The sequence below is a fragment of the Pelodiscus sinensis genome, chromosome 1, assembly GCF_052426305.1.
Source record: "Pelodiscus sinensis isolate ZL-2025 chromosome 1, ASM5242630v1, whole genome shotgun sequence".
Classification (NCBI taxonomy): Eukaryota; Metazoa; Chordata; order Testudines; family Trionychidae; genus Pelodiscus; species Pelodiscus sinensis.
This window is the reverse complement of record NC_143052.1, coordinates 321,895,752-322,181,204: the sequence shown is the minus strand read 5'-3', so window position 1 is coordinate 322,181,204 and position 285,453 is coordinate 321,895,752. Positions and strand designations below refer to the sequence as shown.

General features: G+C 45.2%; 4 protein-coding genes across 10 annotated transcripts; 1 reads left to right on the top strand and 3 right to left on the bottom strand.

Annotated features, from left to right (window-relative positions):
- Positions 1–11,343: 11,343 nt before the first annotated feature.
- ENDOD1 (endonuclease domain containing 1) lies at positions 11,344–27,022 on the bottom strand. The gene is made up of 2 exons (XM_089775724.1): positions 26,531–27,022; positions 11,344–16,027 (listed from the first exon to the last, which is right to left on the bottom strand). Exons 1-2 carry the CDS (start codon positions 26,822–26,824, stop codon positions 14,864–14,866), a joined length of 1,458 nt encoding a protein of 485 aa, XP_089631850.1. The 5' UTR covers positions 26,825–27,022; the 3' UTR covers positions 11,344–14,863.
- Positions 27,023–51,729: 24,707 nt separating this feature from the next.
- On the top strand, positions 51,730–70,813 carry CWC15 (CWC15 spliceosome associated protein). 3 transcript variants are annotated; one of them, XM_089775721.1, is made up of 7 exons: positions 51,730–51,885; positions 52,975–53,113; positions 54,777–54,889; positions 55,721–55,809; positions 56,736–56,846; positions 65,087–65,205; positions 70,367–70,813. In XM_089775721.1, exons 2-7 carry the CDS (start codon positions 52,983–52,985, stop codon positions 70,494–70,496), a joined length of 693 nt encoding a protein of 230 aa, XP_089631847.1. In that variant the 5' UTR covers positions 51,730–51,885; positions 52,975–52,982; the 3' UTR covers positions 70,497–70,813. The 3 variants fall into 3 exon arrangements, with proteins under 3 accessions (XP_089631847.1, XP_089631848.1, XP_089631849.1); XM_089775722.1 differs by having other exon boundaries at positions 51,776–51,885; positions 52,935–53,113; XM_089775723.1 differs by lacking the exon at positions 51,730–51,885 and adding an exon at positions 52,061–52,188.
- A 49,378-nt stretch (positions 70,814–120,191) lies between these two features.
- AMOTL1 (angiomotin like 1) lies at positions 120,192–262,924 on the bottom strand. Of its 5 annotated transcripts, XM_089775714.1 has the most exons (15): positions 262,784–262,924; positions 260,986–261,084; positions 253,376–253,511; positions 245,679–245,729; positions 193,197–194,106; positions 175,015–175,303; positions 160,276–160,420; positions 156,865–156,954; positions 149,940–150,085; positions 141,219–141,368; positions 135,513–135,703; positions 132,490–132,615; positions 128,737–128,963; positions 126,825–127,097; positions 120,192–124,948 (listed from the first exon to the last, which is right to left on the bottom strand). In XM_089775714.1, exons 2-15 carry the CDS (start codon positions 261,019–261,021, stop codon positions 124,842–124,844), a joined length of 2,877 nt encoding a protein of 958 aa, XP_089631840.1. In that variant the 5' UTR covers positions 261,022–261,084; positions 262,784–262,924; the 3' UTR covers positions 120,192–124,841. The 5 variants fall into 5 exon arrangements, with proteins under 5 accessions (XP_089631840.1, XP_089631841.1, XP_089631845.1 ...); XM_089775715.1 differs by lacking the exon at positions 245,679–245,729; XM_089775719.1 differs by lacking the exons at positions 245,679–245,729; positions 253,376–253,511 and having other exon boundaries at positions 262,784–262,810.
- On the bottom strand, positions 165,617–173,942 carry LOC149525947 (uncharacterized). Its single transcript, XM_089775720.1, has 2 exons — positions 172,725–173,942; positions 165,617–172,002 (listed from the first exon to the last, which is right to left on the bottom strand). Exons 1-2 carry the CDS (start codon positions 173,350–173,352, stop codon positions 171,800–171,802), a joined length of 831 nt encoding a protein of 276 aa, XP_089631846.1. The 5' UTR covers positions 173,353–173,942; the 3' UTR covers positions 165,617–171,799.
- Positions 262,925–285,453: the final 22,529 nt, after the last annotated feature.

Genomic DNA, 285,453 nt, shown 5'->3' with positions numbered 1-285,453 from the left:
AGGTTCCTCCCCCATCATGGTAGGAGAGGACAGTGAGCCAAAATTGAGTGGGCAGTGGGCCAGCCAACACTGCTCCCCCTTGCTGCTGTGCAGGGCCCCCACATGGGGGAGAGTACACTTTACTGGGGCCCAGAGGCCCTGAGAGGCCTGGCCCAGCTTGCAAATTGTGGTATTTGTGTGGGAGGAGTCTGTGTTAAAAGTTTGTACTGGGTCCAAAAAAATTATGCTTGGTCCCTGCTCCTGCCACTGGGCCAACTCCAGCAGCAATACCTGAACCAAACCAGCTGCAACTCAGGGGTAGCAACTGCCTAGATTGCCTATGTCTTAATCCACCCCCACCAGTGGCACATAAGATGCATATAGCAGCAGGTGCCACTGGATCTCCTCCGAATGCAGAGAGGGCTACAGGAGGTTAAGCAGCAATCATCTTCCTCTGCTCCCGTTTTATTTTGCAATATTTCCTCTTTCTCCTGTAGCTAAACCAACCAACTCTCTTGTCTCTGCTGCCATCTAGCTGCATTATAGAATGAATGGTCTCTCTTTAAAGCAGAGCAAAGTATATTAAAAGGCCCTGCACCATCAGCAAAATTGCTTGAAGTGGGCCTCTGGCAAGCAGGGCAAAGAACTGCTGCTGGGTTAATGGAAGACTGCCAGGTCTGTTAGGGTGTGTCTAGACTACAGGGTTTTGTCGACAAAAGTGGACTTTTGTCGACAAAACTATACCTGCGTCTACACTACCGCTGAGTTCTGTTGACATAACGTTGACAGAACTCAGCAGTTTTGTCGACGCTGGTAAACCTCCAGCTTCCCTGCTCTAACCCAATGCTCCACCCCTCTCCTAGAGCAAGGCACTCCCAGCCTCCTTGCTCTAATCCAATGCACCCACCCCTCCTGCATAACCAGCACTCCGGGCCCCTTTCCCTTCCCCTCTTTCCCACTCTAACCCAATGTCTGGGTCTCACCGGAGCTGCTGCCACCTCAGTCATGCTTTTCCCTTCAGGTGCTGGGGAGCGTGCACAGAGTGGCCATGAGCAGTCTGGGCGTGTGGCTCTGAACAAGCCATAATCCTAAGAGCCGCATTTCTTTGAGCAAAGAGCCACATGTGGCTAAAAGAGACGTGGGTTGGCCACCCCTGTATAAGATCATCTAGTACTAGGCAAACAGCAAATCCGGGGGTAACGTGGCTTTGCTTTTCCTTCGAGTGGTCCCCGTGGGTGCTCCACTCTGGGTGCTGGTGCGTCCTCGCGCTGGCGACCGGAGACTTTTTCTAGCAGTTTCTGCCGCGCCGTGCAGGCACCGTAGCACCCTCTAGTGCCGTTGGAACTGTTGGGTGCCTGCGCAGCGCGGTTCCTCAGTTCCTTCTCTACCGTCCTCGGCAGCAGACGGAGTTAACTGTTCTTCTATCTTCCTGTTTAAAAATAGATAAAAAAAACCTCGTTTATCCCATAGTTTCCTCATACTCCAAGTTTTTTAGCCCTCCTCTCCTTCCCTGTCAGTTTAAAAAAAAAAAAAAAAACTTTTTCCTCGTTGCGCTTGCTGCTTTTCCCCGATCCCTCATGCCCAGTTCCCCAGACTGCAAGAGGTGTGAGTCATGTCGGGATGCCATGCCCGCCTCGGACTGGCATTCCAAATGCATTAAGTGCTTAGGAGAGGCACATCAAACTCAAAAGTGCCCCCACTGCTCAAAATTAACGGCACGGGCACGTCGAGACCGAGCAAACAGATTGAAGACCTTGCTCTATGAGAAGTCTCTTCGCCCATCTTTGCAGGACTCTCCTACAACCTTGACATCAGCTCATCAGAGCAAGGGTATGGAGAAAAATCCTCCCTCTACCCATTCTGGGCCCGCGACCTCAAAAACGAGTCTAAGGAGCAGATTCTCCTCCCAGCATTCTAGCCCAGAGCACAGACCCCCCCCCTCTTGGCAGCGGTGGTGGCAGCCTGCGGTGGTTCAGTATGCATACCCTTCCCCTCCACACCCATGGTATGGCCAACAATACACCTACCCACCATTACCATACGCCAACCCATGGCAACCCTGGGAGCAACGTTCAAAAAAGGGCCACCATCGAGCACCTTCTACCATTTCTAGACCTCCACCTCCCAATACTCCTGCCGCCACTAAGGTGCTTTCTGTAACCAAACCAAACTCCCTGACCCCCTCGGAAGCACATGATTTGCTCTCTGAGGGAGAAACCAGCTCGCCGCTTAACTTCTCGTCCTCATCACCTGATGAAGCGGTCACACCTGAAGCTCCGCCATCTGGGGATGACATTAGGAAATTTCAAGACCTTTTTAAAAGGGTGGCCGTAGCTCAACAGCAAGATCTCCAGGAAGTGCAGGAGAAACAAAATATTTCCTTCTCCGCACACTACTACCCACAACTACCTCCAGATTAGCTCTCCCCATGGATGAGGCTATTATGGATCCGGCTGATAACATCTGGCAAACTCCTGCATCCATTACCCCAACAAACAAAAGGGTAGATCGCAAATATTTCATTGCTCCAAAAAATATGGACTTTCTCTTTATGCACCCACCCCCGAATTCCCTGGTGGTGGATTCGGTTCGTCACAAGGGCAAACAACCCAATCTCAGGTCCACCCTACAGGATAAGGACCATAAAAAGGTGGACATTATGGGACATAAAGTCTATTCTTCAGCCACGTTACTCTTGAGAGTGGCGAATTACACAGCCATGCTAGCAGACTACGATTACACCAACTACTCGAAGTTACAGGATCTGCTTCAACACTTACCAGAGCATAAAAGACCAACCTTGCTTAACATCATGCAAGAGGGTCATAACATCGTTCGTACAGCCCTACAGTCCTCCATGGACGTAGCGGACACTGCAGCTCGCGTGACAGCCTCTGCGGTGGTCCTCCACAGAGCATCCTGGCTACAGGCATCGGGCGTACCCAGAGATCTGCAGCAAAAGGTTGAGGATCTACCTTTTGATCGAGCATCCTTTTTGCTGCAAAGACGGATGAAGTACTCCATTCAATGAAGGACTTTTGCACAACTCTCAGAACAGTTCCAACGGCACTAGAGGGCACTACGGCGCCTGCGCAGCGCGGCAGAAACTGCTAGAAAAAGTCTCCAGTTGCCTGCGCGAGGACGCACCAGCACCCAGAGTGGAGCACCCACGGGGACCCATCTTGAAGAAGCACCGTTACTGCACCAAGGTGAGTAACTCTTTCTTTCCACACACCCCACCCCCCTGCATCTGTAGCCTCTGTTCCCACAAGCAACACAGCAGCCATGCAGAAGGAGAAATTAAAGACTACTGAAAGGTAAGTAGCTTAAAAGCTGCCGCATGGTTTCACCCATGATGATCCAGCAGGTGAAATTGTGTGGAGACACCACTGACTTTGTCCGAGATGGCTGATGATTTCTTTTGGCTTTGCTGCTGCCTTCAACCATAATGGATCACCCTCTTACTGCCTCCCATTCTGGTTTTCTAATGCTGAAAGGTGGACGTGGATCTAGGTATCTAATGTACTCCCCTATAGAGAAATGCAAGAACAAAAAAATACAGAAGGAGTAAGGGGGTGCAAGGGAAAAAAACAATAAGGCAGCATTTTCATGAAACATAAAGACAGGCTAAACAGCAGCTATGCAACCACTACACTGCAGAATTAATCACATTGTACATGGGCCAAGTCCCGCTCTTCTCAGTGAAGTCAAAGAGCTGTACTATTGATGTCAGTGGGGATAGGATTTGAGCCCAAACTATTCTTGGAATGACTCTCCAGCTCTTTGTCTGCAGGACGGTGGCTCTCTAGAGCACTGAACAGCTGCTAAGAAACTGACATTGTTCTGCTTGCTTTGTACTAGTGGTATGTGGTGGCTCAAATGGACTCTGTAGCATGGGAAACCCTGGCTGTTGTGTAGGTTCACTGAAGAGCTTGCATAGCTCATTATTATTTGGAAGAGAAGGGACCATTTTATCTGTGCACTGTATGGAGCTCCAGTTCTGTGCTCACTGCCTTGGAAGCAATGCAAAAAGACAGTGTTACCTGGATAACAGGACATGACATGCTGATAGCAGCACATGGATCCTAGCTACACTAGTGGTAACACTGTTTCTAGGTACAAATATTTCTTATATCTGTTTTCTACGAAGCATGAGAAATAACTGCTGCAATTTTAGCATTTAGTAAGGGCTGGTTGGTGTCTAAACCATAGGACTGGGAGTGAGAAGATCTGAGCTATGTTCCCACCTCTTCCTCACATATCCAGTGTGAGCTTAGGAAAATCATTTGACATCAAGGTGATTTGAATGGATAATGCCTATTTCATTTCCAAACACTCAACACAATATTCACAACAAGGAGAAAGGAATGTAAACCAAAATAGGGAAAGAAGAGGTTAAAGCATACTTAGATAAGTTGGATGTATTCAAATCAGCAGGGCCTGATGAAATCCATTACCAGCTGAAGTAATCTCGAAAGCAGTTATCTTTCAAAACTCATGGAGGACAGGTGAGGTTCCAGAGTTTTGGAGAAGGGCAAATATAGCACCTATCTTTAAAAAAGAGGACCTTAGAAATTATAGACCAGTTAACCTACCTTTGATACCTGAAGACATATTGGAACAAATTATTAAATCAACTTGTAAGCACCTAGAGGATAATAAGGAATAGCCAGTATGGGTTTGTGAAAAACATATCATGCTAAACCAACCTAATTTCCTTTTTTGATGGAGATGTGCAGAGCACTTCTCTTAGAAAAGAAAAATCAAATGCACAATTACAAAATGGGGAATAACTGGCTAGGTACTTTGGTATTGGGGAGGTTTACAGTGGATCACAATAGGATTGAATAGGAGCCAACAGTTTGATACAGCTGTGAGAGAAGTTAATATTCTGCGGTATCCTAACAAGAGTGCTACATGTAAAACACAAGAAATAATTGTCCCACTCTACTTGGTGCTAGTTAGAACTCTGAGTACTGTGTCCAATTCTGGGTGTCACACTTTCAGAAAGATGTGAATAGCACAGAAGAGAGCAAAGGTTTAGAAAACCAGGTCTGAGAGAAATGGTTTAAAAAATTGGGCATGATTTGTCTTATGAAAAGAAGATTGAGGGGGACCTGGTAAGTCTTCAGATATGTTAAGGGAAAGAGGACTGTGATGTCCACTGAAAGTATGATAACAAGTAATGGACTTAATTTCCAGAAAAGGAGATTTAAGTTAGATATTAGGAAAAACTGTCCAGCTATAAAGGGAGTTCAGCTCTAGAATGAGCTTCCAGAGGCTGTGCAGTACTCATCTCTGGAGGGTTTTAAGAATAGGTTGGACAAAACACTTGTCAGGGATGATCTAGGTTGACTTGGCTCTGCCTCAGGCTACAGCTACATTGCCTTTTTTTGAGGCAGGAGATAAGCAAATCACACTCGTATTTGCATATCTTCTTCTTATCCTTCTTGCGGAAGAGGTTTTGCTGATAAAAAGCCCTGTGTAGACGGGGCCATTTGTTGGAAAAAAAACCTCTTTCACAAGACCCCTTATTCGTCAAAAATGGAGGTTTACAGGGTCTTGCAAAAGAGGGGGGGTTTCCAACAAATGGCCCCATCAACACGGGGCTTTTTATCAGCAAAACCTCATCCACAAAAAGAATCGGAAGAAGATATGCAAATGCGAGCGCGATTTGCATATCCTCTTCCACAAAAAAAGGCAGTGTAGCCATAGCCTCAGTGTAGAGCGCAACACTTCATGACTTCTTGAGGTTCCTTGTAACCCTATCTTTCTATGATTCTCCTTGCCTCAGCATAATAGGGCTAGGAAACATAACCTCTGCATAAATATTTGGGCAGATTTACTCAGGTGAAAAGATGGAAAGGGGACACAGCTGTTCAAATATGTAAAAGGTTATTTGTTATAAAGAGGATGGTGATCAATTGCTCACCACGTCTGCCAAGGATAGGACAAGAAATTATTGGCTTTATTTGCAGTAAGGGAGACTGAGGTTAGATATTAGGAAAAGCTTGATGACTCTTAGGCTAGATAAGCACTAGAACAGGTTACCTAGGGAAACTGTGGAATTACCATCTTTCAAAGTCTTTAAGAACAAGTTAGACAAACACTGGTCAGGTATGATCTAGATATACTTGGTCCTTTCTCATCACAGGGAGATGACCTCTTGAGATCCTTTCCTTCCCTATATTTTTATGATTCTATAATAATATCTTCTGCCACAAAGAAGAATGTACAGTATTCATTAATATTGGTAAGTACAGTGAGATCCTTGTTTAGAAGATGGGTTAGAAATGCACGATGACAAAACAAATGAAATTGGTTATAAAATTAACCAGTCTTTTTTAATGCTATGGTCTTTGCTTAAGCTTTTGATATCCTACAGCTGCATATAAAAATGAAAGTCACTGTTTTTGGATCAGATCATATTGCAGAAAAGGGTTATATTCCATCTTGAAGGGGGAAAAAAACAAAAACCAAATCTTAGTCTCCAGGTTGTTCTTTTTTTTATATTATTTGGCCTTCATGAGGCTCTTCCTGTTCTTTGTGTTTGTGAATGTGAGTCTGAAATTATTGCCAAAATCCCCTCCCCCCCCCCAAGGAAACACATGCCAATGCCTACACCTGAGTCAGTAGCTGGAGTTAGTCTGCAAACATGAAGGGAAACATTTATAAAATTCTTCCCACCTCAGAAGAGAAAACAACCCATTGTAATTGCAACATTGTACTAACACACAATCTTCAAGCACAGAATGCAGCTACTTCACACCTACTGGAGAGGGGACAGTACCCTAGAAATGTTTCAGTAAAGTTCAACAATCTGAAATATTTTGAGTTACGTCAGATCAACCTGAAATGAAATAATGTATTTCAGTTTGCATGAGAAAAAATAAAACCTGTTAACAAAATACAAATTTTCCCAGTTTAGTACAGATTACATTTTTCAATAACTTGGAAAATTACCAAGCAGCGCTAGTTATAATACCCAAGACAAAACTTTCCCAATCCCAGCACAGTTGCTGAAACTACAGTCTCCCTGGAAGGCTCAGACTGTAGTGGGAAATCAATTCCAGTGTCTAATTCACACAGATATCCACAGGGTAGTCCCTAGGGGAGGTGTGAGTCCCAGGGCAACCCCCACCCTTGCCCTAGGCATGTGGCCCAAGGCAACCACCCAGCCTCAGACCCCACTCCACCTCTTCCTGCTCCTGCTTCCCTCCCCTCACCCCCGTCCACCTCGACTGCACTGTTTCCCTGAAGCTCCCTCCCCAGAGAGATGTGACCTGAGGAATTATTGAAGAGCCTGGCGTGAGATGGCAGCAGAGTTGGGCCCTCCTCCCCCGCTCACCATGGCAACATTACATTTATTCCTCAATGAAACCTTGTGAAGCATTAAGGAAGGACTCAAGGGTTGAAAAAGGAAATGCTAACTTCAAAGCAAGGGCTTTTGGGTTTGACAATAGAAATTCACAGACTCCATTTGTAGTTCCTATACATCAAAATCCCATGGGTGAAGACACTTCAGTTTGGTTTCTGGAGAAGCTGTAAAATGGGTTTCAAGGAATGATCCTGTAACTCTGGGCAGTTTGGATGCCAGCAGGGTAGAAATCCTGAGCGAGTGGACAGAGATCTCCAGAGCTTTCTGGGTGCCCTGACAGATTTTTAGGAGTAACCCAAAGCGGTGTGATTTTTGGTTTATGTGATCATTATCGCTAAATCTAGTTTGTCTCAGTGGCAAAATAGTCCGGAGTACCAAAGGGAAACCACAGGTGTCTCCATGATAAGACTAATACAATGATCCAGGAGTTCACATTTGTTACTAGCGTGTTGAAATGTAATAGTAGAACATACCAAAGTTTGGTGTCTGCCCTGTTTTCTGACAGTCCTGCAGTCAGATTGACACTCAGTTGTGAGCCATTCCACACTGTGTGATACCTCCCTGCTATCTGCCAAAACTTCATGTTTTGTTGTGATACCACTTGTGATGCAGTCACATGCTGTCAATACCAAACCCCTTGGCAAATAAGAAAATGAAAACGTGGGGGTCACAGAACTTCTGTAGAATAGACTATCAAAGCAAATAATGCTGGGCCATTGCTCTAATGGTTCTATTTGTTTACATATTTAATTTAGTTTAAAACATACTTTTATTAATTAGGAGGAAGCTACTGCATAATGAAGGAACCTTACTGAAGAATAATAGAGCCAACTTACCATGCTGTATAGAGGCTGTTGACTGCAATTTTAGCACAAATGTGAAAACTCCATAGGTCTGTCTGCTTAGAGATATTTGCTTACCTGAAAACGGCTGCCTTATTGAAATGAATGACAGATAGTATCCAAGGCTGGATAAAACTAAGCACATCAGAATGTTTGAAAGAATATGCAGCTACGATATATCCTGCCACGTTAAACATACAGTACCAGTAATGACATGCCAGGCATAGTAGACACACCTTAGACATGGTGCTGTCTGCCAACCCTTTCTGGCCAAACTATTTACACATGTATTTGTTTTTCAATAAGTGAGACTTTTTTGCTTTTGTTTTTTTGGGGAGTTTTTTTAGGCATTGACTAGGCCAAGATGATAACTTGTGAATAAAATCAGCCTGAATTGGAGCAGTTGGTGCTCCCTACAGAGCTGAGGTAATAGTTTGTAACCCCATGGAGAGGTGCTTGTCTACAGAAGAGGCTCTGTTAGGGATAGCTTCAGGAGAGACGTTATCAGAACACAGGACTGGGAGTTCTAGGGGTCCAAGTTGGGCTCTGCTACTGACTACCGCTGTGACATAGGGCAGCTTAGTTACCTCTATGGACCAAATTCAAAGGGAATGTAAATGTAGCTGCCGGTAGGTAAAGCTGTGCCTCCCAAACAGAAACCCAGGAGCTATACAGGCCGGCAGAGGAAGGTATTGGGCAAATATTCATAATCCTCCTTCCCCCTGCTGGATGCAATAAACTAGCCAATAAATATTAATGATTCATTCTTTTCTGGGGCTTTGTCCCATCTTAGGCTGCGTCTAGACTGGCAAGTTTTTCCTCAAAAGCTGTCTACACTGGCCGCTTTGAATTTGCGTAAGAACACTGACGATCTAATGTAAGATTGTCATTGTTCTTCCACAAATACAATGACTCTCCTGTTCGGGAAAAAGCCCTCTTGTGCAAATGTTTTTGCGCAAGAGGTCCAGTGTAGACAGCTGAGAACCGTTTTGCACAAAAAGGCCCCGATGGCGAAAGTGGCGATCGGGGCTTTCTTGCGCAAAACCGCGTCTAGATTGGCACGGACGCTTTTCCGCAAAAAGTGCTTTTGCACAAAAGCGTCCGTGCCAATCTAGACACTCTTTTTCACAAATGCTTTTAACGGAAGAACTTTTCCGTTAAAAGCATTTGCGGAAAATCATGTCAGTCTAGACGTAGCATTAGTGTAGGGCTGTCAGACCAGCACCTCACACAGGCATTAGCTCTGAAAAGAACTGGATACTTTTGTGGATCTTTAACTCCAGCCAGACCTAGCGCAGGGGGCAGGTAAGTGCCCAGCTGTTGTGGAAGGTGTGACGTAGTGTTGGTACCTTGCTGGTTGCTAGGCTTGGGCTGTGGGAGACCCCCACTGGTTACTGTCTGTAGGGACAGGGAGGTAACCTGTTCGACCAGTTACCTCCCAGGGGGTATGTCTACACTACCACCCTAGTTCGAACTAGGGTGGTAATGTAGGCATACCGCACTTGCAAATGAAGCCCGGGAATTGAATTTCCCGGGCTTCATTTGCATAAGCCGGACGGCGCCATTTTTAAATGCCAGCTTGTTCGAACCCCGTGCCGCGCGGCTACACGCAGCATGGGCTAGATAGTTCGAACTAGCAAGCCATTCCGCACTATTCCGCACGGGCCATTCCGCACGGGCTATTCCGCACGGGCCATTCCGCACGAGCTAGATAGTTCGAACTAGCAAGCCATTCCGCACTATTCCGCACGGGCCATTCCGCACGGGCCATTCCGCACGGGCCATTCCGCACGGGCTAGATAGTTCGAACTAGCAAGCCATTCCGCATTATCTGTACACCTCGTTCCACAAGGCGTACAGATAATGCGGAATGGCTTGCTAGTTCGAACTATCTAGCCCGTGCCGCGTGTAGCCGTGCGGCACGGGGTTCGAACAAGCCGGCCTTTAAAAATGGCGCCGGCCGGCTTATGCAAATGAAGCCCGGGAAATTCAAATCCCGGGCTTCATTTGCAAGTGCGGTATGCCTACATTACCCTGTTAGTTCGAACTAGCGGGGTAGTGTAGACATACCCAGGGAGAGGAACAAAGGAAGGTGGAATGCTGCCCCTGGCTGGGGGGCAGGGCTGGAAGGGATGGTCTTTTAGTTTCTGTCTTGGAAGCAGGGGAGAAGGAGCTAGGGAGGGGTTGGGATTGTAGGGCCCCGCCACCCCCCCATCTCAAGGGGGCACTGAGGCCTCCTAGCTCCAGTTCCTGTAACCAGATGACATCTGTGCTGTTCTGTATCCTGGAGAAGCAATAAACTCCCTCTATTCTACTGGCTGGTGGGGTCTGTTTGTGCAACTATGGGGGTTCAGGAGGCGGGGGACCCTGATGCGCCACCACAGAAGGCCAGTGGGTGATAGGTGCCTAAATGCCATTTGTGCCTGCGAAAAACTTTCTTCCATTTGTGCCACGAGTGCTCTCAGACCTCATAAGGTAAGTAAGGCAAGGCAGGGTTTGGCCAGGGCATTTTCCATGAAACTATCAGCGCTGCAGGAAGCAGAAAAGATGTCTTAGGAAGTGGCACTCTTCGATTTGTGTCAAAACTAGAGTCAGTGCTCCCCCCATGTGTTTAGGTGTTACTTTGCACTTTGGTTGAGACACAGAACTGAAGTGCTGACCTCCATGGTCACTACAGATAATATTTTTGTTTTGTTTTTGATGGTTGTTTGGGGGGGGCAGTGGTTGATTTTGCAAGAGTGGAGGTACTAACTACACTGTTCTGGTCAATATCCAACTCAAGTAATTGACTCCTGCCTTGCTACATTCCCTCTGCAGTGTCAGCTCTTTACTGTATTTTTCATCCAGTCCTAAACTACTGTGGAATGTGACACTGCTAAAAAAATAGCTGCCATGATTCATCCCAGAGATAGCTGCATTTCACGATGACTAAAATAATGTCTCTCTCCCTCCCCCTCTCTAGCTAACATATGGTATGGAGCATATGCATCTATATAATCATCCTTCACCTATTTCACAAGCATGTCATCAGGCTTAATTAACTAATCTGTATAAAGTGTGTGCAGATTTTCAGATGAAAGGTGCGACAGAAGCACAGAATATTGCTAATGCCTCTAATACCTGAAAAGTGCAGTAACAAATTGAAATTATACCACTGTTATTTCTCCCACTTTGGTATTGTGCTTTGAGCTGTGTCAGCAGCCTTAGTCAAAATGATTCACAGAGATGTTATATGAAGTCCTTCTTTTTTCAAAGTCAATTTTATTTTGTTAAAACCACATCGCTTCAAGAATAAGGTCAAGTTCCCACACCATAAGTCATGCCCAGATAAGGCTTATCTCAAATGACAGTTCGTTTACAGCTGTGCATAGCCATTCTGCAATAATTGTTCCGTGTTTTAAGCAATTTCTCTACAGGCTGCTTGGACATGTAGCATAGTCAAAAATGACCCATAGGATTTGGGACCAATGTTGTGCATAAATGTAGTATTATGTTGGATTAACAACCCTAGTCGATCCTGTCTCTCCAGGGATGAAGTGTGGCATGGAAAGTAGTAGTGTAAACTTCCCCACGTGACTCCACCAATATGCCTCAACCCTGACTTGGAGTGACAGGTGGCATGTTCTCCACGTCCATTCCCTCCATGGCCTATCTGCTGCTAAACCTTCCAATAGGCTTCCCAGATATACTAAGTGGTTTGCTAGGAATTGGTCTGGGACACATGTGTTTATTCTACACAGATCCCAAAGCCAGGGTAATAACTTTCGGTCCCTATTAAACAGGATTTGAAGCAGCCAGAGTTTCTTTAATCCACTGCTAGCATCTGAATCATCTACTCCCCACAAATCCAGCCTGTTATTAAATGGAAGTGGTGGAAACATTGCCACGTACTGTGAAAAAGTTTTCACAAACGCTCCTGACCAGCAGGTAAGAGAGTAGCCAGGTTCCCCCCTGCAAAGATGTTGCATAGAATTATGCCTACAAATGGAAAGCATAGATGAGCAACATACACACACAGTGGAATGGTTATGCATAAAAAATGCATAGTGCAGGGTGGGAAGGACAGGGGGATGTCAGTGTGTGTCTCGTCTACAAATCCTTACAGCATTTTTAGCTTGCAGGCTGAATCAACAGAAGCAAACACTGATGCGGTTGGCAAGGATCACTCTCAAGGGACGAAGCTTATAACAAGACATCAAAATTCCCTCCCCTGATTCCCTTCTCAAGGGGAGGAATAAGCTGAGGTGAGGTTAGGCCCTTGTTTACTTGGGAGCAGGATCACTGCATTGGTGGGGGGCTGGGTTGAGCTAACCAGTGACCTCCCCTGTAAAAAGGGAATATTCTGGCTGCAGTGAGTCACCACTCACCCAGACTCCAGTGGCTGGGTTGAGGACCTCTGGGGGGGGATAGAGGAGAACAGGGGATGTGTCCAGCACTGGGGTATGCACTTGTGGAGAATCCAGGAACTAGGGGTCCAAGTGGCTGCATGTCCTCTCGGCATGAAGAGGGGGCACAAGTGCTGTTTCCCTGACAGGGTTGTGATTAAGCAAAAGGTGCCTGGGTTCCCCTCAGGCTCCATGAGCATCAAGCAGCTTGTGGTCTACTCTTTGTCACTGAGGCAATCGCAGTTATGCCAGCACTTCATCCCATCACTTGTGGGCCAGGGCTTCCTCCACCCTCCAGCCCCTAGCAGTTTTGCATGCAGCAGCCTGGCTGAGCTAACTTAGTGTGAGTGAGTCTTAGAGGGGTAGCTGTGTTAGCCTGTAACTTTAAAAACGTATAGTCCTGTGCCACCTTTGAGACTAACAAACATATATATATATAGTATTGTGAGCTTTCCTGGGCACAGCCCACTTCCTCAGATGTGAGTGGCTGACCTCCCACCCTCCACCCCCACCCCAAGCCTACTGCAGGATGCTGCAGATCACCATTTCCCCAGCTCATTGGGCTTCTGGCTCATCCTGATTTCCTACTTCACCTCCAAGGGCTTCAATAATCTTCCTGCCTGACTTCCCTGGGAGTTTGGCATGCAGGAGAGCCACAGGTCTATGGCCTCAGATCTGCTTCCCCTCTCACTAGATGCACCTAGGCAGGAGACAGAACTCTGACAGGCATCTCATCTGGCCTTGCCAGGGCTGAATTGTGCCAACCTTGCTCACACCGATTCATCCCTCACTCTGCCTCCCTGGAATGGGTGGGGAGGGGAAGTGAAAGGCTTCTCGGGGTTAGAGTGGTAAAACATCACCCTTTGTCATTAGTGTCACTCCTCTGCCCTTTGTCATTGCATGCAAGGCATTGGGCCCACTGTGTTTGTGCAGACCAACCAGGATGACAGGCAGAGGTTACTTACAGCTGAGTTGGGCTTCCAGTGCACATCAAAAAAAGACAAACGATATATAACTGAGTCCCAAACCACATTTCATCTTGCAGAGATTTCCAGGTAACCTGGAATGGAAGTATGGATTTGAGAGACTTTGGTCAGCAATGGGCAGGGATTTGTCTAAGGTAGGGGTGGGGAAACTTTTTTGAGTCAAGGGCTGCTAACCCACAGAAAAATCAGTTGGGGGCTGCACATGAGTGAAAAGCCAAAACAAAACAAAACCCAAGACACCCCTCACTGATGCAGCTCCTGACTGAAAGGACAAAGACATTCTCCACATTTGTCTCACGCACCAGAGCCTTGGGAGGCCCGGGTTAGTAGATTTCGTGTGCTCCAGCCCCATGCAGGCATGGCAGGGGTCTGGAGCACCAGCACAGACTCCCCAGTGCTGGGAAGGGGGAAGCCATGAGCCTTGGGGGGCCAGATCCAGGCAAGCTGGGGGCCGCATCTGGCCTCCAGGTTTTAGGTTCCCCACCCCTGGTCTAAGGTGTCAGGGTATGGTCCAAAGCCAGAGGAAAGACTGTTTTGGACTTCACTGCGCTTTGGATCAGGCCCACACTGAATAGAGACCTCAGCTTGGATAATAGTTTGGCCCAACGGTCAATTTAAAAACTTATGGATAGTTAAAGAAAATGGTAAATGTCTCTCCCACCAAGCAACTGGAAGCTGAAATTTACTTCCCTGGGGGCTGTTCCATCCATTTCATCTGCCTCGAAAGGCCAAGAGATGAGAATTATCAGATAAAACACATCAGTTCAGGTTCTGCCTTCAGTTCCTTCCCCGAAACCCCACTGAAGTCAATAATGCACCTAAAGGCAGAATTGAGCCCTATGTGTTTCTTCCCATGCAGTAATCTTGGCAGAAGGCGGGACAGCATAGGCTCCTCATCTCGCCATATCAATGGACACGTGCTTCTGCTATGCCTTTGTAGCACTGCCCATGAATAGGCATCAACAATTTCCTAGTTTAGTAGAGAAGAAGCAGCTTTGTCCTACACTCAGTGTGTCTCAGAGCAGTAGCAGCCTGACCTTGGCCTTGCAATCCACGGGCAGCTTGTCACCCCACGGGACACCCTGAACATTTTACAAAACCTGGAAGTCAATTTGTAATGGAATCCCCTTTGGACATGCCATAGGCCCTCCACATCACCACTAGATCGGTTTGGCTTTATTAAAGTCACTGCAATAAATACCACCACGAATGGACAGCGTTGGTCACATATTGGAACATATTGCCCCACTTTTCTTTCACCACGTGTCTGTGCAGTGCTGTCAGCTGTCCCTATCACTCATCGGAAGAGAACTTAGGGATAAACTTTTTGCCTAGGTGAGTCGCTATGTAATAAAAGCCAGACATCAGGGCAGCTGTGGCATCAACAATGAGTGAGCAAGTGCCACCAACTCCAGCGGCAATGTCTTTGAGGACAGTGGGAGTGGCACAGAGAGTGTCCAGAGGGAAAGCCATGATGTGAAGGAAGAGGCCACCAGGGACACTAAGAATCCTGTAGATGAGGCTCAAGGTGTTCTGGAAGATCCGGACAAAGCCCATGACGATGTTTGCTGCGACCTTGGCCACATCCCTGGGGATGTTCACTAGCACTGTGCTGATTGCTGTGACATAGGTCACCACTCCATTCCATACGCTGTAGAGTCGGCCCATCACTATGTTGCCGAACTGCTTGATGACATACCACAGGAAAGAACACGTGTATCTCACCACCTCCACCAACACATAGACAATGATTCTCAGCAGCTTGGTGAAAGGTATCGCAATGATGCTGGCGATTCGTCTCAGCAGGCTGGCCTCCCCACGCTTCTCGTTGGCCCTCTGCCCTTCTCCAAGTTCCCCGGCTACAGTCTGCAATATTGGCTCTTCTGATTGGATCTGGTTTATGCTTTGCAATATGGCTTCCATTTTGTCCTGGCTTTGACTGCTTCCCCCACAGTTGCTTTTAAACAAGCGAGCTCCTGAAGGAAGCTGCTTCTCCAGCTCTTCCACAGACAGGTCTTCTATACTGTTTTCATCACTCCTGCGTTTCACAAATCCCACAGACCACGCCTCGGGAGCATCACAGCAAGCTGCCAGCCAGAGAAACTCTGGTACCGACACCTTGTCTTTAATTCGGAGGGTCGAAGGAACAGCACCTACTACAAGATACAGGCGAGCCCCGTTTTCACAATGTGGGGCCACAGCTTGCTTTACTATATGCTCAACATCCCTATGCCAGCTTTTGCTGAGAGATGGAGTCATAGGGACAGCATTAGTAAGAGTGTACGTAGCTAGCTGGAAATCAGCCTCATTAAGGGACCCAAGGTTTAGCTGCCCTCTCTCATAACCAGAGTCCACATAGTCTGTGGTCAGGGCTTGGTTTGCTCCAAGATTATTCACTGAGCCAACAGCATCAGCTTCATGCACCATTTCCTTCAAGTCATTTCCAGGATCATCTAGCTGAGACATAAAAGAGAACAGTTACTGGGTTAGACTTGCTGCACAGGACAAAGCTATATTCACAATACGCATGAAAGTGAACTTATATCACACTCACTGACATGGCCAGGCCCACAGATGATATGAATGTGCCCCTCTTTTTAATTTTAGTTGTAGCTTTACAGATTAATAAGTGTATGGCTAAAAGGAATTTTAATTATTTGGTCTCATCTCCTGCATAACACAGGCCACACCATTTCACCCAGTAATTCCTGCATCGAGCCTGTTAATTGTGGATGAGCTAGAATATATTTGTAAGAAAGGCATCCAGTCTTAATGTAAATACTTCAGGTGATGGAGAATGGACCACCCCACTTGGGGGCAGCAGACAGAGCCTGTATGTCCCCAGCTATTCTATGCTGTATGTGTGGTACTCTCATTTTTGAAATTCCTGTGCTAGGAAATCTGAGCTAGCAATTCCTGTGTCAGGCATTCTTGCAAGGAGTCTTTCTTGGAGTGACAATGAGTCATGCAAGCAAATTAACAAGCAGGAGCTGATAGTACTGAGCATAGCCGAAGCAATGTAGGATACTACAGCTCTGACTGTTCACCTAGCATTCTTTTTGGACATTTTCTACATCCTTTTAGAAATTTAAACTGCATGGCCCAAAGTGTGCCCTAAATCATAGAATCATAGGACTGGAAGGGACCTCGAGAGGTCATCGAGTCCAGCCCCCCGCCCTCAAGGCAGGACCAAGCTCCGTCTACACCATCCCTGACAGATGTCTATCTAACCTGTTCTTAAATATCTCCAGAGAGGGAGATTCCATCACCTCCCTTGGCAATTTATTCCAATATTTGACCACCCTGACAGTTAGGAATTTTTTCCTAATGTCCAATCTAAACCTCCCTTGCTGCACTTTAAGCCCATTACTCCTTGTCCTGTCCTCAGAAACCAAGAGGAACAAATTTTCTCCTTCCTCCTTGTGACACCCTTTTAGATATTTGAAAACCGCTATCATGTCCCCCCTTAATCTTCTTTTTTCCAAACTAAACAAGCCCAGTTCATGAAGCCTGGCTTCATAGGTCATGTTCTCTAAACCTTTAATCATTCTTGTCGCTCTTCTCTGTACCCTTTCCAATTTCTCCACATCTTTCTTGAAATGTGGCGCCCAGAACTGGACACAGTTCATACTCTATGCAGTTCATACTATATGCAGCCCAAATGGGCTTTTGTATTTAGACAGGCTTCCTTGGGCAGGATAGTTCCAACCAGTGTTCCCGCTACATTTTTCTTGCCATCTGTGTAATAAATTTTATGTGCAACAAGGCACACGTGGATGTACACCAGGGGTGGACAATAATTTTTGATAGGGGGCCACTCCAAGATTTTGGAAAGTGGTCAAGGGCCACACTCTCCCATGATATTAATGGAGATGCAGGGTATGGCATGGTAATTAGGTCCAGAAGGGAGACTGGGGTAAGGGCCTGGGGTGCAGGAGGGGGACTGGAGTCTGGGAGGGAGTTGGGATGAAGCAGGCGGTTGTGACCTAGGGCAGGGGACTGGGGAGCAGGGGTTTGGGATGTGCCCTAGAGTAGGAGGGGATTGTGATCTGGGGCAGGAGATTGCCAGATCTGGGAGAGGGTATGGGTGTAAGAGGGAGGCAGAGGGTTTGGGTATGTTGAGTGGGTGGGGGGAAGGAAGAGAGTTAGGGCAGGAAAGAGCTGGGGTGCGAGAAGCAGGCTCTGGCCAAGAGACTTACTTGTCAGCTGCCAAACTAGCCTGCCTCCCTGCAGAGCTTAAAATGTTTCCCAGCCAGCCTGCCTGCCTGGCCATGTACTTAATGAATAACTGAACCCTGGAGAGGGGGTGTGATTCTTCTTAGATGCCTGTTATTCTAACATTCAGCTCGCATTAGCTGGTTTCTGCCAGAAACTGACCAATGTGAATGTGCTGGGGATGGGGTGGCTCCTAAAACTTCCCCCCTCCCCTCCAGTTTCAAAACAGAAATGGAGACTTGCAGCCGCGTCTCTGCACGGTGCACAGGGCTGCGGGGCAAGCTGGGGAAGCTGCTTGGGGCTCCCCACTGCCTCCACGGGCCGGACCCGGTGGCTTGGTGGGTCGGATTTGGCCCATTAGCTGGATTTTGCCCAGGCCTAGTGTACACCTTTGGTAGAAACACATGGTGCCAAGCTGGGTGGCATTTAAATCTCTCCTGGGTGGCCGCCCAAGTGCTCAGGGTACAGGGAACACTGGTTCCAACCATTTGTGATCTTAGCGTCTTATACATGTATTCCATCATTCATCTGTCTCTGTTTTATTTCTTGACTTATTTAAGTTCTAAGAATTCTACATAAACCATACGAATTGCCAAAGAGGATCAGATCTCTGGTCCACCTAGACCAGTAACCAAAAGTGCCTAGAACCAAATGCTTCAGAAGAAAGTTCAAGAAGTTCCATAGAAGGCTGATATGGGGTAATTTGCCCCTACTCCCCCTCTGAATGTCTCACCTTAATAATCAGACATTGGTTTACAGTTAAGAACTATGGGGTTTTATATTCTTTCCAAATTTTTTATTAGCATGCCATTAGCTATTATAGCCAGGTGTTCTTGTTTGCCATATAAATGTACAATTCCTCTTCGAATCTTGCTGAATTCTTGCTCCTGGTGACATCCTGTGACAATGAGACCAATTGTCTGCTCTGGATCTGCAGCTACAAGTACAGGATTTAGGGTTCATTCATTTTGATAGCAGACTGATACGGTTGTTGAAGGATATCAATGATAATGTGGAGGCAGCGGTGAGAACATGCAGAGAGTTGGGAAGTTGGTTTAGAACGAGTAGCAGCATGACACAAGGAGATCCAATATTGCTGAGTATCTTCATCATGCACCTAGAGAGAGCGATGGACAAGATCAAGGAAGAGGTAGAAGGGATATCAGTGCATGGGATGAGAATTAACAACTTGAGGTTCATGGATGATATAGTTATCATCAAAGAAGATGAAGAGAAGCTAGTGAGAATGGTGCAGGTGCTAAATGAGGAAGGGAAGCGGTATGGACTGATTATGAATATTGATAAAATGAAGACAATGGTATTTGGAGATAAGGAAATAGGAAGGAAGATCAGTGTAGATGGGATCGAACAAGAGAACGTAAAGAAGTTCACATATTTGGGGAGCAACATGACGTATGATCTAAACTGTAAGAAGAAAATAGCAACTAGAGTACAGTGAACCCTCGTTTATCGCGGTAGATAGGTTCCAAACCCGACCGCGATAGCTGAAAATCCGCGAAGTAGGGACACCATATTTACGTATTTGGGGTCTTCATATATCGCGGCTATTTTCGAAATTTCCGGAAAATCCGCGATATATTTTCTTTTATAATAGAACTGTACTGTAATGAAAAAAGTCCGCGAAGTCGTGAATCCGCGATGGTCGAACCGCGAAGTAGCGAGGGCTCACTGTAGTGAAAGCAAGAGCAAGTTTGAAGGAGATGGATAAGATCTGGAAAAGTAAAGCAATTAGCTTAGAAACAAAGCTGAGCATCTTAAAAATGTGTGTATTTAGCAGCATGTTGTATGGATGTGAGACATGGGTGATAACGAAAGATTCAAAGAGAAGGATATTGGCGTTCAAAAGGAGTTGTTATAGAAAGATCCTGAGAATACGATGTATGCAGAAGGTCACTATCAAGGAATTATATAGGAAGATACAGCCAAAAGAGAACCTACTGCAGTAGGTTATATAACGGAAGTTACAGCTATTCAGGCATATCTGCAGAATGAATAACGAGCAAAAAGTTAAGACTCTGGTATTCGGCATAATGGATGGTCCAAATGGGAGAGGCAGACCTCACAGAGAATTGATAGAATTGATAGATTGGTGCAGAGCTAGTCTACAGAAACTAAGCCAGTCCACACTGGACAGGGAAAGATGGAAGGAAATAGTGAGGGAGGCATCAGACACCAATGGGCGTTGAGCCCGTGGTTGTTGATGATGATTTTGAATCTATTGTTCCAAAGGTAAAAATATCAGAGCAGGCAAGTTAGGCTGCAGCTAGTAACACTGCCTCCCACCAATATTAGCCTTGGGTATGTCTACACTACCACCCTAGGGTGATAATGTAGGCAACCGGAGTTGCAAATGAAGCCCAGGATTTGAATTTCCCGGGCTTCATTTGCATAAAGCTGGGTGCCGCCATTTTTAAATGTCCGTTAGTGCGGACTCCGTGCCGCGTGGCTACATGCGGCACGGACTAGGAAGTTCGGACTAGGCTTCCCTAGTGAAACGAGGAGTAACAGTAGTTAGGACTAGGAAGCCTAGTCTGAACTACCTAGTCCGTGCCGCTTGTAGCCGTGCGGGACGGAGTCCGCACTAGCAGACATTTAAAAATGGCGGCGCCCGGCAACATGCAAATGAAGCCCGGGAAATTCAAATCCCGGGCTTCATTTGCAACTCCGGTTTCCTACATTACCACCCTAGTTCGAACTAGGGTGGTAGTGTAGACATACCCCTTTTCATGCAGCTGCTGTGCTTACCAGGCCCTGACAGTGCTGCCTTTCTCTTTAACAGGACCCTAGAAAGGCTGTCTCCGGAACCATTTAAAACACAGACGCAGGTAATGTTGCAGAACTCTCAAGGTCCATAAAATAGTCAAAATGAAGCTGCACTCATTTAGGCTACAGCCACACAGCAAAGCTATTTCGGGATACTCCCGGTATCCCGAAATAGCTATTCCGCATTTTAAGAGCAAGCCAGTTATATCGAAATATAATGGGCTCACTATTCCAACGTCCCTGTAAACCTCATTGCACGAGGGCTAAGGGATGTTTCGGAATAGTGCCTTATTTTGAAATTACCTCCAAATAAGTTATGCAACCTGTGTAGAACACATTGCGTAGCTTATTTCGAGGGAAGGGTGCTGTGTAGACGCACCCTAATTAGAGTGCTGACCCCTGTAGCTGTCGTTGGTATTTGTCTGGCCCCAAGTACCATAGTATTGAAGTACTTCACAATCTTTAAGGTAATTTTAATCTTCTTCAGGTCCCTTCTTCAGACCCAAAAAAGATCTTTGTAAAATTTGAGTGCTCAGGCATTGGTCCAATAAAAGAAATTACGTCACCCACCTTGTCTCTCCTATGCTTCAATTATACTAAAGACAATCTTTATGGTACTACTTTAATGCCAAATGACAGCCTCCCTCCAGACAGGGCATTTAATACAGTTTAACAAATCAATTTCAAAGTCACACCTTTAGTTAACTTGGATTCACTTTCCTGGATGTTCTTGAGTATATATTAGTGACTATCCCAAGAGCCCACAGAAAGTCTGTGACAGGGCAGCGAATTGAACCAGAGTCTCCTAGCACCCAAAACAATAGGCCATCCTTCCTATCTAAAAATACATTCTATTAAAAAAACCTGCCTGCTAGACCACTGTTATAGAATTAACAGCACTGATGAGAAAGCTGTCTCTCACACCTGCATAGAGACTCTTCATTAAAGCACAACAGTGGCACAGCTGACCCAACTCAGCCTTGCAGCTGCACCATTTTAAGTGTACACCTGCCCAGACAGTTACAGAAAGATCCACTCACTTGCTCCTTTTTGTTCTGATTCTTAGACCTGATTTCCCAATTAATTCTCCAGTTTATAGCAGGTGTTTTTCTTCACTTCCTGTCCTAAACAACCATGTCATGTTGCTACATAATAATAATCAGTTGCTATCTTTTACCACAAAGGTGGTTGCTTTTCAGTGGCTGTTGAATGAAATGCCTGTGTAAATGGTGGTTGTAAGTGAAAGCCCTAGTCTGTGTTCATATAATTAAAGACGGTATCATAATACGTGTGTGTGTGTGTGTAATTTGTGCAGGCAACTTGAATTCTGGCAATTCCTAACTGGAATGTTTGACTTTGTAACCTTGATGGTCATTTAGCAGTTTCCACTACTACCTAGAGCAGGGTTGGAGAACCTCAGGCCCAGGGGCTGGATGCAGCCCCAGGCTTTCCTGGATCCAGCCCTCAAGGCTCAGGCCTACCCCCTAGTATTGGGGAGCCTGTCAGGGTGAGTTTGTTTGTTTTGGAGTTTGTTTTGCTTCTCACTTGTGTGTGGCCCCATCTGATTTTTCTGTGGCTCAGTGGCCCCTAACCCCAGTGGTTACCCATCCCTGCCCTAGAGGACTCACCCACAACAGGGTCCTATTGTACTAGACACTATATAAACATATAGTCATGGGCAGCCAGTAATGTAGGTAAGGGAAGGCACAGTCTCCCCAAAACTGCCTACATGGTCGACCACCAAAGGCTGGGGCTGCCATTGGGGAAGGCAGCAGTGCAGCAGCCCGGCTTCCCTAGCCGCAGGGGAAGTCTGAGGCTACGGCACGGCAGCCCTGCTCTCTGCCGCAGGGGGTCAGGCCGGGGCCACAGCCCCAGCACTCCATGTGAGCAGGAAGGATCAGGCTTGGGGTAAGTGGGGCTTGGCTCCGGGGTGGGTCTTGGGCAGATGGGGTGGGGGTGGGGGTGGGGCTGGGGTGTGCCTTCCCCACCTGGGCTTTCAGCTGCTGCCCATGCATATAGCTAATGACATCCCCTGCCACAGCAAACTTACAGTCCAAAACCCAAGACATAACAGGGCTAAGTAGGAAGGCAAGGACAGGGGAAGAAATATAATAGGTCACTTTAGCATTGCTTAGCTGTGTGAAGAATTGGTAACAAGGCAATCCCCACTTGGGTAAGCTCCTGTCGGTGCTGAAGATCAGGTCCTTGGGTTTACATTAAATATTGCTTTTCATGGATTCCGTACATAAAGCTTTTTGCCTAGCAATCCCTGTTCCTTGATTAAGCTGTTATTGGTATGGGGGGGGGGGGCGAGAGCTGCCTTGTCTATACTGGCCTGGAGCTATATTTGTGTTTAAATAGCCCAGTTTTTTAAATAGGAACAACAGTTTTGTTTTAGGGATGGTTGGAGGTTGAAAACAAAAAGCAAAATGAAATCAAATCACAGTGAAGGGGATGGGTCTGATTAGAGAGAGAATGCAAACTGGATTTCTCCAGTCTAGCACATTTCACAGCAGCTCAGTCCAGGGGAATGAAAATCTAAACAACCTCCTTTATCTCACATCATTATTGATCAAAATGAAGCAGGGCTGACTAGCGCCAGATTCTGATCTCCCAACCATGGATGCAAAGCTGAAATAACTCCCTGGCAGTCAGTGGTACTAACTGTGTGAAGTCAGAGCAGCTAAGCATATGTCTAATTATTTCAAGGCCTGATTTTTAAGTATAGAGTAGAACCTCAAATTTACAAACACCAGAGTTACGAACTGACCAGTCAATTACACACCTCATTTGGAACCAGAAATATTTGATCAGTCAGCAGGGACCAAAAAAAAAAAAAAAAAAGGAAAATGCTATATAGTACAGTACTTTGTTAAATGTAAACTACTAAAAAAATAAAGGGAAAGTTTTTAAAAAATTGACAAGGTAAGGAAACTGTGACTGTGCTTGATCTATTTCAAGTAAGATGGTTAAAAGCAGCATTTTCTTCTGAATAATAAAGTTTCAAAGCTGCATTAATTCACTTCAATTATAAACTTTTGAAAGAACGACCATAATGATTTGTTCAGAGTTACAACCAGCCTCCATTCCTGAGCTGTTCATAACTCTGAAGTACTTATTATAAAACAGTGCCTGGGCCAAGGTGATTTGGTGCATAATGCTCAGGAATGCCATGGTTTCTTAAATTGCTGCCCTTGCTCAGGAATGACAGGTCTATAATCAGAGCCGATGAGAAGGAAGGGACCAAGGGGAAGACTGTGAAAGTGATGGAATTATTGAAACACGAAACCTAAATATTGTGACAAGGAGGTTTTTTTTAGCAGCTGGGAGTGTGGCTGGCAGTGGTGTACCAAGGAGCTTGGCTGCTGAGTGCATGTGTGTTTGGGGGAGGGGTGGGAAGCTGGGAGAAAGGGATAAGAGGGCTTGGCAGCTGGGCAGGAACAAATTCAAAGTGCTTAGTGATAGAAATGTAGCCATGTTAGTCTGGTGTAGCTGAACAAAAAACAGGACTGTGTAGCACTTTAAAGACTAACAAGATGGTTTATTAGGTGATGAGCTTTCGTGGGCCAGACCCACTTCCTCAGATCAAATAGTGGAAGAAAATTGGCACAACCATATATACCAAAGGATACAATTAAAAAATGAACACATATGAAAAGGACAAATCAAATTTCAGAACAGAAGGGGGATGAGGGGGGGAGGTAAATGTCTATGAGCTAATGATATTAGAGGTGATAATTGGGGAAGCTATCTTTGTAATGGGTAAGGTAATTGGTGTCTTTGTTAAGACCTAAGTGTAAAGTGTCAAATTTAAGCAAGTGAATAGTTCTGTTTTAAAGTGCTTAGTGTGAGGTATATAAAAGGCCTTGGGGCTTAGCAGAGGGGACACAAGGAGATGTGACAGCTGGAAGCAAAGGTCTGGCTGAGAACTCTTGTGCCTGGCTGGGGCAGGAAGGATCAGCACTTCCTTTGTCTCTATGTTCTGCACACTTGCAGTTGGCAAATGATGTTCTCTAGTCTAGGTCCTTTTGTGCCCACAGCCAGAGGCAGATGAGGATTTTGTGGGGCCCAGGGCAGCACAATTTTGCAGGGCCCCCCCTTTGACACGGCGCGTGCGCGGTAGCACCACAGTGCACGCGTGGGGCTTCTTGAAGCACGGGGCCCAGGGCAGCCACCCCACTTGCCTTGCCCTATATCCGCCACTGTCCACAGCTATTAAATATCCCTGTGCATTATTCAGCTTGGTAATTACACAGCTTTCAAAAGGCTTTTCTCTTTCAGGTGGCAGGTGGCCACCTTTGACAGGCACCTGTGTAAAATGGAACAAACGCTCGATGAACGGACAGCAATAAACACCCGCTGCAGTGACAGAGGGGAAGGAAGGGCTTGTGGCTAAGACGGAGACACTGGAAAGGTGGGTGCAACTCCAGCACTTTCTGTGTGACCTTGGACAAGTCCCTCAGTCTCTATGTGCCTTAGTTCTGCATCTGAAAATGAGACAAATACCGCGTCCCTTTCTCTATTTAGATTGTAAGCTCTTTGGGGGCCAGGGACTGTCCCGTACTGTATGTATGTGCAGTGCCCAGCACAATGGGAACCATGATTTTAGAGGGGTCCTCTCACTGCTATTATTTGCTATTGCAAATAATAATCATCAGTGCTGAGTCATCACCTTTAATATGTGCCAGTTTTGCTGTAGCTGACTAGATCAGGTTACTTCAGCATGGGCAATATTATTCTACACTTACAAGTGAAATATCTTGAATACAGCAAATACCAAAGTAAAATTCTTTAGTTCTCTTAGGCCACTACGAAGGATTTAAGGGTGAGCGCTGTAATGTAACAATCCTAAGGACTTAGCAAAGTGTCAGTATAGGCAAGTAACATTTTTTTAAAACTGAATGTCTCTGCCCTGACTGAAAATGTTCATGCGTCAGGACACTCTGCTACACTTCTCTTTCCAGCTACAGTATCCACAACAGAGGGACACACAGAATTGCCATAGCACCAACTGTGTGAATCACAAATGTGTGTTTTATGTGCAATGAAGTTAGTCAGCACTTATCAGCTACTGGATCAGTGTTGGCAATAGAACAAATGCCAACTTGCCACTGAAATGTTTAACTCCATTAACCACAGCCAGGGCATCCCTCTGTATTGTGTGATAGCTCATTAAGTAGCTAGCTAGTTATAGGATTGCCAGGTGCCCGGTTTTGAACCGGACAGTCCATTATTTGAGCTTTCTGTTCAGGAAACAAAATGAGAAAATATAAATGTCTGGTATTTTCTAAATAAGATGCAATGTAGATTGTGATGTAATGTCAAGTGTGTCCAGTATTTTTGTTGAAACGATCTGGCAACCCTAGCTGGATAGTATGCAGTGTTATGGCCATGTTGGTCCCAGGATATGAGAGACAAGGCGAGTGAGGTAATATCTTTTATTGGGTCAACTTCTGTTGGTGAGAGAGACAAGCTTTCGAGCCACACAGAGCACTACCGCACCTGAAGAAGACCTCTGCAAAGCTTGAAAGCTTGCCCCTTCACTAACAGAACCTGATCCAATCAAAGATATTGCCTCATCCACCTTGTCTCTCTCAGACAGACAGACAGACAGACAGGTCTGATGGTTTATAGGTTGAAATTTTCTCTTTCTTTCTTTCTTTCTTTCTTTCTTTCTTTCTTTCTTTCTTTCTTTCTTTCTTTCTTTCTTTCTTTCTTTCTTTCTTTTCCATTTTAGATGCAATGCCTTTCAGTGTTCATGTAAGCACTTTGAGACAAGATATCATGGATTTGTCCAAGGCTGAACAAGAATAAATACTATTTCTAATATCTAGAAGGATTGTCTAGAATGATTTCATTGCTCCCTGATGTCTTTGCAAAATTCCATCCCCAATAGCCCAGGATAACTACATGCTTTAACTCTTAAGATTTGCCTGACAGCCATTGGAGAGACTGACTTACCTGCGGTTCAATCAGCCAGCTTTCCTCTCCTCTCTGAGTTGCATTGGTATATTTAAAAGCAGAATAAAGAGGAGTCTTGTCCTCCGTATTGTAGAGCGTTGCGAAGCGTGGCTCTTTGTTGTACTGCTGACAGATTTTCACATGGAAAGGCTCTGTAAATCCTTCTGGTGGGGTTTCTCCATAAAAGAACTCATTGCATTCAGCAAAGCCAACTTCGTCCACTCCAACAACCCGGCCCTGGGAAAAAACAGGGAAAGCTAAGATGCAAAGTGAAAATAAAATTGTCATCTTCATGGTCCACCGCCTGGAAAGAGGACAGCCCAGTCTGTCTCTGCTGGATATGATGCAGGACCTGTGCTCTGCGTAATGCACTGCAGTGAAGCCAGAAAGTGATTGGAATCTGACTGCAGCGTACAAGGGAAATGAAATATGAAACCGCAGCCCTTCCCTGCAGGGAGCGAGAGCTTACTGCAGAGAGCGCATTATGAAACGCAGCATGGGCAGTGCTCTGCTGCCACACACCACCCAAACAAATGACATAGGCCCCAGCAAATCGCACAGAGCTTATTCAATGCAGGAGGGAGCTCAGCAGCAGTTCTGGTTCCTTTGTTGTACATCATCACCTGACCAAGGCCAGATTGCTGCTTAGAGCCACACGCTGTCTGGAGGGGGAAATGCCTAGGAGGAATCTGAGCAACCTCAGACAGAATTCCCTCTGGAGTGCCAAAGAGATAAAGGGGTTATATTATTATGCCAACCCCAGCACCTAGGAGCAGGGGTAGCATGCCCTCCATATGCTGGCTAGTGTATAGAGGGTCAGCAGGAGCTTGGCACTACCTGGAGCCCACTCATCTTTGCCACATTTGGGGTAGCTATGCCCCTGACACAGCCAGAGACCCCGAGTCCTGTGCTCCCCTGCCATGTGCGTGGCTCTGACGTAGCAATCTAGGAAGAGGTGACCTCCCTGTCCCCTTTTGCACCTGAGCAAGGCAAACCACAATTGCTGGCCCTTAATGGCGAAAAGGCTCAGGCCCAGAGGTCTCACCTGGCTTTTGCAGACCCTGCATCAGGACTGATTAACTACAGGCAGAAATGTAAGAGGGTGGGAGTCGTGGGTGTTCAGCATCTCTGAAATCAGGCCCCTTTCCCAGTCTTCGTTTGGACACGCCAGAATTAAGGCTCCCATAATGTGTGGCTATGGCCAAATCTATAGATCCTGCGACAAAGATGGTAATTAATGGGAAAACAGACACCTTTCAGCACTGTGACCAATGGGCATCTGCATAAGGCACTTTGGTGAGTCTCATGTTTGCCCTGTGTGATCGGCTGTGCTAAGGAGTAGACTATCCTACCAATGCTTCCACTGGAATCTCCCTGACATTCCTGGGACTCCAAAGGGCTTACAGAAGAGACTGATGCAAATATCTGTCCCTGTAGCATCCATTTTGTACAGCTGAGAGGGAGCAGGCCAAATCCATCGGCAGCTGAAGAAGTGGCTTTTGATAAGGGGCCAGTGTTGACAAGGAAGGTCATGGGAGCATGACAAGAGATGCACAGAACTGAAAGTGAAGGCTAGGTGTGGCATGTTGACATGAAGTGGACTACCTGGCTAGGGGGAAGAAGGAGAAAGAAGACTGTCCACAAGCAAAGAGACAAGATCAGATGCAGCATCAGACCATTTATTTTCAGACCAACGTGCGTAGAGAGCATGAGATGACAGCCAAGAAAACACAGGCTCTCCTGATGAGGGAGATGGATGGGTCTGTTTGTAAGCCCCTCACCAAGACACCAAAAACATACCCCCACTTAAATAATGATATTCTATGCTGTTATAACAACCTGAATACAAGTATCTCAAAGCACTTTCACAATCCCCCTGTGAAGAAGGAAAGAATTAGCCCATTTACAGAGGGGAAAACTAAGACACAAAGGGGTGTGTTTGGGGTCACACAGGAAGTCTGTGGAAGAGCTGAGAATAGCCCAGCTTTACTAATGAGCCATTCTACTAGACCATCCTTCCTTTACATGGGGAGATGACATCTAGGAACAGTACCAAGGCAGGAAAATCTATTGGCACCTTTATTGTGATATTGTCCAATGGGGGAGTCAGAGGAAGGCTGAGAAAACAATCTAAAAACAACAGGAAACGTTGTAAATGGGTTGGTTCATTTTCAGATACATGCCTGGTTGCCCAACCGTGACAGAAAGTATTAGTCACAATTAGAACAGGAGAGATCATGGAAAAGCGAATGCAGATACTATTGGTCTGAGCCCAAAAAGCAGAGAACTGGCCTCAGCTCAAAACCTGGATAGAAAATCTGCAAAAAGGCACCTGGGACATGAAGAATTGAAACCAGACATGAGGTGCTAGGGCTTTGCTTAAATTTCAGGTTTACACATATATAAGTGAACCCAGTAATATTTTCACAAGTGCCTAAGCAGCTTAAATCCCATTTTCACTGGGCACCCAAATGTCTAAGTCACTTTTGAAAATGGAACTTAGGCTCCTAAGTCATTTAGGTGTTGTGAAAATGTTACCCCTAATCAAGGGTGAATTATACAGGCTTCAGTACAAAACCCCTGGAGGGAGAGGGTGGTGAGTATGTGGGTGGGTGTGTATGTGTAAGACAAATGGGACTTGTTGATAGGAATAGGTTTCCCACTTGTTCTCCAGAGTCCCGGCTGTCATTAAAAAGCCTTTAGCAGAGCTGGTTGCAAAGAAAACTGTGAACATGTGACCTGAGTGTAGCTGAGGCAGAGATAACATCCTCATGAGTTTGCACAGAGAACTGCCCCATTAAATTAATGTACTCTGAGGTCTGGTCTACACTGCAGAGTTAGGCTGACACAAAGTAGCTTATGTCAACCTAACTACGGAAGTGCCTCTACACGTAAATTTCGCTCTAGCCAACAAAACTGCCCCACTATGCCAACTTAGTAACTCCACCTATACGAGCAGCACAGAGTCACTGTCAATGTAGTTTGATTGAAGTCATGTCAGTGTAGACTCTGCATGGCTTATGCCAACTCTTACTGGCTTTCAGAAGCCATCTCACAGCACCTCGCGCTGACAGTACAGTCAGTACAAGTGTGTCTGGTGAGAATGGGCACTGCTAACTCAAGGAGAAAAGTGCAGACTTACACAAGCAATGTCATTACTGTGGTGGGTATATGCCAACATAAGTTAGGTCGACTTCATTTGCTGTGTAGACATGATCTAAGTTACTGCTCATTTTGAGTAGGCCTTACAGAAGTTACAGATAGGGTTGCCAGATGGTTGAACCCCCCCCCCCCAAAAAAAAAACCCAGGGAAAATATTCTGTTGAGGGGGGGAAAGGAGGGGCAAAGTTGCTGAGGGAAAAAAAAAGGATTCGGAGACTTATTAAGAAAAAAAAATTAAATAATAAAAACGGCATTAAAACAGCATGGCCCCTTTCAGAGTGAGTGCAGAGTTAGAATAGGGATAGGAACAGGAGAGTGGTTGAGCACTAAGACCCAAGGAAGGCATTGCATCCCCTTGGTCTTTAGGCTTTTAGCCAGCAGCCATTTTGTGTTCTTGTTCAAGCCAGAACTTAGCTTCCCTGCGGAACCAGGTTAGCATGGGGTCCGGGGGCAGGGGGTGTTGGAGTCTGGGGGCTGGGCCCGGGCCCTAGAATTGCCAGGTGTCCACTATTTTCGCCTCCTGGCTGGGAAAAAATAAAAAAATACTGGACATTTTAGGTGTCTGGTATTTTCTGAATTTTTTTACCAGACAGGAGGTGAAAATACCGGACTGTCTGGGTCAATACCAGACACCTGGCAACCCTAGTTGCAGAGAGGACATAACTGGATCCCTGATCCCAAAGATGAGTCTGAGGTCTCTAAGGTTTGGGGAATGCTGACGTACAATTTGTTTTCTGGCCTGAACTCAGGAATGTCTGTGTGGGTGGGTATGAGCTGTGGGAGGGGCTGGTGGCCCCCATGGCCCAGCCCCTCTGCCACTCCCACCCTCACTCTGGGGTGAGCGGAATCAGCCCCAGCCTTCCCTTGGCTGGCCAGAGCACAGGGGAGGGAGGCTGGGGCAACATGCTGCTTCTGCCTTCTCCCAGCCATGCAGAGGACAAATAGGCTGGGGTAATGCATTGCCTCAGCCTCATGCTTACTTGGAGGATCATGGAGGGGTGCATTCACACTCTTTGCACCCCTTGCATCCAGGCCTGGTCTTAGTATCAGGATATCTATTGTGTTCCTTGATTGTGGAGCCATATGTTTGTTTCCTGTGTGTAAGACACATAAATGCAATTAAATAATCCACAAGGCAGGAGGATAATCCTTTTCCTGGAAAGTCTGGTTGGTGCTATAGTACCAGCATTCTCAGGCCCCACACATACTTCATGGGAGCTTCAGACTTTCCATTTTAATGGATAAACATGGATAAAACACCCCAAACCAAAAACAAAATCAGTAATTATCTAGTAAACACTTGCAAAGCATAGTGCTGCTATAACTCATTACAGTACATGCAACAAGAAAGCTCCAGCCCCCAAATATGGGGATGTTTATACAAGTCAAAGGTTGCTAAAAAAACTGCATGAAATTAATAACCCCCAAAAAAGAAAATGCTCTGCCCAAACTAGTGTTTCTAAGAAAGAAGGACATTGCTAAAGTTTGTATAAACTAACAAATCCCTTAGCGACAGCGGAGCTGTCTGGCTTGCTTTCCTGCATTTACAAATTGAGTCCTTTATCTCTCTCTCTCACACACACACTTACTCACTCACTTTCTCAGATGGTTTTAAAACCAGGTAATAAAAAATAAACTATCTAGTCCAGCTGTTTACTGGAGCACACTCCACTCTGACTGCTTTTCAGGCCTGCCCCCTTCTCTCCCATTGTGAATACTGCATGGGGCGCAGAACTGCATATTTTTTGTTCCAACTGAGAAGAGAAAAATTGGAGGTGAAGAGACCAAAGGCTAAGTGTCGGGTTGGTGCCTTTCATGTACTTAAGATACAGCAGCTGCAAATTTGGCCCTGCTTGTGGCTCTCCCAGTTCACATGTCTCCTATGTGTCAGAGAGCCCTGGGGCTGTGCCTACCTGTTCACTGTCTCCTAGCTGGGGGCAGGGAAAGAGCCTTTTCTTAAAATTAGTCTCATAGCAGAGCCTGGGTAATAATTGTTTTTATGAACTAACATCAGGCCCCCTGCTAAGCCAGTGAGCAAAGCAGGAATGTAGTCGGGTGCATTCCACTCCCACCTTCTTGCACCACACTCCCCTGGCTAAGGTTATTTATGATCCTGTCACCAACCCCTATAAAGTCCTGAGTGGAAGTCTCATTTACTGCTGCTCTTTTAGCACCAGACCCAGCCCCAGCCCAGGAAAAGAAGCGAGCTCCCTTCTTGAGAGCTGTCTGAAATGAATCAGGACTCTGCTAAGTGCGCTCCTGCTCCTCCAGCTCTTTAATCCTCTAGCAACCTGGCCCTTTGATTAGATAATTGTGTTCAATTAGGCGAGAGGGGGTCTCGTGCCAAGGGGGGGGAGGTCTTGTGCCAAAGTGATCAGAGGGCTGGCCATAAGCACTGTCATAAGGAGCAAAAGGACTTTGGGTGGTGATGGTACAAAAGGGAGGGTGATAGAGATTGTAAACTCTTTGTGGCAGGGCAGATATTTTCAAGCTGGGGCGTGCGTACACATGCTCTCATTGAGAGTACATGAGAAAATCTTGTAATGGTGGATATTTTTTTTAGTAAGACTTGGCAATCTGATCATGGGTATGTTATAACTCTATTCCAGATGGAGGTACACAGCAGACTATGTTATTGGGGAAAGGATATGGAGCCTAAAAAGCCAGAAAACTACTGGCATCAAGGCTATTTTACTCTGTGTTTCTACAGGCCCTAAGGACGCCCTGACTGGTTGAGAGGTCTCGGGGCTGCCACAGTTTTAATAATAATGCAAATACAATGGAAATTAGTAGAATTGAAATAAGCATTTCTCTGCAGGGTGGGAAGAGAACTCACATTTCAATAGTGGAGCTGAGACACCTGAGTAGGCCTGGGGTGAGAAGTGACCTGGGGAAATAGACATCTTTTATTTTTAATTGGAATTCAGACGGATGCACCCTGGAGCATTTTGCTAATGTAGTCTATGTCCCACTGAGCGTCTGTTCAGATACTAAACTAGCCCTTTGAGGCAGACAGCATTTTCTTATGGGTTTATACAACGGCTAGCACAGGCCTGGGCCAAATCTGGCCTGCCAAACCACCACATCTACCTCGCGGAGGCAGTAGGAATCCCCAGACAGGCTCCCCAGCTTGCCCCATCGCCCGGTGCACCGTGCAGACATATGGCTGCAGGGCTTCGTTTCTGTTTAAAAATGGAGGGGAGGGGAGAAATTTCAAGAGCCGTCCCACCCCCAGCACAATCCCATTGGCCGGTTTCCAGCCAGAAACCAGTCAATGGGAACTGCTTGTTGGAATAACAGGTTGGGTTGCCAGGTGTCCGGTTTTCTACTGGACAGTCCGGTGTTTGCACCGTCTGTCGGTAGAAAAATTCAGAAAATACCGGACACGTGCAATGTCCAGTATTTTCTGAATTCGGACGGAAGCCTGGTGGGGGCGGGGGAGCGACTGGGAGGTGGGGCCGCGATTGGCGCTGAGAGCCCTGTGGTTGCGTGCAAAAGCCAGGTGAGGCGAGGCGGGGCGGGATCCGGGACTCCCAGCCATTCCCCCGCCCGGCTTTTGCACGTGACCAGAGACTCCCAGTGCCAATCGCAGCCCCGCCTCCCAGCTGGGAGCCTCTGGTTGGGTGCAGAAACCGGGTAGAGGGAGTGACTCCCAGCCCCTCCCCCGCCTCTGCCCGGCTTCTGCTCGCAACTAAAAGGAGTGCTTGCCGGGGGTGCGGCCCGAAGGACTCCGGCTGTGGCCAGTGGCTGCACGCCCCCCATCTGCTTTCCGCCCCCCTTCCTCTGGGCCCCCTTCTCCTCCTGTCCAGCCCCACGGCCCCCGACTCCCCCTCAGCTCTGCTTTCTGGCCCCCCCTTCCTCCCAGCCAGCCCCGTGGCCCCTGGACACCCCCCCCCCGCCAGCTCTGCTTCCTGCCCCCCCTCCTCCTGTCCCCCCTTCCTCCCACCTAGCCCCGCATCCCCTGGACCGCCCCCCCGCCAGCTCTGCTTCCCGCCCACCCACCTCCTGGCCAGCCCCGCCCCCTTCCCCCGCCCACGATCAAGTGTGCCCAGGTTTTTGGTGGGGTCTACCTGGCAATCCTAATAACAGGCAGCCAAGAATAACCACACCCTCTCTCAGTTATTCAATGAAGCATATGGCCAAGCAAGCAATCTGGCTGCTGGGAAAGGTTTTAAGCTCTGCAGGTGGGGCAGGCTAGTTTGGCAGCTGTCAACTAAGTTCTCTTGGCCACAGCCTGCTTCTGGCACCCCAGCCCTGTCCTGCCCCAACCCTCTGCCCCTCCTCCCCCCCACTCAACATACCCAAAACCTCTGTCCCCTTCTTACACCCATAGCCCCTCCCAGATCTGGCACCCCAATCTCCTGCCCCAGATTACAGTCTCCTCCTACCGTAGGTCACATCCCAAACCCCTTCACTCTGGTCCCCTGCCCTAGGTCACAACCACCTCCTTCACCCACACTCCCTACCAGACTCCAGTTTCCCTCCTGCACCCCAGTCCCTTACCCCAAGCTCCCTTCTGCACCCATCCTCCATCCCGGACTCCGCATCTCCTCCATTAATATCATGGAAGAATACGGCCCTCAACCACTTTCCAGGATCTTGGAGTGGTCCCCTGTCAAAAATTATTGCCCTCTCCTGGGCTAGCACAATAGGGCCCCAATTTTGACTGGGGCCTTTGCTCACTGCCACAATCTATATATGGAATATAAAGCTTGAATAATTAAGAAAACCTGCAGGCTGGCATTATTCATGACTTGAGCACAGTTTGTAAGTGCTACACCAGCATGGAGATGTCGGATAGTAGAAGAATCTTTAATATCTAGATGACAAAGGTTATAACAAGATCCAGTGGTTGGGAGTTGAAGCCAGACAAATTCAAACTGGACATAAGGTGCAGAGTTTTAACAGTGAAGGTAATTAGCCACTGGGGCAATTTAGCTAGGGGTGTGGTGGATTCTCCATCATTTGAAGTCTTTAAGGCAGGGTAACTTCTGGCCACTTTCTATTTATAGCCTGCTGACCATGCCACCAAATTTCCAGGTGGGGCTCAGGCAGCCAGATCTTATTTAAATGACTCACAGCTCCCAGTTGCGGCGCTACTCTGGCAGGGGCCCTTTAAATAGCCCTTTAAATAGTCGCATCAACGCTGGGCAGCTGCCAGGCAAGATGGTAGCGGCGTGGCAGGGAGCCTCAAGTCCTTCACTGTGTTTTTAATGAAGCCTCCAGCCCCAGGCAACTGTGGGAGGAAGTTAGTCTCCAGCTCTGCCTCTTCTCCCCTAGGCCCTTCTGGGTGGAGCCAGCCCATGACTACCTACCAAGAATTCATTAAATGGCCCCCCGTGCAAAAGCTATTGCCTACCCTGTGCTAGAGCCACTAGTGGGACGGCTTTGGGCAGCTGGTGCTACTGATCCTGGGAGGCAGCCAGTGCAGCAGTGGACCAGTAGCAGCAACAGCAGTCCCAAGGGCTACCTCAGTGTCTATGAGAACAGCAGTCCCTCGGGCCTTGTGGCAGCAGGAGGCAGGGGTCAGTCAGCCACCACTACCGGAGCAGGGCCAGCTGTCAGCCCCCAAAGTCCCAAAGCAGCTATGTCCCAGGGCCCCCAAAGCAACTGTGTCCCGGGACCCCAGAAGCTGCTCAGTTTTAGTCAGGCATATTTTTAGTATCAGTCATGGAACAGGCCACAGTCACAGCCTGTGAATTTTTGTTTATTGCCCATGAGCTGTACAAGACTTTTACTAAAAATACCCGTGACTAAATCTTAGCCTTGGTGATGGTCCGTTCTGACCTCAAAATCTATTAATCTTGTCAGGAGATTGAGACTCAAGATACTTTGCTTTAGTGTATTGCTATTATGCATTACTTAGTGACTGTTCTTTTATGTTATTACTACCAGGTGAGGCCTGTTGTTGACTGGGCAAAGTAATTTTGCGTAGATTACATGTATAGGAAAGTTCAAGAAATTAATAAAAAAATTCTATTACGTATAGAATGTAATAATGTGCTTGCAAAAGGGAAGTAAAAAAACAGTTTTAAATGTGAAGGATTTCAACTTCAAACATTATTCATTTTATTGAATATTTGCCATCCATTGTACATTTGAATCAGAAACTCAGAAAGCTTCCATTACTCTTTCTGTAATTAATTTGAATTATTTTGTGATTTGTAACAGTAAAAATTTTCTTTGCACTAAAATGACAGTTGAATAGGTGATTTGATTTTCATTTTGTTAATTATTTGTTAGCAAATATTTTTATGAACTCTAATTATAATAGTCATGAATTTTTACAATAAAAAACAAAAATAATTATTTAATCCTTTCACCCAACATATTCTGATGTAAAAAGTAGTGCAGTTAGCTCCTTTAAGTGGCAGGATTGCCTATGCAAAAATCGGTATCGGTAGGTAATCGTAAAGTATGACTTTATTTGCACAAACAAATCCACAAACAAACTCATTCTTCAAAATATATAGTAGATTGTCTAGAGACTCAACCAAGACTGAGGCCCCACATAAACACATAGGAAGAGCCAATCCTTTACAATGCAAATAGACAAGGAAGAAACGGTTACAGGGGAAGTAGAGCAGGGTTTCCCAACCTATGGGTCGGGTCCCAAATATGGGTCGCCATTACATTTCAAAAGGGTCGCCAGGTGTATCCCCAGGTGGCTGTTAAGGAGCCATTCACACATTTTTTGAATTGCCAAGTCTTTCTGAATTGTCAAAATGGGTCCCCATCTGGAAAAGGTTGGGAACCGCTGAAGTAGAGGCACAGAGGTGGCATGATTATCTCCTCTTAGAAGAAAGGGTATGAGATTTGTAAAACTTGAGCAAACAAACCAGTCTGGCACTCTGCAGATACGTTCAGCCACAGGCATGTCATTTACTACACCCTGGGAATGCAGCCTATTTGGTAATGTACCTATATTTTGGAGTGGGGTAGGGAATTCAGAGGAGGGTCAAAGTGTCTATCAAGTATTTAATACCAAGATGAGTACTGTTGGATGGATGTAGTGAGTTTCAAAAAACTTCAACAGTTCTCCAACTCTTTCACTGTAGGGCCCATTTTGTAAGGGCAAACTTCTCACCAAGGACCCCTTCCTGTCCCCCTCCTCTGATGTGTGCTTCTCACAATGGGTCATTCCATGGCCTGCCAAGAAAGAGGCTGCAGTTCACTAATAGTGATGGTACAACTAGTGCCACGAATCTAGTACTCTCAAAAAGTGCACTGGTTTGACTGTGCTATGGATGAGTGGCTGGGTCAGATGCCTGGGTCCAGTCAGGCATTGGCCTTGTTGCTGAAACATCCAAGAAGGATGCTGGTGCAATTGTATGTAGTGTGAACACAACATGTATGTATATGTATAGAGTATAGTGTAGTGCTTTTCACATAGTAGGCTACCAACTTGACACTGACAGGTTATACGTTTGGCAGCTACCAATCTGAGCTAGATTTAAATGTATAATATATAGGAGAGGTGAAAGGTTCTAGTAAATAAACCTCTACCAAGTCCCTGATCCCCATCACTTACATATTAAGCTGTCTTACATTATGAAAAACATTCCCTCTTACAAACAAAAAAGTGACTTTAACATCAGTAGCTGAGAGGAAGGTGAGAATAATGTTGGCTGAAAAATACGGTGTTACAATTTGGTTGGCATATGATTTTATAAATTAATTTACAAAATGTAGAACTCAGTAAAGTGGATTTGGGAAAGGGTCCTCTGATTTAGAAAATAATGTAAAAGATCTGAAGGAGGAACGGGCATGACTTTAAACCCTGTATCCAAAAGTGTCCCACTATAGAATCATTGCGTTACTGGCATGTATGATCTGAGTCACCTGATTTACCTGCCTTGTGAGGTGACAGCAACTTATGTACGCTCTGCAACAGGGGGTGCAAGTTTGGCTAGGGGGGCATGCAGTGGAAGACCCAAAGCCATACCATGTGAGCTTTCCCACACTTCCTTTCAAAGAAGAGAACAGCAGCCTGGGAATATGTTCTCTGCCTTTTGTTTTACAAAGGTCCTTAAGTTGTGAGAGACACTTTTGATAAGTTTGAGTGATACCATGTCAGCCTGAGACAGTGGTTGAGAGCTCTACGCCTCCTGTATGCAATGATTAAATATCCTGGTACTACAGATTCAAATGCTCTGAGTTCTAGCTTATTCCTCCTCTGTCACAATAGGAGAAGCATGTATGTTGCAAATGCTATCATATGGCAGTCATGTGAAGAGATGAGAATTCTGCAACATGGGAATGTAGCAGATCCCCTGGCACTCACAGCACAAAATTGCACAAGGGTGCATAATCAAAAATCTGCCCTCCCACCTCTCTGCCTCTGCACTAAATGCATGTTGCTGGTGCTGTATGTCTATACCTTCTGGGAAGAGCTTTGTGCTATAGACCAATGTCAAATACTATTGCTGGCTAAAGACTAGAGAGGCATGTTTTGTACAGAGTAGGCAGGATAATGCAGGACAATGAATCACAATGGAGACCAGGGAGAAGAAGGGGGTGTGAATAAAGAATGTGCATTCAAAGCATTCAAAAAAATTCCTATCAACCCGACCCCCACTATTTCCCAGAATTCCCAGCACAAGCTCAGATAATGCTTCCATCCTCTGGTCTTGTCTCTGCCTTGTGTATGACGTGCTGCTAACACAGTTGTGCATTGTTCTTTCCTGTCCCTGGCATGCAGCAGTAGGTCAGGGGCTGGAGCCTTATTCCAATTTCCAACCCAAAGAGCTATGTGGGGGGCAGGGGAAATAAAATTGATCAACACACAGAGGGTAGCAGGAGAGACAAGGTCAGGCTTTCTCCTCTGTGCTTTTGCATGTGAGCAGTTCATACTGGGGGGAGAAGGTGAAATCAAGCTGATTGTGTTGTGTTCATCACCACTGATAGGCCAGAGAGAACAAGAAAGGTGGGGTTGGGGATTAAAGCACAAAGTTAATTTTCAGTTACTAATGTGGAGTAGCATCAGCAGAGGAACATGCAGAGGCCTGTTTTCAAGGCAAGAAAAGTTTACAGAAGCCTTTGTAGGCCACACCTTTTCCATTTACAGCAGTGAGCAATTTAATGACACCCCCAAAACACCTCACCTTATGCAGATAAGCTTTCTGCATACACCTCATCTTTGACATTAGGCATGCATCTAAAAGAGAAGTGAGCCACATGGCAAAGCGTAGAGCCCTAACTAAATGAGGGCATAACCAGCAAAACAACTATATGTCCCAATTCCTGCCCCAGCAAAAACTGCTTAAACCTCAACTAAAGAAAAGAGGGGAAGCATAATCGCTGTGAAATGTATGTCTAGACCATGTTTGTCTTTACTGAAAATGAAGTAGTAAGGCAGGTAACCCGGAGGTGACTTGTCTCAGGTTCCTTTCAAGCAGGAGGTAACAGACATTTTTCTCTGTGTCAGATCCTGTGTGCATTGGGCATTGAATGTCCCACAGTGGATGGCTGTGAGCATACTGAGCCAAAAGCTAATGAAGAGATTGCAAAATTTCCAAGAGAGGAAATGTTCAGGAAGAAATGAACAGCAGGATGGGATCCTGTTAGGAGTAAAATCAGTGAATTGTTGGGGCAGAGCTGGGGATGCAAAAGTACGCCCTGGATCCTTGACTGAGAAAATAAGCCAGTCACACATTTGTCTTATGAACAGAGGCTCACAGCCGAGACTGGCTGTACACAACTGGAAGGACATTGAGTGAGCATTAATCTATAGGACATGACAGTATTTAATTAAGTCTAAGTTGTGGAATATGTATTATGATTTTATTTAATATGTGACCATTTGTTCCAATACTTCCACTTGCTATCACTTGAATCTCCAGACTGTTACTTATTTTCACTATAAACATATTTAAGTGCTGTGTCGTTAAGCGGAGCAGTGATGTGGAGTGGATTGGGATGCAGTTTCTTTGGAAGCAGCCAGTCTGTAAATACCATGAGTGTCCAGTGGACCAGAGGCTGGCAAAGTCCATGGATATGTTCACAGGACTTGGAGCATGCCAATCTCTTAATGGGCAAGAGAGAGCAGAGCCTGCATAGGCCTAGAGGGGAGTGCTTGTATAGCTCATGGCCAGTGGCACTGGTGAGTTAAGCTACTGCAGGCACAGACAAGCGTTTCATATAATAAGGGCAGGTGGTATGAAAGGTGCCTCACACCCTAGGTATCTCTAGGAAGCATCAGACACACACACTAATGAGATGGGGACAATTTCTTCTGAATCTGAAAAGTGATAATCAAGAACCAACCAAGAATCAATCCAATTAAGTACAGGCAGTCCCCGACTTACGCGGATCCGACTTATGTCGGATCCGCACTTACGAACCGGGCTATTCTCGCCCCGGAGCTCACGGGCGGCGGGTCGCCACCCGTGTCCTCCAGGGCGAGAAAAGCTTCTCCCGGTCTCCCTGGTCTGCTGGGGGGGTCCAGCAAAGCCGCTGGACCCCCCTCCCCAGCACACCAGGGACACCCGAGCAAAGCCGCCCAAGCGGCGGGAGTCCCACTGCCTGGGTGGCTTTGCTCGTTTGCCCCGGAGCAAAGCCGCCCAGGCAGCGGGACTCCCGCCGCCTGGGCGGCTTTGCTCCTGTCCCCCTGGTCTGCTGAGGGGGTCCAGCAAAGCCACTGGACCCCCCCAGCAGACCAGAGACACCCGAGCAAAGCCACCGTCTGGGCGGCTTTGCTCCCGGGCAAACGAGCAAAGCCGCCCAGGCGGCGGCTTTGCTCTGGTGTCTCTGGTCTGCTGGGGGGGGGGTCCAGCGGCTTTGCTGGACCCCCCCCCCCAGCAGACCAGGGGGACAGGAGCAAAGCCTTGGAGCACGCCCGCAGGGGGACAGCCCAAGCGTGCCTGGGCTGTCCCGCTGCGGGCGTGCTCCAAGGCTTGACTCCCCATCTCCCTGGTCTGCAGGGAGATGGGGAGTCAAGCCTTGGAGCACGCCCGCAGCGGGACAGCCCGGGCGCGCTTGGGCTGTCCCCCTGCGGGCGTGCTCAGCGGCTTTGCTCCTGTCCCCCTGGTCTGCTGGGGGGGGGGGAGGGTGCAGCTAGTGCCCGTCCCCCAGCAGACCAGGCTTTTCTTGCCTACCCCTGGGGTCGAGCAGCTGGGGGTTGCCGGGTTGGTCCCACAGGGCTGCTCTGGACCAACCTGGCAGCACCCCAGCTGCTCTGCCCCAGGCGTCCTGATTCAGCCGCTGCTGGTCAGTTTCAGCAGCGGCTGAATCAGGACGCCTGGGGCAGAGGAGCTGGGGTGCTGCTGGGTTGCTCCAGTAGCGCGGCTCCTCGGCGCTACTGGAGCAACCCAGCAGCACCCCAGCTGCTCTGCCCCAGGCGTCCCCAAGTCAGCCGCTGCTGAAACTGACCAGCGGCTGACTACAGGAAGCCAGAGGCAGAGTTACTCTGCCCCAGGCTTCCTGGAATCAGCCGCTGATCAGTTTCAGCAGCAGCTGACTTGGGGACGCCTGGGTTTCTTAAGTTGAATCTGTATGGGTATGTCTACACTATCCTGCTAGTTCGAACTAGCGGGGTAGTGTAGACATATCCTATGTAAGTCAGAACTGGCATCCAGATTCAGCCGCGGTTGAAACTGATCAGCTTCAGCAGCGGCTGACACCAGTTCCGACTTACATACAGATTCAACTTAAGAACAAACCTACAGTCCCTATCTTGTACGTAACCTGGGGACTGCCTGTATCTAAGATCAGTTTCCCACCAAAATACCTTTGTTTTCCAAATAACAGCCCATTTTTTAAAACTGAATCACATTAACTGGATTTTGTCCACATAATAGATCTTAAGATTTATGAACTCCTTGGGAATAGAGGTTGCTTGTAACTCTGAAATGTTTGTAACTCTGAACAAAATGCTCTGGTTGGTCTTTCAAAAGTTTACAATTGAACATCAACTTAATTGAGCTCTGAAACTTTGCTATTCAGATGAAAAATGCTGCTCTCCCTTTGCTTTTTAGTAGTTTATATTTAGACACACACTGTACTGTATTTGCTTTACCCCACCCCTGCTTTCTGCTGCAGTCTGGTAGCATACCTCCAATTCCAAATGTGGTGTGTGGCGGATTGATCAGTTCATAACTCTGGTGTTTGTAGCTCTGAGGTTCTGTTGTATATCCGCATGCAGACAGTGCCAAGTGTTTAAGATTATTATAAAGATATGATTGCACCCATTATTAGATAAATGTTTTGAACTGTGTCTTAATCCAGTAATAAAGGGTTAATTCTCTCTGAGCCAAGAGGAAACACATGATTTAGTCCTATTGGCTAGAAGCCCTGGAACATGCAAACTATGATACATTTTAGGGCATGATCCTATTCCCATGGGAGTTGGTAGCACATCCCTTAACTTCAGTTAGAAGCAGGACTGGACCTGTAGTTTAGCTTCTTCTTTTTTTAATAAGTTCAGAGATGGCTGCACCAAGATGCTGAAAAGGGAAGGGCACAGATTTCAAGCTGATTAGATATTTTTATTTTAATGTCTATGTCTCCTTGGAAACTTTTTTTCTGCTCCGTTTAGGACCCAGGAGAACTGTTTTCTCAGTAGTTACCCCAATAGGCCAAACCCAATTTATCTGGAGGATTTGGGTGTCATTTAGATCTTTGGAGTTCATTGATGTAAAAGATTACACAGATGTTAGAGGCCAGAAGAGACTGTGATAGTCATAATCTGACCTCCTGCATAACACGGGGTATGGAATTCTGCTCATTGCTGCATGAAGCCCGTAATGTCTGTGAGCTACAGCATTGTTTTTAGTGAGATGTCAAATCTGGATTTAAACTCTCCAAGTGATGAAGAATTTATCTCATGGACAGTCAATGTACTGATACACATTTAGGAAAAAAACACAGGTAGTCCAGAAATCAGATAACCAGAAAGCAATGATGAAAAAGAGAGATGGGTAATTATCAGGAACAACATGGATGTGTGAGTTTCCAATGCAATGCCATTGCTTGATAGAATGGATAATTCCATTCTGGTACATGGAAATGTTTTACGGAAGAAAAAGTCCATTCATTGCCCCTTCACATTGCCTTGGTAGGACCTTCAGTGAAATCTGTGCTGGTCTCCTTTGCTTCAAATATATAGAGACAAGGTAGAAAGAGATGTCTTGATGATTTGTTTTTCTTTCTGATCAGGCAATATAGAGCCAATTCCCAAGGGTGGTTCTGGGGACAACGTACTACTGGAACTTCTGTATGACAGGTGGGGAGTCATGGAGGCTAACGTTTACCAAGGGATACATTTAGCTGAGCTGTTAGTAGAAATGTTTGGCTGGTGGGTTAAGACAGTAAAATAGTTTGCCTAAAGATGGATGCAAGTGTGAACATAGTTCAAGTACAATCCCTAGACTGTGTGCAAATATTGTGGAACTACAATTATGTGCTTTGGACTAAGCCCAGAAAAACATTTTGATCTTGTAGAAACAAGAGAGTCTGTATGAGGGTCAGATTGTGGATGAGGCAAGGAAGTGAGCCCACTTTGTTTCAAAACATCAGCTTCCTTTCCCAGAATCCTCCCATCCCACATGACTAAATTCCTTTCAGGTGTCTTATATGTGAGTGTCACTGAGATCTTGACAGACAGATTTTGCATGTGTGGTTGAATTAAGCAGCCTGAGGAAAAATCAGGAAATAGATAAAATGCAAGTTCAAATCTTGTGTCTACCAGTAAATATCAAGATGACATAGGATACCAAGTGCTATTGTACCAAATTAAAACATTGGTTCACATTTACCAAGCAGTGAATACCTGTGGCTACATAGAAAGGTAATCACATCCTCAGTTGTGCACCTAGACAAGCACCAGACTATAAATCCTCCCTGCAGGGGACTCCTATTGAGTTAAATGATTTACCTGTCTGGTTTTCAAATGGAATTTACGTGCAGGTGGATTGGAGGATTAAGGCTTAATTGCGATGAGGGAGAGAAATAATAAATGATCTGGAAAAGGGGTAAACAATGAGGTAACAAAATTTGCAGATGGTACAAAACTACTCAAGAGAGTTAAGTCCAAAGCAAACTATGAAGAGTTATAAATGATCTCTCAAAATTGGGTGAGTGGTCAGTAAAATGGCAGATGAAATTCATTCAATGTTGATACATTCAAAATAATGCACATTGGAAAACATAATACATATAAAATGATGGGATCTAAATTAGCTATTACCACTCAAAAAAGTGATTTTGGAGTTGTGACGGGGCGCGCCGCCCCCGCACCCCATCCGGCGGCCCGCCCCGCACTCAGCCCGCAATCGCGCTGTCCCTCCTGGGCGCCACCCAGGGAGCGCGGCGGCACTGCGGGGCCTGCTCCCTTGCTGCGGCCCGGATAACGGGCGGCGCGGCGGAGGCGGGGCTACGCCCGGACAGTGACGCGAGGCGGGGGCGGAGCCTCGGTGACGTGACGTCTGACGTCACCGGGCACAGGCGCACGGCGGGGGCGGAGCCTGGTGACGTGGCGCACTGCGTCACCCGGGCCGGACGCCGGCGGGGAATTCAAAAGGGGGAGGGAACGGAAGGAAAGAGAAAGAGCACGGAGGAGCAAGGAGGGGAGGAGGAAGACGGAGAGCGAGTGGAGGAGGAAGGAACGGAGAAGGAGGAGAGAGCGGAGGCGGGAGAAAGAGCGGAGGAGGAAAGGAGAGGGGAACAGAGGAGGAAGGAGGCACAGGGCACTGGAGGAGAGGCACGCAGCACGAGGAGGAGGGAAGCGGAGGAGCACAAGTGGTGAGGGGGGGCGTCAGAAGGGGGGACGAGCAGACTCACGGCGGGGAGCAGGACGGGCTCCCGCGTTACAGGAGTCATTAGGGATAGTTCTCTGAAAAAAACCATTCAATATGCAGTGGCAGTCAAGACACACAAAAAACAAAACACCTAACAATGGTGGGAATCATTAAGAAAGGGATAGGATAACAAGATAAAAAAAATCATATTGCATTTATTCCATGGCATGCCCACATCTTGAATACTGTATGCAGATATGATCATCTCATCTCAAAAAGATATATTAGTATTAGAATAGATACAGAAAAGGACAACAAAAGTATTAGTGGTCTGGAATAGCTTCCATATGAGGAGAGATTAATAAGACTGGGACTTTTCAGCTTGGAAGACAGACAACTAAGGGGTCACCAAATGAAATTAATAGGTAGCAGGTTTAAAACAAACAAAAGGAAGTATTTCTTCACACATGCATTATCAACCTATGGAACTCGTTGCTAGAATGATGTTGCAAAGGCCAAGGCTATAATGCCATGGCTATTCTAGGAGGCTACATCTACACTGGCAGCTTCTTGTGCAAGAACTGTTTTGTGGAAGAGTTTCTTTCGCAAAAAGTCTTGCACAAGAGCACGTCTACATGGCAGCGTGGATGCTTTCATGGCAGTGTGGACGCTCTCTTGCACAAGAAAGCTCTGATGGCCATTTTAACTATAGGGGCATCGTGCCTAAGAAATTCATATTGCCTGTCTACACTGCCCTCTTCTGGAAGAGCTCTTGCGGAAGAGGGCTTATTCCTCGTGGGGAGAGGAATAACTCTTCCGGAAGAAGCCCTGTTTTCCGACGCTACACTGTAAATTTACTTGCACAAGAACACGCGTGCAGCGTAGACAGCAGGTGAGTTTTTGTGCAAGAACATCTGTTCTTGCACAAGAAGCTGCCAGTGTAGACGTAGCTGGAAAGTATTTCAAAATTACTAAATTTGACTTAATAACACCTGATTTAACAAATTCAAACTAGTGTGTTCACACTACTGGGAGGCCTCAAAATTAGTCCGAGACAGGCTCAGTTAATGTGGATACACTACTTCAGACTCAGAGCCCCAGGTAATACTGGGGAGTAATTAGTTCAAATTACTCTAGGGAGCAATTATTTTGAAACAACAGCAGCAGAGTGTCCACATTACTGTTATTTCAAAATAACTATTTTGGAATTAGTGTTACTCCTAATGAAAAGCAGGAGTACAGATTTCAAATCCTGTGGCCCATTATTTTGAAATAACAGGCTTGGTGGTGTGAACGCTTCACTTATAAATTCAACCGGGGGTTGTGGTGGTGGTATTATTTTGAAATAAAGTCCTAAGGGCTACGTCTACACTGGCAGCTTCTTGTGCAAAAACTCTTCCACAGGAGAGCGTCTACACTGGCATGTGCTTTTGCGCATGAGCATCCATGCCAGTGTGGATGCTCTCTTGCGCAAGAAAGCTCTGATGGCCATTTTAACCATAGGGCTTTCTTGCGCAAGAAATTCATGTTGCCTGTCTACACTGGCCTCTTCTGGAAGAGTTCTTGTGCAAAAGGGCTTCTTCTTCAGCGGGAGCGTCAGAGTTCTGGCGCAAGAAGCCCTGATTTTATACATTAGAACGTCAGTTTACTTGCGCAAGAACACACAGCCAGTGTAGACAGGCAGCAAGTTTTTGCGCAAGAACAGCTGCTTTTGCGCGAGATCACACCAGTGTAGACAGAGCCCTAGAGTTCAAAAAAGAAACTAGATAAATCCATTTAGGATAGGTCTGTCAATGGCTATTAGCCAGGATGGGCAGAGAATCATATCCCTAGCCTCTATTTGCCAGAAGTTGGGTATGGGCAACAGGGACTGGATCACCTGATTACTTGTTCTGTACCTTCCCTCTAGGGCATCTAAAATTGGCTACTGTCAGGAGACAGGATATTGGGCTAGATTGACTTTTGGTCTGACTCCGTATGGCCATTCTTATGTTCTTTCTCACCCTGAAGTTTACATGCTAAAGTATCAGATTTGTATAACTACAAATATTTCTGTTGGTGGAGATGAGTTAGGTGAGGTAATATCATTTATTGGACCAATTTCTCTTTCTCACACATCCTGGGACTCTCAATGTTTCAGTTGGCAAGATGACAGAGAGCTATTTTAATCTTTCCCACTTCAGTACCCACTGCTCCATCAGTCAAGGACTGAAAGATTTGCCATCTTTGTCTCATGCTTCAGAGGTACAGCACAAGATTTCATCTATGTACTCTTTTGGGAGAGGTTTCCAGACTCCAGTCAATGGTCAGTCCCAGATTCCAGCATTCTGGAATAAATGAATCTTTGTTTTGGTTTCCCCTGGTCATTCATTGCTAGAGTGTAGAGTAACACTCTTGGTCTTTGTAGGAACAGATGGGTTAATGGACGATGGCAGCATAGTGAAACCCAGCAAATGAAAGGTTAATGGAGAGTGACAGTCTAGTGCAGTGCCAAAATGCTTACTGCATAATGGTAGTGCAGCTGGTGTGGCCAAGAAGCAGCAGTGAAAGATGTCTAAGTACTAAACACAGACAAAGCTGACTCAGAGTCTGAGTGCCTTAGCTGTCATCCATTTGTTTTTGTTTTTTGTTTTTAATCAAGGAAACATTAACATTAACCCTGGGGATATGCAGAGATCTTCCAAGGGGTAGAACAGTTGATCTAGATATTTGCTTAGTTTTACAACAGGCTACATGAAAAATTCTAGCAAAGTCTATACAAACTAAAATTCCATACAATAGTTTATTTATAGTGCTCAGACAGATTAGAGGATTGGGCCAAAAGATGAGGTTCTGATCACGAAATCTGATGAGGTTCAACAAGGACAAGTGCAGAGTCCTGCACTTGGGATGAAAGAATCCCAAGCATTGTTACAGGCTGGGGACCAACTGGCTAAATAGCAGTTCAGCAGAAAAGGACCTGGGGGTTACAGTGGATGAGAAGCTAGATATGAGTCAATAGTGTGCCCTTGTAGCCAAGAAGGCAAATTGCATATTGGGGTGCTTTACGAGGAGCATTTCCAGCAGATCTAAAGAAGTTATTATTCCCCTTTATTTGGCACTGATGAGGCCACATCTGGACTTTTGCATCCAGTTCTAGGGCCCCCCACTTTAGAAAGGATATGGATGCACTGGAGAGGGTTGAGTAGGGGGCTGGAGCACATGACCTACAAGGAGAGATCTGAGGGATTTGGGCTTATTTAGTCTGCAGAAGTGAAGAGTGAGGGGGGATTTGACAGCAGACTTCAGCTTCCTGAAGGGAGGTTCCAAAGAGGATGGAAAGAGGCTGTTCTCGGTAGTTGCGGATGGCAGAACAAGAAGCAATTGTCTCAAGTTACAGTGGGGGAGGTCTAGATTGGATATTAGAAAAAATTATTTCAGTAGGAGGGTGATGAAGCACTGGAATGGGTTGCCTAGGGAGGTGGTGGAGTCTCTATCCCTAGAGGTTTTTAAGTCCTGGCTTGACAAAGCCCTGGCTGGGATGATTTAGTTGGGATTGGTCCTGCTTTAGGCAGGGGGCTGGACTCAATGACCTTCTGAGGTTTCTTCTAGCCCTAATATTCTATGACCTACAAAACAGTTTCTGTCCTGTTTAGCCAAGGAGCCATGGTGTCCTCAGCTGTGTCCTTCCCAGGGAAGGGGCCATTGTGTGCTCCTCAGGTGACAATTGGCAACACTCGAGCAGGGGTCAGCAACCTACAGTATGCAAGACAATTTTCAGCTCTGCCCCATCTCCCCTGCATAGCCGCTAAAGAGCCCTCCCTTCCCCCTGCCGCTGTGGTGGGAGAAGGTAGCACTGGGGCTGCGCCTCTGTGTCCAGCCCCAGGCCTCGTGGCTCCAGCAGCAGGACCTCCAGGGCCAGCTTTGGACCACATGGCTGTGGCAGCAGCACCTTTGGGGCCGGGCCAGGACTGCGTGGCCACAGCAATTTCTGCAAGAGGGCACAAAGCCAGGTAAGCATCCTGCCTCATGCCTAGACCTCCACACCCCAATCCCACTCACTCATTCCTCTCCCTCCCAGCCAAGACCCCACAATCCAGCTTGCTGTGACACCCTCTCTTGTTCCTGCACACTCCCTCCTGGCCACACACCCTCCCCACATTCTGCTTCTGCACCCTCCCCCCACCCCCAACCTTGACAGACAACAACCCCCACCCTGATCCTGTATCCACCGTTACTCCTGCACGCTCCCTTCTGGCCACACACTGCATCCTCCTTTGGTCCTGCTCCCTCCACCTCGCCAGACACCCTACTCCCAGCCTGCTTCTGCACTCCACTTCCTTCCCAGATTCTGAACTCCCATCCCTATCCCACTCATTGGCGGCCCTGTCTCACACACAGAAACCCCTCATTTTTGTCCCTACCTCAGAGCCTTAAGGGGGAGGGGTCCACAAAATCCGGTAACTCCAGCACCCCAGAAAAGTAAATCTGGCCTATGAGAAACTCTGAATCTCAGTCCTCCATGTCCCTTCTCCTCATCCCATGAGGCTGGAGCACCAGAGGAGTGAGATGTCTCAGCTGGGGGGCCACATCAGTGAGGGCTGGGAGGGGGGGGGGGTTGAAGGAGTTTTTTTGTTCTCACTTGTGTGGTCCCCAACTGATTTTTCTGTGGGTCAGAGACCACCCCTACCATAAATAAAGAAAACACTGAAACCTTTTGTGTTGGACATAATATTTTCCTTTATTTAAAATGAAGTTTGACAAACTAATATGAGAGTTAAAACGCTTAATCTGTTTAATAATTTAAATTAAACCCTTCTCCCTAGCTGCAGCTGGTTCAGAAAATATGATCACTGTACCCAGTCTGCCTCTGCTTCTCCCTCCTCCCCCTGGCACGTAGATCCAGGAGTAAGTTAAATTTTGGCACACCACTTCTGAAAGGTTGCCAACACCTGCTCAAGAGCCATTGTCCATGCAGTATCGAGCAATCACCCCTCCCAGCAGAAAACATGTAAAATATGAATACAAAGCCCATATCAATAACTTCGCACACACAGATTGTACAAACACATAGTAGCCTAGCCAGAATAAACATAGCAGAAGCTTTTGTTTGACACTTCACATGGCCCACTTTGCACTGAATTTGGGACAAACACACACTAGTGGGTGGAACAATGATCTGCCTACTCACATTAAAACCCAATATGACACCCCTGCAGTCCCCAGCCACACTAAACTAAAAAAGTGAAGTGATGGCTTCTCCATCTCTTGAGGTCTTTCTGAAAGATATGCTTTAACCAAATACACTTTACTGAGCTCTGTACAGAAACGAGTAAAATGTAAGTCCTATGATACACGGGAAATCAAATGAGATGAAATAATGGTCCCATCTAGTCTAAAACTCTATGGCTGCGTCTAGACTGGCCGCTTGAATTTGCGCAAGAACACTGACGATCTAATGTAAGATTGTCAGTGTTCTTGCGCAAATACTATGATGCTCCCACTCAGGATAAAGCACGGGATAAATGATAAATGCTTTTGCACAAGAGGGCCAGTGTAGACAGGTAAAAACTGTTTTGTGCAAAAAAGCCCCGATGGCAAAAATGGCAATCAGGGCTTTCTTGCGCAAAAGCATCCGTGCCAATCTAGATGCTCTTTTCCGCAAATGCTTTTAACGGAAAAACTTTTCAGTTAAAAGCATTTGTGGAAAATCATGCCAGTCTAGATGTAGCCTATGGCTACGTCTACACTGGAAGCTTCTTGTGCAAGAACTACTTTGCAGAAGAGTTCTTGCGCAAAAAGTCTTCCACAAGAGAGAGCGTCTACACTGGCATATGCTTTTGCGCAAGGGATGTGCTTTTGCACAAGAGCATCCATGGCAGTGTGGACGCTTTCTTGCGCAAGAAATAGGGGCTTCTTGTGCAAGAAATTCATGTTGCCTGTCTACACTGCCCTCTTGTGGAAGAGCTCTTGCACAAGAGGGCTTATTCCTCGTGGGGAGAGGAATAACTCTTCCGGAAGAAGCCCTGTTTTACAACGCTATACTGTAAATTTACTTGCGCAAGAACGCAGTGCAGTGTAGATAGCAGGCAAGTATTTGTGCAAGAACGACTGTTCTTGCGCAAGAAGATGCGAGTGTAGACATAGCCTATGGCTTGTTGTGCCAGAAATATGCAAATGAGGCTAAGCCTGTTGAAGCTCTTTACCTGTGAATTAATTATACTTAAGTATTCCCAATCAATTAGTTGGAATACTAGATACCCTGTAATACAGCTGTGGACAAAATACAGCCTATGGGCCAGATCTGGCCTGCCAAATATTTGTATCCATCCCATCATGGCCCAATGGGATTACTGGGCAGGTTCCTGGTCTGCCATGGCCCCCACATGCTGCTCACATGCCCCTTGTGGGGAGCATAGTCTACATTATCCCTTCTTGTGCAAGAAAAGCCTTCTTGTGCAATGCCGTTACACCTATTACTTTTTGGGAAGAACCGCATTGCGCAAGAGGGTTTTTCTTGCGCAAGAAGGGTCAGTGTAGACGCTCTTTCTCGTGCAAGAGCCTCTTCTGAAAAAAATGGTGGCTCCTTAGGTATGCAAATGAGGCTCGGCGATATTCCCCACTTAGCCTCGTTTGCATATTACTCGCGCAAGAAGCCGCGAGTGTAGACATAGCCTGAGAGTAGCCCTTCATCCAAAATTATTGGCCATTTTTTGCTCTAATACCTCATCAACATGAGCCTGTTCTTATTGAAATCAATGGCAAAGCCTGTGTTGCTTTCACAGGGTTACACAATTTCCGGATCTAATCTAAACGTCTTCAATAGCTGCTTGATGCACTGGGTGCAGGTGTATAGACAGAAAGTGCCACTCTCCGTTTTCGCGGAAATCCCGATCTGTGCGCGTCCCAGACGCTGCGCTGGGAGCACTGCGGACAGATTCTCTCTCCCCCCCCCCGCCACGTGTTTTCCACCAGGCCTGGGCGCTCGACGCGGGCGTGGGAAGCGCCCTGGCACGGTTCGGCCCGCGCAGCGACAAGGGGAATGGCGACGGGCGGGCGCCCGGCTCCCCCATCCAAGGACTCGGAGCCCGTCGTGATCCCTGGCCAAGCCCCCTGCGCCCCTCGCCGGCCGCCCCCCCCAGGCCGGGCTCGGGTTGCCAACTCTCCCGGACCGGACGCTCGCAGCAAATGGCGTCCGGTCCGGGAGAGCTGGCAGAGAGGCCGCCGTTGCTAGCCTGGTTCCGGGGGGGGCTCTTCCGCCTCGGTAACCACCATGGCGGCGCAGCGCCTGCGTAGTCACCTGACGCAGGGACAGGGGGAGCCCCGCCTCTGGGGGCGGGCGCTGCGGCGCGCGTGCTTACGGCTCGCGCGCGGTGGCCTGTGGGAAGGCGGAGGAGTTATGGCGCAGGTCTAGGCGCCGGCCGCGCGCGCAGCTGGTTTGGGAGCGGGGCAGTGGCGGGGGGGCACCCGCTGTGTAAGGTAAGTCGCGGTGCCAGGCACCATGCCTGTGGGAGCCCTGTCATGGGGGCGGGGCTGCTGTGGGGAGGAGGGGATCTGTGGGGGGCCGAGGGGGGCGGGAGAGGAAGGAGGCAGGTGGGAGAATCGGGCATCTCTGCAGGGGGAGGGGCGGCCGAGGGCGATGGGGTTTTACCCGGGTTTGCCCTGCGGACTGTGCCGTGCGTGCGGGTCAGGGGCCGCCCGCAGACACCCGGCGCAAGAGACGCGCGGGAGGTGGCTGCCCCTAGCCCGCTAGCACGTTGTCTGCCGAAGCTGATGCGGAAGGTGAGGCGCCCCAAAGGGCTCTGACCGCTTTGAGGTGACCCAGGCAACAGGCCCGGCTGGCAGCTGGGCTTCCTGAGCCTCAGCGCTCGAGCTGCAGATGCCGCTGCCTTCCAAGGGGAAGGAAGATACAATGCTCAAAGATAATGTTTCCATGTTGTACCAGGGCATGTGGGACAAATCAAGAGAGGTCTCTGGTGCACAGAACGTGTTAGGCACGTTTTTATGAAGGAACTTAAATGTAGTGCTCCTGCTTGTACAATTTTACAGAGCGTGATTATAAATGGTCTCTCTTTGGATCGTTAGATAAAAGGTGCAGTGGGTTAGGGAGGTCTTTGACTGTATATCTACAAAGTAGGAGATGTAAAAGAGAGAGAGCTTCCTTATGCTGTTCTGACAGCCACCTTATGTTGACATAAATGACAGAAAACTAGTGACAAAGATTTTCATGTTATCTGACTCATGTTTGAGAAGAAAAACATGGAAGAGTTGGCTTTTTATAATACTTAGACTTTTGTGAAAGGAGTTTTCTGTATATGTAATAATCTTATGTCCTGTGTTTCAGTTCCCCTCCCCTTCCTGACAGATTCATGCACATCTAACTAGGTTATTCAGTTAAATAAAATGCGTTTCAGATGCAGCACCATTAGGCAGGTTCTAGTTTACATTTTTTAACTACAACAGGAGATATTGTTGCCGTTATAATTTTAAGTGTAATGTACTTTTTCATTAATGCCTTTCACCGTCAGTAGTGGTAATCAACACCATATTTTGCATTTGATCTTGAAGAAATTAAGATGACAACAGCAGCTAGGCCCACATTTGAACCTGCAAGAGGAGGAAGAGGAAAAGGAGAAGGAGATTTAAGTCAGCTCTCCAAACAATATTCCAGCAGAGATCTTCCTTCTCATACTAAAATTAAATACAGGTAAAGGTCAATTGTGTTTATTGCATGACATAATGTAGAGTGATTCTGTATTGATGAATTATTCACAGACTGGTACAGCTACTGAAAGAGAAAGATCACAGATATTTCTGTGTTAAACGCTGATAATGTATTTAGCACTATCCAACACAAAGTAAAGGCATTGGACTAGACATATGGAAGATGCAGTGATGGATGGACAGAACAGTTTCCAGTCTGAAGAACAGTCACTGAAGATAGGATGTATTGGAAGTAATTATGCAATATTTTAATATTTATTAGGGATGTAAAATACCACTTAATCACTTAGGTTAACCTAATGCTTATCCAGTTAACATTTAACCTGTTAACCAAATAAAATGAGATCCAGGGTGGGGTGCCTGGGCCTGCTGCAGACAGGCGGGGAGCTGCTCTAGCTCCCTCTGGTACCGGTTAACTTGAACCATTAGCATCACTCATGTAGCCATTGCGAGTAGATGACAACCCGGAAGAGCTGTCGCAGAGCGATCTGCACATGTGCAGAACTACGTGGCTGGTGAGCAGGGCTCGCTGCTGCTTGGCGAACCGTGCTAATATTTATTGTATTTATCTGCTTCTTGTGGGCACCACAACATAAATTAGTTTTTAGAAGGCACTTGAATAAGAAGCAGGTGACCTGCAGAGCGTAAGGGAAAATATACAGGGCCACATGAAGATGGGGAGGAGATATCTCATTAGTCATTATCAGGGCTCGACAAATCCACTGATCTACTCGCCCATGGGCGAGTAGATTTCAGCCGGTCGCCCCGTTCACCGGCGATTCGCGCATGCGCAGTGCAGGGCTGGCGAGTGGTTTTCGCTGCGGTTTGTCGAGCCCTGGTCATTATTACAATCATCACCAAGGCTGGCATTTTCATTGCAAAGAAGCTGAAGGGAGGCCTATTAAATGAAGAAATAAGAGATATTTGCTGGGGTGGGATTGTATAGGGCCTTACAAGTCAGTACCAAGGTTTTAAATTGGTATATTGGGCAAAAAGCCTGTGGAGAAAGTCACATTTGATAAGAGAGATTATTTTTACAGCTGTTTTTTTGGAAGGGCTAGAGGTGAGCAACATGCATATCACAGTGGCAACAGAAGAGGAGGTTTTACTAATCTATGTGGGAAATAATTCATTCATGATATTATCTGTTTGCATTTGGGACAGAGAGGAGTGGTTGGATCTTTAATATGTTGTGGAAGATGAAATGGCAAAATTTGGATACCATTTGAGATAAAAATTCAAACTTTAAAGGGACAGTCCATTTGAAATGTAATCCCTTCTTTAAAAAAGTTGAAGATAGCTGACATTACGCTTAAATGAGTTTTCCTGACCACCACTGCAAATTTTTGTTACTCAAATTGCATTTTATCATTTGAAATGCTTAGTCCATCTGTCTTGTTGTGTGCAAGACCCATAAATGGGAAATTGAGCATGCTGGAAGTATAACAAAGTTATACATGAAATTACAATATAAAAAATGGAAGCATTTGTCTACTTTTTAGTTAAAATCTTAGATATTTGTAAAAATGGCATGCTAACTAGTTCTTCCTCCCAGAACCTTCAGGCCTGAAGGGGCAAATACTGCGAACTGGAAACTCTCTGCTTCACCTTCCTTTTCTTATTTTTTTTCTCATTGCCTGTTCTAGACAGACCACTCAGGATGCCCCTGAGGAGGTTCGTAACCGTGACTTCAGAAGAGAATTGGAGGAGAGAGAAAGAGTTGCTGTAAGAGAAAAGAACAGAGACAGACCAGCAAGAGGTGAAATGAAACTTCTGCTAAACAGACAATTACGTCCTATAATGGATCTACGCACTTCTGTCCCCAAGATATTCTTCCAGAATCCTTGATCTACTTGACCTGAAGGAGAACATTTGTTACTAATAGTAAAACACATTCCATCTATGGGCCAACAACTGTAGCACGACTCTTACATATATGCTGCCAGTTCATGACAGTACTCAAGGATTTTTTTATTCTTGTACTGCTTGCGTGGTGGGGGCACTTTTTTTTTTTTTAAGCCTTGGCAAGACAGATAATGCATTGTAAAATATGTGAAATTGTTCATGGACAGTGGAGGATTCCTCTGAAATTAATATTTCAAATTAATCATTGTGTTTTGTAGTGCTGATTTATGTGAACATTATGCACTCCTTATTGTGTAGATCATCTGAAATATATCTAGATACCTAAACAGCAGTCATAAGAAAGGGGGACATTTAAAACCCATGGGCTGCAGAAGCTGTTTTGATAGGGTCCAGATTGCCAGTGTTTAGAAGCTGCCCATGTGCAAGATAGAGGATTCCTTTCTCTTTTGGGATCTGTGGAGTTGGGAGGAGGCAATGTAGTCACCCCTACTGGCCCCCTTTCACTTCAAATGATGACATGAAGAAACACTTTAAAATAAAAATCTGAGTTTTTTGGCTCTCAGTTCATCTCCCATGGGATCTCTCTGTATGAGTGGTCAGTTCACACATTAGGTCATTTGATTCCAGAAGTTCAATATTGCAAGGGCAAGTTTGGTGATTCTGCTTTACTGTCAATCATATTAACATGTCCTAATTTGATTAATTTTTCTTTTTTTAACTTCAGAGCACACAACATCCTCTTCTGTGTCTAAGAAACCTCGATTAGATCAGATTCCCGCAGCAAACCTTGATGCAGATGATCCACTCACAGATGTATGTATTTTCATTTCTCCTCTGCAGATCTCTTGCTTTTCCTTAGAGTACTCAATAGTGGTTTATATTCCATAGGGAAATCACTAGATAATAGTTCCAGAACATCTCATCTCCAGTTACCATAACTTGTTAAAGGAAGCGTTTGGTGGCATATAGAGTTTTTCAGAAGAGTCTCCTTTCGTACCTGACTTTTCATACACTCCTCCTGGTAGCTAGGAAGCTGAGGGAGGGGGGTAGAATAGTAGAAACACCCACCATCCAAACATTCTGGCTGATAATGAGGATCTTCCTTCCACCAATTATTGAGAAAGAAGTGGCTTTAAATTTAATCAAAATCTAGTTAGCTAGACTTTTTGATTCCAAGCTCTTACTCTCATTATTTTGTGACTTTCTTTATTAAAATTACTTGCTTTCATGCTGCTCTGGGTGCATGTGGCACATTTGATAGCATAATACTGTACTAATTTTGCTTTTGGGCCATCTTGTGCTAGCCACTGTAGACTCCTTTAGCAAGAAGACAGTTCCTACCCCATTTAGCATACAATGAGAGAGAACTGATGAATTAAAATCAATAAGGAATGAGGGAGTGAGAGAAGTGAAATGATTGTTTGGAATCCGTAATTGTCAGCATGTCAGTTGCCTAGGCATTGGAGGCAAGTAATGAATTGCATAGTCTGGTTCAGAATGAATGCATCCATCTGTACCTCGCTTTTAATAGGCAAGGACAAAAATAATCATTTGTATTACGCTTGCTGTCATTGCAGCTGCTAGAACACTTGAGGAATCCACTTTGAGCAAATTCTAGTCTTATTTAAGCAGTCCTGGTCTATGTAACTTCTTTTCCAGAATAAATGTATACTTTTCACAATACACAATTGGTTTTATGAAATGCAGTGAGTAACCAGCCCACTATTTCCTCTTGTTAGGAAGATGATGAAGACGAGGATTTTGATGAAGAGAGTGATGATGACACTGCAGCTCTTCTGGCTGAATTAGAAAAAATTAAAAAAGAGAGAGCTGAGGAGCAGGCCCGAAAGGTACCATGCTACCATCTACCATCTATCATGCTCATGATACCATCTACGTGCTTTGTTAGTCTATAAAGTGCTGCTAGACCATTTTTTGTTTTTTTTTTAAGTTTATCCTGTACAGACTAACTTGGCTACCCGCTGAAGCAGTTAAATAGCTCTTTGTGAAACTGCACTTAAAAAAAAAATCAAACAATGTACTAGAAACTACACTAAAAGTGGTGGCATGTAGAACCATTAAAAACAAGTAAGAGGCACATTTTAATACAGCAGTGGCCCATGAAAAAGATGCTTAGCAGGAATACATTTATTAAATTTTGTAAGAGAGAATTTTAAAATATTTGTTAAAAGAAGGTGCTGATGACAGCAGTTAGAGCCAGGCATGGGATGGGGGTATTGTGCAGATCAACGCACTTAATCCCTTAACGACCTTTCAGTTCATGTGCCTAGTATTTCTTGGCTAACGGCTACCAGTTTGTAAAACTGTGTTTACAGTTCGGTAGGTATTTCTAAGGATTTGATTAAGCCCACTCAAGGTGGATGAGATAATATCTTTTATCAGACCAATAAATAGGACATGTCAGATACAGAGTGATCACTTTGTGGAGAGTATTCACTCACAAGTGATGTGTTTTTATCTTATCACTTTCCTTCCTGTGATAGCATAGTGATTGTCTGGATTCACCCACATAGTTGCTATTGGGACATTTAGTATCCCAATAAATACTAACATATTTATAACATATTGTGCTAGGCATGTGCAAGACCCATAGATCTTGAAAGGTATGTTGTGGGGGGCGTTGATCATTGTATCAGTGGAGAGATGTCTGCAAGTTTTGTATCTGTTGTTCTGGCAGGATTTGGTGCCACCTTGAATTGGTGTATTCTGATCTGTGGGGAGCTTGACTGATGATGAGCTTGGAGAGACTGGTCTATTTGTCTGAAGGCAAAAGTAGGGGTTCAGAAAAGATTTATTTCTGAATGTGGTCCCCATCAAATATAGGCGTGATTATTTGATGATACCCCATATAGGTTCCTGTGTGGGGTGATGAGTAGGGATGTAATAGTGTAGTTGATTAACCAATAAGTAAAAGCTTATAGATTAATGTTATAGACTACACTCATTTCCCTCCTCCATCAGTATATTTTTTAGCAGGCTGGCTCAGATCCTGGCTCATGCTGGGTCCAGGACTTACCCCCACTGCTTTTAAAGTGTATTAGGCCCCGGGCGGGCAGCCAGGCACCCTGGTTCAGTTCTGGTTTACACCGAGTCCGGAAGATCAGACCCTCCCCCTCGCCCCCCCCCCACACACAGGGACTGCTGCTACTCTGCACTGCTGCTTCTTTATCAGAGGTAGCAGCACAGGGCGACAGGCAGCCAGTCCGCGAGGGGAGCTAGTTTTTAGACTGGCTCCCCTCAGGGACCAGCTCCCGCCTGGCACCCCGTGCTGCTGCCTCTGATACAGAGGCAGCAGTGCAGAGTGGCAGGGGAATCCTCAGGAGTAAGGCCAGAGTGCACTAACGGATAAGAATTCATGAGGTTACTTGGCTATTCAGTTAACCAATATTTAACATCCTTAGGGATGAGTAACAGTGGGGGGGCAGGGGGGGGGGGTTATGTTTCTGTTTTGAAGCAGGTTCTCTTGGGGTATTTGGGTGGCCCATTCCATGATGTGATCTGTTTCTGTGGCGGAGTTGTCCTTTTGTTTAACAGTTTTGAGTGTGTTACGTTTAATATCCTTGACTCCCTTTTTGGAGTATATTCTATGGTTTCTTAGTTTGTGTTGTAAATAACAGATTTTAGGTAATAAAACTTGGTCCAATAAAAGATATTACCTCACCCATCTTGTCTTGTTAGTACCCTGGGACCAACACAAATGCAACACAACTTTCATAAAGCCACTCAATGCAGTTTCAATTGAATTTAAAGTTGACATAGCTGGTTTCTCTGCTACCCTCACCAGGATCCCTTAGTGTCTAAAGTGCAGTGTATTCTGAGGTAATCCCTGTCTGCCAAACATCTCGTGGGGGGGTATTGTCCAATGGGGTACTCTACCATGCCAGTCAACTTAGAATCAGCCAGAATTGGGGACCTGCAAACTCCCTTCTGGTCTTCCTTCTTGATGGATGCATCTGAGAATCTAGCTGCTAGTGTTGATAGCACAGAAAACTCTTTTCAAGCTTATGTAGGGCATTATAAATGAGGAAATAAGAAATGCAAATCTGTTAGCTTATGATGCTTCTCATTCCAAGAAAACCTAAATACTGCACCTATTCATTTGCAATGTCACCTTTCAGTTGTGTACCATTGGTCGTAGTTATCCCAAAGTTTTCGATGTTGTCCCAAATCCCGTGCTTAACAGAATTTATAGGTGTGGTGTTAGAATGTTCTACCTTTTTAAGGTCTGGTATAAGCAAGGCGCTGTAAACTTCAGTTTGAACCAGCGTGTTCTTATCTTTGCACAGGCTGAAGCTTAAGCTGCCTTCTAAGCTTTAACTCAAGTTTACACAGGGATGTAAATAGGTTATTTCTATGTACAGTTCTATCTGTCTATATACATTCAACACAAGTTGAACTTATAAAGTCACCTCTATTGATTTACATTTTATCTTACTAAATTTATGTAGAATCTGTTTTATGTAGAATCTGAGTACATACTTAGGTTGATGAGGCCATCCAGTGTTATAAGATTGAGCATCACTGTTAAAGTCTTCGTTGCCATTCAGAACTCATTAGCTAGCATGTTCTAACAATACACCTTTAAATCCAAGTCAAGACAAGCCCTGAAAGGCCTGCAAGCCCCATTAACCAAATTTAGTAGTTGCTTTTATCCTGGGAAGTTGAAGGGCTGAGACAATCCTGGCTGGATTTGAAGCTGTAATTCTGCTACTGGTATTCCAAATACTTGCTGCTGAGTCTTCCAAGCTTGAAAGAGTCTTTCGCTTACAATGTTGCCTAGATACTGCAGCATGTACCATATATAATGGTTAGGGACCTACCAAATTCATGATCCATTCTGGTCAATTTCACAGCCAAAGTGTTTTAAAATCGGTAAATTTCACAATTTCAGATGTTTCAAAATGGGATCATGAGGGTGGTGAGTTGCAAAATTGTTCTGGGGAGGTCCAAAGATTATCACCCTCATTTCAGTGGTGCCTTCAGAGCTGGACTTCTGCAGTCAGAAGAGGTTCCTGGAGGTGGAGGCAAGTAGGGACTGACTGAGCCCCAGCTGGAGCACTGAGTGGTGGGGGCCTTTAGCTTGGTTTACCCTGGCTAGAGCAGCTGAGCAAGGTGGAAGCTCAAAGCCTAAGCTGCCCTGACCTCTGGCTGGAGTGGTGGCGGTAGGGAAAGGGTGCATGGAAGTCCTGAACTCCAGCTACCCCAAGCCTCAGTTGCCTCAAACCTGACTGGAGCAGCAGGGGGCAGAAGCCCTGATCCCTTGCTGCAGCCAAACCCCTAATCCCAGGAGGAGCCGCCAAGGCAGGAAGTCCCAAGTTTGGTATCTAGAGATGGCACGGAGGCCCAGAGTTCTGGCTGCCCCAGATGCAGCTGCTGGGAACCAAAGCCCCTAATCCAGCAAGAGCTGCTGTGGGAGGGAGCCTAAAGCTTAGTGTCTGGAGCTGTGGCAGAAGTTGCCAGGGTGGAGGGGAGAGGAGGCTGGGCTACTGCAGTGGCCGTGCAGTGGAAGAACAAGCCCTGTTCTGTTCCTACCCAGAGCCGAGGGACTAGCAGCAGGGGAGAAAGATTTTCGGGGAGAAGGGATGATTTCATGGTTCTGGACACACTTTTTTTCACTGCTCTGTAAATGGTAGGGTCCTAGTAATAATCCCTAGTATTCTGAAACTCTGTTCTGCATTAGTAACTTGGCATAATGGGACTTATTTAGCAACCTGTGGCAGCCTTCTTTCACAATTTTCCTGCTTTTAAAAATTATTTAAACACAGTAAGTTCAGTATATCTGTTTTTGCAGTAGTATGAAGAGACTTCTGTGTTTGTGATCCGTTACCCAAATGGTTACACGCTGCCTCCCAGGGAGCTGGTTGCCACCCCACCGTGCCAGAGGCAGTAGTATGGGACAGCAGCCAGCTCCCTAGGAGCGAGGCAGGAGCCAACTTAAAAACTGCCTCCCGGCACATATCAGCTCCTCTGTATGAGAGTTTGCAGCACGGGGCTGGCAGCTGGCTCCCCGTGAATGGAGCTGGCAGTTGGGAGTGCACTAGCTACCAGCCTTGTTCCTGGGGAGCCAATGTGTAATCACTAAGGGTATGTCTACGCTACAGAGAAGATCAAGACTGCTGCTGTCCATCTTCCAGGGTTTCAATTAGCAGGTCTGGTGAAGACATGCTAATTAGAACAGAGGGGCACTTCGGTCGATACTGGTAGTCTTGCTTCCACAAGGAGTAAGGGAAATTGAAGGGAGAGTATTCTCCTAACTTCTTGTAGTGTGAACAGTGCCAAAAGTCACATTAAGGTACTTTGACTTCCAGCTCCGCAATTAACGTAGCTGAAGTTGTATATCTTAATTTGGTCTTATACCGTAGTGTAGACATAGCTCTAAAAATTTAGGCTGCACGGTTACAATAACTTTTTTTAACATTAGTAGTACAAAAATGGGGCTGTGGAAATTATATTTCTAGAGATACATTTTTTTTATTGTGCCAGAAGAGGGCACTTGAAGCTGTGAAGTGGATAGCACAATGTTCATCTGGCTATTGCTGTCTTTAACTAATATTCCTCGTCTCACTGTAATCCTCTTTTTGAGAGTAAATCAGTGTGTCATAATTCATGTATAGACAATGACCTAAAATGAGTGTTTTCTCCTAAGAAATGGTAAGTATTATTGTATCTGGTGATACATCTTATCACAAACTTTCATTATATTTTAGTGAAAAAAGATGTTCTTTGCTACTGTCTCAGCCTGTGGCTGAAAACATCCTTGTGTAGGCATTTTTAAGTAAATATTGATGACTTCAAAGTATTTTGAGATTTTTTTATACCACTAGCGTAATAATTAAAACCATACAGATTTATATACAAAGTTTGAATGTTCTGATATAGTATAAATTGAGGTAATTAAATATGGCTCCCTCTTACTGTCATGGGAAAGCCTGTCGGAAAGATCAAGTTAAGGATGCTTCGTTGTGATGGAAAGTATAAAGATATACATCTCTGTAGATGGGTAAATTTAAAACAAAAAAAATATTCTCCATCCAGGTGTTCTCCAGTCATTCATCAGGATGGATTAAATGGAAAGCCTGCTAAGATCAGGAAAAGATAAAATTGTGTAGCCTGGGAAGGAGCTATAGTAGAATTTAGGTGGGCAAGGCTTGCCAGTCTGACCAGAGATTCTAAGTTCATCCTCTCTATCCCAGGTTGCAAGTGGGTAGAACCATAAGATCCCCCCTCGTGAGGGTCTGCAGACGATCAACAGTCACACTTTTAAAATCAGGAAATGCAATGAAAATCAATTTTATTGCCATGGGAATAACGATTACAAAGACCACAAAGAATAGGCAGTAAGAACACAGATTAACTAGGTTTCTTCCCCAGATGGCATTAACAAAATTAAATTAAAACTTTATCTAAGTATACAGATACTAATTATCTAGCAGCATTTCATATCCACAGGATCTTATTTTCCCCAAAGCTGGGCATGGAAGGACCAGCCTCCCTTCGCCTGAAAGGCCTTAGAGCTGGTGAAGAATAAAATACCTGAAAGCAAGACTTAAACAAAATATAAGAAATAAAATAGAAATATAAAGATAGAATAGAGATAAGTATTTCTGACCTCAAGAGCAAATAAGTTACACCTGGAGCGTGCTCTGTCAGCGACGGCTGCAGCAACCCCGACTTCCCCAGTTCCTGGGCCCTTATTACCCTTTTGGTGCCAAAATGTCCTGCATGTTCAACCCTTTACCTAAAGTTGGGCTTGGTACCCTAAGATTTCTGTGGGTGCCTATACCTGATTGGAAGGAATATGGGAGTAGCCCATAAATATGTATGAGAGAGAAGTGACTTTTTTTGGATCAAATCCCAGAACAGCCAGAAAGAGCGGGAACTTGCGGTTAGGTCCAGGAAATCTGGCACTTCAACTTTTGTTGAAGTAATAAAAATCATTTGGTGGAAGTTGACAGATTCTGTTTATTGGTTCTGATCAGAATTAAGTAATGGCCTTCCAAATCCTGTTAAGCTAACCACAAAAGCTCTTACTTAATACATATCTTGAAAAATAACAACAAGAAATAAATCTTACCATATTTCTGCTAAAGCTAAATGATACAGACAATTTAACTCTGTAGGCCCCTTGCATTACTAGCATGCTATCAAAATATATCAAGAAAAACAGGATAGGGTAGGACAGATATAGCTTGGCAGGCTACACTAGCAGAAGAAGCAGAAGTCAGGGATATGGAGTCCAGGAATCAATGTGCTATCACACTGTTCCATGGAGAGGGGTTTGCTCTTTTCTCCCACCCCGAATTACTTGCATGCCCTCTTCACTGGCTTTGCTCCCATTGTCTTATTCAGTCATCCTTCGCTTCCTGGTAGCAAGGCTCCATTGAAGCCACTGCTGGCCTTAGGCCACCCACTGAAAAAGTGGCTTCCCTGCTAAGGAGTGAGCACCATGAGGAGAAATTCAGTCCTAGGCTATAGTCTACTCTCCTTTAAAAACTGCAAGCGCCTATGAATGGACCGCTGCCTCCCCGTGTCCAGTCCTAGCCCCACATATTTAGGGGCTTCCCATTCCACATCAATAGTCCACCAAACAACTGAATCGCGGCTTTCCTGGAGGGAGCCCCTGTTCTTCCCCCTTCCCTCCCTGAGCACCGTGAACAGCTGATTCACAGGGATTACGGAGGGAGCAGAGACAGATTAATGCAGGGGCTTTACTAGCTGCTGGCTGCTTCCAGGAGTGGTGAGGGCCAGGGCAGACGGGGATCCTGCCTCAGCCTTGCTACCTCACCAAACAGGAGCTGCCTGAGATAAGTGCCCCACACCCCAACTCCCTGTCCCAGCCCTGAACATTCTTCTCCACCCCAGTCTCCTGCCTTGAGCTCCCTCCTAAACTCCAAACTCCTTAGTCCCAGAATGGAGCACCCTTTTGCATCCCAAACCTTTCATCCCCAACTTCAGCCTGGAGCCCTCACTTCCATCTTCTGCCCCAGCCTAGAACTCCTTCCTCCCACATTCTGAATACCTTGCTCAATAAGTAAATTAGCTAAACTTAGTTTTCATTTTGTTAAAAATCTATTTGAAAATGTAGAGTGTTTAGTTATTTATAGTTACATATTAAATATCAGTTACATATTAAATATCATTGTGAATATTTGATTGGGTGGTACACAAAGCATACAGTAGTCATGTGGCTCTTTTTTGGTTAATAGTAGTTCCAGTGTGGATCCCAAGATACATAACTGTGAGTAGCATTGTATATGCTGACAACGTCGGTTTCCCAAAAGCACTTCCTGAATAAAATGCTTTAGGAACCCTCCCCCCACTGATGCTCTGCATGAAACAGGCTTATCTTAAGTGCATAATAAAATGTATCAAAATATTGCAAATTCTTCATTAGAACTGCCTAATGTTTATAAGACTGATTTGCTGTTGTATTTATTAAGCTCTCTTGGGCCTCTTTCATGAATAAGTGGGGAGTATTCTATAAAAGTCCATGAAAAAGTAAAGTAGGTAGAACTTATTAATGTGTTCTTTTGCAATGATTGAGCACTTTAAAGCTTGAGAACTCTGGTTATCATCAGTCGAGTTTATAATGCTGAAAATCTTCTGAATTGTACTGTCAAGAAAAACATTGCCTGTTCTGGGTCTCCATAGTGTCCCTGATCAGTGAAAATTTTGCAGTTTTGAAAGAAACACCACTTGATCCATATATCAGCCCCAATTTTAGTCCATGCAGCAGTTCTATAGCATTGAATTAAATTACAAGCTCATGATCCTGTGTATTGTTAGTCTAAGACACCACAGGATCACTCATTTTTAATAATAGTGGGCTCAGCTTTGCTAATGACGATAGATTAACAATTTTATTCTTTTCAGAATTTCTGCCTCATCTTTTCCTCTGTTCGTCCACACATGCGCACGCACTTTTTTTAAATCAGCTGGAAGGGATGATGGAGCTAGGCACTGAAGATGTATGTGTGGGAGGTTTTTAGCTAAATAATCCTCTTCCTCTGTAAATTAGCTTAAATGTGGCCAAAACCTAATAAATCATGCATCTATTTCTCATTGTCAGGAGCAAGAGCAAAAGGCTGAAGAAGAGAGGATTCGAATGGAAAATATCCTGAGTGGCAATCCTTTACTAAATCTTACCGGCCCAGTGCAGCCTCAGGCAAACTTTAAAGTGAAGAGACGGTACTGTGCTCAATATATATATTTGTCCCTTCCTGGAGTGCCAATAGTCTGGATGTGGCCAATGGGCCGTATTTTACTCAGCCATGGTATACAACAGGGGTGTCCAAACTTTTTTCAAAGAGGGCCAGATTTGATGAAGTGAACATGCGTGAGGGCCGACCATTTTGCCTGACATTCTTTGAACCATTAAAATTAAATGCAAATTAACTATTTTATGCAAAGTTTATTGCAAACGGCATACTTTTCATTTCGTCACATGGATGACAAATCTAAACAGGTGTTAAATCACTCTGCCTTTCATATCTGAAGGCCAGATGAAAAAAAAAAAATCCAGGAAGCTGAAATATATGTCAGGAACATTGTAAAGTACATTACATATTATTGGTAATAAAGGTTGTCTGTCAACTTTTAAGTTAAAAAAATATGAACAGGAACATAACACCAAGTATACATGTTGTGTCCAAATATATTTATAACTGATTTAGACCAACTGACATTAACTGAGATTTTACAATGTATTCATCTCCATACATATGGATTCGTTGGGGGCCATAAAAGATAGATATTGCCAAATTACCTGGGGGGCCGTATTAAACCGGAACACGGGCCGCAATTGGCCCGCGGGCCGGACTTTGGACATGCCTGGTGTACAATGTCTAGAACAACGGAGCCCCATATTTGGATAGTTTATAGGCAACAGGATTTTATAACACTAATCTTTTGGTTTTTTTTTACTGCATTGAAGGGTATAGGAAGGATAAGTTGAACGAGGGCTTCCATTTCAGATGTTAGCGAGGAACTGATTCCAAGGGCTACTTAGATACAGTTTTTAATATTTATTCTTCTTTCTATATATGGGTATTAGATCAGCTAATTTCTAATGTATTTGGAAAAAACAACAACCCAGAGGCTTCAAGTACCTAATACCCATATAAAGAAAGAAGAATAAATATTAAACCCACTCAGCTCTAATATGAGCATGTTCTGACATCGTGTCAAGTCATTTGACTTAAAAGACACTTGCTAGGTTTAGATATTGAGAGTATGTTCTTACTTTGTTTCTAACTTTTGAATACAACAATTCTAGAAATATCTAGATTACTTGCTATAACTTTTTTTACAAGTTTGAAGTAGATAATTTACATTTTAGAATCATCCTACTAGGGGAAAGCCCTATGAGTTTATACTGCACCTGCCTGGGAATATAGGAGTGTTACTCCACTGCAAATAATAGACTAGGAACTGACTTTAAATAGGAGTGAAATTGACAGTTGATACTTTCAAAGTATTGCCAAATGCCAAGTGTTCAAAAATAAGGAGATTATGTGTAAATGATAGATTTGATGTCCATTTGCCTTCTGCTATTTGAGGTGCACTAGTTACAGTTTGAAGGTTTCGCCACAGAACTGAGGGCTAGAAATTCATAATTTAAGACTGAAGGTTGAAATAATCATTTATCTGTTTAACTCTAAGAATTGGTGCAGTAGGGAAAGCAATAATTATTGTGAAATTGAAGGCTAGCTACTTTCCAGAAGGATCTTACCCACAAAACACTACAGTGAGTGAGTTAAAATTCTTGCAGCAGAATATTTAAAATCAAATATCAAGGAAATTCAGTGCTTTAAAGTTGAGGATGCTAATTCTGGTCTTAGAAATTGGCATGAATACAGCTGAAGCCCTATGAATTTGAAAATATGTAATATTCCTATATGACACTTTCTTAGTCCTTCCTTTCCTCAAACTTAGAATAAAAAATGACAAAACAAAATGTTTTTTGGTTAAAATGTAAAATTGCATGCTTAACAATTCAGCATGGGGCAGACTCTGTATCTCTAGTATTAAGTGATCTCCCCTCATCTGCTTCTCACTTTTTTTTTTTTCCTTCATCCTTCCTAACCTCTGTTTCATGCTTTCAACCATGGTATCCTTCCCAGCTGCCTTGAACCATTTGCTAGAGACTGAGAGAACTGGCCTTGGTTTTTGTGCCATCTACCTATCAGATACCTTTTTTTTCCCTTTCAACATGCAGCAGTGTGTGTGGATGGTCAAGTGGATAATTATCTAGCCCTGAGAGAGCTGGGTTTTACTTCTTCCATGGGCTTCCTGTATGACATCAGACTAGTTCCAAAGATTGTTTAAGGCACCCAAAGAGGCATCTAGTGGGATTTACAAAGTACATAGCCTTCTAAATGCTTTTGAAAGTCTCTGTAGGTGCTTAAATACCTTTGAAAAAATCTGGCCTGTAGTCTCTGGGCCCCATCTGTACTAGGGATGTTCAAAAGCAGGAAACTGCATAACTGCTGAAAATCTCCACAGTTATATGGTTACACAAACCTGCAGTGTGGGGTGGCAGCCGGCTCTCGGGGAACCAGTGTGGCTGGGAGCTAGCAGCACAGGGTGGCAGCCAGCTCCCCAGAAGGAGGGTGGGAGCCTGCATATAGCCATTAACAGTAAGTGATTAAATGGTGGTTATATCCATAATCTGTGATCTGGGGTGGGGGGCTGGGATGCAGGGAGGGGATAACAGCACTTCTCTGCCTCATCAAGGTGCTTTGTGGAGAAATAGGTTAGACCAGTGGTCACCAACCAGTAGATCGGGATCTACTAGTAGATCATGGAGCCTCTGACAGGTGATCCTGCCTGGTTTGGCCTGGAAGTTATCAAGTGCTGGCACTTCAGTTATCCCTCCACCCACTGTCATGCTGCTCCTGCCCTCTGCCTTGCAGCTGCTCCCCCTCCAGGGGGCCTGCTTCCTGTGCAGAGTGTGGGAGGGGGAAGAGGGGGGTGCTGATGTCAGTGTTCCTCCTCCCCTCACTTCTGTACTCTATCTCCTCACAGAGAAAAGAGGATGGAGGCAGCCTAACCTGTCATGGCTGGAGTAATTATCCCTGTGGTAATTGCTGCTCCAGGAAGTGGCTGGCATGTCCCTGCAGCCCCTGAGAAAGGCAGAGCAGGGGGTCTCCACATGCTGTCCTTGCTTGCAGACACTATTCCTACAACTCCCATTGATCAATAACTGGAAACCATGGCAAGCAGAAGCTCTGGACTCAGTGCCTGTAGATGAGGGGCAGCACATGGTGCCAGGGAGCCATTGCTGTACATGTCAGCTGCTTTGAGTGTTGCAGGGCCAAGGCAGGAGTAAGCCTGCCTTAATTCCACTGCTCCACCACATGGAAGCTGTCTCAGTTAAACAGTGCCGAGCCAGAGCCTGCATCCCGAACCTCTGTCCCAGCCCTGAATCTCCTCCTACACCCAATCTCCTGCTCCAGACATGAGTCCCCTTGCACCCAAACTCCTTTCAAGTGCTTGCACCCTGAAACTCCTTCTGGATCCCAATCCCCTGCCCTGGGCCAAGCCTGGAGCCCCTCCCACACTCTGAACCCTTTGGCCCAAGACCAGAGCCTGCACCCCAGCCTAGTGAAAGTGAATGAGGTTCGGGGAAGAAGAGGGATGAAGTGAGCAGGGTGAGGCCTTGGAGCAGGAGTGGAGCAGAGGCAGGAACTCAGAGAAGGGGCAGGAAGGAAGCCGGGCAAGGGTATTTGGGTTTGTGGTAGATCTTACATTGCACTTAAATTGAAAAAGTGATTTTGTAGTTTAAAAGGTTGAAGACCACTGGGTTAGACATCATGAGGCACTTGGTAGGGATGTAAGCGACTAATCAACTAGTGTTTCTCAACCAGTGGTATGAGTACCTTCAGAGGTACTCGAGAGAAGTCTGGGGAGAATATCAACACAACTAAAGTCTGGAGAAAACTGAATTTTGGTTTTAAGTTTTACAGCACTTTATTATTTTTGTACTTTTTACACCCAAAACTTTTATTGCCCGCCCGGCTATGATTAAGTTATTTAAACAAATGTGTTGCAATGGTAGAAAAAAAAATGTGTGTCTGAAAACTGTAGATAGTGAGGGTACTTATCATTTTTTTTAAGGGGGTACTTTATTAAAAAAAAAAAAGGTTGAGAAACACTGGACTAGTTGACTAGTAACCTTCCCCCCCCCCCCAATCAGAAAGAGGCAGCAAGGAGGGGAATATGAGAGGATGCTGGGGGAGTTGGCTTGAGAGTCCCCTGCTGGCCCCAGGCTCCCTGCAGTGTTTCAGTCTTTGAAATGCACAAGAGCCCCTGCTGGGACTCTTGTACATTTCAAAGGCGGCACACCACCTGCCACTTCAGCCTTTGAAATGAAGCAACAGCCAGGTGGGCTCTTGCTACATTGCAAAACGGAAGCATCCTTATCGACTAATCAAATAGTCGATGGAAATTCCATCAGCTATTTGATTAGTGAATTAGTTTAATTTTAATATCCCTTGTGCTGGGATTCTCTGATGATAGGGCCACATAAGTACCACAAATAGAGTGGGAACTTCTCTGTACCACTGCACTCCCTTCCCTTAGTATTGGCAGCATCTTTTCTCCTACACTCCTCACATCTTCCTCTTCTCTGAGCCAAAGTTACATTCAGAAGGCTTGGCTGTATTTCTTAGGAGTTCTCTTCAACACCATTGACTCCCTGCAGAAGTATTCCTGTTTTACAGACTCACTAAGTATGTCCAGATCCATAATTTACTAGCCTTTTCTTAATCAGCCTTCCTCTGCTTGTAAACAAAATACTGACTCCCTGCCCCAGGGGCACAAGCTTTGAGCAGCATCTCTCTCCAGAACTCACATTTCACACTCATTCTGTACAGCAGTTGAGATCCACTGGGGAGTCCACCTCTTGTACAAAAGTAGGAAGGAAACAGGAGTCCCTCCTTCTTCCAATGGCATCTCAGGGAGAGGTAGTATCTTCTATCTTCTTTGTTGGTGAGAGAGACAAGCTTTTGAGCTACACAGAGCTCTTCGGGAACTCAAAAGCTTGTCCATTTCAGTAACAAAAGTTGGTGCAATAAAAGACATTACCTTATCTATTTTGTTTCTCTAATATCCTGGGACCAGTATGGCTTCAGCAGCACTGCAAAGAGCTTTAGGATATAGTTTGTATAAAAGACATACATTATAATTGTATTTCTTTAAGAAACACATCTGACCTTGTGTAAGAATACTTATTTCAAAAAAGTGACTGCTTGAAACATACAAAGAACTATTTAAACATAAGTTGATCTACCATAATTTCATGTAGTAAATTTTAACCGTACATCTAAATATTTTGATTTGCTTTCAGGTGGGATGACGATGTTGTCTTCAAGAATTGTGCCAAGGGGATAGATGAAACGAAAAAGGACAAAAGATTTGTAAATGATACTCTGAGATCTGAATTTCACAAAAAGTTCATGGAAAAATACATCAAGTAGTACAGTTTTATGTGCTCCGTTGCTGAAAGACTCAAAGGGTCAAGATGACTTCCCTTCTGTGGTGTACCCCTTTTTTCTCCTCGCGCCTCCCGCCCCCCAATAATGGCCAAAAATTGTCTCCTACCATGAATATCCAAATGATTTTCCAAGGTCATTTTAATTGTCATCCTGTATCTGGAGTGTTTTATCTTTTTCAGCACCTTTTTTTTGTTTTAACTAAACCTGTTTATCTTTAATTCATTGGATATGCATTTACTTTTAATGGCCTTCATGTAAATGTCGAAAGAGACTGGTTTGCAATAAATACTTTAATTGCCTTTTTATGCATCAAATTTAACTAGCTTCATTTCTGACTGACTAGTTGAAAGCTAATATGAATGCCCCATCTGACTTCTTAAATACTGAGTGTTTCTCTGGTGTATCCGATAAGCATGTGATCTTATTGGATATCTCCAGGCTGTTAGCAATTCTGCTATATAATAGGCTCTACCTAATTCACTGCCTTGCCACAAGGAGCATCCAGCAGGTGCATGGCACAGTGATTTTCTGTCTCCAGCCAGGAATTCCATTCTGTGTAGTCTCTGAGTGCCTGCTCATGTCCATTCCAAGGTAGGTGTGAGTGCTCACCACATATGCTGGTGCTGGAAGTTTTTGCTCTCAATGGTATCTGTAGAGGACTGGCTCTGGTGTTCTCTGGAGTGACATGCATATGTGCCAATATAAGGGCATGGCCGGGCCTCACCCTGTTCTTCCTTACTGCCAGTATTGGTGCTGGAATGCTCCCCTCACGCGAGCAAGTAGCTCTCATTCAGTGGTTTTGTGAACTTTTTTCTTTTTAAATAGTTGAAGTTAGTAAATAGTTAAGAGTGCCTAATAGTTTAGTATACTGTAATGATGGTTACCAAGGGACTTAGCCCAGGGACAGGGCATACCCCAAAATCCTAGAAACAGTCATCTAGCAGATGCTGCTCCCAATGTTTGGAACCTTGTCAGTCACTGGAGTCACTATGCCAGATACCGGAGTGTCAAGACGGTCTCTGCTTTCTCAGTCCCGGTCGCCAGAGCCTGCAAACCATCTTCTGAGCAGGTGGCATTGTTCCCTGGATTCTTACTTTGCATACATACATCACCGCTGGCTGCTGGATACACAAAATGGCTCACTGGGTCCCTGTTACCTCTCCTTGAATGATAGCCACGAGGGGCCTCCAGATACAGCAGGGAAGCTTGTGGTATGGTGATGCCAACATGGTAACCAGAGGAAGATTGCACCTCTTTGGGCTCTGAGAGCAAGAAGTTGCTGGCCCTAGAGACGTGATGCTACATGCACAGTGAGCAGATTTTCCCCAGGGTCAGTCTACAAGTACATAGCCACAGGGTCAATGGCCAGCTCCCTGGCATAATCCATGGCCATTCCCAAGCTGGGACACCCCAAACCCAGCACTCAGTGTTGGGAGCATCGGAAAGATCTACATCAGCATCTCACCCTCCCCCAGGCTCCAATGTCGGTCAGGCCAATGAGCCCAGCAACCACTCAGTTCAGAACGTGGATTTTTAGGCAGGAAACATGGAACCAACTTCTCATCCTAGGGCTGGCCACCTCCTCCTCGCCTGATGGGACAGTAGCAGACTTCTCTCAGAAGGTGCCTCAGGATGTCGTCACAGCCCAGCAGGAGCTGCATAAGCAGGTGGCAGCGAACCTAGAATTGAAGGTAGAGGAGATACCCAATCCAGCGGATTCCCTGTTTGACATGGGGCTGTGGCAGCCAACAGCAAAGGTAGCTCTACCCATCCATGATGTGGTAGTCAGGATCATGGCAGATCCCATCCTTCTTGCCACCTATGTCCAAGAGGGCAGAGTGCAAGTATTGCACCCACTGCAAAAGAGTTCAAGAGCTTGTATGTGTGCCCTTACTCCAGGTCACTACCCGTTGTCTCTGCCAACAAACACAACAAGCAGGGTCAACCCAGCTCAACCCTCAAGAACAAAGATGTGAAGCAATTTGATCTGTATGTCAGGAAAATTTATTCTACAGTCAGCCTACACCTTTGCATAGCAAACCACCAGGCCCTGCTCAGCAGATATTTTAATGTATGGCAATTCACTGACTTGCTCCTGCAGAATGTCAAGCAGGAATTCAGTGCCATGTTAGATGAGGATAGAGCAATTGCAAGAGCCTTTCTCCAGGCTGCCTCAGATATGGCAGATTCTGTAACCAGAGCCGTGGCGTCACTGGTGTCAATAAGGGAGACATTGTGGCTACAGCCACCTGGCCTCTCAGCAGAAGTCCAATAGTCTATCCAGCACTTCCCATTGGACTACTTGGCCCAGTTTGAACAAACATACAGGAGATTACATGGCCTGAAAGACTCTAGGATCACTTGTCACTCCACCGGGCCTGTACACCTAAGCTCAGGAAGAGATTTAAATCTCAGTGCACACAGGTTTGTGAGCCAGACCAGAGTGGGACTGTACCACAGAAAGAGCAGGGTATATAGAAGATGCCACGGTCAGCCATCAGCAGCGGGGACTAATTCAGGCTTGAGCTGCACCCCTCCTAAGAGCAAGCAACCATTCTGAAGGGATGCTCAAGGGAACTTCCCAGCCTGCAATCAAGAGCTATCTCATCCTTTATTTTCCCACTGCTTGTTGCCTTTACCTTCCTGCTTGGACCGCTATAACTACTTACTGCCAGGACTTCAGTTTGGTGGCAGTGGGGTACATGCTTCCAATTTTTTTCTGACCCTCCCCACTCCTCCTTCTCTGTCTCTCTTCAGGGACCTTCTCATGAGTACTTGCTTTCTGAGAAGGTGAAAGCCCTGCTACTGGGGGCCATATTGGAAGTTCCTGCAGAACTAAGAAGGAAAGTATTTTACTTTCAATATTTTCTCATTCCAAAGACCAAAGGGAGCCTACGCTCCATCCTGCAATTGAGATCTCACTTCTATCATTCCCTCCCTGGATCCTGGTATGCCACCCTCTCCTGAAGGATGCTCCTTCCATATTTCCTGGCCACAGACGATCCCAAAGGTTTGTAGTCAGTCAGACACACTACAGGTTTACAGTGCTCTTGTTCAGACTAGCGGCAATGCCAAGAGTGTTTATGAAGTACATGGTGGTAGTTGCAGCCCACCTCCGGTATTAGGGAAATATCTGAATACTGCATCTCCATGAATGGCTCATCAAAGGCCACGCCAAGCAGCAGGCGCAATGCAGTGTCGAGGTGTTGGGAGCCACTTGTCAGTCTCTGGGCTTGTTGATAAATGAACAAAAATCAACATTGGTTCCTGTTCAGAGAATAGATTTCATCGGAGCTGCCCTCAACTCCACCCAGCCCAGAGGATTTTTGCCACCAGCCAGATTCATGGCATTGTCAGATCTGATTGTCCAAGACGCTGCACACCAGCTCACCACTGCTCGGGTCTGCCTCAGACTTCTGGGATACATAGCTGCATGCACCTATTTCCTCTTCAGGTGTGGCTGTCATCAGTCTATTCCCAGCGAGACACAATACGCCTCACAGTCCTGACCCAGATACTTACCTCTTTACAATGCTGGCCCAACCCACACCGGTGATGGAAGTTGTTCCCTGTAGGACTCCAAGACCCACAACATCCCTACTGCCAGATGTCAAACACTGGTTATGGAAATGTGACACCACCTTTCGCAGGAAGGCAGAATGGAGATGCAGTTGGACTTTATCCCTGTAGAATACCATGTACTGGGGCTCCAATGTAAGAGCTTTTCTCTTAGAGCTCACCTAGCTAAGATAAAACAGCTACACAATGTGAACTTCCACAACAGATGTGAGAGGGAGCAAGAGGTGAGAAGCTTGAAATGAGGACCAGTGAGCACGCAGAGGACCAGGTTGAAATCCCATTGGGGAATCAGATCTCAAACTAAAGAAAACTCCATTTTCTCTCCAAAGCTTCACATCCAACAAGGAGAGGCTGGCCCCCCTAGATGAAAGGCTGGCCGTGGCTTTCTACCTTGAGCATACTAAACTCTTCTACACATCAACTCAACGACATTGCATTCTGTCATGGCAATGGCTGACAGAATGAAGGACATCCTAATGTCAGCTGAGAGGACTTTGTCCTGGATCACTGCCTGCATCCGTACCTGTGATGAATTGGCACGGGTGGTGCATTCACCATTAGTAATTGCTCACTCCATGAGGGTTCAAGTATGGGCTGTGTTTCTGGTCCAGGTCCATGTCCCCGTCCACGACACCTGTAGAACATGATCATTGGTGCACACCTTCACAGTGCATTATGCTATAACTCAGCAGGCCAGAGATGATGCTGGATTTGGCAGAGCTATGTGACCATTGACACTTGTGAGCTCCTTCCTGCCTCTGAGGTACTGCTTGGAAGTTAGCTACAATGGAAAGGACATGAAGGAGCACTCAAAGAAAAAACAGCTATTCACCTTTCGTAGCTGTTGGTTTTTCAAGATGTATTGCTCATATCCATTCCCTGATGCACTTTCCTTCCCATCTGTTGGATTTCTGGCAAGAAGGAACTGGGGAGTGGGCTGGTGGTATCCTTCCAAAGGGGCATATGCACGCCACTCCAGACAGTGCAAGAGCTGGTCCCCTATGGATACCACTGAGGTTAAAAACTTCCAGCACCAGCACATGTAGCAAGCACACACATCTACAATGGAATGGAAATGAGCAACACATCAAAAGGAGAGTAACTGTTTTTCCCTAAACCCCAATTTTGCAATCAGAGCCACGTGGATGCAAGGTTGGAAAAGCCCAATCCTGCAATCTTTAAATCTAGTTTCAGGACTTCATTTAAAAATAGACACCCAACAAGGCCATCACACTAAACTTTAATTTTTGAATAAAAAATTCAGAGTATATATATTTCCTGTTAATTCAGAAGATGTCATAATCTATACAATGTTCTTCAGCTATCAGAAGGATTTTATTCTCTTCTGTGCTCACTGTCACATTTGAGATGTATCTGTAACAGGAAGCTGAGGGATACATTGGACTGAAATATCCCTTTATTGCTGGATACCTGAGTTCAAATCCTAGTTTAGGTCACGAATGAAAAGTGTTCAGTTATTTCCTACTCATCATTAATATACATTTCCAAACTTCTTATGCAATAGCAGGCCCAACCAGAGGAGGAAGCGGGCAGTTACCCTGGGGCCAGGCAATACAAAAGGACCCGGAGCACTAGGCCCTTTCAATTGCTGCTGGAGAGCACTGCACTGAGGGCTGCCTAGCTCCAGCTTTGCCCTTTTTGCCCGAGGCCCCACTGTGCAGTAGGATGACTTGTGATCTCTGCTTGAGAAATCTTAGAACGGAATAACAATTGTTGCAAATCAGGATTTAAGGTTCCTTTTCATAGAGTTCTTGCCTAGTGGTCTGCCTATGCTACAGTTGACCATTTAGCCCTGCTGTTTTCTATAGCAGTAATGTTGCTCGTAATCTCTTGCTTAAAAACTAGTTGCATATTTTCAAAGTGATGGTCCAGTCTTTTGAATTTCCAGGATGGATATTTCTTTTTTGTTGTATATGATTTTAAGTGGTTGAAACTACTGTATTGGAAGCATATTTGTGTTCCCTTGGCAATTTCATTTATCTTTGTATTTTTCCATTGTTTTATGGTAACACAAGATGAACCAGTCAGATCTAAACTCTCTAAACAGGTGGTGCTAGTATATAGTTAGGGGAATTTTATATGGACTTTTAAAATCCATATTGAGCCAAAGTTATTTCACTTGGAATTAAGGAAAAAAATACTTAGTGAATTTGCTCATGTTATCTTTTGGTGGTGATTGTCTTCTTGAGGCAGGAGATCAGCCATACTTCCTAATGAGAACACTAAGAAATCAAGGTCTGAGTTAGCAGCAGTTGGCAAAATATGGTAGCAGGAAAGCCAGCTGTTGCTTAGATTTGACCCAATAAAATGATGTCATCATAACAAAACTTCTTAAATTTAGGCAATATTACAAGATACATAATATAGCTAAGCTAAAAGTGAGTAAATGCATTTGGGGGGAGGGGAATCCTTAATATGTGATTTTTATAATGTCTTTGTAGAAATCTATAAATTCTTCCTTTCATGGATCTTTGAAACACCAGAACTCTTTTTGTGTATGGAAGAGTGATCTCTTGTGCTGACTGACTTACTACTTTTAAGCTGTCAGAGGACTCTTGTTTAGTGAGCTTTGTAGCTACTTGAGATTATCCTAGAAATAAAAATCAAATTAATCTCTGAAATGTTTCATATTTCTGTATGTGTATGTACTTAGTAACTACCATTTCTGTGACCCTCCCCATAATTCTAGATGAACAGCTATGGAAACGGAGATGAGAATCTGCCCCTGGATGTCTGTTAGGTTTTCAGCATTACTTTTAAATTAAGCTTTATTGTTTCATTTGTGTCTTAACTAAACCACAAAAGCCAGGATTTGTCAATTTTTTTTTTTAAAGGTGAAATTCCATCTCTAATGTTTGTCAGCCCCATGAGTTGTGTAACAGGACCCACTGCTTGGAAATCCTACCATACACAGGCACAGTAAAAAAGTAAAATAATTTGAGGCATCTCTGTAATGGTTTTTAGTTGTTGACTATTAGGTGCCTTTATCAATGCAACAAAAGACAGAACTATGCAGCACTTTAAAGACTAACAAGATAGTTTATTAGGTGATGAGTTTTCATGGGCCAGACCCACTTCCTCAGATCAGTATGTGGAAGAAAATTGGCACGACCATATATACCAATGTGATACAATAACAAAAAATGAACACATGTGAAATTGATAAATCAAATTTTAGAACAAAGTGGAGGTGAGGGGGGAAGGTTAGTATCTGTGAGGTAATGACATAGGAATGACATCAATGCAAAACACTGTGTTCTTTCAGGTTGAAGAGTATTGTATAAATGTAAACCATTCCTTTACCACTGATTCAGTGGCTTAATTTTCTGTTTTCCCTTCCTGCATTAAAATGCAGAAAGTAAAATTAATCTAATTCAGGGGTGGGCAAAATCAGGCCTGGGGCCAGATCCAGCCCCCCCCAAGCCTTTCTCTTTGGCCTGCCCCGCTGGCCTGCCACCTCAGCCTGCTCCTGCACCTTACCTCCTTCCCAGACTCCACATCCCCACCCTGCTTCCCGCCGCCTGCACATTGAACCCCTCAATTTTGGCTCCACCAAATCTTCTAGCCCTGGGCCCCCAGAGGAGTTAATCTGGTCCTGAGGGAAAGCCCTGAGTCTCGGTGTAGGGCTGGAGTGCATGGAGGAGCCTGGCACCCCGAGTTACATGAGTGAGGTGAGTGTGTGTCGTCTTTATTTTCCTACTTCTCATTGGGAGCCAGAACAGTGAGGGGGGTGTGTGTGTGTGTGTGTGTGTGTGTGTGTGTGTGTGTGTGTGTGTGTGTGTGTGTGTGTGTTTTGCCTTTCACCTGTATGTGGAGACTGACTCAAAAACTTGAAGGAATGTGTTGAAGCTTAGAAAAGTGGTTCAGATCTTCAAGATGTATTACCTGAGCTATTTCTGGTGGGTATCAGTGAGGCCTCAGTCTTAGTTTTGTACTGCAGCATTGAAAATTCAGGATTGCATTTTAAGGGATCATCTTATATGACTTCTGATCCTTGTGCTAAGTGCTTTACAATATGGAAAAATAAAGAATCTAGCAAAAGTTTGTGAGGAGGAGGGAGAGAGGAGAAATACCAACAAGATATATTCTCAAAGAAATAAGATTCGTTATAGAAGTCCTCTCTTCCCCTTTAAAAGAAAGTGGGGAAAAATAGAAAAGAAATTGAGCTAGCGCCATCATAATAAACATTTCTTCCCATACATAACAAAGGAATTTGGCAGGAAACACAATGTAGCCATTATCCCTAAAGAATTAAATCAATTTCAAATTCACCTTTTTTCCCCTCTTTGGTGTTGGTAGGCATGCTGAAATCCCGAGCATTCAACACCCTTTTTTACCTCATTGGCAAACATAGTTTTTAAATGATTCTGTACTATACAGTACGATAGAGCAAGAATCAGTAGAATTTGAAGAGAGCTTATTTTTACAGGGAAACTGTGTTTTGTTGTTTGTTTGTTTGTTTTATCTAGTTGTACATGATGGGGTCAGATAGATGAGTTATTTTCTTAAGCATTCAGGCCACTTTTTTTTTTTTCCCAAAAAATGAGAATGTCTGGGGCTCCTAAATGCCTGCATTACACATTAAAAATTATCAGGAAACTTTGGAAAAGTATACTCAGTGACTTCTTGGGTAACTCATATAGGTTAGTTTTAAACTTCAAGCTTTCTATTGTCTTTGTCATTGATGGGAACAAGTGCTTTGCATGCATTTGAAGAAATCTGGCTTGAAATAACTATGGTTGAAAATGAAGTTGTGGAAATGTATAGCTCTCATTAATGTTTCAGTTCACAGTAACACATGGAATATGTTTAAAAGATACATGAAAGCAATATATATTTGCATAAGGAACTGAATTTTTCTTTGTGGCTTCTGCCCAGTAGTTTAATAGAAGGCAGTGTCTCTGAACTTTATTGATTTTAAAAGTAAAAAGAATTAACACAAATTGGGCTAGGAATTCCAAAATGTGCAGCACGACTGTATCCAAAAGGAAGATTTATCAGAATCTAAACAAAATGAATCACTCATGGTACAGATACTGTGCTCCCACCAAGTTTAAGACATTCTACATCAGAAGGAAAATCACTATATCACTGTAGGAAAATGAAGTGGAGGACTACAGACTGTCTTCTGCACCTGTGGGGTGTTTCCATTGGCTTCAAAACACATCAGCTGAATAGTGAGAATGTGAGACATTATTTATCTGAATTATAGTTTAGCACCTACCAACTCCAGCCAACATCATGACTCTGTTGAGCTGCATCCTAGACAAATAGGCTGTGTCTACATTGGGCCACTTATTCCGGAAAAGCAGCCGCTTTTCTGGAATAACTTGCCAGCTGTCTACACTGGCCACTTGCTTTTCCGGAAAAGCAATGACCATCTACTGTAAAATTGTCAGTGTTTTTCCAGAAAAACTATGCTGCTCCCGTTCGGGCAAAAGTCCTTTTCCAGAAAAACTATTCCGGAAAAGAGCCAGTGTAGACAGCACAGTAGTCTTTTCCGCAAAAAAGCCCCGACCACGAAAATGACGATCGGGGCTTTTTTCTGGAAAAGCGCGTCTACATTGGCCACGGACGCTTTTCCGGAAAAAGGGCTTTTCCGGAAAAGCAGCCTACTAATGTAGACGCGCTTTTTCCGGAAATACTTATAACGGAAAACTGTTCCGTTTTAAGCATTTCCGGAAAAAGGGTGCATACAGAGTAAAAGTCAGGCTATGTCCTGAAGAGTTAATTAGACAGGACAGACAGGAAACTGAGCCACATAAAGATTAGATGTACCCAGGGGCTCTCAGAACATTTGTTGTAGAGCTGGATACTGAAACTAGATTTCCAGAGACACACTCGATTGCCTTAACCCCAAGACCATCTTTCCTCCTAGCTCTTCAGTTAGCAATTTCCCCCCTTGAAATTCAAGCTCTTTTGTTTATGGTTTGGGTATCTGTCCTGAGCAAGATCATTGAGCTACATAAATACAATGTAGCTACAAAAGACCAGGCATTCACACTGAGACAGGTGGGTTCTCACGCTTTTTTTCCCCTTGCTCAGCACTGGTTTGAAAATGTTACTGAGACAACACCCTCTCTCCCTCTCCCCCCAAGGCATACCATGCTATCCTTACTGCTGCTAGCCTGTCACTGCTCTTGTGACCCCCCACTACAAGAGTCTAGCAACCCATTTTTGAGAAATGCCTGACTATCCTCTTCTACTGGAATGTTACTGCTCAGAAACAGGTGCCTAAAGGACTGAAGGTCTAGACAGCACTTCTGTGCGTGTATTTACAAGCGAATAGGAAAGGGGAAATAGAGCAAGTATAGGTGAGTGTTGGTATGCTCTCACTTTTTGTTTGCATTGAATTGGAGGGGTCAGATTCCTCTTGGGTCGTGATCCTGATGAAATTAATGGTGCATAAGTCACAAGTGTGATTGGTTCAATGTGTGGTGTGCACTAGTATTGCTTATCTAGCTGCTGCTTGCGTCACTTGTGGGCAGGACTATCGCCTGGGGGATGCAGGGCCCTGGACAACCCCCTGCTCCACTCCAGGCTTCATCCCCCAACCCTGCTCTGTCCTATCTTACCCCATTGCACTTTTCTCCCCTCCCCCCCAAACCCTTCTCCTGCTCTGCCCTAATCATGTCTCTTTCTGTGCCTTCTGCACCCCCTCTAACTCTCATTGCACTCTTCCCCCCCCCCCCCAAGCTCCTTTCTCGCTGCTGGGGGTGAGTGCAGAGGCACGCCCAACTCCTGCTGCTGGGGGCAGGCCCCCAGCAAATCCCCTAGGCCATGTCACTCAAGGGGAGGGGGCTTAGGGATAGGGTGCAATGGGGTATGGATCGGGATGGGTTTGGGGAAAGGGACGCAAAGCACGGGGCCCAAGGCAGCTGCCCTGAATCATCCTATGGACAGGACAGCTCTGCTCAAGGGAGCTAAGCCACCGGGTATCTTCATTTCAAATTAAATTGGCTTGCTGAGAGTAAGGGTATACTAATCCAATTCCCCCTGATGTGAATATGAATCATTCCACTGATGGTAATGGGCATTGGCTGTGATGGTAGGAACACTCTAGTGGTTGGACACAGGCATAGCTCTCCAGTGCATGTGAACTTTCAGAAAACTTGGACAAAGTCCCTCACAAAAGCGTCTTCAGAAAAGTAAAATGTCATGGAATAAGAGGGATTATAAAAAGTATTATAATTAAATGATTATAATTAAAGGATTATATGTATATATAATTAAATGATCGGTTTTCAGAATGGACAGAGGTTGTGATGTTCCTCAGGTGACTGTAAGGGGACCAGTACAACTGAACATACTCAATTATCTGGAAGCAGGGGTAAATGGTGAGATGACAAAATTTACATATGATAGAAAATTACTCTAGATAGTTAAGTCTGCAGATGACAGCAGAGTTACAAAAGGACCTCACAAAATTGGGTGAGTGGGCAACAAAATGGCAGCTGCAAATCAAAGTTGATAATTGCAAAGTAATTAATATTGGAAAATATCATCCCAACTATATGAATGTAATTATGCGGTCTAAATTAGCTGTTACTACTCAAGAAAGAGATCTTGGAGTTGTGCATAGTGCTCTGAACTTATCTGCTCGATGTGCAGCATCAGTCAAAAAAAGCGAACACAGGACTAAATAAGATAGTAATTATCATAATGCCACCATATGCATCCATGGTATGCCCACACCTTGAATACTGCATGTAGGTCTGGTCATCTCAATATTGAGAGATTAGAAATGGAAAAGGTACAGAGAAGATCAGAAGGAATGATGAAGGGTATAGCACAGCTTCCACATGAGGACAGATTAAGAAGGCGGGAACTTTCAGCTTGGAAAAGAGATGAGTAATAGGGAATATGAGAGGTCTGTCAGATCATAAAGAATGTGGACAAAGTGAATTATGAAGTGTTATTTGCACTTTCACATAGCACAAGAAGTTAGGTTCACCCAATGAAATTAAAAGGCAGAAGGTTTAAATAGGCTAAAAGAAGTATTTTTCACACACACACACACACACACACACACACACACACACACACACACACTGCAGAGTTAACATGTGGAACTCCTTGCCACAAGATGTTATGAAGGCCAAAACTATAAGTAGATTCAATAAAATATTAAATAAGTTTAGTCAAGATGGCCAATGTGATGGGTTGTCACAGATTGCCTTGAGACTGTCACTTGATAGGCTGATCATACCACTGACCCTGCCTACCTGCCCTCTGTAACATTCCACCACCGTGTCCTACTGAGCCAGAAGCTCTGGTCTTCCCCAACAAAGGCAGAGATTTAGAGTAACATCCCCCCAGCAGAGTAACACAGACACTCAGAGCAGCTCAGCTCTCAGACGACTCCTTTTTGCACAAAAGCCCCCTTTTGAAAAAATGAGGAAGAACGTCTCTTGTGCAAGAGGGGGTTTTTGCGTAAAAAGGAGCCATCCACACAACTCCTTTTTGAGCAAAAGCCTCTTGTGCAAAAATGACCCTTAATTAATTATGCAAATGAAGTGTGGCAATATGCTAATCTGTGCTTCATTTGCATAGGATTTTGCTCAAGAGAGGTGCAGTGTAGACATAGCCTTTGTGACTGGTTTGGTGTGCTTTATAGTAGGCAATAAGCAACTCACTTTCTAAGCTATTCACCCAGAACTGATCCCCTCAGTAGAATTCTCCCAAAACCCAGTTTTATACCACTTCCAATTTTCCTAGAAAACTGACATCCCTGTAGAGCACAAGAGAGCCTCAGAGAGGTTTGATATCTCTGCAGCTGGCCAAATTCAAGGCACAAAAATGCTAGTTTTAGAATTTTTTTCCCCCACCTAAGTTTTTTTTTTCCCCCCCCCTTACAATCACTGGGAACGTTGGGGTTTATATAGTTTGTTTTCTTTTTCTGTGCTTCCCCCTTGTCACTGGCAAGCAGAGGTCTGCCTCCAGGCCCTTGCTTAGGGAGGCCCTCACAAAAAGATGGGGACAAGGGAAGTGCTCTGACAGGGCATGTCTACTCTAGTGAGTAATTTTGAAATAAGTTATTTTGAAATAACTTCCAAAATAACAATTTCAAAATAGCACTGTTCCTCTTCACAAGCAGGAGTTATTATTTTGAAATAACAGGCTTGGTGGTGTGGATGCTCACCTTGCTATTTTGAAATAATCACTGTAGACATGCCTACAGTGATTCCCACTGGTGACTCGAGTCATCCTTTGGGTCATCTGGGGAGGAACCCTCAGCTTCTTGACCCTCAACGCTAATTGGCTACACTTAAGGCTAAAGCTCCCCTCTTTTTACTCCATCAGTTTACTTGATGGGAGCTGTTTAGCTAGAGTTTTCATTGGTACCTGTCCCCATAGTATCTGAGGCCCAAGTATCTGAGCACCATTTGCCATGTGGGAAGGCAGTCTCTCCCTCTTCCCTCTTAACAAGAGCCTGACTTGTATGTTTTAATTCAGTTTAAAGCAGTGGGTTCTCAAAGTGTGGTCTGCACCCAACTTTGGGCTTGGACCCCCTTCCACAGTGGGGAGCCTACAGTGGCAATTCAGCCCTGCCCCCTCATTGGCTGGAGCACCAGCACCAGCTTCCTGCTGTGACGGGGAGGATTCCAGTATCCTGAAATAGCTTTCCCAGTCTTTTAAACAAGCCTGTTATTTCGAAAGCTATTTCAAAATAACGGGCTCCCTGTACTGACGTCCCTGTAAACCTTGTTCTGTGAGGATTAAGGGATGTTTCGTAATAGCAGTTTATTTCAAAACACACTCGAAATAAGTGACATAATTTGTGTAGCTCAAATTGTGTAGCTTATTTTGAGCTACAGGTGCAGTATAAATGTACCCTAAAAGTGCTTTGTACCAGTATAGTGAGGGGAATAAGAAGTTACATTGGTGTAAAGCACTTTTATGAAGATATAACAGTACAGATGCTGGAAGTTATGCTGAGACAACTATTTAGGTAAAAATAAAGAAAAAAAAATGCATGCCTGCCCAAAATAGTTCTAGAAATACAAAATCTCCCAGGCCTTTAAATGTTAGTAAAAGCCAGAATGAAAGTTACCTATATAACCTTAGCACAGGGCCCTGGACATGTGTATTATGATACAGACTCACAAGTGTGACCATGTGATCTATTCCCTTCCTCTCACTGATGCATTTCCTTTGAGCTACCAAGAGAAGTGGTCGTTTCTCCATCTCTTGGTGTCTTCCAGTGAGGACAGGATGCCTTTCTGGAGTGTGAGTTGGTCCAAACTTCGCTACAATGCCAGACAGGAGGCCTGTCATGTGCAGGGGCAGCAGATTAGATGATCAAATGATCTCTTCTGGCCTTAAAATCTATAAATCTATGAAAAACTGAGTGTGGCACATTGAGCATCCTCAGAGGTTTTCATATGCAGCCTGCTAGATCTGCAGACGGGCGGATGAGAGTGCTGCGGGGCTCAGGACAGCGCCGCGGTGCTTGCGTGGGGCCTTGGGAAGCGCAGGGCTTGGGGCAGCCGCCCTGCTTGCCGTGCCCTAAATCTGCTGCTGTCCGCAGAACTGTCACTGAGCAAATGGGTGGAAACACAGGGGGAGCAGCTCAAATATCCAAAGGGGCTGGCCAAGGGCAGGACATGAGCCCTGCAGGGCAGGGGTGAGTGTGGCAGTGACATCACAAGGGCTTTTTGTAGCACTTCAGCTCATTGGTCAAAGGAGGTTGGGCAGGTAAGAGATTCGGCAGTGTCGGGGCAATCTCAGCCCTGATCTACACCCCTTATTTTGAAATAACACATGGAACGTCCACACAGCCAAGCCCCTTGTTTCGAAATAATGGGCTGGTTATTTTGAAATAAAAACTCCTGCTTTCCACGAGGAATAACACTTATTCTGAAATAAATAGCGTTAGTGTGGACACTCCACTTCTGCTATTTCAAAAATAACTACTCCGCAAAGTCTTTCAAAGTAATTACTCCCCAGTGCTTCCTGGGGCTCTAAGTTGAGGTAGCGTATCCACATTAAGGGAACTGACTCAGACTAATTTCAAGGCTTCCCTGTAGTGTGAACACACTATTTCAAAGTAGTTATTTTAGGAGTTATTATTTTGAAATAAGTTATTTGAAATAATTTCCTAATGTAGACATGCCCTCGGAGACCCCTTTGTGGCTTTCCTGCAAGGACTCTCCTACCTGAATCAGCCTCAGTGACTTAATACAGGTGAACTGACTAGATCTTTTCTCAAACTACTGTTCTCATGCAGAAAATGATTAACATTTTATTTAGACTTGTGGATAAATAACACTTGAAAAAAAAAACCGTGCTAATGATTTTTCAGATTTTTGTACAAACTTTGACTATATTCATGGCCTTTGCATCAGTAAGAACATAAGAATGGCCATACTGGGTCAGACCAAAGGTCCATCCAGCCCAGCAACCTGTCTACCGACAGTGGCCAATGCCAGGTGTCCCAGAGGGAGTGAATCCAACAGGTAATGATCAAGCAATCTCTCTCCTGCCATCCATCTCCACCCTCTGACAAACAGAGGCCAGGGACACCATTCCTTACCATTCCTAATAGCCATTTATGGACTTAACCTCCATGAATTTATCTAGTTCTCTTTTAAACCCTGTTATAGTCCTAGCCTTCACAACCTCCTCAGGCAAGGAGTTCCACAGATTGACTATGTGCTGTGTGAAAAAGAACTTCCTTTTATTTGTTTTAAACCTGCTGCTCATTAGTTTCATTTGGTGGCCCCTTGTTCTTATATTATGGGAACAAGTAAATAACTTTTCCTTATTAACTTTTTCCACATCACTCATGATTTTATAGACCTCTATCATATCCCCCCTTGGTCTCCTCTTTTCCAAGCTGAAAAGTCCCAGTCTCTTTAATGTCTCCTCATATGGGACCCGTTCCAAACCCCTAATCCTTTTAGTTGCCCTTCTCTGAACCTTTTCTAGTGCCAGTATATCTTTTTTGAGATGAGGAGACCACATCTGTATGCAGTATTCAAGATGTGGGCGTACCATGGATTTATAGAAGGGCAATAAGATATTTTCCGTCTTATTCTCTATCCCTTTTTTTAATGATTCCTAACATCCTGTTTGCTTTTTTGACTGCCGTGCCACACTGCGTGGACATCTTCAGAGAACTATGAATGATGACTCCAAGATCTCTTTCCTGATTAGTTGTAGCTCAATTAGCCCCCATCATATTATATGTATAGTTGGGGTTATTTTTTCCAATGTGCATTACTTTACATTTATCCACATTAAATTTCATTTGCCATTTTGTTGCCCAATCACTTAGTTTGGTATTCCAACAAATGAGTTTTGCTCATGGAAATGGAGGCTAATGGAAGTAAATAAGAACCCAGACAGAAAACATGCGCCAAGTCAGCATATTTGAGGTGAATATAGTGCAAGAATCATGGAAAATCCATTTGGAATTCACACCTGTAACCTAATCCAGTCATAGATATATCTAAACAGAGAACAGGAACACTTGGGAGATCAGCATATAAATATGAAGGAAAATGGGGAGATATGGATAACATCCTCAACTAGAAAGAAATGGTGAGGAAGTTGGTTTTTTTTTTTTGGTTGTTTTTTTTAAGTGCTAGAGTTGTATTTGCTTAAAAGTCCCTAATGGAACAGATTCAGGGGCTCAGCAGTCTCTGCAGTAAGCAGAGTGTCAGAGGCTGGCTTTTTCTATATCCATCTGCTAGTAGGAAGACTTACACCCACTCTCTGTTCTGAAACCAAATTAGCAGGTAGAGAAATTATCGTTTTTTCTGTCAGCAGAAACAGCGGCCTCCTGATGTCTCCATGGAGACTATTTGGACAAGGAAACTTGCATCATAGTCAGATCTACAGATGGGCTCAAGTTGCTAAGATCGGATCCTGATCTGGGTTTGGCATTCTTTCAAGTTCAGGCAAGTTGGATTTGAGCTTTTGCCCATGTAAAAATATGGTTCATTAGCAAAATTTGGATCCAGTTGAGGTTCGGGATTTTAATAGATGTAAAGTCCCTGGCTGTTTAGATAGTGAGTTTTGTTTGTGTTCAGCACAATCTGGAGGAAGATTGCTCTTGAATGAGCAGCTATCATGTGAGTAGGGAGGGAAATGGTTGCTGAAATTAATGGAGTTACAAGTACATTTTTTTTTTTACCATTTAGGAACCCCCCATTTTTTCATCCCATTTAAAAATGAACTCAGTAATTTGCATTGTCCTTTAGTCTTCAGATGAGATACTGCTTCTTTCCCTACATATCTGCCTCAAGTGGAAGGGAACATGTGATGACAGTGATACTTTCTGATAGTTCTTTTCATGTTTCACGCTCCTGTGACATCTTGAAGGCTGTTGCTGCAAGTAATTTACAAGCAAGCTGTCTTTTCCTCCACTGAAAGGAAAGAAAACAGGATAATGTAGAGTCATTTGCTAATGACTAATGTGTTATCTACACAAATTTCCTTATCCCTGCCACACTTTAGGGGCACACACCCTTACCAATTTCTAGGGCTCAAGGTGCAATGTTGTTAATTTAAACACCCACCCTTACCCAATTTCTAGGGCTCAGGCATAACTTCCTGTGGGACTGCAGGATCTTTTTCCACTGAAAGAGCCTTACTCAATAATATTCGTATTCTCTATATATTGACAATTACCAAGCAAGCAAAATACACATGCTAAATATACAGGGTCATGCTCACCAGTCCTGATCAAGGCAGGCAAACTTCCTGTTGGCCAGCAAGGTCAGTCTCTCTGGATCCTAGCTGCTGCACATCATGGTCATACAGAGGAGTTCTGGCAGCTCTGGTATTAGGCTGTGCCTTGAAGGTGAGTTCTTCTTCCAGGTCTTTCCTTCTTCTTCTTTCTGTTCCTTTCTTCCTTTCCTCTTTCCCTGCTGGTCTCCTTCTTGGACCACAGTTTATATAATGAAACTTGAGTCCTGCTTAGCTATATCTTAACCAATTATTTTAGTATAATTTTACAAACCAATCATAACATACTGTACCAGAATTACCTAACCAATCATACCCCACCACCTTAGTTGATTTACACATAGCAAAATTAATTATACAGCAGACAGAAACAATTAAAAACCAAAAAACAGGTCCCCAAACCCCGTTGGCAGCTTTGTCCACATATTGACTCTGCTGACACCATTATTGGACCTAACCAATTCAGTTATAAGATCAAGAAAACATATTCCTGCTCATCCAGAAATATAATTTGTCATCATGTGCCGACAGTGTCCGTCTGCTATGTACATTGGACAAATGTCTCAGACACTTTGCCAAAGAATCAATGCACACAAAATGGATATCAGACAGTATCACAAAGAAAAAACAGTTTCTTGCCATTTCAATCAGAAAGGGCATTGTCTCAACGACTTGATTACCTGCATCCTGCTTCAAAGACATTTTAACACGAGACTTGAAAGAGAAACCTCTGAACTATCACTCATGCTTAAATTTGATGCTTTATGCCTGGGTCTTAACAAAAACACTAATTATTTTACCCATTATAAAGATAGCTTCCCCAATTATCACATCTAATATCATTAGCTCACAGACATTTACCTTCCCCTCCCCTCATCCTCCTTCTGTTCTGAAATTTGATTTGTCCTTTTTATATGTGTTGACTTTTTTTTATTGTATCCCTTTGGTATATATGGTCATGCCTATTTTCTTCCACAATTTGATCTGAGGAAGTGGGTCTGGCCCGCGAAAGTTCATCACCTAATAAACCATCTTGTTAGTCTATAAAGTGCTACATAGTCCTGTTTTTTGTTTCAGCTACACGAGACTAACACGGCTACATTTCTATCCAGGTTACCCTTGTGAGAGCCGATGATATTCCTAACACCTATAGCCGAGCAGGTGGCACTACTTGCCAGCTGTTAAATAGCAGTTAGGCCTTTAAAGTCACAGTGGAAACAAAATGCCCCAGATTGTCAAAGTCCTTAGGCTTCATAATGGCTAACTCCAGGTTGATGCCTATGAATGGGATCCACAAAAGCCAGCACTCCTGAGTGAGTGCCTTAACCACTGGACTTAAACCACCACCACCTCTTCCCGCACACACCTGCCACCATTTTCTGTGGGATTAGCAGCTGTGCTCTGAGGACAATTACCAGATCAAGTCCAAAATGAACACCTAGGCTGTGAATCCCTCAAGGACTCAAGCAGCTCAGTGGGGTCAGGACTTGATTCTGTGCCTGCCCAACCACTGAAATGTAGGGTCTTCATGGCCTTTAACATGAGGTGGACAAATAGGTGCTGAGGAAATTTAGGCTCTTCCAATGCTAGGTGGCAGCTGAGCAGGGATTTTGTGAATGTCAGCGGTGCCAAAATGTTGGATTTAAAAACCTAGAGAGACAAATAGAGGCACGTGATTCCCTTTGTGCATCAAGCCCCTGGGTGCCTAACTCCTACAGGCTTCCATTGGAGTTAAGTGCCCAAATATCTTAAAGGATCTGGGCCCAACTGTCTGAAAGTTGGTTTGAGCACAAAAATGAGAGGAAAACTGATTTTCAACATGTTGGCTTTAAACTTTGTCATTTCTAGCTGTTTATTTAGGGAGATTTAACAAGGTTTTTTTTGTAATCTTATTTGTCCTCCTACGTTCTCATGTTAAGGGTTCTGCCAGTACCTGACTTGTTTTCAAAGCCATCGCCCCCAGGAAGTGTAACCATGAGTCCATCAAATATAAGCTATTCCCTACATGATTCATATCATAACGCTAACCCTGGGGCAGCTGGGAAAGTGAAAGCCTAACTGCCCTCTTCTCAAGGCTTAAATGTAAAGAGACAAAACATTTTAGCTTCTTTCAGGCCTGCTGACAGGGAGGACAAAAGGGGCTGTTGTCCCTGGCCTGGCGATTGAAAGAGGCCTGAGGCTCCCATACGCCACCATGCTACTGCAGCAGTGGTGGTGGCTGGAGCACTCTGGCTGACTCTAGGGGCGGTGGCAGGTGTTGTGACATGCCCCAAGCGGTGCTGAGGGCTAGTGGTCCCTGGCCCCACCCCTTCCACCTGAGGCCCCGCTCCTTCCGGGAGCATGGAGCTGGTCTACCCACCTTGCCCAGGGGCCCACAAAGGCTTTCAGTGCCCCTGGCTTCTTTGTAGCATTCTCTGTCAGGGTTCAAATCTAAAGCCAAGACTTGGCCCTGTTCAGCTGTGATCTTTGGGGTTTCTATATTAGATCTTCCCTGTGTTCATTCAGAAGAAAGGGGAAGAGGGGAGAAGAAGACAACCTTGCACAAGAGGTGTATGTGCTTTTTTTATAGTTTAGTTTCACGAGGCATACCTGCGCCGGTCGACAAAGGCTTCCTTGTCTACAGCGGCGCGTCCAATTTAAATTATTTAAATTGCGGCTTCATTTCCCTCTGCTGATCAGCCTAATCTACATGGCTCCATCGATGGAGCCATGTAGTTTAGACACACCCATAGGCTGCATCTAGATTGGCATGATTTTCCGGAAATGCTTTTAACATCCGAGAGGGCATCGAGATTGGCACAGACGCTTTTCCGCAAAAGCACTTTTTGTGGAAAAGCGTCCGTGCCAATCTAGATGCGCTTTTCCGCAAAAAAGCCGCGATCGCCATTTTTGCAATCGGGGCTTTTTTGCAGAAAACAAATCTGAGCTGTCTACACTGGCCCTTTTGCGTAAAAACTTTGCGCAAAAGGGACTTTTGCCTGAATGGGAGCAGAATAGTATTTGCACAAGAAGCACTGATTTCTTACAGTAGGAAGTCAGTGCTTTTGCAGAAATTCAAGCGGCCAGTGTAGACAGCTGGCAAGTTTTTCTGGAAAAGCAGCTGATTTTTCCGAAAAAAACTGGCCAGTCTAGACACAGCCATAGTGTTGTGATTCAAGCTCCCTAAAAAACCTTTTTAGCAGCAGCCCAAGCAAATGAAGCTAAGTACTGATATGCATGGACATGTAGAGATATGTCACTTCTGTAGTGCAAATAGGGTTCAGATACAACCTTTTATTTCACTCTAAACTGAGGTGGTAATTCTGGGGCTCTCTCATAGGCTATGTCTAGACTGCAAGCCTCTTTCGAAAGAGAGCGTCTAGACTGCACGCGGAATTTCGAAAAAGCAAGCCGCTTTTTCGAAAGAAAGCACCCAGTGAGTCTGGATGCCCTCTTTCTAAAAAGCCTGTTTGCTTTCAAGAACACCTTCTTTCGAAAGAGCACTTTCGAAAGAAGGCGTTCTTCCTCGTGGAATTAGGTTTACCACCGTCGAAAGAAAAGCCGCATTCTTTCGATTTAATTTCGAAAGAACGCGGCTGCAGTCTAGACGCAGGTGAAGTTTTTTCGAAAAAAGGCTACTTTTTTCGAAAAAAACCCTGAGTCTGGACACAGCCATAGGGTACAAAATCTGTCATTGTAGGTTGGTTAGACTATCTCACAGTTACATATTATTGCCCCAAATACGTGCCTAAGTATGGGCTTACTCACTTGCTTAAAGGAGGCATGTATTTAGGCCCAGATCTCCAAAGATATTTAGGCTCCTTATTACCATATGAGTTAGGCACCTAAATACCTTTGAGGCTCTGTGTCTAAAGTACTTACACCTAGGGATTGAGATATGAAACAGTAATGGAAGCAGGCACCAAAAATCACTAGGCATAAAAAGTAACATGCCTAAGAATGAACAGCAGGTTTCTAAAACATGGACATCATCAAATGTTTGCAACGCCTTTGTGATTCTGTTTTACCTTGCAAGGAAATAATTATAGATAGAGAGAGAGAGAGGAGGGCTGTGGCTGGCTCAGCATACCTGAAAATCAGGCCATTCTTTTAGGGGCTTAAATGCGGATTTCAACTTCCAGCATCCCAGCTGGAAAATGTTTTCCATACCCTCTCTGTGCTTCCATTACCCCATCTGTCAAACAAGGATATTCATATGGATCTACCTCAGCAGGGTGTTGTGAGGCTAAATCAACATTTGGAATGCACTTATGAGATCCTTGGATGGGCTCTGCTGTGGAAGTGCTAAATACTATGACGAATTTGTAATTCCCTACTTAATTCAGCATTGCCAGAAGGCAGTTGTGTTGCCATGTTGCCTATAGCAACTTCTTCTTATTGAAAATAACAAGAACTATGAAGGGGAACAGCTTGCTTGCAGAGAGTAGCCAAATGATTGTTTTTCTTTGCTGCCCTAGCTCTGATCGGTTTTCTGCTCCTAGTACAGGTGATTCTAATGATCCACATACCTAAACAGTGGCTCAACAAGCAGAAGGAACAGCTTCCAGGCTGCTGCTGCTCAATGGACAAGAGCAAGGGGATGCAGTAGATTGGTGTGAGGAGAGGGAGGTCATCGCAGGTTTGACTTAACTTCAGTTACTTGAGCAGTTGTTTTTCTTGGCAGGGATCTTGTGGGAAGAAACATTCAGCCCCAATGTAGAGTCTTTAGTGCAGGAAGGAGTGATGAAAAGTGTCAGGATACCAGAACATAGGAACACAAGGATGGTCAGACCAATGGTCCATCTAGCTCCATCCTCACTTCCTCAGAGGCTTGAAGTGAAAGAAAGGCAGGTACACTGAGATAGGAGTGTAACATCTGAGCACCACAGACTCCGTGCCTATGATTCAGATCTTGTTTCGTGGCTTACAGCCATTTTCCAGAAATGAAGCTGAGCTGCAAGGCTCGGATCTGGATGTGGCTATTTCCAAAGATTCTGGGGCCTCAACTCAGTCACGTGCTTTGGACCATTTCTAGGCATGATGTCAGATGACAAATCCACCGTCAGCTTGGATTTCATGTTTGTTATTGTGCTGTGCACCATGGTCTTTTGTGTCTTCCCAAGAGGAGTTGGGAAAGAGCTCAGAAGCACACTGCTCCCATATCTCTTTAACAAAGGAGAATTTCAGTTACTACTTAGCCGTACAACACCTGCCCCATGCAACTGAGCTGTGCACACTGCCGGGTTCACAATGATGCCAGTAGTTTCATGGAGCTAGGCCATGCTGAGAAGGGACCCCAGCCTGCTCCACTTGCACTGCACCCCAAGACTCTGCTGGCTCCTCCTGCCTACCACTTGGTCCTCTCAGCCTGCCCCCACCCTCCAGGCTGGCCAAAGGCTCCTCTCCACCCTCTAGCCCTATCCACCTGCTCATCTCAGCCCCTGCACCCTAGGGTGGGACCCCTACCCTCCTTGCATCTCGGCTGCAGGCACTTCCCACTACCTGTGGGATCCTGCCTGTCTCCCTGGAGATGAGCTGCCTGGGATTGGAGTGGAAGCCTGGCCAGTCTGAGCCAGGTGTGTTGGGGCAATGGTTGTGGGGGCTTGGCCACGCCACTACAGTAAGTGGGTCTTGAGGGAACCCAGGTGGGGCAGGGCAGGCCCTGACCTGGCTGATCGCACCTTTCACCAGGGCTTGCAGTGATTTCCTGCTCCATGCTGCCGGTTCAGCCCAGAAGATAGTCATCTCTCAGCAGATCAGATGAGTGCAGCTGGGGGGAGGTTGTGGGGGAGTGGGTCTCTGAGGGATGCTGGATTGTGAAGTGGCAGGAAACGTGTGTGATGGGGCACTGTGCCTTGAGGTTCTGGGCAGCTGTGATGGGGCTGTGAGCAGGGGGAAGTGGGCAGGGGTGGTGGTGTGCAGTTTGCTGTGCATTTGTGGGGACACCTGGGGGGCATAGTGGGCCTAGAGGGGCTCAGACCATAGGGAGTCATGGGTGGTGTTGAGTGGGCAGGGGGCTACCCCTGAGGGGAAGGGACATGCTGGTAGGACAGGGCCAGGCATCCTTCTTGCGGCAGGCTGGGGTCAGTCCAGTGCTCGGGCGGATTGGGACCCTCCTCGTTTTTCTTTTCCACACTGGATTTGGGGATAAACCAGGGACCTTCCAAGTCATGTCTTGAAACTGCTGGTTTGTAAGTCGTGCCCTCGCACTGGGCTGGGCAGAATGGGGCCTCCCCTGCCACACCCCTTCGTTTCTGGCTGGTCCCTCACTCTGAGCATGGACCTCCCTGCGCCATGCTCCGCTGTCTCCATGGGGTCCCACTTATATGTTTGGCACCAGGCTTACAAAGGTTAATCTGGCCCTGGCTGCTAAGCTTGCAGTGGCTAGAGGGCAGAATTATGCGCACACTCAGGTTGGTGTGTTACAGTAGCGTTATTAATGAGCTGTTTGTTCTTCAAGGGGAGGGAGAAGCCAATTTTAAACTATTAAAAAAATCATCTACTATTTTTGTTTTGATTGAGTTTCCTCCGCAACTGAGTTTGTTGCCAATTCCTATCCTTCCATTCATCCCCCATGCTCCCTCCCATTCCCCGGGGGCTTCCCCAGCCACTGGCTGCTGGAATGTGACTGTAATTCCACTGAAAAGCACTTTCTCAGGGTAGTTCCAAAAGGGGTGTGTGTACATCTGGAAATGCTGCAGGGAAGTGTTTTCTCATGATCTGTTCACCAAGAACAGCAAATCCCAAAGGCTCATCCTGACCCCTGTTACTAGAGAGCAGATGAAAAGAGACACTCAGATGAAATCACTCTCGTAACTTGGAAAGAGATGCTCACAACAGCTTCTTTACATTTTTCACAATGTGGAAGGAAGTGAGGAGGGGATCTCTTGCTACCAAGATTTCACATGGCTGTCCCTTTCATAGGGAACCATTCTGCGTAGTAAGAACTTGCATGGCTTGGAGGTTTTTGTAATGGTGTGTCCCTTCAGGGCCATCGTACAACTAAAACTTGAGTGTTACAGAAGCTCAGCAAAGTGGCATGGTTGTTCCTTTCCTTTGGCAGACAAGGATTAACCCAAGCCCCTAGAGACAGCACTGAATAGCAGACAGCAAGCCGGAATTCTGTGCTAGCTTTTGCTGTGCTCCTGGGGATAAAAGCAGGGAATTGCCATAGAAAACTAAGGTAGTTTGGCTTCAGATTCTAGTTCATCTGAACTCACAATTCAGTTCGGATAAAAAATGCTCTTCCATTTTTACAATTGCATCTAACTCCTTTGCAAAGCTTTCCACAGCCCGTGATTTCAGAAAGGTGCCTTGTATTAGCCCTATTGGAGTTCTCAGGATGACACTGGAGCAGACTCCCCTACTCTTGTAAAAAGTACTGGGACCTCTACTGAATATAAGTGCTCAGGGATCCAGTTTTACACCTCAGGCAAAAGTGAGGGGGCACTTCCAGAATCACACTGAGGCACGAACTCTGCTCTGAGAGAGACAAATGCCATTTGCTGAACTGCAGCATCACTTTCTCCAGCACCTGGGGGAGCAGGGCTCTTGAGCTCCCATCTGTGCACTAAGCAGACTAAGCAGGCTTTGTGTGTAGGATCTTAGCCTTTTCTACCAAGTGCTCTAGCCTTGGTCACACAGCTTCAGCTACCACATCTCTCTGTGCCTGACCTCTTCTGCTCCAGCCAGCCCCCGGCTTATGCCTCTGGCCACTCCCACTGAGGAGAGAGGACATGGGTCTTGAGTGGAAGGGGCCCAGGGGAGCAGGGAGTGACTCCCTACAGAGCCTGTCCCTGCCTTGCCTCAGCTCCTGCTCCCCTCAGCATGCTACAATGTCTGGGTGACCCCACCACTCAGCTCCCAACATCATCTGGATCTGGCTCCATCTGGACTCCTGGCAGCGCTGCCCCCTCTCCACCCCCCCACTCCCTGCCTAGTCTCAGCTGGGGCTGCATCCCTGTCCTCCTACTTGCTGACCCACCGAGGCTTGGAGTGGTAACGGTCCCTGCTGGAGGATGCTCTAGAAGGAATGGGGCTGCCTGGGTAACCAGTACTGGCACCAGGCCCTCACCTACTCTGACTCCTTACTCCAGTCCCTCCCCAGCTTGATGCATAGGGGCAGAAACAGCCTTCATCCCCAGAATATTTCCTTTCCAGGGGGTGCTAGCTCCCACTTCCTCCTCCCGCCCTCTCCCCAGCATACAGGAGGCTTTGAGGTTTTAGAGTCCAGTGCGGCCAAAAGTTGCGGTATCTAGACAAGAATGGCTACTTTGTGACTGTGTCAAATTACTCGCCCGAGGTGGCAGGGAGGCATGTTGTCCCGTCTTCTGTCTCCAGTGGTTTTTATTCCCATGGCTGCAAGCATTTATAATTGGATACCAACCAGAACTGTGCTGAAATATTCATCATGTATATAGGAGCATGTTATACCCATTACTCTGGCAGCACCAACATGTTTAGGGCCCAGTCCTGCTCCTTCTGTTTAACCAGTGACGTCAGTGTGAGGGGAGGAGGGGCGGGCCCCTACTCGCTCTCCAGCCTATGGCTTGCAAGCCTTAGACAGTTCCTTTGTTTACACTGGGCTGAGGCAAACTCCTCTTACCTTTGTTCCAAACACATGGCTCTCGTTATAGCTACATGACACACAGTTCAGTAGGGGCCTAAACAAACACTGATTTGACCCAAGAACAATTTTACTTTTACTAAAACTCATTTTTCAGCGATGTAAATGGAGGATCACACTGATTAAAAAAAATTAATATGTATACATAGCTGTGACTAGATAGCGGGCGGTGTAATGGGGCCTACAGACACCATTGACTCCTGTTGGTTTAATGCTACATGTAGTTTAAAGCAGGATCTGTTCCTAAAGCCAATCTGTGAGAAGATGTGTTCTGTTGGTTTTCCCAAGTTATCACAGTTATTAAATACAGGCTGAATTACAGCAAACTGTACAAAATGAGCAGGAGTTTAAAACTAGCTAGTGAGCTATTTAAAAAGTTGATGGGGTGATCATAGAATCATAGAATCATAGGACTGGAAGGGACCTCGAGAGGTCATCGAGTCCAGCCCCCCGCCCTCAAGGCAGGATCAAGCTCCGTCTGCACCATCCCTGACAGATGTCTATCTAACCTGTTCTTAAATATCTCCAGAGAGGGAGAGTCCACCACCTCCCTTGGCAATTTATTCCAATATTTGACCACCCTGACAGTTAGGAATTTTTTCCTAATGTCCAATCTAAACCTCCCTTGCTACACTTTAAGCCCATTACTCCGTGTCCTGTCCTCAGAAACCAAGAGGAACAAATTTTCTCCTTCCTCCTTGTGACACCCTTTAAGATATTTGAAAACGGCTATCATGTCCCCCTTAATCTTCTTTTTTCCAAACTAAACAAGCCCAGTTCATGAAGCCTGGCTTCATAGGTCATGTTCTCTAGACCTTTAATCATTCTTGTAGCCCTTCTCTGTACCCTTTCCAATTTTTTCCACATCTTTCTTGAAATGTGGCGCCCAGAACTGGACACAGTACTCCAGCTGAGGCCTAACTAGTGCAGAGTAGAGCGGCAGAATGACTTCACGAGTTTTGCTTACAACACACCTGTTGATACAACCTAGAATCATATTTGCTTTTTTTGCAACAGCATCACACTGTTGACTCATATTCAACTTGTGGTCCACTATGACCCCTAGATCCCTTTCCGCCATGCTCCTTCCTAGACAGTCGCTTCCCATCTTGTATGTATGGAACTGATTGTTCCTTTCTAAGTGGAGCACTTTGCATTTCTCTTTATTAAACCTCATCCTGTTTACCTCTGACCATTTCTCTAACTTGCTAAGGTCATTTTGAATTATGTCCCTATCCTCCAAAGAAGTTGCAACCCCACCCAGTTTGGTATCATCTGCAAACTTAATAAGCGTACTCTCTATCCCAATATCTACATCATTGATGAAGATATGAACAGTACGGGTCCCAAAACAGACCCTTGCGGAACTCCGCTTGTTATCCCTTTCCAGCAGGATTTAGCACCGTTAACAACAACTCTCTGACTACGGTTATCCAGCCAATTATGCACCCACCTTATCGTGGCCCTATCTAAGTTATATTTGCCTAGTTTATCAATAAGAATATCATGCGAGACCGTATCAAATGCCTTACTAAAGTCTAGGTATATGACATCCACCGCTTCTTCCTTATCCACAAGGCTCGTTATCTTATCAAAGAAAGCTATCAGATTAGTTTGGCATGACCTGTTCTTCACAAACCCATGCTGGCTATTCCCTGTCACTTTATTACCTTCCAAGTGTTTGCATATGATTTCCTTAATTACCTGCTCCATTATCTTCCCTGGGACAGACGTTAAACTGACCGGTCTGTAGTTTCCTGGGTTGTTCTTATTCCCCTTTATATAGATGGCCACAATATTTGCCCTTTTCCAGTCTTCTGGTATCTCCCCTGTCTTCCATGATTTTTCAAAGATCATAGCTAAAGGCTCAGATACCTCCTCTATCAGCTCCTTGAGTATCCTGGGATGCATTTCATCAGGACCTGGTGACTTGCTGACATCTAACTTTCCTAAGTGATTTTTAACTTGTTCTTTGTGTATCCTATCTTCTAAACTTACCCTCTCTCTGCTTGTATTCACTACGTTAGGCACACCTCCAGACTTCTCGATGAAGACCGAAACAAAGAAGTCATTGAGCATCTCCGCCATTTCCAAGTTTCCTGTTACTGCTTCTCCCTCCTCACTGAGCAGTGGACCTACCCTGTCCTTGGTCTTCCTTTTGCTTTTAATGTATTTAATGTATTTAATGATGAGTGTGGTTGTATTGGATAATGTGTTCAAATAGCAAGCTATCCTTTTGCATGGGTCTGGTCCTTGCAAGCTAAGGAGCTCTGAAGGCAGCGTGTGATCTGTGTCCTCGGCAATCACTCTAGGCTGGCTCTTTGCAGCGGTTGGTGAGTTGTGTCTCTCTACCATAGGGAGCAGCCTTCTCTCTCTCTGTGTCTCTGTCTCTGTCTGAAAGTTGCATATTTGGGCATATTGTAATAAAAAATCCTACCGCATCTCAAAGCCTGGGTCAGTTGAGTTGGGCTCATGGTGCGGTTGTGTGGCTCCAAAGAACAGAAAAGACCTTCAGGCTTGGAATCCCTCCATCTTGCAGGGTTTCAGAGCCCGTGCTCCAGTCCAAGCCCAAACTTTCCATTCTTCAGCCCAGTCAGGTGACCTAAGTCAGCTGTGATTGTGCACTGGGTCTTGTATCACAGAGTAGATGTACTTCATCTCAGCAGGGTCTGAGAAATAAATGCTAAGAAATAAAGTCGTGTTATGTTGCAACCTTTTAGGGAGAGGCTCTTATGTTTTTCCCTAACTTCTTTCTGTGTATGCCAGGAAACTTTATACAAGTGAGGTATTAAGTTTTTATCAGCATGCATTTGGGATGGCTGCTTTATTCACAAGCAGCAAGTCTCCCCAGAAGAATGACATGTTCGTATTTCTCTCTAAATTCTCTTGCCTTCTGTTAATGGTCTTATAAATGAAGTATTTAATGGCTGTTCAGTGGGGCCCATTGTCTGGTCCTTATCCTGCCTTGGTCCTATATGCTGGTGTTTACAGGAGTTGTAAATATACCACAAGTGGCAAGAAGAAAATTTCCTTAGCACAGGAACTATGTCAGTGACCCTGTGCCACCACCTGGATACAAGGCTGGGAATGGGGCATGTTAGGGAGTAACTATGGAGATTCTGGCCTATAGTGCAGTCCAGAAAAGATAGTCACGAGTTAGAGCAGCTCTGGGGCTGCAGTGACTTACCCTAGAGACTCTTTTGATCCCTCAGGCAGCCCAAAATCCAAACTGCACAAAGGTTGTGTAAAGCCAACTTCCCCCAGCTTTATGCTTTCCCCTGAGCTGTGCTTTGGTGTGCCGTGTCTCCAGCCTATCCATGTTTGCACTTTGCTGTTGAAAACATACACGGTGCATTATTGTATACTCATATTGTTGTGCATGTTATATTTCTATAGAGTGTTATGGGGCACCATTTTTAGGCAGGCCATTGTACTAAAAGGCTGCATTGTATTGCACAGATGGAACACATTTCCACTTGGTTTTAGTGATCTTTATGCAGCAACATTTTATTTCTCTTTTGCATCCTGATAAGATGAATGAAAAAAATATTTCAGGAAAAGCACTCTTCCACAAGTGCAGTCTGGTTCCCTACTTGTGCCTCTTTATTTTAGCAGCTAATTTGTATCCCCTCACAGCCAGCTATTCTCCCAATAATGGGTTATCTGAATGTCGTCTGCCAGCTGCACTTGCAGATAACCAGTACACAATGTAGTGTGAGGAAGCCCAGAAGAATGTGTGCGTCAGAGGCACAGTAAAGCCCAAAGGCTCAATTCTGCCTAGAGTCAGTCATGATGGGTGGGTCTTCCAAGTTAATGGGAACTTGCAGAGGGCACTCAGCACCGAGCAGGATCAGACCCAGAGAGTGGCCAATGAAGCAGTGCAGAGAAATTCCCAAGGGAAAATCTTGAAATGCCTAGATATTTTTTGCTGGGATTGAGAAAGAGAGAGAGCCTTAAATTTATGACCAAAATTATCTTTTACTTAGAACTTTTAATATAAGGACATTTTTTCACATGGGAAAAACATATGAAAAAAAAATTTCCACAAGGGAGGCTGACACATTTAGAAAAATGAAAACAATATCTAGCTTATAGATTGTGCTTGTCATTGGTAGAGCTCAAAGCACTTTACCAGTGAGGCCAGTGGCATTCCCCCCTATTTACAGAAGGGGAAACTGAGGAACTCAAGATGAAGCTCCTTATCCATGGACATCCATTCATCATATTCATTCTAGAGCCAAGTATAGAACCTAGGTTTCCTGAGACCCAGTCAATGCTCTAGCCACTAGAGCAAATGCCCTGCCCCCAAATAACAGAGCAATCCCCGCACCTCTTAGATAGGGTATGAACATGCAGCCACATGCATATGAAGCACCAGACTCTCCATTACGTCACAAAGCTACTGGAAAATGACTCCAGGAAGTGGTACAAAAAGTATTTTATGGAAAGGTATATCGAAGGGCTTTTTAATAAATTAAGTAACATGAATATACAACAGCAGATTTGACTCCCAGCCTATGGACAAATACATCGGCTGACTTAAAGGGCAAATGTAAATTGAAAAAAAAATCCCATACACACCCGTTGGCAATTGTCAAAACCACATGTATAGCTGTATTTTCCTGTTGTGTATACAAATGCAGATTTTACCTAAATAAAATCAGTTTGTCAGGTTCCAGTGTGTCTTAGAACAGCAGCCAGCCATGTTAACCTCTGCACTGTAGATGAGAAAGGGAGTGTAGCTCCCTGTAATGCTTTGGACATTTGTAACATTCTCTTGCTGTAGCTGGACTTCCAGTTAGCTAGCACTGTAACTGTAGGGAAGTATTTATTTGTCTGTCAGTAAATAGCAATCCCAGCACTGAGGAACATCAGGTGCCTATTACGGGAAAGAAGAGTGGCCATGCTGTCAGAAGCGGTGGAGCACAACTATGAGGGGTTGCTAAAAGGCTATTAAGCCTTTTCCTGGAGTTTGCAGGGAAGCTGTGTGTAGGCCCCTCTGACAGAAGGTAAAATGGAATGTAATCTGGGTAACATGATCAGGCTTTCAGCATGTCCTCAAATGAGAGGCCCACCCAGTCTAAAATAGAACCTGCTATGGTGTAGAGGCATTATTTTATTGCTTGCATGAAATGTCTTTCTGTTCACTTGCCAGATTAAAATTCAAGACATTTTTACAATGGCCTCTGCCTAAGAACAGGTAAGTGTTGGAACTATGCAGGTAGGTGCTCTCAACACATCTGGGTTCCCTTTCTGCTGTTTTAGTCATTTATTTTATAAACGGTGTAAAATTCCATAGCATTACCTCAGGCCCCTATGTCTCTCCCCCACATGCAGTAATGTGCATTTCCTTTTTCAACCCAGAATGAGAGCATGCTAAGTAAAATTAGATACTTTCACCAAAAATACCAAACATGGTGGGGGGGAAAAGTTGGTTGAGCAAAAAAAAAAAAGGGGGGGGGGAGGGGGCAAAAAAGAAAAAGGGAAAAAAAACAACAGCTCAAAAAGAAAATAGTCACTGAACCTTTAAATCCCCCCACTCCTTCCGCCTCCACCAGATGCAGCAGGGGAAGAATGTCCCAAGAGGCTTTCCGTCCCTGAAACACAGAAAATGCTGGACATTTTACATGTCCAGTATTTTTTGGTTTTGTTTTTTACCAGGCAGAAGTCGCAAATAACAGACTGTCTGGGCCAATACCGGACACCTGGCAACCCTAGCTAAGTTCTCAGATGTCAATGCACGGATAGACTGAAAATGCTTTTTCTAGGGACAGAAGTCTTATCTTCATCTGTAATTTTCAGCTGCCTAATACTTCTCTCAGGAAACAGCAGATAATTCTCACATTTATTTACCATTTGCCCTGGAGTGGCACCTTTGACTTCAAAGCTTATGATGTATTTGTTAGTCTCTAAGGTGCCACAGGACTGTTCATTGTTTTTAAAATAGCAAACTAACACATTTAGCCCTCTGAGGGTACGTTTACACTGCGGAGCTATTTCAGGATACTGGGGGTATCCTGAAATAGCTATTCCACATCTATTGAAGCAGCCCGTTATTTCTAAATAGATTTCAAAATAACAGGCAGCTTATTCCAATGTCCTGATAACCCTTGTTCCACAAGGGGTGAGGGGACTTTTGGAATAGCGAGTTATTTCAAAATACACTTAAAATAAGCTTCGCAATTTGTGTAATGCAAATTGTGTAGCTTATTTTGAACTAAGGGTGCTGTGTATTTTTATTTTATTTATTTATTTAAATATTTTACCCCGCCTTTCTATTTAAAATATTCAAGGCGGCTTACAAGAACAAACAAAAAAAATAGAAATATATATGAACATTTAAAATATGAGAATTTAAAATATGAGACCTCAGAGGGACATAACCAGCTAAAAACATATAGAGAGGAGGAACACACACATACAGACTCAAACATTAAAAGCACGAGTAAAAAGGGTGGCTTTAGCCCGATGCCGGAACAACGCTATCGTTGGCACTATGTGAATATCCCGAGGAAGAGATGCACCCTGAGACTTCAATACAACTGTTGTTGATTTACACGGGTGAAACTGACCTCCTTGAAACTGGTTCTCAGCCCCTGTACTCCTGGGCAGCAGACCCCCCTGAGAACTGCTGAGCTAAGGGGCAGAGAAAGGAGAGAGGTGAAGAGTCAGGGCTGAGATGGGATCAAGGAGGCAGGCTGGAGGGTCAGGTGTGGAGTGAGGCTGAGGTGACAAGATAATGAGGGAGGGAGTAGGTGCACCCAGCCAATCAGCACAGAGGAGAGACTGCCCAGCATCTATGATATAGCAAGATAAGCTATATTTGGATGATAAATCCTGCCACATACCCTAAAACCACATACAGGCCAATACTATTGCTTTAAGAGAAGGTCATATTCTTAGTGAGCCTCTTCTTAATTAAACCCTCTAACCAATCTTCTCTTAAACTAGGCAGTCATGGGCTGCTCATGCAACAAAGAGCAACTCTTTAGGCCAAATTGTGTTCCACAAGATGAACCGAAATTCCTTCTCTGATCTGAGCGGAGCATAAACAAAATAACTTACTCCATAGCTGTCTTGGATGGGTTAGACCCAACAAATTGTGCATCTTAGCATGGGATTAGATTAGAAAAACCTTGTAGCCCCTTCCAACTCTGTGGTTCCATGAGGCTAAGTGCTTTAAAGCACCCTGCATCTCAACACCTTTATTATTCCCTTTTTCCTACTGACTCATCAAAGCTCTGCTCTTTTTACCACACACCTTAAATGATTATCCAAGTGCCCCTATCCCATCCTGGTCTGAGGGGAGCACCATCCAGAGACAGTCTTGTGTCCATACTCTCCCTGGTGCTGAGCGTCTGGGGAAGAGAGAGCATCTCCTGACCTCAACGGTGCTGCCACGGGGAAGACGAGTTATGGTCCTGCTTCAGCTTGGCAATGATTTGCACTCCTGAGATGCTGGGCTGGAGTGCACCTGGGCTACATCTAGATTGCATCCCTTTTTCGTAAAAGGGATGCAAATTAGACGAATCACAATTGCTAATGAAGCGGGGATTTAAATCTCCCCCGCTTCATTAGCATAAACATGGCTGCCACTTTTTTTCGGCACGGAGCTTTGCCGGAAAAAAGCACCAGTCTAGACGCGGATCTTTCGGAAAATAAAGCCTTTTCCGAAACATCCCTTATCCCTTATTTTAAGAGGGATAAGGGATCTTTCAGAAAAGGCTTTATTTTCTGAAAGATCTGCATCTAGACTGGCGCTTTTTTCCGGCAAAACTCCATGCCGAAAAAAAGTGGCAGCCATTTTTATGCTAATGAAGCGGGGGAGATTTAAATTCCCGCTTCATTAGCAATTGCGATACGTCTAATTTGCATCCCTTTTACGAAAAAGGGATGCAATCTAGACGTAGCCCTTGAGTGTAGGAACTGCTGTTATAAATGGTGGGCCGAACGGCTCATTGTAAGGGCAGACACAAGGTGGCCATTATCTATCTAATCAATAGATGCTACCAGGGGCGGATATAGGGCAGGGCGAACAGGGCAGCTGCCCCGGGCCCCGCGCTTCAGAAAGCCCCGCGCATGCGCCGTGGCATCACGGCGCATGCGCATGGCATCACTGCGCATGCGCCGTGGCAAAGGGGGGGCCCCGCGGAATTATGCTGCCTGGGGCCCCGCAAAACGGTCATCTACCCCTGGATGCTACTGGGGAATGAGAAACACAAAATAGCCAACACAGTGGGTTGGCTAATTAATTAATGTTTTCTAAAAGAAATAGCTTTGTACCAGGAATTAATTTCTGCTTTGCTTTCATGCCTTACTGAAGAGATTCCCCCCACCGCATTTAGAACCCTGGGTCTGCAGAACCATGAACCAGATTCAGATTTTTTTTGCAGTTGAAACTAATTTCAGTTGCGAGTCAAGGTAGTGTGTGGCTTTCTATGCTTTTGGGCAGCAGCCCCCTCCTTACTGCTCCAATCTGCTTGGCTCGTGTTACACATTCTATCAGGATTTCAGGTGTATGGTTTGTTCCATCCTGATGGCACATCAGACAGGCTTTGACACGTAAATGGCAGACAAGCTTGCTTTGACACCCAAAAGCTCACCAGCTTAAATAGATACCTTAAGGCAAGAGACATGAGAGCTTCTTGACATCATTTTCCCCATCCGCACACACATTTTCTTTGCTATAACAACATGGCATAGGTTTTATATGTATGGTGCCTAATCTTTTTTATTCCTGTCCAATTCCTTTCCACCGTGATTTACAGCAGCTTTCCTTCCCCCTTTCAGTCAGCCTTCAGGCGATTTATTTTTCTGCATTCAGAAGCTCTGGTTTTAATGTGAATTTTCACTTGCTGCCCTGTGGCTGTGCATGCACATTAGCTTATTATTTGTATTGAACTTGCAGCTCCAAGCCCCATCTGATACCCAGACCCCCTTGTGTGAGGCAGTGCATATGTCCATGATGAGAGAGTATCTCCCTTCAAGCATTTACAGAGAGGTGGGGAACCTAAGGCATGGGGGCTGGATATAGCCCCCCGCTTGCCTGGATCCAGCCCCTGAGGCTCGGGGCCTGACCCCCAGCATTGGGGAGCCCACACTGGTGCTCCAGCCCACCCCCAGCCCCACTGCAGGGCTAGAGCACACAAAGTCTATGCCGGGAGTGTTTCCTTTTCAGTCAAGGCCATGTCCGTGAGGGTGGGATTTTTTTGTTTGTTTCTCACTTGTATGCAGCTCCCACTGATTTTTCTGTGGGTCCCCAACTCAAAAAAGGTTCCCCGTCCCTGATTTACAGCATAGATAGGACAAAAGCAGAGTTGTGTTTAGTTGCTGTTTAGCCCTGTTGGTTTCAGGTTAATACAGAAACCAAGTGGGGAAGGCAATATCTTTTATTGGATGGCTTCTGTTGGTGAGAGACACAAGCTTTTGAGCTTATACAGAGCTCTGCTCCTCTTTGTAAGATCAACAGCTTCTCAAGCACGAAAGATATTACCTCACCCATCTTGTCTCTCTAAGACAGTCTGTGAGTCACTCAAGGTGATACAGAGGGCTGTAGGGAACTGCCCCTACTCTCTTGAGTCCCAAGCCATAGCTCCAACCACAAGCTAATCCTTCATCAATCTTAGATGACTCAAATAGCCGGGCAGAAAAGCTGGGCTGGGTTTGACAGCTCTTGGCCAGATTCCGCACTCATGCAGACATGGCTCTGTTGATTCCAGTGAGTTTGTATATGTTCAGGTGGGATTAGATTTGTCCTCGGTTTGCATTGCCCATTCGTGTGCAGAGGTGTAGTACTCTGTGAATTAGTAGAGCCTTGCATGGATAAAAATTTGTATCTGCATCCAAAAAAAAAAATGAGTCATGGATATCTACATCCATATCCATAGCTATGGATACCCATGGATTTAAAGCAGATATCCACAGATTTGCAGGGCTCTGTGATTAAGGATGTCTAAGAGGATCTAACAATGAGATTAAATTAAGAAAAGGGAAATGGGAGCTGAGGACAATGTCATTTAGCAATCTGTTTCTCTGTAGCCACACGCAACGGTGGAAACTCTTAACAGAATCAATTTACAAGACTGTAGGAAGCAATGCTGCACTGGCAGAGGGCAGGACTAGGTAGGTAAAAGGCCTTTCCCATCTGATTCTGTGTCTGCAGGAACTCAGGCCTGCAGGTTTGAGAGCAGGGGAGGAATGTGGTGAAAATCCCTCCTGCACATACCCTCTAAACCTGTGGAGACTTAATCCTACAGAGGATCAGATGGAAAGGGTGGTAGAGAGAGATCCTCATAGAGAAGGGTCCTTCTTCTCAGTCCGCATCAGGGTTAGGCTTTCAGTTGTTCTGAAAATGCTCATTCTCTCTCTGTGCTTAAATCCAAAAAGACTCTGCTTGTATTGCCTGATAGCATTCAAGTTCTGTAGGAGTCGAGAGACTGATGGGGAGACCGGCTGCTGCGGAGCCCTTATTTTCTGCTCCAGGGTCCAGCTGTCACACAGGAAGTTCTGAATTCCAGGAGAGTCATCAGCTTGATGTTCTGCAGGCATTGCCAGGTAATGCATGAGCCGTGTGTGTGCGTGTAGGATTTTTCAGCCATATATGGGGAGTTCAAAGGACTGCTGAGTAATCAGATAAAGTTCTTTGGAGAACAGACCCCCTCAGTTTTGTTGCCATGGAAGTGGGTAATATAAAATAAATATAAATGCATCGGTAGCATCTGACACTTAGTGCTTATAGATAGATTACCCATGTGGTAGAATCACCCTTTCCCCACCATGCCAGTCATAGCTATGCTATTCCTTCTGTCAATTACTCCAGACTAACACGGCTACATTTCTAGTACTATTTCATATACAGAGGAAGAACTGACTGGCTGGTAAGATTAGCATTATTAGCAGCTGCAAGCAGCTTTGATGTTGCCCTAGGGCAGTTCTAAGAACAAGTTTGCATCCCTGTGTAGGTGGGCGGGACTGTAAGTCTGAAACTGGTGACTCTTGCTGCTAGGTACCTGTAGAATGGTGGTTCTCAACCACAGGTCCCATTGTTCAGGAAAGAAGGAGAAATAATAACAGGAAACTTGGAAATGGCAGAGGTGCTTAATGACTTCAGTTTCAGTTTTTGTCAAGAAGATGGATGGTGATGGGAAGCTTACATAGTGAATGCTAATAGAAATGGGGTAGGTTTATAAGTTAAAATAAAAGAACAAATTAAAAATTACTTAAGAAATTTAGATGTATGCAGGTCACACGGGCTTGATGAAATGCATTCTAGAATACTCAAGGAGCTTATAGAAGAGGTAACTGAGCCTTTAATTATCATCTTTGAAAAATCATGGAACTTGGGAGAGATTCCAGAAGACGGGAAAAGGGCAAATATAGTGCACATCTATAAAAAGTGAAATAAGAACAACCCAGGAAACTACAGACCAGTCACTTTAACTTCTATGCCACGGAAGATAATGGAGCAAGTAATTAAGGAATCCATCTGCAAACATCTGGAAGATAAGGTGCTAGGTAACAGGCAGCATGGATTTGTAAAGAACAAATCATGTCAAAACCAATCTGATAGCTTTCTTTGATAGGATAACAAGTCTTGTGGATAATGGAAGAGCGGTGGATATGATATACCTAGACTTTACTAAGGCATTTGACATGGTCTTGCATGGTCTTCTTATCAATAAACTAGGGAAATGCAACCTAGATGGGGCTACTATAAGGTGGGTGCATAACTGGCTTGACATCGATTCCCAGAGAGTAGTTATTAACAGTTCACAGTCATGCTGGAAGGGTATAACAAGTGGGGTTCTACAGGGGTCTGTTTTGAGATCGATTCTGTTCAATATCTTCATCAATGATTTAGATGATGGCATAGAGAGTACAATTATTAAGTTTGCAGATGATACCAAGCTGGGAAGGCTTGCAAGTGCTTTGGAAGATAAGGTCAAAATTCACAATGATCTGGACAAACTAGTGAAATGGTCTGAGGTAAACAGGATGACGCTTAAGAAGGACAAATGCAAAGTGCTCCACTTAGGAAGGAACATTTTCACACATACAGAATGGGAAATGATTGTCTAGGAAGGAGTACTGCTGAAAAGGATTTAGAGGTCATAGTAGATGAGTTAAACATGAGTCAACAGTGTGATGTTGCAAAAAAACCAAACATGATTCTGGGATGCAGAAGTCATTCTTCTGCTCTACTCTGCACTGATTATGTGTCAATTGGAGTATAGTGTCCAATTCTGGACACCACATTTCAAGAAGGATGTGGAAAAATTAGAGAAGGTCCAAAGAAGAGCAACAAAAATGATTAAAGGTCTAAAAAAAGAGCTATGAAGGAAGAATGAAAGAACTGGGCTTGTTTAGTTTAGAAAAGAGAAGACTGAGAGGAGACATGATAGCGGTTTTCAAGTATCTAAAGGGGGGTTGCAAAGAGGGAGACAAATTGTTTTCCTTGGCCTCTGAGGATAGGACAAGAAGCAATGGGCTTAAATTGCAGCAAGGGAGGTTTAGGTTGGACATTAGGAAAAACTTCCTAACTGTCAGGGTAGTTAAGCATTGGAGTAAATTGCCTGGGGTGTGTGTGTGGAATCTCCATCACTAGAAATATTTAAAAGCAGATTAGTAAGACACCTCTCAAGGATGATCTAGACAGTATTTGGTCCTGCCATGAGGGCAGGGGGCTGCACTCAATGACCTGTCAAGGTGCCTTCCCATTCTATGATTCTAAGATGTGAGCAGGTTTCAGGGGATCTGAGGCTCGCTGAGGCCTGGGGCTAGAAAGCTGAAGCCCTACTGCATGGGGCTGAAGCCAAAGTCTGAGCAGCTTAGCTTCATAGAAGCCCCAATGGGGCCCCACCAGGCAGTTTCCCTGCTTGTCTGTATCACTGATGCTGGGAGCTGCATGAAATGTAAGCAGGACCCACACTGCATAAGGCAAGGTGAGTCTGCTGCAGCCCGGTGGACTGGAGACTTGTGCCCACACACTGAACAAGCACAGCATGGGCCACACCCACAGCAATGCAGTCTTTCCAAAAACTGTGTCTCCATACTGGCTTAGAGAAACCCCTATAGGGCTATGTCTAGACTGCAAGCCTCTTTCGAAAGAGGCTTTTTCGAAAGATACTTTCAAAAAAGCCTCTTTCGAAAAAGAGCGTCTAGACTGCAAGCAGTACTTTTGAAAAAGCAAGCCGCTTTTTCGAAATAAAGCACCCAGGCAGTCTGGATGCTCTCTTTTGAAAAAGCCCTGTTTGCATTCAAGAACGCCTTTTTTCGAAAGAGCACTTTCAAAAAAAGGCGTTCTTTCTCGTGAAATGAGGTTTTCCACCGTTGAAAGAAAAGCCGCGTTCTTTTGATTTAATTTCGAAAGAACGCGGCTGTAGTCTAGATGCAGGTGAAGTTTTTTCGGAAAAAGGCTACTTTTTTCAAAAAAAACCTTGAGTCTGGACACAGCCTAGGAGTGAGAATAAATTCCCCATTGATTGATCAGCACTAGACCCATAGCTACTGGTTCTGGGCACCATATTTCAGGAAAGATGTGGAGAAATTGGAGAAGGTGGAGAAGGTCCAGAAAAGAGAAAAGAATTAAAGAGAAAAAATATTGTCCTTAACCTCTGAGGTTAAGAAGCAATGGACTTAAACTGCAGCAATGAAGGTTGTTTGGACATTAGGAAAAGCTTCCTGTTGGGATGGTTAAGCACTGGAATAAATTGCCTAGGGAGGCTGTGGAATCTCCATTACTGGAAATTTTTAAGAGCAGGTCAGATAAACATTTCTTAGGGATGGCCTACTCTAGACGGTGGTTGGTTCTGCCAGGAGGGCAGGGGACTGGACTTGATGATCTCCTGAGGTCCCTTCCAGTTCTAGTATTCTATTATTCTGCTGCAGGCACAAGTGGGACTGATTCTGAGCTCTCGCTGCTTTTATAGCAAACTGTATTATTTATAGCAAATTCCATTGGACCAATTCCCCAGTAGGCACTGACTGCTTTGCACTGGTCTGGTACCCCAAGGCAGCTGTAATCACAACATAATTGGGCAGCTAGACAATTGCTCTGTTTAGCTGTCCAAATGGCCCCCAAATCAACCAGGAACCAGCCCACTAATTTTCAGTGGAATTACTCCTGATTTGTCTGTATGTAAATGAAATAAAGGCACTAGGATTGGACTGGGACAGATAGCTTATTTCACAATGATCAGATATTTTTGTCTTGATCGGCATGCTTTGGCAGCCCAGAGCCTGACATGTGTGCTGTTTCAGCTGTAGTATAAATCGAAATAAAGTCCTGGTGCACCAAGTTTCCAGTGTAAGATTTGAACAGATTTCCTTTGAGATGGGAGATTTTGTGCCCCACATCCTTCAAGTCATTTAGATAACTCACTCACATTGAAAGCAATGGTAGTTAGGTGCTAACTCCCTTCTCGGATTGGAGCCTCTCTCCCCATTAGCGTTGCCTGATCTGTTTAGCTGACATGATGATAATGTTCGTCCATCGTGTTTGAAGAGGACCTTGACATCTAACGAGTTGTGGGCTGTCCACGGTGTGTCCGCAGATGGCTGATAAGGCCAATGCGGGCACGAAATGTTCTGCCACATGTTGGGCAGATATGTGTAGGCACCACTATTGCAGCGTTTGCAACTCTGGCTTTACGGAGTGCTCGCTTCTCTTGTGCTATGGTTGTCCTTCTGGCTTCAGATGTTTGACAGCCTTGGTGGATCAGCATGCGCCATGTCGATCGATCTTGTGCCAGGGTCTCCCAGAAGGTGGTGTCGATATCCAGGGACTTGAGAGAGGCTTTAAGCGTGTCTTTGTATCGCTTCTTTTGTCCCCCGTGTGATCGCTTTCCTTGAGACAGCTCACCATAGAAGAGCTGTTTAGGGATGCGATGGTCTGGCATCCTTGCAACATGGCCAGCCCAGATTGAAGTCCTCGCTGTGTTCAGTCATCAGCAGCAGAGGCCTCCACGGAGAGATTTACCGCAGAGAGATTTTCCGAACCAAAAATAGGGATACGTTACCCACGCTCCCTGGCCTTATTAGCCACGCCTCTGATCCCTTAGGCCCTACCCACTTGCCATATGAAGTCCCACCTCTGGAGGTAGTACTTCCAGGGTCAAGGTGGACACATGACCGAAAGTAAAGGGTGTTGTGTGATCCCTTCAAAAAGTCCTCCCACTGTCCTCTATCAATAGGGATGTCTTTGGGCCCCATAGGACTCCCCTCCCCCCCCCCCCCATGCAACTATACTGCAATTGCATTAATCCAATTTGCACTGCATTAACTCAGGTGGGGTGGTGGGCGAGAGAGGCGGGAGTGCCTCTATTTCAGTGGTTCTCAAACTTTTTGGCCTGTGAACCACCTGGCTCAATGTAAACCTGTCTGCTGACCACAAGTTGCTAATGGAAACTCACCGTTAATTACATAAATTACACCCGAGCCATTTTCTTAGTGCTGCAGCTAGGGAAAATGGTTTAAATTAATAAACAGATTAAGCATTTTAACTGTCTCATGTTAATTTATCAAACTTCATTTTAAATAAAGTAAAATAACGTATGTCCAACACAAAAGCTCCCAATGTTTTCTTTATAGTAGGGGGCCACTGAATCACAGAAAAATCAGTTGGGGACCACACAAGTGAGAAGCAAAAATACTCTTTCCGCAATGCTCACTGTGGTTCTCAAGTGAGACACCTCACTCTGGTGCTCCAGCCCCACAGGGCGAGGAGAAGGGACAGGAAGGCTGAGGTTCAGGGCTTTTCTGGTGGATTTTCTGGACCTCCTTAGGTTCTGGGATGGGGACAAAAATGAGAGGTTTAGTGTGTGGGACAGGCCTGCCAGAGAGTGGTATAGGGATGGGGTGCAGGATCTGGGAGGGAGAGGAAGGACAAGTCCCCTTTTCTTAGTTGTGAGGTCTGGGTGGGAGGTATGGTGCAGAAGCAGTCTGGGAGTAGAGTGTCTGGCCAGGGGAAGGGAGCAGGACCAAGGGAGGGTGCAGTGTGTGGCCAGGAGGGAGGGTGCAGGAGCGGATGGGGACGGGTGTCTGGCTAGGAGGGAGGGTGCAGGAGGAGACTTGGGGCAGGGGTTGGACCTCCCTGGTCTGGCAAACTCGATACCTGACTGGTCCTAGATGAGGGATTTTTCCAGACCAGGGGAGGTCATTTCAGGCCCCTGCTGCCAAGCCCTCCCCCCTCACTGGGCTTCCTGGCTCCCCCCACCCTTGCAGCCCACCTGAGCGGTGCATTGATTCCCTGCACACACACCCTCAGCCAGTCGGTTCTGTGTGTCCCCTCCCCAGCCCTACTGAGCCACGTGCTGGTTTCCCGCCTCCCCAGTAACCCAGATGAACTGCAGGCCGCACACACTCCCCATCCCCACAACTCAGCTGAATCTCGTGCCGCCCGCACTCCCCCCTGCAGCCTGGCTGAATGGTGAGACAGTTCACTGCTTTCCCCTCCCCCCAGTCACTTACTTGCTTTCACATGCTCCATCAGGAAACACCTCACCCTGCTCCTAGTGGCTAGATTCCCAGCAGCAGGGAAGGGCTGCAGGAAGGCTATGTCTACACTGCATCGTTCTTCTGGAAAAAGCTACGCAAATTGTGAATCACAATTTGCATAGCTTTTGCCGCTTTTTTCGGAACAGGCTTTTCCGCATTTGGCCCATCTATACTGGGCCAAATGTCTGGGAAAAAACCCCCTTTTTTGGAACATCCCTTCTTCCTCATAAAATGAGGTTTACAGGGATGCCGAAAAAGTGCGTCTGCTCTTCCGAAAAAAATTTCAGAAGAGCAGTCATGTTCCCTGGATACTTCTGGTATCCTGGAAAAATTCTGCACTGTAGACATAGCCAAAGTGTCCCACCAAGCTCCTATTCCCCTATCGGAGTGAAGGGGAGGGGAATTGGCAGTGCACAGCCATTTCTAGCTGTGTTTGGAGTCCTGGGGCTTTCTGGGACATTTCACTACTGCTTGGGGCACTGGGACAGGACATTAAAAATCGGGACTGTCCTGGAAAAATTGGGCATGGTCAGCGTACACGTTCAGGAAGAGTCAGGCTGATTTACATTGGAGCTGAAGACATTTTTTTTTCCTGTAATTTGACAGTAAGACGGTTGAGAAACCGACTAAGAGTCTCCGGGTGACATTAGAGATTACACACAAGCAGCAATGCAGCATGGGCTGTGTAATGCTATTTGAGTTATGTCAGACCCCGTTCTGAAACAGCCATCTATGCCATTTCCTGAGGACTCTGCTTTGTGTGAGCTGCACAGGTCATCCTGAAAAATGTAAAATGGGCTGGTAATGAAATCCTTCGGAAATATTTAGGGTGCTCAAGGGAATGTTTCACAGTTTCTATTAGAAAACGGCCCTGTCAATTATTAGTCAAGTTGTGATGCTGCCCAACCAGAGCAAAAATGAGTGGTGTATACTCTGTTTGCAAAACCTGCTTCTTTTTATAACTATAAATGTCCCTGGTTAGTGCCCTTTGCTTAGAACATCAGCTGCTGCTGCTTCCTGATAGCTAATTCTGCCAGACAAGTAGTTGTATTTGGACACCTTAGATTTGGGGGACTTAGAAATCACCCTGCCTAGCAGGACACAATCACTGCTAATTGCAGCAATTCTGTAACTGAAATTGCAGCAGGAGGGGGCTGGGCAATGAGGTGGCCACTGCATGTACAATTTCAAAACTGGGCGCCAATGGCTAGGCAACTACATTCATACTGAGGCACCTAATGAAGTGACCTGATTTTCACATGACACTTTCTGTAAGAAAGTTTGTAAATCATCAGCCATTTGGGGACTGAGGTTTGGAAACTGATCATGGGTAAGGCTATGTTTTAGTCATGGGTATTTTTAATACAAGTTAGGGACAGATCACAGGCAATAAACGTTCATGGCCCATGACCTGTCCATGACTTGAACTTTATACCCCTGACTAAAACTTGGGTGCTCTGGGGTAAGGGGCAGCCCAGGGATGCTGCGGGTGCTCTGTGGGGACAGCCTGGGATCCCTGCAGGCGGTGGGGACAGGCAGTGTATGGCTGGGAATCCCTCTGCTGCTAGAGGGCTGCAGGACTGGCAAGATCTCTACCGGGATCTGCACAGCTCCAAGAAGTGGCTGGCGTGTTCCTACAGCCTAGGCAGAGGCATGGCCAAGGGGGCTTTGTGCATTTCCATTTGTGCATTCCCCCAAGCAATCTCCCACAACCCCAACATGTTCAGGGCCCCACTGATTCCCTCACAGGGGCACTCTCCTGTCCTTCTCTCTAGCCAGGTGGAGCCCCCTTGTCCCATCTCGGTAGGGGCACTCCCTTTTCTAGTGGCCCCCACACCCACAAGTGTAACACCTTCTCAGCCTTGGCACTGGCCTCCCGCCCTTGGTGCCTGGCTCCTGTGAGGTCCATGTGCCCACCCCTATAGCGGCCAGAATAGCCACCATTGTTGCTTGGCAAACTGGGCCACATGGGCCCTCCAATAGTAGTCCCTCTTGGACATCTCCACCCATGGTCTCCCAAGTACCTATAGACTGATGGTACAATTGGTTGATCCCTCTTGTTGGGGCATTGAGATGGACTTTGTCGTGGCTCCTCCGAATTGCCAGGTCCCGTCACTTGCTGCTGCTGCTGGCATATCCCACCTAGCCAGTCCGAAATCCCACTACATAACTGGGTGGCATTCATCTCCCGCCAATGCCCCCCTCTGGCCGAATGTGTGTGCCTGCATTCTCGCAGTCTGTCAGCTGAAAGCCTCTGGTGACTCAGCCTTTCAGCCAAGTCACATCCTGCGTAAATCAATGAACCCCTTCTGAGGTACACATCTAACATGGGCCCACCTTGGTGCCTTCTGCTAGTGTCCCCTGTTCCCTACTTGGAGAGAATGGTGTCTCCAGGGCATGTTCCCCTGAAGACCACTTCCTTGCCTTTATGACAGGGGATGGATCACTTATGTTCTCCAACCAGCTCTTCTCTTGGAGCTGCTGCTCCCTCAGCCAGCCAACCTCTTGGTCTGCACACCTTGAAGGCTCCAGAGACACTAACTGCTGTTCAGGTCTCCATCGCCTTTTATAGGACCCTCCTGGCCCAATTGCCATTCCAGCCTCCTTGGAGGACCTCTCTATGGCGTCTCTTCTGGGGTGGGGCATGGTAAGGCCACAAGTCTGCAGCAGATGCTTCAGGGCCTGGTCTACCTCATCATACCTTTGTTGGCTGCATCTCAACTCCCAGCACTTTACAGGCCTGAGCACTAATTCTATACACATTGGGCCTGATTCTAACATTGTGTATACCAGTGTAGGCCCATTGACTTCAGGGAAGTTACTCATGAGTTACACACTGGACTGATGCCTGGGGTGGAGTTTTCACCCTCTGTGCTGGTGAGTGGAGGGATTCTTAGGCAACTATGGGCTGTGATATTTATTCATCTAAAGCTGAAGTAGCTGCTATGGAACAAAAATGCCGTAGGAACTTTCAGCCCTAGTGTCATCTAATTCCTGTCCCTTTTGTAGCATAAGAGTGCGATGTAGTCTAAGCTAGTTTCACTTGCCTGCAAAGCCATGGCTTAAGGGCTGGATTATCATTAATACAGAACAGAAATGCTGCCAACTGCTCTTCTTGTACTAGGCTTACCAGTGGATGTAACACTGCTGCTCATTGTGGCTCGTTTTTCCTTGTTTGCTCTCTGATGGACCTAGGAGAGCTGCAGTGCAAATTCAATGGTCACCTGTCTGCTTCCATGGGCACCAGTGCCAGCCTGCTTCTTACACTAGCCATTGGCTCTGTATCTGCCACACAGAGTTACACCATTCCCCTTGGATTCAAGAAGCAGAACTGGCTCAGTACGGTATGAGGGAGGCAAATGCTGAATCTGTTTAGCAATGAAGTAATTTTTGACATTGGGCTGAGGCAGTTAGAAAACGTTCCAAAACAAAGAGTGGAATGACAGAAGACATGTTTAAATCAAAATATTAAATACGAACGGTTATGCCAAGGAAGGACTAACTGGACGCTGCTCTAAGGCTTTGTTTTGTAAAAGATGCCATCATCGGTCATAGTGAGAAGGAACAAGGCTGCCACGCATGTTGAATGAATTATCCCCGATCCCACTTTGTCCATCTGTGTTTCTTCACATCTTCAGCTCTCCCTGCTTTCCAAAGGAGGTCAGTGTAATCACTCCCATTGCCCAGCAGGGGCACTGCAGCACAGAGCGGTGAAGTAATTTGCCCAATTCACACAGCAGGTCAGTGGCAGAGAGGGGAACAGAACTGGGGTCTTCTGGGCCAGTGCCCTCAGAAACTCTGATTTGGAAAACGCACACAAATAATACTTGGCATGTCGGAGCCCACGCTCTCCAAATGCCTTACAAACAGCCGTACAAAGCTTCAGAGAAGCCCTCCGCCTCTTACCAGTAGTGGGTTCAATAACTTGCCTGAGGCACAAAGCTAATCTTGGATAGTTGCAACGAATACAGTGCTGGGCTCCTGAATCTCTGGGCTTTGCCCTCATTATGAGAAGATTCCTTCCATATGTAAAAATACTACAAAATGCATTGAGTGCAAATCCTGTCCCTGTTCTTCTCCTGGCTACAAATGGAATTGTTACCTTTGCGTTCCTACTGTAATGTATGACTTATCCGAGGCACAAAGGAAAGCATGTGGCATGCACTTTTGGGCTGTGTCTAGACTGGCATGATTTTCCGCAAATGCTTTTAACGGAAAAGTTTTTCCGTTAAAAGCATTTGCGGAAAAGAGTGTCTAGATTGGCACGGATGCTTTTCCGCAAAAGCACTTTTTGTGGAAAAGCATCCGTGCCAATCTAGACGCGGTTTTGCGCCAGAAAGCCCCGATCGCCATTTTCACCATTAGGGCTTTTTTGCGCAAAACAGTCCTCCCCTGTCTACACTGGCCCTTTTGCGCAAATACATTTGCACAAGAGAGCTTATCCCTGAGCGGGAGCATCATGGTGTTTGTGCAATAACACTAACAATCTTACATGAGATCGTCAGTGTTCTTGCGCAAATTCAAACGGCCAGTGTAGACAGCTGGCAAGTTTTTCCACAAAAGCGGCTGCTTTTGCAGAAAAACTTGCCAGTCTAGACGCAGCTTTGGGGTAAAGTCGTCTTCCCCCCTTTAAAATTCCTAAGCCTGGAAAGAAATAACTGATGAGGATGGGAGGAAGGGTTAGAGCTCAGCGTGGGCAGATACAAGTACTGGGTTCTACTGCTACGTCTGCCACTAATTCTCTGTTGAACTTCGGGAAGTCACTTGATCTTGGTTTCCTCATCTATAAAGTGCTGCTAATTATGCTCCTTTACCTTCTGGGGTTGGGAGGGAAATAAATATTTGGAAAAGTACCTTGCATTTTTCATCAGAGGCGTGCAATCAACCTGCACAATGTGATTTCTTAGATGCAATCTCAGACCCTTGTACAATGCATACTCTCTCTCAGAGGCCCCATTCAAACTCAAGTTTCATATGCAGCTAAAAAAGAATGATTGCCCAGATATTACCAGGAATCTGGAAGGATGTCCTTCCCAGACTGTAAATTTGTACTGCAATTTGAATTTCCATCCTCTGAGATTTTTAAGGCCAGGCTTGACAAAGCCCTGGCTGGAATGATTTAATTGGGGTTGCTCCTGCTTCGAGCAGAGGGTTGGACTAGATGACCTCCCGAGGTCTCTTCCAACTGTAATCTATGATACTATGATTTAGTAACCAACAAATCACAGGGTGATTGATTGTGGGTAACGTTAAATATGTGGGGAAATGAAAACTTGCTTGTCCAGGAACCTTCATACTCTATACATTTGGGAAAATGTAGCATTTGGGGATTTTCGGATTATAAACAGTCAGTGGAAGTTTGTTTAAAATAATTATTTTTGCTGGTGGGAAATTTGTGAATCACACTTAACCCCTGGAAGATTATACATACTATTTTAGTACCTCAGTGAACCTTCTTATTTGTTTGGCAGTTTGGGAAACTCCCATTTGTAGGCAGTGAATGTTCTGAAATGGGCTCAAATCCATTTAGGCCTATAACTGGACACATTTTTATACAGCTTTTCCTACATATTCTACTATTGCTTTTTCTCTGGGCTGATTAGTTTCCTAAAGTGATATCAAGCCACTAAGCTAGGTTCTAAATCTTGCTACAAAATCCAGTCTCCAACTTTTTTTGAAACAAACTGGATTCTTCCATGGGCCTGAGCATGCTACCTAATTTTTTGTTGCTGTTGTTGGCAAAGCCAACATGCACCTAAAAATAGATACAGCTGCTGCATCTTGGATAGAGGTGCTAAACTAGGTGACCCCATTTGGCACTGAAGCCTGTGTTGAGTATGTGGCACATGAGCCTCTTGCAATGGATGCAGGAAGCTCTCCCCACTGGTATCTATGACATCTCCGCGGGTCTTCTGACACATGTTAATTCCAGAGTGTAATTTTTTAAACAGGTGCAGAAGAGCCAGGCAGGAATGTAGCAAACAGATGGGAAGATGCACTTCGTGGTTTTCATAACTTACATACACAGAGACTCTCTGGAGTCCTTTCAGGAATTTTCTATTAGTCTTATGAAAGAGATGTGAGGGTCTGCTGAGCAGATCTGAGTTACAAAATGCAAGACTCACACACAGGTGTCAATCCCCTCCTCCCCTACTGTTTCCTTTACTTGAGTCAAAAAACTCCAACACTCTATGCTTGTGAAGGTGTTGGTGTTGGGAAGTGTTGGGAAGTCAACAGTGCCTTGCAGAATAGTGATTATGGTCTTTGCTGCTTACTCAGGACATAATGCTGGAAGGGATGTCTTCAGTCATTGAGTATAGTCCCCTGTTAACGCAGGCAACCCCTTCCCCATTCACACTTAGCCTAGATATTGTTTCTTTAATTCACAGAATTTGCAGGTATATGGATAGAGCGTTTGCCATGTACAAGGAGTCTGTATTGTCCTTGTTTTTCAGATGAGACACAATCAGCTTCTTCCCCACTGGTATGCCATAATGTCAGTAGTTTAGGGTTATGAAAAAAAAAAGTAAATAATCTGAAGATGACTAACCCATTACTTTCCAATTTCAGTACCTGGGCAGCAAAAGCATAGAGCAGTGGTCACCAAGCAGTAGATCGGGATCTACGAGTAGATCTTGGAAGCTTTGACAGGTGATCCTGACAGATTTGGTCGGAAGGCTATCAAGTGCTGGCACTTCAACTGCCTCTCAGCACTGCCATGCTGCTCCTGTCCTCTCTACCTTGGAGGTGCCCCTCACCCCTGGGAGCTTCCTGTTTTCTGTGCAGGGCACAGGAAGATGAGGAAGGGGGGGGGGTGCTGATGTCAGGATGCCCCGCCCTCCACCCTGTACCTCATCACCACAGAGGAGAGGGGGGCAGGGATGGAGAGAGTTTGCTGGCTGCTTTTGGGAGTGGTGCTGGGCCAGATGGGGTGAGCCTGCCTTATCCCCCGACACCACCACCCAGAAGCCACCTGTAAGTGGTGCTCAGCTGGAGTCAGCTTTCCAAACCCTGGCCCCAGTCCTGAACCCCTCCTGTACCCCAAACACCTGCCCCCTGCCTGATAAAGTGAGGGAGGATGGAGTGAGCAGGGGTGGGGTGTCAAAGAACAGGCGGGAAGGAGGTGGGGCAAGGGTGTTTGAGTTTGAGGTAGATCCTGGATTGCACTTAAATTTAAAAAGTGATCTTGTGCTTAAAAAGGGTGGAGACCCCTGGCATAGAGAACTGTTTAAAAATGAATGTTGTTTCCATAGTTCTAATACATTTCACACTGGAAAAGCAAGAAAGGAAAGATTTTATACATTTATTATATACAATATTAAGGCACAAGTTTAAGCAGCAAAGAATAGGAAAATCTTTGGCTGACCAACAATATCAATATTTGCCATAAGTGACACATAATGGTCTTCATTTCCCCATGTATGTACAAACACCCCTTCCAGCTGTACAACACTGTACACCAACCATTCTATACAACCAACAACAATAGAAAATGACAATATTTTACAACCAGTTACCAATGTCACCTGGAATGGCTACAGCACAGTTTCACAAAGCAGAATACAAATCAAGCAGTTGGGGAGAACAGTAGCAATGCAGTTACACTTGTTTGCTGAAGCTAGGTGAACTGATTTACTAAGAATAGTACTTTATGCATATTGCCACTAATACTTTAACTTTGGGTGGAGATCCATTGCCTGCCTTTGCATGAAAAGAAAAATGTCACAAGCTTAACAAAAGCTGGCAAGAATTACCCTCTACGTTTATTTCAGCTTGAATTCAAAAGCTATCTAAATAAATAGTTTTCTGTAGTGACTACAATCCTGGGCAGCATCATTTGTAAACACACTTTTGGGTATTGAAACTGGAGGAACTGATGCTTAAAGAAATGCTGGAAATATATATAAAGAGAGAGGGGGAGCTGTATTCTAGAGTGACGAAAAGAAGCAAAGTTATATTGCTAGGAGATACAATTGTGTGAAAACAACAACATCATGCATGTTAACAGAACACTGTTTTTGCTGGATGACTAGTTGTATATATGTACAGCATTTATTAAATATTTCCACCTGAAAGGAAATAGTATAGCTAGCAATAAACTACGAGCAAACAAAAGGATTACAAAGCTTCTGTGAATCCTTATTCCTTGGAAAAGGTCCAAGGTCCATTTGGTGAAATATTTATCACTATTAGTTTTATTTTTACTCCCTTTTCCATGTAACATCTTCCAAAAGGTTTATATGTTTATACATTTGCTTTGCAAGACAAAGCTGCTAATACTTACACTATACCTTATTTCTTAGTTTAACAAGTGCAAACATTAGAGAGAGGAAGGCGCTAGTATTTCTAGGTATAGAGAAAAGTAAGTGCTTAGAGGTAACAGCATTGTTTAGGTACCAAACAAACAAACGGGGGTGGGGAATTGCTTTGCTATGCACAACTCCATGCTGTACCAGATACATGGCTAGCTTTTGGCACCTGCAGGCCTTCAGAGCACAAGTTTTCAGTGGAAGCAGAGCTGAAAGTGGCTGCAGTCTCCACAGACTAGTGGCCAGTAAGAAGAGCTCAGTGTGTTTGCAAGAGTTCCCCACATGGCCCGAAGTCAGCCTTGAACACATGAATGTATCTAACTATGTGATTTTTGTGACAAAATCAGGCTGAAAAGCTTGAAAGTGGTGGAAGGCAGATAGATGAGCCCGAGAATCACAAAGACCCTTTTCCCGAGAAAGGAGTTACCTCAGGTCCACTATGGACACTTGAATCCAGTTAAGGGCTTCCTGAGATCTTAAAAAACCTCTCCACTGGTGAGAGACTAACTGCTACAGGACTAGCTGCAGCATGAAGAAAGGCTCCTACACAGTGGATGGTGCTCACCTTCTACAGTGGAAGGAAGCTACCTAACTGCCTGTTTAGGGGATGAACAGCACCCCGAGGCCAATAACAAGGCCACCCCCTGCCCCAGTAATAGGGTAGGAAAAGGTATTCCCCTTTTATTGTGCTGTGACTTTGTGGCCTTTGGTTTGGTGGAAGAGCACTCCTTGGGCCTTCTCCAAAGCCTAGTTGGAAAATATTAACAAATAAGCCCCACTGTGGGAAAATAAACACAGTCAGGAGTGGGGCTGATTTACTCCAAGCCTGCCCCCACTGCCAGCGGGGCAGGTGCTGAGCCCTCAAAGATGGAGGAGGTGCCTTAGCACACTTTGAATCTTTGACCAGCAGAGCTGCTTCTTCCAAAATCACCCTCAATCAGAAGGTCGCCTTATTCCCCACTTCAGGGGGAAAACAGAGTCCTAAGATCCAGGAAGGCTTCTTTTCAAAAAAGGAGCCTTTGGAATAGAAGAAGCCAAGTTGTGTGTGACTGTTAGATTTCATGATGAGGTGTGTCCGCTTAATTACTGCCACCAAAGAAAGGTAATTTTTAAAATGAGGAATGTTTCATCTTGGGAAAACAAGTGGAGAAGAGAGATGGCAGCTTAGCAGGAAAACAAAGAGATTATGCTGCCTCTCTACCTTTGCCTGCTCACCTTTGGGGAAACATTTTCAAAACTTGGGCTCTGCCCAGATGCAATTTATTTTTAATTTTAACAACAATAACAAAATCCCCAGCTGTGTTTGAGTGAAAATAAAAAGAATTCTTGTGGCCTTTCTTTGAGCAGCCCCCATAACTCAAGTGATGAAAAGGTGAATTCCAGCACCAACAAACCCCTCAAAGATCCTTTGATCTTTGACAGTCCTGGTCTACAAAAATGTGTTTTGATTTGACCAAATTTTGGATGAAGCATGGAGGATGAAATTCACCCTTGTGCAGAGAGCCAGTGCAAGAATCTGTTTACATAAAACAGGTACCACTTTTGTCCTATTTAAGCCTTATTTGGAGGGTTGAAGTAGGACATAGGTCTTGTGCTGGTATCTCTGCATGTGGGGTGAATGTCACTTCTAAGGACTGCTGAATCAGACAGTAATGGTTATACATTTGTAAATATTAAAACTCACCGCCAAAATATCCCTCAGGGATCCTAAGCTGGTGAATTTAAAAAATGCTAAAGCTTCCATCTCTCTACACACATACATGTGCTGTAATTAAAATTCAAGCCCAGTCCTGCAACTTCAACTCATGTGAGGAATGGCTACTTATATAAGGGCTGCAGGATTGGTCCCTTTAAGATAAGGAGAAAAGGATTAGAAACGTTTCTGTGCATGTCCAGAAACATCCTTTTTCATTTACACAACCTGTCTGTCTCTTAAAATTAATGTAAACTTCCCTAACAAGCAGCTAAGAAATGCTGTAGAATTCTTACCAACAAAATGAACCATGCTATGTTGTTTGGGGATTAACTCCTGTAGAGCCCTGTGCCCTGGAATATCCACTGTCAAGTGAGAGTACATTTATTATTTCTCATTCCTAGGGTATTGATTAATTTCTTGTTATTATTTAATATATACCCAAGAGCTGGATTCTGATCTCAATTTCAAGTAATAAACCGGGATGAATGAGGCTGAATCCATCAATAATCTCCACATTCCTCTCAACCTCCTCAGTAAGGGTGTATCTACAATGCACCCTAACCTCAAAATAAGCTACGCAAGTTGCTTAGTTTATTTTGAGGTAATTTTGAAATAAAGTGCTATTCTGACAAGCCCCTTAACCCTCATGGAACGAGGGTTACAGGGACCCTGGAACAGCGCGCTTGTTATTTCTAAATTTATTTCAAAATAACAGGCGTGTTTAAAGACATGGAATAGCTATTTTGGGATACTTCTGGTATCCTGAAATAGCCCCGCTGTCTAGATGTAGCCTAATTGGCCCCAAACACTGACATAGCCCTGGCCTGAAACGCCGCCTGCCATGCTCAAATTCACCCTCACTTACAACTGGAGGGTAGAATTTGCACCACTGACAATACTGAAGCAGTTTGGACAGAAACTGCAGAATACGATAGCATTATTTTAACAAACCAGAGAATACATTGATGGTGGCACCATGTTGTTCCCTGCAAGGTGCTGAGCATCTTGAATGCCCATTGAATCCAAACTTTCATGAGTAAAAACATGTAGCACTTGAATATATGTACAATTTGCTGCTTGAACAGCTTTGTGTCTGAGTTTTAGGTATTAGAGCTGAGGGAATATGCTCAACATTTTTTTCCTGAATAGTTAGCAAATTTGTAAAAGAAATTGCTTTGACAGGGCTTTTACCCCATTTACACACTTCTATGCAAATTCTAACAAAGAAATGCTCATGGCAACAGTGTTTTGAGCAAGTTTTGAATTTGCACAACACAAATATTTGTTTTGGAAACCTGATCCCAAAAGCAGCACTCAGCCAATCAGGAAAGACCTAGCCAAAACAAACCAACATGGCTTGAAACAAATACTTAAACTGCTTTGTGCACAATCTAGAGACCTAGAATTTTTCACTAAAATTATCTGGTGAACAATTATGAATAATGACTACATTTGAGAAAATGTAAACTTCTGGACAAGTCACAAACCTCTACTGACTTCAACAGAACCAGGATTTTAGTCTCTGTCTTGGTTGTAGCTAGAGAATAAAACAAAACAGCTATAGAATACTGTGAAAGTATCCCCTGTAAATGGTTAAATGGTAAAAGGATACCTTTCTCTACAATAGCAAATGCAGTTCCTATTTTCTTTACCATGTCTTTGTGAATCTACATTTCTTTATCACCTTCTGTTGTCAGAATATTCCAGCCATTCATGTCCACCTTCAGAATCCTTCATTTCACATTTACATCTCTTTCTTTTCCCTCTGTCATTCAAAGACTTAGTCCTCTCAGCCTCTGGGCTCCTTCCAGACTTAATCTTTCTCAGACTTTCTTGAGATTTGTACGTTTAGTTTAAGATTTGCACAACATTGGCCTCCATGGACTTTAAAGTATCTGCACAAAATCCTGAGGAAGGTTACTCTTTCCTCAGATGAGGACTTCCATCATGTCGGCATCAGGAAATTCAGGCTTCTGGACCAAACTGCTTACTCGACCTTTGTTATCAGAGAGCTTGCCATGGCTGGGGGAGCTCTCTGTGACAGGGAAGAGAGAGAGAAAGTCCAATTAATCAAAAGCTCTCTAAAATGAATGCAATTTTTGGAGGGGGGGGGGGGGGAATCTCTAACTATACTGTTTAACATTTAAGGCCAAATTCATCCCTGGGGTAGTGACATCGGAGAGAGCTTCTCTGGTGTCTGCCAGGGTGGAAAAACTTCTCGGTCTCTTTCTTATGCCCTCTGGGATAAAAGTCTTGTTTTTATGTTTTGGTTTTGAAATTTGAAAAAAAAAAATCCCTTCCACTTGCAACATCTGAGTTCCTCTGTAGCAAACTGGATTTGCACCAAGAAGGACTTGGACATACTTCATACTAGAACCTGACCCTGAATTCCTTGTGCACCAAAAGAATCCCACTGACTTTAGTAAGTTAATTAACATGCAAAGAACGTAGGCCAGGACACAGTGCGAATTAAAGAGACATGGTGATGATAAAAAATGGTATTTAACCATGTTTCTTCCCCTATGTTGTTAAGAAACACAATAAATGCCTACCTAGGTACTGAAACTGTCATATCACCATAACAATCCTCAGACTCTTCAAGCAGAAAGAATTTTTATCTCATGAAAGAATAGAGAAGTTCTTAATTTAATTGTTTAAAGAGTTTAATTCATTGTTAATTGAAAAGGGGCTTGAACTAAACTCCAGAGCTGAATTTTGGAAAACATAATGACTGAGATTTTCAAGAGACTTGTGATTTTCGACACTTCACAGAGGACGCGGGTGCTCAGTTCTGTTCCTTTATGGTATCTCAAATTGGACATTAAAATCCCAATTTCCACTGAAAAACTGAAATTTGGAAAATGTCAACATGATATGGGCTTTAGCAGTACATGAGGAAGCTGATGGGACAGTGTAAACTCATAGTAATTCTACTGACTTTGGTGCAGCTACTCTGGATTTACAGTGATATAATTCAATGCAGAATCCCTATATATTTTAAAGTTGCTTTTATTCTTTTTCTTTATCTGTGAAAACAGTTGTTCTCATATAGCATTTTGAAAAAAATAATCTATTATACTATTGTAATCCATGTATTTTAGTTATCTGTGTATTGCACCCATCACAAGAATATCTATATGAAAACACACCCATTTTATTTCCCTTCCTGAAGCCTAAATTTAAGGCGTAAATTACTTTATAGCCCCTCTATGTAATTAACAGCAATGGATTTTTCATGGAGAATAAAAGACTGTGTAAGAAACTGTCTTGTTTAAAATGATGTTTTTAAAACGTTTCCTCTACCTAGGGGTGTATGGAAACAGTCCCATCTGTGAAAATTATTTCTAAATCAAATTTCCCTAGTTTTCACACAAAAGTAAACCATTCTGTGGTTTTGGCTCATTTTTCACACAACTTTTCATAAAAATACGAAGCAAGTGGTTTCTTCCCCGCAAAATACTTTACATTGGGAAAATTCTCCATGGGCGGTGGGTGAAAGCCCAGCTGGGAAAGGGAAGCTCCAGTCCCATCCCTTCTGCCTAACGCACCGCTTCTGAAGCCAAGCCCTGCCCACCCCAACCCACCCCCTCATGGCCATGTGGACAGCCAAGGCTGCTGTGCTGTGGCCCCGGCTCAGTCCTCCCTGATGGCTGGAGAAGCCAGACTGGCACATGACCATCCAGGAAATTCTCCAAAAAGTGTTTGTCTGAATGTGGGAACACATCTCTATCTTAAATTTGATTTACAGAATGCTTATGATTATAACCAACACCAATGTATCCATCTAGCTTAGAAGTACTTATATCTATATAGCTGTCTGTCTATAATTATATTTGTCAGAGACTCCTACACAGTGCAGGTCACGATAATATCAATGCACTGATTGTTTCCTGAAGCTTGGAATCACTTACCTAGTTTATCTCTAGTGCCTTTGGTGCCCGTGTGTCTCAGGGCAGGGCTGTTTGAAGGGGTGGTGCTTAGCCTTCCTCTGCCTGGGAAAGAGGCAGTGTTTGGCCAGAAAAGTTCAGAGCTTTTGTCAGTCTGAGTGCTGCTGTCTTTGCTGCCTGTTTTAGCATGGGAGGCGCTGATTGGCAGGCAGGGGGCTGCACAGGACAAAGAAGGTGGTGGGGGAGGCAGTGCAGGGACTGATGAATGGTCATGATGATCCCTTCCTAAAAGCAACCCTACAAGCACAATAATAATCATGTTAGAAAATCGGAGATGGAAAAGCCCTGCAAGATCCCTCAGCTTAGCCTCCTCTCAGGGCAGGATTGTTCCCCGGGGCTTTGGTGCAGGGTAGTTGTAAATATATCCACTAATGAGATGTCCACTGTTCATCTGGGGAGGTTCCCCCAGAGAGACAGCCTCCTAGATCTCACTATCAGGCAGATTTTCCTTCTAGTCAGCTTAAAAGGTCCCTTCTCGAGTCCACTGTAAAAACCCCTAAAAGGGAAAAGGGGCTCAGAAATGGAATGAGATTCACCTCAGGGATGAGGAGTTTGGAGACTCGGCACCTACTCAGGGATGTGTTGGCCCCACTATGGTATCACCCAACTTCCCCTTCCTCCCACAGTTCTCAAAAGAGCAGAACTGACTGGTTAAGGGCAAGAGTACACCTCAGACAGCAGTTGTCATGCACCCCTTCCATCATTTCCCAAAGCCATGGAGGCCCAACCTTGCACAGTTGGGATAGAGGAGCTTCTCTAGGCTACCAAGGAGGGGAGGAGCATACATAAAAATATAGAAACGGCCACACTGCATCAGACCTAAAGACCATCTAGGCCAGTATCCTGTCTTCTGACAGTGGCCAGTGCAGGTGCCCCAGAGGAAATTAATAGAACAGGTGATCATCAGGTAATCCCTCTCTTATCACCCATTCCCAGCTTTTGGTAAACAGAGGCTAGGGACACAATCCTTGCCCATGCTGGCTAATAGCCATTGATGGGCCTATCCTCCATGAACTAATCTAGTTCTTTTTTTGAACCCTGTTACAATCTTGGCCTTCACAATATCCTCTAGCAAGGAGTTCCATGTGTTGACTGTGAAGCGTGTGAAGAGATACTTCCTATTTATTTTAAACTTGAATACAATGAAGATTCTGATGCCAATCTTTCACTCTCCAACTCTCAATTCTATGCATATTTGCTTCCCGCATCCTGTATGAGTGGATAAAGGCACCAGAGCCTTCCTTTGATCCCATTACCGCTCATTATATTCTGCACTGCTCTGCTTCTTCTCTGGTGTTCATGTTGCTCCCATGACACTCAGAAACCACTTCTTCTAGGTGTACAGATTCAATCATCTTTATCTCTTCTGATAAATCAGTCCTTTCAGAACAATTGCTCTTCTCTGAATCCCCCCTCGTTTGCCTGCATGGTTCTGACACCGAGCACACGGCGCACAGCACTCCGAAATTGCTATCTCAGCACTGCCAAGGGGCTATGGCTGGCTTGCAATGCCTTTTTGCACACAGCCCAAAATTGCACGCCTTCCTTTTTTTTGCAATATTACATTGCAAATCTCGATCCAAAGTGCTGTCTGCTCACTAATTGAACGCAACTTTTCCTAGCCCCAGGTAGGTTTTACTCCCATGAAGTCTGCATGCACTGCCTGCATTCCCCTGGGTATGACTGTCAGGTGAGTACAACTGTGCTGATCACACAGGACTGTGGCTCAACCTCCGTTTGTGGAAGGTGGCCAATCGCACTTTCAAAGCTGTCATTTTCCCTGTCTTATTCTGGCCACAGACAGATTCTACTTGTTAAGCCTTCCTCTCTCTCAAACTATTTGCACTGCCAATGCCTCGCTCAAACTGGCACTCACCTATGCTTCCTTTCCAGGTCTTCTCTTCCTTCTTTTCCTCAGCTATTTGATTGCTAGTGAGAGAGGTCTGGCGGGAGTGTGCCCCCGTTGCTGCAGCAATGGATGGGACCGATCGAGCAGGCCGTAAACTTGTGCTGTCTGTTTTCCCAGCATCCTTTCGCAAACGCTGCTGAAGGACCTTGATCATGGCATCTTTCTCGATTATTTTCGCATGCAGATTCTTTATCCTGCCAAAAGACAAATGTTCCGCTTACAAAGATGGAAAATTGCTTCTAGATCACAGCTTTTCCATTGCTGCCCTTTCAGGACTGTTCTCTTCACTACATTCTCTGCTGCTTTGCCCCTTCCAGTTTTAAGTGACTCAAACAATGAAATTCTCACCATTTCGTTTGAGGGGCAATTGCACAGCTTAATTGGGCAATATTTCCTGCTACTGGACAAAGGGTGAGGGTTCTTTGTAAGATTAAATAAATAAATGGATTTAAATCAATAGATCATTAATATTACTTTAATAAACTAGGAAAAATAATCTGAAAAATAGTCCTAAAGATGCTGTGGACTTGCGGGCCCACTCAGATAGGTAAAAGAGCTATTTTCTTTGCCCCATAATACTTCTGCAATAAATTCTGAGTTCTTTACTGAGTTTTGCCTGAATCAAGGTTCACAAAATTAAAACTGAGAAAAAGCTCATAATTTGATCCTATAGTAGGAATAAAGAGTGTAACAATTACATGATCTTGCCAAATCTCTAAAGGCCCATACCAACTGCCACTAACATATGTGAAAACAAAGTCCATTGCTTTCAGTGAGAATTGGATTGGGCCCTTAGGGTATGTCTAGACTACATGCCTCTGCCGACAGAGGCATGTAAATTAGACATACTGACATAGTCAATGAAGCAGGAATTTAAATATCCCCCACTTCATTAGAATAAAAATGGCAACCGTGTTGTGCCAGCTCAGCTGTTTGTCGACACAAAGCGGCAGTCAAGACAGGGATCGATCGACAAGGAAAGCCTTTGTTGACCGATCCTGTAAACCTCGTTTCATGAGGTATAAGGGATTGGTCAACAAAGGCTTTCCTTGTCAACCGATCCCCGTTTTAACTGCCGCTTTGTGCCAACAAACAGCTGGGCCGGCACAATGCGATGGCCATTTTTATTCTAATGAAGCGGGGGATATTTAAATCCCCGCTTCATTGACTATGTTGGTATGTCTAATTTACATGCTGCTGTTGGCAGAGGCATGTAGTCTACACATATCCTCAGTGTCTTTTGAAAGCTGTAGAAAAAACTAATGTTCTGTGTTTTCAACTGGAGGCCACAACTTTCTTCAATAGACCCTGAAAGAGTTTTAAGATTATAAAGGATCAATTATCTGAGACAAGGCTGTGGAAACATAGCAGTGGGGAATTTAACACTGAATCAAACTGAAAAGGTTTGAACCAAAAAATTAAAATGACTGTCAAATGAGAATCATGGCTTAGGAAATATGGTCAAACACAGCAGACATTTTTGAGGAGGGTTTTAAAAAAGAAATCTCACATACTGTCTAAAAAAACATATAGGGGACGTGGAAACTTTAAAACTGTCATTTTCAAAGTGAAATGCCTAATTTGCACAAGAGATGCAAGCAACTAGAATAGTGATGTGACTAGTCACTCCCCCCACCCCTTGCTGCCTCTATCAAAAGAGGCAGCAAGGCAAAGGGGAGCAGGAACCGGTGCTAGGGGGAGCTGGCTTAAAAGCCTATTCCCCCCAGCACCATCTCCGCGGCGTGCAGGGGACGTAGAAGCACAGCAAGAAACGGCACGAACGGGGACTGAAGCAGTCTCCTCTCACGTCGTTTTCTGCTGTGATTCTGCTTTTGAAATGCACAAAAGAGCCCCAGCGAGGCTCTTGTACATTTCAAAGGTTCAGGCGCCACAGGAAACATGGGGCCCACAGGTCCCCTGCTGGCCCTGCGCTCCCTGCGGGGCTTCCTTTTGAAATGTACAAGAGCCCCACTAGGGTTCTTGTACATTTCAAAGGCTCAGGTGCCAGTGGGAGTCCCCCGCTGGCCCGCGTTCCCGCGGGGCTTCTGCTTTTGAACTGTAGCAAGAGTCTGGCAGGTCTCTTGCTACAGTTCAAAGGCAGAAGCACCCTTATAGACTAATCAAACAGTTGATGGAAATCCCATCAACTATTCGATTAGTTAATTAATCTAAATTTAACATCCCTAGTTTGCACATGCAACATAAAAGCCTTCTCCATCTCTTAAGTCAATGCTAAAATTCTCACTGGTTTTAAGTCCTCTGTGTGTGTGTTCTATGCACATGTGTGTAAGATGAAAAACAGAGAACTGGTTTAAAATATATTTTTATTTTCTGAAAAAAAAAATGGAACAAAATGACATTTTTGGTCCAGAATGTTGTGTGGCCTTTGTTTATCTTTTCAACAAAACCTGAGAAATATCTGTGAAAACAGAAACTTTCTCCAAAAAAAACCCTTGCTGTTTAGCCAAAAGGACATTCATAATCAAAACATTTTTGACCAGGTCTAGCAAACAAATATTTGCATGTGCATGCTCAAAATGGAAAACCTGCATACACATAGACAGGATTTGTACCAACTATTGCTTTCACAGATTCCACGCCAGGAGCGACCATCGTGATCCTCTACTCTGCGCCTCTGTGTAACACAGGCATAGAACTTCCCCAAAACATTTCTAGATCATAGCTTTTACAAAAACATCCACTCTTCATTTGAAAATTGCTGTGATGAAGAATCACTTGGTATAATTGTTCCAACAGTTAATTATCTTCACTGTTAAAAATGTATGCTTTATTTCCAACTGATTTTGTCTGTCTTCAGCTTCCAGCCATCGGATTATGTACTCCTTTTTCTGCTAGACTGAACAGCCTATTATCAAATATTTGTTCCCCATGTAGGTATTTATAAAATGTGATAAAGTCAACCCTTACCCTTCTCTTTGTTAAGATAAATAGATTGAGCTCCTATCATTATAGGGCATGTTTTCTAATCATTTTATAATTTTTGTGGCTCATCTCTGAATACTCCAATTTATCAACATATTTGTGTATGCATTTTTTTGTGTGGATTCAACTTCAGGTGTTCAGTTTTGAAGGTGTGCCCCTACATACCCATGGTAAATTTCATAGAACTTTTTGAAAGAGAGAGATCAGATACATTCAGGCTGTGTCTACATTGGCACCCCCTTCCGGAAAAGGGATGCTAATGAGACCAGTCGGAATTGCAAATGCCGCGGGGGATTGAATATCCCCCGCGGCATTTGCATGAACATGGCTGCTGCTTTTTTCCAGCTCGGGGTTTTGCCGGAGAAAAGCGCCAGTCTAGACGGGATCTTGCGGAAAATAAGCTCTTTTCCGGAAGATCCCTTATTCCTACTCATCTAAAAAGTCATAATTTTGACTGAGATCATGCAAGCATTTAGCTACCTCTCATGCCAACCTCCTTTTTCTAGTAAGGAAGCCATATGTTTTTAAAATCTCTTCTTTGATGTGAAGAGGTTTAAAACCTGGGAGAGGAGGTGGCAGAACCTAATCTCTGTCTTTTAATAGCTGAAGAGTGAAATGACTAGAAGTCAAATTGAAGCAAAATCCCTTCTTTTAGAGTATGCTAAAATGACGTGTGTGCTGGCTTATCCAAGGATCCGAGTGGTTAGGATGCTATGGATCTCATGCTAAGCCCTTTAACACAAATCCCGTGGTAAGTATTGAACAGCTGTTCTTTACGTGTATTCCATGTCCTGACACCTCCGGTTGGCTTGCACAATCTCCTCCTCTTCCTGCCATATTCGAACCTCCAGGGAGTTCTCGCTGTAGCTGCCATTCCGCGAGTGATTGAGGACTGATGTATCCCTAGCAACACAAACACAGCCCCACCCTTAGTGTCACTTGGTTCAATAAAAGGCCTTTTTTTTTCCAATACAAAACAGGCAGGAAACTTATTTTACCATTCACATTACAATGGAAATCCTCATCTATATTTGGAGTGTGTGATAGTCCAGTGAAATGAGGATTTCTAAAAATACAACAAAAGGTTGGGAGGAACAAATCGGAGGTGAACTCTCATCTTCTAAAATGAATTAAAATTAAAGGAAATTATCACGGTAAAAACAACGGGCCAGGTCCTCTGAAACCACTCAGCTCCATTGGCTTCACTGAACCTGTGTTGATTTATATCAGCTGAAGACCTGGTCCAGTATATTAAACAAAAAATCCTTAGCTGGTGATATAAATAATAAATATATGAATTGTGGATTGTTTTTAATGTTCCTCAGGTTCCTGAGTTTTGGAATACACTTGAATCATGTTTCATCTTTTCTGTACAATCACAAGGGCTAGAAAATTTTTTAAAAATTAATGAAAGCTGAGATTCTTAAGTAATGACTTAATGGTTTATGAAAAATACCAATAGTGTGAGGGCTGAAAGCAAATCACAAGCATCAACATCATTGAATTCAAGTTGCTGTTTGCTTCTGCCCTTCAATGCTGGATGAGAAAATGAGACTGATCTATTTAGTTTCCCCTTTCAAATTCAGTTTCATTTTTTGGGTGTCATACATTAGAACAAAGCTGGTGTGTTTCGGTTCCCAAAGCTGTAGGGGAAATTTTCAAGAAAACATTTATATAAGTAGGTAATTGATAAAAAACTGTGTTTTTTTCGATTGATTTTTATTTTACTTCTTTTGTTCATAAAAGTCACACCTACATTGAGGATCTAAAATATTAAATAGGGTCCTTTTAATTATGATATATTAAGTGCCTGTACACATCAGTGATAATGCCTTGTATTACCTGTGACACAGAAATATGAAAACCCCTATTCTGAAGACACAAGGGATATGATTTTTGAAGGTGCTGTGCAGAGGGGACTGGTGAGGGGAGCTCAGGGAGCCACCAGCCACGTGACCCCCACAGCCTAGGGAAGGGCTGGAGTAACTCCCCTCCACTCCAGGCCCCACTGACCCCCATCCTGCTTCACCTTTTAGCCATCCTTGCTCCACCCTTTCCCTGCCTTTTCCCTGCTCTTGCTCCACCCCACCTCACCTCTGCCCCAGCTCAGAGCCTCCTCCCTCTCTCTGAACCCCTCATTCCTGGCACCACCCTGGAACCCTCATTCCTAGCCCAGATCCAACATCCTATCCCATACTCTGAACCTCTCAACTCTACCTCCCCAGCCCAGAGCTCTTACCTGTATCCAAAACTCCTCATTCCTGGCCCCACCCCAGAGCCCACTCCCCAAACTCAGCCCCAATCCAGAGCCATAAAACCTTCATTTCTAAATCCATCCCAGAGCCTGCACATGCAGCTGGGGCTCTCAGCCCTTCCTGCTCCCCAACTTCCTGTCCCGAGCCTGGTGAAAATCAGTGAGTGAGCAAGGGCGGGGGACAGGAAGTGACGGGGGATGGAATGACTAAGGTGGGTCCTCAGAAAAGGGGTGGTGCAGGGGGATGACCTCAGAGAGGGAGTGGGCAGGGGTGGGGCAAAGGGCTTTGGATTTGTGTGATTAGAAAGTTGGCAACCCTAACCACCAGGAGAAAGGAAGACGTGGAAACTGCAGATGCTCCCTGGGAGGAGGCTTTGGGAAACTGGCAGGCCTAGGAAGAAAAGGTGACCCAACTGTAGGAAGAAGCTCAGGGACAAAGCCAGAGAGAAAGGCCCAGATTGCTAAAATGAGACTTCCTGGGCTGGAACCTGGAAAACAGGTGCGGCTTGGGTTCCCCTACCAGCCACTGGGTGAGTGACACTGAGGCAGTGAGCAAGAGAAGAGGAAATGTGGCCAGTGACACATCCAGATGGGCGAGCCATTAAGAGGATGTTGTGGTTCCTGAGATGGTGAGAGGAGCTCCAGGCTGATGGGGAGGATGGTGTACAAACCATGGATGGGGGGGAGGGGGGTATTGCCTCAAGCTAATTCCCTGAGTACCAAAAGGAAGCACCAGTGAGATGGTGTGTGGTGCACCCCATAACATACATCTCTGGAAATCAAGCTCCCAGTAAATACATTCATTTTGGGGGTATATTAAAACGCCTGAATCTGTGTGAAATACTTGATAGTATCTGGCAGTAAACAGAGGGAACTTCCTTAATACGATGAGAAAAATCCTACACACACTCTCTGTTTCCCCTCCCCTGCACATGCCGGAACATTAAACCAGCTCAATTAAGGAAAACTTCTCCCTTCCTTTGATACAACAGGAATAGGTAGGATCCTGTGTAAATCATAATTTCCTGGAGGGCATGGAAATTATTAAATGCCCCCAAATCATTTTAAAATATTTTAAAAGGCAAATGTTTACAACAGTCAGTTTCAAGGACAGAATGAATTTTCCAAGTAAGAACAGTCAATGAATTTCCCATCCTTGAATCTGATGAACATTCTTGTAAAATTAATTCTGTCCTTAAAACTGCCTACATTTTTGGTGTACGCTCCCCTCTGTGCAAACTCCGTGAAATTCAATACTTTGCCATTTGCACTGTGGTGAATTTTCTAAAAACAAGAATTATGATTTACATGGGACCCACTTTATAGGACACTGCTGGAGGGTGGTTTACTGACCTTGATAAATCATTGGTCTTCACTAGAAAGGCAAGGCCTTGCCATAGTAAACAAGTCCACTAATTTCAATGGTGCAACAAGACTGGATAAAGCAAGCCAAACTTGTCCCTCAGAAACTTGTCCATTTCTTTTTCCAACCCAAAGCCTCATTCAACTTAGTGTAGTGTTGACTGCCTGAACAACATTGTCTTACCTCTCTGCTGCAGCTGTGGCTGCTGCATTCATGGCAAAGTGCCTGAATGTGCTCTCCTCTAGATATTTCTGTTCCCACTTGGTCATGTCAGCTTCTAGAGCCAGAATCCTCTCCTCCTTTTCCCGCACTAACTCCATCAGTGCCGGGGCATTGTGTTCTGGCAGGTTGTCAGCCTGGTAGTTCCCCTGTCTCTGGAGTTGGGGAGAGGGAAACAGTGAAAGATTTTCAGCCTGCATCAGCTGCAGGCATGTCTTCTACAAAAACTTCTGCAAAACAAGCACAGGAGCTTTCAACCTTTTGGATGGCCAGCTGCTGAATCAGTAGCCACCCAGGCAACCAGAGCTTACATAGGCTCCTGGACAAAGCGTGACCCCGTAGTTATTGCCTACAACCAGTGAGATGCAACTGTGCTCTGAAATCTGTTACTAGCAAATCCACACCATCGAGACAGCTGATTTATTGCTTAGCAAAGGGCAAAGTGCTTCAGATAGCACGTGTAGAACGTCCCGCTAAGGGTGGGGTTCTGTGTCGTTCTTGAAGGTGACCAACCAGGGGCTAAGAGATGTTAAAAGAAGCTAGAAGAGCTGGTGGTCCCACCACAGCAGGCATGTGCCTCACAGAGTGTCCTCTCTAGCTGCCCACCCTTGCACATAACATACACTGTAGGAGCTGCTATCCCGGGCACACCTACCCCTTCATACTTAAAGGACTGCTGAAACAGGCTATGGGATTGTGAAATAGGCTAGCAGAGACAGCCTGTCTGGTGCCTACTACAGCCTGCCCATGCTATGGCAGAAAGCTGAAACAGCACACAGACTAGTGACTTTTGCAGCACCTACATGGGGCACTTTAAAAAGTTCCACCCTCTATCTTTTCATCTCTGTAATTGCTGTTGTCTTGCACTGCTAAGCGGCTGAGGATGCAGATAGTAGGAAAGGCGCAAGTAGGGATGTTAGCAAGTAGTTGACTGAAGCAGCGGGAGGTGGGGGATAGGGGAGACTGCTGCGAAGCAGCCCCTTGTCCGTGGGGGTCCCAGCGGGGAGCTGCCTTTTCCCCAGACTCTGTGGACAGGGACTGCTGCACGCAAGCTGTCGCTGTTCGCAGAGGCCCATGAATAGGGGCTCCTCCGGCAGCAGCCCATGGCTGCAGCCAACCCTGGCTGCCACAAACAGGAGCTGGTGCCAGAGCACCCCCTGCCCACAGCCAGCCTTATCCGCCATGAACAGAGGCTGCTCCAGCAGCAACCTGCAGCAGCCCCTGTTTGCGGCAGATAGGGCCTTCCGCCACGAATAGGGGCTGCTGGACTCAGTGCGAGCCGAGACTGAGCAGTCCTGGCTCATGCTGGTCCGGGATGCTGCGCCTCTGCGTTTTAAATGTAGTAAGAGTCCAACTGCTCTCACTACATTTAAAATGCAGGGCCGCAGCGTCGGGAGCTCTTGCAACTGGCACAAGCCCCGCTGCGGCTTTGCAGAGCTGTTCTTACCAACTAATCGTGTAGCCGACAAATTGTACCGACTACACGATTAGCCAGACAACCACAATTTAACATACTTAGGTGCAAGGCAAGCATAAGAACATAAGAACATAAGAACGGCCGTACTGGGTCAGACCAAAGGTCCATCTAGCCCAGTATCCTGTCTACCGACAGTGGCCAGCACCAGGTGCCCCAGAGAGGGTGGACCGAAGACAATGATCAAGCGATTTATCTCCTGCCATCCCTCTCCAGCCTCTGACAAACAGAGGCCAAGGACACCATTTTATCCCCTGGCTAATAGCCTTTTATGGACCTAACCTCCATGAATTATCCAGCTTCTCTTTAAACTCTATTATAGTCCTAGCCTTCACAGCCTCCTCTGGCAAGGAGTTCCACAGGTTGACTACACGCTGTGTGAAGAAGAACTTTCTTTTATTAGCTTTAAACCTGCTACCCATTAATTTCATTTGGTGTCCTCTAGTTCTTCTATTATGGGAACTAATAAATAACTTTTCTTTATCAGCCCTCTCCACACCACTCATGATTTTATAGATCTCTATCATATCCCCCCTCAGTCTCCTCTTTTCTAAACTGAAAAGTCCCAGTCGCTTTAACCTCTCCTCATATGGGACCCGTTCCAAACCCTAATCATTTTAGTTGCCCTTTTCTGAACCCTTTCCAAGGCCAAAATATCTTTTTTGAGGTGAGGAGACCACATCTGTACACAGTATTCAAGATGTGGGCATACCATAGTTTTATACAGGGGCGGTAAGATATTCTGGGTCTTATTTTCTATCCCTTTCCTAATAATTCCTAGCATCCTATTTGCCTTTTTGACCACCGCTGCACTCTGTGTGGAAGTTTTCAGAGAACTGTCCACGATAACTCCAAGATCTCTTTCCTGATTTGTCGTAGCCAAATTAGCCCCCATCATACTGTACGTATAGTTGGGGTTATTTTTCCCGATGTGCATTACTTTACACTTATCCACATTAAATTTCATTTGCCATTTTGTTGCCCAATCACTCAATTTGGTGAGATCTTCTTGGAGTCCTTCACAGTCTGCTTCTGTCTTGACTATCCTAAACAGTTTTGTATCATCTGCAAACTTTACTACCTCACTACTTACCCCTTTCTCCAGATCATTTATGAATAAGTTGAAAAGGATTGGTCCCAGGACTGACCCTTGGGGTACACTACTAGTTACCCCTCTCCAATCTGAAAATTTACCATTTATTCCTACCCTTTGTTTCCTGTCTTTTAACCAGTTCTCAATCCAAGAAAGGACCTTCCCTCTTATCCCATGGCCATGTAATTTACACAAGAGCCTTTGGTGAGGGACCTTGTCAAAGGCTTTCTGAAAATCCAAGTATACTATAACTACTGGATCCCCCTTGTCCGCATGTTTGTTAACCCCTTCAAAGAACTCTAACAGATTAGTAAAACAGGATTTCCCTTTACAGAATCCATGTTGACTTTTGTCCAACAAATTATGTTCTTCTACATGCTTCACAATTTTATTCTTTACTATTTTTTCGACTAATTTGCCCAGTACTGAAGTTAGACTTACCGGTGTGTAATTGCCAGGATCGCCTCTAGAGCCCTTTTTAAATATTGGTGTCACGTTGGCTACCTTCCAGTCATTAGGTACGGAAGCCGATTTAAAGGATAGGTTACAAACCACAGATAACAGCTCAGCAATTTCCCATTTAAGTTCTTTTAGAACCCTTGGATGAATGCCATCTGGTCCCGGAGATTTGTTAACATTAAGTTTTTCTATTTGTTCCAAAACCTCCTCTAATGACACTTCAATCTGGGACAGTTCCTCAGATTCATCACCCACAAAGGATGGTGCAGATTCAGGAATCTCCCCAACGTCCCCAGCCATGAAGACTGAAGCAAAGAAATAATTAGTTTCTCCGCAATGGCTTTATCGTCCTTGATTGCTCCTTTTATAGCTCGATCATCTAGGGGACCCACAGGTTTTTTAGCAGGCTTCCTGCTTCTAATGTACTTAAAAAACATTTTGTTATTTCTTTTTGAGTTTTTGGCTAGATGTTCCTCAAAATCTTTTTTTGCTTTTCTTATTACATGTTTACACTTGATTTGACAGTGTTTATGTTCTTTTCTATTTATCTCACTAGAATTGGACTTCCACTTCTTAAAAGATACCTTTTTGTCCCTCACTGCTTCTTTTACATGGTGGTTAAGCCACGGTGACTCTTTTTTAGGTCTCTTGCTATGTTTTTTAATTTGGGGTATACATTTAAGTTGGGCCTCTATTATGGTGTCTTTAAAAAGTTTCCATGAAGCTTTCAGGGATTTGGCTCTAGTCACTGTGCCTTTTAATTTCTGTTTAACTACCCTCCTCATTTTTGCATAATTCCCCTTTTTGAAATTAAATGCCAGGGTGCTGGACTGCTGAGGTGTTCTTCCCACCACAGGAATGTTGAATGTTATTATATTATGATCACTATTCCCAAGTAGTCCTGTAACGGTTATATCCTGGACCTGATCCTGCACTCCACTCAGGACTAAATCGAGAATTGCCTCTCCCCTTGTGGGTTCCTGCACCAGCTGCTCCAAGAAGCAGTCATTTAAGCCATTGAGAAATTTTATCTCCGCTTCTCTTCCTGAGGTGACATGTATCCAGTCAATATGGGGGTAATTAAAATCCCCCATTATTATAGAGTTCTTTATTTTGGTAGCCTCTCTAATCTCCCTCAGCATTTCTATGTCAGTATCGCTGTCCTGGTCAGATGGTCGATAATATATCCCTACTGCTAATTTCTTATTATTGGAGCATGGAATTTCTATCCACAAGCAAAGGCTGTGTTTTGTTATTACATTGTGTATGTGCAGGAAGGACAGGCTTTTGAGATGCGCACTATGCTCTGGAGTTGACGTAGTGACCTGCCCACACTGTAAAACATTTCTGTCCCAGAGGCCTGGCTCTGGGATGCTGTGACCCATGCTGACAGAACTAGGTTTCCTATTGCTCATCCTGGAATGCAAAGGTATCATGCATCCAAGGGTAGCACTGAAATACCTCTTTTGCTGACACTGTCACAGTGCTCTCATGCACGGCGAGAGTGTCCAATATTTGTAGGTAACATGGACAATTGGAAAATAGTTAAATATAATCCAGAAGCAAAGCAATATAGCATGCTCAATTAAATGGCATTTGGCCACACTTATAGACCATAGATCTATGTCAATTTTCAGCAACTGAGGATCTGTCCCCAGTACCTACTACAGCTTTTAAAGCACCAGTTTCACTGTTGGTTTCCCCTAGATAGATGGGTTAATACCACATTCTTAACACCAGCTACACTACCTCTAGCACTGAGCGCATTAATTGCACTTCAGGAATCAACAGATATAGAACTCAATCACTGCGTGTGGATTTTATGTAATGGGCAACACTGATCAGTTTGTTTACACATTATCTCATTTGGCATCATCTTTTGAATTTCAGAGTTGTGAGATAAGCAAAATGGACCCAGTGCATGAAAGAATCTGACAGAATAGAAAACTGTTCATCAAAAGCAGGGAAGCTAATTCAGAGCATGAAGAGTTAAAAGACCTTGGCTCTATTTCTGGCTCTCCCATATGTGCTTTGGAGATGGTTTTTTAGCGCAGAGGTGTGTGTTTATTTAGCATGGAAAAAGTTCCTGGTTTGAACCTAAGCAACAACTCTCATTTTCAGCTCCTGCAGAAACTCTGTATGGAACAGTGAACGCAGGACCTTAGGCAAATTACTTAACCTCTCTCTACCTAAAATAGGGATAATTTTAGGCATTTAATCCATAAGGAAACGTGTGAGAATTAAGGATTGTAAAATTCTCTGAGACCTTCAGAGATAAGACTATATTGATGTGTTTTATAAAGTATAAGAGAGCTGCTGCATTTAGTGGCACATAAGGTTGTGTCAGAGATGAAGAAAAACAATGAATGGTATGGAAGCCTCTCCTAACTCAGCCTCACAAAACTGCACTCTCCCACTCACTGAAAAGGGGGAAGGAAATAGTTTTGGCTTGGCAAATAAAACACCCCTCTTGTTTCAGTTACCATCTTGGTGGAGAAAGGTGAGAGAGCATCGTTCTTCCTGTTCTTACTGGCAAGATGCTGAGGAGGAAATGCCAGGGGTATGTAACATCAAGAACTCCATCCTTGTTTACCCAAGCCTGGGGCTGGATATGCTTGTGGCCCACAACCAATCCGCCACTCACCTGCTGCATCCTCAGCGAATCCAGCTCCCTCTCCAGCCGCGTGCGCAATCGCCGCTCCATCTGCTCCCGTTTCTCACATGCTGCCTGGAGCTGGGTCAGAGCCTGCTGCAGCTTCTCCACTTTCTCAACATAGGCCTGCTTCTTACGCAACTGGGGACAGAGTGCAAGCGGAGGGCTCAGCAACATTAACAGAACAGCAGAAGCCAAACGTTCATGGCATATTTATGTCTATAAATCAAATTGAGGTACAATCCCATAAAGCACTGGCATGTGCATGTTTCATGCAAATGTGGCTTTCACTGACCCTAAAACTTCACAGAAAGAAAATCCTGGGTAATACAGGGCTCTTTATTCTAGTGGAAAAAGGCATAAAAAGAACCAATGTCTGGAAGCTAAAGCCAGATAAATTCAAATTAGAACTTAGCCACATGTGGGGTGATGAATCACCTGGATGAAGTACCAAAAGAAGTGGTTGATTCTTCATCACTTGATATTTTCAAATCAAGACCTATACTTTAGCCAAACACAAGTTATCAGGCTCAATATGAGGATAGCTGGGTGAAATTTAATTGGCCTGTGATATACAAGAGCTCAGACTAGGTGATCTAATGGTCCTTTCTAGCCTTCAACTCTAAAATAAATCTTAACCCTGTAATCTGCATGATCCAATCTCTGGTGATGGGAAAAGCATCTGCAGACCCTTAGCTGAAAGTATACATCTGCTGGACGGTTTCCAGACATTTTCCTGTCTACCATGGGATAGATCATGCAGATGAATAAAGTGACTGTTAGTATAAGTTAAAGTCTCTCTTACTCCTAATGCATGCACTGCAACCTGGCATTTTATGGCCTGAGATTAATCCCTGTCTTTTTCAGGTAACACACCCTAATAGAAGTTTGTGGAAATAGACGGCTGATCTTTTAGGCATGCAGATGACCACAGACATTAGGCACATCATAGCTGCTACTTGAGTCATTATTCTTACTACCTCCCACTGTGCTACAGAAGTGGCAATTGCAGGACAACAAGGTAGAATGATATAATCCATGGCAGGGAACATGCTTTAGAACCTTTGGGGAAAAGTTCATATATGCCACAGACAACCCAAGGCACATGTTAGTGAGAAGGGCATCAAAGCCTTCTGCGAAAACTGATATGAGGGAAGCAACTGGGACCAAAAATGGACTCAGCTGGAGCTGCAATTACTCAGTACCTCTGAGGATCAGTCCCAGTGTAATCCAAAATGTTGCTATCAAGAATGACTGAGACCCAGTCCTCTTTCCCATGGAGCTAGGATGCTACCCCTGAGCTTGCATGCATATCACTTTGCTTGCAGACAGATTCAAGACTTCACCCCATAGGCTGCAATGCCTCTCTCTGCTGAGATATTGCATTCTTAATCTTCTGTCCCAATAACATAAATGCTTAATCTTTTTCAAAACATACCTGCTTTGAAAAAAATCAATTTGCATAAACCAAGGCTGCCAATCCAAATCAATTAAAAACATTTATAACCTTCTTGAAAAGTTCACTGGGCTCAGGAGTGGGGGCGAGCTACCCTGCATTCTATTAAATACAGACTTTACAGAGATGGGTGTGATTATTGCCACTTGATAGATGTGAAATTGAGGCTGAGAGGTGGGTTTTGTGCTCATGTGGCTTTGGTTTTTTGCACATCTCACAGGCCAAACAGGAATTTGAAAGACTAATGATTAACACATTTATTGTTAGAAGAGTTTTCTATAAAAAGAGATGTCCATGTACATATAAATAGTAAACAGTAGTCTTCCAGTTTTACAAAAGAATTGACTATTTTTGTCCCTTTCAAGTCAGGACAAAAGTCAAAATTTGATATTTCTGTATTCCAGAAAATCTTTTTTTCACCCATTTCACATTTATCAAATTGTTTCAGTTTGATAATTTCAACACACTTCATTTTGATTTCAATCTTTTCAGAATTTTTTTTCTTACGAGCTTAAATTTCAATGCAAAAAGTCCTTTTGAATGGAAAACTGGAATTAGTGCATTTGAAAATGTCAGCATGAAATGTTTTAACAATTGAAAACCTGTTGGGTTTTCTGAGTCAGGAAATTCCTTGATCTGATCCCAGTTTGTGAGTCTTGGGTTTTGATGAACTGGCAATTTTTTGACCAAAACAAATTCATTGAAAAATTTCTGACTAGCTCCAGTCAATAATTAGTTAATAGATAATGTACTAATAGATGGTACTCCAGAATACACAGTTTTCTTCCTGGGTTTTATAGGGCCAAAACCCGTTGTTATTGTGGATTGCAAATGCTCTCTTGAATGCGGTCCTTTGCACCAAGCACTTAGCAATTTAAAGACGGGGGCTCAAGCTGTTTCCATCTGAATAGATGGCATTCTTCCTGCACTATGATGGATCAAACTATGCATCTTCCCACAGATTATAGTGGCAATGGATTGTTAAGCACAAGATTAGATTTCCAAGGCGGGAGTGACTCTGAATGTGGACTGGGGGATTCCATGTTCATGATCCCTCAGGGGCTTACTGATCAGAGGTGCTCAGTGTACAAGTAAAAAAATGGTTTTACTAGCTGCCAACCCTGCAAACTGAGCCTGGGACTGGAGAGTCAACCTGGATTCCTTTCACCTTATTCATCATCAGTAGCAACATGCCAAGCCAAATTGTCTACTATGGAATCACATGCATTTAACCAAATGTAAAATTTTGATTTGTAATTGGAATTAAGGCTCCAAGTCCTGCGAATGCTAAGAATGTGTGTAATTTTATTCACTATAGTAAAGAAACATACCTGTTTAAAGTTTCACAGTACCAAGTTGTTAGTTAATAATTTTGTTGACTACAGGCAGTCCCCGGGTTACGTACAAGATAGGAACTATAGGTTTGTTCTTAAGTTGAATCTGTATGTAAGTCGGAACTGGCATCCAGATTCAGCTGCTGCTGAAACTGACCAGCGGCTGACTACAGGAAGCCCGAGGCAGAGTTGCTCTGCCCCAGGCTTCCTGGAATCAGCCTCTGATCAGTTTCAGCAGCGGCTGAATCTGGACGCCAGTTCCGACTTACATACAGATTCAACTTAAGAACCCCAGGCGTCCCCAAGTCAGCTGCTGCTGAAACTGATCAGCGGCTGATTTCAGGAAGCCCGGGCAGAGCAACTCTGCCTTGGGCTTCCTGTAGTCAACGCTGGTCAGTTTCAGCAGCGGTTGACTTGGGGACGCCTGGGGCAGAGCAGCTTGGGTGCTGCTGGGTTGCTCCAGTAGCACCGCTCCTCAGCGCTACTGGACCAACCCAGCAGCACCCCAGCTGCTCTGCCCCAGCCGTCCTGATTCAGCCGCTGCTGAAACTGACCAGCAGCGGCTGAATCAGGACGCCTGGGGCAGAGCAGCTGGGGTGCTGCTGGGTTGGTCCAGTAGCGCCCAACTGGCAGCACCCCAGCTGCTCTACCACAGGCGTCCGGAGAAAACCCTGGACTGCTGGGGAGGGGGGGGCGTACTAGCTGTGCCCCTCCCCCAGCAGACCTGGGAGACGTGGGCGGGGGACCGAGACGCACCGTGGTCCCGCCGCCCGGGTCCTCCGCGGCTTTGCTCCGCTTTTCTCCCCGTCTCCCTGGTCTGTTGGTCTCCAGCAGACCAGGGAGACGGGGAGCAAAACTGCGGAACACGCTGGCAGTGGGACAGCGGCGGCGCGTCTGGGCTGTCCGCTGCCCACGTGCTCCGCAGCTTTGCTCCCGGTGTCCCTGGTCTGCTGGAGACAGTCCCCAGCAGACCAGGGACACCCGGAGCAAAGCCGGGGAGGCAGAGGGGTCCCGCGCCTCTGAGGCTTTGCTGTGGCAAAGCTGGGGAGGCGCGGGACCCCGCCGCCACTGCGGCTTTGCTCCCGGTGCCTCTGGTTTGCTGGGGGACCGTCTCCAGAAGACCAGGGACACCGGGAGCAAAGCCGCAGTGGCGGCGGAGTCCCGCGCCTCTGAGGCTTTGACAGAGCAAAACCTCAGAGGCGCGGGACCCCTCCGCCTCCCCGGCTTTGCTCCAGGTGTCCCTGGTCTGCTGGAGATGGTCCCCAACAGACCAGGGGCACCCAGAGCAGCTTTTCTCGCCCCGGAGGTTGAGGTGGCGGGACCGCTGCGCTCTGGGCGGTACTGCTGCCTGCAAGCTCTGGGGCGAGAAAGCCCTGTTCGTAAGTGCGGATCCGATGTAAGTCGGATCCGATGTAAGTCGGATCCGCGTAACTCGGGGACTGCACTGCCTGTATATACAAAAGTGTACCTCACTTGTCCATAAATAATAATTTGTTATTGTTATTGGGCAATTCTGACATCCTTATCTAGTCTGTAATTCCATATGTACCAAATTCACACACATACTTTTAAAGTTTTAAGTAAAAAATGGTTGGTAAATGGAACAGGAGAAATTTGGTGGGGGAAAGAGTTGCTAATCAGCTCAGAATTAACTGTGTATGAAGAAGCAAGAGCATAATAAGAATGAGTTGATTTTATGGTACAATAACTCACGACCAATTAGGGTAAAAAATATTTAATGGAAAAATAGACAAATTCATAGGATCAGTAAAATTTTCCAGGTGCTGGCCTTGACCCAGGGATCAGAAAAATCTTTTTCTTAGCTCAACCATTATCAAGTCTTAAATGTATATATTTTAAGGTCAGAAAGGACCATTATGATCATTTAGTATGACCTTCTGCATAGCACAGGTCACTGGGCATTACTCATGAGTTGCTGCATAAAAGCCATAACTGTCTGAGATATGTATATCTTTTAGAAAGATATCCAGTCTTGACATAAAGACTGCAAATAATGGCAAATTCACCACGTCCCTAGGAAATTTGTACCAATGGTTAATTTCTCTCTCTATTAAAAATTGGATCTATTTTTATATTGACTGTATCTAACTTTATCTTCCAACTGTCAGATCTCATTATGCCTTTTTCTGCTATATTAAAGAGCTCTCTTCTGTCTGAAATCTCTTCCTGATGTAGACTGGGAGTAAGTGACCAGTGCCCTGCACAGATACAAAATTTGTATCTACGTCTGATCTGCCACACGCAGATATCTGCAGATATAAAAAGGATATCTGCATATCTGCATGCCTCTACAAGTCACCTCTTAACATTCCCTTGAATAAACTAAACAGATTGAGCTTCTTTAGTCCTCACGATAGTAGGGTATGTTTCTAGACCTTCAATAATTTTTATAGCTGTTTTCTGAACCCTTTCCAATTTTTCAATATATTTTATAAAGTGTGAAAACTAAACTGGACACTGTTCGAGTAATGTTCTCACTAATGCTATATACAAAGGTAATACTACCTTCATATTTTAAAATAAAATATTTCTATTTATAGGCATTTTTTATAAAGTAGATTTGTATAATACTAGGCTTTTAATTTTTTTAAATGTTTCATTATTCATTTTGAATTACAACTGCCCCAGTTTACTACAAAAAGCTTTTTAACTTAACTATAATTGTTTGGTAGCACAAGAAATCCATAGAGATTTTCCAAGATCTGCAGGTGATAAAACCTTAATAAAAGTGTAGATTTCTCCCAAAGTTTTTTTTCTTTCATTCCATATATTTCAAATTACCTTAAAATTTCTTTCTAAAGAATGTGGTCCAAAACTTGAGTAATGGTCATCTTATGTCTCATGTCAGATAACCAAAAGTGACCCACACAAAATCAATGGGCTCTTTTGAAAATGTGGCTTAATTTTGTGATTAGAAACAGATAAAGGTGGCGTATAATGGACATATTCTATGTTACTTTGATATTATAGGTTCTGAAACAGATGGCTTAGTGGTCTAAAATAAAGTAATAGGTAATACTTAGCAGATGAACACAGCACTTTACATCTTCCAGAGTACGTACAGTGCTGATTAATTTAATCATCAGGTTTGAAACACCTGGATTCCTTGGCACCAGCGCTTCAAATTCCAAGAATGGAAATTCACCACTTTATCTTTCCTGGGCAGAAAGACAAATTGAATTGCATGCACTTTGCTGCTTGTGAATCTTACAGATGAGACCTCAGAAGGTACTTTCATGGTCCCTATCACCATACCTAAACATGTTACAATCTGTAATGTATTTACCCTCACAACACCCTGTGAGGTAGGGAAGTGCTAGTTTCCCCATTGTACAGTCAGGAACTGAAACACAACTAATTAAAAATAATTAGGCATTGCTGCACAGCATTGCAATACCTAACTGATACAGGAGCCTGAATCTCATGTTCAAAAAGGATTTGAATCCCATTGAGATTCTGGCTCTTAAGTGAAAATCAGACTTAAGATTCCTAAATCATGAAGGTGCTCCAGCAATGTTGCTGAGAGAAGCAATAGCTAAATACCTTTAAACATATGGGCCAGACAGACTAAGTGACTTGACTAAGGTCACACAGAAACTCTGTGCCGGAGCAGTGAATTGTGCCTGGATCTCCCAAGTCCTACCCAAACCACTGGAAGCCCTCCCTATCACCAAAATCTGATTTGTTCTGCATAGACATTAAAAATCCTATAACCTTTTCATCCTTATTCAAAATTTCCTTCATTTCACTGTTCATGGATAAGGCCAGAAAGGCCCACTGTGATAATCTTAGTCTCATCTCTGTCATAACACAGACCAGAGAATTTCACCAAATGATTCCTGCATCAGGCGAATACATTCTGATTGGGATCCAGCAGATCTTTTGGAAAGATCTAATTTAAAAACTTCAAATGATGGAGAAGCTAAAACCTTGTAGATAAATTGCTCCTGTGGTTGATCACCTTTGTTGTTAAAAACATACATTTTCATTCTAGTCTTAATCTGTCTAGTTTCAGCTTCAGCTATAGGATCCTGTTACGCCTTTGTTTTTCTCCTAGGGTAAGTCTAGAGTACATCTCTCTGTCGCCAGAGGAATGTAAATTAGACATACCGAAATTGCTAATGAAGTGGTGATTTAAATATCCCGCGTTTCATTAGAATAAAAATGGCTGCCACTTTTTGCTGACGTGGCACTTTGCCGGCAAAAAGCGGCAGTCTAGATAGGGATCAGTCGACAAGGAAAGCCTTTTCCGACCGATCCTGTTACCCAGGAGCAGCCCCACAGGCTGGGAGTCCGTAGCCTTGTGCGGGGCAGGGGAGGAGGGAAGGAGCAGAAATGTCAGCAGGGGAGGGGAGGAGTGCTGCCAACTCCCAGCCCAACCCCCCTCCCACTCTTCCTTCCGCTCCCTCCCTCCCCCCCGTGAGGCTGCCGACTCCCCGCTCATGCAGGTTGGGAGCCAGCAGTCCTATAGGGTGGAAGCAGCTGGGCTGGAGCAGATCCTGCCTGCGGCATGAGGACCACTCCAGGCTGGTGGTGGCAGGTAAAGGAGCCACTTCAGCCCAGGAGGCTGGAATGGCCCCTCCGCCCCCATTTAATCAGTTAACGGGTTAAACTTAACATTTAACTGGTTAACTAATGAAATGGGATCTTACATCCCTAGTAAGTACATCTCTACTGTGATGTAAGTATTGTGACTTGGTAGTCGAATCATCTCTTAAGCAATGTTTGGGTAATCTAAATAGATTCATCTTCTTTGGTCTCATTGCAAGAGAGGTTTTCCAGATCTCATATATCATTCTTGTAGCTCTTTTCAGAACCTTGTAAACTTACCAGTGGGGTATTCATGTTCTCATCTGAATCATTGACAAAGATGTTAAATAGCACTGGGCCAAAAAAGAACCACTGGAAACATCCCCAATGGATGACTAATCTTCATTTTACATGACTTTTCATGATCCATTGGTTAATCAGTTTTTAAACCATTTAATAAGGGCTACACTGATTTTGCATAGTGCTATTTTTTTAAGAGAACGTTTGTGCAATACTAAATCAAATGTTTTACACAAGTCTGAGTGTGTTATTTTAAACTTAGCCAACCAAACTTGCAATCTCATCAAATAATATCATGTTTGTTTGACAATCTGTTTTCCATGAGTCATACTGATTTGCATTACTTATGCTTCCATTCTTTAATTCTTTACCGATTGCACTCAATCAATCTTTTCTAGATTTTGCCTATGACCGATGTCAATCTAACCAGCCTATATTTACCTATGTTATCCTGTGTAAATGATGGGACATTAGTTTTTTTCCAGTCCTTTGGAACTACACTAGTATTCAAAGATTTGTTAAATACCAGAGCACCTCATACATTTCTTTTAATACTCCTGAATTCAAGTTATCTGGTCCTGTCGTACTGAGTTCTGTGAACTGATTAACTGTCTGACGGCCATCCTTCAATACAGAGATGGCTGTATTTCTATGGTGCACTGAGTGTCTGTGGTTTATAGACACTGACATACACTGCATTTATATACTGTGGGATTCTTTGAGAAGAAATGGACTGTACACAGATAAGATACTTTCTCATGAAGTCCACAAATAGTAGAGTATTCTAAAGAGAAAGAAGCCTATGTCTTAACATTACCGTAGCGATCCACTGGTGAAATTTAGTGAAGTTTATGGTTATACAGAAAGCATCTGTGATTGTGATTTCCTTTCATATCCTGGCTGGCTCAGTTTTTTATAATTGTTTTCTGTTTTGAAGGGTCTGGAGAAGAGGGGGCTGTCACCCTGTGCTGGAAAGGGTTAAGGGGCCAGATTGAATTATAACTTTAAACTGAATACGAAATACAAGCAATCGTGTGCAGCAAAGCCGAGGGAATGATGCCCTCATCTCACCTCCTCTTCCAGTTTGATGACCTTGGCCTGAGCATTGTTCAGTGCCTGGTCCAGGATTTCAATGTGTCTCCGCTGATCCTCACTGGCAGAGCGCATGGCTGCCAATTCCATTTCCAGCTTCTCCCTCTCCTTCAAGTGCTCTTTGTCTGGAAGAGAGACAAGAACAAGAGCAGCTCTATCAGAACAGTGCACAGACTCTGGGCCATGTGCCAGAGGTAAGTTGGCACCTTGTTAAAAAAACAAAAACTATGCAAAGTAACAGGGGTTTGGGCTACTCCAGCACAGTGCCTGAGATTCAACAGTGACAGTGTGATGGGCAGAGTCTCACATGCCAGAACTCACTAGCTCACGCCTGGCTTTACATTATGGCTGCTGCTAGAGGTTAAACAACTCAATGACTTTCTAAGGTTTCTTCCAAACCTCTGATTCTATTAAATAAATTACTAAGTAAGATCCTTTGAGAACATCAGAGGGAAGATGCTACATACAAAAAGTGCAAACATGTCATATAGTACATGCAAATTATATGTTCTCAATCCATAGCAAAACAAATAAGTGAATAACAAAGGGGCCCCAGACAGGACACCTAATAAGCCCTATATGTATCTCTTTTGATGGATGCTGCCTATTGGCTCCAGCCTGCCACTGATGTGCCACAGCAGCTTCACAAAATGAAAGGGCAAAGGGGACTAAATTAGACAGGCATGAGGCTTCCGTTTTTCAAAAACTAGCCCATGGAACAGAATCATTTCTCAGCAAATTGCCAGAAAAAGCTGCTTCTCTGCCTCTGCCAAGGGATGAAAGCAAAGACCTTTTACTTTCCAGTAAATAATCCAAGCCTGCCCAACCACAAGTTCAAGAGGCACCAGCAGAAAGGATCACAGTGTTTCATTAGCCAGACAGGGAAGCTGATCAAAGTGCCTCGCTGACCAGAGCTCAGCATCCTCACTTTTGGATTCATTAGAACCTTGCTTAAAATGACATGTTTCTATTTCAAGGGAAAGGAAGGTAACCCTCCACTAACTGGCATTCTCTTGATTTACAGCCCCTGAATAGCCCTAGGACCTGCCATAGGGATTTGCAGAAGCAGTTCCATGAAAGAAAATTTAATTTTTAGTCCCACTGGGGTTCTAATTGATTCTTTAGTCCAGCATGACTTATGTACCCTACAACCCTTCTGTGACTGCCAGGGTGCGTCTTGACTACAGGGTTTTTTTTTTGAAAAAAGTAGCCTTTTTTTGAAAAAACTTCACCTGCATCTAGACTGCAGCTGCGTTCTTTCGAAAGTAAATCGAAAAAACTACGTTTTTTCGATTGCGGTAAACCTCATTTTACAAGGAATAATGCCTTTTTTTGAAAGTACTCTTTTGAAAAAAGGCACTATTGAATGCAAACTGTGCTTTTTCGAAAGAAAGCGTCTAGACTTTCTTTCGAAAAAGCAGTTTGCTTTTTCGAAAAATCTGCTTGTAATCTAGATGCTCTCTTTCAAAAGAGGCTTGTAGTCTAGACGTAGCCACAGTGACTGTCTCTTCTACTAGGTGACTGTTCATATGCTCGCAGTGAGTGAACCCTTCCTTCACAATAAATGTACCAGAAACTATCCATGCAGGCAGCCCAGAAAGCAAAATGCACAAAGCAGTGTCAGACCTCTGACATGGGTGTAACCCTCTCTATTCCCAGATCTAATTTCACCAACAGAACTGTCCTAAAAATAGGGGCATTTTCTGCCATCATTTCATCCACTTTTTTTCCCCTCACAAAATTTCAAAATAAAAAACAGGACTATGTAGCACTTTAAAGACTAACAAGATGGTAAAGTCTTTAAAGTGCTACATAGTCCTGTTTTTTGTTTCAGGTACACCAGAGTAACACGGCTACATTTCTATCAAAATTAAAAATGACTTTTTAAAAAACCCCTTTTTCACAACCATCTGTGCTCACTATCTTTCCTTTAGCAAGAAGGCAACAAGATCTAAGCAACAACTCATAGAGCCAAGTAGCACTTTTGTTGGCTAGTTGCCTATTGAGAGCATAATGTCAATTCACTATAGCCCAGTTTAACTGGCATTAACATCAGGCTTATTGACCTGTAATTGCCAGGAACATCTCTACCAGGCTGTTTTAAAAAACAGCATTATATGAGCTATCCTCCACTCATCTAAGAACATAAGAATGGCCATACTGGGTCAGACCAAAGGTCCATCCAGCCCAGCAACCTGTCTGCCAACAGTGGCCAGGTGCCCCAGAGGGAGCGAATTGAACAGGTAATGATCAAGTGATATCTCTCCTGCCATCCATCTCTACCCTCTGACAAACAGAGGCTAGGGACACCACTCCTTACCCTTCCTGGCTAATAGCCATTAATGGACTTAACCTCCATGAATTTATCTAGTTCTATTTTGAACCCCTTTTAAGTCCTGGTCTTCACAACATCCTCTGGCAAAGAATTCCACGGTTTGACTGAACGCTGTGTGAAGAAAAACTTCCTTTTGTTTGTTTTAAACCTGCCACCTATTAATTTCATTTGGTGACCCCTAGTTCTTATGTTATGAGAACAAGTGAATAATTTTCCTTATTCACTTTTCCACACTAGTCTCCTCTTTTCTAAGCTGAAAAGTCCCAGTCTTTTTAATCTCTCTTCATATGGGACCCATTCCAAACCCCTCATCATTTTTGTTGCCCTTTTCTGAACCTTTTCCAATGCCGATATATCTTTTTTGAGATGAGACGACCACACCTATACGCAGTATTCAAGATGTGGGCCTACCATGGATTTATATAGAGGCAATTTTTGAATGATTCGTAACATTCAGTTTGCTTTTTTGACTGCCGCTGCACATTGAGTGGATGTTTTCCGAGAACTATCCACAATGACTCCAAGATCTCTCTCTTGAGTAGTTGTAGCCAAATTAGTCCCCATTGTATTATATGTACAGTTGAGATTATTTTTTTCAATGTGCATTACTTTACCTTTATCAACATTAAATTTCATTTAATCAGTTGTATTATCTTGTCTAGTATTATATAACCAATCATTACAGTAAAAGTCCCTCTCCAGCTCTCACTTGGCAAGTAGTATTATGCCACCATTGTGACAGACCATTATTAAATCTTGGTCAGTGGTTTTGAGACAGGGTGACCCTTGATATATTTCAGCTTACAACACAATAGCTCTATTTGGAGAGGTCAGTTTACATGTACATCTTTTTCTTATGTGTTTGTACAGTGCTTAGCACCACAGAGTCCTGGTCCATGACTGAGACTGCTACATGCTACCAGACTGTTGTTGTTACCGATTCACAGCACAGTCATTTTACAAAAAGAAATATTTGCTCGGTGCCACTTGAACCCCAAAGGCAAGAAAAAAGTGGACAACTTGTTTTCAAACTTAATTTTTAATACCTTAAGGACAAGCTCTGACCCAGATTTGCACCCGAGTTGTAAATCAAATATTATTAATCTGGATGAATTGGAAACAAAAAATGGGTCACACATTTTATTAAGGTTGTTTTTATAAAGAGTTAATAAATTATGAATAGCTATTCTAATAAATGATTAATCAATTGTTTTAGCATCTAACAGGTCAACAAGGTGCTTACAACTATTAATAACACCTACTGATGTTCTGATAATCCTACTCATGTCTATAACATGATTAAGATGTCACGATCATTTATTAGGTTTACCTGAATGTTAAATAAAACCAATGATCTGGAGAATATATCAGTGCATCCAGAACTGTTGTCCTTGCTTTCAAATGAACAGACCCAAAGTCTTCAAAATGAAGCCTTTAAAATATTTTTTTGTATTCTTCTAGAATTATCATAATCAATGGGACTCTATAACAATTGACTGGTGTGAGAGAGAGCAGCATTGGGCTCCAAGATTTGTGTTAAAAATATTAATTGGAATGCTGAATCAGAATTTCTCCATGTTTTCATAATTATCTTTTTTTAAAAACTAATATGGTGTTTAGTTCTGGTTTATTGGTTTGTACTTGTTATTTCCAAAGACACCAGAATGACCTTGTCTTTCTTGAGTGAGAACTAAAGTAGTTATTTAGCCTTTCATCGGTCTTACAGCCCTGTCATGACAAGCTCTCGGATGAGCTTTGTCATAAGCCATTTACATATGCGGGACTTCACCCTTGCAGCTGTTGCCCGTCCTATAATGGAGTGACTATGTCACTAGAACTCAGGCTGGGTAACAAGATATGCTTTTTCTGCTCATTCAGCTCCAGCCTTGATCTGGTTGATTCACAGAACATGGCCTTAACAAGTCAGTGAGGTCATGAGAGCCAAGGGTTGAAGAGGGATATTGGCCACTTGTATCCTGAGTCCCTATCAAAAATGCCAGTATTTGAAATGATGCAGAAGGTGGCAGGACAGATGCAGAACCAATGAGCAAAAGCTTCCAGAAGATACTGAAATTCAGACCTTTAGCCAATGACAGGCAACCTACACTAGTGAGTGCGCCACAGGAGCAGCCCACTGTCATCTTATTGGACGGAAAGATTGTTGTAAGCAAGACAGTATCCTGGGACAGGGTAATTTTGCTAATTGCACTTGTGTACCTAGAATTTCTGGGACGTGCCAGCTTTCACAGTCAATGTTATGTGCAATCAGCACATGCCTCACTTCACATGCCCTTGCGTTACGTGTTATTTTAGTGTTACCGGCAGGAAAAAACCCATATGGATGGAAGTCAGCAGAATCTGGCAACCCTGCGCATGGACAATGGTAAACAGAATGTCTCATGGGCCGCACATAGAACCCTAAGGGGCCACAGGTAGCTCTCAGGCTGCAGATTGCCCACCACTGCCTTTAGCTGTAAGTTCTCAAAGCACTGAGCCAGGCCTGCACACCACAAATCTTGCTAATTCAATGTGGGTTGCACTGATGAGATACAGAATGAGGCTTTTAAAAATGTTTTTCTAACTGAGAGAAGCCAAGTTGTCAGGCCCAAAGACTTGGTTGCCTGCCAGTGACATACAGCACGGAGAGCAGTAAGACAAGCTTCCACCACACTGCCCAGACTGCACACCTCACTCTGAATTTGTAGGCACTGAGCCAATAGCATAAGACTAAGGCAGGGTCCCTGGATCCAGAAGTCCAGCAGTCTGAGTGGCCTGATGTAGCAAAGTGTCATGGAAGAAGGAAGTGTTTACTTCTGCCCTCACTGATCCAAGTGTGACTCCTAATGGGAGGGCAAGTGAGGACCAAACTGGGCATCAAGAGTTTATCTGGGGTAGCTGAGCAGGTAACATCAGGTAACTCGTTGGTGGGAAGCTAGAGCAGGAGTCTGTGCAGCAAAAGGGTGATATTTTTGAGGCAGTCACCAAAGTTTTGCTGAGTTTGGCCCCGTTTTCTGATAATTCGTCCCTGTTTCTATGGTTCAACCTCAATTCACATATGTCCCTTCACCTCACAGCTGGGAAGGGCTGAGTGAAATTCCCACACTTACACACACAGTCACAGTGAAACTGCATGTGCACAGTCCAGGCTTCTGATATTTTGAAAATCAGTTACCAATGCACAAAAGCAGCAGCCTTAACTCTGGTATCTGGCTAAATTCCAGCAGTAATTATAACCTATCCCCATAAACTCTCCCTGCAATTTCAGTTTACAGATGGTGTGCTCATGACAAAGAAGCTCATCAGAGAACTAACCATGGCAGAGGCTGTAATACTGATGAAAGAATAACTAACTACAGGAATTTGCGCTTGAGAAAGGCATAGCCTCTTCAGAATTAACAGCCATTAATAAGGAGCAATAATCCACAGTTAAATACCACATTCTCTAAAAAACAGAGAGGAGTGTTTCAGATATAGTGCCACTTCTCCACCAGGATTGTGAAAACTCCCAGAAGCAAGTGACAGCAATTCAGAATAAAAGTTATAATGGCCACATTCTGTTTTGGGTTATACACTGGGGCAATCCCATGATATCATAGGGATAGCGAATGTGACCTACAGCAGAATATGACCCCTAAAATCCAAAAGAACAGTATGATTCAGGCTTCCACAGACTTCCTGTGTGCCACGGGATGAGTCTCTCTGTGTCTCAGTTTCCTAACTGGAAAACAAATGTCCCTGCCTTAGAGGGGTGTTTATCAGGTTGAAAATGGTGAGGTGGTCAGATCTCTTGTTGATTTTGACAAAAATCTATTAAAAAATAAAAGAAACAAAATATTTTGATAACATCAAAATATTCAGTTTCAAAATTTTCAGAACGGACTGTTTTCATTTTGTTTCAATATGGCTTTTTTAAACAAAAGGCATTGCTTGTTAGACTATTTTTTAAAAGATTTAAAAGGTTAAAGCAGAATGAAATGTTGAGGTTGTACTGAAACAAAATTTCTGATTAACCCAAAACATTTTTTTCCACAATTTTGTTTTGTGTGGAACTTTTCAGTTGCTTTTATTCTATTTCGGAACAGGCTTCCACCCATGTAGAAGCCTAAAACTGCATGGAAAGGCATGCCTGGGATGTCACAAGAAGTCGTAGGACTCCTGTCCCTCGAGTTCCCTCCTGCAAATCCTGCTCTCATTCACATTGGCATCTATCCAGATTCATTCCAATGAAGTCAGGGGAGGTTACTCTGAACCTGTCCCAACTAAGAGAAGAATTTGACCTCTCTGAGCTGTCTGCCTCACAGGACTATCCCTGCAAGCAACATTTTACATTTTAAAATAAATATTTATTCAAAATGAGCTAATTTGTGTGTACCCTTAACTCCTGCTGCATGGTTCTGGTGCACAGAAAACCAACAGGCTATAGAACCCGGCCTGGTAACTGAAATGAGGCTATACAATTAATCATCTTAGTAAAACCTAACCACAAAGGCAATCAGAAATGCTGGCTAAGTTCCCTGCTCCACTCCAGTTAAAAAGCATATTTTCAGAAGAGATGAATGCAGTACTCACTCTGAGAGGCATAAAAGCCCTCTGTTGCCTTATCTTCATGCCCATCAAATTCTCTGCTGGCTAGCTGCCTATTGGCAGTCTCCAGTCGGTCTGAACATAAACAGGAAATACTTTTAAGTATAAATATATATATATATACACATACACACACACATAAAATTATAGGCCAACCAAGAAAATGCATGCCAGTATAACACCAAAAGGCGGAACTGAACTTGGGATATCTGGAGCTTAGGGTATGAGCCACTCACGCAAGCTAAAAGCTAACAGGCTCTTAGCTAAGGGTGTAGAGCAGACTCATTATTCTTTTTCTGTAAGGGTATGTCTACCCTACAAATTAACTTTGATAGGCGCTACACATGCAAACCGCTAGTTTGAACTTAATTCGAACTAGCGGTGCGCTTAATTCGAACTAGGTAAACCTCATTCTACGAGGACTAACGCCTAGTTCGAATTAAGTAGTTCAAATTCAGGGCTGTGTAGCCACTTAATTCCAACTTGTGGGAGGCTAGCCCTCCCCAGCTTTCCCTGGTGGCCACTCTGGGCACCACCAGGGAAACTCTTCTGCGCCCCTCCCAGCCCCGGAGCCCTTAAAGGGGCACGGGCTGGCTACGGTGCCCGTGCCAGGTGCAAGCCTGCCAGCACCCAGCCAGCAGACCCTGCACCTGGCACAGCTCGAGCCGCTGCCACCCAGCCCTCCTCCTCTTCCCGGGACCAGGCTGGCGGCTCCCGGGAGCCTGCCCAGGTCCGCAAGAGGTGGGTGCCCACCAGGTCTAGTGCGGACATTGTGAACCTCATATACGATGTCAGCACTAGGCACAGGAAAGTGGCCGTCTAGGGCAGCATAGCTGCCAGCCTGGCCACCCAGGAGCATGTTTGCATGAAAATCAAGGTGGTCCACTGAGACCCCCAACCCTGAGCCCTGAGCTTAGAATGGCTGTACTGGGTCAGACCAAAGGTCCATCTTTCCCAGTAGCCTGTCTGCTGACAGTGGCCAATAGTAGGTACCCTGGAGGGGATGGACCGAAGACAATGACCAAGCCATTTGTCTCGTGCCATCCATCTCTAGCCTTCCACAAACGGAGGCCAGGGACACCATTTCTACCCCCTGGCTAATACCACTCCATGGACCCAACCTCCATGACTTGATCTCACTTCTCTTTAAACTCTGTTCTAGTTGTAGCCTTCACAGCCTCCTGCAGCAAGGAGTTCCACAGATTGACTCTTTGCTTTGTGAAGAAGAACTTTCTGTTATTAGTTTGAAGCCTGCTACACATTCATTTCATTTGGTGTCCTCTAGTCCTTCTGTTATGGGAACTTTTCTTTCTGCACTCTCTCCACACCACTCATGCTTTTATAGACCTCTATCATATCCCCCCTCAGTCTCCTCTTTTCTAAGCTGAAAAGTCCCAGTCTCTTTAGCCTCTCTTCATATGGGACCTGTTCCAAACCCCTGATCATTTTAGTTGCCCTTTTCTGAACCCTTTCCAAGGCCAAAATATCTTTTCTGGGGTGAGGAGATCACATCTGTACACAATACTGAAGATATGGCGTACCATAGTTTGATACTTCCCCTCCTCCTCCTTCCCCTGGCTTCCCCCTTCCAGCTACCTCCTCCCAGGTTTCCTCCTTCCCTCTCCCACCCTCTCTCTTCCCCTCTCCCACCTCCTTTTCCCAGTCTCCCTGAGTTTTGTTCAGTAAAGAGAGTTTCTATTTTTGAACACACGTGACCTTTATTTTGTACATCAGGAAGGGGGGCTAGGGACGGGTAAGTGGAAGGAGGTGAGGGAGGAATGGGGTACGAGCCCCCGATGGGGAGGATTGGGCTGGCTCTGCGGGCTCCTCGGGGTGGAAGCTCTCCTGCAGCCCCCTGATTGGACTCCCTGCCCCCGATGGCAGCCTGCGGCAAGTGCAGCTGGGCTGATGGCCGAGTGCTGTGATGTGCCGAGTGTGGGCACTCAGGGCACTCCAAGCCAGGACTGCTTTGCAAGCGGGGAACCCCTGAGAACTGTCTTTCCGGGGCGGGGGTCGGGTCCCTTTAAGCAAAGCCCTCGGCTAGCCTGAGACAGAAGCTCCACACTCTAAGTCCTAATCTGATGCCCTGCTGGCACTGCTTCCGGCCATCCTTAACCTCAGTTCAGGGTCCACTCAGTGTGGACATGCTAGTTCAAATTAGCAAAACGCTAATTCGAATTAGATTTTAAATCTACATGCGCTAATTCGAATTAGCTTAGTTCGAATTAACTAAATTAGTTCGAATTAGTGCTGTAGTGTAGACATACCCTAAGTGGTTTCAGTGTCAGTAGGTGGGAGAGTACTCCACACCCAGTAAGTGTGTGGGTCACACCAGCAGCGTGATATAAATAGAAGCTCAAAAGGGAGATATTAAACCGGAGGAGGCTAAGGTATATATCAAACAATGAGGGATGAACCCTGGACTTCTTTAGCAGAACAATATTTTCGTTTCAGGTTGGTAAGATGTTTATTGGTTGGCAGAGTTCAGGTCTTCATAGATTTAAAACCCAGAAGTGACATTAGATCATCTAGTTGAACTGCCTGTGTAACACAGGTCACCCAACGATTCCTGTCTCAAACCTAACGACCTGTGGCTGAGACAGAGCAAAGTTTCTCAACATTTTTAATACCAGGGATCAGTTTGCTACCTTCCTAAACTGTGTCAGGGAGCACTCAGGGCCTGGTACCAGTCCGCAGGCTGGTCACTGAGAAATCCTGAGCTAGAGCATCTCTTTGACAAAGACTTGATTTAAAGCTCTCAAATGAAAGAGAACCCACTACGATGTGTTCCAATGGACAATGTGTTTCAATCGTTAACAGCCCTCACTATTACAGAATGCCACATATTTCCTGTTGGAATGTGTTAAGTTTCAAGAGAGGAAAGGCTGACTGTACTGGAAATAGAAGACCCGGATGCCTGAAGTACTGGGCATCACAGCATTGTGTTGCCTATTCAATGGATTTATGTGGATTTTACATGTTTGTAATGGATTTCAGACCTATATTTATATTAATTACATTATATTCCATATCTTGCTGTTGAGCTCATTATAGACAGGTTAGAGTTATAGACTAGGTAGCGTAAACTTTAGAGGTTTACTGCAGAATTTATAATTTTGGTCTTGAGATTGAATTGGTATTTTAAGGATTAGAACAAAAATCCCATGCTTAAAGATGTCTCATGTATTTTGTTGGGGGACTTGCTTGTCATTTTGAAAATGAGAGCATTTTTATCCTTCACCAACAAACAGAACATGATTTCTCATGTAGTTTATCTAAAACACATGAAAATCAGTTTACCTGAAGCCTGGAGCTGGCGATTAGGGGCTTGATAACTGAAGAAGAAGACATCATATCTCTCAGGGTGAAGAAAAATGTGTAAAGAACTTAACATACCACGGAGATCCCTGTTGAAATCATGAAGTCTCCTAATTTCTCCTTCAAGCTTGTTTCTCATAGCCTTGTCCAGAGACTCTCTCTTAGTGGTGGTCTTGACCAGGCCCTCATAGGCTTCTGAAATCCTCTGAATTTCTATTTCAAACTGAAAGGAGAGAGACCTCCTATTAAAGCAGGGAGTAAACTGTCATTCTGACACTTGCTTGGAACATTTCCTAGGGGAGAGGTTGTGTGTCGGAGCAATGCACATTCCAAGTTTCACACAAACATATGAGTCTATAATAAGAATTCTTATAGCCAGATGACAAAGCTGACCCCTGTGCTTTTAGAACATCCCTACTGCACTGAGCAATCAATTCCTCCCCCTGCCCTGGGGGGAAAAAAAAAGCATTCTGCTACAATAGCCACAAGCCAATGCTCAGATAAATGCTTCTAAGCAAACTCAAAGGGGTAGAGGTCATAGGTCGAGGGAGTTAGTGTAACAAAATGATTTAATCCTCTTTATTCAGCTACAGATGCCTCCACTTGAAAACTGTCTTCAAAAGGTGCTGAGGAAACATGCACATGAGAGTTGGCTGATATTTTTCTGAACAGAGGAATTTGGGAGGCATGATTTGTCACTTACCATTAAGGCTGAATTCCAAATGCAAAACTTAGCTCTGAGCACCAGTTCCTAACGTGAATGTCTTGAACATCAATTTTATGCTGAGTTCAGTGGAGTTACTCCTGATTTATACCAGTGCAAGTGAGATCAGAAGCTGGCCCCTTACCTCTTTCACACAGTGTTTTCCAAACACCAGAAGGTCACAGGAGGGCTCTAGATGGTTTTTCACATCAAGGACAGATAGAATCATAGAATCATAGGACTGGAAGGGACATCGAGAGGTCATCGAGTCCAGCCCCCGCCCTCAAGGCAGGACCAATCTCCGTCTACACCATCCCTGACAGATGTCTATCTAACCTGTTCTTAAATATCTCCAGAAAGGGAGATTCCACCACCTCCTTTGGCAATTTATTCCAATATTTGACCACCCTGACAGTTAGGAATTTTTTCCTAATGTCCAATCTAAACCTCCCTTGCTGCACTTTAAGCCCATTACTCCTTGTCCTGTCCTCAGAAACCAAGAGGAATAAATTTTCTCCTTCCTCCTTGTGACACCCTTTTAGATATTTGAAAACCGCTATCATGTCCCCCCTTAATCTTCTTTTTTCCAAACTAAACAAGCCCAGTTCATGAAGCCTGGCTTCATAGGTCATGTTCTCTAGACCTTTAATCATTCTTGTCGCTCTTCTCTGTACCCTTTCCAATTCCTCCACATCTTTCTTGGAATGTGGCACCCAGAACTGGACACAGTACTCCAGCTGAGGCCTAACTAGTGCAGAGTAGAGCGGCAGAATGACTTCACGAGTTTTGTTTACAACACACCTGTTGATACAACCTAGAATCATATTTGCTTTTTTTGCAACAGCATCACACTGTTGACTCATATTCAACTTGTGGTCCACTATGACCCCTAGATCCCTTTCCACCATGCTCCTTCCTAGACAGTTGCTTCCCATCTTGTATGTATGGAACTGATTGTTCCTTTCTAAGTGGAGCACTTTGCAGTTCTCTTTATTAAACTTCATCCTGTTTACCTCTGACCATTTCTCTAACTTGCTAAGGTCATTTTGAATTATGTCCCTATCCTCCAAAGAAGTTGCAACCCCACCCAGTTTGGTATCATCTGCAAACTTAATAAGCGTACTCTCTATCCCAATATCTACATCATTGATGAAGATAGTGAACAGTACGGGTCCCAAAACAGACCCTTGTGGAACGCCACTTGTTATCCCTTTCCAGCAGGATTTAGCACCGTTAACAAGAACTCTCTGACTACGGTTATCCAGCCAATTATGCACCCACCTTATCGTGGCCCTATCTAAGTTATATTTGCCTAGTTTATCAATAAGAATATCATGCGAGACCGTATCAAATGCCTTACTAAAGTCTAGGTATATGACATCCACCGCTTCTCCCTTATCCACAAGGCTCGTTATCCTATCAAAGAAAGCTATCAGATTAGTTTGGCATGACTTGTTCTTCACAAACCCATGCTGGCTATTCCCTATCACTTTATTACCTTCCAAGTGTTTGCATATGATTTCCTTAATTACCTGCTCCATTATCTTCCCTGGGACAGACGTTAAACTGACCGGTCTGTAGTTTCCTGGGTTGTTCTTAGTCCCCTTTTTATAGATGGGCACAATATTTGCCCTTTTCCAGTCTTCTGGTATCTCCCCTGTCTTCCATAATTTTTCAAAGATCATAGCTAAAGGCTCAGATACCTCCTCTATCAGCACCTTGAGTATCCTGGGATGCATTTCATCAGGACCTGGTGACTTGCTGACATCTAACTTTCCTAAGTTATTTTTAACTTGTTCTTTGTGTATCCTATCTTCTAAACTTACCCTCTCTTTACTTGTATTCACTACATTAGGCACACCTCCAGACTTCTCGGTGAAGACCGAAACAAAGAAGTCATTGAGCATCTCCGCCATTTGCAAGTTTCCTGTTACTGCTTCTCCCTCCTCACTGAGCAGTGGGCCTACCCTGTCCTTGGTCTTCCTCTTGCTTTTAATGTATTTATAAAAGGTCTTCTTGTAGCTAGTTTGATCTCATTTTGTGCCTTTGCCTTTCTAATCTTGCCCCTGCATTCCCGTGTTGCTTGCCTATATTCATCCTTTGTTATTTGTCCTAGTTTCCATTTTTTATATGACTCCTTTTTATTTTGAGATCATGCAAGATCTCCTTGTTAAGCCAAGATGAATGCCTAAGTCCTGGCATAGAAAAAACCTGCACTTCTCCTATCCTGGAGACAAGGGGAGGACCAGGACAGAGAAGGAGACACGGTTTGGGCAGGGGGCTGGACTCAATGACCTCCTGAGGTCTCTTCCAACCTCACACTCTTGCCCAACAATGCTGGTTCCAGCTCCTTGCTCCAGGCTTTGCAGTTTGTCGCATGGGCTCACAGCACCACTCCAGTTTGGATTTGCTGCTGCCAGGTGAGTAGGGCTGGGGTCACTCTCCAACCCCTGACTCAACCTACCCCATGCCCAAGGCCTCTCCTCTGCACCAGGCCAGCATTAAGGTTGTGGTGCTGGGGCAGGAGGTGCATATATATAACAATTGGTTGCAAAATCCACAAAATACAGTTGGTGGGTCATCTTAGTAAAAAGGCTGGGGACTTCTGCTTTAACAGCGTGAACCAAAAGCCAGCTTTGAACACTTTGCCCTTGGGCTGTTGAAATCTAGATCTTAGGCAAACTGCAGGGACTAGAATTTCACACAAGAGGAATTTGGCAGGGTGACACTAAGTAGATTCGCAAAGCCTGACACAGGCACTCAAGCTCCTATACAATAAATGGGGAGAGAGGCACCTGAGACTGCAATTCACAAATGCCAGCACACTAGGTGGGGAACCGCCTAAGCTAGCCAATGGGAGATGCCAATGAAACGTGCTAAATTCATCCAATCTCAGAGGTAGTTGCCTAAATGCAGGCTACAGGGAGGCACCTAACCCTACTTAGATTCTCACCTTAAATCCTCTCTTGGTGCTAGGCACCTATACTTTTAGTAAGAAGGAGGAGGAAAGTGGTTAGGATACTCAGCTAGTGTATGGGAGAGCCCTGGCTAAAGCCCGCCTCAACCTGAGGGAGATAAGGGATGTGACCAGGGATCTGCCATCTCTTAGGAGAATGATCTAACCACTGGCTCTGGGATATTCTGAATGTGGGGCTGGGAATCTGTTGCACAGTGGCTAAATAATTAAGAGTAATTAGTGGGAGGGAGGGGGGAATGGACCCTGGGATATGTGACTCTGTCTCTCTCCCCCATTATATGTGGCCAAAGAGAGAGTGCAAGCATAAGAATGACTATATTCTGGTGGCTGGGGCACCCAGACACCAACAGGGAGGCAGCATGCGCTAGCTCAGAGGCAAAAACGTAGGTGCCTCAGTAATTTCTGCTGTCAAAACTTAGGCACTGGATGAGTTGAGGTGCCTACAGGATTCAGCAAGTGGCCCCCCAACTGTGGAGTTAGGGGTCTAAACGAGGGTCTTAGGTGCCTAAGGGTACATCTACACTACAGCACTAATTCGAACTAACTTAATTCGAATTAGTTAATTCGAACTAAGCTCATTCGAACTAGTGCATCTAGACCTAAAAACTAGTTTGAATTAGCATTTTGCTAATTCGAACTAGCATGTCCACATTGAGTGGACCCTGAACCGAGGTTAAGGATGGCCGGAAGCAGTGCCGGCAGGGCATCAGATGAGGACTTAGAGCATGGAGCTGCTGTCTCAGGCTAGCCGAGGGCTGTGCTTAAAGGGACCCGACCCCCACCCCAGACAGACAGTTCTCAGGGGTTCCCCGCTCGCTTGTCTAACTCGATGATGGACAGCAAAGCAGTCCTGGCTTGGAGTGCCCCGCATGCCCACACTCGGCACATCACAGCACTCGGCCATCAGCCCAGCTGCACTTGCTGCAGGCTGCCATCAGGCGGGGGGGGGGGGGGTCAATCAGGAGGCTGCAGGAGAGCTTCCACCCTGAGGAGCCCGCAGAGCCAGCCCAGTCCTCCCCATGGGGGGCTCGTACCCCATTCCTCCCTCACCTCCTTCCACTTACCCCTTCCTAGCCCCCCTTCCTGATGTACAAAATAAAGGACATGTGTGTTCAAAAATAGAAACTCTCTTTACTGAACAAAACTCGGGGAGACTGGGAAAAGGAGGTGGGAGAGGGGAAGAGAGAGGGTGGGAGAGGGGAGGAGGAAACCTGGGAGGAGGGAGCTGGAAGGGGGAAGCCCGGGGAAGAGGTATGCCATATCTTCAGTATTGTGTACAGATGTGATCTCCTCACCCCAGAAAAGATATTTTGGCCTTGGAAAGGGTTCAGAAAAGGGCAACTAAAATGATCAGGGGTTTGGAACAGGTCCCATATGAAGAGAGGCTAAAAAGACTGGGACTTTTCAGCTTAGAAAAGAGGAGACTGAGGGGGGATATGATAGAGGTCTATAAAAGCATGAGTGGTGTGGAGAGAGTGCAGAAAGAAAAGTTCTTCATTAGTTCCCATAACAGAAGGACTAGAGGACACCAAATAAAATGAATGGGTAGCAGGCTTCAAACTAATAACAGAAAGTTCTTCTTCACAAAGCAAATAGTCAACCTGTGGAACTCCTTGCTGCAGGAGGCTGTGAAGGCTACAACTAGAACAGAGTTTAAAGAGAAGTGAGATCAAGTCATGGAGGTTGGGTCCATGGAGTGGTATTAGCCAGGGGGTAGAAATGGTGTCCCTGGCCTCAGGTTTATTTTAAAAAATATGTAAGTAAGGACTGAATCCTTAGCTAGTATCAATTGTCCTAGCTTCAGTGACTTACATGGTGCTATGCTGATTTACACGAACTGAGTATGTGGCTCTATATTTTTAAACTCATGGTTGAGAAGAAAAGCATGAAAACAAGAAACTTAAGGCTCAAAAATCAACAGGCAAATTAGAAGACCCCTACATTCATTATTTGTTACAATCTCAACATGTTCAGGGTCTGACTCATGATATTTGGACACTTGGGGTTGGTAATACTGAGTCTGGGCTCCTCTCTCCTTATAATACAGCCTATCTAATCATGAAAAACCTTTAGGGCTAGGGCACTCTGATGATTCCAGCTGCAAACAATGGCAAAGAAGAGCCCCAACTACCGTAATGTTTGCATTGGACCTGTACAAAATGTTTGCAGTGGAACTCGAACTACAGACACTGGCCAGGCTTCGCATTTTGTCACAGACTTGCCCTTTCAACTAGATTCCCAAAAAGGTTTGTGATTGTTTAGAGCCCCGTGAGTCCTGTAGCATGAGACTTTGCAGGGCTGGGACGTGAAACGAGCTAAGAGAAACTCAGCCATTTTGACTGACTTTTGATTTCATTTGATTCAGACCTGAAAATGACAGTAAAACTCGGGGGGTATAAATCTATGCCAATGGAAACTAACCTGGACTTGATCCAAAGCATAATCAATGGAAAAACTCTCCAAAGGCACTGGATCAGACTCCAAGCTTGTCAAATACCTAGCTTTCATGGTTGTTTAACAATTACCATGCATTGCTCATCTTTACTCCAAATGCTTAAAAGGTCATTAACAAAGCTACCTAATGTCCATTGCTTCCAAAGTGACGGCCAATTCTGTATGACACACAGAATCCAGTGGGCTTGTTGTAATATGGCAGTATGACCTGAAACACTTTCATAGTTCTACCACAAATTAGTATTCTGGCTTCTTATTTTGTTCTTAAAAACAAGAACTCCAGGAAGCTGCATTATTTTTTTACCCGATATCATCTTTAAAAAATGACCTTTCCTTCTAGAGCAGCTGAGACGCACCAAAATAACAGTAGCATTTGCACACAAGAGACCACATGCTCAAAATACCTCTGAATAAACCTTGCCACATTACTTTCTTGCTGGAAGAAAACCACCTTATATGGGAAGAGATGTTATTCCTTACACCAGTGGTCCCAAACCTTTTTATGCCCAAGATCACTTTTGAAATATAAAGGCAACCCAAAACCTACCCTGTCCTTTTCCTGAGGCCACGTCCCTTCTCCAAATCCCCACCCTGCTCACTCCATCCCTGCTCTCTGTTGATCGTTCTCCCACATATTTACTCACTTTTACTGGGCTGAGCAGAGGTTTGGGAGGGAATAGAAGATACAGGAGGAAGTATATGATGCTGACTCTGAGAGGGGGTGAGGGATGGCGCAGGTGCTTGGGGTACAAGAAGGTGTTTGGGGTATATGAGGAGGCATGTGTGCTGACTCTGGAAGGGGGAGCAGGTTTGGGGCAGGGGGCTGAGGCGCATGAGGGGGTTCAGGGTGGAGGATAGGGTATGATGTCGGCTGTAGGAGTGGGGGTCAGGGACGAGTTTGGGGTGCAGAAGGGGTTACGAGGTACTGGCTCTGAGAGAAGGCTCAGGGTTGGGTGGGGTTTTGGGGTGCTGGCTCTGGGAGAAGGCTCAGAGATAGAGCTTAGAGTATAGGAAGGGTTGTGGGATGCTGGCTCTGGGAGGGACTGACAGGCTGGGGCATAGGCTTGGAGTGCAAGAGGGAGTATGGGGTGCTGGCTCTGGTAGGGGGTAGGGATGTAAACAGCTAGTCAGATAGTCAACACACTAGTAGACTAGTCGCTTCTCCCCCCCCACACCCCGACTTGCTGCCTCTATCAGAAAGAGTCAGTGGGGGAGAGGGGGGAGAAGAGGGGGTGCTTCAAAACTGTCAGGGTCAGAGCATAGGAGTATTTTACCATAGTAACAGATAGGGAGCTATTCTCACAGGCCAGTACTGGAATACCCCAAAGGAAGCAGACTGGACATTGTTTGTAACTCTGAACAAAACCTTATGGCTGTTCTTTCAAAAGTTTACAACTGAACACTGAGTTCCCCACTGACCTGGAGCTCCATGCAGTGCTGCCACTTTGAAATGCAGCGTGGCACCTGACACCAGGCTCCCCACGGCGTTTCAAAGCGGCAGCAATGCATGGAGCCTGGGGTTAGCTGCCCATGGCGCTGCTACTTTGAAACACCATGGGGAGCATGGAGCTGGCAGGGGACTGCTTGAGTTCCCCACTGGTCCGTTGCATCCCAAGGCTGTTGCTATATTTCAAAGGCGGAGACGCCCTTATCGACTATTCGAATAGTCGATGCAAATTGCATTGACTATTTGATTAGCCGATTAATATAAATTTAACATCCCTAGTAGGAGGCACAGGGCTGAGGCAGGGGTGCAGGAAAAGATGCTGTCTCGAGGAGAGAGGTCAAAGCTGGGACAGGAATGCAGGAAGGAGTGTTGGCTCTGAGAGGGAGTTGGGGGATGTGGCGAGGGCTCCCGCAGGGTGGCACTTAATGCTGGGGGCTCCAGGTAGGCGACACAGCTGAGATAGGTTCCCTGTCTGTCCTGGCCCCATGCTAGAGCTCTGCATGGATACAAATGTTTATCCACGGACAGACATCAGGATCAGCTGAGCTGCAGGGCTCTCTTCTCAGGAGACTGCAGCCAAAGGACAGGAATGTGGTGCTGCCACTCCTGGGAGCCAGCGAATTGTACCGGCAATTCCTCCAGGCCATGCAGCTGCATTGCCTGCAGCCACACCACCAGCGGAGCTGTACAACCCCAGACAAGAGATGCGGCTAGCAGAGGGGCTGCGTGCATAACCATACTCCCATTTTAGTCTTTCCTGCCTAAAAGCCTCCTGCTAACATAATGTTCCTATTGCAATTAAATTAATTTACTAAAAAAGCCAGCTGGTTTAACAGTGTTATTAGCGTGGATCAGTATCGTTAAGTCATATAAGTGAAGCCTTGTTCCATGTCCATATCTCTTTAGATATCGTTTTCCCCAAAATACTCTTCACCATGTAAGGCCCTCCACATAATCCAGCAGCTGTGACCAGAGACAAGCTTGTTGCAGGATAAAAAGAGAACTTCCATCAAAGCTGTTTCTGTTTAAAGTGATAATGGGAGACAAGGGGGACACCAGTAAATCATGCTCATGTTTCTCCGCAGCTCTGCAATTTATTTTTTTCAACCCCCTCTTCTATCCCCAGATGGCTTCATATGCCAACCCACTCAAGCAACCAACATGATGAGACGTTGGTTGAAACCATGCCAACCTGATCATTAAGCTCCAAATAAATAATGTTGTCAGCAGCAACAACACAGAAAGAAAGAAAAAATGAAAGCAATGAACAAGTGAGCTAAAAATGAAATATTAAAAAGATAACAGCTCTTTTAGGTCGTCAGAATGAGACAGTATTTCAAACAAGTTGGATTAATCACCACCTTGTACCTCACTGCAGAATGTCTATTCAAACATGGTTTAGAATTTGACAGGACTTAGGGACAATCCGTTCATACAAACTACCAGCTGTGCTATACACATCAGAAACACAGTCTGCTTTTCTGTCCCCAGTATTTTTATTCTGTTCTTTTCGGAATGTCAGTGGAGGAAAGACTGTTCCTCACACATCTTTTCCCTGCTCCACCAGACTTCCACTGTGATCTGGGGCAAGCCATTTAGCTTCTCTCTTTGTCAGTTCCTCATCTGTGGAATAGGGTTAATGACACATTCCTATCTCACAGAGATCTTGTGAGGACACATATTCCATGGATTGTAAAGAGGTTTGAGATCAACTGATGAACAGCAATACAGCAGCTAGATATGTATTTATTAATTATTATTATTATGCAGACACGCATTTTGCTTAGAAAAAAATTACACACTCAATACTACTGAAAAAAGATGCAAGTCCCAATTAGTTATTTAACTAATCACAACCCTCAGGTGAAACAGGTAAACATTATTATTATTTTATAGGTGAGGAAACTAAAACATAAAAGGTAAGGTGAACATTTTCAGATTTAGATGCGTAAAGCTAGGCCCCTAAATGAGCGGCTTTATTTTTAGAGATTCTGAATACTCAAGAGTTCCCAGTGAAGACTGATGGGAACTTCAGGAGCCTCTGAAAAAAGAATTGGACCCTTCTGTGTCTACGCATCACATCAATGCAGCTAAGAAAATGGAGCCCTTTAAATGATTGACCAAAGAAGACGTTGATTTAGGGAAGTGTCGCTAATTTTGTAAGCACTTATGCATGTGTTTAACTTTAAGCACATAATTAAGTTCCACCAAACTCAATGACACTTAAGAATGTACTTCCCTGTGTCAGGGCCTATTACCACAAACTTCCAGAGCACCAAAAAGAGAAAGAGAATGCAATTGCTAACCCGTGTAGAGTGGCAAGACTCTTAAATGAATGCATTATTTGTGCATCATACTCAAATATATTTTATTAAATGAAGCAGCCTTTGTAAAACCAACAAGAATATTTTTATCCGACAAGGCCATTTGGAAGGCACCATTAAAGGCTTTACAGCTCTTTGCACAAAAATCAGTTTTCCCTATACTTGGGAAGGTACGGGGGAGGGGGGGGGGGGAAGGTGTGTTCTTAATTTGAATTTTCTAACTCAGGTTAAAACAGCAGCAAAGACACGGTAACATGGCTTTTCATTTGTGTTAGCAGCTTGAATTCAAGCCGATAGACAATCCTGGGGTTGAATACAAGCAAGGTATATAATTGTTTATGCCCTACAATATACAGACTCCACTTTCTAAAACAGACCCTAAGAGTTCTAGCACTGAGTTAAGCAATCCACTGTTACCCTGGACAGGAGACAGAGACCAGCACCCACTTTTGGCAGCGAGTCTCTTTTTTATGTACCATCTTCTTGTTTGATTTTCTTTGTCTCCATTTTCTTCTATTGTTGCTTTAGACATTTGGCTATGGCTACACTACAGAGTTTTTTCGGAAAAACAACTGTTTTTCCAAAAAAACCTTCACTTACATCCACACTGCAATCAGGTTCTTTTGAAAAAAATAAAAACAATTGAAAGAACAGAGGGGTTTTTCCAACATTGGCAAACCTCTTTCTATGAGGAAGAAACCTTTTTCTGAAAGAGCTCTTTCAGAAAAAGGTGTGTGTGGACGGGGAAGAGGGAGTTCTTTTGAAAGAAGAGGAAAGAGGAAAAAGCACAGGTGCCCTAGTGGCCACTCCATCCATAGTAATCACAGCTTAATACAAGAGGGTATGTCTACACTAGCCCCCTAGTTCGAACTAGGGAGGCTAATGTAAGCATTCGAAGTTGCAAATGAAGCCCGGGATTTAAATATCCCGGGCTTCATTTGCATCTTCCCAGGCGCAGCCATTTTTAAATGTCCCTTAGCCGAACTCCGTGCCCGCGGCTACACGCGGCACGGAGTAGGTAGTTAGAATTAGGATCTCTAATTCGAACTACCGGTACACCTCATTCCGGGGGAGACCTTCCTGCTGGGGTGGTGGACAGACACCGGCCACAAGAGGAGACCCTTTGAGCAGCCGCTGACAGCTGCCATCCGACAGGCCCATCAGGTTGGGGGTGCGCATCCAGGAGGCCCTGAGGGAGAGTTTCTCTCAAGGACCCCAGTAACACTCCCCAGGGCCTCCCTCCTAGGGGCCTCTGACTTGCTGCACTATCCCTTTCCCACCACAACCCCTCCCTTTGCCCCTTCCCTGAACTTTCAATAAATACACCTGTTTGTTTTTGAAGAAAACGAACTTTGTGTTTGTGTTTTAGAAAAAAAAAAGGGGGGGGGGGTCCTAACCTAGACAGGGAGGGTAGCTTGGAGTGACGTCAGGGCCGGCTGTATGTGCCACCTCGGATGCGGGAACCTCATCGGACTTGGGGTTGGGTGGGTCCTGGGACCACATGGGGGTGGGCAGGAGGGGAGCTGGAGCAAGGTCAGGGATGGCAGGGGAGGCAGGGAGAGGAGGCATGGCAATAATTTGGGGAGGGAGCAGAGGCATCACTTGGAGGACAGGAGGAGGGGGAATGGGCATAGCAGGGAGAGCAGGAGGGTGGTAGGCAGGAACAGCAACAGCAGCCGGGTGTGTCGTCATTTCTCTCATGATGGCAGATGTGCTATCGCACTGCTGCATGAGCTGGTCCCTGGCGTGTCCTCCCAGTTCTTCTGCACCAGGGTCTGCTGCATCTTGCACAGGACGCTGACATGCTGTCGCATCAGGTCTTCATGCACTCTGGCACACTTTCGGGTCCCCCAGGCTCTGGTGGCAGGATCTGGTGGCGTGGCTCGCCCCTCAGTCCCGACTGGTCCAGCAGTGGAGAACAAAAAGAGGGAGAGGCCGTCAGTCATCCATGCAGACACTGTCCCTGAGGCTGTGCCCTCACCTGTGAACAGCAAGCAACAGTTCTTGGGCCAAAGGTTGGGGATGTCCCGGGAGCAAGGCCATGTGTGGCCTGCACAGCAGGCCCTGCCACACAGGGGCCCCGAGGTGCCCAGGGAACCATGTTGACTGCTTCCTCCCCACCCCGCCCATGAACAAGAAGGCAAGGGAAGTGTACAGCCACAGTGGGATCCCCCCATGGGTGGCAGAGGAGCTGGGTGCAGCTTGGCCCTCCCTGGGGCCCTCACACACACACACCTGCACCTTGCAGCACTGCCCACGGGAGTGGGGGCTGCCTCGCACGTGCAGGCAAGCCCATGTGTTGTGTGTGGCACTTCTCGGTGTGTCTGGGGTCATGCCTGCGCCCTTGTGACTAGCCTGCTTCCAGCTGTGGCAGGTGCTGGGAGGCTGCCCCACCCAGGACCAGAAGTATGTGTGGCCTCCCCTGAGCCTGGGAACAGGATCACGGCTGTGCTCAGGGGCTGCCTGCTGAGTCTGCGTGGCGCACAGTAACGCTGCACGTGGTTCCACGTGCACAGACTGCAGCACACTGTCCAGCCTAAGCTTGCCGAGCAATGCTCGCACCCCTCCCCCTCTGTGCCCACCTCTCCCACCCTGTGAGTGTGACAAACTGAGAGCACTCACCTGAAGATCCCTCCCCAGACTCAGAAGCAGCCTGGGAGACATCCAGGCTGACAGGAACCAGCTCTAAGGAGAGCGTGACAGTAGCCACATCGTCCACCTCCTCCTCCTCTTGTCCCTGGTCCTCCTTCTCCTCTTCTGTTGTGACCTCTGGCCGGGTGACGACAGGTGTGTCGAGATTGGAGTCCACGATGACGGGTGAGGAAATGGCTTCTCCACCCTCCTGGATTTGGTGCAGCTCCTGGTAATAGGGGCAGGTGTCGGGTCCTGCCCCGGGGTGCGAGCTACGCTCTCTGGCCCTCATGTATCCCTGACAGAGCTCTTTCACCTTACTCCGGACCTGTTCCAAAGTCTGGGGTGGGTGTCCACGCTCCACCAGGGACTCGGCCATGCACTTGAATATCTCGGTGTTGCGCCACTTGGAGTGGAGATCCTGCAATGTTTCCTCCTCGCCCCACAGATCGAGGAGGGACAGGCTCTCCGCTTCGGACCAGGAGGCTGCCCGCCTCCTGGGTGTGTCCACCTGAGTGTGTCCTGAGAGCTCTGGGGCTGCTCCCTGTGAGGGCCAGAGGTCATGGGGGGCTTGTGGCTCGGCCATTGCTAATTTTCTGGGTAGCAGGGAGAGCCGCATGGTCAGGTGCTACTCCCAGGGCCGGCCTCCTGGGTGCCTGCAGCTTTAAGAGGGGCCAGGAGACAGAAACAATAGAGTTGTGATTACTTTGGACAGAGTGGCCACCAGGGCACCTGTGCTTTTTCCTGGAGGCCTCTTCTTTCCAAAGAAAACCCTCTTTCCCATCCACACATGCCTTTTTCCAAAAGAGCTTTCAGAAAAAGGCTTCTTCCTTATAGAAAGATGATTACCAATGTCGGAAAAACCCCTCTATTCTTTTGATTTTCTTTCTAGAGAATGCAATTGCTGTGTGGATGTAATTGAAGTTTTTCCGGAAAACTGACGTTTTTCTGAAAAAACTCTGTAGTGTAGACATACCCATAATGTAAATATGAACAGAGTTTTTAACTATTTAATTATTTTACACAGAGTAAGAGTGCCAATAGTTTGGGCCAATATATATCAATTGGGTTTGTTAATCCAAATTAGGTCAAAGGAAGCAGCTCTGATAAATCATGTCACCTGTTAAAAGGCCTTAAAAGTGAATTTCTAACTTTACGTCCCCATGATTTAAAACTGGGCTCTGAAGGGGTATGTCTACACTAGCCCCCTAGTTCGAACTAGGGTGGCTAATGTAGGCATTCGAAGTTGCAAATGAAGCCCGGGATTTAAATATCCCGGGCTTCATTTGCATCTTCCCGGGCACCGCCATTTTTAAATCCACCTTAGTCCAAACTCCGTGCCCGCGGCTACACGCATCACGGAGTAGGTAGTTTTAATTAGGATCTCTAATTTGAACTACCGTTACTCCTCGTGGAACAAGGTGTACCGGTAATTCGAATTAGAGATCCTAATTCGAACTACCTACTCCGTGCCGCGTGTAGCCGCGGGCACAGAGTTCGGACTAAGGGGGATTTAAAAATGGCGGTGCCCGGGAAGATGCAAATGAAGCCCGGGATATTTAAATCCCGGGCTTCATTTGCAACTTCGAATGCCTACATTAGCCTCCCTAGTTCAAACTAGGGGGCTAGTGTAGACATATCCAAGTGAGTTTGGTTATGGGTTGGTTTTTTTTAAACTTAATTTAAAAACAACTTCTAAGAAAAGATTTATTACCAAAACCCCAAACATCAGTCAACCCACAGTACTGGTGTATTTGTTTCTTATGACAAAAGAAGGACTAATGCAAATCTACTGAAATGTGCAAGACCACACAGAACAGATTTTGTAGTGATCATTAAGCATATTTTGCACTTTAGACATGTACAAAATGTTGCTCATTATGCTACACCTGCAACAAGGTGCTCTCTTAAAAATGTCATGTGTTGAGATGCTGCACTCCAGAAGAGAGATTTCTGCAGGAAGATTCCCTAAGGCAGGCATTAAAAAGCTGAAGAATGAGATGCTCCAAAGAAAAGGGAACACCACAAACCTTCTGGGTAACATCTTCATGGCAAAGGAGTCTGCATAGCCCACTGTATTAGAATCACTGTTCAGCCAGTAACTGGCAAGGACTTAGAGGGCCCAACAATAGGATCCACAGGCTGTGTTATGCAGTTTGAGTACCTCGTGTTAGGGAGGATTACTTAGATCACTGCCTGTGCCCAGGAAGGTAAGAGACACACTTCAGACACGCTATAAAAGGGGCTTGCCTCTTATACCCTGTGAGAACGTTCCACGTACCTTCTGAAGTTTGTCTGCCTTCTCGTAGTATCCCTCCAGCTCCTGCCGCAGAACATGATTCTCCTCCGACAACATCTCCACCATTTGCTGCGCTCGCTCCACAATGGCATATGCATCAGGCGTGAGCTGCTGGCTGGGTGGAGTCGCAGGTGGAGGCTGAGCGGGGACAGCTGATGGGAGCAGTGGCAAAGATGCTGAATGCAGTGGGCCGCTAACGGAAGAGGCCTGGGAGGACATTGGACTGTGCTGCTGGACTGGCACCGATGGAAAGGCGGATGGACATTGTCGACTAAATAAAAGCAAATAAGGGAAAAGGTCAATTATACCAGCCCAGAAAACCTGCCCTGAACATCTACCCATCATCTAGACTGACAGGGCTTTAGCATAAGTTAGGTCTTTTTTCTACAAATTTGTTTAGCACCTAGCAATGGGACACTGATTTCTAAGCTTGGCCATAATATAAGTCACAACAACAGTACTCCTGGTGCAAATGTCTGCTCACATTTGAGTGACGATAACTTATAGATTGATCTGGATCTCTAAAACGATAAAAAGGCATCTGGGTGTCCTGCTTTTGCCTAGATACACAACTTGTCACAGACTTCAGGCAGCAGCACCATTCAGGAATACTGGCTGACGAATGCTCATCTAAAAACAAACATTATATTCCTCCTCCTTTAACCAGTACCTGCCTCAAGCAAGTGGGTGAGTAGAATTCGGACAGGCTGAATCAGACAAGAGGAAGGGAAGTGAGCAATATGATGTTCCTGAATAGTTTAGCATAGCAAAGAATCAACTACTGAAACCAAGGCTGGCCTTAGGCCGATTCGTCCGATTCCCCTGAATTGGACCCTGTGCCTAAAGGGGCCCCGCACCCTGAACCCGGAAGTATGGCCGGCGAGTTACATCGGCTCGTGGTGCCCACGTTCCAATATTCAGAGCCGGGGGCCCTGCTCCACCAATATGTGGAGCTGGCCCTCTCCCCCGGCCCTGCCTGGAGTGGGCCCTCTCCCCCCTGACCCCAGCCCATCCCTGCTGTGTGCAGCTTTCAGTCCAGCTCCCTCTTGCCGGCTATTGCTGCCATGCGCAGCATTCCCAGGTGAGCGGGGATACGCCCGGGCATGACGTGATGTCACGGCCCAGGACTTTAAAACTGCTCGGCGCCGCATTGCGCCGTTCGGCCTAGCTCCGAGTTCAGAGTCTGAGGCCCGAGCGTAGACCTCGGCCCCAGCCCCGGCCCCGCAAAGTGGAAGGCAGAAGGTAAGGTAAGGTGAGGAGGGGGAAGAGGAGGAAGGGGCTTGTATGGAGGAGAAAATGTGGAAGGGGGAGCAAGAGGCTTGTGCGGAGGAGGAGAGGGAGGAGGAGGGGGAGGGGGAAGAAAGGGGAAGGCACCAAGAGACAGGGTGGAGGAGAGACAAATGTCAGAGGGCCAAGTGCAGACAATGAGGAAAAGGGCAGGAAGGGAGGTGTCAGTGGGAGGGGGAACAGGGTGATGCTGGGAGAGGAGAGGATAAGGGCATTGGGATTAGAGGGGGAGGGAGAGGTGCTGGGAGAAGGCTTGAAAGAAGGGGTGGGCATGAGAAAGGTGGAGATGGGGCAAATCATGTGTGAGGGCACAGAGGGGCATGAGGAGAATGGGGGCAGAGGGTGGTGAGGGGGTGGGCATCAGGGAAAAAGAGGGCAAAGGGGGCAGGGGCAGTGAGGGAAGAGGGGGCACCAGGAGGGTGCAGGACTAAGGGAAGGTGCAGGTGCCAGGGGATTCTGGGGATGAAGCAGAAGGGCAGACACCTGCAGGGAGGGACCAGCACCAGAGGAAAGAGGCAGGGCAGGTGTGTAGAGGGAGGTGTTAGGAGAGGGGATGAGGAGAGGTAGTTCACATGATCAGAGTGGGGCTACTGAAGGAGTGGGCACAGGGGGGAGAGAAGAGCTGGTGGAGGGGGGCAGGTTGCAGGAGGGCTGAGGGCAGTGAGAAGGGCAGGAGTCAGGACAGCAGAGGAGGGTGAGGAGTTGGGGGGCAGCAGGCACCAGGGGAGCTGATGGAGCAAAGGGAGGAGATATGGCAGTAGAGAGAAAAGGTAAAGGTTTATAAAATATTTATAAATAACTTGGGTGCCACAGTGGCACATCCAAACAAGCCACATGAACTCAGTACTGGTGCACAACACAATTCATTCTGCTCATGGGAGGAAACTCTTAGGCTATGTCTACACTGGCGGCTTCTTGCGCAAGAACATCTTGCACTAGGGTTCTTGTACAACAAGTCTTGCACAAGAACACATCCACACTGCCATGTGCGAGCTGTGCTTTTGTGCAAGAGCATCCATGGCAGTGTGGACACTCTCTTGCGCAAGAAAGCTCTGATGGCCATTTTAGCCATAGGGGTTTCTTGTGCAAGAAATCCCTGCCGAGCATCCACACTGCCCTCCTGCACAAGAGAGCTTACATCTTTTCGAAAAGAGTGTAGCTGTTGTGCAAAACGCCCTGGGGGATGGTATGTGTGTTAGCTACCTCCAGGGCTTTGCGGGGGAGGTAGCTGGAGATTTTGTGGGGGGTTTTTTTTTTTGCTCAACCAAAATTGCTAAGGGGCCCCCTCAAAATTGTTCGAATTGGGCCCCGCACTTCCTAAAGCCGGCCCTGGCTGCAACACTGCTGGCTGGACAATCCCGATCAATTATTTCAAAACATCAGAGCCATTTTACAATGAGAGACCTCATAATGCCACTCTGCAGATTGTATGAATAGGTGACTTATATTCGGAAGAATTAATTTATTGATTGATCTTACTGAAAACAAGAGGTGACTTGATCATGGTCCATGTACCTACATGGGGATATGCTTTCTGATAACAGAGGTCTCTTTAACATAGCTGAGAAAGGTATAACAAGAGCCAGTGAGTGGACATTGAATCTACGGAAATTCAGACTGGAAATAAGGTACAACAGTTCTTTAATAGTGAAGGTAATTTCATCTTAGCTACTTATATGTCCCCACAACTCCACAGAATCTGACTGTCTCACAATCTTTAATGTATTTATCCTTATCACATCCCTGTGAGGTAGAGCAGTGCTATTATTCCCATTTATAGATCAGGAACTAAGGCACAGAGAGGCTAAGTGACTTGCCCAAGGTCTCACACAAAGTCTGTGATGGAAAAGGTAAATCAAACATGGGTTTCTCAAGTCCCAGGTCTGCATTCTAACCACTATATCAACCTTGATATGGCTGCAGATGATGGACAATGGGTAATTGTCCATCATCTGCAGCCATATCAAGACTACTTTTGCTAAAGATAAGCTCTCAGAAAACCACAAGTTATTGGAGTCGATGCAGGAATCCCTATGTGAATTTTTGCAACCTGTGTTATGCAAGAAGCCATAATTATCCTTTTTGGCCTTACAATCTATGACTACTATTATATGTACAGCCAATTTTTTGCTAAATACACAATACTTTTGATCAATGTTGTTTTCACAAGGAGGGAAAGATGGTACTTAGCATTGGCTAATTCTGCTCCCACTGGAGTAAACATCCCATTGATCTCAATGGGTGCATAGTAGGGATGTTAAGGACTAGTCGACTAGTCAACTATCCGCTAAGCAAATGCTTATCAGATAGTCAGTCAACTAGTTGATCCCCCCCCCCCCCAACCTGTTGCTGCCTCTATCAGAGAGAGGAAGCAAAGGGGGAGCGAAAGGGGGTACTTCAAAGCGGCAGTGCCGCACAGCTGAGCCCGGGATCAGCTGTGCGGCGCTTCTTCTTTGAAATGCGGAGGTGACGTTCAAAGCGGCAGCACCGCACAGCTGAGCTGGGGATCAGCTGTGCGATGGTGCCGCGAGTGGAACCTGGGGTCAGCTGGGGACTGATCCCAGGCTCCAGTGCAGCATTTCCATGGAACCCAGGATCAGCTGGGAGGTCCGCAGTTGACCCTGGGTTCTGGGGAAATGCTGCATGGAACCCACTGTCAGCTGGGGAGTTCCCAGCTAACCCCGTCTCCATGTAGCATTTCAAATCGGCAGTGCAGCATGGAGCCCTTTGGGGACTCTTGTATATTTCAAAGCTGACATGCCACATGTAGCTCAGACTCAGCGGGACTGGCTGCAGGCGGAGTTCCTCCTTTGAAATATACAAGAGCCCAAGAAGCAGCTCTTATACATTTCAAAGGAGGAATGCGGAAGTGCCTATTAACTAGTCGAGTAGTTGATGGAAATTCCATCGACTACTCGACTAGTAAATTAACCATTACTTAACATCCTTAGTACAGTCCGACTAACTCTGAATGCTTTGGAAAATCCCTCCTAAGAGCAAAAGGTGCATTTACTAAACAGCTTGCCACAGCCTAATAACAATGGTTAGGCAGGTAAGACTGTGGGCGATTCACAAGTATCTGAGCTTATGCCTTGAAGGACAGAACCTGGTTGAAATAGGAAATGTCATAAACAAGCAGAGGTGCCATTACACAAGTGTGATGGGAATGGGCAGCAGGGCAGAATGAACCAGCAAGCACTCATAAGGCTAGCTGAGTACATCATCGCAGAAGGGCATTTTAAAAAATTTATATCCTAATTTATCAATGAATAAGTTGGCAGAAGAAAGCAAGCCAGTGCCAGGAAAGAGCTTGAAGCAAACATAGCAGGAAATAGATTAGCTTTTATTGTTATACTGTCGTTCCGCTTCAGCATTGCTGGCAGAACCCACCTCCTTCTGATCTCCTCACACCATGTGCTGCATACCAGGTATGCCATGTAATGTTTGATGCTAAAGTGATGTCACATAGTATCAAGGGGGAAAGAAATAAGGGAAGCTATCACAATTAACAACACTGTCAAATAAATGGGACACTGTCTGGAGCTGTGAATTCTTCTCCACTACTACTCCAGTGAGTACATCATAGGGGTTGGGATGTTATAGCAAAGCTGTCTTCAGGATTGATTATACAGGGAAGTAAACATGATGAAGGGTCAGTATCACAGGTGATGCTGCTTGAAATGTTATGATGCTCTGCCACACCTGTCTCCTTATCACCAACAAAACGAGAAAGGAAAGGACTGTTCATGCGGGCACACATGCTGTGGGAGAAGCCTTTCAAGTACCTTATATATTTGTTCCTTTGCAGTAGCGTTTGAGATTGGACTAGTACCTAGTCAAGCAGTTCTTGTGAGTTGAATGGGGTAGCCTTCAAAATATTAGTCCATATGCCCCAGAGACAGGGATCCAGGTCAACTTCTGACCTCCATTATTGTTCACTGGTTTACATCTAAGATTGGGAACAATTTCTTTTGACCCCCCCTCCCCCAGACTTCCTTATAAAACACAAATATCTCAGCACATAATAAGGTGGGATATTATTGAATTAGAGGTCATCAACAGAACTTAATCTTTCTCTAGAGTGATAATCTATAGGCCCGATTAGTTATATGAGTACAGTTTTCACTACAGCCCATATTTCCACAACCATGACATTTGCAGGTTAAGGGGTTTTCCCGGATAGGTTGTAGAATGTCCTACAATGAATGTCCAGGACAGGTTGTATAATGTCCTGCCTTGAAGAAAGAGGATCAAATCATTAAATCACCCAGAAGGTGCGATATGTGGTTGCTGGAAAGAATTTGTTTCAGGTTAGGAGGTTTTCTAGGATAGGTTGGGATTGTTAATGATGCACTGGAGGGGTTTAAGCTGGGGGCTATAGGTGATGACTAGTGGTGTTCTGTTATTTTGTTTGTTGGACTTATCTTGAAGAAGCTGATAGATAGGCCCAACAAACATAATAATAGAACACCACTAGTCATCACCTATAGCCCCCAACTTAAACCCCTCCAGTGCATCATTAACAATCACAACCTATCCTAAAAACGATCCCTCACTCTCACAGGCCTTGTAGGACAGGCCAATCCTCACCTACAGACAACCCCCTAACCTAAAACAAATTATTTCCAGTAACTACACATCACACCTCAAACATACTCATCCAGGAACCCACCCTTGTAATAAACTCCAGTGTCAACTCTGTCCACACATCTATACAAGTGACACCATCATAGGACCTAACCACATAAGCTACCACATCAGCGGCTCATACAACTACACATTGACTATTGTGATCTATGCCATCAAGTGCCAGCAATGCCCCTCTGCCATGTATATTGGCCAAACTAGACAGTCTCTATGACAAACGATTAATGGATACAAATCAGATATTCAAAACAGTAACATTAATTGATTTAAAGGTGGCTATTCTCTTACAAAGCAATTTCAGAAATCAACTAGAGAGAGACTGCAGAACTGGCCTTCATATGCAAATCTGATATGATCTTGCACAGCCTGAACAATGACATGAACTGGATGGGCTGTTATATTCAACACCCACATGACATCAAAAGTGAAGTATTGGGCACTTACAGTCTACTCTATTAGCCTCATTTAGCTCGGACACAGTAATTGGGGTTTTTTCCTCTAACCTCATATTAGTTTTGCATTTTTTCACTGGCTATAGTCAATCTAGATTTACACTGAGAAGTGAGAGGAGAAACAGGCCCAATTAATTCAGTGATTCCTGATTTTTCAGTTATCCAACCCCTCCCCCGTTTCTCCTGATTTATATCCATGTGAAAGCAGAAACAGGCCACAGATTCTGAACCGACCAGAGTGTATTAGATATTCTCACAAGTATTTTTCATCTTGAACTTGTACAGTTTATGTTGCTTCTTTGGATGTGTGGCTGATAAACATAATGAATTGCCGATGAATGGTTTGTTCTTTACTGTTTACAAGTCCCATTTAGTCCAGTTTTTCCTTTGAAGATGTTAAAAACTAAATCCATCAAGGTCAAACCTCTGGGAACACGTACAATACAACAATCCAAACAAGCAAACTGGCAGTTAGAAAAAATAAGACTCCCTGACGATGTTATATTCTGAACATAGCCAACCCCTCGAGTTAATGCCTGAATAAATAAATTAATCAAGCTTAGCCTGTACCTTGAAAGTCAACAGAGTTGAGCTCCCCTGGACTAATAAGGCATACAAATGCCAATGATTTTCCTATATGCTTTTAGATGGTGGTTTTACTCTGTATTAGAGATGTCTGAAATTTCCAGTGTAAAAGATTTTTCATGACAAAATTGTCTATTTTTAAAAACTATAACTCAAGAAAAAATATCAAAATTATAAGTTTTTCCATCTTTTGCAACATTTTCAGGTTTTTTTTAATCAATTTTTAAACATATTTGCCAAAATTATTGTAGAACTCAGTGGCTGTGTCTAGACTGGCAATTTTTTCCGCAAAATCAGCAGCTTTTCCGGAAAAACTTGCCAGCTATCTACACTGGCCGCTTGAATTTCTGGAAAAGCACTGACAACCTCATGTAAGATTGTCAGTGCTTTTCCGGAAATAGTATGCTGCTCCCGTTCGGGCAAAAGTCTTTTTCCGAAAGACTTTTGCCCAAAAGGGCCTGTGTAGACAGCACAGTACTGTTTTCCGCAAAAAAGCCCCAATCGCGGAAATGGCGATCGGGGCTTTTTGCGGAAAACCGCGTCTAGATTGGCCACGGATGCTTTTCCGCAAAAAGTGCTTTTGCGGAAAAGCATCCTGCCAATCTAGACGCGCTTTTCCGAAAATGCTTTTAATGGAAAACTTTTCCTTTAAAAGCATTTTCGGAAAATCATGCCAGTGTAGACGTAGCCAGTGGGTTTTTTTCTTAAACAGCTAGGAGTGGGGTGGTAAATGAATTTTTTTTATACTAACTAGTAAAACGCTACTTTGGGGGATAAAAAATGTCAATGATTTTGATAAAAAGTTGATTGATTTTTCCATTTAAAACATATTGAAAATAGATCCATTTGGAACACTTTGTAGCTTTGAAATTTTTCACTAAATCATTTTTCGTCCAGCTTTGCTCTCATTTTTCCCTATTATAATTCTTTTCCCTACTGATTGCATCTTTTTAGTCTTGCCAGGATAATTTTTTGTTTGTTTTTCCTTTTCGAAAGGCATTTGGGAGGGAAGGCTATTAGAGCTATAGAGACAGCAGTAGTAGTTACCCAAAGAATTAAAAAAATAATGATGGTGACTAGATGTGGAAGCTGCGAGATGTACAATCTTAAGAGGGTACTTGAAGATGCTTCGCTCAGATGAAGTGCCATCTGAACGAAGAGAAGACCCAACGTTTGGAGATACAACTAGAAACGATGGCTGAGTTTCTAAGGGGATTTGAGCAAATGATAGTGGGAAGGAGAGAGAAGGCTAACCTCCTTCCCCTCCCCCAAGGCTTGCAGACAAAAGAACTATGGATGATAAAAGTGACCAGTGCAAGCATGTGACTGTGAGAACAAGGCAGAGGAAAAGAAGGAGAAAGAGAGCTGAGGAACAGGTTTGCTGAGTTGGCAAATGAAAGAAGGAGGCAGACAGTAACAGAAGATGCAAGAGCAAGGAAAAAAAGAAGAAGGGTGGTTAAACCTACAAGAAGAGGGGAAGAGGCACTGGAGAAAGCTAGAGTTCAGAGCCCCTGGAGGACAGAGGATGACATTCAGAAGACAGCAAATGAGAACAGAGAACAAAACAATTTTGCAGCCAGAAACAATAGAATGGAGAAATCTGAAGAACTGCACCACCACCAGGAAGAGGCAGGTCTATGTCATTGGCGACTTCCTACTAAGAAAATGGGAAAGGCCCGTTACCAGAGCTGAGCTGGATAATACAAGGGTGTGCTGTCTGCCTGGAGTAGATCGATACAGGAGAGGTGTTAGAAATACTGTATTGTAGGTCTTCAATTTGGTGGAAAGAGAGATGTGTTGGTTAAGAACTTTTGTTCAAAGCTGGCCAATAACCTGTCTGGGTTTATTAATTCTGGAGGAAATTTCCTTATTGAGGGAGCCATCACTTGAGATGGTATTGCTCAAATCCTTGAACTTATCCACATTTTTCAACTATATAAGTCCCTTGTTGCATGGCTGAGAACACAAACAAAGAACAAGCTGAACAACACTGGAGCAAGAATGTAGCCATACTTCACTTTATTTGAGATTTCAAATGCATAGGAAAAGTCACCACTGGCAAGTACATGCACTGTCATGTGGTCATGGAACTGACAGATGATTTGCATGAGCTAGGGATGTAAGCAACTAGTTGACTATCCGATAAACAAAAGCTTATTGGATAGTCGACTAGTTCCTTTACTCCTCCTAGCGCAATCTCTGCAGGAAGCAGGGGAATAGTGGGGACCAGGCACCAGCCGGGAATCAGCTGATTCCCAACTCACGCCCTGTCCCAGATGCTCTGACTCTGCTTTTTAAAAGTATTAAGAGCCTGCCAGCTCTTAATACATTTAAAAATCAGAAACGCAGTGTGGGGACCAGGCACAAGCCGGGCCAGCTGATTCCCAGCTCACACTGGGTCCTCCATGCTGAGCTTTAGCCTTTTGAATGTATTAAGAGCCTGTGGGCTTCTTGTCGGTTTCACCAAAGTTCTGAATAGCATAACCAAGTTAATTTCACTCTTCTGCTTGGCAAAGCTACGGGCAACAGCAGAGATTCTGGAGACTCGGGGTATGTCTACACTACAAAGTTAGTTCAAACTAACGGACGTTAGTTCGAACTAACTTTCATAGGTGCTACATTAGTGCTCCGTTAGTTAGAACTTAATTCGAACTAATGGAGCGCTTAGTTCGAACTAGGTAATCCTCATTCCACGAGGATTAAGCCTAGTTCGAACTTGCTAGTTTGAATTAAGGGCTGTGTAGACCCTTAATTCGAACTAGTGGGAGGCTAGCCCTCCCCAGCTTTCCCTGGTGGCCACTCTGGCCAACACCAGGGAAACTCTTCTGCCCCCCTCCCGGCCCCGGACCCCTTAAAGGGGCACGGGCTGGCTACGGTGCCCGTGCCAGGTGCAAGCCTGCCAGCACCCAGCCAGCAGACCCTGCACCTGGCACGGATCGAGCCAGCCACCCGATGCCCCCCAGCCCTCCCCCTCTTCCCGGGACCAGGCTGGCGGCTCCCGGGAGCTTGCCCGAGACCGCAAGAGGCGGGAACCCACCTGGGCTAGTGCGGACATCGTGGACCTCGTCCGCGATCTCCGCACTAGGCACAGGAAAGTGGCCAGCTAGGGCAGGAGAGCTGCCAGCCTGGCCACCCAGGAGCAGGTGTGCATGAAAATCAAGGGGGTCCACTGAGACCCCCGACCCTGAGCCCTGAGCTTAGAATGGCCGTACTGGGCCAGACCAAAGGTCCATCTAGCCCAGTTGCCTGTCTGCCGACAGCGGCCAACCCTAGGAACCCTGGAGGGGATGGACCGAAGACAGTGACCAAGCCATTTGTCTCGTGCCATCCCTCTCCAGCCTTCCACAAACTTTGGGCAGGGACACCACTCCTACCCCCTGGCTAATACCACTCCATGGACCCAACCTCTATGACTTGATCACACTTCCCTTTAAACTCTGTTCTAGTTGTAGCCTTCACAGCCTCCTGCAGCAAGGAGTTCCACAGGTTGACTCTTTGCTTTGTGAAGAACAACTTTCTGTTACTAGTTTGAAGCCTGCTACCCATTCCTTTCCTTTGGTGTCCTCTAGTCCTTCTTTATGGGAACTCATGAAGAACTTTTCTGTATGCACCCTCTCCACCCAACTCCTGCTTTTAGAGACCTCTATCCTGTCCCCCCTCCGTCTCCTCTTTTCTAAGCTGAAAAGTCCCAGTCTCTTTAGCCTCTCTTCATATGGGACCTGTTCCCAACCCCTGATCATTGTAGTTGCCCTCCCCTCTCCCAGCCTCTCTCTTCCCCTCTCCCACCTCCTTTTCCCAGTCTCCCCCAGTTTTGTTCAATAAAGACAGATTCCATTTTTGAACACAATTGTCCTTTATTTTGTACATCAAGAAAAGGGGCTAGGGAAGGGTAAGTGGAAGAAGGTGAGGGAGGAATGGGGTACAAGCCCCCGATGGGGAGGACTGGGCTGGCTCTGTGGGCTTCTGGGGGTGGAAGCTCTCCTGCAGCCCCCCGATTGCTCCCTCTGCCCAGATGGCAGCCTGCGGCAAGTGCAGCCGGGCTGATGGCCAAGTGCTGTGATGTGCCCAGTGTGGGTACTCCGGGCAATCCAAGCCAGGACTGGTTTTCAAGCGGGGCACCCCTTAGAACTGTCTGTCTGGGGTGGGGGTCGGGACTCTTTAAGCACAGCCCTCGGCTAGCCTGAGACAGCATCTCCACGCTCTAAGTCCTCCTCGGATGCCCTGCCGGCACTGCTTCCGGCCATCCTTAAGCCTGGTTCAGGGTCCACTTAATGTGGACATGCTAGTTCGAATTAGCAAAACGCTAATTCGAACTAGTTTTTAGTTCTAGATGCATTAGTTTGAATTAGCTTAGTTCGAATTAACTAATTCGAACTAAGTTAGTTCGAATTAGCGCTGTAGTATAGACGTACCCTCCGAAACGTACCTCCAACACAGTTTGCATTTGGAAGTTATGGATGGTGTAATATTGCTCCACCTTGATGTTTAGCTGTAACAAGATAGAGGATATTCACCTGTAGTGTTTTTGTTTGCTGTAAACTAGTTTCTTCCTGACCATCCTCAACTGCATCTTCTAATGCCACAACTCAGTGACATGGATGGGATATCTAACTAATAAATCTACACAAACACTCTGTAAACAATGAACAAACTGGGGTGAGGAGGTCTGATGCTTTATTTTAATCAAGAGCACTGTGAGCCTAGGAATATCATAATTCCCTATATAATGAATCCCATGAGGACTGAGAGTCATGTGTTGAAAGACTTTAGTTGTTTGTTGATGCTAATGGCATTCCCTTCCAAGATCTATACTGTTAAAAACATTCACAGTGACAGAGAAGCTGACAGAGACAAGTTATACAAAGACTGAAGCCATTTTATAAAGGCATTTGTCACAGAAACCTTTTATCCCTGCAGAACATTTCCAGATTCATAAGTGGAATCAGCAGCCTGCCAAGCTCACAAATGTGCATGTGGCAGAACTGAAGAGTCCAAGGCAGCCACTGTCAGTTTGGAACAAATCCGATGATGGTTTAAGGAACTATTTTGTATGTGGTTGGAGACACCCAGCCATTTGTTGACAGAGGCTGATCTTACATAATCCTGAGCTGTGGGAAAGCACAGTGTCGATGGAGACTGCAGCAAAAGACATGGAAGATAAAATGACCCAAAGTAATAGTGACATTTATCAAATCAGTGTCCCAGTAGCCAAAGCCTTTACCCTCATTTTCAATGTTTCTCCTGTTGCCAAACAGACCATGAACTGTCATTTCAAAGGGGAGCTATATCAGAAGATCCAGAAAGAATGACATGCACAGTCTATGTGTGTAAAAGTAAATAAACTGTAACAAATCCAGATACCAGAATAAAGTAATTCAAACTGTGCCTGAGCAATTGTCTCCCAGTGACAGAGATGGTGACTGCTTAAATATACCCAGTTGGAATATACACACAGCAAATAAACCCATGAAAAGCTCAGATATCATACAGATGGAACTAGAAAACATCTGGTCAAAATACAGCGGCAGTCAAAAAAGCTAGCAGAATGTTAGGAACCATTAGAAAAGAGACAGAGAATAAGACAGACAATATCATAATTCCCTATATAAATAGATTGCTCACACCCCATTTTTAAAAGATTTATTATAATTGGAAAAGGCACAGAGAAGGGCAACAATTAATGATCAAGCAAATGGAATGAGGTGAAGGTAGAAAGAGTGTGACTGTTCAGCTTAGAAAAGAGATGACCAAGTGAGATTTGTGGGTAAATCAAGCCATCATCCTTCTATGTGGAGATTAAGCCATTTGGTGTTTGCAGTGCTCATTAACATAATGAATCACAGCTGGAATCCTGTTGCACTTCCTGAGACTATAACCTGAAAGTGACCCCATTATCTTGCATTTCCAATTCTCATATAGCTGCTTCCTAGCATAAACAGGGATTTTCACTTGGCTCTTACAAGCATAATTCTCAGCTGAAAAGTTACACAAACTCTGAGTAGCTAATGCTGGAATTCAAAACACATGTGTAGCTGGTGGAATTCAAATAATGTTCCCAAGTCTACATTTGCCTAAGGAACAATGAAGGCTGGTGTTTGCAAATAATGTGGCAAGGTCCTGATCCTAAGCACGCCCAACTAGAAGGATCAGATTTTATTTGATTGGTTTGTACAACCATTGCACTATTGGAATGAGCAACCATCTTTACCTGCCCTCATTTTGCAAATTAACAAGTAAACTACAATATTTCAGACATTCACAATAAGGAAACCTTCATGCTCTGATTTATGCTTTAAAAAAAAAAAATTAAATGCCGAGCTTCGCCTGGGAATGCAGATTGTACTCCAAGTGCACCTTGGGCCAGTACAAGGCCCACCAAAGGAGAAGAGGCAGTGGAAGGGGAGGGAAGGAGAAAAGGGCCAACTGGAGTCCTGGGTAAGTATGTTAAGAGCCAGGTAATTCACTAATCATGTAGTCGACTACACAATTAGTCAATAAGGATAGAAGCACTCAGTCCTGGCTCACACCGGGTCCTACAGGAGCTATCCCACGGCAACTCTGCAGTTTAAATAGAGCAAGAGCGGAGCAGGCAGGCAGCCCAGCTCCTATTATATTTAAACTGCAGAGCCACAGTGGGGGGGTAGGTCCTGGACCCAGCACCAGCTGGGACTGAGCTGGGCTGTCATGGTGCTCCAGACTGGCCGTGGGCAGAGGCTGCTCCAGCAGCAGCCCTGTCCGCAGGGGTTCCCAGAGAGGAGCTACTGGACAGCCTCTCCATGTCCCCCTGCATTGCTGCCTCTGACAGAAGTAGTGCAGGGGGAGGGGGAGAGATAGACAGCACCAGCTCCTGCTTCCTCCCCTCCTCATATCAGAGGCAGCAAAGGCAGGGGGGAAATGTGAGTAGTCTATTTGACTAACCAATAAGCCTAGGCTTATCGGTTAGTCGACTACTCGCTTACAACCCTACTGCTGGGCCCTTTAAATCGCCACTGGAGGACCACGGGGAACAGCTGGAGGGAGAGTGTGCTGCACCCTGCCTGGCACTGAGGAATCGGGGATGGGACGCAATAAGGCATGCTTGCTGCCCCAGATCTGCTCCTTACGCCGGAGGCCCCGCCATTTCCAGGAGCATGAAGTTGGCCCCTTTCCCTACCTTGTCCAGGGGCCCAGCATGGCCATTGGATCCCATGACCACTGTTGGGGAAAGAAGACGAACTCTTCATTTGTGAGTTAAAGTCTAAGGAGCTTCAAGAATTTATTGGTCAATAAATATCTAATAAGATCACTTTTAACTTGGAAAACATTAACCTGGCATCAAATACAGTGAAACTTATTCCCTCTATCTTCCTGAATTTTCTATACCCTCTGCTCCCTGTCTCCCACCCCTTCTTTTTTTTTCTCTCCTCCCACCCCCCGCGCCTTCTCTCCTATTTATTTTGGGTCTGCCCATCCTAAAGTCAAAACTCCAGGCATCTGAAGAAGTGGGTTGTGCCCATGAAAGCTCATGTTTTTTTAGTCTATAAAATGCTACCAGACCATTTGTTGTTTTTTTCTATACAGACTAACTTGGCTTCCCCATGAAGCTAGTGAAACCTTTGTTATCTGGCACTCTTTTAACCAGAAAACTTTGTTAACCGGCATTGCCCCCAAGCCACAATACTGTCACATCTTCAGGCACACAGGCCTGGCTTGGTTTACCATGATTGGCTTAACAATTTTTTATTTAAGAAGTACTAATTATCTTTAACTCAAAATAGAAATGTGAGACCAACTGCCTCACACTACAAAACTACCAATATTAAAAACCTGACTTTTACTATTAGGGTATGTCTACTCTGCCACCCTAGTTCGAACTAGGGTGGCTAATGTAGGCATTCAAACTTGCAAATGAAGCCCGGGATTTAAATATCCCGGGCTTCATTTGCATGTTCCCGGGCGGGCGCCATTTTTAAATGCCCGTAGTTCGAACTACCTGCCCGTGGCTACATGCGGCACGGATTAGGTAGTAAGAATTAAAGCTCCTAATTCAAACTACTGTTAAACCTCCTTGCAGAAGGAATAATGGTAGTTCGAATTAGGAGCTTTAATTCGAACAACCTAGTCCGTGCCGCATGTAGCCGCGGGCAGGTAGTTCGAACTATGGGCATTTAAAAATGGCGCCCACCCGGGAACATGCAAATGAAGCCCGGGATATTTAAATCCCGGGCTTCATTTGCAAGTTCGAATGCCTACATTAGCCACCCTAGTTTGAACTGGGGTGGCAGTGTAGACATACCCTTATTGTCCATTGGTTTTTCCTAGGTTGATGGGACCCTCAGATAACTGGAATTTTTAGATAACCAGAACGCCCTAATCCCCGAGCATGCCAGATAACACAGGTTTGACTGTATGTGGATGATTAAATCCTCCAGATCCAAGGACGGCAGAGAGATGTAATTCAGGCAGACCAGGAAGGAACTGCTAAGAGTCGTAGGGTGAAACAGAGGTTAGATAAATCAGAAAAAGTGTCCTGTGGTTCATGGGACTGTTGATAATTCCCTAGGGAATGGTGGAAGCCTCATTGTTTAAGGCAGGGCTGGGCAAAATATGACCCAGGGACCAGATCTGACCACCCTGCTGGGACTCTCAGGCATGTAGCTGCCAGCTGTTTAAAGTGCAGTCCCTATGTTTTTCTCCTCTGTAGGGAGGGGGGGAAGCTTCATATGATCTCCCTGTCCCCAGCCCAATGCTCAGCTCCTATTGCCAGAAACAATCGGCCAATAAGAACTGACCTCAGCCAATCTCTCAGCTCCTATTGGCTGGAAACAGCCAGCCAATCGGAGCTGAGAGGTTGGCCTGGGAGATGGGGGCAGGGCAAGCCTCTTCCCCCAACCAGAGCTGAGAGCCATATGGAGGGAATAGCCTGTATTTTCAAGCGGTCTGGGGCTGCACCAGGCAGGGAGCCCAGCCTTCCTTCGGGGTGCTGCAGGCTGGGAGATGCTTAGGTAAGCACCTCCCAGCCAGAGCCTGCCTCTGGCACCTCTGCCCCTCCCACACCGCAACTCCCTGCCCCAGGTTGCCACCAAACCCACTGCACGTCCCTGACCCAGGTCATAACCCCCTCCTTCACCCAAACACCCTCAGACACTACGCCATCTCCTACACCTCAGTCCCTTACCCCGTTCACCCTTCTGTACCCAGCCTCCATCCTAGACCCTACACCTCCTCCACAGCAAAGTACGGCCCTTGACCACTTATCAAAGCCTTGGAGTGGCCCCCCCACCAACAATGATTGCTCACCCTTGGTTTAAGGCATGCAGGCGACCATGCTCCACCCTGAAACAGGAACATGAGAACTCAGTGAGAGCTGTGTGGCTCAGCTGGTTTCCACTAGCTCTCAGGAGTCAGTCCACAGAAGGTAACATTTTAAGATGACTTTTATGAACTTTTATGACTCTTAGCAATTCCTTCTTGATTTCCCTGAACAACAGCTCTTCTTCTTCCCTAGGTCTGGAGGCATAGGTGACTCGTGGTAGCATTTGGCACACCACCTCTTCATGTCCCCACCAACATTTTAATAGCTAAATGGGGTGCCCCACATGCCCCCACCCTGCCCCTCTGGGTGGCCCTTCCTGCACTCATTTCCCCAAACAAGCACCAGTCGCCCCTGTCTGGAGGACTTTAAAAATCCACATATTTGATGGTATGTTAATCTTTTCCATGTTTATTTACCCACAAATCCTTGAAGCTCTTTATCTCCCAATACAGAGCTCTTCTTCTTAACTTAGCATTTTCCCAAGGTGCAAAAGGCCAGCACACGGGATTATGTACCATATTAGCCCACTTGTAAGGATTTAAGTGGGACATAAGTGGTGCATAGGACCCTTTGCGCAAGGCAGCATTTCATCCTTTGGTGAAATTCATACCCAATGAAGAGAGCCTAAAATAAGCAGGTAACTCCTTACCTCACAGTTTGGCTTTATGGTTTATGTTTTTTCAACACTCATTTTAGAAGAGCCAATACACTATTTCATTTATTTTTATACTCCTTGACTAAAATTTATTAGGTCAAATCTCAAGTCAAATCTCAGACCAAAGGATTTTTCCTTACTTCTTCATAAACAACTGATAAATACGGTTTTAGAAGGGTAGTACAGTGTCTTTTACTATAGAAACTGAACCATAATAACTGTTAGAAAATGTATAGCACCTCTAGCCATCTATGGTGGTGACTTATAGCTTTATAACTTCAAACAACTCACATTAAAATGGGGACACCTGTTCAGCTTAATAATGAAGAACTGTTTACCTCACTGATATAATTTCTCCTACAAGTTGCATAAAGATACTCAGATTCATTTAGGTTCATACTTAAAGTGAAATTAATAGGAATTAAGATACTGAAGAACTTCTAAAAAAAAACCTTTTTTTTTTATAAACTGGAGAGCTCAGAGATTACCAGAAGACTGGACTCAATTCTGCTTTCAGTTACAGCAGTGCAATGCCAGAGAAACTCCCTTATCACAGAAGATTAGGGTTGGAAAAGACCTAAGGAGGTTATCTAGTCCAACCCCAACTAAATCTTCAGTGGAGTTAATCCAGATTTATACTTCTGTAACAGAGCAGAATATAAGTCCACTATATAAATATAGCATTGGTATTATAATCACGGAGCCTGATTCTCATTTACATTAATGCCACTTTACACCATTCTGTGTAAAGGACCTTGAAATGAGAGTAAATTATATTTACTTATGTTTTAAGATTCTTTTGCACTGCTCATGGTGTAAAATAGCCCTAATGTCAGTGGAATCAGAGTCTTGAGATATTTGTTTATACAGGTCCAGAACCCACACAAGCCAGCTAGAGTCTTTTCATTGACCTCAATGGGCGCAAGATCAGGGCTTGTGTAGTTGTACTGTTATCCCTTCAGAAAATGTAGTTTATGACCCACACAGCATATTTCTAAGTCTGTGAGAAAGTCCGGAGCAATTTGATTCCTTAGTTTGAGTTGTTTAATGGGGCAAATGCCCACAGATGAACCCACTCAGTTTTCTAGAGCTATAGAGCCGATGAAGTTCACCTTCAAAGCTAAAGAAGCCAGGTTAAGAGAGTATAGGTCTCTTTGCTTAAAAGCATCTACAATGTTAATTAAAACAAAGATGAAGAGTATTTACAGAAGCAAGGACCTCAAAGGCCAGGAGCTAGAATTACCTCGTCACCCCATACTCTGGGGGCGGTTGATATCTGACAACTGCTGCTTCCGGTCTTGCTGGCAGCGGAGCAGGATAGGAGGGTTTGAGAATCTCCTGCATCATCCCCGACTGTTGGTCATTATAAAACAGCCCGTGTTCCTGAGTCTTGCTGGCTGGTGACACCACCTGCTTGGCTTTGTAGGGGTACTCAGGCGGAGGACCTCTGGGATCAGTTCCTTTGCCAGAAGGCTGAGTGGGTGGGGGTCCTCCAGCTTTGAAGCCTTTGTTGCTCCCTGAGGTAGGGGGGTGTTGCTTAGCACCATTTCTCTCCAAGGACAGCTGCATTATCCTCTCACTTAGAGATCGGACATGACCCTGCTTAAGTTCTTTAAGTGCTTCATCTTTATGAGCCTGCCCACTGTTGGCTCGATTCACAGTTGGTCTCCCTTCTGTTCTTGATTTCTGACTGGACACTCCCGCAATGTAAAAACTTGGGCCAACAGCACCTGGCTGCTGGCCCCTGAAAAACTGGGACTGGGCCTTTGCCTCTTCATAAGTTGGTAGCTCTTCATTGTTCTGGTGAGGCTGAGTGGCCCTGGACTGTTTCTCCATCACAGTATTGTCCACCTGATGTTCTTGCCCCTGAGGTTCCTGGCGTGCTGACTGCTGGACCATTTGTGGGTCTTCTTGTGCAAGATTTTCTGTGGAAGAAAGTGTGCTTGTAGTGCTGTTGGATGGTCCTGCACTCCCTGTGGCTTGGTGCTGAATTGCCAGCAGATTCATATTCTCATTTGGATTGCCATACCTCAGCTGCTCCTGGATCAATCGCTGTAACACTGTTCCAGCTGCAACATCCTCTGAACCTCTCATTTCCACCTCTGAGATCCCAATGAAGTTTGGAGGGTGGAAGTTGCAAAGAGGGTCCTCAACTAAACATAAAACAGAAGAAAGTCAGGATTTATGTTTTACAATGATACCTTATTTAAGGCCAGCAATTGCAGAGAAATCATCTAAACCTTTTACACTAAGTGCCATTCTTCCTGTCCTCCTTACTAAACAATGCTGTGTATACCTAGGGAAAACACATTAAATGCTATTGAAAATAATGAGGTTATACAGCATTAATTGAGAGCAGAATCTGGCCATGACTCCACTGTCTTAGTTCAGTGATTTGATTTATTTCTAACAATGCTATCTCTACTTGTCAAATATTAAAAACAGTAATTTTGACATGTCAGTTCTAACAAGATGATAGGATGACAGATGCACCACTACTATGTAAATAAGATGTGCTTATAGTGTAAGTTGGCTATCAGAGTCTCAGGTGTCAAAAGCCTTAGAAATACCACAGCTAAGCAGATTAGATAATATATATTCCATAAATGAGATAAATAATAAAAAGATGGTACAATATCCTGAGCCATAGGAGGTCAGGACCTATGGAAAAGTCACATATCTCCAAGTACTGTATTTGAGCAGGGCTAAATAATGCATTAATTTATATTTGTGAAACTCATCGACATCAGGAAGATTGCACAAGTTGTGAGTAACTGCAAACATTCTTGTCTCAAAGATCAGTTTGGAGAGTGTAAGGACAGTTCACAGTCTGTTCCTTATAGGTCCAGGGCTCTCTCAGGCCCTGGCTGTGCTGCGGGGGCGGGAGGGAGGGGCTGCAGGTTGGACACGCTTGCTCTGGCAGTGACCACATGACTTCAGGCTCTAGGGGTATGTCTACACTACCAGCCTAGTTCGAACTAGGGTGGTTAATGTAGGCAACCGGAGTTGCAAATGAAGCCCGGGATTTGAATTTCCTGGGCTTCTTTGCATGTTGCTGGGCGCCGCCATTTTTAAATGTCCGCTAGTTCGGACTCAGTGCCCGCGGCTACACGCGGCACGAACTAGGTAGTTCGGATTAGGCTTCCTATTCTGAACTATCTGTACGCCTCGTTCCACGTTCCACGAGGAGTTCAGGTAGACATGCCCTCGGTGGCAGGACCCTTCTCCCAGCTGGAGTAACAATCCCTCTCCAAGTCAGGCCTAGAGGGCCTCTTGGCTGATGGTGTCTCCCTGCTCAGAGCCTCTCCCCCCACTTTGCTGGTCCCAGCTGCTCACCACACGCAGCTGCACTGTGCTGCTTTGCCCGCCTCCAGCTCCTTGTGCTGCTTCTCTGACCCCTTTGGCTCTCTGGTCACTGCAGGTTTGCTTCTCACCACAGGGTCTGCGCTCTGTGGGCTGTATGGGCCTCTGGCTCTGACACTGCAGGTCTTTCTCTCCACTCAGCTTGTTCTTCTCGCTTCCCTTCTTAGCTCTCTCTCCTTTTCTCAGAGAGACCCAGAAAATCCCAGCTCATAGGGAGGGTGGGACCTGGCCTCCTAATTTCCTCATTGGCCTGTCCAACCTGTCAATTAGGCTGAGCTGGAGTGCTGGCCTCTTTCCTTTGTCCCTGGGGTCTGTCAGTCTCTGGGCCCTGATTTCTCATGGACCCTTACCCTTTGGGTACTGGGAGCTGGCCAACCAAAAACTCCCACTGAGTTTTAGTAAAGGACTACCAGTCCCCTTACACAAGGCTGACACTGTGGCTCATAAGAATTGCATTGGGATACTGAATGGTCACAAGTGCCCTGAACTTTGGCCTTACATCTTATCTGAAAGGCAATCGCTCAGACAGCGCAAGGCCAACTCCACCAATATAGCACACTGAATATGAGGAACAAGTGTCACTTACTGGTTCAAAACCATTTCTTGCACCAGGTTAGCCTTTGAGGTGTTCCGGCCAAATATTGAGCAGGCCTGAGCCTGATTGGCAAGACCACAAATCAAAGCACAGCCACAAAAGAGTAATGGGAAGTACATGTGGAGATTGTATTATTGAAAGAAAGAGCTGAGAAATCCAAATATACGTAACAACCCTAAGGGCAGCATTCAATTCAAGTCCATGAAGCACTTTACATGGAAGTTCACTGAACTCATGAACAACTGTCATCTAATGCACAAAATCATTGTTTCATGAAGTACCATCACCACCACACAAGTAGAGATAGCATGGCTCAATATGTACAGATGTTCTTCATATGGTGAAAGAAAGATCTAGCTGGAGCACGAATAGAGCCGTATCTCGGAAAACAATGCTTACATTTCTTAGGGTCGCGCTGTCTTAGGACAGCTGCGACCCGGACAGCAGCACTCAGATGGCGGCTGGGAGGCAGTGTGGGCCTAGGTGAGGGGGGCAGGGCAGGCACCATGTGCTTCTGGGGCAGAGCTACTGCTGGGGTTCTCTGGGGGTGGAGGGCTCTAAGAGGTGGAGGGCTGGTACTGGAGAGATTTGGAGGCAAAGCTAATACTGGGGGCATCTGGGGGAGGGGATAGTACTGGGGAGCTCTAAGGGAGGGGAGATCTAAGATGCTGACACTGGGGGGCACTGGGGCATCCGGGGTGGGGGGTGGCACTGGGGGGCTATGGAGCAGGGCTAATAGTGAGGAGGTTATGGGGCAGGGCTGGCACAGGAGGCACAGAGGGGTTGGGTGCAGTAGGGCTCTGGAAACAGGAGGCTGGCACTAGGGGGTCTGGCAATGGGGGGCTGGCACTGAAGCATTTGGGATGTGGGACTGGCACTAGGGGCTCTGAGGGTAGGAGGCTGGCACTGAGGGATGGGTGCAGGGGACTCTGGGATCAGTGGCTGGCACTGGGGGGGTAGTGGAGGGGTGAGGGGCTCTAGGGATTAGGGCAGGCCCTGGGGGCCTTTAGGGGCCAGGTCTTTTTACACCCTGGACCTGCAAACCCATTTACAAACTTTTGGTGGACTGGCAACATTTATTTGCATATTCATTATTTTCTTAATAAATATGCAAATAAATGATGACAGTCTACCAAAAGTTTGTGAATGGATTTGCCGGTCCACGGTATAAAAAAGGTTGGGAACTACTGATTTAGCCCTTCTGCCAAGGTTTCCTCCCTGCTAGCTCCCTCTCTAATCCTCTTCAATCAGCATCTGCCAAAGTTCTGCTCAAAAAGCCCTTTTCAATGTCACCAGTGAACCTACCTAGCCAAGTTGCAAGGTCTTCAAATGCTCCTCGATCTATGGCCTTTGAAATAGTTAATCACTTCCTTCTCCTCCTCAAGCTCTTTCTCTCTCTCCCTTCTAGACTTCAGAGAGCCTGACTTCTCACATTTCTCTGCTTCTCTCTGATTCTGCGGAGTCTCTCTCCTCCCTTCCCCACTCCTTCTGTCCAAATTTCTCAGGAATCTGTCCATGAGCCTTTTTTCTCCCTCTGCACTTTTCCCTTGCAAAACCACATCCAATTGCACATCTTAAATCACCACCATGCTGATAGCTTCCAGATCTACTTCTCCATGTCTAAATTATCCCCTTCACCAAATATGCATCCCTAGCTGCCTTTTTTCATCTCTCTCTCTCTCAGTTCATCTTCACTCCTTTCTCTTTATTGTTGTCAACTCCATTCTCTTCCAGCTATTCTTGGAATCATCCCTGACTCCTCCTCCTCCACCCTGAACATTGTTACTGTCATTAATCCTGCCAGTTCTTCTTCTATGACCACTCCCGAGTACACTTGTTTCTCTCCACTCTCACTATGTCCAGGCCTTCATTGCCCCTTGCCGCAATTGTTACAGTCTCTCCCTTTCTGGCTTCTCAAATGATCACCTGATCCCTGGTTTTAATCAGTCCAAAATACAACCACAACATTCGTGTCCCTTGACCACTATCATACCATATTCAGCTTCTCTTCAAATTCCATAGTCACCAGCTTCTCATCACTATCTGCATCAGACAAAATTCCTTGTCCCTGCCTATAAGGCCTTGCACAACCTGGCATAGGCCTACCACCTGTTCTTATCTCTTTCCACTCCATCTCCTGTCTTCTGGCACTATTCAAACTGCATAACTCACCTGCCCCTTTGTGTCTTTCTCCTGGTCTTGGTTTTGAGCAGGTTTCCATACATCTCTCTGGTTGTGTCTAAACTACATCCCTTTTCTCAAAAAAGGGATGTAAATCAAACACTTGGATATTGCAAATGAAGCTGGGATTTAAATTTCCCATGCTTCATTTTAAGAATGGCGGCCGCTTTTTTTTCGAAATGGGGATTTTCGAAAGAAAAACGGCCGTTTAGACAGGGATCGATCAAAAATAAACCCTTTTTCGAAAGATATTTTGAGGAGTACAGGATCTTTCGAAAAAGAGTTTTATTTTCGATTGATCCCTGTCTAAACGGCTGTTTTTCTTTTGAAAAGCCCCGTTTCAAAAAAAATATGCGGCCACCATTATGCAAATGAAGCACGGGAAATTTAAACCCGTTTCATTTAAGAAAAAGGATGTCATTTAGACACAGCCTCTATGTCTTCGCTCCTTACCTCAGCCAAAATACCTCCATTTTCCTTAAGACTCACTCCTTCCAGGAAGCCTATCCTCATTGATCATCTCCTCAGACTGCTGTTTACCAGCTAGATGAGCATTTAAACGAGTACAAATATTTTACTTTAAAAAAATCAATCAAAAAATCACAGAACTACTAAAACATGAGATAAACTGCATGTTTCATTCATTCTGCCTTTTCCATCACTTTTCCCTGTGTTTGAGTATTCACTATCTCTATCTATATGGTCTTGCTATGCTGAAAAATTCATTACAGCAGCAATCTCACACCCAATTTTCCATTCCCACTGGTTTTACACTGGTGCAGCCTAGACATCAGCGGATGTTCTTTTGATTTATGCCACTGGACAATCAGCCCCTTTGTCTTCACATCTGTGTGGAGCACTGGGCCTTAATCAAATAAATAATAAATAACAAATGCATACAGTATGCTGGAAAGTCTGTGTCGTTGCAGGAGAGACAAGCAGCAATGGATGACACAAAGTAATTTACCCCGATTACTCAGAGTAAGATAAGAATAACTGAATATTTGATAACACAAATCGTACACATTTTGAATGGCATTTGCTTTCTATGAGCCAACTTCTGCTCTCAGTTTCACTGTGACTCTTCTCTGAATCAATTCCACAACCCTCAGTAGGGCTAAATGAGTGCAACTGAGGACAGAATTTGATCCAATATCTTCGTATGCAAACTCTTCTTTTTTTGGTACCCAGAGGAGAAGAAAGCAGAGTTGCCATGAAATGTTAATAAAGTCACCATCTGATCATTCAGATTACACATGATCTCCTGTAGAGAATATCTATATTTAGAGAGCAACAGGAAAAGATTATCCAACTGGGTGAACAAAAGACAAAAAAAAAGGCTGTCGGATTAACAGGGTAAATTGTTCTGGAATTTCTGTTGATACCGATGTACACCATATAATGGATATTTATTTTTATTTCTAATATGATTATACAGCATTCTGCTACAAAATAACATTGTAGCAGCCTAACCCTGCCTACTTCACACACACATGCTTTAGCAGAGGAGGTGGGGCTGTGGACCTGCCTCCCTCAGCCACAGCTGCATGGAGAAGGGCACTGATGTCAGGATGTCCACCTCCCCCCTCCCCAACTCTATACCCAATCTCTATAGAGGAGGAGACACAACAGGACTTGGGATGGAGGGAGCTTGCTGGCAGCAGTACCTATGTCTGAACATGTTCAGCGTACTTGTCAACCTGTGGAACTCCTTGCCAGAGGAGGCTGTGAAGGCTACTATAACAGTGTTTAAAGAGAAGCTAGATAATTTCATGGAGGTTAGGTCCATAAAAGGCTATTAGCCAGGGGATAGAAACGGTGTCCCTGGCCTCTGTTTGTCAGAGGCTGGAGAAGGATGGCAGGAGACAAATCGCTTGATCATTGTCTTCGGTCCACCCTCTCTGGGGCACCTGGTGCTGGCCACTGTCGGCAGACAGGATACTGGGCTAGATGGACCTTTGGTCTGACCCAGTACGGCCGTTCTTATGTACTTAAAAGAGGCAGTATGAATCTCTGTCCCTGAGCCCCTTCTTCTCCCAAATTCTCTCCCTGAGCCTGCACCCTAATCCCCTGCCCCAGCCTGGTGAAAGTGACTGAGGTTGGGGGAAGGACAGGAAATGGAATGAGCAGGGCAGGGCCGCAAAGGAGGGGTAGGGCAGGTGTGGGGCCTTGGAAAAATGAGGCAGGGCAAGGAAATTTGGGTTTGAGGTAGATCCTGGATTGCACTTAAATTCAAAAAGTGATCTTGTGCTTTAAAAGATGGGAGATCACTGGTCTAGGCTTTCTTCATGACTATAAGCTGCGTACTATAGCCATGTCAGAAAAATCTAAGCAAGGAAAACAAACTGAATCATCCAGCACTGTCAACCCCAAACATTTAAAAATCATGAGACTGTTCTAACATCATGATTTAAAAAAAATAATAATAATAATTTGGGGTTCTTGTTACTTGCCTTCTGGTTACTGAGCCTTTAAATCAGGTCATGCTTTCAGCCTTTACTCATCAGCTAGGAGGCCAGCAACTGATTTTAAGAGGAATAAGGGATCTTTCGGAAAAAGGTTTATTTTCCGAAAGATCCCGTCTAGACTGGCACTTTTCTCCAGCAAAGCCCCGAGCCAGAAAAAAGCGGCAGCCATGTTTATACAAATGAAGCGGGGGATATTTAAATCCCCCGCTTCAATTGCAATTCCGACTTGTCTCATCTGCATCCCTTTTCCGGAAAAGGGGTGCAGTGTAGACACAGCCTATGGATAAGACTGGCAACCAGACAGAGAAGATTTCTCCCAGAGCAGACAATGCATAAGGCCATCCTAAGCTCTTTCAGAGGACCTCTCAGAAGCTACAGCCTAGGATAAGAATTGCACTTTTGAGATTCTGAGAAACGCTTCTTTCCCAAGGCAGTCTAGAGTGGGATGCTCATGTTACACCAGAAGGAGTTTTGGCCACTGACGCAACTCAAACTCAAGGTGCAAATGTGGCTTAAAGCATAAGAGACACGGCACTGAATCTCACCCTGAATCCTCTGCGTCCAGATTTCTTAGTGCAACCCATGTTCCACTTGTCTCTGTCTTACAAAGTGAACTCTTAGGGTAGGCAAGCTCTTCATTTTTGTATTATCATATGACATTGTAGCCCATATGGTACAATGGTGCTGGTACTAAGTGTAACGGGACTGTTACCCCTTACTAAAACTCTGTGGGAGTTTTTGGTTTGCCAGCTCGCAGTATCTGAAGGGGAAGAGTTCATGAGACTGACTGACCCCAGAGACAATGGAAAGCAGCTAACACTCCAGCTCAGCCTGATTGACAGGTTGGACAGGCCAGTGAGGAAAGGGAGAGGCCAGGCCCCGTCCACCCTGTGAGCTGGGATTGTTCTGGCTCTCTCTCTGAACAAACAAGCTGTGTGCAGAAGAGGTCCTGCAAAGACAGAGAGCTGAAAGAGCAGTGCAAGCTGTATGAAGAAGAACCAGACACAGACAGGCCAGGAGTACAAGCTGTGTGGAGAGACAGTCTTGCAACAGCAGAGCCAGGCATACACAGCACAGGGAGTGCAGACCCTGTGTTGAGCAGCAGACTGGCAGTGCTCAGAGAGCCAAAAGTAATAGAGAAGCAACACAAGGAGCTGGAACTGGCCAAGCAGCACAGCCTGCAGCTGGATGTGGTGAGCACCTGGGACCAGCAAAGTGTGGGGAAAGGCTCTGGACTGGGAGAGGGGTCTGGCCACTTCGAGCTTGAGACTGTGTGGTCACTACCAGAGCTAGCGTGTCCTGCCTGTAGCCCCCCTGCAGCATATCCAAGGCCTCTAAGAAAGAGACTGTGGACTGTCCTTATACTCTGCAAACTGCTGTTTTGATGTCCCTGTGCTACAGAGCAGGGCTGTGTGTTCTCATTTAACCATTCTCATTTTTTTCTTATTCTTTTCTCTTTAATCAGTTGTTGTTTAATAAATTGTATTTGCTTTGAACCTTATGAAGTGATCACTGGGCCAAGAAGGCCTGCAGTATAAAGAGAGCACCTCGGAGTGGGGACACCCTAACTCCTGCCCCTAGTGACTACAAGGTCAGGGATTAAGCCCCAGGAAACCTGGGCCCAGCCTTCTTGGGGTTTCAAGGGCTCTGCTACTCAGGAGAGTGGAGGGGGAGCCCTCAGGATCAGGGAGCCGTGGGGTAAAGGAAGTGGGAGCGGGGACTCAGATCCTTTCGCTGGTTCATTTCACCGGGCTGTATAGAAGCCAGGAAAGTTCCCCACAATAGCGGGATCATTCCCCCGCTTACATAAGCCAACTAAAGAGAAATACAAAACCCAAGTCCTCACCTTTGCTTTGTCCTCATGAGGCTGCAATGAAGGAAATCTCTTTGGGAGTTTTAATGGCCTGTCAGCTCAGCCTGCAGGGATGCTGGGCTAGCCAGCTGCAAGCATCAGGCCAAGTGACAACCCAGCACAGAACACACCTGCTGCAGGACCAGTTATGGAAAGCCTGTGATCACCATGACACACTGATACTGCTGGGAAGAAACTTCAAGGGGCAGTGCTACATGCAGCAGCAGCACTACTGAAAACCAGGACTGGCTGACAGCAATGGGAGAGCAGGAAGAGAGCGTGGATTGGCAGCAAGAGCATGGCAGGCAGCACATGTGACTACATGGCAGCTGACTCTGAGAGGCTATGTCTACACAGTACAGTTATTTCGAAATAGGCTATTCTGAAATAATGGAATTTCGGTATAGATGCTCGCATTGTTATTTCAGAATAACGGCCATTATTCCGAAATAACTTTGCTGTGTAGACACACCCAGAGACACCGAGACAAGGAATTGGCTCCTTACAAGCCTCAAGCCATTAGAGCACCATAACCTGAATTTGGGAGCACTGCTGGGAAGTAAAGTAGCACATGAAAAAAAGAGCATGAGTGTGGCAGGTGTTTATTTTCTAGCTCTTTGGTTCACAAGTGGGACTTTTGCTTTACGCTATCTTGGAAGGGGCCCTTTCATTCTTGCATGAATTACATCACCAGCTGTCTATTCTTAAAGGCTACGACTACACTGTAGGCTTTTTGCGCAAGAACAGCTGTTCTTGCGCAAAAACTTGCTGGGTGTCTACACTGCACACACGTTCTTACGCAAGTAAATTTACAGTACCACGTCAGAAAACAAGGCTTCTTCCGGAAGAGTTGTTCTTCTCCGCATGAGGAATAAGCCCTCTTGCACAAGAGCTCTTCCACAAGAAGGCAGTGTAGACAAGCAACATGATTTTCTTGCGCAAGAAACCCCTATGGCTAAAATGGCCATCAGAGCTTTCTTGCACAAGAGAACGTCCACATTGCCATGGACGCTCTTGTGCAAAAGCACATCTTTTGCGCAAAAGCACATGGCAGTGTGGACGCGCTCTTGTGGAAGACCTTTTGCACAAGAACTCTTGCGCAAAACAGTTCTTCCACAAGAAGCCTGCAGTGTAGATATAACCAAAGTGTCTGAAGAAAGGGGTGAAAGGTGCTTGCTTTACCACAACATTGTTTTATGAATTGGGAGTTATGAGAAAAGTGAAATGGTTAGGATCTGGGAAGACAAAAGGGAGAGAAAGTTGAATGCAGGCATGTGCAAGAGAACTCAGACTAGGAGAATTAATGTGGGAGCACTAGTAAACCATTATTATTTATATTACAGTAACACTGAGGCATTAACCAGATCCATGCCCCACTGTGCTAGATGCTGTACAGACTTATGGCAAGAGATAGTCCCAACTTTTATAGTTCATCACTCCATGAATTGGGGGATGGGTATCTATAGCCATATTTGTGGGCCTAAATGCAAGCCAGGCATTTACTTCTAGTTCAGGAGACTGGAAATAGAATCCACCACTTTGAGCTCTTTCAATTCCTCCTTCTGGTGGTAGTAACCCAAATCTGTGACCATGTGACGGCTGCTAACTGATCTAGGTCAAAAAGGATTCTAATCTCAGTCCATTTCCTAAGAGACACATATATCTACAAGATCAAAAACAAAATCTTAAAACTGAGACATAGCAGTCTCAGCAAAGGAACTAAGTTCTACACACTGCCCTTGCTCTGTGGCAACAAGGGATGAAGGCACTCGCTTCATCTTTGCCCTGGAGATGCTCAACCCCTACTCCATCCCAGGCTCTGACCCCACTCTGCACATTCCCCCAAGTCTCTGCTCTGTCTCTCCTACCCAGTTCCACCCTCTTCCTGGAACATACCACTCTTCTCCCCCCCACACACACAATCAATCGCCTCTTGCACACCACAGAGTAGCTGACTACGTGGGCAAGAGACACAGGGAGGAGTTAATTGGCAGGGTCACTGAAGGGCAGAAAATGCTGGCATGGAGAGCTGGCTGCCAGTGGGTGTTAAGTATCCTTCCATTTTTCCTGTGGGTGCTCCAGCCTCATAACACCCAGGGAGCCAGCACCTGCCACAGCTGTGACAGCTGTTCACTGTTCCCCAACATTCACCAACACTGATGCCACTTTAAAAACAAATATTGCTAAGTTCGGTCTGTTCTTGTTAGCCCCATTCTTCTAGACATGATTCAGGTGGGCCGGCTAATCCCACCGCTTTCCTTCCCTGGTAGCACTTTAGTTTTCTTCTAGTTCTATTATCCAACATATGGATGTAACTGAGGATATGTCTACACTACAAAGTTAGTTCGAACTAACGGACGTTAGTTCGAACTAACTTTCATAGGCACTACACTAGCGCTCCATTAGTTCGAATTTAATTCGAACTAACGGAGCGCTTAGTTTGAACTAGGTAATCCTCATTCCACGAGGATTAAGCCTAGTTCGAACTTGCTAGTTCGAATTAAGGGCTGTGTAGGAGGCTAGCCCTCCCCAGGTTTCCCTGGTGGCCACTCTGGCCAACACTAGGGAAACTCTTCTGCCCCCCTCCCGGCCCCGGACCCCTTAAAGGGGCACGGGCTGGCTACGGTGCCCGTGCCAGGTGCAAGCCTGCCAGCACCCAGCCAGCAGACCCTGCACCTGGCACGGATCGAGCCAGCCACCCGATGCCCCGCAGCCCTCCCCCTCTTCCCGGGACCAGGCTGGCGGCTCCCGGGAGCTTGCCCGGGACCGCAAGAGGCGGGCACCCGCCTGGGCTAGTGCGGACATCGTGGACCTCGTCCACGATCTCCGCACTAGGCACAGGAAAGTGGCCAGCTAGGGCAGGAGAGCTGCCAGCCTGGCCACCCAGGAGCAGGTGTGCATGAAAATCAAGGGGGTCCACTGAGACCCCCGACCCTGAGCCCTGAGCTTAGAATGGCCGTACTGGGCCAGACCAAAGATCCATCTAGCCCAGTAGCCTGTCTGCCGACAGCGGCCAACCCTAGGAACCCTGGAGGGGATGGACCGAAGACAGTGACCAAGCCATTTGTCTCGTGCCATCCCTCTCCAGCCTTCCACAAACCTTGGGCAGGGACACCACTCCTACCCCCTGGCTAATAGCACTCCATGGACCCAACCTCCATGATTTGATCTCACTTCCTTTTAAACTCTGTTCTAGTTGTAGCCTTCACAGCCTCCTGCAGCAAGGAGTTCCACAGGTTGACTCTTTGCTTTGGGAAGAACAACTTTCTGTTACTAGTTTGAAGCCTGCTACCCATTCTTTTCCTTTGGTGTCCTCTAGTCCTTCTTTATGGGAACTAATGAAGAACTTTTCTGTATGCACCCTCTCCACCCAACTCCTGCTTTTAGAGACCTCTATCCTGTCCCCCCTCCGTCTCCTCTTTTCTAAGCTGAAAAGTCCCAGTCTCCTTAGCCTCTCTTCATATGGGACCTGTTCCCAACCCCTGATCATTTTAGTTGCCCTCCCCTCTCCCACCCTCTCTCTTCCCCTCTCCCACCTCCTTTTCCCAGTCTCCCCCAGTTTTGTTCAATAAAGACAGATTCTATTTTTGACCACACGTTTTCTTTATTTTCTACATCAGGAAGGGGGGCTAGGGAAGGGTAAGTGGAAGGAGGTGAGGGAGGAATGGGGTACAAGCCCCCGATGGGGAGGATTGGGCTGGCTCTGCGGGCTTTTGGGGTGGAAGCTCTCCTGCAGCCCCCCAATTGCCCCCTCTCCCCAGATGGCAGCCTGCGGCAAGTGCAGCCGGTCTGATGGCCTAGTGCTGTGATGTGCCCAGTGTGGGTACTCCGGGCACTCCAAGCCAGGACTGCTTTGCAAGCGGGGCACCCCTGAGAACTGTCTGTCCGGGGTGGGGGTCGGGACCCTTTAAGCACAGCCCTCGGCTAGCCTGAGACAGCATCTCCACGCTCTAAGTCCTCCTCTGATGTCCTGCCAACACTGCTTCCGGCCATCCGTAACCCCGGTTCAGGGTCCACTTAATGTGGACGCGCTAGTTCGAATTAGCAAAACGCTAATTCGAACTAGTTTTTCAGTCTGGATCCGTTAGTTCGAATTAGCTTAATTCGAATTAACTAATTCGAACTAAGTTAGTTCGAATTAACGTTGTAGTGTAGACGTACCCTGAATCAGTGATATCCTTCACTAGCAGCATTTCTTTAACTGGGTAACTATAGATATTGTTCCTGCTGCCCCCGTTTCATTCTGTACTGACCAAGAGAGGGGAGTTTGGAGCTGATGCCCGCAGCCAATGACACCAGAAGACAGATTCCTCCCACTGTCCCAGACTAAAAGGATCAGCCTTGAAACCAGAATTTCTTGGGGCTTTGGGTACAGATCAGTTGTCAGGGTTGTTCTCACTCTGGCACTCCGAGTACAAAAGGGGGGACCCGCAGAGACCTTAAAAATACTTTACCTCTTATAGGCTCTGCTTACAAAAACTGCCCAGAGTCACAGACTGACTGCCCCTGGGAAACAGGCTGCCACCATCAAGTGAATTAAAACCCTGAAAACCAAGAAGAAACACTCGAACTTCTTCCCGAGGGGTACTCCAAGCTCTTTTACTATGAGAGAACTTTAAAATTTTAAAAAACCAAAAACACAGGAAACAAACTGCAATCTTAATAGCTGACTCTTCTACCTGTCGAGGCAGGTGTACACACACAGACCTCCTACTACCTTCCAGGACACAATAATCAAATCATCATCTTAAATAAGGCGATTTCATTAACAAAAAAAAGATATACTTGACAAAGCATACTTGGTTGCAAGGTGTTATAAAGCAACTAAAAAAAGAAAAGATCAAAACAAAGAAACATAGGCTCTTTGGGCTGCAGTTTAAATATGATGAATGGGGAAGAAAAGGCATCTGGAATTCACACAGAGAAGTTTAACCAAGCAAGAAAACAAAGAAAAATACCCTAATCGTGACTAAACGTATATTTCTCTATCTACTCATGCTCCATATTGCTCCATACTTGAAGGCCCAGTCTATTCCCATGCCCAATATTCCTTCTAGGCATGGTAATTCTGTCTAGCTACTTCATCTTGCTTCCTCCAGCTCCTAACTTAGAACTCACACAAAGAGAGCAAGCAGGTATACTACATCAATTCAAATTTCAGCACTGTGGCTCCCTGCCAACCTCCTTAGCTACCTGGGTTTAACCCGTTAGTCACTGAGTGCTGGCCAGTACCCCTCCTATCCATCTGCATGGCTGAGAACTACAAGGCTGCACAGTCAAGAAGGCCAGAGTAGGTCAGGCTGGAGAGCTCCACTTCAGATAGCTGACCTTGGTCCCACAAAGAGGAGGAGGAGAAAGACTCCTGTTTCTTTCCTCCTGGGAAAGTCCCTCTGCCATGAGTGCCCAGGCCCAGAGAAGTCTGAAGAAGAGATAGGGCATCTTAGCTTTGTTGAGAATGTTTTCTTTTAGACCAAGATTTTTGGAAGGGAATATGAATCCCCTACTCCCACAGGACCAGAGGATGAACACTCTGGCCCTTCCTTGGTTGTTTCTGCCTAGAATGCCCTTTCTTCAGCTCTCATGCTTACAACACAGAGACGTTAACTGTGCCTCACCAGAGGCTTTAGCACTTAACCCATTAACTCTTTCCGGTACAGGTCTTGTCCTTAGTTTCATGTAGTCAAGTATCAGAAGGGTAGCCGTGTTAGTCTGAATCTGCAAAAGCGACGAGGAGTCCTGTGGCACCTTATAGACTAACTGAAGAGTAGGAGCATAAGCTTTCGTGGGCAAAGACCCACTTCTTTGACATGCATCTGACGAAGTGGGTCTTTGCCCACGAAAGCTTATGCTCCTACACTTCAGTTAGTCTATAAGGTGCCACAGGACTCCTTGTCGCTTTTGTAGTTTCATGTAGGACTCCTCTTCTGCTAATCCCCCTCAGGAAGCCTTTGGATTGCAGCAGAGAGAGCAAACTGATACAAATATTGCCTAGCCCAGGAGGACAGGCCCCTGTAGGAAGGAAGAGAGGCCTGAGGAAACTAGCTTCTATCCTAGGGGATCTTGGTTAAAGTCACTTGCCAGCTGATGCAGTAGGAACACAGCTCAGGAGTATCTAAAGATAGAACCAGATGGATAAGCCCGTGAAACAGGTTCAGGAAGCAGGATTAGAAAACTAGTGCTGGGGCGAAGGGTTCCTGTACCAATCTAGTGGCTCTGTAGTCACCAGCAGCGGCTGGCTGATGTGGGCTCAAGAACCTTGAGAGAGTATTTGAGTCCTTTTCCTGGACTTCCCTTTGGACACTGATCCTGCAGCGGCATCCTCCACAAGCTACTTGTCCTGGGCTAGGGACTCCTGATGTGGCTCAACAGCCTAGGCTATGCCTCCCTGGCAGATGCCACGCTGGAGAGACCTGGTTGCTGATTACAGAATAGACAACAATTCCCACTCAGACACTCAGTGATAGGTAAGTGCAGGATCCCTCTCCCCACCCCACACGTATAAAATGGACGCACCCAGAAGCCCTAGCCACCAGTTGTTTCCCTCAGTCTAGCAGCTAATTGTTGTCTTAAGTGCCATTGCAAAGGAATAGAAAGGTGAAGTGCTTTCCTGGGAGTTTTTTATTTTTTCCAACAAATATTACTCCAAAAAGAAGCAGCCTTTTGATTTAGGAGGGGGGGAATAGGGAGTTTAGTTTATGAAAGTTTCTGGGGTTTACAGCCTTGCAGATTAACATTTTCTATCTGCAGAATAGGTACATATCAGGCAGTGGCACTGGTAGTACAAGTTTCACCACACAGTCTTGTTAACATGCTCCAGGTCCCCTAGAACCTGCAGTGTCCCCCTCAGCCTATATGGGTGGGGAACTTTTTGGGGGTCGGGGGCCACTGACCCACAGAAAAATCAGTTGGGGGCTGCACACAAGTGAAGTAAAAACAAACAAACACCCCTCACTGATGTGGCCCCGACCGAGAAAGAGAAAGACACTGCCCACATTCCCCTCCCACACCAAAGACTAAGGGGGTCCAGGCTAGTAGATTTTGTGTACTCCAGCCCCACAGGAGGTCATCAGGGGTTAGGAGGGCTGAAACATGTCAGCTGAGCTTACTACTCTCAGAAACTTGTTACATGCAATTTTTTTTGCCCTAACAATAGTTCTAATAACCTCCCCAATATTATGGAGAAGCTCCATGCTTCAAGGGGCCAGATCCAGGCAAGCCAGGGGCCATATCCAGCCCCCCAGGCCTTAGGTTCCCCACGAAGGCCTATGGGGACAGTACAGGTTAGCCTGAACCCTCCAGTTAAAGGCTCTGATCTTCAGGGAAGGTTGCATTGCAGTGTTGTACTGTTCTGCTGGTACAATAATTTCAGTCTCTCTAACAAACTCACTCTGGTCTATTTTGCTGGCACTAAATTGAAATAAGATCTCACTGCATTTTTAAAAAGTGGCAGGTAATCACTCTGGTGTTTCAAACAAGTCAGTGAAAGAAGTTATTGTGTGAACCCATTTGCTTACTGTTAAGCACTATACACTCAATGAACCCTCTACTCCAATTAACTCCCAAATAATGCAAATGCTTGCTATGATCTTGCAATTAAAAAAAAACTAGCAACAAAATCCATGCTGAGTTTGTTTTGTATGAATGTTCAGTATATAATAGCAAGTGTTTTATGGATTGTTTACCTGTTCACAGGGCCATTTGGGGCAGAATGCTTCCCCGCTGCCCTCTTTTACTGATCTATTCTTCTTCCAGGGGTGCCAGGCACAGGCTCCAAACAGGATGGAGGAGTAATGGGTTCAGTCACAGAGAAACCTTGGGGTATGTCTAGACTACATGGTTCCGTTGACGGAGCCATGAAGATGTGTTTACTAGACATAGGAAAATGAAACAGCGATTTAAATAATCGCCACTTCATTTACATCAAAGTGGCTGTCGCGCTGTGCCGATCAGCTGTTTGGCAGCATAGCAGGGCAGTCTGGACAAGGCTTCCCTTGTTGACCGTGGTGTGTCCAGACTGCCCCTCTGTGCCGCCAAACAGCTGATCAGCACAGTGAGGCGGCCATTTTGATGTAAATCGCCGCTTCATTTTCCTATGTCTAGTAAACACATCTTCATGGCTCCATTAATGGAGCCATGTAGTCTAGACATACCCTTGGAGACGGTCACCTAATGTGATGATCATATCACTGAACCTACATCCTTACTCTCTTGGCTTCCCACTACCCTGTCCTGCTGAGCCAGAAAGCTCTGGTCTCCCACAGTGAAGAGAGTTGGACTCACAGCCTATAGTAGACACTGAGATCCGCTCAAATCTGGGATGGCTCAGTCACAGGGACTTGACACAGCATCATGGTGCACTGCCTCAATGGGATCAAACCCCCATATACAGCCATCTCACTACGCATAAGTTTATACAGAGTGAGCTCATAAATGGTTCAACCCCTTTATCAATAAAAGAGAGATATGCACAGCTGTTGTCCCCAGGTAGCAATTATTTATGCTGGGTATATTAATGAACAAAAGAGATTGTATTAGGGACAAAAGTAGGATTTAAGTGATTGCAAGTGGTAAGAGACAGACCAAAGTAATTTACTAAGCAAAATAAAAATAAACATGCTGGCTAGGCTTACTTCTCTGAGGGTATGTCTACACTACCCTCCTAGTTCGAACTAGGAGGGTAATGTAGGCATACCGCACTTGCAAATGAAGCCCGGGATTTGAATTTCCCGGGCTTCATTTGCATAAGCGGGGAGCCGCCATTTTTAAATCCCCGCTGCTTCGAACCCCGTGCAGCGCGGCTACACGGGGCTCGAACTAGGTAGTTCGGACTAGGTTCCTATTCCGAACTACCGTTACTCCTCGTGAAATGAGGTGTACCGGTAGTTCGGAATAGGCACCCTAGTCCGAACTACCTAGTTCGAGCCCCGTGTAGCCGCGCTGCACGGGGTTCGAAGCAGCGGGGATTTAAAAATGGCGGCTCCCCGCTTATGCAAATGAAGCCCAGGAAATTCAAATCCTGGGCTTCATTTGCAAGTGCGGTATGCCTACATTACCCCGCTAGTTCGAACTAGCGGGGTAGTGTAGACATACCCTGAGATACTTGTTACATGCAATTTTTTTACCCTAACAATAGTTCTAGTAATCTTTTCTCACAAGGTAGGCAGCCTCCTAGCTTGGGCCCAACCCTTCCCCTGTTCTGTCTTAGGTGTTTCCAGCAATTATCTTAGGTGGTAACCAGGGATCTCTCTCTTAGAGTCTGGAAGCTGCCCCTATTGTTTGGTTTCACGCCTACATACATATTTTGCCCAAGGAGAGAATCATCTGTGTTTTCTCACCTTGCAAGTACAGCATTATACCACCTCGAGTTGAGACTAGGGATGTCTGAATGTAAACGACTATTTAACCGATAAGTGGATGCTTACCAGTTCACGGAGTCGGTTACACTCAAGGAAATCTCCTTCCTGGGAACTGAGCAAGTGCACTCCGCTCCGGGGAGGTGGCTTCACTGCCACAACCACGCCTCTTCCCCAGGAGGCAGGCCAGCAGGAGCTGGCAGCCCTGCTCCCAGGGAGGCTTTGCAGTGGACTCTGCAGTATAGACTAAGCTTGTTACTGCAGAGCCTGCAGCGAGGGTTACCACGTAACCACTGAGATTTTTAGCAGTTACATGGTTACCCAAATACACGACTTTTAACACCCTTAGTTGAGACCTTTTCAGAGCTCCGAAGCTAAGGAAAACTCTGGCCTAGTCACTATGCAGACATGAGAGCTGTGTGGTGCGGTAGAAAGTTAGGGTGCCCATATTTCCCTAAACTGAAGCATCGGGAATTGATATAAATGACCACTCTGTTCTTCTCTCTGACCAATTCTGCTTCTATTTCCTTCCTCCCCTCTCTGCAATGAGCCAATATGAGCCAACTGGCATTGCCACTGATCCAAGCCCCACCATGCTGGCAGCGCTTAATTAGTGCTGGGGCTTGCAGGGTTGAGACTCAGTACCTTTAATCTTGGCAGTGCATAGGCCAAGCACCTCTGGGCTCCCAGTCAACAGCCTCCGCTCTCCATTCACCCAGGTCTGAAGGAGACACTGCTGGTGGCACTGCTGCCTTCAGAGCGGGGCACCCAGCCAACAGCTGCCATTCTCTAGCTGCCTGGGGGGGCTGGTCCAAGCCTCACCATACAAAGCTGACCCGAGCCACCTGGCATCACCACTCGCCTGAGACGACATCATGGCAGTCAATACTTTACTTGGCTAAACTGGATATTTGTCCTATTTACTCTTGCCTGAACATTCCTCTGTGCCCCTCCCACCTCCACAGGCAAAAGCAAATGGGACAGCTGCCCAATTTTGCCAAAACAAATCATGATGACCAGGACAGAGGTGTCCCAGCCAAAATGGGATCTGTGGTCACCTGACAGAAAGTGGATTTGGTGATGCAGTGGGTGGTACTCTCTGGAGTCAGTGTATCGCCAGCATCTGCATGGTGCCAATGAGCACTTTTTAGATGTCCACTTTTGGTGCTGACCAGTGTTCCCACTAAGCTGCACGGCAGCACAGCTTCAGAGATGATTAATCAGCCCCGCCCAGGCAGAGGCTCAGGGCTTGTGCAGCTTAGAGAGAACACTGGTGCTGACCACTCAGGGCTCGTCTAGACTACGCCGAAGTTTCGAAAGAGGATATGCAAATTCATGTTCTTCCAATCTCACTTTCAAAAGCAGAGCTATCGAAAGTGAAAGAAGTCAGGACGTGGTTTTTTCAGCAACCGCCCCCTCTTTTTTGAAAAGCCACTCTTCCTCAAAAAATGAGGTTTACGTGGCTTTTTGAAAAGGGGGGAAGTTGCCGGAAAAAAACGCATTTCAAAAGTGAGATCAGTGAGATCCCGTGGAATTTGCATATCCTCTTTTGAAACTTAAGCGTAATGTAGACATAGCCTCACTGTCTAGACCCAGGAGGGCAAAATATCGTCCTCAGGTCAAATCCGGCCCTCTAAGCTGCTGGATCCGGCCTACAAGAGCTTCTGCCAGGCTCCCTGCCTGCCCTGCTCCTGTACACTGCTCAGAGCTGCTCTCTAAATGCTGCGAGCTCAGGGGAGGGTGGGAAAGGCTTCTGTGCTGCCCCTGCCCCCAGCAAAGTCTTGCAGTTCCCACTGGCCAGTTTCCAGACCACATTCTAATGTCAGGAATTCCATTCAGCCTGCCTACATTTCCTCTGCACCTTCAATTCTTATGTAACAGTCCTTTGTAAGGCCTCTCCAAACTGCTATGGCATGTTGCTATGCTTTGTCAAACAAGAGCTACCATCCATCTTGTGTGTATTTCAGTTTGTGGTGAACTGTGCAAGTGCATACACATGGCTAAGGCGGACAGCACAATGTATCGATCACGTAAACATCGTCTGAAGCAAAGTCAAGGTCAATATTTACCTCCGGCAACAATAAATTTTAGTGTTCACTTAAACAAGAAGCCAATATGTGTATGTCATATGCATGTACTTTTCCAATCACTGAAACTGATAAGGCAGAATTCAATCCAGTTGCATAAATGGCCAGTATATTCCTTTAAAATTGAAATTTATCCAATCTGATGTTTCCTGCATCAGATCTAATAACCTGTAATTGATGTGGATCCTAAGCATATTTAGGGCCTGATCCAACTCCCATTGAATTCAATGGGAGCATGATTAAGCCCATGTTTTGCATTATGCTAAATTTAAGCATCACTGCTACTCTCTAAATGGTAGCCAGTTGCATCCATTTTATATGTATAACTTGAACCTATTTAGTCCAGCACAATCTGGTCCAGAAACATCCTTAGTCTACCATGATTTTAGTTAGCCAGATGTCCACTTACTATGGGAATGGCCAAGTTTCCTGCCAAGTTTGTTTATGGCCCCAAGTCTTGGCTCTAAGTGTTCTGTGCTGTTATTTATCTCTAATTTACCCCTAAATGTCTTTTAAGAGCCCAGTAAGCAATGGAAATGTTGGTAATGCCGCTAGACAATTGACCTCCTGTAGTCCAGCATACTCTCTGGTTCGTCATCAGTCAGGTCCCGAGGGTGCCCGACTAGAGAGGTTCAGCCAGTATTATCCTTGTATTAGTATTTTTTACATTGTATAGCAGGAACTATTGTATTAAGAAAGGTAATTATACCACATTCTATAACTCCTCTACTGGTTCATTACTATTTTAATGACTTATTTGGGCGTGGTGCCCTTGCTCACTATGCTTGCCAACCCCCCTGTCTTTGGGGTTAAGCAAAGCCTGGCTTTCCCCACAGTGAAGAAATGGGCTGTGCCCACGAAAGCTCATGATACCACCTACATGTTTTGTTAGTCTATAAAGTGCTACCAGGCCATTTGTTGTTTTTTTCTGTACAGACTAACTCGGCTACCCCCTGAAGCTTTCTTCCCCAAAGTGATGTAGAGAGGGCCTTCATTTGACTGACTGGAATTAATAGGGTTATTAATCGTCAAAGTGGAACTTTTTATAAAACTAGGAGACACAGAAACTCTCTAAGGGTACGTCTACACTGCATCCCTAGTTTGGACTAGGGATGCAAATGGAGAAGACCAAAGCAGTTAATGAAGCGGGGATTTAAATATCCCGCGCTTCATTAACATGATCTCGCCGGCGCGCTAGTTCAAATCACAGCTGATTCGAACCAGGAAGTGCACGCCGGGACGCGTTAGTTCGGACTAAAGCCCTTAGTCCGAACTAACATTACTCCTCAAAAATGCATCCTGGCGCGCACTTCCTTGTTCGAATCAGCTGTGATTCGATCTAGCGCGCCGGCGAGATCATGTTTATGAAGCGCGGGATATTTAAATCCCTGCTTCATTAACTACTTCGGTCGTCTCCATTTGCATCCCTAGTCCGAACTAGGGATGTAGTGTAGACGTACCCTCAGTTAATGATATGGGCACAGGCATCTCCACCTCAGAAATGTGGAGCCCCAAGCATTGAATCATCTGAGTGTGGAGTAACACACCGAACATATGAAGCAAAATGCTGCTCCAGTGCTGCTGTGCTCCAGTTCCAACAGAACGTTGCTAATTTCACAAAGGCCACATGCTATGGTTGTTAGAGAACAGCAATCAAACGATTATACCAGATTCTTCCATATCCAGACCTGAAACAGGATTGGGGGGACTTATTTGGAGCGTTATAATAGGCGTGTTTATGGTGTAGGCACACATACATGTGGAATAATAATATATCTCCAACAACACCAGAAACTCTTACAAAGATAATGCATATAAAACAGTTTAAAGTGACTAGCATTTATACACACATCAAGTGATAAACTGCAGAACCATCTGATAAATTCATTTCTCTCACATCTCTCACCACTTCTCCTGCACCTTGATCTCTTCTCAGTCGTCCAGATTTCTGTGGCAAAGTCTGCATTAGTTGCACAAATGGCATTTCCTCTGACATGCATCACTGTGGAAAGTGAGTAGCGTGTGCAATAGAGACAGTCAGAGAGGACTTTCCATCAGTGTGGAAAGTGTGCAGAGAAGATGGAAATGTTTCTTATGATATACTGTTTTCCAAAGTTTTCTAAACTGATCACATTTGAAGTAATTGAAATTGAAAAGGGAATAAGTGAATTTTACACCTTCCTTTAAGTGACTCTGTGGTTTATAAAATATTTTCAGAAATAATACAGGGAATCTAAATTATTTAAAATAGTTTCAGACTAGGGATGTTAAATATCAGTTAATTGAATAGTCGATTAACTTCAAGAATTTTTATCAATTAGTCAACTATTCTATAGTCCCCGGGCAGTCCCTGTCTGAGGGGGAGGGATCTGAGCTCCCGGACCCGGTACAAGCCAGAACTGAGATGGGCTGCCTGCCCGCCTGGCTCCTAATACATTTTAAATACAGACAGCTGCAGCAGGGGTAGGTCCAGGACCCAGGCAAGCCAGGACTGAGCTGGGCTGCTGGCCAGACTGCTAAAAAATTTACTGGCAAGGGGTGGGGGAAAATGCATGTAGTCTATAGCATTCACCTATAAGCTTTTGCTTATCAGTTAATCGGTTAACCGACTATCATTACATCCCTATTTCAGATTCTACACCAGTCCCACAGCCAATCTGGGGAGGAGTATAATCACACCACTCTATTTGCAAAATACTTTTCTGTCCCCTGTTGTTCCACGCTACAATATGTTTTTGTAACAAACAGTGGAAAATGACTATGGCCAAAGTGCTGCCCAATGCACAAAACAAAACAGAAAAAAAGAGAGAGCTAGATTCTGTTCTATGCACAGTGCTGAAGCAAAGCCACAGAGAGATGTGATAAAGATGGCTTTTTTTATGCTTTTCCACCTTCCAGTTTCCAGGTGGCTGTCAAGGACTGAAACAGCCTCCAATATAAATAAGAGCCGACCCACAGATTGCTCTGCCTTATTGTACAAAATTTTCTCACCAGTTCCCTAGAAATCACACCAGTCCTATACTGTTCCTGCAATGTGGAAGTTCTTCCCTAATGCCTTGAAGCTCCTCCTGTCTGGCCCCTAGACTGTTGCCAGAGCAGGGGAGAATTATTTTTGTTTCTAATTTCTTTCAGTAGAACTCATCTCAAGCGTTACCTGTAACAGTATGTGAAACAACTTAGGGCAGAGTGTTATTTAAGTTGTTGGTGTCCCTTTTGAGTCACAAGTTGCAATGCTAATTATGACAAGCTGCTAAAAAAATCTCAATGTACAACAGCCAGACACTGATGGTTCATTCGCACAAGTATTGCAACACATTTAAAATGATCTCACACTTAGCTTCCTGTTTTGCCTTCTTCCCAAGACCTTTCTACTGACATACTCTTAGGTTTGATGGTGTCGCTTTCAAGATACTAGTGCGATCGTTAGATAATACTCATGTTCACACCAGCTAAGTTCAATAAGAACTTAGCAATACCTGTGTTTGCTCGAAAATGAAAGACATTAAAGAAGCACACAATCCCTAACATACCTGATAGAAATGTAGCCGTGTTAGTCTGGGGTAGCTGAAGCAAAATGCAGGACAATGTAGCACTTTAAAGACTAACCATCTTGTTAGTCTTTAAAGTGCTACATTGTCCTGCATTTTGCTAACATACCTGAGTATCTGATTTACGCAGTGAACTATATCATCTGAAGTGCTTTTTACAAATACAGAAGAAATATGTAATGTCTTCTTCCCCTGCTAACAGTGTGGACAAGACTGGACACAACTGAATTCTCATTGCTACATTTTTAAAGAAAAGTATAATAGAAAAATCCACAACAGTACAGTCAAGCCACAAAACCAGTCAAGCCACTAGCAAGAGATACATGTGAAAAACCACAGGCAACATTCATCCAAATAGACCACTGAATATATTGGTGCACCCTTAATCTTTAAGCATTATATAAGACACATTCTCCTCACCAGCCAAGATTGATTTGACAGAAGCAATCTTATTTAATTGACTGAGCCACAGGATGAAGGGTGGTCAATTAAGATACTAACCTGGGACTCCCATAACCTATGATCACTGACCACATTCATAGAATCATAGAATACTAGGACAGGAAGGGACCTCAAGAGGTCATCGAGTCCAGTCCCCTGCCCTCAAGGCAGGACCCAGTACTGTCTAGACCATCCCTGATAGACATTTACCTGACCTACTCTTAAATATCTCCAGAGATGGAGATTCCACAACCTCCCTAGGCAATTTATTCCCGTGTTGAACCACCCTGACAGTGAGGAATGTTTTTCTAATGTCCAACTTAAACCTCCGTTGTTTCAGTTTAAGCCCATTGCTTCTTGTCCTATCATCAGAGACCAGGAAGAACAATTTTTTCTCTCCTCCTTGTGACACCCTTTTAGATACCTCCAACGAAGTCCTGCGTGAGACAAAGTGGTTCAGGTCTGGGATTCCTAAAATGTACCACCTCTCTTTCTAAGAAAGAAGATGATTATGAAAAGACGTGGCCTGACCAGAAAGACCAGTATGTAGAAGAAACTCTGGTAAAAAAGGGATCGGTCAGTGTCCAGTCAGATAGAAAAAAATTCAGTTGTCCACGATGGGGGAGATGCCAGGTCATTAACCTGTGCTAACCCCTGATCAATGGAGGCTGCCTCCTGTCCTGCAGAGAAACTTCGAGTCAGACTACAACTCCCAGTCCATCCCCAGAGCACAGGGATCCCAGCTAGAAGAAGGGGAGGAAGGTGGAGATGATCCAGCAGTGAGGAAGAGGAGAGGGGACAGCTGCAAGCAAGAGGGAGGGAAGGAGCAAGCAGAGGCAGGGCCTTGTGGGAAGAGGCAGAGCAGGAGCGGGGCCTTTAGAGAAGAGGTAGAGCAGAGGGGGAATGTTCATAGAATCATAGAATCATAGAATAATAGGACTGGAAGGGACCTCGAGAGGTCATCGAGTCCAGCCCCCCGCCCTCAAGGCAGGATCAAGCTCCGTCTACACCATCCCTGACAGATGTCTATCTAACCTGTTCTTAAATATCTCCAGAGAGGGAGATTCCACCACCTCCCTTGGCAATTTATTCCAATATTTGACCACCCTGACAGTTAGGAATTTTTTCCTAATGTCCAATCTAAACCTCCCCTGCTGCACTTTAAGCCCATTACTCCTTGTCCTGTCCTCAGAAACCAAGAGGAACAAATTTTCTCCTTCCTCCTTGTGACACCCTTTTAGATATTTGAAAACCGCTATCATGTCCCCCCTTAATCTTCTTTTTTCCAAACTAAACAAGCCCAGTTCATGAAGCCTGGCTTCATAGGTCATGTTCTCTAAACCTTTAATCATTCTTGTCGCTCTTCTCTGTACCCTTTCCAATTTCTCCACATCTTTCTTGAAATGTGGCGCCCAGAACTGGACACAGTACTCCAGCTGAGGCCTAACTAGTGCAGAGTAGAGCGGCAGAATGACTTCACGAGTCTTGCTTACAACACACCTGTTGATACAACCTAGAATCATATTTGCTTTTTTTGCAACAGCATCACACTGTTGGCTCATATTCAACTTGTGGTCCACTATGACCCCTAGATCCCTTTCCGCCATGCTCCTTCCTAGACAGTCGCTTCCCATCTTGTATGTATGGAACTGATTGTTCCTTCCTAAGTGGAGCACTTTGCATTTCTCCTTATTAAACCTCATCCTGTTTACCTCTGACCATTTCTCTAACTTGCTAAGGTCATTTTGAATTATGTCCCTATCCTCCAAAGAAGTTGCAACCCCACCCAGTTTGGTATCATCTGCAAACTTAATAAGCGTACTATCTATCCCAATATCTACATCATTGATGAAGATATTGAACAGTACGGGTCCCAAAACAGACCCTTGAGGAACTCCACTTGTTATCCCTTTCCAGCAGGATTTAGAACCGTTAACAACAACTCTCTGACTACGGTTATCCAGCCAATTATGCACCCACCTTATCGTGGCCCTATCTAAGTTATATTTGCCTAGTTTATCAATAAGAATATCATGCGAGACCGTATCAAATGCCTTACTAAAGTCTAGGTATATGACATCCACCGCTTCTCCCTTATCCACAAGGCTTGTTATCTTATCAAAGAAAGCTATCAGATTAGTTTGGCATGACTTGTTCTTCACAAACCCATGCTGGCTATTCCCTATCACTTTATTACCTTCCAAGTGTTTGCATATGATTTCCTTAATTACCTGCTCCATTATCTTCCCTGGGACAGACGTTAAACTGACCGGTCTGTAGTTTCCTGGGTTGTTCTTATTCCCCTTTTTATAGATGGGCACAATATTTGCCCTTTTCCAGTCTTCTGGAATTTCCCCTGTCTGCCATGATTTTTCAAAGATCATAGCTAAAGGCTCAGATACCTCCTCTATCAGCTCCTTGAGTATCCTGGGATGCATTTCATCAGGACCTGGTGACTTGCTGACATCTAACTTTCCTACGTGATTTTTAACTTGTTCTTTGTGTATCCTATCTTCTAAACTTACCCTCTCTCTGCTTGTATTCACTACGTTAGGCACACCTCCAGACTTCTCGGTGAAGACCGAAACAAAGAAGTCATTGAGCATCTCCGCCATTTCCAAGTTCCCTGTTACTGCTTCTCCCTCCTCACTAAGCAGTGGGCCTACCCTGTCCTTGGTCTTCCTCTTGCTTTTAATGTATAATGTATTTTTAATGTTGGATGAAGAAGTAGGCACGGGCAGGGTCTTGGGGATCTAGTTTACAGCAATTAGAAAATTAGGAACCCTAGCCTGATTTAACTGACTATGTGATATGCAAGTGCAGAGACATGAAACTTGTGAGACTTGTAAGCACAAAAAGACGGTTGGGATGGGGGCAAAATGGAAACAGAAACTTTGCACAGTTTAAACAAAAATCAAACTGTATAAATGTATCCAGACTTTAAAGTTTACTACAGATTGTGAATCTTTTATAGTTTGTAGAATCAACAAAACACAGAATAAAGACTCACCATATTTCATACTGTCAGTGTAATGATTTATGGGTGATAGAACCAAACATGCCTTTGAGGGAAAAAATCCTAAATTCTTTAAATAGCAGGTCAAAGGGGAAAGGAAATTTAAAAGTATATTTAAATATTATATAAACGTACATGTCCAGAGCATAGTATGCAACTTACAGTCAATCCCTGTAGTGTTTTAAATAAAGGTGTGACACACAAATTGTGAAGGACACACAATTGGCAGTGGTCAATATTCACTGACACTAGTGGCTGCTTTTACAAGTGGTAAAGATTTTATTTAAATTCCTCCAAGTATCGCAGACAACAAGGCTAAGTTCTACTACTTGGGAGACCCATCATCCAGTCCTCAATAGTGTCTTTATAGATCGCTGCATGAGGAAGTGAGCAAAAATCAATCCAAATCTTCACTGACTACAATAGATCTCATTGTGTGGATACAACTTTGGGAGGGGTTTCCAGATCTGTCCTTCTCAAATGTTCAAACAATAGCATGCCTTAGATTTGGAACTCCTGATTAAGCATATGCTATTGGTTCAAGGACTCTACAGGTGCCTGTCATTTACAGGGGTCAAAATTCTGGCCCCGCTGAAATCAATGGGAATTTTGCTATTGATTTCAGCAGAGCCAGAATTTCACCCAGAATGTGAACCTTGGTTATTCTCTAACCTAAATGTACCCAGAAGAGCCTTATAACAGGGTTAAACATTATCTGAAGCACATTTATATTTATGGTGGAAGACAAGGTCACAACGAGGACTGCGTTTAAATTTTTAAAAATTATGATGAATCATAAGATTAATAACATCATGATTAATTGCAATTTTAACCAAACGGTTAAACAATTACAGAATATAATTTATTTAAATATTTTGGATGTTGTTGATATTTTAAATTATTTCATTTCAATTACAACACAGAATAGAAAGTATAGAGTGCTCACTTTGTGTTATTTTTTATTACAAATATTTGCACGGTAAAAAGATAAACAAAAGAAATAGTATCGTTCATTTCACCTCACAGAACTACTGTACTTCAATGCAACCTGCTTAAGGTGAAAGTGCAACTTACAAATGAAGAATTTTTTTCTTTGTAACTGCATTCCAAAATAAAACAAAGTTTACTCAGTACTACCGCTAGTTCAGCCAATTGCTAAGACAAACTAGTTCACTTACATTAATAGGAAATAAAGCTGCCACTCCTGATATACAAAATCACCTGAAAGTAAGAACAGGCATTCACATGGCACTGCTGTAGCCAGCATTGCAAGATATTTACATGCCAGATATGCCAAATATTTGGCATGTCCCTTCATGCTTTGGCCACCATCCCACCATCCTGATGATGGGTTCTGCTCAATAATGATCCAAAACATTGCAAGCAGAGACACACGTCCATTTTCATCATCCAAGTCAGATGCCAACAACAGAAGGCTGAACTTCTTTTTTGGTGGTTTGAGTTCTGTAGTTCTACATCAGAGCTCTTGTAAGACTTCTGAAAGCCTGCTCCACACCTTGTACTTCTCAGATTTTGGAAGGCACCTCAGATTCTTAAATGTTTGGTAAAGTGCTGTAGCTATCTTTAAAATCTCATACTGGTGCCTTCTTTGCATTTTGTCAAATCTGCAGTGAATGAGCTCTTAAGTCAAACAATATGTGCTGGGTTGTCATCTGAGACTGCCAGAAAACAAAATATATGGCAGAATGCAGGTAAAACAGAGCAGGAGATACACAATTCTCCCCTCATGGAGTTCAGTCACAAATTTAATTAACGTATTTTTAATGAGCATCATCAGCATGGAAGCATGTCCGCTGGAATGGGGATCAAAGCATGAAAGAAGCACATGAATGATTAGCATATCTGACACAAATACCTTGTAACACCAGCTACAACATTGTCATGAAAATGCCTGTCCCCACTGTTTCAGGAGACACTGTAAATAAGAATCGGGCAACATTATCTCCTATAAAAGTAAACAAACTTGTTTGTTTTAGCAACTGAACAAGAAATAGGAATGAGTGAACTTATAGGCTCTACAATTTTACATGGTTTTCTTTGAGTGCAGTTATGTAACAGAAACAATTTGTAAATTGCACTTCCAGTATAAAGAAATTACTCTACAGTATTTGTACAAGATGAATCGAAAAATACTGAACAAGAAATAGGAATGAGTGAACTTGTAGTCTCTCAAATTTTACATGGTTTTCTTTGAGTGAAATTATGTAACAGAAACAATTTGTAAATTACACTTCCAATATAAAGAAATTACTCTACAGTATTTGTACAAGATGAATTGAAAAATACTATCTCTTTTATTTATTCTTTTTACAGTGCAAATATTTATAATGAAATATAAAGAGAATACTATACACTTTATAGTTTGCAAATTTGACACTATCAGTTTACGATTAAACAAATCGACTGTGAATGACTAGCCAACTACAAAGCAGTTTCTCCTCTCTTGGGCTGTGTCTACATTGGCATCCCTTTCTGGAAAAGGGATGCTAATGAGACACTTTGGAATAGCAAAATCCGTGGGGGATTTAAATATCCCCCACGGTATTTGCATTTACATGGCTACCGCTTTTTTCCGGCTTGGGGATAAGCTGGAGAAAAGCGGCAGTCTAGACGTGATTCTCTGGAAAATAAACCCTTTTCCAGAGGATCTTTTATTCCTACTTTCTTTTATTCCTACTTTCCCCAAGCCGGAAAAAAGCGGCAGCCATGTTAATGCAAATACCGCGGGGGATATTTAAATCCCCCGCGGATTTTGCTATTCCAAAGTGTCTCATTAGCATCCCTTTTCCGGAAAGGGATGCCAATGTAGACACAGCCTTGGTGTTCACACCTCCACATCAGCTGCTAGAAGTGGGCCTCATCCTCATCCTCCCTGACTGAATTAACCTCCTTATCTCTAGCCTGATTGGTACTCTTTTCATATGCCTGTATATTTATACCTGCCTCTGGAATTTCCACTAAATGCATCTGACAAAGTAGGTCTTTGCCCGGGAAAGCTTATTCTCCAATACATCTGTTAGTCTATAAGGTGCCACAGGACTTCTCATTGTTTATGCAGATTCAGACTAACACAGCTACCCCCTTTGATACTATACACTTTGTATTCTATGTTGTAATTGAAATCAATGTTTGAAAATGTAAAATAAAACCATAAAAATATTTATAATAAATGTTAATTGCTATTCTATTATTGTTGAACAGTACAATTGAAACTGTAATAAATAGCGATTATTTTTTAACTAAGTTGACTTGTTTTGAATGAATCACTTGAGTTAATTGAGATTAATTGACAGACCTAGTCACAACAAATAATCCAAAAGATCTCTCCATGGAAGATTTTTCTAGACAATATATTCCTAAAATGTTGTATCGTAAAAAGATCAAAGATGATACATGGTCCATGAACTACTGGCTCAGGGAGGCCAGCCCCCGGCTCTGCCTCTTCTGTTTGAGGCCGCACTGGAGCCTAGAGCTCTCTCTCTCTCCCCTCTGTGACCACCCACTCCTCCATCTCAGCCCTGGAGCACAGGGAAGGATGGGCAAGAGGAGCAGTCACCAGTCCTAGAGCATCAAATGAATGACATGACACCGAGCTCTCCCATCTTTGGTGCACCAAGTGGGTTGGTGGCCTACTGGCCCCCAGCACTGCCAGTCTTGGAGCCCAGGAGGGTGGGTGGGCTGGGGGCCCACATTGATCCGAGCTCTAGAGTGCTGGACAGGTGGGCTGCTGACCCCCAGCCCCACAGTTACTCCCAGCTCTGATGCATATACAAATAATATGCATGCCAATATATACTGCAATGTCTGCTATTGTTTTAGATGCAGCAATTGCCCATTTGCTGCCTACATTATTTCTGATGCGGGGCAAAATTCTGCTCCCAGCTCATCATTGTAAAGGTGAACTCCATTGCCTTAAATGGATTTATTCCCAAATTATGCCTAAGAAGCAAAAAGCAGAATTTGATGTTATAAAAAGAAAATATTAAAAGGAAACTGTTCCCCTTTGTCTTCTGACATTTCAAAAGATGATGTCCATGTCCAATACATTTCCATGTAGATTTATTCTAGGGGAGAAGTGATTGTTTTCTTCAATTTAATTCTGCTGATCTGAGCAGAATGAGGACATTAAACATTCAAGAAACAAATAGAAACCAGATATTACATCTGTCCCAAAGCTGCCAAAAAGTGTTTTATTAAAACAAAATATTTCGGTGATTTTCCCAAATGTGCAAAATATCCCTGAATGCAAGTTGCTAGTGACACTATTACATGAGCATATAGGGTACATTTACTTTGTAAAAAACCCTTGTGGCAATGAATCTCAGAACTCAGCTCAACTGACTTGAGCTTACAGGACATGCGCTACAGTGTAAAAAATAGCAGTGTAAACATTCCTGCTTGGGCTGGAGCCCGGACTCAGAAATCCAGCAAGGGAAGTAGGTCTCACTACCCAGGCTCCAGCCCAAATGGGAACAGCAGACTGCTATTTTTAGTCCTGTAGCATGAACCCCATAAACCCGAGTCAGATATTTGCAGAGTCGATGTCTCCTACCTACTAAGGTTAATAGTCCAGGGGAAACTTTTGCACTCAGGAATATTTTGCAGACATATATTTTGCAGACATATCAATACCTGTATCCAGACATCCAGCTATGAGGATGCCGCAAAGAGGTAACATTTTACCAGCTCTAACCTCTAAAATGCAGGTCTGCTCCGAACAGCAGCTATGTAAAAATGGCATTGTGGGGCACTAGACTTTTGTTTCATGGATTCCTGGTCAAATTTGTAAGTTCACATATAAAAATATACTCTCCCCTTCCTGCCAGCCCCACGAACTCAGCCTGTGCTCTTGGAGACCAGAGGAGCTCTCTCAATTTTCAAAGAATCATAGAATCCCAGGGCTGGAAGAGACTTCAGGAGGCCATCAAGTCCAATCCCCCACCCAAAGCAGGACCAACCCCAAACAAATCATCCCAGCCAGGCCTTTGTCAAGCTTAAAAACCCCTACAGATAGAGATTCCACCACCTCCCGAGGTAACCCATCCCAGTGCTTCACTACCCTCCTAGTGAAATAGTTTTTCCTAATATCCAACCTAAACCTCCCCCATTGCAACTTAAGTCCATTGCTCTTTGTTCTGACATCTGTCGCTACTGATTTTTATACATTATCCCTTAATAAATACTCTGCCTTTAGCTATACCTGCCTGTTCAATCCCATTAGCCTTTAAGCACATGCATCCACATGTACCCACACATCCCAAACAACCTTTGAAGACAATGGGGTTACAAATGGTTTAAACAGGGGCCTGCAGCTATGGATGAAACATGGGATTCAAAGCTTTCAGTGAGCTTGTTTGGTTTGGCAGCATGGCAGCTGGGAAATAAACACAATTTTTTACATATAAAGTGACCACATTTTATTAGGAATCATTGTAACATAACAAAATATAGAACCCCGTGTTGCCATTTTTATGGCCACTTTTCTGAACTGCACTTTATGTAGCTCCAGCTCCATAACAATAAAGCATGAAAAAGACAGGAAATGTCAGAACTTTTTGCTTCCTGCCCCTTCTATTGTTTACTATTGGCTGGATTCTGACACTTTGATCCGGTAAGTAGCACTTGACTCCTCTGTAGTTTCACTGAAGTCAAAGGCATTATGTATGGAATAAGGAAATCACATTGGGGCTTTAAGATAGATATAGTTATAGCAGAAGTCACCAGGTGGCACTATTACAGTCTTACAAGTTTTGTCCCCTGTAGAGTGCTGGTAGTACACATTCTATGCGGAATGCTACATTATTAGTTTCAAAATGAAGATTAGTTTTAGGGGAGCTGGTGCAAACCACAAGGGAGTTTGCTCTCTGCCTTAATCCCTCTAATTAGAATCAATTCTTGAGGCAGAGTTGCTGAGTATTGGTGGGGGACTGATTCCTGAAAGACAATTGCCTGCATGTTGTTTGACCATCTCTGTTTCAGGTAAGCTGCCTAAAGACAACTAAAGCAAGTTATACTGAGAAAATACCCAGATAATTCCATGTGACTGATTTCTCCTACAACAGGAAACTGATTTTCAAGGCCCCAAAATCTGCTTCCTATTTAGTTGAGGTCACACCCATGTTCACCAGCTTCTTTCCAAACAGAGAAGAAAGCGAAGACCCTACCCTAAAGAGTTTACAGTCTAAAAAGACAGACAGAAAAGGCAGTGGACAGTGATGCAACACAAGAGGTCAGTCTCATTCTGCCACCTTACACGGTGAGCATACACACTGAAATCAATGCACAGAAAGGTCCTAATCAGAGTGAACAGAGAGCAACCAAATGTGGCCCTAAAAGTTCAGGGTAATCATATTGACAGGTGCATGCCCTATTGATTACAAGTTTGGCTGTTTGCTAAATTAAACAAACAAAATTCTCTTCCTCCTCACACCATTCTGCAAGTCCCTCATCTTCTACTCACAGCAGTGCTAGCTGCAGTCTCAGCCATCTGGCTTTATGCTAAACCAAGCACTGCTCTGGTTTTTATATTGTATAATGCTTACATGTAGGAGGCTGAGTGGGAAATCCCCTGCATGCCAATTCTCCCTTGTTAAAGGGAGGGAAGGAGAACACTCTAGTTACGCTTCTGTCCCCTTTACTGTTTTTCCCTGCCTCTTCCCTTCCATTGTATTTTCTGTGCCAGTAACGAAGTCCCAGAGCCTTATGGGGAAGCCGGGCATGCAGATCCAGCCTCCCCCACCCTGGAGTACAGGGAGGGCGGAGAGCGCACAGTTCCAGCCTCCCCAGCCCAAGAACACTGGGAGCGCATGGCCTTAGCCTCCCGACTTCAGAGCACAGGGAGAGCAGTCAGCGTGTGGCCCCAGCCTACCCAGCCCTGGAGGGGAGAAGGGTGTATGGCTCCAGCCTCCCTGACCAGGAGCATGAGGAGGACGGGTGCTGGAGGCAGCAACACTCCGCCCCCAGAACACCTACAGTAGGCGCTCGGGGGGCAGAATGTAGACTGGCAGTTAGGGAAGGCAAAGTTTTCCCCACCTAGCATACTGGCCACTTATGCCTATGCGGTACTATTAAATTGGTGCCCCTATGACCAACGGCAGCCCGGGGGAGGGAGGATTTTTTAGAGATGTGATTTTATAATCTTCATCCACACACTAATGAAATATTTTTAAAGCAGATTTTAAACTAAGGTCCTGTGGACTAACACAGTAAATTCAGAAACTGAAAGTTTATACTTGGGGTTGGCAAATACCTGTTCAATTGCTTCATTAGCACTGAAGGGCTCTTTCGCAGGTTTGGTGTTCTGCTAATAGCTCTGGCAGGCTTTTTCCCTTTTAAGGTAGCTAGATTATTCCTAGAAGAAGCAGAGCCACAGAGCTGGGGTAAGAAAAGGAAGATGGGTGGACATTAAGTCCCAGTGGTGCTCCAAATTTTTGGGTACCCTATTCAGCTGCATATTCTGCCTATGGGTAAAGATGGCCCTGGTTCCTCCATTAGGGGATCCCTGTCCAGCATAACTGCCTCCTCTCCCTCTTGTTGCTCAATAGCCATATCCTCTCTTCCCTCACAGGCTTACACCGAACCTCTGACCTTCTGCAGGGCCCTGCTTTCACACCATGAGAACAGTCTCCCATTAAGCAGTTACAGCAAAGCCCTCAGAATAGGTATGGCTGGTATCTAGCTGCCAAGCGCTAGTAGGCTATCCATAGCCTATTCCAACCCAGTTCTAGCCTTGAAGGCAAATTTGCTTGAGGAACCAAACCTATGCACAAGCCATTTATCATTTAAGCCAGTCTCCATCAACATCAACACATGTTTCAGGAACGCAAGACTCTAAGTTGGTTATGTATTGTAGTACAGATGATCCTTTTTGGATAAACCACATCTCCAGTTAGTACCAACTGGGTAGATGTGGGGTGCTGGAGAATCTTTACCAACCTCTACCCAAACTATCCCGGTAAACCATAAATCCAAGATTTCTAGGTCCATTGATTTCAGGGAAGTTACATCAGCATAAAACTGATGTAAGAAGGTGAAGAAACAGGCCCTACAAGGTTTTTTTAAAACACATATTACAAAATGTATCGACAAAATGTATCTCTGACGCCATATTTGGGTTGTCTGCATTTGCTACACAAAATAAGCTATAGATATTCCTTGTGCTGAAAGCCACAAACAGATTCACAGAAGTCTCCAGCATATGGGGACAAATCTTCCATGTGACCCCAGCAGAGAATCTGACTCATGCATTTCAACATTTCATTCCCGGTCCTCTCAAGCTTGGCTGGCTCACTCCCATTTGGCTACAAATGCTCTAGCATTCACCATGTTGTGACATTACATCCAGTGCCAATATTCACAAGTCCTTGTGAATATTGGCCCTGGCCCACCTAGGATGAGAGAAGTAATATTTTACAAGTTTCTAACATGGTATTGAAATGTTTTTTGCATTTCTATTATTTAATATCTTTTGTGACAAAAAATAAAAATGTTATTAAACTGGGCATATAACTATAGTAATAGCACCTAGTTTAGTTTTTTTTTTTAAATCGGTAGCATACAAAACACTTTACAAAGGGAATAAGCACCACTATCCTCCATCCACAAAAAGGCGAAACCGAGGAACAGAGAGATAACACAAGTTGCCCAACATCACCTAGTAGGCCAGTGGCAGAACCAGACATAGAACACCAAGCACCTAGCCAGTGCCCTGTCTATTGGACCAACTGCCTCCCAACCTATCTCTGTCCTCACCCGGCTATTACTATTTATTATTTGTATTACAGTAGTTTCCACTATGATCAGGGCCCCAGTGTGTCAGGAACTGTACAATCCCTATAGGCCGATTCCATGCACAGTGGGTTTCCCTGGGAATTCAGCCAATTATGTTCTGCCTATTTACATTCCCGCAGCAGTTTTAACTGGATCAGGGTATTTCACCTCCTGTACTAAAATCTTATGAAGACTGCTGTGTTCTGTTATTCAGCAACCATTTTCCACTTCAGAAGTGTCTGCATTTTTAGTGAAGTGATCACTATAGAGTTCTCTCACAGATGTATTGTGAGCCTTTATCTGCTAATGATTGTAAACTGCTTTAAGATCTTTGGATGAGAGTTTCTGTAGCATTATTAGCTATGAAATCACAACAGAGTGCAGTGCGCATCACAGATGGGCAGGAGCACAGTACTGTAATTTAAAGGGGATTTAATGTACCTAGAGGGTAAAAACCCTCTTTACTTTTGCTATTTGGGAGCACTCAACACAATCATTTTTTGATAAAGTATTTACAGGCCATCTTTAAAATAAAGAACTTTCAAATAACTAACTTATTGTTCAGCACAACATAGCTGTCATAATTAAACCCCTCAAATTTCCACACAGCGTAAAAAGACCCATTCAATTTAAAAATCCCTGTCTCTCTAAGGTGTTTGTTTTTTACCTACTATTGTAAAGCAACTAAGACTATTATAAACATTCTAAAGTATTACTATAATTACTAGAGTGATCATGGCCTTACAAATGCATTAATAGACAGATTAGATACAACTGAGAATTTTCTCTGTGCTTTTGACAGCACCTTCTGAATAATTATTTGCCCTGCTGCCACTGTATCTAAGTCAATTTCCATTGTTCTTGACAGCCTTTCACACAGCAACAGAAGTGAGGAAAAACTTTTTAAATAGGAAAATCTAAAATCACAAGAACTGGCAAGGGGACTTTGAGGCAGGTTTAGAACCTGAAACATTTAATTGTTTTCTTTTTTTAAACTGACTAGATTTCCCATCTATGCATCCATTTATGTACAGTTTTATTTTCATTCTTTCCTGTGGTGCATGAATATGTTTCTCTATTTTCTAATAAAGTGCAACCTAAAACAAAAGCTTCTTTAGACCAGCTCTTTTTCCTCCCCTAGCACACCATCCCCATACCTGCAAAGAAAATCCCCAATTTAATTGTTTGTCCCCTTCTGGCTTCATACAGCTCATACATACAAATTCCTCGTGTGTGATAATATCTAAATTCTCACTAAAATTGCTAAGTATGAGCATCCAGAAAGACAAATTCTAATCTACACATGCTTTAAAGCCTCCTATCTCTTTAGCTTCACCAATTGCTAAACAGTTGCTGAATGTTTTCAAACACGTTTTCACTTCCGAAGGATGCTTGAGTGATTATTAATGTCACTTTAATCATATCTCAGAAATTAAAAAGTTTCAACTACAATGGACATTTCTCATGTATTACAAGTGGCCTAGGGTTCCTTTTAATAAGGGAAAATAAAATAAAATAAAATAAAATAAAATAAAATAAAATAAAATAAAATAAAAGTTTAAGGGATACAGCCTTAATGTTCAGATGGAAATATTGCCAGTGTTCTCTAATAAAGTTTAACCAAAGCACCATCAAATGCTTGATATATTCCCACTTTAAAAGAAAACTGGAAACATAATGACAGGACTGACAGTCATTTCTTTATTGACCCTAAACTATTTTTAAGATGAGAAAAGCACAGAAATCATGTGTGTTTCTAGGGAAGGTTTTAAAAGCTACTGTTTCATAAGAATGGCCATATTGGTTCAGACCAATGGTCCATCTAACCCAGTATACTGTCTTCCAACAGTGGCAATTACCTGCTGCTTCAGGAAAATGAACAGAACAGATAATCATCAAGTGATCCATCCTGTGTTGCCCATTTCCAGCTTCTGGCAAACAGAGGCTAAGGACATTGGACATTCTTCTTTTAAATGGTACAGCCTTGGCCTTCACAACATCCTCTGGCAAAGAGTTCCACAGGTTGACTGTGCATTGTGTGGGAAAATACTTCTTTTTATTTGTTTTAAACCTGCTGCCTACTAATTTCATTTGGTGTCCCCTTAGTTCTTGTGTTATGGAGTAAACAATACTGCCCTATTCATGTTCTCTCCAATATTCCTCTCTGGATAGATCTCTCTCATATTCCTTCTTAATCATTTCTTTTCCAAGCAGAAAAGTACCATACTCCTAATCCTTTTTGATTGCTCCTTTCTGTACCTTTTTCAATTCCAATATATCTTTTTTGGAGATGGGGGGGACCAGATCTCCAAGCACTATTCAAGATGTAAGCGTACCATGGATTTATATAGAAGCAATATGATATTAAATAAAATGGAGTCTCTCTCTCTCTCTCTCTCTCTCTCTCTGCACAATTTAGGATTGTTCAGTTCCAACACTGTATGAAACCCAACGACAACATATAAATCAGCGGAAAAATAAACTATGTTGTGGCTTCTTTATTAAGTCCCACTCCTATCACAGGCAGTAGGTGCATGTGGTGGGACCCCTAGCTCTCTGACAGCAGCCCCTGTGAATTAATGTATCGGTGTCTCCCCCTGCACTGCCATAAACCGGGAAAGCTGCTGGGTCAGATCCGGAGCTGGTGTCTGGCCGTACATAGATCCAGATGAGGTCAGCCCCAATCTTTAAAGTACAATTTGCCCAGAACCTTCAAACATTCTGATGTTTTGTTTTTTCAATACAGCTCTTTCAAACCATCACCCGACTCGTTAAAAGTAGTTTCTGGAGGGTTTATCGAGCTGCCCTCTTCCTGACTGCACCCTGGAACAAAGACAGAATTGCTGAGCTAGGCTGCCGGAGCACAGTACCTCTGTATCCACTGATCGCAAAACGGAACCGGTTTCAGACCCGGCAGGGTTTGCCCCGAATTCTGGCTACTCATCACAGCTTTCAGCGAAGCATGCGGCGTAGAAGCTTCGCTGTTTGAAGAAGCCGACTGAGGCACCTTCTGTCTCTCTCCCAGCCTTGTTTCCCTTCCCCACCAGTCTGCTCAACTATCAACAAGCTCTGAGCGCGGCAGCAGGCAGCTCTGACTTACGGAATTTCAGCCACTGCAACCATATGTCAGCCTCTTTCAGGGAAAAGCAAACTAACCTGACTTCCCAGGCGCTGTTTACAGCCCAAATAAAGACCCAAAGCTGCAACCAAAGGCTTCAGCCCTTCCCAGATGCTCTCTCTCCCCCCTCCCCAATTCTCTCATGCTCTGTTAAAGGAGATCACATGAAGCAAGTAGCTTTTGCAATTCAAAAATAGGTTTGTGTTGATTACCTTTCAATTCTTGCTCAGCAGTTCCAGGCAGAAACTTTGCAATCCACATGAGGCTACCATGGCTAGTTTTGTCCCCAGCCAAAGGGGGAGGAGGGGAAATCGCATAAAGCGGCTACCGTGCAAACGTGCTGCTTGACATGATGTGTAGAAAACGGATCGAGATGCAGCGGAAAAACTCAGATCCAGGACACACAACAATCAGCCCCATTCACACTGGAATGAAAGGAATGTCAGAGCTTTACCTACTGCCCAAATCATGGCAGCCTCCGCTGGGTCCTAATGTCGCACCATGTATCCCCTCGGTCCCGAGCAGGCTGCGCCGAGCCGGATGGGAGGGGCGGGGGGCTGGCTCGCCAATGGTAACACTACACTGGCCTCCACCACTCACGCGCGGATGGGTTACCAGGTCCTAGCGCACCCGGCGTGAACCAAGAGAGCTCGAGTTCTACAAGCGAAGTAACCGGCAGAGAATGTGAGGTGGGCCCTGCAGAGAATGTGAGGTGGGCCCTGCAGAGCCTGCTCCTGGTCGAAAAGCAGCATCTTCCCCTTAAGGAGCCTGTAGCAGGAGTTTGAGGATTTTAACAGTTGCATCTAAAATCCTAGGATTTATTCTAGGGTATAAACACACATTGAAACAGTTTTAAGCAAGTGGGGGAGTGACAAAATACTTCAGTGGTCTGCTTCTGGAGATGGAGCAGAGTTAACAATCCAGGGGGGAGAGTCTGATAACTGCCTAATTAAAATGATCTTTTGTGCAGGTTTCTTCTGCCACTATTTACACTGGAATGGGTCAAACTGAATCTTTTCCTGAAGGCAATTTAAGATGAATTAAAATGTAATATAAATAAAAACTATTTTCACTTAAATGTTGTTGGTTTGGGGGCTTGGGGTTATTTATTTTTAAATCTCGCCTTCCCACATTCCTGCCCCCCTCGTCCCAGGAAGCCCCATGCAGCTCCACTTCTCCAAAAACAGTCACTTGCCAAACAGGAATGTGAAGAGCTCTATACACTAAAATATGCCTAACACCTGACCTCATATTTCTCAAAAGGTCAGGACCTGCTACATTGGGTATCTTCTGTGGAAGGAGGCAAAGAGTATAATCCCCTACACATGTGAGCCCCGTTTTTCTTCTTCCCAATTCAAAGGAATGGCACAAATCAGTTAAAATATTGTTTGAATAGTTAATGCTGATTTATTAACACCCCAATCCTTCAAACACCTACACACACCTTATGCAACTGTAGGATAACAAAGGTACACTTGTGCATACATGTTTGCAGGATGAGAGTTCATTACTGTTCATCCTGGCTATGTTCTGGCTTTGAGATGGTCATAGAGTAATCACAGATAATTTATGTCAATGAGTTTTTAATCCCACCAGTGCAGAAGAAAGCTCTGAGCCAAAGCCTGTTGAAATCAGTGAAAATGCTCCCATTGACTTCAGTGAGCTCTGGATTAGGTCCAAAAGGACTCACAAATACATATTCTCCACTATTCAGCCAGCTGCATAGATGGCCCAGCCATATTCAGCAAATTATTTTTTCTGTCAATCAACAAGTAATCCAGTAATTATATCTATATAATGTATATATTGTACATTCATAACTCATTCATCATTTTCTCCAATAATCACGTGTTTTTACTTGAGATACACATACCCCTTCCATGAATTTCATCTTCATAGGTACAATGCTTCTTTCAGTTCAGTAGTATTGTATTGGGATGACAATATACACAAGTGTCACCAAAGAACAAAAAGACAAGACCCCCAAATTTCTCTGGTACAGGCAGGAATGTTGTGCCTGATTCTCCTCCCAGTTACAGCAATATGAATCAGGAGTATCTCCATTCAAATCAATGTTGTTACACAGGTGTAAACCACTGACTGCAGAATCAGGGCCTGGATAGAGTTCCATCCCTTGGCTGCTTATATCATTGCCTGTAGCTGAATTGGAGCTAGGCTGCTTTGTAGCATGGCCCTCTCTCTTCCATTTTTTTCTTCTGTCTAGTGTTATACAGGAAAAAAAACAGCCCACTTCTTCAGATGACCAGAGTGCTGGAAGTCCAGAACCAAGAATAAAAAAGGGTATGTCTACACTACCCCCCTAGTTCGAACTGGGGGGGTAATGTAGTCATACGGAGTTGCAAATGAAGCCCGGGATTTGAATTTCCCGGGCTTCATTTGCATAAAGCCAGACGGTGCCATTTTTAAATGCCGGCTAGTTCAGACCCCGTGCCACGTGGCTACACGCGGCACGGACTAGCTAGTTCGGATTAGGCTTCCTAATCCGACCTAGCTGTACGCCTCGTGGAACAAGGTGTACAGCTAGGTCGGATTAGGAAGCCTAATCCGAACTAGCTAGTCTGTGCCGCGTGTAGCCGCGCGGCACGGGGTCCGAACTAGCCGGCATTTAAAAATGGCGCCGGCTGGCTTTATGCAAATGAAGCCCAGGAAATTCAAATCCCGGGCTTCATTTGCAACTCCGTATGACTACATTACCCCCCCTAGTTCGAACTAGGGGGGTAGTGTAGACATACCCTAAGGGAAGAAGGGATGGGGAGGGGGGAATTTTTCTGGGGGGAGAATGTATCTACCCAATGTCCTCTTCCCCTCCTCCAATTTTTTTACTCCCCCCGCATCTCTCCTTCCCTTATTTTTTCTTGGTTCTGGACTTCCAACCCTCCAATCATCTGAAGAAGTGGGTTGTGCCCACAAAAGCTCATGATACCAACTACATATTTTGTTAGTCTTTAAAATGCAACCAGACTATTTGTTGTTCTTTAAGTTTTTCTGTTACAGCCTAACTCGGCTACCCCCTGAAACTTTAGTATTATACAGTTTTTCTTCATTGCTTTTCATAATAGAAAGTCTTCTCATGCATGAATCTGAGGTGGTATCATTCTTGCCTTCCTTCCTTTTTTAGACAATGGCGTATAAACAGTCTTTCCTTTTCTCTTTTTACCCTTTGCTTGAACAGTTGTACCTCTCCAGATTTATATTTTCTATTACCAAGAGTCAACCTTAGGGTTTCCAGTTAGGTGTTTCATAGGAGTCTGCCTTTGTTCTGCATGTTATATTGTGAGGAATAGTCACTAGCTCTGTGCATGCATCAATTGCCATTTTTCATGTTGATTTGGGTCTGGTCTTTGATATGGCTTTTAGATATTGGTGTTTCAGAGTTTCAGCTTGAGCAGAGAACATTGTTCATGTTGGAATAAGAGTTTCCACACACATACACCCCTTTATCTTCTTCCTTCCTTGGATGTCAGGATGTGGATTTCACTTGCCTTAGGCACCCATGTTAATTAATTTTTCTTCACATCTTAAGGAGTGGTAATTCTCTGCAGAGGTTGTGTAAATATTATGCCATGCTTCTTCAATTGAAAGCCTGTGATTTGGAAGTCAAGCTGCTAGTAATAAAGATTCTGAGGCCAAATTCTATGGAGCTCCTAGTCATTTAATATGATCTTTTCAAGTAAATGAGGCAAAGATGAGAGCTCATGCATCTTTGCAACTGGTGGTTGTACTGTAGCTTTGCACAGGCGATGGCTCACAACTGGCTTTCCTGGGCATAACGGTGGGAAGACTCTAGCCCTGGCATTAGCTTGAAGCTAGCAATTCTCTTAGTGATACACAAGTCAAGACAGTCATGCTCATTCTCACTTAGCTGTCTTGACTAACATCCCTATCAACATCTGGTAGCCTAGGTGGGGAAAGGCTTTGCCTTCCAACTGCCAGTCATGGCCCCACCCACAATCCACCCCCAGAATGCCTGCTGTTGGCTTTCTGGGGGCAGAGTGTTGCCGCCCCCAGCACCTGCCCTTCCTGTGCTCTGGGGCCAGGGAAGCTGGAGACGCATTCCCTCCTCCCTCCCCAGTGCTGCAGGTTGGAGCGCACGCGCTCGGCACACTGCCTCACCTCCTCCCCTCCCTGGGGTGGGGCCTCAGCAGGGACGTGGGGGTTGGGGGCCTGCCTCCCTCAGCCCTAGCTGCACTGACCACCCATGAGCATCCCCATAGAAGTAAAAAGCAGAAAATGTTTAATCACCAAAATCACACATCACAGAGAACAGATCCATTGAGCAAGAAGTTCCCATTTTTACATGGTCACTTTTTCAACCATAATCACCATCCCTTTAAGATTTTTGTTTTAAGTGATTAGGGCACCATCGTGGGACTTGGGAGTCCTGGGATTCCTTGCTCCATCCCAGTCTGCCTGTGTGACTTCAGGCAAGTCACTGAGTGAAGTAGTTCTCAAGCAGGGAACTGGGGCCCCTGGAGGGTTGTGAGCAAGTTTTAGGAGGGCCGCCAAGCAGGGTCAGCATTAAACTTGCTGGGGCTCAGAACAGAAAACTGAAGTTCTACAGCAAGGGACTGAGGACTGGGACCCCAAGTCCCACCAACCAGGGCTGAAATCGAGTCCTGAACAACTTAGCTTTGCAGGCGCCCCTGTGGCATGTGGCATGGAGCAGTTGCCCTGCTTGCTACCCTGTAATGCCGCCCCTGGCTTTTATATACAGAAAAACAGTTGTTGTAGCACAGGTAGGCCTTGGAGTTTTTAATAGCATGTTGGGGGGAGGGGCTCAGAAAGAAAAGGATTGAGAACCCCAGACTTAGTGTGTCAACAATTCAAAAATAAAATAAAATAAAATAAAATAAAATAAAATAAAAAACCAAAACCCTGTTGCAGCAAGTCTCAGAGCCTGGGACTATCACAACAGACTTGGGCTTGTGGTGATAAAAATAGCTGTGTAGATGTTCCTGCTTCTTAGGCCAGAATTTGGGCTCTGAAATCAGGCAAGGGGAGTGGGGACATCTACATATTTAGTGCCCTAGTGCAAGCCCTCTGAGACCAGGCTCTGAGGTTTGCTGCTGCAGGAGGTTGGTTGGTTTTGTTTGTTGGGTTTTTTTTTGCCATTGTAGACATAACATTTGTCTCTCTGCCTTGGTCCCCATCTGTAAAATGGGGATAATAGCACTGCCCTATCTCGCTGGCATTGTTGTGAGGACAAATACATTAAAGATTATGAGATGCTCAGATACTAAGAGAATGGAGGCTATATATATACTCAAAGCAGGTAGATAAAAAATGTTTTTAGCATGAAAATTGGGGACTCAGGCATAGGTGGCTCCTCAGTTTCTCATTCACTACTTGTGGCACACAAGTTTAATCTCACGAGGGGCTTTAGTCTAACCCAAGTTACCACTTGGAATAAATAGTTAAATGTCCATTCTGGCATCAGACTCCATGAAATTATTAATAATGTTCTGGCCATGTTATTACCTTCCACTCCTCCCATCTCAGTGTTCCTCTTTTGTAGTATTGCTATAATTTATTTGTATTACAACAGGGTCTAGAGGCCCCATCCAATATGATAATAGTCCCTGCCCCCAAAGAGATTACAGTCCAGAGCTAAAAGTGTATCTGTATCATCTCTATCATCATCATCCCACTTTACAAATAAGAAACGATGGCACCAAAATTAAGTGACTTGCTCAAGGTCACAGAGATAGTCTGTGGCAGAGTTAAGCACTGACTCCAAATCTCCAGTCTCATGCCTTAAACAAGACCATTCTTGCTTCTGTTATGAAATCCTCTCTCACTGCTTAGAATTTGAATGTGGGATTTGCATTTAGTTAGTGTATGTGCACTCTCACTGTCTTGTTGAGCAGCATCCTGAGTGTGCAAATGTGGGGGAGAATTATAAATAACATTACTGTTATTAAATCCAGGACCTTTTCCTTACTGCACAGCTGTCTCCCCACTCGTTTTCACATAAATCACATACTGTACATATTCCTTCTTGTCAAGGAGTGGATTTATTGACCATGTTGGACAGAAGTACTGTAGAAACAGGAAAACAGGAAATTTGTCAGCACAAAGTGATTCTTTGCCATTCAGTGCGCCAATTCCACAGGATGTATTCTCATTATGGCTGGAATTATTCAAGATTTAACCTCACCAACTCTACCTAAGCAACCCATCCTCCAGACTTACAATGCTTGGAGTCTGATTGCAAAGCAGGACATACTGGTATGTGAACAGCATGTGTGTGTGATTATTTCATACTTAGTGCCTTCCATCAGTGGATCTCTAAATTCTGTACAAAAGGGTGCACTCAGCTTTCTGAGGCATGGGGTCAGGCAGGCATACCCTCTGCATGCCATGAGAGTTTTTCTTGTTGACCTCCCATTGTGGGGCTGCCACAGAAAATCAATGTAACATATGTTACAAGCCATTCGTGCACCCCGGTCCCGGGCAGCATGGTGCCACCCCTGGGCATGCGGCGCATGCGTGGCCCCACTCCTGGGCACGTGGAGCATGCGCGGTGCCGCCTCTGCCCGGCCCGGCAGCCCCACGCGGTGCCCCCTACAATGGCCGGCTCTGAGGCCTGGTACAAGCTACCAGTAGCTCAAGCTATCCCATGCTGCTTGTGTAATCATGTTAGAATGTTACCCTTTTGGGGGCCAGGCAGTATTTCAGTTCCCATGCCCACTCATCTTTGCTGAAATGCCTATTATGGTCATGTAGACAACAGTCCACTATGAACTCGCCTGATGATATCATCTCATTTCACATAGGCCCATGCCCAGCCACCTAATGCTAACAAGGGAACAGATTTAAGACTAACAGTCTAAAAATGGAAGGCTCTCTAATCCGGGAAAGAGAAAAAAACTTCCCCAGATTTCCCACGCATTTCTGCTTTAGCTGGAGGACAGAGCAAACATTCCCTGCAACGTAACAAATTTTTCCACCCATTTCTACTGATCCTTCTGCATTGAGTCATTACTAACCTCTGGGTCATCTGGAGTCCCCAGTCAGTTCTCTATTAGTGACTCCCTTTCACTATATAATCTATGATACTTATTGCAACCAGGCATGAGGCAAGATCACTAAACTCCTGTGGACTCAGCAGTTCTGAATAGTAAATTCAGTCTGGTATTGACGCTCATTACATCTACAACTACCCATGTATGCATCAACTTGAAATGCAAACGAATAAGTAATTGTCCCATTTCAGCCCACACTTAGGCAACCCCAATTATCTGCACCCCATTTTATGTCGTAATAGTGACGGTCATGTCTGATGTTAGATTAGGCAGCCCATGGCTTATAGCTCCACAACCACTTGCTACACTGCATGTAAAGTCAACCTAAGACAGGAAGGTAAGATGCCTGGACAACATCATGAACCAAAATGTGGAATTATAATTTATATATATTGTGACAGACTGCTAGCTAAGCCAGACCTCTGCCGCTACAGCCTCGTTGAAAAGGCCAATTACAGCCAGTTGAGCAAGCCCAGGCCTGAAGGGCTAATGAAACCAGTCCTGAGCCTCATTAGCCAGAGGCAGGGCTGGATTACCCATTAGGCAGACTAAGCACATGCTTAGGGCACCAGCAAATCAGGCTCACTCAAAAAAAAAAAAAAAAAAAAAAAAAACCAACCCCCCCCCCCCCCAGATTTTACAGTATAGTATTGTTTTTATTTTGAATTACATATGGGGAGCACCATAATCTTTTCAGTGGTTAGGGCCTCTAAAGGTCTTAATCCAGCCCTTAATCCAGAGGGCTATCTAAGGCAGCCATAGGTGGAAGAAGCTAGAAAGTGGCTATATGTGCTCCCCAGCCTGAAGGAGAAGGAAGCTGAGTTAGCTGCTGGAAAGCCAAAGCTCTGTAAATAGAAAGTGGTGGACATACACAGACAATAAAAGGAACAGGTGATTGCACAAGAAAGGATCTTCAGGTGATTTGTGGACAAAGGAGGTGTCCCAGGGTGAGGGGTCTGTGTGAGGACCTTGACAATATATTTTAGAGATTTATGTGCCAGTCTGTTTGTTAAAGGACTCCTCCTAAATGGTAAGGGCTAGCACCAACGCATTTGGTATGCTGCTTTCTCTTTTCCTAATTTAAAGTGAGGTCAGGGTTTGATTGTGCCATGAAAATAAGAAGTGCCGGGAATTGGATTTTTTTCCATAACATGGAAGGGCACAGAGAGGATGAATATGATACTGAGAGTGGCCACTCAGGGCAATGAGGCTGCAGGGGAGAGTTATATTCAAAATGACCACTGGGGGCAGCCACATCACCAAGAGCAGGGGTGGGCAAAGGGGCCTCTATGGGCTGGATCCGGCCGCCAAGTGGGTTGATCTGGCCGGTGGAAACCCTGCTGCTCCCCCTTCTGTCCCCAGGGCAATTTGGGTCTAGGGGTGGTAGGAAGCACACAAAGTTTCCTCCACCCTGCCAGCAGTGCGTGGCGCTTCTAAGCGCCGTGTGCTCCTGGCATGGTGGGAGGAGGCTTCATGCGTTCCCTCACCTCCAAGGCCTGATTGGCCTGGGGGCAGAAGGGGGGAGCGTGTGAAATCTCCTCCCACAGCCGGGGGCATGGCTGCTTAAGGAGAACCTGGGGGTGGGGAAGGCAAAGACTTCACACACTCCCTGACCCTCAGACCAGTCATGGGCTGTGAGTGGAAAAGCAGGAAAGTATCCTGTCCCTGTCCCTTCCGGTGCACTTAAAAAATTTCTGAAGTGGCCCCTGGCAAAAAAGTATTGCCCACCCCTGACCAAGAGAGTGGTTAGTAGGGCTGGGGCTCCACCATTTTGCCTGCCACCAGACTGGGTAAATAGTCCCCAGGTCCTTGGCGGCAGCTTCAGGGGGGAGGGGAGAAAAGGCCTCTGGCAACGATGGAGGGTAGGGGGAGGGAGAATGCCCATGCCAGGTGGAGATGGGGAGAAATGGCTCTGCTGGCTGGGGTGAGGAAGAAAGCCCCACTGGATGGGCCCCCCCACTTCCCCTAAGCTCCTCACTCCCTAACCCTCACTCTTGCACTCCCCACTCCCAGCCTCCTGCCCTGACCCCCCATTCCCCAAGGCCCTGCTCTAACTCCTACACCCCCACCTCCACACTGTCCACCCACTGCCCTGAAGAACCTGGACAACACTGGGTAAGTCATCTAGTACAGCCTATAAAGAAGTTTCATTAGAATAAGTTTAGCAAATAATCAGCACAGACCCATTCAAAAAAAGCCTTCCTTACCATGTGTCCTACCCCATCAAATGGCTAGCTTTTCAGATTAGTCACTAACTTCATTTATCCCAGATCTACAGCTTATTTCAGATACTATTTTAACGGTCATCAGCTTCTCTGAAATGTTTTAAATTATGAGGAGAGGCACAACCATTTGTGTAGTTCCATAATTTCATCTGCAAAAGGTGTTTAAACAATCTAGCTACCACATGGCCAATAAACTCAAACTTGGTGAACAGTAAAAGAAACATAGTCTTGTACTAAATTAATAGCCATCGCCAGGTTTTCACTATGGTGACGGCTGTACATATTTATCAACTCCCCTCATGCTGTGCATTTAATAGGCAGCATTGCAACTACAGACAGCAAAGTCATCTCTGCACATCTGTTTTTCTGATTTTTCCAAAGAGCTTTCATTTTTCTTTTCTTTAATAATTTGACCTGTTTTGTTTCTGGCAGAGGACTCTGTTAAATGGAACACTAGCTTTCTGGATTCATTCCAGACAGAGATGAGGTCAGAACAATGAAGAAAAAAAGCAACTGGATGGCTACTAAGCAATGGGATGAACAGGCTAGGGATTTCTTAAAAAAGCAAATGGGATTGGATTCCTAGTTGTCCTGGTTGCACAGGAACAAAATACAGCAGTAACTATATTTCCTGCAATCACAGTAGTTGTAGCATGCCTCCCTTAACAGGCTTATACATTGTGAGGATATAAATAGTACATTTAATCACACATGTTCAGCTATCAGGAAATTTGGTTCACAGTCTCTAAGAAGTTCTACAGATGTATTAGGTCAAAAGAGAAAACATTCTGATCTGAATGCTGGGAGGGTTGGTTTCCCTTCTCAACCACTACCCCCCTCCCATTTTCATCAAATTTCCATTACGGTATAATAGATTTCTCTGATCCCATTATGTAGGGAGAGAGCTCTTTTTCCTCCTATACATTTTTCCTCATCTGACCTCTCTTCCTTTATCCATAAGCAGCAAACACCCCAACTTTTAGTGACACTTCCAGTTGTATGTGACTCAGAAGTAGGATCAGGCTGTGTAGCATTAGCTTCTGCCCCTACTTAAGAAAGCATCTCTCCCTTGCCCTTCCTTTCTCCAAGACCAAAAATTCTACCTCACAGCTCACTGAGGAGACAGTACAGCATTCTTCTGCTAGGCTACAGAGCAAGCGTGAAATGTTCTGTTTTAATCATTTATAGTACAAAACAGTCACAAGCAGAATCATACATGCCGAAATCCTGAAGTGTGGGAGAGAAGGGACAGAATGAACGAGAAGAAAAGAGAAATTGCTATGAAGGACAGAACTGGTCATCCAAACCAAGCTTCTTATGAGGTCTGGGGTGGAAAATAATTAAACTTTCTTCCTCTCTTATTATGTTTCATGTTGGAAGACAAAATAACCAAAATACCATAATAAAGACCGTTGTCATGATATTTCAAGCTGTAAAGGAAGCAGGAAGGACCAGCATCTCATGAAAGTGCTCAGATCACTTATCCTGCTAACTGACCATGAGGATCAATCTCTCTCTCGCTCTCATATCTGAGACCATCCAAATTTGGTTTTAAGCAGAAGAGAAAAGGGAAAGCCATTGTTCGAGGTGCACTGGCACCAAGGAGTGAAATGGAGACTGAAGGTACCTCTTCCTCAGGGCCGGACCACAACATTTTAGTACCTGAGGCGGGGAGCTCAAATGATGTCCCCATGCCCCCTCACTTGGGCCAAAACTTTGAAAAGTCTCAATTCTGCCTTCTTCCTGTTCTACTCCTTTCATTGTATTGCTCTGCTACCTACCCCGATAAAGGAGAACTAACAACTTAAAATGCCTTGTTCAAAAATTTTAAGTAACACTTAACTTTCAAACGCCTGAACAGCAAATGTAATTAGTGTAATGTGCATCTAGAGCAGAGAGAATACATATGCACCAGCAGCAGACACAATTTTCTACACTCTGGGCCCTAGTGGTACCCCCCCACAGTCTGGCACCTGAGGCGGCCACCTCAGTTTGCCTCATGGTAATGCCAGCCCTGCTCTTCCTCAGGATAAGCCACATTTGCTGTGAGTGCCTCAGGTTCTGCTTCTCCTTTACTAACAACTTGCAGCTGAACAGCTGTCTTGTTCAGTGACAGTAAGGCAGGACTGTCAGTGTGACAGTGGAGGTCAGGCTGGGCATGCCAGGCTGGCGGTCACATCATCAGCTTTCCTGAGAAGCCACTGGTCCATTGAATCAGAACATGTCTAGGGAACTCTCTCAGAATAATTACACTTTGTATCTTTACTGCACATTACACTCGCAACCCTTTCCCACCTTTATTCTACCCTGGAACCTCTTGCCTCATTTTTATTTTGTCAGGTGGTCTAGACCGCATAACCCACATCACCGCACACGCACACACGAGCACACACTCTCTCTCTTTCTCTCTCTCTTGCAGTCTGTTTGTTGGTCCTATTACATTATTTGGGTAGATGCTCACACCGCCTTCCATAAAAGCATTTATGACCTTTTGAGTCAGTCACCAACACTTGGTGGCCCCAGGAAGCTATCTAGTATGTCCTGCAACCCAATCAGGGGAACTTCTAGCTACAAGACTGAACAGAGATAGGGCAGGCCACCAGCACCTACCTCCCCATTTGAAAGTAAAGTGGGCCCAACCCTAAGCCCAATGGGGAAGCAAAGGGCTGATTGTAGATGGCATGTTCTCCTGGAAAGTCAGAGATTGTTGAGCCCTGCCAAACCAACCCATATGAAGTGAAGTATTGAGTTCAGTCTGTGAGCTGGACTCTTCATTCCTCAGACTTCATTCACACTCTTCTAGTTACAGCCCTCTGCTCTAACTAATAAGAACACATCTTTCTGAAGGACATATCTTGGGAGCTCATCATGATACTAACCATCACAGGACCACAGAAGTGCTGGTGCCAGCCATGGGTTAAACTTCAAGGCTGTGTCTAGACTGGCCAGTTTTTCCAGAAAATCAACCACTTTTCCAGAAAAACTTGCCAGCTGTCTATACTGGCCGCCTGAATTTCCGCAAAAGTACTGACTTCCTACTGTAAGAAATCAGTGCTTTTTGCGGAAATACTATGTTGCTCCCGTTCACAAAAGGGCAAGTGTAGACAGCTGAGATTTGTTTTGCGCAAAAAAAGCCCCGATTGCGAAAATGGCGATAGGGGCTTTTTTGCGCAAAAGCGCATCTAGAGTGGCCACAGACGCTTTTCCGCAAAAAGTGCTTTTGCAGAAAAGCATCCGTGCCAATCTAGATGCTCTTTTCTGAAAATGCTTTTAACGGAAAACTTTTCCGGTAAAAGCATTTCCGGAAAATCATGCCAGTCTAGACGTAGCCTAACTGTGCTTCCAAAAAGCTGCAGCATTTTATACTCTCTTCTACAGAAAGATTCAAACTCTTGACACAAATTAAAACACCCAAGCAAATGTGATTCAGAAAGGTACATGTCCTCGCATCCAGTAGTGTCTACCTCTTTGATCTATACATTCAAAAGCAATGCAGAAAGGAACCACTGATAAGGATGCATTTATGCGGCAGACTGCACTCTGCAGCTGTCCTATTTTTTAACTAAGTCTTCTCATCCTAATTACAATATAGGATGCAGAGAAGAAAAAGACACAGGAATATATGCTCCGCCTGCGACTTACCCAACTGATCCAGTCTGAATGGAGCTGGTGCACCTTCAGAAATCTCATTATCTGCAGGAAGAAGAACAAATGCCTGGAAAGAGCAGCCTGATTCATAGGTGTATATTGGTAGAGAAATAAAACTGCTTCTAGTAACACTCCAGCAAGGCAGTTGCTTAGCTTCTCCCTAGTTTTGCCTGGTGGTGCTTTCTCTCAGCCTGTTCAGAAATTAGCAATTGTCAAAGAAACTTTGGGTCAATTTAGCCCCAAAACCAAAGCATATTCTTGATGAAGAATAAAACCTCATCATTCCTCCAGCACCCATATGGTTTGCATTGGCAGAGTCCTAGGGGGTCTGCACTGCACCATCCTGATATCTGGCAGGACACCCAGGCTGCTCTTGCAAAATGACAACCTCATTTTCTGCCATGTCTGCCAGACTTTTCAGAAACCCAGCCACTCCCGTCTCCTTTTTCTTTGTCCTCCCTGTGTCCAGAGATTGGCCAGAAGCATCCTGAACCAGAGCAGAAGCTCCAGAAGTGCGAGTGCCGAGCCTGTGCCCACCTGAACAGACACTAATACCTCCCTTCACTACTGCAGGCCTTTCTGCCATCCGGCCTGCCAGCCCACTGGTTGCTAGGCAACTACAGCAGGAAAACGTATTCGGCATTAACTATCCCACCCTCTAAGGGGATTTTTGTTTTCTTTTTTATTATTTAAAAAGAAAGAAGCCATAAAAAAGTCCAGATCCTCAAAGACAAATATATGATAAATAAACCAAAGAGACTCATTCTCCTTCTGTCACTGTATTCCATCTCTCTGACACCAAAATCTCCTGTCTGTCAAACAGGGATGTTGTGTAGCCAGAGTAGATTTCAACCGATGGAGAAGAAGGGAAGTGCTACAGCCAGTTTTCTTCCTCCTCCTGACTAGCAGGCCAAGCGAGCCTTTTAACTTTGTGAATTTGCACCTGTAGGAGAAACTCTAACAGGCACTAGTGACTAGTAGAAAATGAATGAGGAATTATCCTACATGAGGACAAAACATGAGGACTTGAAATCTAGCAGGCCACCATTACCAAAGGGTATTATGGACACTTCACACATATTAGTGACTTTATCCCCACAGCACCCCTATATGGTAGGGAAATACTATTATACTATACTGTATAGCTGCGTTTAGACTGGCATGATTTTGCGAAAATACTTTTAATGGAAAAGTTTTTCCGTTAAAAGTATTTGCGCAAGAGAGCGTCTATACTGGCATGTGCCTTTGCGCAAAAGATTTGCTTTTGCGCAAAAGCATCCGTGCCAGTGTAGACGCTCTCTTGTCCAAGAAAGCTCCGATGGCCATTTTAGCCACTGGGCTTTCTTGCGCAAGAAATTAACGTGGCTGTCTTCACTGGCCCTCTTGCGCAAGAATACTTTTTATTCCTGAGCGGGAGCGTCAGCATATTTGCGCAAGAACCACTGATTTTGTCCATTACAAAGTCAGTGTTCTTGCGCAAATACTCGCGGCCAGTGTAGACAGGTGGCAAGATTTTGTGCAAATCATGCCAGTCTAGATGCAGCCTACTTGTTAATGGGCTCTTCAATCTAGCAGACCAACATGTTAATAGATTCAGCAACTGGAGGCTGAAGCCAGACAAATTCAGATGGGAAATAAGGTGCAAATTTTTAACACTAGTGAGAATAATTAACCAATGGAAGAACTTACAAAAGTTGTAGTGGAATCTCTCAATCACTGAGGGTATGTCTACACTACAGCGCTAATTTGAACTAACTTAGTTCGAATTAGTTAATTCGAACTAAGCTAATTCGAACTAGCGCATCTAGAACTAAAAACTAGTTCGAATTAGCGTTTTGCTAATTCGAACTAGCGCGTCCACACTGATTGGACGTAGGAGCGCATTTAAGGGCGGCTGAAACCAGTTCCGGCAGGGCATCAGGTCAGCAGTTGCTTTGTGTGGCTGCTGTCTGAGGCTCGTGCTTAAAGGGACCCCCCTGGACAGCCAGTTTTCAGTTTTTCCGCTTGCTTGCCAACCTCGCCGAGGGACAGCAAAGCGTTTTTCTCTGTGCCCATCTGTGTCGGTGCTTCCCGTCGGGGACGCCGCCGCAGGTGGCAACATGGAGCCAGAGCTCGCCCTGCACTTTCTGGTGCAGTTTATGGACTTGCTGCTGCAAGCCTGCCAGCAATGGCTGGAGGCTGCCTGGTTCCACCTGGTGCACGTCAGCCCCCTGCCTCTCCGCCTGGCCACCCTGGGGGCTATGGAGCAGCTGCGGCAGCGCCTGGGCGCCGGCGTGCCCCGCCGCATCTGGCGTCTGGACACCAGCAGCGACTCGTGGGACCGCATCGTCCTGGAGTGCTGGGGAGACCAACAGTGGACCCAGAACTTCAGGATGAGGAGGGACACCTTCCTGGAGCTCTGCGAGTGGCTCGCCCCTGCTCTGCGCAGAAGGGACACTCGCATGAGGCCCGCCATCCCCCTCCAGAAGCGTGTGGCCATCGCCCTCTAGAAGCTCTCCACGCCGGACAGCTACCGATCTGTCGGGAACCAGTTTGGCGTGGGGAGATCCACCGTCGGAGCGGTGCTCATGCAGGTACGGCACTCGCTGGCCACTGGGCCGGGGGCGAGGGGGGCTGCAAGGAGGGGATGGGCCACCCCAGGGAAAACGGGGGGTCGGAGGCAAAAGTGCCCTGCACCGGAGGGGCCGGTCTCTCCTGGCCGTACTACATGCTGCCCAGGGCGGTTGCTCCCGGGAGTGGGGCGCGGGGCACTGCCAGGGCACGAGCACTCCCAGCCACCCGGGTGCCCCACTGATTCGCACTTTGCTGTCTCTCTCTGCAGGTGGTCAAGGCCATCAACCGGGTGCTGCTCCACAGGGTGGTCCATTTTGCCAACCCAGACGCCGTCATCCGGGGGTTCGGCGCCCTCGGCTTCCCCAACTGCGTGGGGGCCATCGACGGGACGCACATCCCCATTTGTGCCCCGGAACACCAGGCCTCCCAGTACGTGAACCACAAGGGGTACTTCTCCATCCTCCTGCAGGCCGTGTGTGACCACCGGGAACAGTTCACGGACATTAATGTGGGCTGGTCTGGCAAGGCACATGATGCGCGGGTGTACCGCAACTCCTCCGTGTGCCAGCGGCTGCAGGACGGGACCTTCTTCCCCGACCGCCACATCAGGGTCGGTGACGTGGACATGCCCGTCTGCCTGGTGGGGGATGCGGCCTACCCCCACAGACCTGGCTCATGAAGCCCTACACGGGGCACCTCAACCCCTCCCGCCAGGCCTTCAATGCGAGGCTGACCAGGGCCCGCATCATCATTGAGGGGGCCTTCGGGCGACTGAAAGCCCGATTTAGGTGCCTCCTCACCCACCTCGACCTCGCCGAGCACAACATCCTTCCCGTGGTGGCAGCATGTTCTGTGCTGCTCAATTTGTGTGAGAAGAAGGGGGAGGCTTTCCTGCCAGCCTGGATGGCTGAGGCTGACCGCATGGCTGGCCAGTACGCTCAGCCCCGCACCGCCGCCATCTGGGAAGCCCAGCGGGGGGCCGTCCGGATCCGGGAAGCCCTGCGGGAGAGCTTCCAGGTGGAGGAGGAGGACTGAACTCTCCCTGCATGCCCCACTGGGGCCTTCTTCCACCCTCCCCCCCCTTCCCTTTCCCCTCTCTAACCTCCCTTCCTAATGTCAAATAAAGACACCTGTTTTGGCAAAAAAACCCTCTCTTTATTTTACATAACTGGGGTGGGGGAGGGAGGAGTGAGGGTGGGAAAGGAGAGGGGGAAACCTGGGAGGAGGGAGCTGGAAGGGGGTGGAAGGGGAGGAAGGGAAGGGAAAGCTCAGGCTTGGGGGTCCGGCTGGCTCTCCCGTCTTGCAACGCTGCGGGTGCGGGGACCTCGGGGGGGAGCGGGTGTGGAGGGTGGGGCAGTAGGGACGGGGGGTGCGGAGGAAGCGGGAGAGGGAGCAGGGGCAGCAGAGGGAGCAGGGGCAGTAGGGGTGGGAGGAGGAGCGAGAGCTGTGGCAGCCGCAGGAGCCGGAGCAGGAGGAGGCAGGAACCGGTCCACCAGGGTCTGGAGGTGGCCTCTGAGGCCATGGCCCTGCTCCTCCAGCGCATCCACACTCCGCTGGCGCAGCCGAAGGTCCTCCCGGACCCAGTGCTCCTGGTTGCGGAGCAGCTGCTCCATGAACCAGAGGTGCCGCTGCTAGTAGTCCTCCTGGTTTCTGGCATGCCGGCTGGCCCGGGCGCGAGTGGCTGTTGCAGGCGGGGTGGTGCGCCCGGCAGTCCCAGGTGCTGCGGCTATGGTGAAACAAGAGCAGCGGTCAGTTCTCCCTGGGACAAGGTGGGTGAAACCCAGCCCCCCTCTGCAAGGCCAAGGCCCCTGCATGACACCCAGCTGCTGCTCCATGGTGGGCAAGGCCCAGGCACACGGTCCCTGGGCTTCCTCTCACCCCACCCTCCCGTACACATAAGGGGAGCATGATGGTACTCACAGGTGGAGGCCTCCCTGGCCTCGGACAACACAGGAGATATTGTCTGTGGGGTTCCTCGGGGGTCCTGGGTCCTGGGCAGGCTCCTGGCTCGCGGCGTCCTCCGACTCCTCCTCCTCGGTGTCCAGGACCGGTCCCTTTGCCCCGGGGTCGATGACCACCCGGGGGGCATGGACGGCGTGAGCCCCCAGGATGCGGTCCAGGGCCTGAAAGTGGGGGCAGGCCTCCGGGTCGGACCCTGGCAGGCAGGCTCAGGAGTAGGCCTGCCGCAGGTCCTTTATTTTGCAGCGGACCTGCTCCCGGGTCCGCTGGTGGCCCCTGGCGGCCAGGCTGTCAGCCATGCGGACATAGACAGCCGCGTTCCTGTGGCTAGTGCGGAGATCGTGGACATTGGAGGCTTCCCCCCAAACCTCGATGTGGTCCACGATCTCCGCACTAGACCAAGCGGGCACCCGCCTCTTGCGGCCCCGGGCAGGCTCCTGGGAACCGCCAGGCTCGTCCCGGGAAGAGGGGGAGGGCTGGGTGGCATCGGGTGGCTGGGTCATCTTGTGGCAGGTGCAGGGTCTGCTGGCTGGGTGCTGGCAGCCTTGCAACTGGCACAAACTGTGTAGCCAGCCCATGGCCCATTAAGGGCTCCGGGGACGGGAGGGGAGCAGACAAGTTTCCCTGGTGTTGGCCAGAGTGGCCACCAGGGCAAGCTGGGAAGGGCTAGCCTCCCACTAGTTCGAATTAAGTGGCTACACACCCCTTAATTCAAACTAGCTAATTCGAACTAGGCGTTAGTCCTCGCAGAATGAGGTTTACCTAGTTCGAATTAAGTGCTCCGCTAGTTCGAATTAAGTTCGAACTAACGGAGCGCTAGTGTAGCGCCTATCAAAGTTAATTCGAACTAACGTCTGTTAGTTCGAATTAACTTTGTAGTGTAGACATACCCTGACAGTTTTAGAATCACTATTTCATTTTTTCCTGTGAATCATCCCCATTTAACAGATGGGGAACTGAAGAACAAAGAAGCAAAGTGACTTGCCCAGTCACACAGGAATCTCTCATTCAGGACCAGTAGGTTCCGAGTGTGCCAGACCAGGGAGGTCCAACCTGTGTATGTTTTTGTAAAACCATAGAGAAGATTGGAATTCAGATGGACAGATGCAAAAACACACCTATACAAAGTGTATGAATGTAGCTAATCATTATTTGTTATCACACCTCTTTTCTCTGCCCTTATACTTTTCCTGTCTTCCTACATTGTAAATTATTGATGGCAGTGACCATGTCTACCTCTGTTCAGACCCAAGCACAGTCAGGATCAGGGCCATTGGGAACTACCATAACGTAAATATGAAAGAAAAATACAGCCCTGAGCACATAGCCAAAGTTCAACAACAGTTATGAGAAATGAGGTAAGATCACATCAAATGTTTTTCTTCTAGATATTCAAAATGGACAAAGTAATTATTCCAGGAACCTTAGATTATCTGTTACTTTATCTAGTCTCACTTCAAACAAACAGACTACTGTGGAACTGCCTTCTTGACCCCTACAATTCCCAGATTGCACTGTGAGGAAAAGCAGTTCTATTTTTTGTGAAAATATTCAAGTACATTAGACCAGTGTTCTCTCTAATTTTTCCTACCTTGGAGCAGAATGATTTTTTGATGTGCACCAATGTGGAGGTGATGTGCAACATGGAGATGATGTGTGACACATTACCTTCATACTGGTGCACATAATAAAATTCATGTGGTGGGAGAGGAGCCAAGAGGTTCTGAATATGGGAGGGGACTCAAGGCTGGGGCAGAGAGTTGGGGTGCAGGAGTATGAGGCTCAGAGGCTATGTCTACACTGCAGACTTCTTGTGCAAGAACTTTTTGTGGAAGAGATCTTCCACAAAAAGTTCTTGCACAAGAGTGCATCCACACTGCCATGTGCTTTTGCGCAAGAGAGTGTCCACATTGCCATGGATACTCTTGTGCAAGAAAGCTTTGATAGCCATTCACAGAATGGCCATCAGAGCACCTGTGCTTTTTCCCATAGGGGTTTCTTGCACAAGAATTCTCTGGTCTACGTCTACACTGCAGGCTTTTTGCTCAAGAACAGCCGTTCTTGTGCAAAACCTTACAGAGCGTCTGCACTGCACACATGTTCTTGTGCAAGTAAATTTACAGTAAAGCGTCTGAACAGAGGGCTTTTTGCACAAGAGTTATTCTTCTCCTCACGAGGAATAAGCCCTCTTGTGCAAGAGCTCTTGAGCAAGAAGGCAGTGTGGACGGGCAACAGGGGTTTCTTGTGCAAGAAACCCCTATGGCTAAAATGGCCATCAGAGCTTTCCTGCGCAAGAGAGTGTCCACACTGCCATGGATGCTCTTGCGCAAAAGTACATGGCAGTGTGGACGTGCTCTTGCGCAAAACAGTTCTTGCACAAGAAGCCTGCAGTATAGATGTAGCCCTGGTGTCCGTCCACATGCGGCTTTTTGCGCAAGAGCTCTTGCATAAAAAGATTTATTCCTCGTAGAAAGAGGAATACCAATTGTGCAAAAAGCCCTGTCAACTGATGATATACGGTACTTTTTCTTGCACAAAAATGCGCTTGTAGTGCGGAAGCTCCACAAGTTTTTGCGCAAAAACGTCTGTTCATCTAGGCCAGTATCCTGTCTAATGCCAGTGACTAATGCCAGGTGCCCCAGAGGGAATGAACAGAACAGGGCAAATATCAAGTGATCCATCCCTGTTGTCCAGTCCCAGCATCTTGCAATCAAAGACTAGGGATATCCAGAGCATGGAGCTGCATCTCTGACCATCTTGGTTAATAGCGAATGATGGACCTATCCTCTGTGAACTTATCTAGTTCTTTTTTAAACACAATTACGGTTTTGGCCTTCACAACATCCCTTGGCAATGAGTTCCACAGGTTGGCTGTGTATCATGTGGCATAAGCCCTCCCACTGCCTGAGCCAGAGGACAAGGTCCGATAGTTTGAAAGCATTTGTGGTGCTAGAGGCCATGCAATACCCTGGACAATTCCCATCACTTGTAACTAATGCCAAGATTGGCCATCACCAGCACTAAAGGGAAATTAATAGAGTTGGGGGGGAACATTTTTGCTGAAGCAAAACATTTTGGTTTCCATAAAACTGTTGATGGGAAGGCTTTGGGTCTGGGGCACACAGAGTGAGAGACATACTAAATAGTTAGGCTGATTCAAAGCTACACAACTTCCGTACCTCCTCGGTCACTAGCAAAGTAAAAAATGCCATTGTGAGTCAGCCAGTTGGTTTCATCCAGCTTCCAGGTGTCACCAAGGTCCATGCTGCCCATACAGTGTGGGAGCACTGCTGGCAATGCCTCCTGAAGTTCTTTCTGAGGAATAACCAAAACCTATTGTGAATTATTGCAATGACCAGGCTTCAAAATCTGCAAGCAGCTAACCACTGAAGCAGAGTGAAACTGGTATGTCTGCATCTATGTCCACCCATATTGGCTAAATTGTCCCCAGATCATAAATGGGGTGTAAGAGATGGAGAGCGTGTACAGTTACGTTTAGGTGTTGGTTTTAACTAGGGTTAGGTGGGAAGCTGTTTTCCTAACCTCTGACAATTTTCTTCGACATTTCAAGTATTTCCCCCACCCACACATTAAGATGAAGTTGAAGTCTCAAAAACAACCATTAACTGAAGAAAAAAAATCAGTTCTGGTGAATTGAAATGTTTTGTGTACATTTTGACTTTTTTCTTTTTTAAATATTTTTACTAGAGTAAATTTAATAAAAATTTAGAACAACTTGAAACACCAAAATTTTTTGGTTCAACGAAGTTGAAACTTTTTAACCGCATTTTTTTTTTTTTTTAGTCAGGTGTCTTGAACCTCACACTGTTTCATGAACAGTTTGGATTTCTACAAATCAGCATTTTTCAGCCAGAAAAAATGTAGAAAAGTTGCCAAGTTCTCTCGCTGTATAACTTGTATCGTGGAGCCCACCATAACAGTTGTAATTAGCCAGGACATTCAACTTGTCCCTGGTTTCAAGGGCAGTGAGTTATATGGATTCATGGTGCCCAGTTCCAGGAATAATCCTGGGGGCTCTGCTCCAACTACATTCAGGGCCAGGTCTCTTCCCTGGTCCAGCCTGCTGTCCCTGCATGCCCCACAGAGCATCTCCAGCCCTGCCTACCACACACACTCCTTCTCACACAGCAATTTAAAAGGCCCAGGGGCAGGGACCCCAGGGAACACAGCAGAGCTAAAGTGGTTTCCTGCCTGTTCATTCCACACAGCTGCTGGCACATCCCTGCAGCCCCTGGGCAGGTGGTATGTGTGTGTCTCCCTGCATTGCCTCTGTCTCGAGTTCCTCTGTAGCCAATGGGAGCTACAGGGGTGGTGCCTGGGGCAGCATCACATGAAGACCTCCTGAGCCCCCTGGCTTAGGAGCTGCTGTCAGAGGGGTTTTCCCCAGGTAAGCACTGAATGCCTTCCACCCACAAACTCCTTCCCAAAACCTGCACCCAGCACCCAGACTCCATTCCAGAGCCTGCAACTGACCTATCCCACCTCCACATTCCCTCCCAAAGTCCGACCCCTCACCGCTCTCAAAATCTCTCCCAGAGCCTGCATCCAGCACTAATGTTCCCTGTAAGCTGTGCGCTTATGTGGCCACTCAGGAGAGATTCAAATACCGCCCAGCTGATTAGCTGATTAGCAGAGCACCCACAGCTAGGCTATGTCTTGTGCCAGAAATATGCAAATGAGGCTAAGCGTGGAATATCGCCAAGCCTCATTTGCATATCTAATGAGCCTCCATTTTTGTGGAAGAGGCTCTTGTGCAAGAAGGAGCATCTACACTGCCCCTTCTTGCACAAGAAAAACCCTCTTGCGCAATGCTGTTATGCTGATTATTTTCAGGAATAACGGCATTGCACAAGAGGGTTTTTCTTGCACAAGAAGGGGCAGTGTAGACAGCTCCTTCTGGTGCAAGAGCCTCTTCCGCAAAAATGGAGGCTCATTAGATATGCAAATGAGGCTTGGTGATATTCCACACTTAGCCTCATTTGCATGTTTCTGGTGCAAGATCATGCCAGTGTAGACAAAGCCCTAGGGTTTTTGTTTCTACTGGTGGTGCACATTCAAACCTGCCTTGGTGCACATTAAGGATGTTAAGGATAGTCAGCTGACTAGTCGATTCCCCCTCCCCTTTCTGCCTCTATCAAAATGAAACAAAAAGAGGCACAAATCCATTTTTTCCCTTTTTGTCCTCATTGTTAAAGTCCTCCCTAACTGCAAAATAAATACTGCAATATGTGAATTATTATTTCAGTAACATTTTTTCAACCTCTAATCTGTAAGAACTGGACGTGGGAGAATAAATGTCAGTTAAGCTTCTGGTCTGGAATTTTTCCAGTTTTAAAAAAAATCTGTTGCATGTATTCTCTGGACAGTAACAGCTGCACTAGAGTTTTTTAAGACTAAACCGTGCAGAATTCATCTGGCCAGAATGACAAGAAAATAAATGGTAACCACTTGACATTAGCACACACAAACAAGAGATTCTTGAGATTAAATTCCCCAATACTGCCAATCTGCAGCCATCAGATTTTGGGGGGATATGGTAGAACTCTTCCAACCTCTTCCCACAAAATAAGCTCTCGCTAAACAAATCACTAAAATAAGCTACTACTCACAGTGGATTTCAGATGTTAAGAATACAATTGTGTGCTCTCTGAGCTCCATGAGTTTGGCTACATTGTCTATCTTCAGTAAGGGTATGTCTAGATGACATGGCTCCGTCGACGGAGCCATGTAAATTAGTTTACCCGACATAGTCAATGAAGCAGGGATTTATATAATCCCCGCTTCATTAAAATAAAAATGGCCGCCACGCTGTGCCGACAATCAGCTGATGTGGCACAGCACGGCAGTCTAGACGCGGATCCGTCGACAAAGGCTTCCCTTGTCAACCGCTCCTGTAAACCTCGTTTCACGAGGCATAAGGGAGCGGTCGACAAAGGCTTCCCTTGTTGACCGATCCGCGTCTAGACTGCCACGCTCTGCCGGCTCAGCTGATTGTCGGCACAGCACGGTGGCTATTTTTATTTTAATGAAGAGATTATTTAAATCCCTGCTTCATTGACTAAGTCGGGTAAACTAGTTTATATGGCTCCGTCAATGGAGCCATGTAGTCTAGACATACCCTAAGAGTGAATATATCCATGGACTTTGCAGGGCTAGCTCTGTTGTGCAGGGTTTCTCAACTGCTGGTCTGTGAACCACTGGCTGCCAGGCTGCGGTGGCTCTGGGGACTGGAGTACACTGCCCACTCAATGTTCTCTCTGAGGCCCACCCACCTCCCAGGAGCAGCAGGGCAGCTACCACATGACCTTGGCCCTAGCTTCAGCCCTCCCTCAGGGCTGGAGCTGCAGGCCGCGTGGTGGGTGGCAACTGCTCCAGGCAGGGCCAGAGCTGGAGCCATGTCACAAGCAGCCTATGGCTGCTCTGGCAGCCTTGGCCAGAACCAAAGCTGGAGCCACATGGCGGGAGGCCCGCAGCTCTTCCGGCAGCCAGGGCTAGGGCCTCATCACCCTCTGACATGGTCTCCTATGACAGTAGGGCTCTGGAAACAGGAGGCTGGCACTGGAGGGTCTGGTGTGGAGGGAGCTATAAGGGACAGGGGGCTGGTGGAGATGAAGAAAGCTGTTTGCAGTGGCTCTGGGGGCCAGGGCTTTTGGCAAACCGGTAACATTTTATTTGCATACTTGCATATTCATTATTTAATAACAAATTTGCAAATATGCAAATAAAATGTTGCTGGTCTGCCAAAAGTTTGTGAATGGGTTTGTGGGTCCATAGTGTAAAAAAGGTTGGGAACCACTGATGTAGTATATTGAGGACAGTGTTATGGTTGCATGCTATCACTTTAAAAGAGAGGGACAAGGTGGGAGGAGATAGAGAAAGACAGCAGCTCCTGGTCCTGCTTGGAGGCACTGTAAAGAAGGTCATGATCTGGGAGCAGCAGTCAGCTTGGAAAAAGCCAACCTGGAAAAGGGGATCTGAGTTGTGCATTTCCATCTTACGGGCCAGCCTACTTTGTCTCGCTCTGATTTTGGTCACTGTGTGTTAAGGGTCTGGATTCTAAGATGAAAAGTAGTATAACATTGTAGTATTACACTGCAATCTTCCAGAAAGAGTACTGCATGGTTTTTTAATTTAACCTCTCTGTTTGTATGCTGTGAACATAGTCTTCTTGGAGTTGGCTTTTTGATTTGGGGGGAAAAGAAGCAATGTCTCCAAAATGATATTTACTTGAGAAGTGCCTTACAGTTCGTTGTGCTTCTCCTCTCCTTTTTTACATAAGGAATGAAATGGAAAATATTGACATAAAATTATCACTAGACATTTGAATTCATCTTTCACTGAGATGAATGACCCCTTCCAATCTGTTGTTCCAGGAAGAGTGTGTCCACACTGAAATCAGGAGTGGCAGCTTGGGCTAGCCACTGGAACATGTACCCAGGGGCACTGCCAGACAGGGTGGGTGGCTAGCTCAAGCTGTTATCTGTGCTGCTACATCTTCACTGCTTATTGTTAACCATGTGGTCGCTGTCGGGGACCCTCAGAGGCAGTGGTGGGGCCGGCAGCCAGTACCTTCTGGAGCTGGGACAATTAGCGGGGGCTCAAAATCTGAGGGGTAATGTAGCACCCCCTGTATTCCTACTTCCCACACCAACGACCAAAGAGTCTCTTCCTTTAACCCTGAACAAGGAACTTTGCGGGGAAATGGGAACCAGTATAGTCCCTAAAGCAACTTGTCTCTCAGCTTCACTGTAAAAATCCTGTTCAGAACCTTTCGCAACCTGGTTTCATGCTATGCCTTTAAAGAGACACAAGTCATCTGCCCTCCTCCCAGAATCAGCTGTTATTTGTGCTTAATGTCTAATTAAATCTTAAAAACACCAACACTCCCAGCAGGACTGTGACACAGCTGAAAGGAGCCCAAGCTCCCGTCTCTTTGCAGACCATGGTTACTGAGATCCATGCTAGGGGGGATCATATTGTCCAGAAGTCCAGCACCAGGAGAAGTGATATCTGGAGAAAAGAGGTGGTCGGGAGAATAGTGGAATGGGCTGAATGCCATCAGGAACAGCAGCTGGTGAAATGGAGTGGAACATATGGAGGAGTGAGATGGGAGAAGAAGAACAGAGCTGAGAAGGTGATAGTGGGCTCAACTCAGCAAAGCAATAACTCTGAATTGCCAGTCAGAGGAGAGTGGGTATGTGCCTAATTAATGCCAGGCACACTTTAGTACCATTGCTTCCAATAATGCCTCTTCTCTGTCTCTCTCATCTGTTTAGACTGTAAAAGTTCTGTATGTCAGCGAGCGTCTTATTCTGTGTAAGTACTAGGGATGCTAAAACAGTTAACCAGTTAAACATGAGAGTTTCACCAGTTAACTATTTTGACTCAACTCCTGCCACTCGGCCCACCATCTGGCCCTGCCGTGGCTGTGACCAGGGGGTCCCATTGCCCAGCCTGCTGGTCCCTCCATGGCAGTAGCTGCTCTGGCCCAGTACGACTGGCTGCCGCTGGAGTTTGTTGCCAAGCGTTGGTTAACCAGTAAGCAAACAAGTAAGCCTCGTTCTTACCAGTGTGCTTATTGGTTAACTGTTTAACAACCCTACTGTGTACAGTGCCTGACACAATCTTAGCTTGGTTCTGTAGGTGGTACCATGATAGAAATAGATTATAAGATGAGAAGAGGAATTTAGCCAATCACAACCAAGAAAAAATATTTTCACAAATGAACCTTAAATATTTATTTATACTTCCAGCCCAAATTTCCAATATGGATGTTCACATGCTCATAGAATCCTAGAGCTGTATGGCTATAAGCGAACACAAGAGATCTTCTCATTCAGCCCCCTGTTCTAAAGACAGAACCGAATACACCCAGACTGCTCTGACAAGTGTTTGTGCAACCTGTTCTTTAAAACTGCCAATGATGGAGATTCCACAACCTCCCTTGGAAACCTGTTCCAAATCTTAAATGCCCTTTTAGTTAGGGAACTTTTACTAATATCTAACCTAAACCTTCCTTGTTGCAGACCAAGCTGATTATTTCTTGCCCCCTAACCGCAGTGAGCATGGAAAACAATTTATCACCATCTTCTTTATATAAGGTTCCCCCTTATTTTCTAAATCTTATTTTAGCAAGAATTTCCTCATAGTTCAGGTTTGCTAATTTTTTTTTATAATTTTTATTTCTTTCCTCTAGAGTCTCTCCAGTTTGTCAATATATTTCTTAAAGTGTGGCATCCAAAATTAGACTCAGTAGTACTCCAGCTGAGGCCTCACCAGTTCTAAGTCAAGTGCCAAGTCAATTTGTGATTTCCTATAAGCGCAAATCCTTTTCAACTGTATTACTACCTACCCAGTTATTCACCATTTTATAGCTGTACATTTGATTTTTCCTTCCGAAGTGCAGTACTTTGCACTTGCCTGTATAGATTTTCATCTTCAGACTAATTCTCCAATTTGTCAAGAACATTTTGGATTCTAATCCTATCCACCAAAGTGCTTGCAATCCCTCCCTGCCTGGTGTCATCTGCAAATTTTATAAGGATACTCTCCACTTCATTACTCCATTATCCACATCATTAATGAAAATATTAACTAGTATCAGACTTATCTCACCCCAGTAGATATGCCATCTCATTTTAGCAGTGAACCATTGATAACTTGTGAACCAGTGATAACTTCTCTTTGAGTATAGTCTTCCAGCTAGTTGTGCATGCACCTTATAGTAATCTAATCTAGCCCACATTTCCCTTAGTTCAGCAACTGGACACTGAAAATTGCCCAAATACCCATCTAAATGCCTAAATTTAGGGCCAAGATATATAACTGGGCACCATGACTTTGGTCTGGTCTACACTGAATGAAAGTTTTACAGGTTGGACTTCCCTGCTCCGGCTCACTTGGGACCTGACCAGCCCCAGAAGAGGAATTTTGCTGACCTGGGGAGATCATATCTGCCTCCCTTCTACTGGCCCCCCAGCCCTGGATCGCCAGTCTCCTGGGGGCCCTCCTTCCCTGCCAGCCCCGCTGCCCTACCACTTCCCTTCCCCTTCCCTGCTAAGACAGGTAGCCCAGCTCCCTGCACACTGGGCTCCTGGCCACACCTGGCAGCCCTGCTAAAGGTGTGCTGGGCTCCTGGATGCACCAGCAGGTGCGCTGAGCTCCTTGATGCACTGGGCTCCTGGATGTGCCGGGCAACCCCTCTACAGGCGCGTGGCACTCCTGGATGTGCCGGGCAGCCCTCCTGTGGCAGCATGCTGGGCTCCTGGCCCTGGCAGGTTGTATGTAGCATCCCAGCTGCAGCATACCAAGCAGCCCAGATACATGGAGCTCAGCCACTAGCTTTCCACTGGGACTCTCTGGTCCTGGAATACCCATGATCCAGCAGGACCACGGAAGTTGTTGGACCAGGGAGTCCTGGTTAACAAAGGTTCAAGCTGTACAAGCAAGGCTACATCAGTTGGGAGCAGGCGACTTTTTGCCAACACAAATCTGCCAGTGAAAGCCTTGCTGCAGATGCAGTCATACCAATATAAATGCAGCACAAATATTTTTATCCTGACATAACTGTGAAAGTGTTGCCACTTTAACTATTATGGCATAGTTAAAGCAGCAAAAACAAAACAAACAACAACAACAAACCCTTTTAAGTGTAAAGAAGGCCTTAGATGCCCAAGTCTGAAATGTCCACAGCCGTGCACTCAGCTCACTCTTGCTTCTGCACAACCTGCTCCCAGCCCTTGGAAAATATTCATCTTTTGGAACCTACCTTTGAACAGTTAGGCACCCTCTCCAAGAGCAACATGAGTGGAAACTTCTAGGATTTGATCTAGCCACCAGCCCAGCCAATGAGATTTGGATCTGACTCCTGGAACACAGTGACACAGAATCACTCAGATTCATGTGGGGCCAGAAAAACAGTGTTCACATATGCACACCCATATAATAAGAATAATGACCACTGTGCTGGAATGTACAAAGTAGGAAGCTGCCTTTGTGTTGTCACCTCAGCTTGGCTTCTATATTTAATCACCTTCAAGAACCTTTTAGTGCCTCGCATATGCCTTCCCCATGAACAGTCTCTTTTAATTAACCAGAATGCTGATGAATGAACTGTTTGTCAATGCAATCATTCAAAAAATTCTCTGTAGCCACTCTTAAAGAGTTTCTTACACAGTGAAGTTTGAGCCAACTGGCATGGAATATAGTCACAATGTTAATTACATGACCTCATCATGGTTACCTTGAACTATTACATTATTAATCTGACTTTATTATAGCTAAAAGAGAAGCCAACAGTACTGTGGCTTTTGGGCATCACAATCCCCATGAAAGAAATCTTCTAAAATGCTGTTATGACTTGAGACAAGGCACTTGTTTACACATGGTGTGTGCATGTTGGGACAGGGTTTAGATTTCTGTGTTGAAATGTACATTCCCCTACATCCCACGCCTGCCCATGGAGAAAGCATGCAGCAAAGGCACCTAGGAATCATGACATGATCTATCTTCTGGGAAGAGCAGTTTATGTAAAATAACAACTGTCCTTTACTCTATTTAAAGAGTGATCTCCAAACAATGTTCTGAAAGATTTTTATACTGGGAAAGATATACATAAGCTACAATGTATATTGCCTTACTGACAACACATGGTGATCATTAACATGGCTCGGACTGATTCTACCACCCTTATTTAAACAACAAAGTAGTGGTTTAGGGCCATTTTTCTAAAAGAGCTTGGTGCCCAAAGGATGCTAGGTGTTTCTGAAAATCTAGAAATAAATATGATCACAGCGGACGCTGACTAGGTTTCAAAGATCAGGTCTAGTGTGAATCCAATGAGACTGTTTGCAGAGTCAGGTAAAATTAAATCACCTTTAATATGGCTATGGGCTGCTGGAATCAGATGCAAGATAGCTATAGAAGAAACGTTAAAAAACATCAAACAGTCTCTGGGACGGAGGACAGACATAACATTGGTGGGACTAGCAATATTGGCCAGAAAAGTGGTGTAATCTCCTACTGTTGTAAAAAATCCTATGGAATTTTTATGTTCATGTAGAGCTGGTAAGACCTTCATTATTATTATTTTAAAGCTCCAAAAGATCCTATTACAGCAAATCGCATGGAATGGTTAAACAGATTGTTTTTATTTATTCTTTTACTTTTTATTTCAACATTAGTCATGATATATTTTAAAATTACACTGTAAAATCCGTATTCTGATGTAAAAATCCTGAGGATATGGGCTTTGTCTTCTTTTGTGTCTCATACAGAGCTAATCATGCTGTCTGTACTAAACATATAACAAACACTGTATAATGACATCTTAGCCCTTTATCATTAATTCTATCAGTGGTATGCAAAGACTGATTAGATGCCAGTCATTTTACACATGGTATTGTCATATCAGTCAACCGATAATTACGTCTCTGTGGCTTTCCTGCAAACTAGAAGTATCTGCCAGATAGTACCTGGCTTTTTTCTATACTCACGGTAGAAATTGTTCTAGTTACATCTGGATAAGGCCTTTCAAAAAGTCTGAATTACAAACTATAAAATCTTACCTGACAAAGTGCCTGTGGTGTGACTCCTCTAACATGAAATCTCTCTTAAACCTGGTACTGCAAGACCAAAGATTGCTCTGCTATTTGTACTTCATCCGCTGATGACACTGAAAACTATTCAGCCATTGCCCGGGCTTGCTTAGATTTGCATAGTAAAGCACTGGAATTCCACTGTTCTTGTGGGTTCCAAGAGCTTCAAAATACTCCAGACCACATATCAGCATTACCAGTACTGGGCAGATCCAAAGAATGCATTCATTTTCTTGAGTCATATCCTTATTGTTGGGATATTAAACCACTAGGCATGTAGAAGGGGAGACACACACAAACATTTACATGCCTAGAAGATAGAAAATGTTATTGTGAGCAGTTTGTATTTAGCAGTTATGACATTACTAAATTGCCAAGCCGCTGGATCCGGCCCACAGCCCAGCCATTGGGAGCTGCCTGTTTTCAGGGAGTGAGTGAAGTACTCCCCCTTCCCTTCCCCGGGCTCACAGCGTTCAGAGCAGCACATAACTGCTCTGAGTGGCCTGTGGGGGGCATGGAGAACAGAGAGCCTGGCTGAGGAACCTGTGGGGCTTCTGGCCAGGAGCCACCCAGGTAAGCACCTCCCGGCCAGAACCTGTCTCTGGCACCCCAGTCCCTCCCTCCTTCAAACTCTCTCCTCCCCACCCTGCAGCCCCCATCATGTAACTCAAACATTCTGCACTCCTGCTCCTGCACCCATACTCCCTCCCAGACCCTGCATCCCAATCTCCTACTCCCAGTCACAACACAAATCCCTGCACTCCCGCCTAAGGTCACAACCCCCTCCCAGACTCTGTATCCTCACCTACACCCCTCCTCCAGATCAGAATCCTCTCCTGCACCTATACCCCCTCCCAGATCTAGCACCCCAGTCTCCTGCCCCAGGTCACAAGTCCCTCCTTCATCCAAAGTCCTTCCCACCCCAGTCCCTTACCTCAAGCTCCCTTCTGCACCCAACCTCCATCCCAGACCCTGCACCTCCTCCATGGCCCTGGACCACTTACCAAATTCTTAGAATGATCCTCCCTGCCCCCATCAAAAATTATTGCCTACCGCTGGTTTAGGAGTTCTTGAACAACTGGACTCGCAGATAGTCAGACACACAAATCTCCAATGTGTGTGTGTGTGTGAGGGAGAGAGACAGAGAGAGAAAGTTTGATACTTCATACCCCCCATGGATCAGCACAGAGGAGGACTTACACCGACCTCAGAGGGTTACATAGACATCATCACGCTTTGCACAGCAGAACCCTTCTGGGGAAGAGAAGGGAGGGTGACCTGGAAGAAAGGGGGAGGAGGTGTCTCCCTTGAGAAGCAAATGGCATCAATCCAAGTCTCTAATAGCAGAGGGGTTACAGACACATCTCCAGCTGTAGGATAATTATCAGCAGTCACAGGAGAAACCAGCAGTGGGGACCTGCACAATGATCCCTGTGTACGGGCCCAGATGTGTGTGGGCTGCAGTGCTGCTTACTGTAGGACATGGGTGCTGTTCTTCCCCTGAGCTCTCCTCTGGGGCTTTCTGCTGTTGCATGCACAACTCCCAGGGCAGCCATTGCCGTGCAAGCCCAGGTCTGGCCCTTTGACATTAACATACAATGTCCCTGTAGAGACTGTACAACCAGGCTCTATGTGGCACTGAAAGTTTCTATTCCTTTTCTCTCTCCAAGGAACCATTGTCTGCAGGGCTGGATTACCCAATAGGCAGACTAAGCACATGCTTAGGGCATCAGCAAAGCAGGGGCACACACACAAAAAAGAGATTTTACAGTATAATATTGTTTTTATTTTGAATTACATAGGGAGGGGCACCAGAATCTTTTCAGTGCTTAGGGCCTCTAAAGGTCTTAATCCAGCTCTGGTTGTCTGTGTTTCCCAAGGAGCACAAGTGCTTCAACCACTCAGCCTGGCTGCCCAGTCTGATTGCCCACAGTGTTTTCCCTAGAAGTCTGCATCCGTTTTCTTAACAACTCTCTCCTTCAAGAAATGAGGCTGGCCTGGCGTGAGGCTCATGTTTTTCCACTGACTTCCATCTGTTGCGTCCCTGCTTAAGAGCTGGGCAAATGATTCTTTCCTGTAACTTGAGCAAAGGAGTCTCATAAATCCGCTCTGGAGTGGGAGGAGAGTGCAAAATCTCTGTGGCACAATCTTTTAGAGACAAATGTTTTGGGGAGTAGACTATATTGGAAAGCTCAGAAATGTTGCCATAGAAGCATACAGGAGACCTGAGCATTTTTAACTGCAGACTGAGGGTATGTCTACACAGCAAAGTTATTTCGAAAAACAGCCGTTATTTTGAAATAACTTGACTAGCATCTACACAGCCAAACCGCTATTTCAAAATAAATTCAAAATAGCGGCGCGCTTATTTCAAATTTGGTAAACCTCATTCTACAAGGAATAATGTCACATTTGAAATAGCTATTTAGAAATAAGTGCTGCGAAGACACTTATATCAAAATAGGGGGCCTTCCCAGGGTGCCCTGGTGGCCACTCCAGCCTCAACCAAGAACACTCCTCTCCCTCCCCGGAGCCCTTAAAAGGGTAGAAACTCTCCAACAGGGCCTCCTGGATACTGACAGCCCCCGGATGGACCTCCTAGATGGCAGGCTGCAGCAAGTGCAGCCAGGCTCGCAGCAACGCATCCAAGAGAAGCACCAGAGTATCCAGGGGCAGCTCTGACTCCATGTTGCAGTGTGCTGTGGTGTCCTGAGTGAGGGCAACCAGAGCATGCAGAGACAAAATGCTTCGCTGTCCCTCATCAAGGTAGGCAAGGAAGCAGGGAAACCTGAGAACTGGCTGTCCAGGGGGGTTCCCTTAAAGCACAGGCCTCAGATAGCCTCAGGCAGCAGCCACACAAAGTAACTCCTGACCTGATGCCCTGCTGGACCTGGTTCCGGCCGGCCTTAAATGCGATTTAGCGTCCACTCAGTGTGGACGCGCTATTTCAAAATAGCAAAACGCTATTTCAAAATGCATTTTGTGTGTAGATGTGTTATTTCAAAATAACTTATTTCGCATTAACTATTTCGAAATAACACTGTAGTGTAGACATACCCTGAGTTTTCTGAGTGAGAGACCAAGAAAAGAAGCAATGAGATTTAGAGCCCAGAAGAGAGAAAACCTGTGCGAGTTTCTCCAAGGTTCCCGTTGCTTCTTTTCAAAATTTTCATCAGCTGCTTCAGTTTGTCTGCGCTGCTTAAGCTTCACCTCCCCACCAGGGAGAGATTAACCACTCAGGAGTCAAAAAGCTGAGCTGAGAGAAGGTCCAAGAGCTAGGGACACATGGCCATTAGCAGGGTACAATCAATGTTCCAAAGGCTTCCCTACAGTCTAGTTTTGAAGCCTCTGAACCAAGAACAAACAGTTCACAGATGGCTCAGTCTCACCACTCACCAAGTTCTATTACCCCCAAGCACAGAATGGGTAGCAGGAGTGACTACCTCAAAACCCCCATTAGTTGCTTTTCTTTGCAGATCTTGATTTCATCTCACAAGTGACTTCTTATACCAAGGCTTGCCTTAAGAATATAAGAATGGCCATACTGGGTCAGACCAAAGGTCCATCCAGCCCAGTACCCTGTCTGCCGACAGTGTCCAATGCCAGATGTCCCAGAGGGAGTGAACCGAACAGGTAATGATCAAGTGATCTCTCTCCTGCCACCCATCTCCACCCTCTGACAAACAGAGGTTAGGGACACCATTCCTTACCCATACTGGCTAATAGCCATTTATGGACTTAACCTCCATGAATTTATCTAGTTCTCTTTTAAACCCTGTTATTGTCCTAGCCTTCACAACCTCCTCAGGCAAGGAGTTCCACAGATTGACTATGCGCTTTGTGAAGAAGAACTTCCTTTTATTTGTTTTAAACCTGCTGCCCATTAGTTTCATTTGGTGGCCCCTAGTTCTTATATTATGGGAACTGCTTAGTTCAGCTAGTAGATGACTTCAAGGAATTTGGAAGCATGCTGAAGACTGTCCAAGAAGCCTTCTCTGAAATCTTTCCTATCTCATGAATAAAGAACAGGCGGAAGATTCTGGAAGTGAATTGCTGGCTAGGTAGGTGGCATAGTGAGATGGGCTTGGGTTTTGTGGAACTTTAGCCCATGCTGTGCAGGAAGATGGGGCTATATAGTTTAGATGGTCTCCACCTCAGCTGAAGGGAGACCAGGCTCATCAGGTGGAGGCTGGATAAAGTAGTCAGGAGAGTATTAATGGCAAAAAGGGGGCTAAAAAGGGGAAAATGCCATCACTCAGCACACCATCAATATGCTGAGAACAAAATTAATGAAAGCAAAGGACATGATGCGAAAATACTTTTGAATCGCATACACTCCAGTCTAATGCTATGAGCCGGGGGAACAAACAAGAAATCTAATGGCTCGTTTATAAGCATAGATTCGATCTAGTTAGTGCTACTGTGAGCTGGTAGGATGACTTACACCACTGGAATATTAATATCCATGATTAGAACCTATTTAGGAAGGACTGAAAGGGCAAAAGAGGAAGAGAAGGGGCACGCTTCAAAAATTGCATTTCCTTTGCCTTACGCCTGAGGGGGAGCATGTCTGTACCTGTTCCCAAGTCCTGCCCCTTCCCGCCAGTGCCCTGCCCTCTCTGCCCTGCCCTGCCTCAGTGCCCTGCCCTCTCATAGTAATTTCATGCTCCAATAATAAGAAATTAGCAGTAGGGATATATTACCGACCACCTGACCAGGACAGCGATACTGACATTGAAATGCTAAGGGAGATTAGAGAGGCTACCAAAATAGAGAACTCTATAATAATGGGGGATTTTAATTACCCCCAGATTGACTGGATACATGTTACCTCAGGAAGAGAAGCGGAGATAAAATTTCTCAATGGCTTAAATGACTGCTTCTTGGAGCAGCTAGTGCAGGAACCCACAAGGGGAGAGGCAATTCTCGATTTAGTCCTGAGTGGAGCGCAGGATCAGGTCCAGGAAATAACCGTTACAGGACCGCTTGGGAATAGTGACCATAATATAATAACATTCAACATTCCTGTGGTGGGAAGAACACCTCAGCAGTCCAGCACCCTGGCATTTAATTTCAAAAAGGGGAATTACACAAAAATGAGGAGGTTAGTTAAACAGAAATTAAAAGGCACAGTGACTAGAGCCAAATCCCTGAAAGCTGCATGGAAACTTTTTAAAGACACCATAATAGAGGCCCAACTTAAATGTATACCCCAAATTAAAAAACATAGCAAGAGACCTAAAACAGTGTCACCGTGGCTTAACCGCCATGTAAAAGAAGCAATGAGGGACAAAAAGGTATCTTTTAAGAATTGGAAGTCCAATCCTAGTGAGATAAATAGAAAGGAACATAAACACTGTAAAATCAAGTGTAAAAATGTAATAAGAAAAGCAAAAAAAGATTTTGAGGAACAGCTAGCCAAAAACTCAAAAAGCAATAACAAAATGTTTTTTAAGTACATTAGAAGCAGGAAGCCTGCTAAAAAACCTGTGGGTCCCCTAGATGATCGAGCTATAAAAGGAGCAATCAAGGATGATAAAGTAATTGCGGAGAAACTAAATGATTTCTTTGCTTCAGTCTTCACGGCTGAGGACGTTGGGGAGATTCCTGAATCTGCACCATCCTTTGTGGGTGATGAATCTGAGGAACTGTCCCGGATTGAAGTGTCATTAGAGGAGGTTTTGGAACAAATAGAAAAACTTACTGTTAACAAATCTCCGGGACCGGATGGCATTCATCCAAGGGTTCTAAAAGAACTCAAATAGAAATTGCTGAGCTATTATCTGTGGTTTGTAACCTATCCTTTAAATCGGCTTCCGTACCTAATGACTGGAAGGTAGCCAACGTGACACCAATATTTAAAAAGGGCTCTAGAGGCGATCCTGGCAATTACAGACCGGTAAGTCTAACTTCAGTACCGGGCAAATTAGTAGAAACAATAGTAAAGAATAAAATTGTGAAGCATGTAGAACAACATAATTTGTTGGACAAAAGTCAACATGGTTTCTGTAAAGGGAAATCCTGTCTTATTAATCTATTAGGCTACGTCTAGACTGGCCCCTTCTCCGGAAGAGGCATGCAAAGCAGGCAAGTCAGAATAGGGAAATCCGAGGGGGATTTAAATATCCCCCGCGGGATTTAAATAAACATGGCCGCCGCTTTTTTTCCGGCTTGGGGAAAAGCCGGAAAAGAGCGTCTAGACTGGCGCGATCCTCCGGAATAAAGTCCTGTTCCGGAGGATCTCTTATTCCTACTTGGAAGGCTGGAGAGAGATGGCAGGAGACAAACTGCTTGATCATTGTCTTCGGTCCACCCTCTCTGGGGCACCTGGTGCTGGCCACTGTCGGTAGACAGGATACTGGGCTAGAAGGACCTTTGGTCTGACCCGGTACGGCCGTTCTTATGTTCTTATTCTCCCACCCCAAGATACCTGTGGTGTATATATAAAAGAGAGACCTCTGCCTCTACAATAACATTGGTTTCCATTGCAGTTCTAAACGTGCTATGTGCTGCATGGAATTTCATTATCATCCCATTCTTTCCAATACTGAGATCCAAAGCAGGAGGGAGAAGGTTTGGAATGAACGTTAATCTTTTGCCTCATTCTTCATAAAGGCAGATTTATGTAGTATGCTATAAATCTGTCATGTTGTAAATGACTCACTACTTGTTTTAAAGCTCATAGGAATTGCACAGTATCTGCTGATCACTGTCTAAAAATGATTTTGGCTTGGCTGGTTGTTTATGTAGGAATGAATGTGATGAGACCCCATGCTGACATAGCATCTAAGGACAGACATGTAGATGAGAGAAGAGTTACTGCATGCCCTGTGCCAGCTGGTATTGGACTATTTTCAGGATTCTATCCTCTGTGTAATTACAGCGGTGGGAATTATGTTTATTTTTTTAAATGAGTCCAAACCAAAACCCCACTAGCAAGAACACCTAACTTCAGTGACATTTAGAGCTGAATTCTAATCCAAAAACAGTAGCTTGTCACAATCTCTCCAAAAGGCTAAGGCAAAATTCCAATCTGGAACTTTGCAGGAGGATCTGATTTGAATCTATCTGAACCATCTCTGTCACATATAAGAGTTTGCTAATGGCATATGTATTTCTTGGAGCTTCTAAAAGACTGCGATTTGAAGCCAACTACCTTACCTGAAATAGCCCTCAATGGAGACGACAAGAAAGAGGTAATCCCCACATGATGGCTGATGAGACTTATTCTGATCTGGTTGTGCCTGATTATGACCTGACATGTACGGATGTAAATTAGGAGTGATTTAACTGAAATCAATGGAGTTGCACTAGTGTAGAAGTTAGGTAAGTATGATCAGAGCCAGACCATTTAGAACAAAGCCAAGTCAACTTCTAAGACCATAGTCTAACACTCTGAACACGAAGAGGCAATGGGGGGAACAGGCAGTATGTGTGTAGGTACAAATAAAAAAGGATTGGCCTCTGGCAGCCGGAGAAGACCATCAATCAACAGTGAGCCCTTTTATTCTTTAAGGACTGTGGGAGTAATCTCAATGGGCTCCAGAGAAAGCTATGGCCTGTATTCCTTGCAACATTTGAACCAATAAATATTTTCCCTGAATAAAGGCTTTGGCGCATACCCATGCACACACACATCTCCACAGTACACTGGTCAGAATAGCAAACTCTCCTTTCCCAACTAACTTCACTATTAATCGGAGCTTCTTGAAGCATTAGAAGGTTAGAGAAAAAATGAAAAGGGGGGAAAAATCTTCCCTTCGGTGACAGTACACTCCCATATTTTTATGGAAATGTTTTTGGAATATGAATATGCCTAACTTGAATATGCTTTAAGCAAAATGGGGCAAGCAACCTATCGTTCAAGAGCTTGCAATACCCTGAATGTTTATATTGTATTTTTATGAATGTTGCTTTCTTATCTGTGAAGTTAGAAATATGACGAACTAGCAGGTGAGGTCCATCATTGATTGGGCAGTCATTTGCGTAGATTACACTTACAGGAAAGTTCAAGAAATTAAATATATGTAATAGAATTTTTTATTAATGTGCCTACAAAAGGGAAGTAAAACTACAGTTTTAACTCTGTAGTGTTTCAACTCCAAACATTATTCATTTTATTGAATAATTACCATACATAGTAAATTTGAACCAGAAACTCATAAAACTTCCATTATTCTTTCCATAACTAATTTGATTTTTTTTTATTTGAAACAGTAAAAATTTTCTTCATACTAAAATGACAGTTGAATAGGCAACTTGATTTTAATTTTATTAGCAAATATTTTTATGGACTCAAATCGTAATAGTCGTGACTTTTTTCCAATGAAAACCAAAAATAATTGATTAAACCAGTGTTTCTTAACGTGGCCCATGGACCCACTCTGAGAAAGCTGCTAATTGGCCGCTCTAATTTACTTACCAGCTCCGCAGCCACAGAGCCTCGCAGCTCCCATTGGCTGCAGTTTGCCATTTGCAGTAGGGATGCTGAATTGCGTTTAATCAGCTAATCAAGTAGTCAATGGAATTTCCATCAACTAACTACTCGATTAGTCGATAAAGGGGGAAACTGCAGAGCTGCAGCTGGGATAGCTTCTGGCCCCAGGAGTTAACCTCACTGAAGCTCTGCCTTTTAAATGTATAAAGAGCCAGCAGCTCTTAATACATTTAAAAAGCAGAGGTACACCATCTGGGACCAGGCCTGAGGCTTGACAGCTGATTCCTGGCTCGTGCCCGGTTCCCCTGCTAACTTCTGCCTCCCCTACACCCCCAAGCTGAGCTGATGCTGTGAGAAACTAGCTTTTAAGACTAGGGTTGCCAGGTGTCTGGTTTTGAACCGGACAGTCCAGTATTTGAGCTTCCTGTTCGGGAAACAAATTGAGAAAATATAAATGAGACAATATAAATGTCTGGTATTCTAAATAAGATGTAATGTAGATTGTGATGTAATGTCAAGTGTATCCAGTATTTTTGTTGAAACCACCTGCCAACCCTAATGTAAGCCAGCTTCTGCCACCACCAACTCCTGCCCTTCCTTTTGTTGCTTCTCTCTGATAGAGGCAGCAGGGGGCTGAGAAGCAACTAGTTGAGTCACTACTCGACTACCCAATAAGCATATGCTTGTCGACTAGTCAACTAGTCACTCACATCCCTATTTTGCAGCCAAGGGGAGCCATGGGAAGCAGCGGCCCAGGTAAGTAAACAAACCAGAGCAGCCCAATAGCAGCTTTCTCAGAGTGGGTCTGCAGACCGCTTTGAGAAACACTGATTTAAACCTTTCACCCAACATATGATGGTGTCAATAGGAGTGCATTCAGCTAATTTAAGTGGCAGGATTGTTTATGCCAAATTTGGTATCTGTAGGTGACTGCGAAGTATGACTTTACTTTGCACAAACAAATCCACAAACAAAACAAACTCTTCAAAACATATAGTAGATAAACCTGTTTATTAATCTAGTCTTTAGCCATTAGTGGTACTTAAGGAATGTAATAGCCCAAGGCAACAATCTGTAAATGATTTTGTTTTTCCTCTAAGCCGGTGGTGGGGTACCTAAAGCCCGGGTAGCAGATGCAGCCCCCAGATTGCCTGGATCCAGCTTTCAAGGTTTGGGGGCCCCCCAGCATAGGGGAACCCATGCTGGTGCTCCAGCCTCACCCCCCACCATCTCCCTGCAGGGCTGGAGCACACAAAATCTACTAGCTTGGGCCCCCCCAAGGCTCTGGTGCGTGAGGGCAATGTGGGGAATGACCTTCTCCTTCTCAGTTAGAGGCCAGGTCAGTGAGGGTTTTTTTTCTTCTCACTTGTGTGCCTACTGATTTTTCTGTGGCTTAACGGCCCCCAACTCAAAAATAGTTTCCCGACCCCGTTCTAAACCCAAACTATGGTTGGTCCTACAAAGACAGGCGATTGTGAAAGTTGGTGCTAGAATCCATCTGGAATTTGATATTTTTCCATTGAGGTAAAAAAACAACAAATGGTCTGGTAGCACTTTATACACTACCAAAACATGTAGAAGGAATCATGAGCTTTCATGGGCACATCTGAAGAAGTGGGCTGTGCCCACAAAAGCTTATGATACCATCTACATGTTTTGTTAGTCTATAAAGTTCTACCAGACCATTTGTTGGTTTTTTCTGTAACAGACTAACTCAGCTACCCCCTGAAGTTCCATTGGGGTGCAGAGGATGGAACAAAGATTTCTCACCCCGGGGAAATTCTTTTAAGGGATAAGCAGTGATTGTCTTCAGCTAACTTCACCGACTGCTCCCCACCTCAAGGGAACACATGAAAGGATCTGGAAAGAAAAGAACTCTGATGAGGGGAGAAGCTATTAGACTCAGCTCTGGCTTGAAGAACTTGATCTGAAATAAGGACTGCAGAGAGAAATTATAATTTGTAACAATATCTCAGTGCAGGGGTTCTCAAACTTTGTGATACCGCAACCTACTCTAAGTTGTTCGCAACCCTCCGAGGGGTCGGGACCCACAGTTTGAGAAACGTGGTTTTAGTGTATTAGGTGTATTTATTTATTTTGTTTATTTTAGTGTAGTAACTTTCTTTACTCTGTCTGTCATCACTGGCAACCACTTAAATCCTGCCTTTTATACCTAATAAAATCACTTTTGCTAATTATCAAACCCAGTGCAAATAATGGTTACCTACGGGTAGGAGGACAACAGCTGTGCATCTCTCTCTTTCATCAATGAAGGGAGTAAATTTATGAGCTTTCTTTGTGTAAAACTGTTATACAAAGATGAATTATTTTGGGGGGGGGTGGGAGGGCTATGCTCCTGGGTGCGGTCCAGTTCCTGTAACTGAGCCCTCCCAAAGTTGAGCTGTTATCAGTGTCTATGCTACTCTGCTGAGGGGCTGTTACCCCAACTCTGTGCTTCTGCTGGAAGAGGTCAGCAGGACAGGGTGGTGGGTCACCCCCGAGGGCAGGCAGGCAGGCTCAGTGGTACAATCAGCAAATTAGATAATAGTCTCATGGGAACTCTGTGATCCAACCTGTCATATTTCCCATCCTATTTTTTGTCCAGTTCTGCTGTTAATAGATGTGGTGCAGGAATTCTTATTTTAATGAGAGGTAAATTGTGTGCTAAAATTGTCAACTTCTAGCAATATCTGTCAACTTGCCAGCAAAAAGCTAGAGATAATGATGTTCCAAAAGAGCCTGCGGTCCCTGCTAGTTCCTTGCACAACAGAAACTAATGGTGGCAATCTGGAAAGCTACATCCTCCAAATTAGCTTTTCCTCTTATTTCCCTGCCTGCAAGAGTCAGTGCCCTGTCTGGAATATTGCACCACTGGGCACACACAAACTCCTATCACAGTTTGACCCAGAGATCTGGGATGAGACATGTTGGCAGGGTAGGGTAGGAAAGTTTTGGGTTTTGCTGCCTGGGCTGGACTTATTCTGTGGACAGAGCAATTTAATTCCCAGTGCTGAGAATTACAAGCCCCTTACTGGAAGACACTGTGTTTTGCTTGAGAAGGACTGATAATTTTTAGTGGAAATGGAATGAGCTTTATTACTTGAAATTTGATTTAGCTAAAGTTTAAGAATTAGACTGCAATTTTATTTCTTATTTCTTGTTGTAAACAATTTTGAACTTCTTCACCTATATCACTTAAAACCTGTTAATAAACTTACTTTAATCTATGCCAGTGTGTTTTTGATTGAAATTTGGGAAGTCTACTGAAGTTGCAAAGGGTGATGCATATTCATAACTTCTGATAGTATGACAAACTAATAGGTGAGTTTTCTCTGATCAACAGGGTCTTGAGCAGTATAACACACACCTCTCTGGTGTGCAATACTGGAGTTGGGGGAAGGGAAATTTGCTGGTGCCTCCCTATATACCAGTGGTCTCCAACCTTTTAAAGCATGAGATCACTTTTTGAATGTAAGGGCAATCCATGATCTACCTCAAACCCAAATACCCTTTCCCCCCAGCCTCCTTTGGGCCCTTTCTCTGAGGCCCTGCCCCTGCTAACTCCATCCTCCCTCCCTCCCCCATCCTCCCTCCTTTCACTAGGCAGGGGCATTGGGTTGGGGTGCAGGCTTTGGTCTTGGATTAAGGGATTTGGAATGCGTGAGGGGCACTGAGCTGAGCTTGGGGCAGGCAGCTGGGTTGCTGGAGGGGGTTCTAAGTGCAGGCTCTGGGTGGGTGTTTCGATGCAGGGGTGCTCAGGACTGGGGCAAAGGCTTGGGGTGCACAAGGGGGTTCATAACTGGGGCAGTGTTTCAGGATGTGGGTTCCAAGCGTATGTCTAGACTGCATCCCTTTGTTGGCAGAGGGATGCAGACTAGGCAGGTCGACCTTGCAAATGAGGTAGGGGTTTAAATATCCCGTGCCTAATTTGCATTAAAATGGCCACCGTGTTTTGCTGACTCGGCACTTTGTTGGCAAAAAGTGGCAGTCTTATGCCTCCTGCAAGGAGGTTTACAGGATCTGTCGAAAAAGGCTTTCTTTCTCAACAGATCCCCCTCTAGACTGTCACTTTTTGCCGACAAAACGTGGTGGCCATTGTTATGCAAATTAGGCACGGGATATTTAAATCCCTGCCTCATTTGCAATGTCGACCTGCCTAATCTGCATCCTTCTGCCGACAGAGGGATGCAGTCGAGACATACCCCAACTGGGCACTGCTTACCTCAAGTGGCTCCTAGGTGGTGGTGCAGTGGGACTAAGGCAGGCTCACCCCTGCCCTGGCCCTGCACCACTCCCAAAAGCAGCCAGCAAACTCAATCCCAAGTTCTGTTGTGCCTCCTCTTCCCCCACTCTGTGGAGATAGGATACAGGATGAAAGAGGACGCACCTTGACATCCGCACCCTTCTCCTCCCTCCCCTGCTCTGCACAGCAAGCAGGAAGTTCCTAGGGATGGGGGCAGGCAGCTTCAAAGCAAAGGGCAGGAGTTGTGCAACAGTAGGGAGGAGAGGCAGCTGAAGTGCCGGCACTTCATAGACTCTTGGCCAACCCAATCAGGATCACCTGTCAGAGGCTCCAAGATCTGCCAGTAGATCCCGAGCTTCTGGCTGGTGACCACTGCTGTATACATTTCAAGAGTGGTTGGAAAGAGCACTCATGTACTTGGCTGGGTGTGCCTCTGCATGCCATTGGCTGAGTGACCCAAGCCTGGAGGGGTTTGCTGTTCACTGCATAGCAGGGTAGGAGACAGCCTGGGCAGGAGAGCTAATAAAGGGGACACAGTCGTTACACAATCCAGGTTTCACCCTAGGAAATGTCACAATTGGTCACCTGAGGCCTTCATTATGCAAGCACTTACATACTTAACTTTACTCCTGGGAGTGCCCCCATTGAAATCAATGGGACAACTCACGGAAACCAATTTAAGCATGTGCATAAGCATTTGCAGGACTGGGGACTAAATTTGCATCATTAACTCCCTCCAGGCCTGATTTACACGTAAAAAGTCAGTGCTGCATATCATAGGACTGGAAGGGACCTCGAGAGGTCATCGAGTCCAGCCCCCCGCCCTCAAGGCAGGATCAAGCTCCGTCTACACCATCCCTGACAGATGTCTATCTAACCTGTTCTTAAATATCTCCAGAGAGGGAGATTCCACCACCTCCCTTGGCAATTTATTCCAATATTTGACCACGATGACAGTTAGGAATTTTTTCCTAATGTACAATCTAAACCTCCCTTGCTGCACTTTAAGCCCATTACTCCTTGTCCTGTCCTCAGAAACCAAGAGGAACAAATTTTCTCCTTCCTCCTTGTGACACCCTTTTAGATATTTGAAAACCGCTATCATGTCCCCCCTTAATCTTCTTTTTTCCAAACTAAACAAGCCCAGTTCATGAAGCCTGGCTTCATAGGTCATGTTCTCTAGACCTTTAATCATTCTTGTCGCTCTTCTCTGTACCCTTTCCAATTTCTCCACATCTTTCTTGAAATGTGGCGCCCAGAACTGGACACAGTACTCCAGCTGAGGCCTAACTAGTGCAGAGTAGAGCGGCAGAATGACTTCACGAGTTTTGCTTACAACACACCTGTTGAAACAACCTAGAATCATATTTGCTTTTTTTGCAACAGCATCACACTGTTGACTCATATTCAACTTGTGGTCCACTATGACCCCTAGATCCCTTTCCGCCATGCTCCTTCCTAGACAGTCGCTTCCCATCTTGTATGTATGGAACTGATTGTTCCTTCTTAAGTGGAGCACTTTGCATTTCTCTTTATTAAACCTCATCCTGTTTACCTCTGACCATTTCTCTAACTTGCTAAGGTCATTTTGAATTATGTCCCTATCCTCCAAAGAAGTTGCAACACCATCCAGTTTGGTATCATCTGCAAACTTAATAAGCGTACTCTCTATCCCAATATCTACATCATTGATGAAGATATTGAACAGTACGGGTCCCAAAACAGACCCTTGAGGAACGCCACTTGTTATCCCTGTCCAGCGGAACAACTCTCTGACTACGGTTATCCAGCCAATTATGCACCCACCTTATCGTGGCCCTATCTAAGTTATATTTGCCTACTTTATCAATAAGAATATCATGCGAGACCGTATCAAATGCCTTACTAAAGTCTAGGTATATGACATCCACCACTTCTCCCTTATCCACAAGGCTCGTTATCCTATCAAAGAAAGCTATCAGATTAGTTTGGCATGACTTGTTCTTCACAAATCCATGCTGGCTATTCCCTATCACCTTATTACCTTCCAAGTGTTTGCATATGATTTCCTTAATTACCTGCTCCATTATCTTCCCTGGGACAGACGTTAAACTGACTGGTCTGTAGTTTCCTGGGTTGTTCTTATTCCCCTTTTTATAGATGGGCACAATATTTGCCCTTTTCCAGTCTTCTGGTATCTCCCCTGTCTGCCATGATTTTTCAAAGATCATAGCTAAAGGCTCAGATACCTCCTCTATCAGCTCCTAGAGTATCCTGGGATGCATTTCATCAGGACCTGGTGACTTGCTGACATCTAACTTTCCTAAGTGATTTTTAACTTGTTCTTTGTGTATCCTATCTTCTAAACTTACCCTCTCTCTGCTTGTATTCACTACGTTAGGCACACCTCCAGACTTCTCGGTGAAGACCGAAACAAAGAAGTCATTGAGCATCTCTGCCATTTCCAAGTTTCCTGTTACTGCTTCTCCCTCCTCACTAAGCAGTGGGCCTACCCTGTCCTTGGTCTTCCTCTTGCTTTTAATGTATTTATAAAAGGTCTTCTTGTTTCCCTTTATGCCTGTAGCTAGTTTGATCTCATTTTGTGCCTTTGCCTTTCTAATCTTGCCCCTGCATTCCCGTGTTGCTTGCCTATATTCATCCTTTGTTATTTGTCCTAGTTTCCATTTTTTATGAGACTCCTTTTTTATTTTGAGATCATGCAAGATCTCCTTGTTAAGCCAAGCTGGTCTTTTGCCATATTTTCTATCTTTCCTACACAGCGGAATTGTTTGCTTTTGGGCCCTTAACAATGTCCCTTTGAAATACTTCCAACTCTCCTCAGTTGTTTTTCCCTTCAGTCTTGCTTCCCATGGGACCTTACCTACAAGTTCTCTGAGCTTATCAAAATCTGCCTTCCTGAAATCCATTACCTCAATTGTGCTGGTCTCCCTTCTACCTTTCCTTAAGATCATGAACTCTATTATTTCATGATCACTGTCCCCTATACTGTCTTCCACTTTCAAATTCTCAACTAGTTCCTCCCTATTTGTTAAAACCAAATCCAGAACAGCTTCTCCTCTGGTAGCTTTTTCAACCTTCTGAAACAGAAAGTTGTCTCCAATGCAGTCCAGAAACTTATTGGATAGCCTGTGCCCCGCTGTGTTAGTTTCCCAACATATGCCTGGATAGTTGAAGTCCCCCATCACCACCAAATCTTGGGCTTTGGATAGTTTTGTTAATTGTTTAAAAAAGGCCTCATCCACCTCTTCCACCTGGCTAGGTGGCCTGTAGTAGACTCCTAGCATGATATCACCCTCGTTTTTTACCCCTTTTAGCTTAACCCAGAGACTCTCTACACAGCTATCTCCTACGTTCATCTCCACTTCAGTCCAAGTGTGTACATTTTAAATATACAAGGCAACCCCTCCTCCCTTTTTTCCCTCTCTGTCCTTCCTGAGCAAGCTGTACCCTTCCATACCAACATTCCAATCGTGTGTCCCATCCCACCAGGTTTCTGTAATACCAATGATATCATAGTGGTATTTATTGGTTAGCAATTCCAGTTCTTCCTGCTTATTACCCATACTTCTTGCATTTGTATATAGGCATCTGAGATACTGATTTGATCTTGCCTCCCTGTTGTGCCCTGACCCTTCTTTCTCCTTGCCATTATAGGCTGTAGTCCCCCATTTCCAACCCATCTCCCAGTCCTGCACATTCAGCACTTACCTATGGGCTTTGGTCACCTGTCCCCGTCGAACCTAGTTTAAAGCCCTCCTCACAAGGTTAGCCAGTCTGTCTCCAAACAAGGCCTTCCTGCTCCTGGAAAGGTGAACTCCATCTCCGCCAAGCAGTCCTTCCTGGAAGAGTACCCCGTGATCAAGGAAGCCGAATCCCTCCTGGCAACACCATCTTCGCAGCCAGGCATTCACCTCCAGGATGCACCTCTCTCTGCCCGGGCCCCTACCTTTGACAGGAAGGATCGAAGAGAATACCACCTGAGCTCCAAACTCCTTCACCCGTACTCCGCTCAGTGTCACACCTGGCAGTATCATTTGTGCCCACGTGGATGAGTAGCATGGGGTAGTAGTCAGAGGGCCGGATAATCCTCGACAATGCCTCCGTAACATCTCGGATACGGGCCCCTGGCAGACAGCATACCTCTCGAGATGAACTGTCAGGGCGACAGATGGGTGCCTCCGTTCCCCTCAGAAGAGAGTCTCCAACCACCACTACCCTACGTTTCTTCCTCGCAGTGGTGGGAGGAGACTGCTCAACCTTGGTGGTGCAAGGCCTCGTCTCCTCCACTGTGGGGGGTGACTCCTTGTCTCCTGCAGAAAGTAAAGTGTAACGGTTATGTAACAACACAGTGGGAGGGTTAGGAGCAGGGGTGGAACACTGCCTGCTGCCGGAAGTAACCAGCTGCCAGTGCTCACCCTGCACCACTGCCTCCTCCATAAGTGGCTGGTCAACAGTCCCACATCCTAGAACAGTGACCTCAGTGGACTCCACAGGAATACTGTCCAGGAATTCCTTATGGCCTCGAATGGTCCTCAACCTGGCCACCTCCTCCTGTAGCTCTCCCACCTGCTGCCTGAGAGATTCCACCAGCAGGCACCTTTCACAACGGTTGTCTCCCCCAGCCTGGAGATCACTCAGTGGGAATTGCAAGCCACAAATACTGCAAGACCACACCAGGACCTGGGTAGAGGCATCCATGCTCAGGTTCTCTGTCTGGATACAGGCACAGGTGGAGGAGACAGGACAAGTACTGGCACAAGCACTTCGGGTCTTCATCACCATCAGTCACTCCCTCTTCTCAACTCCCTCTTCAACTCCCCTGTCTGCAGTCCCCTGTCTGCTTCGCTCCCCTGGTCGCACTGCTCTGGCTTTTTAAAGCCTGCTTGCCTAGGTCAGGCCTGCCCCCTTCTGAGTCACACAGGGGAAGGCTTAGCCTGAGGCTAATCAGAGGCAATCAAGGGAACAATGGCAGGCTCTCAGTCCCAACTGCCACAGAAGCTGAAACTGAAACTGCTAGCACTCACCTGGAATCAGACTCTCAATTCACACTTCAAACTGTAAAATTCAAACAGTCAGGCACACACACACTCACACCACAGCTTGTACTCTCACCGGGTAGCCTCTTCGGCGCACATAAAGTTAGTTTCCCTGTTTATTGCCTAATCCCCCAACTTAAACCTCAAGAAAGGTAAGTTATGGTGCTAAACAAAATGTTCTACAGTACATTTTTGCTGGCAAAGGTATTAAAATATGCAATTGTAAAATAACAATTTATCATATAATACCTAAGCCAATAAAGTAACTGTGGTCTTTATGACAATTAAAAAAACTTAGCATTCCGTATCAAAGAAAGGAAGATGCTGCATACACAGCTAGAAGATGCTGCACACACAGATAAGGCTGTAGAAATTTTTTAATGAAACTGTATTATAAAAAAAAGGCTATGATAATTAAAGCACATAAGCCTGAGGCTGATTTTAAGTACTGTACACATACTAACAGACAGCAGTTCAGCACATGCCAAAGTGTTTTGCTGTCCCGGGAGCTATAGATTTGGCATTGTATCATAATGTAGCTGCACAAGAGAACAAAGTTAAGGTGATACAGCCTTAATTGTGGCACTGCCTGATTGCTGAGTGATTAGCTTTCAACACTCTCAATGTTGACTTTGCATTCAATTTAATAATAAACTAAGAATTCAGATAACTGGAATCTACCAGTTAATCAAAACTTTTAACTGTGCACTGTCATATTACAAACATGTGTGCTCTAAGCCAGAATTCAGAATAATGCTGCAGTTAGCACCTGTCACTGCAGGCTAGTCAACCTGGCAACTGGAAACAAAGAAATAAATCAGTTGCTGTTTAAACATTTTTTTTCACTGCAAGCAAGGCCAGACTAAGGGGCGGGCTGCAGAGGCTGCCCGGGGTGGGGGCCACGTTAACCCTCGCAGTGCCCTTCCCCCTGCGGCCGCAGGGCCCTGCATGGTCCACCCGGGCAGCCCCGGGCTGCGTGCCAGTGGCGGTGGCCGGGCAGCACATGTGCCGTGCGCCTGCCCACCTGCCCTGGGGGCGGACTCCAGCATGCGCCATGCGCCCAGAGGCGGGCCCATGTGCCCTGGGGGCGGGCTCGTGCATGCACCGTGTGCCTGGGGCACCAAAATGGCTCGGGCTGGCTCTGAGTGCAAGTCTGTTTGTGGATATCCTTTTTTCAACAGAATTTTCGTTGACCTTTTTTAAAACCACACTAAATTCAATTAAAATAGAGAACTTATTCCAAAACATTATCTTGCACTGGAATAACTAAGGATGCATCTACATTATGAACTAGGAGTGTGATTCCTAGCTCATGTAGACATACTCACACTACCTCTTATCAAGCTAGAGCTAGTATAACAGGAGAGACATTGGTGAGCAGCAGTACAGACTCTCCATGTGGATCCGATGGGTTTGTACTTGAGGAGGCTAGCCCATGCCATATTGCTCATCTATACTATCCCAGCTACACTATTATTTTAAGCTTGCTAATTCACTGGGATCTAGGACAAGTATGTCAATGTGAGCTGGTAATCACACTACAGCACCAAGTGTAGACATACCCTAAACATGTGAATTACTATTTATTTCCTTATTCTGGCTCCCATTGTTATGTAGAGAAACCTTTCGTTACATCCAATACAACTCAAAAGAGTGATTAACGGCAGTCATTTGCTAGAACAAAATAACTGGAACAGAATTATTGTTGCAGAGAGCCAAATTCTACCATTCATGCTCACTAAGAAGTATTTTACTTTGGAGTAGTCCCATTGATTGCAACAGGGTCGCTCAAGGAGTAAGGAACATTTCAGCCTGGCAAAGGGTGGCTGACTCTGGCCCAGGACAAATGTCGCCTGGTTTGAAAATAAGAAGCAGAGTAATAATCTAGATGCAGACAGCAATCCCCATGAATTCATTCATTTGCACTGAAATGTATTTTTTAAATTTCATTCAAGTATGCAGCATTATTTATTCAGCATCTACAGCTAAAAATAGGGCTTATAGGAATTCATTATTTTTGGAAAAATGCTTTTTCATTAGAAATTGGTTAGTGGTTGACAATCCAAGCAGCTGAATTTTAACTTCTTAAATTGTGCCCAATGCACACTTAACCTCCCCCCCCCCATTTTTTCAGGTGGTTTAATGATAGAACACTATTTAAATCAATTGAGGGCAACCTGAGGCCCATTGGGGTTCTGTGTAACCTGTGAAACATTTTGTTTACTGTTGTCCACGTGCAGGGTTGCTAGATTCTGTTGGTTTCCCTCTGCAGTTTTTTTCCTACCTGTGTTACTAAAGTGACAGGCATGTAAAGTAAGGACATGTGAAGTGTGGAGTGTGATGACTGCACACAACATTGACTGTGAGAACAATGCTCCAATCAAAATGCTACTACGGTTCAATCAGTGCACTGCACAAATTCTAGGTATGCAAGCATAGTTAGCAAAACTACCCCATCCTGGAAGACTGTCTTTGTTACAGTGGGTGTGTCTACGCTGCAGGGCTTAACTTGAAATAAGCTATGCAAATTGAGCGACGTCAATTGTGTAGCTTATTTCAAAATAGCTTATTTCGAAATAGGGAGCATCTACACAGCTCTTATTTCGAAATAGAGCACTCTTCCTCCAACTTCCCTTACTCCTCAACAACGAGGGTTACAGGAGTCAGAGTAAGAAGTCCTCCAACTTGACAGTGTTTTGACACTATTTTGAAGTAACTGCCTGCTGTGTAGACCCAGACTATGTTATTTCAGAATAACACTAGTTATTTCGAAATAGTGTTGCAGTGTAGACGTACCCAATGTTGCAGCCCACTGAGATGTGGTAGGGCCACTCATGCAACCCACTTGCTAGCCTAGGTTGCCCATTGCTCATTTAAATAGATATCCAGGTTTCCTCTTAATAGTTATAACTCCATAAATTCCTTCATTTATATATCATCAACCAGTGGAATTCTTTGCCAGAGGATGTTGTGAAGACCAAGATTATAAATGAGTTAAAAAAAACCTAGATAAATTCATGGAGGATATGTCCATCAATGGGTACTAGCCAGGATGGGTAGGGATGGTGTCCCTAGTCTCTGTTTGCCAGATGCTGGGAATGGGTGAGGGGATGGATCACTTGATTGCCTGTTCTGCTAATTTCCTCTGAAGCACCTGTCATTGACCACCGTCGGAAGATAGGATACTAGTCTAGAAGGACCTTTGGGATGACCCAGTATTGCCACTCTTAAGTTCTTTGACTTACATTGTATTAGCACTAGTGGACGCCTGTTGAGCCTGGGGTCTCATTATTCCAGGCACAGTACAAACATATAGTATGCAATGTACATGCTATGAAAAGCTTACAATTCAAGGACAAGACAGACACAGGGTGGGAAAGGAAAAAATGCATATAGGTGAAGTGACTTGCCCAAAGTCACACTGTATGTCAATTGAAGAATAAGAAATAGTACCTAGGTGGTCTCAATTCTTGATTTAGTACTGTATCCTATGGACCACACAGCCTCATTCATGCTGGTGACTTGTTGGGTGTCATGAGAATGTTTTGCTTTGCTCGACGTTAAATCAAGGGTGGACAATAATTTTTGATGGGGGCAGGACACTCTGGTAATTTGGTAAGTGATTAAGGGCCACACTTTTCTATGGAGGAGGTATGGCATTTGGAATGGAGGTTGGATGCAGAAGGGAGCTCAAGGCAGAGGACTGGAATGCAGGAAAGGGTGTAGGGTCCAGTAGGGAGTTTGGGTAAAGGAGGGGGTTGTGATCTTGGACAGGTGCTTGGGGTGCTCCAGGAGGGGGTATGGGTGCAGGAGAGGATTCTGGCCTGGGGGAGAGGTGTAGGAGGGGTTGCAAGGGCTGGGAGGGACCAGAGACCTGGGGAAGTAGGGGAGGAGGGTGCAGAGGGTTTGGAGGGTGACCTGAGGCAGGGAGTTGGGGGTGGGAGTGGCTGAGGTACCAGAGGCAGGCTCTGGCTGGTAGGCACTTACCTAGGTGGCTCCCAGCCAACAGCCCTACAGGACCTCAAAGCAGGCTCCCTGCCTCCTCGAAATGGCTGGCTGCTCCATGTGGCTCTCTGCTCTGGTGCTAAGGGAAAGGAGAGGATTTGCGTGCTGCCCTCATCCCTTACAAAATCTCTCAGCTCCTATTGGCCAGCGTCTGAGAAGCCTCCTCCCTCCCTCGAGTGCCCAGAGCAGAAAGCCACCAGGACCAGCCAGCCTCAAAGCAGTGTAGGGCTGCTCTAAAGCAGTTGGCTGTTCTGTGCCTGAGGGTCCCAGCAGGGCGGCCTGCGGACCAGATCATATAGCCCGTGGGCCGTACTAGGTCGCCTGTGCACTGCATCCATTGATTTGAAGGGCTGTATTTGGCCCATGGGCTGCATCCAGCCCACCCCTGCAAAACTTAAAAAAAAAATTGGGGATATGGAAAACATAGGTTATTATCAGTTAAAACTGCATTCTACAAACTCTATTCATAGTCTTGGAAATTTGATCTTCCTCTGGAATGGAGAGTTGGTAGCCACAGCCTTCTGGGACTTGGAATATTTTTGTTAAAATATATTATTTTCTCTAAATCAGAATGTGTAGAGGAGATCCATTCATTTCCATTAAAATTTTGTTGGGAAGAGGTCTGTATGTAAGAGAGAAACTGTAGTTGGGTGGTCAGGGTTCCAACACAGAACAAATTTGAAAAGCTTGAAAGTTGTCAGAAAACTGAATCGTCTTCCCATCAGCTCTGATTTCTATGATGTAACACTTCCATATTTTTCTCTCTCTCTCAGATATACTGTATGCACTTTCTCAATCAATTTGCATTCTGCCCCAAATTATTTTGCTTGCTTTTTATTGCAGATCTTTCTTCTTCCCTGAACAATATTTACCTTGGGGTTCCTCATGATTGTTTATCTATGTTTCAGTTCTTCACTTT

Bases quoted from the DNA above. Each gene is read 5' to 3' on its own strand.
- ENDOD1 (XM_089775724.1), bottom strand. From the start codon at position 26,824: ATGAAGATGACAATTTTATTTTCACTTTGCATCTTAGCTTTCCCTGTT. The intron at 16,028-26,530 runs GTAAGTCAGTCT...TTTATGTCTCAG, and splicing joins GCTGGCTGATTGAACCGCAG to CTAGATGATCCTGGAAATGA.
- CWC15 (XM_089775721.1), top strand. From the start codon at position 52,983: ATGACAACAGCAGCTAGGCCCACATTTGAACCTGCAAGAGGAGGAAGA. The intron at 56,847-65,086 runs GTACCATGCTAC...TCTCATTGTCAG, and splicing joins CTGAGGAGCAGGCCCGAAAG to GAGCAAGAGCAAAAGGCTGA. The intron at 65,206-70,366 runs GTACTGTGCTCA...ATTTGCTTTCAG, and splicing joins AACTTTAAAGTGAAGAGACG to GTGGGATGACGATGTTGTCT.
- LOC149525947 (XM_089775720.1), bottom strand. From the start codon at position 173,352: ATGCGGCTCTCCCTGCTACCCAGAAAATTAGCAATGGCCGAGCCACAA. The intron at 172,003-172,724 runs GTGAGTGCTCTC...CTGCTGGACCAG, and splicing joins GTCTGGGGAGGGATCTTCAG to TCGGGACTGAGGGGCGAGCC.
- AMOTL1 (XM_089775714.1), bottom strand. From the start codon at position 261,021: ATGTTGCTCTTGGAGAGGGTGCCTAACTGTTCAAAG. The intron at 156,955-160,275 runs GTATGTTAAGTT...GTTTATGTTCAG, and splicing joins TTTCAACAGGGATCTCCGTG to ACCGACTGGAGACTGCCAAT. The intron at 128,964-132,489 runs GTAAAGAACAGC...GTCTTTTGGCAG, and splicing joins TGTCAGGACATGGAATACAC to GATAAAGAATCTGCATGCGA.